At 45.2% G+C, this 243,793-nt stretch overlaps 5 protein-coding genes across 12 annotated transcripts in view; 3 read left to right on the forward strand and 2 right to left on the reverse strand.

Moving 5' to 3' along the window:
* Itga11 (integrin subunit alpha 11) overlaps positions 1–42,195 on the forward strand; it is a 106,866-nt gene extending 64,671 nt beyond the window's left edge. The window contains exons 8-30 of the mRNA XM_076925711.1: positions 1,129–1,273; positions 1,673–1,838; positions 3,720–3,790; positions 8,681–8,825; positions 9,434–9,582; positions 13,312–13,452; positions 13,734–13,937; positions 14,437–14,567; positions 16,897–17,063; positions 18,164–18,306; positions 19,485–19,595; positions 22,650–22,735; positions 24,401–24,608; positions 27,911–28,009; positions 28,494–28,570; positions 29,955–30,044; positions 31,418–31,508; positions 32,733–32,846; positions 33,013–33,099; positions 35,331–35,441; positions 35,572–35,667; positions 39,798–39,911; positions 40,492–42,195. Coding sequence (XP_076781826.1) covers positions 1,129–1,273; positions 1,673–1,838; positions 3,720–3,790; positions 8,681–8,825; positions 9,434–9,582; positions 13,312–13,452; positions 13,734–13,937; positions 14,437–14,567; positions 16,897–17,063; positions 18,164–18,306; positions 19,485–19,595; positions 22,650–22,735; positions 24,401–24,608; positions 27,911–28,009; positions 28,494–28,570; positions 29,955–30,044; positions 31,418–31,508; positions 32,733–32,846; positions 33,013–33,099; positions 35,331–35,441; positions 35,572–35,667; positions 39,798–39,911; positions 40,492–40,563 — 2,818 coding nt within the window. The 3' untranslated portion in view covers positions 40,564–42,195. The remainder of the gene's footprint in view (positions 1–1,128; positions 1,274–1,672; positions 1,839–3,719; positions 3,791–8,680; positions 8,826–9,433; positions 9,583–13,311; positions 13,453–13,733; positions 13,938–14,436; positions 14,568–16,896; positions 17,064–18,163; positions 18,307–19,484; positions 19,596–22,649; positions 22,736–24,400; positions 24,609–27,910; positions 28,010–28,493; positions 28,571–29,954; positions 30,045–31,417; positions 31,509–32,732; positions 32,847–33,012; positions 33,100–35,330; positions 35,442–35,571; positions 35,668–39,797; positions 39,912–40,491) is intronic.
* A 6,442-nt stretch (positions 42,196–48,637) lies between these two features.
* On the reverse strand, positions 48,638–67,050 carry Fem1b (fem-1 homolog B). Its single transcript, XM_076925712.1, has 2 exons — positions 66,165–67,050; positions 48,638–54,955 (listed from the first exon to the last, which is right to left on the reverse strand). The coding sequence occupies exons 1-2, from the start codon at positions 66,410–66,412 to the stop codon at positions 53,320–53,322; spliced, it is 1,884 nt and encodes a 627-aa protein (XP_076781827.1). The 5' UTR covers positions 66,413–67,050; the 3' UTR covers positions 48,638–53,319.
* A 24,542-nt stretch (positions 67,051–91,592) lies between these two features.
* On the forward strand, positions 91,593–104,377 carry Cln6 (CLN6 transmembrane ER protein). 2 transcript variants are annotated; one of them, XM_076925714.1, is made up of 7 exons: positions 91,593–91,803; positions 96,154–96,268; positions 97,461–97,559; positions 98,483–98,671; positions 99,202–99,257; positions 100,669–100,791; positions 102,952–104,377. In XM_076925714.1, the coding sequence occupies exons 1-7, from the start codon at positions 91,727–91,729 to the stop codon at positions 103,220–103,222; spliced, it is 930 nt and encodes a 309-aa protein (XP_076781829.1). In that variant the 5' UTR covers positions 91,593–91,726; the 3' UTR covers positions 103,223–104,377. The 2 variants fall into 2 exon arrangements, with proteins under 2 accessions (XP_076781829.1, XP_076781830.1); XM_076925715.1 differs by having other exon boundaries at positions 91,662–91,803; positions 96,043–96,268.
* Positions 104,378–110,299: 5,922 nt separating this feature from the next.
* Calml4 (calmodulin like 4) lies at positions 110,300–121,719 on the forward strand. Of its 3 annotated transcripts, XM_076925721.1 has the most exons (5): positions 110,300–110,692; positions 110,773–110,803; positions 115,104–115,244; positions 117,766–117,954; positions 121,472–121,719. In XM_076925721.1, the coding sequence occupies exons 1-5, from the start codon at positions 110,519–110,521 to the stop codon at positions 121,567–121,569; spliced, it is 633 nt and encodes a 210-aa protein (XP_076781836.1). In that variant the 5' UTR covers positions 110,300–110,518; the 3' UTR covers positions 121,570–121,719. The 3 variants fall into 3 exon arrangements, with proteins under 3 accessions (XP_076781836.1, XP_076781837.1, XP_076781838.1); XM_076925722.1 differs by lacking the exon at positions 115,104–115,244 and having other exon boundaries at positions 110,321–110,692; XM_076925723.1 differs by lacking the exons at positions 110,300–110,692; positions 110,773–110,803 and adding an exon at positions 113,388–113,878.
* Positions 117,303–243,349, reverse strand: Pias1 (protein inhibitor of activated STAT 1). 5 transcript variants are annotated; one of them, XM_076925720.1, is made up of 14 exons: positions 231,073–231,201; positions 202,601–203,045; positions 171,913–171,997; positions 171,601–171,648; positions 168,628–168,718; positions 167,765–167,899; positions 161,701–161,806; positions 151,657–151,730; positions 145,445–145,605; positions 142,818–142,948; positions 141,686–141,866; positions 133,362–133,504; positions 131,102–131,139; positions 117,303–117,550 (listed from the first exon to the last, which is right to left on the reverse strand). In XM_076925720.1, exons 1-14 carry the CDS (start codon positions 231,094–231,096, stop codon positions 117,512–117,514), a joined length of 1,701 nt encoding a protein of 566 aa, XP_076781835.1. In that variant the 5' UTR covers positions 231,097–231,201; the 3' UTR covers positions 117,303–117,511. The 5 variants fall into 5 exon arrangements, with proteins under 5 accessions (XP_076781835.1, XP_076781834.1, XP_076781831.1 ...); XM_076925719.1 differs by lacking the exons at positions 117,303–117,550; positions 231,073–231,201 and adding exons at positions 124,442–128,476; positions 243,213–243,349; XM_076925716.1 differs by lacking the exon at positions 117,303–117,550 and adding an exon at positions 124,442–128,476.
* Between the last annotated feature and the right edge of the window lie 444 nt (positions 243,350–243,793).

Genomic DNA, 243,793 nt, shown 5'->3' on the forward strand with positions numbered 1-243,793 from the left:
ACAGGCTAGGGAGACGCTCAGCAGGCAAAGTGCTTGCTGTACGAGCGTGAGGGCTAGAAGCCAGATATGAATGCTCCCAGCACCCATATGAATGCCGGGTGGACATGGCTGCCCGCACTGTAATCCCAGTGGGAGGCAGAGATGAGGGGTCCCTGGAGCAAGCTGGCTAGACAAGTCAAAGACCCTGCCTCTGTATATAAGTTGGAGAGTGAGCAAGAAAGCCACCTAATGTGGTGTACACACACACACACATACAATCACACATACACTCACATACGGTCACACACACATACTCACACACATATGAACACATGTGTATACCATATCACATATGGAAAAGTAGAAAGAAAAAAGAAGGAAGGGAAAAAGGAAGGAAGAAAGGAAGGAAGGGAGGGAAGGAAGGGGAGATGTTGATGCTCAGGCCATTACCCCCCCCCCCCAATGTCTGACTTCATGGGTCTAGACAGAGTACAATCATCAAAACCTGTTTAGGCCTCCCACCAAGATATTCTAATGTGCAGTTTGGTTTTTAGCCAGTGATTTGTCCCACTCAGGGTTGCCCACCCGTGTCCCCCCTCCTCCCTACCCTCTGCCTACCAAAGCAGCTGGCCTGCGATTCAAAGAGGGCTCGCACTTTTAAACACAGGATGCAGAGGAGCCAGGAGAAATGGCTCGGTTGGTGAAGTGTTTGCCACACAAGCATGAGGACCTGAGTTGAGACCTAAAGCCCCCACAGGGCACTGGCAGGATGCCTGCAGTCCCAGTGATGGGAAGTGGAGACGGGCAGATTCTAGAAGCTGCTGACAAGCTAGTCTAGGCGAATCTGTGAGCTCCAGGTTCAACTAGAGACCCTGTCTCGCAAAGACAAGATGGGAAAATGATAGAGATACCCAGTCAGCCTCCGCTTCTACCTGCAAATGTTCACTCTCACACACAAACATTGTAGACACGGACACGTACTCGCACATACACATCCAAGACCCAGCTGAGCAACTGGTGGAAGCCCCTTAGCTGTTGGGTGCCCATTGAGACTCAGTTGTGGCGTCCGTGGCTGCCCTCTAGAGGAAGAACATCAGGCTGCCCCAGCCCCACGTTTCTCTTCTGACCCACCCCTGCGTCTGGTTTCAGCTCAGAGGCTTTCCAGAAGGGTGGAAGGAAAGGGGCCAAGAAAGTGATGATTGTCATCACGGACGGGGAATCCCACGACAGCCCAGACCTGGAGAAGGTGATCCGGCAAAGCGAGAAGGACAACGTGACGAGATATGCCGTGGCCGTAAGTCCTGCCCCTGCCCGGTGACGCTGGCTACTCTCAGAGGTTCTGGCCTCCCCCACCCCTACACACAAACACGCACACGGGCATTCTAGGAAGCCCGCCTCCCTAGCAAACATTCAAACTGCATCCTCCTCGAACAACAGGTTGAGAGTGGTGTGGGGTGAATTTCTCTTCTTTATCCAGGGAGTTTCCAAAAAAAAGGAAGTACCCTGATCTTTCCAGATTTCAGAACCCCAGCTAACCTCTGGGGTCTTCTTGTACCTCCAAAGAACATCTTTTTCAAAATGCCAATGGCGTTTTGAGAAAAGCTCGTGGCTGCAAGGGTCGGGGTCTGTGGGTGTGTGGAGAAATCAGTACTATACGTTCCGTTTTGTCGTCCCTGCCCCTGTTCTCTGGCAGGTCTTGGGCTACTACAACCGCAGGGGGATCAATCCAGAGACTTTTCTAAATGAAATCAAATACATCGCCAGCGACCCTGACGACAAGCACTTCTTCAACGTCACCGATGAGGCGGCCCTGAAGGACATTGTTGATGCCCTTGGGGACAGGATTTTCAGCTTGGAAGGTGACCGGCTTATAAATTTATACCTCAGTCCAAGGACTATAATTTCACTAATTTCACAAAGGCGTAGCAGAAACTGTTACTTTACCCAAACTGCCCACTAGTGGGCACTACTCTGTGGGATCTGACTGGGCTGGGTTTTCTGAGACTGACTTCTGAGGACGTTTTGTGTGTGTGTGTGTGCATGTGTGTGTGTGTGTCTGTGTGTGTCTGTGTCTGTGTCTATCTGTCTGTGTGTCTCTGTGTGTCTCTGTGTGTCTATATGTCTATGTGTGTCTCTGTCTGTGTGTCTCTGTGTCTGTGTCTGTGTCTCTGTGTCTGTGTGTCTCTATGTGTGTTTCTATGTCTTTGTCTGTGTGTGTATCTGTGTCTGTGTGTCTCTGTGTCTGTGTGTGTCTATGTCTTTGTCTCTGTGTGTATCTGTGTCTGTGTGTCTCTGTGTTTGTGTGTGTTTATATCCTCTGTGTTTGTGTGTGTCTATGTCTGTGTCTGTGTGTCTCTGTGTTTGTGTGTGTCTGTGTGTGTGTGTGTGTGTGTGTGTGTGTGTGTGTGTCTGTGTGTCTGTGTGTTGGGGTGAGAGGGTTGAATTAGAGTTGCCAGACTTAGCAAACATATAATAGAGTGCGCATGACAGACTTACACTGAAAAATTACGCAGTTTCTCTAAGTTCATATCCACTGTGTACTCCTATAGTTTATGTGTCAGCCTCAGTTTGAACCTAGCCTGGCTCCATTTCCTGACACAGACCCTACATGTCCCAGGGTCTTACTCTACCACTCCTGTGTAGATCAAAACCATATTTGAGCCTGGGGATGTGGCTCAGTTGGGAGAATACTTACCTAACACACATGAAGCCCTGGTTTCAAGCACCAGCACTGCATAAAACTGAGCAAGGGGCACTTAACCTGTGATGGCAGGAACTGCCAAATAAGGCCATCCTTGGCTATATGGTGAACCTGGGTTATATGAAACTCTGTCTCAAAAAACAAGAGCATGATTTAATCCCCCAGTAGAGCAGCATCTGAGACAGCCCTGCAAAAAATCTTGTTTGCAGAGACCTCCTTCTTACTGAGTATTTCTATGATGGATCATTTTCACATAGGGCTCTGTGATGGACTGTTCTCACATAAGACTCTCAGCATCTGTGGGAGTTACGGAAAGAAATAAGAGGCAGCAAGCATCCCAGAGCTTGAGAGGTCTGCAATGCGTAGAAATGGCACTCAGCAGACATGTGCAGAGACCACAACGGCCTCTCAAGCTTGGGTGTGAGCCTTGACACAACCCTGGAACTCAGAGAGTTAAACCAGTGGGCCCCCCTGTAAATGGTCACTTTCGGTGACAAGAATGTGGTTTTGATGGCTTGCTTGTTCAAGGGCCCCTCTGTGGAGTGGGCTTTCACCACACGTAGCCTTCTTTCTTGTGTGAATCCACAGTGGTGACAAGCCTTAGGAACCAGCAACTAAATCCTGTGACCAATGAGAATAAGCATCAGGAACAATGCTTCTTTCCCAAAACATACATGCATTTCACGTGTTTTTGTCTGATGCCCCCCACTACATATGTACTTTAACAGTCATTTGTAAGCACATGTTCTACAGCATGGCTTATCCCGGGCTCTTTGCAGAACTGAGTGACTCTACAGATGCACACAGGTGTGCACACACACATAGAGGCACACACATGCAGAGGCATACACACACACAAGCATGCACACACACTTCCCTAGTCATTGTTAACACACAGTAACAGGGAGATGATGAGGCGGCGTAGGCCTCACCTTAGGGTTCCTCGCCAAAAAGAACCTCAGTTCCCAAGGTACCCCAGAAGACAGGACCCACGGGCTCATCACTAATACACAGAGCTGACATCTCGTTCCTGTTTTAGGCACCAACAAGAATGAAACCTCTTTTGGGCTAGAGATGTCACAGACCGGCTTTTCCTCGCATGTGGTAGAGGTACAGGACCTCCTCCTCCTCCTCCTCTTCTTCTTCTTCTTCCTCTTCCTCCTCTTCCTCCTCCTCCTCCTTCTTCTTTTCCCCCTCCCCCTCCCTCCCTCTTTTCTTACTCATCCTGGTCTAGCTGTCATCCCACCTTCTATGGCTCTCTTGTCTCTTTTTTGATGTCTCTTTGCCTCCTAGAATCTTCTGAGGACTGGGTTGGGGAAGTTAAGGTCTTCAACTTCTTTCTCTTGTCTCCTGCCTGCTTCAGAAGCCAAATCACTGTATGTTAAACACACCCACCAGCCGACAGGCAAGAAGCAGAGCATGGACTGGTGCTCCCTCCCAGGGCCCAAAGTCTCATTCAATCCAGAGAATTCTATGCAAAAATCAGGTCAAGTGACAAAATCAATAGGAAGTGCTGGACAGCATCAGTGTCTGAGGTGACCTGTGCAGGCTGAGGCAGAGTTTACAACCATGTTGGGAAGGTATCTACAGGTTCTAGCTCCAGCAGGTGGCTTGGCAAAATCCATCTCTGTTCAGACTCTGCATTGGACCACAACAGTCCCCCAATGTAAAGGCTACAGTATGTGGTGTCAGGGACCATGTTCACCTGAGGCTTGACTTGAAAGAGACAAAGTCGGTGTTTCTGGGAAATTTTAATAAATGGACAAGTAAGTCCTGGGAGTCCCATATAGGGAAGCATGCCAGCTCAGAGCATCTGTGTCAGTACGTGTTCCTCCAGGTATGCTTCAGACAGCAAACAAACAAACAAAAAAAACCTTCCAGATAAAGGAATGGCTCAATGGTGACTACAAGACCCTGGCCCAGCCATTGGGTTTCTATTTTAAAGCCCAGGGTTTTCTAGAACCAGGCCACTGATGTCATGGTTGACAACAACCATCCTGTCCCAGGAACTGAGTGCCTCTGCTCTCAGAATCAGCCAAGTTGCTATAGGGACTGTGGCACCAGGTCTTCAGGGTCAGCCAGACTGCCGTGGACATGGAGGTAGTGTGCCAAGCCTTGAGTCTGAGTCCTGGACCACACTGAGTCTGTTTCTGGGAAAGTTCAGTCTTGTAGTTGGACTTATTGCTACACCAAAATACCTGACAAAAGGAACTTAGTAAGGGAGGAAGAGAGAAAGGGAAGAAGGAGGGAGAGGAGATGGAGGGGTGGGCAGAAGGACTTATCTTTGCTCACATTTCAAAAACGCAGCCCATCATGGCAGGGAAGGCACAGCGGCAAGAGCCAGGGATAGCTAGTCACACTGCTTCCAGAGTCAGGAAGCCAAGGATGGATGCTGTGCTCAGGCTGCCTTCTCCTCCTCGTTCAGTGCAGGCTCCCAGCCCATGGAATGATTTGGGGTGTGCGTGCCTTCTCAGCTCAGTTAACTCAATCTAGACACCCCCTCACAGATACACCCGGAGGTTTGTCTTTGAGGCGATTCTAGATCTGTCAAGTTGTCAATCAACATCAACCATAACACCACACCCTGACTCCGCCTCCAGAAGTGCGCACAAATGACCTCTGAAAGCTACCATCGGAAAATAATGCTGAAGGAGCCCGAAGCTCTCTGAGCCTGTTCAGTTCTGTTGGAAAGAAAGGTTCCCAGACCGGTGGGGTATTCTGAGAGCCGAAGGAAAGCCCTCATCCGCTTCACTTTGGAAACCAGAGTCTGGGCTGTCAGAAGTGAAAATAATAAACAGGATCTAAGCCCACAGCACTGACAAACCCCCAAGATCTCACTGGGCATTCATAGAGTCTCACTGTCCCAGGTCAAGGACCGAAGATTAAGGCCACAGGAAAAACCTCACATAGCCGAAAACTCTACTGTGCAGAAAGTAGAAAGAACATTCAAAAAAAAAGCCTACTGGGAAGGCTAGCTACAGATTTTTGGCCAAACTTTGCACCACAGCTTGGAGTTGATGGTTTCACTGACGTTTGGAAATGAAGGCAGAGATAGTCTACCAGGGGTTCCAGTGGCTCTAATGAGTGTCGAACTCCCTGACAACCAGGGAACCAAGCAGCGTGACTATGCCAGGGATCCCCACCTCCAAATGGAAAACAGACTCAACTCTTAAGGCTCCAAGGCCTTGGGGGAAGATGGGGGAATTATAAACCAGTGACACCCACTTGTAGGGGCCCCGGGGAACCCCTCCTACTCAGGGTTCCATGACAGCAACATCGCTTTGAACCTTTGCAGTAACACCCTGCCCCCACCCTGAACTAATGTGGCCAAGAATGTCTCCAGATATTGCCAGGTGTCACCTGTGGGACAAAACCACCCGAGTCAGAAGCCAGGGCTCCAGACATTCTCTGGAATGGTTCCTACAGTTGAGGCCACCCAGGTGGAGACACCCCGGGCTGTGTCATGGAAGTTCAATGGCCCATAATTCTAGGTTGCATTTCCTGACCATAAATCAGGAAATGCAGACAGGCCCATGGAGAAACATGGGACGCCAGATGTCAGTCTCCCCAGCTGGGCCACACGCCTGCCTTCCCCCACCAAAGTGCTGGGCTTTTCCCCATGGATCTTCTGGGTTTATTTTTTCCCCAGATTCAGGATGCCTGGGGATGGGACTGGGAGGCTTATCTGGGAAAAGACTGTGTGGCACAGGGAGATTTGTTTGGATGGCCTTTGTATACACACTCCCAAGTACACCTGTCCCCAAGAAGGCCACTTTGGAGAAAGGTCTCCCACTGAGGACACAGGTTATCTGTAGCCAGAGTACAATGGCATAGGTAAGACCGAGCTTGCCTTGGTCCTTGCTCCTGACGTCCAATGTAATACTTAAACTCCACTCAGGGAGGGTAGAGAATGCCCTCCCAGCAGGATCAGGCACTGGGTGGAATTAGCCTTTCCCAGCACACCAGAGGGCCCTGAAAAGCCACAGGCACTTCTTCAAAAGCCTCACCAGAAGCCACAAACTTGGACTCAGCAAACTGACAGGAAGATAGGAACACCCTCCTCCCAGAGGGGCTCAAGTGGGAAACCAGAAGTAGAAGCTTTGGAGAACAGTGGGCACTTTCCTCTCTGCCCCATCTACCCTCCGACCAAAGACCCTCTGAGTCGCTGAGTAATTTTGAGAACGCTGCTGCCTCTCTCTGAACCTCATGTGCAGATAAGGGACAATCTGACTCCTCATAAGGCCTGTGTGGGCTCCTGTGAGCCTGGATGAGAAAGTGTGCCACCAAGAAGGAGAATACTCCTTTAAAATCAAGGAATTTTGGCAGTGATGGTGAAAAACAGGAATTTGAGTTCTGGACCCCAGTCTTGGCCTGGTCCACTGGGCTTCCCAGCTGAGTGGAACAGGGAGCTAATTAGAAAGCCTGGCTTTGAACATGACAAAGCATCAGGCTCTCCCCAAGATGGTTTATTTATAGTTGCCAAAGCATCCCACAGGGAAAGTTCTCCCTCCAGAGGACTTGCCTTTTTAACTGTTGGATAAGATCAAACTGCCTTTAAAAAAAAAAAAAAAAAATGCAGGGGAACTGTGAATCCAGCCAGCCAGCTGGGCTCACAGAGGGCTGGGGCTGGGGTCAGGGTGGGAACCCTACCTTCCTGTACTGCAAAAATTCAAAGCTGCTGCTGGCCGACTGCTTGCCAAGCACAGGTCAGGCCCTGGGTTCTATCCCCATGAGCATGCACACACACACAGAGAGAGACACACAGACAGACAGACAGACAGACAGACAGACAGACAGACAGAACTTTGATTTCAGACCCCTCTGCTTTCACTCCACGAGTGTTGGGATTATATTGTACACCATCATACCCAGTTTATGTGGTACTGAGGATGGAACCCAGGATTTATGTGTGCCAACTCTACCAACTACCCTACATCCCAGATCCCAGAGTCTGCCACCAACCTGGAGCTCACCAAGTAGGCTAGGCTGGCCGGTCAGCACGTGGGGACCACCTGCTCCTCCCTCCCCAGCACCAGTGTTAGGTACATGCCACCATTGCTGGTTTTCAAGAGTTCTAAGGACTGAATTCAGGTCCTTGTGGTTGCAAAGCAACCTGAGGTGTCTTCCCAGACCCGTAAGCAAAAAGAAAACCTTTTAGTAAAAGAAAACTGAAGCCCAAAGCCATGATCCAGGAGAGCCACCTTTGCCCTGAACTTCCCAGGAGGGGAGGGGAGGGCCACTGTTCTGACCAGCCTCCTGCACTGCTGGCCAGGTCCTAGTCCCCCCATTCAGTTCTTGCTGTTTTCCTTCCTGTACCCCCTTGTCATTCACACTAGGGGTGGGGAGGGTACAGAGACCCATTTCTCAGGAAATGATCGGACACTAGGGAATATAGACACTTCCTGCCTTCATACCCAGGCATGGCAGCAAGCATTCATCCTGCAGCCAATGGGTGAGCAGGAGGCACCCTCCAAGCCAGTGAAGAATCAAACTCCATGCCCCTGGCTCATCTACCCAACCCATCCCAGTCCACTCTGCTTATGCTCTGCCAAATAGCTCCCAGTTCCTAGGAAGCCAAACTCTGTCTTCTCTCAGACTCAAGGCCTTCGCACAGTTACTATAAAAGTCACCTAAGGCTTGGAGGAACGGGAATGTGGGGTATGTAACAGGAGATAGGGGCCGTTTAAAATCCCAAGGAAGTGTGGAGGATTTGCCCTGGGTTTGGAGTTTCTTTCTAGAATGTTCCTTTTTCTCTTTCCAAATTCACACCTTTAAGGTCAGCTTGCCCCATTTTGTGCTTAGGATGAGATGGAACACAACAGTCTCTGAGGCTTGGTCATAAGCCAAGATGCCCAGTTGGAAGCTGGGTTTCTATGTTACTACCCCTGGCAAAGGTACCCCAGGTGGCTAGTGGGACTTCAGAGGTTGCAAGACCTGGGGTCCCTCTGGCAAGCAGTCCCTAGAAACTGGGTCTGATGCCATGTTCTCCCTTGGTGCCAGGATGGGATCCTGCTGGGAGCCGTGGGAGCCTATGACTGGAACGGAGCGGTGCTGAAGGAGACAAACGCAGGCAAGGTGATTCCTCACCGAGAGTCCTACCTTAAGGAGTTCCCCGAGGAGCTGAAGAACCATGCCGCATACCTAGGTGAGGCCCTGGCAGCAGAGGGTGAGGAGGGCCCTGGGTTGAGGGGCCCATCTGTGCCTGTTGGCAATTCCAGACCTAGCTACAAGGCTGGCTTCCCCCTAGCTGTATCCCATACTGCATGCCAGCTTCTAAACACAGAATAAATGACAGGTAGTTCCCCATAGCATAAGTGGGCTTCAGTGGAAGCTTCTAGACTCTCAATCAGTTATCAGGGTCCCTAAAGCTTCAGTTTACATCACACTGGGCCTACTGCCTATAGGACCAAGTGCAAGTCTGGTTAACACCCACTCTCCCTTTTATTAAATAATTCTGGGTTTTGTTTTGTGTTTGTTGTTGTTGAGGGTTTTGTTGTTGTTGTTGTTGTTTTGTTTTGTTTCCTTTTTGTTTCGTCTTGTTTTTTGGTGCTGGGGATCAAGTGCAGGGCTTTGCATAAGTCAACCACACGCTTTCCACTGAGCTGCATCTCCAGGCCCTTTTCATTAATCCATGTACACAAGGGAAACAGAACTCAGTGCTTCTCCTCAGGCTTGGTTGAACTCCGTGCCAAAACCCGGCAAGGCCTACTGAGCACCCAGCACCAGAGACCAGCCTGTTTCCTCCTTCTGCAGGGTACACAGTGACATCGGTTGTGTCCTCCAAGCAGGGGCGGGTGTATGTGGCTGGAGCCCCCAGGTTCAACCATACTGGCAAGGTCATTCTCTTCAGTATGCACAACAACCGGAGTCTCACCATCCACCAGGCTCTCCGGGGCGAGCAGGTAATGGAGGGCAGGCTGCAGGGGGGCAAGCAGCGGGCAAGGGTTAGGGTCTGACCTAGGCAGACAGGGTAGAGGAACTTTTCCCTCTCAGCAAGAATGTCTACACCCATAAGCACTTCCCCTATGGGGGTGGGCACATGTCTAATTCTCTCTGTGATTGAAGGTGCCTGCAAACGCAATTACCACCCTAAAAGCCATAGAACCTGCACTGTCCCCTCCCCTCAAAGCCAGCCCAGCTCCTGAGCTACATTAGGGAGGGCTTCAGATGACTTCTTCCCTCCAGCTTATAGACTGCTTGACTCTTGGGTGATCTTTGCCGCTACCCTGCCCCGTCAGTGCCTCACGTGCACTGGAATGGAGGCTACAGGCAGCATTCATGTAGAGCTACCAGGCCTGGGATTCTCCTGGCCCTGGGGCATCCTGAAAGGACAGTTACCTCATTGAGCGGCCTTGTGTCATCTCTCCACCCCACAGCAAGACCCACAGGGACACCAGCTTTCCTCTTTTTCCTGGAAGTAAAGCTCACTGCTAATGCCACTGCCCCATTTAGGATGAGGCTGATGACCAGGCTGCATGGCAGGTTGTGTCAAACGGTCACGATGCCAGTTAGAAGCACGGTGGCAGGAACCAAATGAATCTTTGCAGCAGCCAAGGAAGCCTCAGTCCTGGGAAGCAATGCGGCTTCTCCAAGGCCTTACAGCAGGTTTCTGACCAGGTCACATTAAGAACCCAGGCTCTTAACTTCCCAGCAGTCCCTAGTCCAGGCCTTGGCATCTTCTCACTGACAACATCCTCTGGTACCCTAGACCCAAGCTAAGCCCCACCCAGGCCCTGACCTGCCTTCTTCCCTCATTATCTGGAGCCTGAGACCAGCCCATCCTACAGCTTCTCCTGCCCATGGCCTGTCACCAGGACAAACTCAGTGGGTCACAATTCTGCCACTCCTCTTCAAGGCCAGTGGGGCTCTGCTGTGCTTCTCATGCTCGGACTGGGAAACTCGGCCCTACTCCTGTCTGCCCCGCTCCAACCTGCGCCACTTCACTGCAGCATCACCCCTGCTCCACTCGACTGCCCCCACCCTCAATCCCATTATTCCCCCACCCCCATATCCCCATACCCCACACTCCACCTCATTCCCCAGCCCCCCACCCCACTCCACCCCACCCCACCCAGCTTCCTTCTGCTCCCATCTGTTCCAGCCTGCTCCAACCCACTCAAGGCCAGATCCTTCAGGGGGAAAGGCTAGACCGGGGAGCTTCAGGGAATTTGTTGAGAACCGATGATTCATTTCTGCCCAGCTCCGCCTCCAACATCGGGACAAGAAACCATAGCCCTGGAGGCAGCAAAACTAAGTTGATTCCAGATTACTGTGACCCACACAGCTGAAGCCTCAGGCTGTTTCCTTTCGCCTTATAATTACTCTATGGAGACATCTCTCTCTCTCTTCCCCACCCCAGCCCAGACTCATTATTTCCTTTTTCTTCTGTCTGTATTTTTTTTATCTTCCTCCTTAGAGGTTTTGGGTTTTGTTTTGTTTTTGAGACACGGTCTGATATAGCCCAGGATGGCTCTAAACTCACTATGTAGCCGAGGATTGCCTTGAACTCCCGACCCTCCCGCCTCCACCTCCCATGTTAGGATTAAGGGCATGCACCACCACACTTGGTTCATGTGGTGCTGAGGCTGACTCAGGGCTTCAGCATCCTAGACAAGCACTCCACCAACTGAGCCACATCCCTAGCTTGCATTAGAGTTTTTAGACCTCAGAATAGACTTCTGAGCTGAGCGTGGTGGCTCACTCCTTTAGCCCTGGCACTCGGGAGGCAGAGGCAGGTGAACCTCTGTGAGTTTGAGGCCAGCCCGGTCTACATAGCAAGCACCAGGACACTCAGGACTACATTGTTGTCATATGCCTAGAGATAGTGGCACAAGGAACGTTAGACTTCGGTGTCAGAGAGACCTGGCCAAGCAATAACCAGGCTTCTGGCGCTGGCATTCTTTGGGTTTCAAGTAACTAATGTATAGTGAAATAACCAGGCTAGGGTATAGGCTCAGTCATTATATGGAGGTGTGGTACTAGTTTAGCACGTACTAAGCCCTAGATTTAAGGCTTTCTCCTAATAGCATAATGTACCCATGAGCTAGCCCAAGGCTGTAGACTGTCTCACACAGGGCCCTACCACAGGTTGTTCCCTCTAACAAGCATTTATTGAGCCCATCCTGTGTGCCAAGGCCAACCCTCATGAGGCTCCTATGAAGGGAGCAGACCCTGGTGAACACAGGCACACTCATCACAGGCAGTGGGTGGGGAAGCACAGAGAAACCTTTCACAAAGCAGCAATGCATCTGCTGAATCCTGAGTGTCTGCAGGTGGGGAGAGTTGGGCTAAGAGATGTAAGGAACGGGAAAACTTGTGCAGATGGACAGACGCTGAGATCCAGCCAGGGCCTGGATCTTAGGGAAGAGAACTGACTGATGAGAGTAGGAAGGAGGCCGGTGGAGGAGGCTGGGGAGGGAGGCAGATCCCATAGGGTTATACCAAAGAGTGTAGGCTTTCTCCCAAACAACAGGTTGTATATGGCCAGGGGTTAGAGGCCAGGCTACCACGACAAGGGTTGGAAGCCAAGCCTAGAGGAAGAACAGTAGGGAACAAAATGATGTGTTGGCCAATATGGTAGAGGTGGGGGCAGAGCCAGGGGTCCTCAGTCTCTAATGAATGGTGGGTGGTACCCTTGCCCATATGGGAAGTGCTACACCAAAGGACAGAGAAGAGAGTGAGCACCGAGATGGCAAAGACAGCATCAATCACTCTCAGCAACGGGAACGCCAGTGAGCTCCTTGACACTGAGACTTGGAAGTGAACCAACTACTGTGACTTGATTAAAACCATCAGGGTCCATACCTCCCTCCTGAATCAGGGCAATCTCATCATAAAAAAACCAATCCATCACGGTTGGCTGCGGCACTCATGAACCCACAGCAGCTATGGTTACCTGGGCAAGATCAAGCCTTCCAGAGTAGGTGGGGGAGGGGCTCACAGGGCCCCACCCCCAACTGATGAGCTATTAGCGATCCATGGCTGCTGAATGAGTCATTCTTTGGAAGTGTGGCCAGTAGTACACACACACACACACACACATACACACACACACACAGAGAGGCAATGCTAAGTGGAGTTTGCCTGGTGTTGTTTAAGAAAAGAAGCTATGGTGTTGAGTTGAATGAGGGGGACTGGGTGGGGGGAGTTGGAGGGGAGAGCTGGATAGTGGATAGGGTTGTATTTCCTTACAGGCATTTCTGGAATGATCAAAGAATGCATTGCTTAAACACAGCCTTCATGAGGAAAAATATGTCCTGGAGAAAAGGTTCTGGTTACATTGTTATACCATAATGTTATACATTGTTATACTTTCATCTTCAGGGAAGATGAAAAACAGTCTCATTGTAACAATAAGAACATATTCATACATAGAACTGACAATGTAAAGACTCAGTAGAACGAGTAGAGGAAAATACAGTAAAAACTCCTGCTGGCTGGGGCTGAGTGTTAAGACTCTAAGTAACTTTTGTTTTTACCTTCATATTTTTTTTTTGTAGTTTCCTATTTTGCCATTATAATATTTCTGGGTCTTGTCACTATAACATATTGCTCATCGGGAGAATAAATAACCATAATTAAAGTTAAGTAATGGGGACCCAGCTCGATCCTTCTCCCATTGTGTGCCGCAGATAGGCTCCTACTTCGGGAGTGAGATCACCTCGGTGGACATCAATGATGACAGAGTGACAGATGTCCTGCTGGTGGGCGCACCCATGTACTTCAGTGAGGGCCGCGAGCGAGGCAAGGTGTATGTCTACAGCCTGAGACAGGTACTATGGCCAGGAGGAGCCAGGCAGCTCTGCAGGACATCAGAGCCCTGCTCTGACATGGCCAACCTCAAGGGAACCCACGTTCCTGAGAGGGTCAGTAGCACCTGCCGGAGCCAGCTGGAAAGGGCAGGAGCCTCTCTGCCCAGGGCTCTAGTATCTGGGCTCCTGTCATCAGAAGGGGTTCTGGAGCATGGAATGGAGAGAGGCCACTTGGTGTAGGCTGAGGGATGCCAGAGCCTATACTTAGTTCCTCAGCCTCTCCCTGGCCTTGGTTTTTACAGAACCGGTTTGTTTATAATGGCACTCTGAAGGATTCTCACAGCTACCAGAATGCCCGGTTTGGGTCCTGCATTGCCTCCGTTCAGGACCTCAACCAAGATTCCTACAATGACGTGGTGGTGGGGGCCCCTCTGGAAGACGGCCACAGGGGGGCCATCTACGTCTTCCATGGCTTCCAAACCAACATCCTGAAGAAGCCCATACAGGTAGGACTTGGGAGACCAGAAAGCAGCACCCATGTACTCCTGTGGTTCCACCATATGTTCAGGACCTCCCCGTCCTGTCCTCATACACAGCTTTATCTTTTCCACATCAGTCCAGATGAAAAGCCCAGGCACCAAACATTGATGTGGAACCACACACAAAAAGGAAATGAAGACAGAGGGGTTGGGGGAAAGAAACTCCCCTAATTCATGTCCTTTCTCCTGCACAGGAAGGGAGGAGAATGCCTTCTAGGAGGGGCGCAATGCTTCCTCCAAGTAGCCTGGGAAGCAGGAGTAACATGCTGCAGGGAGCAGGGCACAGGAACAATTCTGAGGGTTGGGGACAGAAAGTGGTCTCCAGTCCTAGAACTCCATTAAGAACAGAGAGTAGGACTCCAGGACCACATGGGCTGTCGGGTTCTCAGAGCTGAGGATTGTATCTATCTCTCCTAGAGCTAACCTGGCTCACAGTAAACACACCCTTTCTCCTCTCTCCTTGCAGAGAATAATGGCCTCAGAGCTGGCTCCCGGTCTGCAGCATTTTGGCTGCAGCATCCACGGACAACTGGACCTCAATGAGGATGGGCTTGTGGACCTAGCTGTGGGCGCCCTGGGCAACGCTGTGGTTCTGTGGTTGGTTCTCCTGCTTTCCCTAACTGGAGGGCTCTCCTGAGGGTTAACTGAACACAGTGTTTCAAAGGTCTGCTTCAGGGTCTTTGCCTCTTGATTCTACCTACTGTCACCCAAGTGAACCTTGAGCCCCTCCTAGAAGGCATTCTGCTCCCCTCCTGTGCGGGAGGAAGGACATGGATTAGGGGGGTTTCTTCCTCCCGACCCCTCTGATTTAATTTCCTTTTTGTGTGTGGTTCTACATCAGTGTTTGAGAGAAGCCTATGCATCTTCTTGTGCACTGCTACTTTTAGAATGTAGTCCTGGTTAGACTGGAACTCACTATGTAGACCAGGCTGGTCTGGAGCTCACAGAGATCCACCCGTCTCTGCTGAGATTAAAGATATATGCCTGGCTGATTGGAGCTTTTTAAATATATGTTGCTGAGATTAATTTCATCATTTAGGTTTTCTGCACTAACTTAAAACGTGAAGAAGAAAAAAACCAGCTAACTTTCCGTCACTCAGCACTGACACTCTCAGGTCCTGGCTGCACTTCCAGCCTTCTTCGTCAGTTGTGCTTCATGTGTCTCCCATTCAACCTCACTCCAGAGCCCAGTAGCCTTGCAGAGTCTGTGCCAACTGACTGCATCCGGCTCTGTGCTGTAAAACGTGTCTGCAGGAGGTAGTGGTGCATGCAGATTAAAACTTGAGACACAGCTTTAGAACATGTTCATGTCTCGCTCAGCTTAGTGTGATCTGGGGTACAGCCTGGGCATGGGATTCCTTTCCTGTTCAATTGTAAACTCACTGTGAAGCCAAGGATGGCTTTGAACTTCTCATCCCCCTGCCTCATCTCACCACCTCACCTTGTTTATGTGGTGCTGGGAATCAAGCTCTTCATGCATGCCAGACAAGCACTCTAACAACTGGGCGACATCCAGTGTACCTGGCTTGGTTGGGGTTTCTTTTCCTTTTGTTTTTCTCTCTTTCTTTTTTCTTTGCTTTGCTCAACTGTTTTTTTCCAGGTCTAGACCAACAGGTTGCTCTTCAGTGACAGGTTCTGAGAGAGAGGATCAGATAAGACAGGGGATCAAAAAATAAGGAGAAAGAAATTTGGGATTGGGAGGTCTTGCACAAACTATGTCTTTGCCAAGTGTCTTAGTTAGGGTTTACTACTGTGAACAGACACCGTGACCAAGGCAACTCTTATAAGGATAACATTTAATTGGGGCTGGCTCACAGGTTCAGAGACTCAGTCCATTATTATCAAGGTGGGAGCATGGCAGTGTCCAGGCAGACCTGGTGCTAGAGGAGTTGAGAGTTCCACTGCTTGTCCCAAAGGCAGCTAGGAGAAGACTGACTTCCAGGCAGCTAGAATATGAGGGTATTAAAGCCCATGCCCACAGTGACACACCTACTCCAACAAGGTCACACCTCCTAACAGTGCCACTCCCTGGGCCAGCATATACAAACCATCACACCAAACAAGCTAATTTGGAAGTATAGTATTTTATATACTATTTTCAAGGGGAGAATTGGAATGAAGTCAGCAGGAACCATCATTAACAGGATGAAATCAGTGGGAAGCTAGCCAAGCAAAGCTGCACAAAGGGAACACTGGGTATCTCCAGAGCACTGCAGCACACAGCAACCAGTCTCTTCAGGGGGAATAGCCAAGATCCCAGGTCCTGAAACTCTAACTCCTTCAAAGCTCTGACCTCAGCCCCAGTCTGCTCCTGAGCAAGGCCATAGAGCTAAGTTCCTTCTATCCTCTCATAGGGGCTTCTGAGAAAGCCTTGGGTCAGCCCAGCTCCCAACACTTCCTTTCTTCTTTTTAATTTTTATTTTATGGATGTTTTGTTTGCATGCATGCCTGTGCACCGTGTGCATACTGGTGCCCATGACAACCAGAAGACAATGTCAGATCCTCCTAGAACTGTTGCTACAGGTGGTTGTGAGCTGCCACATATGTTGGTTCTAGAAACCAAATCCAGGTCCTCTGAAAAATGCAGCCCTGAGACATCTCCCCCAGGCCCCCTCTCTCTAGTGGATTCAAATATATCTCTGGCCTGTGAGGAAGGATGAAAGGAAGTCAGTAGTCTTCAACAGGAACAACCCTGAAGAAAAGGAGAACAGGCTGTCCCAGAGCCCAGAAGCTGCTAAGCCCCAACCTTTCTCTTTGACCCTCTCCTGTAGCTTCCTGAGCTCTCTCTGCCCCATCCATCACTCCACACCCTCTAAGCAGGTTTTACAGACTCCACTCTCGACTGAATCTGTACCTCCACCCCAGGGTCCCAGGCAGGCAGTCAGAACTCCAGCCTTACCCTAGCTCACCTGCCTCTCTGTTCCAGGGCCCGCCCTGTAGTTCAGATCAACGCCAGCCTCCACTTTGAGCCTTCCAAGATCAACATCTTCCACAAGGACTGCAAGCGCAATGGCAGGGATGCCACCTGCCTGGCTGCCTTCCTCTGCTTCGTTCCCATCTTCCTGGCACCCCACTTCCAAACAGCAACCGTCGGTAAACCAGCCTCCCTCCTTGGTCAGCCAAGCTCCAATCTCTCTGGGGGGCCTTGTGATTGTTCTGGTTCACAGCCTGGGGCTTTCCCATAATGGGGTCTGAGTCCCAGGTCACATCCTGAGACACCTTTGATGTTCCTGCTGGATTCTCCTCTGATGCTTTTCCTTCAAGGGATTCCTGGCAGGGGCAAGAGTGGTGGTGAGCAGGGCTGATGGGAAAGGCCAGGGACAGAGGAACATCCCTTTGTGTTTTGAATGGGATGCAAAAGGCAGGCAGTAGAATACAGAGAGGAGGCCAGGAGTCAGCCAGACTAGAGGAACCAACCTGGACCCTGCAGTGGGGAGCTGGGAACACAGTGGGTCACAGCTGCCACCCAGCAGGGGCATGAGCTTGAGAACAGTCCTCTCCTTTTACCTCAGACTGAATTCAGGCACCCACTTCCTGGACCAGGCATCCCTGGAAGTGATGGATGCATTAGTAACCACAGGCAGTGTCCCCTTCAGTGATGAGGCACAAGACCGAAGAAGGGAAGTGGGCGGGGGAGTGGTGGAAAAAAGACATATCTCAGCCTGGTGACTGTGCACTTTTCCTGGATGTTCCATCTATGACAGGACATGAATTCAAGGACACAGCCACCAGAGGGCTACATGGGGAACAGAAGGCACTTGGCCATCCTATCAAACTTTTGTAAGCTAAAGAAAGGGAGAAAGACTGAGGGCCTCAAGCCACAGAATATAGACAAGAGTCCTTAGCATGAGAGAAGCCCTTAGGAGAAGCTGCTGAATGAAGGCCCAGAACACCAGTGTGTGGTGGGTGTTAGAGGAGAGCTGAGGAGGTCCTTTGTGGGCGGAGCTGAGTGACACTGCCCTCATCCCAGTCCCTCTCCTTCTCCCAAGGCTGTGTCCTTCTTTTGTCCTTCTTCCCGCCTCTCACACATCTCCTCCTCTTCAGCCTCTTCCTCCTTACCACAGTTCTTGTTCTCAATATGGAAGCTTCTGGCTTCCAGTTGCCTGTGAGGGATGAGGTCAGTGGCTAAGCAGGTCAGCAGTCTAGGGTGTGGATGAAGCCCCAGCTTGGTCTTACCCTCTTCCCACTTCCAGGCATCAGGTACAATGCAACCATGGATGAGAGGCGGTATATGCCACGGGCACATCTGGACGAGGGCGGAGACCAGTTCACCAACAGGGCTGTCCTGCTGTCCTCTGGCCAGGAACACTGTCAAAGAATCAACTTCCACGTCCTGGTGAGCCCCCAGTAGCCCACGAGCACGCCCTAAGCCATACAAGAAGGGTACAGAGTAGAGGGACATCTGTAGGAGAAATGAGAGCCCCATAGGTACCAGGCCAGTCCTGGGCTCTCAGTGGATAGCCAGGAAGCAGCATGGCTATCCTTGGCCAGTGCCCCTCCTCAGGTCCCAAATAAAAGCCCTCATGGCTATCCTGCCCCCCTGCCTTCCCAGATGTTCATCCCTAGAAGGAATGAAACAAGAGCCATCTAAGAAGATGAGGGAGAGGGGACCACCACCCATGGCTAGAAAGGAAAGGGCAACAGAGTTGGGCAGGACTGAAGACTGCATAAAGCAGGCAGAGGTGTGGACACATGGGCCAGTGGCATCCCAAGAGAGGTGGTGGCCTGATGCCCATCACCGAATGAGAAAAGGGCTTACCTCCATACAGAAATATCAGGTGTGCTGACCACAGCTCTAGAGCTCGGGCGCTTTTAGGCAGCTTGAAGCTCCCCAGTCATGTGTCATCCATAGTCAGGACTAACTGAATCACATGTTCATTCATTCATCCATCCATCCATCCATCCATCCATCCATCCATCCATCCATCCATCCATTCATTCAACATTATAAGCCCATATTTCAATGGTTGGGCTACACCTGGAAGTTTCTAGACTATTCCCTGCTGGGAAAAAAAGTCAGACATGCAGGTGGATCTTTTTAGCTGGGTGTGATAGTACATGCCTGTAATTTCATCACTCATGTTTGGGGCCAGCCTGGGAGAGAGAGAGAGAGAGAGAGAGAGAGAGAGAGAGAGAGAGAGAGATCAGAGAGAAAGGAAGGATACATAAGTGGCTTCAATGCCATTGGAAAAGCTGAAGTCACAAGTCTGGGAGGAGGAGGAAGGTGTCTTCCAGGCTTCCTGAAGGACCATGTTATGAAAGCTATGAGAGTTGGGCTTTGAAGGAGAGACAGGAATGTGGTGAAACTTCAGGATGCCAAACTGGCATTCGCTTCTCTACCCGGCACACACTTCTCACCCGCAGACCTTGGCAGAACCTTGATCCGAATGGGGACTTACCCTGAGGGCCACAGGCTGCTGTCCTCCAGCTCAGAGGGGTGCAAGTTCTGTCTGCAGTCTTGGCCCAAGAAATTATAGTCCCTCCCCTCTGAACTCAGACCTTGTCTTCCCACAGGACACTGCCGACTATGTGAAGCCAGTGGCCTTCTCCGTGGAGTACTCCCTAGAGGACCCTGACAACGGCCCCATGCTGGACAACGGCTGGCCCACTACGCTCAGAGTGTCGGTGCGTCCTGACCCTCTGCCACCCTGATTGCAGACCTGTGATGAGTATATGGCTGAGTCCTTTTTTCCCTCACCCCTCTGCCTCCTGTCCCCAGAGACCCACAGCTAGTAACAGCAGGACAAAACTCCTTTGTTGGGTCCCCGTGTCCTCTGTATAGGGAGGCACTGAGTGGCTTCTGGGGAAATAAGAGGCTCAGAAGGGACCTGTGACCCCGTGACCTCTGGTTCTTACCTCCCTACATTTTCAGAAAAGGACTGAGCTGCTTTGAGCTTGCTTTTGTGTTTGCGTAGTAACTAACTCAGTGACGGACTCTACCTGCCTGCTACTCAGTATTCCAAAGGAAAGCTTTCTTTTAGCCAGTGCTTCCAGCTCTAGGGGTACCCAAATCATCTGTTAACAACTTGGGGTGCTTGCTCCCTGAAGAGTCCACTCAAGAACGCCTCTCCATTTCTGTCTAAGCGGGCTGAGAGAGCAGGCAGGGTTTGCATTGAATTGTAAGCATTAGAAAACGGCTTAGTCATGCAGAAACTAGAGCTCCTCCCACAGCCTCAAAGTCACCAAGTGCTCGCTCGCTCGGATCCCTCCAGCATTGTGATGGGCTGCGCTGTCTCGCCCACACTCCCGTCGCCCCTCCCATCCTCCATAGAACCCCCATCCCTGCACACCCTGCCAGCCCTCCCCACAGCATCCATCCTCCCTCAGCCCCTCCCAGCCTCTCACCAAGCCGATCCTGTTCTCCCTTGACCCTTCTTTCCTATGTGAGTTACTGGGCTGGCATGGGAGGAAAGCTGCCCGATCCCAATCAATGACTTGCCTAACGCTGTAATTACAAAAGTCTGTACCGCAAGAGAATTGGGTGCACGCTGCTCGCTCGAGAAACCCGTGAGGCAGATTCATACGCAGTCACCTATGCCAGGACCCTGATGCCCCCAGGATCCTGACACCAGGTAGAGATGGAGAACATGAGTCACCCCAGATAGTGGGAAGGGAACTTCCTGCTGGAGGTGGCTTTGAGCTCGACTTTAAAGGACTTTAAAGGGCGATCTGAACTCAGAGCTGCAGAGCCGGGAGGGTAAAGAGTGGGGGAGGGGAGGGGCGGGAGAGGAGGACCCACTTTAAAGCCAGGAGAGCTGGCTGTGTGTCTCCAGGGTGTGGGCATGAGAGAGAGCCAGAAAGAGTCATTGAGTGTATTGGGGGAGGGGGGCACTATCTGAATTCTGAGATTACAGGTGGGTATCACCATTCCCAGTTTATGGGGTGCAGAGGGGCTGGGGTTGTGGCTTAATTGGCAGAGTACTTGCCTGCCAGGCTCAATGCCCTAGGCTCCCTCTCCAGCACGGCATAAACTAGGTGTAGTAGCACACGCCTGTAATCCCAGCACTCAGGAGGCAAAGCAAGAGGATCAGAAGTTCAAAGTCATTGTGAGCTACATAGCAAATTCAGGGCCAGCCTGAGCTACACGAGACCCTAAGCTAAGCCAGTTTGTGACACTGGAGTGCATCCTTCATCATCTAGCTAGAAGTTCTAAGAACTGGCTCCATCTTCTGCAAGCTTCCTGAGTGTTTGGCCGGAGACTTGAGCCACCAGGGCCCTGGCCCAGGCTTAGTGAAGTGTATGCAGTGTCTTTGCAGACAGCGTCCCTCTAACGATGTGTCTAACCTAGAGCCCAGTCTGTCTTAGAAAGAGCTAATGATGGCTGGCGAGATGGCCCGGCAGTTAAGAGCACTGACTGCTCTTCCAGAGGTCCTGAGTTCAATTCCCAGAAACCACATGGTGACTCACAACCATCTGTAATGGGATCCGATGCTCTCTTCTGGTGTGTCTGAAGAAAGCGACAGTATATTCACATACAATAAATAAATAAATCTATCTTAAGATGAAGAAGTGGAGGGAGAGGAGGAGGAGCTGATGAGACCAGGTCCCCTGTGCCTGTCCCTCTCACTTCCCACCCCACCAACACCAAGACTGCATCATTGGTGCTGATAGCTTTGACTGCCACTGATGCCTGGGCTTCAGCACCCAGACCCTACTGAACTGTGCTGTGATGAGCCACAGTGCACAACCCATGCTTCACCCAAGGCAAGCCTCTGAACTATATCTTGGGGTTCTGAAAGGATGGTGCTGGTGTCTCCAGTCCACCTTCCAGAATGTGAAAAAGAACCAGGTGCATTCTCCCTTGGCCCCAAGAGCTTCTAGTTCTTAGCCACCCTACCTCTGAGACCTTAAGCAGGCCAATGCCATTCACACCCTCCTGAGTGTCGCCCCACTTCCCTGGGTCTCTCTGCCTCTAGCCCTGCCCCTCCCAGTCCATCCATCTTCCTCCCTCAGCTTGTCTAGCAGGGCTCTCCTGTGCTAGTACTTGCTGGCTCCTGTCAGGTACAAGGGATGACCCAAGGCCTTCCAGGAATGGCCTACAGAATCTCCTACAGAATGGCCTACAGACCTCCGCCTGGTCTCTCTCTCCACAGTGCTGAAGTCGTCTCCTCCATTCACCACATCTCTTCAGCCTCAGGACCTTTGTGCTTCCAGCCTTCTCTTGGATTCCCCACTCCCCTGGGGCATCCAGCTTGCTCACTCGTGCTTCAGAACTCCGACCCACTGTCCCCACCTTGAAAAATCTTTCCGAATACCTACAGACCCAAAGAGCTAGCTAGCCCTACCTCTGTCTCCTTTGTCCCTGGTGTCTCTGCTTTTCTAACACATTTCACACGAGATCTGTCTGTTCACGTGTCAGTCATCCCCACGATCCAAGAGCAGATGCTGTGCCTTCCTCAGCAGCCTTCGTCTCCAACGTTACGTACCTCAGACACAGCAGACGGGCGGTTCCTGTTGACTGGAACTGTGCTCAGGAGCCTGAGCTGCCAGCCTGGCTGAGCACTCTTTCTTGGAGGGAGAATCCATGCAGGAGAGAAGGGATCAGCAAGGAGTGTGTTGGAGGAGGGCAAGGCAGGCAGAGGCCCATCTGGCATGGAGTGACAAAGGCTGGGGGCTCTGGATTCTAAGGCTGTAGGCCATGGCTCCCTCTCCAGCCACCCACACTGGCTCTCCTTGCAGGTGCCCTTCTGGAATGGCTGTAATGAGGACGAGCACTGTGTCCCTGACCTTGTACTCGATGCTTGGAGTGACCTGCCCACTGCCATGTGAGTGGCTCGTTGCCCCATACACCTTGACCTGTCTCTGCTGGTGGCCTGGCGCTCCCTGAGGGCTGGATTGTCCTAGTGCAGCTGTCTCACAGACAGCATGGCTCTGATACTGACAGAACAGTAGCGCTTCAAATTCCCCTGTGATCTCAGGCAAGTCCCTTCCCTGTCTGCTGGCCTCAGCTGCTCTGTTGAAATGGGCATCAGTAGTCTATTCTAACCTTTGCAGCTTCTCTGAGAATGGAACGCTTTCCATTACAGACCAAGCGGCTAAACAGATACAAAGTGGAAGTATGAAGCCAGGGACATGGCTCAGTGTATAGGGCACTTGCGGTGGCCATACATCGCATACACCAAGGGAAGTGACCAGAAATGCAAGGCCTCTGTGGCTACTTAGTGAGTTCAAGGTCAGTCTAGGCTACATGAGACCCTGTAAGAATTTGGGAGAGGAACTCAGGTGTGGGGGTACACCCCTTTAATCCCAGCATTTGAGAGGCACAGACAAGCAGATCTCTGTGAGTTCCAGGCCAGCCAGAATGGGATGAGACTTGTCAAAAAAAAGAAAAGAAAAGAAAGAGAGAGAGAGAGAGAGAGAAAGAAAGAAAGAAAGAAAGAAAGAAAGAAAGAAAGAAAAAAGAAAAACAAACAAATAAGGAAAGTGGGGGAGGCTTGACAGATGGCCCAGTGGTTAAGAGCACTGGCTGTTCTTCCAGAGGATCTAAGAAACCCAGGCTCAATTTCCAGTGCCTAAACGGAGGCTTGCAAACATCTGTGACTCCAGTTTCATGGGATATTATGTCATCTTCTGGCCTCCACGGGCACCAGACATTCACATGGTATCTGCAGACATACATGCAGATGAAATATGCATACATATAAATAAACCTAAAAACAAATAAGCCAAGAACAACAACAACAAAGTTACAGAAAGCAGAGACATATGAACCAGCGTTCCGGGTCTTCTCCTCTAACCCCAGACCCAAGGTAATGCTAGGGTCCACCAGCTGAACACCCGGCCGGGCCTTCTAGTCCCTCCAATGTAAAGATTCTCAGAGGGTGCTGGTGAGGTGGCTCAGCAGGGATAGGCGCTTGCTTCTGATGATCTAAGTTTGATCCCTGGGACTTATACCATAAACAAAGAGAACCAAGTCTCAGAAGTTGTCTTCTGACCTCCACATGACATGACTGAACACGGCACCCACGAGTTCCTGGAGGAAACAGACTGGGGCACGAGGCAAACTCCGGTGCACGTTTTTAACTGACAGAATGAACATTATAGTCATTTCTGTTTAACTTTGATGCAGTGAGACAAAATGCAGACGACAGGAAAGGCATCAAGATTTATTGCTGAGCTGCCTGGCAGCCAAGGCCCAAAGAGAAGTAAAGAGATGATTTGTGATTAATGAGGTGAAACAGAAGAGCTGAGTTCAGAGGCAGGTACAGCCTGTGACTGGAGAGCAGGGGCTTTATTTAGTGCAAGCAGTAGGGCCGGAAACATGAGCTCTTTGCAGGTCCTTCCGTCCACTTCCTTCTCTTGGTGGTGGATCCCACAGGCAGTGACTGGCCAGGTGCCCCATTCCCACGTCTCTGCGCCTGTCCTGAGGCTCAGCTTCACTCCTTCACCCTCCATCCTGCCTGCCTGATGCCAGCGACCTCTTCCCGCAGGGAGTACTGCCAACAGGTGCTGAGGAGGACCGCACAGGACTGCTCCAATTACACCCTGTCCTTCGACACCACTGTCTTCATCATAGAGAGCACACGTCGCCGGGTGGCGGTAGAGGCCACGCTGGAGAACCGAGGAGAGAATGCTTACAGTGCCGTCCTCAATATCTCACAGTCAGAGAACCTGCAGTTCGCCAGCCTGATCCAGAAGGTAGGACCTCAGCAGCTCGCCCAGCTGACCTAGGCCAAGGGAGTAAAGGAGATACTGACAGAGGTGTGTCCTGTCCCTCCTCTGGGGGCTCTCAGAGGGTCATCTACACATAGGTAGCTTTGAACACTTTCTTTAGACTTCAGCTAGCATCCAGAGCTGAGAATCGTGGTTATCTTCTGAGAGTAGGAGAGGGCTGTCTGAGCCACCACCCTGGCCCTACTTGTGAGCATTCACACATGTGCTAACAATGTGTTCACACCTACAAGGATCACACTCCTACCTCTTTGCCTATAAATCTCAGCTACCTTATTGTCACATTCAAGCCCTCCCCCCCCCCCCGCACGCCATTTTTTTCTCTTACTCTGATACCCTGATGCCACCCGGTCACCACTGGCTCACAGTACTCCCTGTTCATTCACACCTGGGTCCTCTGCTTAACTCTGAGGGCCTGCCTGGGATTCCCTCCACCTGTGTGCTGCTTCCTCACAATCCTCTGCTTCATGATGACACTAAAAATCATGTTCAACACAGAGTCCTTGGGAGGAGGTGGTAGCTTGATGGGGGGGGGAGTTATCCCCATTTTATTAAGGAAGACCTGAGGCATGGAGCGGGTAGAGAATCACACAGCTAGCTAGTGAGAGTGAACTCCCTATTAACTACCACTCTGGGCTGTGCTTCACGACAGAGATCTCTGTACCTGCTCTTTGTGTATCTTTTCCCATTCCCCAAGGAGGCCCCCCATCCCACATTTCTCCCTGGCTCCTGGGTATGTTCTCTGAGGACGCCATCACCACTTGTTGAAACTCTAACTAGGGACTGGGCAGATAATGGTTTTGAAGGCTCACACTGCAAGCATGAAGACCAGAGTTCCATCCCCAGAACTCACATGCGAAAGCTAGGCACCTGTATCCCCAACACTGGGGAGGTGGAAACAGGAAGGTTCCTGGGGCCAAATTAGCTCCATGCCAATGAGAAACCCTGCCTGAAGAGACAAGGTAGCCAGCTCCTGATATATGACACACAAGGCTGTTCTCCGGCGGAGACAAACGGGACGGAGCGGGATTCGAACAGCCGGACAGAGAGAGAAGGCTGTTCTCCATGAGAAGGCTTCTATGAGCTCAGGCACACACCTACACATGGGCACACATGCTCACATATACACACAAAGAACATCCCAAACTTCCTGAGGACGTGTGCCCTGTCTCAAACACATCTTCCCTGACATTCTTCTGAGTTGGACCAAAGCGACATGCATAGAAGGAGCATCCTCAAAATGTGTCCCCTGAGTGAAGCAGGTACTGCCATCCAGTGCAGGTGTCAGGGGTACCCAGAACCCCTCAGACATGGTCCCTGTCCTCTTGGGTCTCAGTATCCATGTGGAGTACAGAGCACAGGTTTGGGGTGGGGGACCTTCTGCCCTCTCCTCCTCCTCAGAAATGCTATCTACTGCTATACCTAGAGAAGAAGCCATGTGAGCACCTCCCTCCTCCCTGCACTTCTGAGCAGCTTCATCGCCAAGAAGGGGAGGCAGATAGAGGGATGTTATCCTGCAAAGTGAGAGATCACCTATCTATTTCCTTCCACCCCCCTCACTGGGCCTCAGGCAGGCCTCAGGATGCTCCTCCATAAGGGCCTGTTGGTAACCAGGACCAATCCCTCTGCCAGACCCTAGCCTAAGAAAACCACACTCCTGTCCACTGCCAGAGTCGTCATTTGTGTGTATGTGCACACAACACACACACACACACACAGAGTGGGTGATACATTCTATGAAGGTCTAGGTCCCTCCACAGAACATAGGGAGCTAGGCTAATGGCCATTGCCTCCCTCACATGAGATCCATGTCCTATCTAGCAAGAGGACTCTGGGACAGGAACCACTTCTTGGCCAGGTAGAAATTCATGTTAACCTGCTCAGACCCTCTAAAAAGACATAAGCCTGCAATTGGGCCGTCATTATTAGGACGCTATTGATGTGGGAAAGCACATGACCAAAAGCAACTTAGGAAGGAAGGGGTTACTCCCTCCTACACTTCCAAGTAATAGACCATGACTGCGGGATTCCAAACAGGCACTCAAGAAGGTCAGGAACCTGGAGGCAGGAGCTGATACCGCAGCCACGGAGGAGGTCTGCTTACTGGCTTTTTCTCCATGTTTTTTTTTTTCAGTCTGATTTCTTATAGCACCCAGGACCAGCATCCCAAGGGTGGCAGTGCCCACCATCGCCTGAGCTCTCCCACATCAATCACCTACCAAGAAAAAGCACTAAACCCTTGCCTATAGGCCAATCTGATGGGTGCATTTTCTCAATAGAAGAGTCTCTCTTCCCCCAAAATAACTCTAGCTGGTGTCAAGTTGACACAAAACTAACCAGCACACCATCCCAGGCAATGCCATGGAGACAAGATTGCTCACAACACACACTCACACTCACAGAGTATGTCAGGCATGGATGAGCGCCTGAATCCGACTCTGAATCAAACCCTGCCCTGGAGGGAATCGTCACAGAGCTACAGGGAAGCCCACCCAATGGCTAGTTTTCTGGGTTACAAAATATATTAGTTACTTTTTCTTTGCTGTGGTCCAGCACTGGACAAAAGCGATTTAAAGGAAGGGGGGTTTACTTTGGCTCACGACTTAATAGTACAGTCCATCCGGGCAGGATGACAGGGTAGCTGATTTTATCATGTCCAAAAGGCAGTGGGGGGGAATGAATGATAGTGGCCAGCTTGTTTTCTCCATTTTTATCCAGAACCCCAGAATATGAAGAATTATTGCCCATACAAAGTTGTTGGAGACCAGGAAATATAATTCTATGGCTCCAGGATCTCTCTACCAAGAAAATAAAAATAAAACTCTGGCCATTCAGAGGGTGTCAGAACCCGAAGAGGCAGAGAGGTCATAGCCTGGAGTAGCTTCCAACCTTTAAATGGACCAAGTGTCAGTCCCAGCATAGCCACTGTCCACAGCCTGAGTGAAGTCTAGACTTCAGAGTCCCAATTGCAGCTGGCCAGTTTCACAGCCACAAGGGGACGCAGTACACACCTGAGCACTTGTCTGCCAACCTGACCATTGAGTAAGACACCTCCCCTGTATCACCGCAAGCCTTCAGTCTGAACCAGCTATACCTGTCGTCAGCCTGAGGGGCCCTCTGTGGTTCAGGTAGTTGGAAAGCAGTATTTCAGGTGTCTAGTTCCCATGGCCAGTGGTGGGGTGGTTCCTGAGATGGGGTGAGGGGCTGGCTGTGGTGAGCCTGCAGACCAAGGACTGGAGCCTGCCTGATTACTGCTTTGCCCATCCCAGGATGACTCAGACAACAGCATCGAGTGTGTGAACGAGGAGAGGCGGCTTCACAAGAAAGTCTGCAACGTCAGCTACCCCTTCTTCAGAGCCAAGGCCAAGGTGGAGGCTGAGGGGCCCGGCAGGGAGGGACAGAAACTGGAACCCGGAGAGCAGGGAGCAAGCAGAGGCCCAGAGAGCAGGAGGAGGGTTGGGGTGGTCCTAAGTATAGTTTCTTTCTGGGGATATAGCTCAGAGTGCTTGCCTAGTGAAGCCCTGGGTGGGGTGTGCCTGTAACCCCAACATTCATGAGGTGGAGACAGAGGGTCACGAGCTAAAGTCTATCTTAAGCTACATGCCAAGTTTGAGGCCAGCCTGGACTACATGACACGCTGTCTATAAAAAACCAAAAACACCAGAAAGAAAGTGGGGAGAAACACCCCCACAGGGAGCTGCTGTCTTTGCACTTGTGGTGGCCCATTCACTATTCTACAGTGCTACACCTCCTTCCCAGACATTCTCTGTGGGGTCCTGAGGCGGTATAGTTAAGAGCAGGTCAGAACCAGCACATCTCAGTGCTCCCCGGCTCAGGCCCACTTCTCCACAGGTGGCTTTCAGGCTGGATTTCGAGTTCAGCAAGTCTGTGTTCCTGCACCATCTTCAGATCCAGTTGGGTGCCGGCAGGTAAGGCCTGCCCCTCCCCCAGCCCCGCAGCTCCTCCCCCACCCTGTGTTCTCCTGTACCCACTGGATCTTACTGTCAAGTTCTCTGACCCAAGTTGGCAGAGGAATAGGGAGTTGGGCGAGCTGCTTTCCTACTATCCCGAAGCTAGCCACAAGTAACAATGGCTGTCCCTTAACCTGTAGAGAGAGCTTTAGGCAGCAGTCAGTTAGAAGGCCTTCAGGTCTATCAGTCAGTCCACATAGCAGCCCCTCGTGATCAACAGAGGTTGCACGGACTTCCAACAACACAGCCTGTAAGCAACTGGGAGCCAGACACTTTAATCCCACTCGTTCTGTCCTGGTTATTTCTCTCTCTGTGTTAGTCACTTTACTCGTTGCTGTAACGAAATGCCTGACACAAGGAGCTAAAGAGCAGAGAGGGCTTTGTTGGGTTCATAGCTTGAGGACACAGTCCACCATATTGGGGAAGGTATAGTGGCTATACTTGAGGCAGCTCTTCATAGCGTCCAGGTCCTGCTCCCTGGGCCAGCAGGAAATGGTTTCCTTTCTCACAGAATCATCTCTGTGTGAGATGGAGGGAGGAAGAAAGGGAAGACAGGCTAGCTTCTGTCTGATCAGAAGCCTCAGAGCAGCCAGAATCCTCCACTAAGTAGTAAACTTCCAGGTAAAGCAAACGTCACTGTCTTTGCCCCGAGTCACAGGTGGGCTGGGGATCCCCAGACACAAGCCTGTGCCAGTCACCAGCTATTCGTAAACAAATCCCACATGTCCTCAGACGCACGGCTGAGTTTGTGAAGGGTCTTGGTATGTTGGAGCCTCCTGGGGCAGAATGGCCTCCTCTCATGGAAAGCGAATTACACTTACACAGTAGTGGTCGTGAGCATTTGTGAGTCAGAAATGAGCAAGAAGGGTCGTGGATGTCAGTCTATTTCTGGGGGCCCCCTTTTCAGCCTCACCTCCTAGCATGGAGAGTAGAACTTAGTTTATGTACAAGCTGAAATCTTGGGGTCTTGCAAGGGCTGTACCCTGCTGGACCAGGAATCAGTGGGCTCCCCCACAGTGAACCCCACTGTCTTTCCCAGGGCGGAGTAGGCGACTTTCCTCAGGGCTCACTGTTCTCCCAGTCCCAAGTCCAACCTTCAGCTCAGCAGCTAGGGAGGCTCATCAAGAAGGTGGCACAGGCAGTGGCCATGAATTACCCAAAAGCCTCCCTGACCACTTGGCTACAGAGGGCTGGCCCATTTCCCCAGTCTTTAGGAGACACCTCAGCTTTCCCTGATGACCTGATCATAACCCAGCAGCAGCCTGAAAAGCCAGCGCGTCCTCCCTTCAGTTTCTCGAATCCCTGTGCCAGTGTCCTCTCTAACTCCTAACTCCCCCCGTAGTGACAGTCATGAGCAGGACAGCACCGCAGATGACAACACGGCCCTCCTTCGCTTCCACCTCAAATATGAAGCAGACGTCCTGTTCACCAGGTAGGCTAGCTACGAATCTGTAGGAGGGAGGAGGGGAGGGAGGGGCCTAAGCAAGCAGAGGCAAGCATGAAGGTGGTCAGGAGGAGGTCCCCATCACACAAAGCTGGGAAAGGAGTGGAAAAACAGAACTCTTCAAAGTCACTGTGGCAGCCTGGAGAGCTGGCTCAGTGGCTAAGAAAGAGCACATGCTGATCTTCCAGAGGTCCCAGGTTCAGTCCCCAGCACCCACCTCAGACAGCTCACAACCACTGGTAACTCTGGTCTCGGGGCATCTAACACTCTTTGAATTCTGTAAGCACCGCAGTCATATATCCACACACAGACATATATGTACATATAATTAAGGATGAAATAAATCTTTTTTAAGTCAATCTGGGTGGGGTGAGTGAAATGGCTCTAGCAACCTGAGCCCAATTCCTAGAAGCAAGGAGAGGAGAATCATCTAGAAACCCATGGGCTAGTTAGCCTGGAGTATACAGACCAGCAGAGGAAACAGGAAAGACCCTGTCTCAAAATAAGGTGGAAAGCCAGACCCAGCTGGCTCGTTTTCTCTCTCTCTCTCTCTCTCTCTCTCTCTCTCTCTCTCTCTCTCTCTCTCTATCTCTCTCTATCTCACACACACACACACAATCAGCCTCAGGATGTAGTAGAGTGTAAATCTTCCTTCCATCCGCAGCACCATATAAACCAGACATAACCATAATCCCAGCACTCAGATCCCAGCATACTAAAAGTGGAGGCAGGAGGATCAGAACTTCAGGGTATCCTTTGCTATATAAAGAACTAACCTGTGCTACATGAAACTCTGTCTTCAAATTAAAAAGAAAGGGAAAAAAAAAAAAAGAAGGAAGCAAGGAAGGAAGGAAGGAAGCAAGGAAGGAAAGAAGGAAGGAAATCTGTTCTGATTACCACTGCACCAATTCCCAACATCACTTGTCACTGAAAAGTAACTCAGACCCCAGGCCACACTGTGCCTGTTCTTCCACCCCTCTTAGAGGGCACTAACCCCAGTCTGCTGAGGAACCAGCTCTTATCCACTGGTAAGTCCCCAGCCACCAACAACAGAGAAAAGAATTACAAGGTGGAGGGTGCCCAGGAGGCAAGGTTGCAAAGAAGCCCTGCAGTGGACAGAGAGACCAGGCCATGCTGTCCAGCCTAGGACTCTCAGACTCATGCCCACCCACGTGGCAGAACGCAGTCTCTGCCTACAGCATTCATTTCCACCAATCCTATGAATCCCGAAGGCAGCGCTCTAGCTGCCGCATAAGACACAAGTGCCCAGGAAGCAGGCACAGGCTTGTCTCTGTCCGGCTACAGGATCATCCGGTCATCCCTGACTCCGCCCACACACGGTTTTTCCTTGCTCTCTGTAGGAGCAGCAGCTTGACCCACTTCGAGGTCAAGGCCAACAGCTCGCTAGAGAGCTATGATGGCATCGGGCCTCCGTTCAACTGTGTTTTCAAGGTAAGGCTACAGGTCACCTCCGAAATACGTGAAGGGGCTGAACGGAGAACCCTGCACGCCAGCTGGAGAGCAGGCGCTAGAATTGCTACAGGGCCGCAGCTCAGCCCCAGCTCTGCGGACAGCTCGATGTACAGCTAATAGAAAGTTAGTTTTCCTCTCTGGGTTTCACGTTTATCTGAAAGGCATCCAGGCTGCACTGGGGGCAGTTATTAGCATGTACCAAAATGTCAGGTGTTGTTGGCACAGGCCTTTAATCCTGGCATTCACACTCAGGAGACAGAGAGAGGTGGATCTCTTGAGTTTGATGCCAGCCTGGTCTACAGATCGAGTTCCAGGGCAGCCAGGACTACAGAGCAAGTTTTCAAGACAGAGAAACCCTGTCTTGAAAACAAAAGAACAGTATCGTAAACACATGGAGGTTTACTTTCTTCCCAGAGTCGATAGCTTTACAGAGTCATTCAGGAATGACATAAGATACTTAGCTTCGTCTCTCAACCCAAGATGGCTGCAGCTTCACCCACCCTACTTTCAGCCCAGGCCTTAAGAAAGCAGAGAGAAAGAAGCGTGTCCCTTCCTGTTAAGAGCTTTTCTAGGCATCCCATATCTGCATTTACCTCCTACATCTATAACACGGTGTTCAGCTGGGAGGGGAGCTGGGAGGGGTGGCTTTGATCTTGCTTCTGTCACTGAAGGAAGGAGAATGACAGTCAGGAAGCAGTTGAGCAGTCTCTGCCACAGAGGACCCAGGGTTTCCCTCACCCCTCGAATGAATGTCATCTTCTCTGAAGCTGTGGTAGGTTAGAGGAGGTGGCTAGAAACAGGGCTGCACCCCATGCCCTACAGGGCTTGTCTTACCCCAGACCACACAGCTCATTCAGGGAAGCCCAGGGCCATAGACCGTCTCTCAGTCCCCAAAGCCCGGTCTGAGACCCAGGATGTGCTCCCACCAGGTAGACAACACACATTCCTTTCGGCATCCTGCCCTGATTAGTGACCTCAACACCTTGACTCCAGCAAGCCCTACCCCTGACAAGATGACTCTGTGGTCGTCGAAGTCCTTGATCTCCAGGCTTTTCACCCACTGATCATACTCCAGGGTCCCAGAGCCTGTCTGTCCTTCAGTACTGTCTAGCTTCCACAGTGCAGGCACCCAGGGCCTGGTGAGGCCTGTCCTGGGGCTGACTGGTCCCTGCAGGCTCGCTGTCCCTATCCCTCCTTCTGCAGGTGCAGAACCTGGGCTTCTTCCCCATTCACGGGGTAATGATGAAGATCACTGTCCCCGTTGCCACCAGGGGTGGCAACCGCCTGCTGATGTTGAGGGACTTCTTCACCAACCAGGTAGCTGTGTTCCCTAGGAACCAACTTGGGAGAGGGAAGAAGGAAACAGACACACCCCTAAGCAACTCTCCCCCCCCCATCAGGGTGCTGGCCTGTCTGGGTGGAGGAAGAAAAGGGGGCGCTGAGAGTGAGGTTCAGAATTGGGATGTGTGTGCTTCCCATGCAGGTCAACACGTCCTGTAACATCTGGGGGAACAGCACGGAGTACCGGAGTACCCCAACTGAGGAAGACCTGAGCCATGCCCCACAGAGGGTGAGTGTCTGTAAGCCAAGAGCCAAGGGGTGTGGTTAGAGCGCCTCCCCACTCCAGGGGCTTCTCTCTTGCCCAAGTGTATGGCACTAAGAGTTTATTGAGGAGCGGCCATCAGTGAGATGGTTCATGGGGTATAAGATTATGACACCAAGGGCTGGTGAGATGGCTCAATGGTTAAGAGCACTGGCTGTTCTTTCAGAGGTCCTGAGTTCAAGTCCCAGCAACCACATGGTGACTCACAATCACCTGTAAGGGGATCTGATGCCCTCTTCTGGCCTGTGGATGTATCTGCAACAGAGCACTCATACATTAAATAGAAATAAATAAATACATCTTCTTAGAAATCCAGAAAAAATACCTTTCTCTCTCTCCTCTGTGTGTGTGTATGTGTGTGTGTGTGTGTGTGTGTGTGTGTGTGTGTGTGGTGTATGTGTTTAAAAAAAAAAGATTGTGACACTAAGATGATCACTTAAGTTCCATCCCTGGTGCACAAACACTTCCCCCCCCCCGCCCTCCTGTGTGTGTGTGTGTGTGTGTGTGTGCATGTCTATCTCTCTCTGTATCTGTCTCTCTATCTCTTTGTCCTCTATATCTCTCTGACTCTGTCTGTCTATCTCTGTTTCTCTCTCTCTCTGTTTCTCTCTCTCTGTTTCTCTCTGTTTCTCTCTCTCTCTCTCTCTCTCTCTCTCTCTCTCTCTCTCTCTCTCATACACACACACACACACACACATTTTTGAAATGTAACCTAAAAATAGCTTATTGATCTGGAGATGGGAAAGGGGGTTAGCAGGAGTCTTACAAGAGCAGGAGAGGGTAACAGGGTATGAATATGACCCAAATATAATATACTCATACATGTGCAGGTCACACTGAAACCCAGTGTGATGTATAGATAATATACGCTAATGAAAAACATTTTTTGAGACAGGGTCTCACCGTGTAGCTCAGGTTGTCCTGGAACTCACTATGTACACCAGGCTGTCCTCAAACTCACAGAGACCCGCCTGCCTCTGTCTCCTAAGTGCTGGTATTAAAGGCGTGTACCACCACTACCCAGTATGAAAAACATTTTTAAAAAAATAATTTATTAAGCTGAGTGGACATGGAGTCCTGGGTTCGATCCCTAATACCACATAAACAGTAATGTATTAGGTAGACCCAGCCAGGAGATCAGCTAGACAAAAATAGGCATATCCTGTGTATGGGGCGGGGGGAGAGAAAAAGAAACTTTCTGAATTCTTACATGCACTCAGCAGCTTTGTTCAGTGAGTTCGCTCTCATTTCTCCAAACAAATTTCTTACATAAAGCACTTAAAATGTTTTCACATCCATTCTTTTCTTTGTGGGGGTGGGGGTGGGTGGGGGTGGGGGTACCTGTGCTCTAGCAGCCATGTGGAGGTCAGAGGTCAACTTGCAGGAATCACTTATCCTCCAATCATATGGATTCCCAGGGGTTCAAACTCAGGTCATCAAACTTGGTGGCATTCTGGCTACAAGTACCTTTGCCCACTGAGCCATCCTGCCAGCCCCCACACAGTAGTTTTGAAGCCTGCTGCACTTCACCCACGACTTGGGTGGAGTTGGGAGGGCACGAGACTACCTCAAAAATAACTTTACCCTAGTAAATTCAGCTGCTCCAAGATGAAGGTGTTTGCATTTTTCCATCCATCTCTGCCACATTCTCCAAGCAATCCATACGAATTGCTTTTCTTGCCATAGTACTCTGGCCCTGGCCACCAGTGGGAACAGAACTGATGGCAAGGGTGTTAGAACTGTCTTGATCCTGAATATGAAGCTTGCTCTGGGTATGTGCATGTGTGCGCACATGACTGATTGATTGATTGATTGATTGATTGATTGAGACACTCTCTGGAAGTTTGCATTGCCTGCAATACTTTTCTGTATCTATTGTGATTTACTGTACTGTCATTTATTTATTGTTTAACTTGCTTATATGGTGATCTCCAAATCCTCAATGTTGAACGGAGGTTCTGATCCTGGGACACTGGTCGTTATGCACAACTTCAAAGGGAATGTCAAATCTAGCCTCCTTGCTTTGTCTCCCAGGTGTCCCTCATGTCTCCACATACCTCTATCCTTGTCCCAGCCATCTGCTTCCCTTTCCAGTTGGTCCAGCCTCAGATCTGTCTGGTGGCTCAAGCTCCTGCTCACATTCCAGGTCACAGACCCTGTCCTCCAGCCCATGCTCATCCCCGACAACTCTCTTCCAGAATCACAGCAACTCCGATATGGTCTCCATCATCTGCAACGTAAGGCTGGCCCCCAACCAGGAGACCAGCTTCTACCTGGTGGGGAACCTGTGGCTGACATCTCTGAAAGCAGTAAGTTAGACCCCTCCAGCAGGGCTGGGAGGAAGGGAGGAGGTGGCTGTGGGGAGTCTCCCACATGGGGCTGCCTGAGAGGGAACAGAAGCTCCCAGAGCTGGCTCTGAAGAAGGCCCTGGTTGTACAGCTCAAGTACAGGTCTATGAAGATCACAGTCAACGCTACCTTGCAGAGGCAGTTCCATAGCCCCTTCATCTTCCGAGAAGAGAACCCCAGCCGCCAGGTGAGCTCCAGAGAGTCCTCCCCTCTGAGAAGAGGGGAAAGCCAAGGTGGGGACTGAGAGATAGCTCAGCCAATATAATACTTGATATGCAAACATGAAGAGCTGAATTCTATGCTCAAAACCCAGGGGGTGGGGTTGGGGAGGGGGGACAGGTGTGGCTGTTTGTAATCCCAGCAATCAAGAAATAAAGAAAGATCCTTGGGCTTCTTCACTAGCTAGCCTAGCTCCAGGTAAGTAAAAGACTCTCTCTCAAAAAAAAGTACTCATGCAAACACACACACACACACACACACACACACACACACACACACACACACACTCAGAGCAGTCTGACAAGAGACCAGACTCAGGCATTGGCTCGGTGCCTCAGTGTGGCAGGCTCTGTGCTGTGGGGAAGGGGTACCTGTGTGTCTCACGCAGAGTTGCACACAGAAGATACTGAGACCAGACATCATACCCATGTACCTGCCCCACCGTGAAGTTGTCTTGGGCTTGCTAGTGGAGCCTAGACTAGCATCCCTCCCTGGCCTGGAGCCTCAGCGCAGGCAGCAGTGAATGTGGTAGGGCTTGTGGACAGGGTTTAGAGGGCTCAGTGCTGGGCTCTTTTTGAACTAGACAAAACCACATAGGCCCAGATTACCCTGACTTCAAAGTAGAGGGAAAGAGGTGAGGCTCTGGGAGACAGCCACTGTCCTAAGTCCAGTCTTCGAGAACAATCAGGTCTTGTGTAAATGGGGCAGCTGTAAGTGGGACTTTGCTGCCCCCAACTGTCCGTATCTCAGAAGTACTGGCTGAGCTGCAGGCTCTGACCACCTCACTACACATACATCTCAGAAGATGCTAGTTAGTTGCAAACAGGTAAGGTTAACGATAAAGACGAAGGGGGGAAAAAAGACAGGCTTAGTAAAGGGACACCATCAGGCCCGGTTTCAGTAATTGCAGCCTTCCAAGCCAAAGCCCAGAAGCTGTACTCAGGGATTCTCCTAAGAACTGTGGTAACTGAGGGTTAGTCCCACATCCTGGTGACAGACCACCCTGGGGCCTCAGCCTAAGCCTTGTGTCTCCTGACACCTCTGCCTCTCTGAGGGAGAGGGCACTAGCCGCCTCCTTTGCAACTGCATGTGATGGGGGGCCATCCCTCTTCCTGCCCAGCAGCAGATTCAGAGGCAGTTTAAGCAGTTGGGCACAGTAGTAACCAAGCATGGGTCAAGGAAGCATAGCCATGCTGAGGGGAGTGGACAGAAGGAATGTCCAGGGAATGGAGATGACCCTGTGAAGTAATTCTTCAAAGGTGGGTTGCAGGAAGCCTGCCCTGCCTCCATTACCATCCCTCTCCCCACATGAGTGAGTATCTCTGTTCTGTTTGTTTTCTGGGTTTTTTTTTTTGGGGGGGGGGTTGTTTGTTTGTTTGGTTTGGTTTGGTTTGGGTTTGGGTTTGGTTTTTCAAGACAGGGTTTCTCTGTATAGCCCTGGCTGTCCTGGAACTCACTCTGTAGACTAGGCTGGCCTCAAACTCAGAAATCCACCTGCCTCTGCCTCCCAAGTGCTGGGATTAAAGGCGTGCGCCACCACCGCCTGGCTTGTTTTCTGTTTTTTAAGACAGGGTTTTTATGTAGCCCTGGCTGTCCTGGAATTCACTCTGTAGATCAGACTGGCCTCAAGCTCAGAGATCCTCCTCCCTCTGTCTCCTGGGATTAGAGCATGCACCATCACTACCACCTGGCTATCTTTTAGGTGAACTTTCTTCCTAGCCCAAGATGCCCTCAAAAAAACAAAAAAATCCTACCAAGTGTGTCACTTGTAGGAAATCAGCGACCCCACAGAAGTTCATGCAGTGCCCAGCATAGCTAGGTCCATGGGCGAGGAAGGCAGCACAAACGCCCACCCAGCCGTGGAGGATGAAGCAAAAACATGTAAGGGTTGAGCCCTGTGCGCATACAAGCAGGTCCACCTCACACCTCTAAGGCCCATCCCCCACCTGTCTCAACTGGGAAACTGAGGCTGTGTGAGGTGAGGCCTCAGTAATGGTCTGTCTCGGAGTTGCATAGGGAATGAGGTGAACAGTCCACCAATCCAGCCAGCTGCTGTGGCTGTTTCTGCCTCACTCCAGGCTCTGAGGACAGAGCCGTGGGCCAAGCCAAGAAGCTCTGCTCTGCTCAGGCCACACTTGGCAGTGTTCTGTTTTGTTTTCTGGCTCCTTTCCCAGGGGGAAAAAAACAAAACACATGAGAGTGAAACTCAGATTGAGTGAACTGTGTTCTCTCAATTGAGTTCCACACAAGGAGGATGAGGAACATGTGCACACATCTGGGGGAGTCCATCACTCAAGGGCAGAGAGAACAGCACGGAAAAGCTTGGGGGCTGAGGCAGAGTGGGAGGCAGTGGATGAGGTCAGCAAGGTGGGAAGGACCACTTACTTCCCTCTAAGTGCCATGAGATGTGTGGTTCTGAGCAGGCTCTGGGCTTGGTGTGCAGCCTGGTAGAACACTTGCCCAGCATACACAAACCTTTGGGTTCAATCCCAGGACCACAGAAACCAAGTGGCGATGGCACACACTTGAGAAGTGGAGACAAAAGGGTTGGGAATGCAAGGTCTAGGCCTAGGAAAACTGCCTCTGTTTGTACAGTGTTTGCCTCATGGGCATGAAGGAAGGCCTGGGTTCATCTACAGGAAGCAGCTACTTAGGGTCATGCACACATGTCAACCCACAGCTGGGGAGTCTGGGGAGACAGGAGGCCCCGTGGGGCTTGCTAGCCAGGCAGTCTAGCCAATCAGCCAGCTCCGGACTCAGTGAGAGAACCGGTCCCAAACGCTGTTCTGGTGGAGCGTGACTGAGGAAGACACTTGATGTCAACCTCTGACCGCTACATGCACACATGCCTGTGTGTACTCACACCCTGCAATAAAACTGATGTTTAAGAAGCAGTTCAACGCCGGGCGGTGGTGGCGCACGCCTTTAATCCCAGCACTTGGGAGGCAGAGGCAGGCGGATTTCTGAGTTCGAGGCCAGCCTGGTCTACAGAGTGAGTTCCAGGACAGCCAAAGGCTACACAGAGAAACCCTGTCTCGAAAAACCAAAAAAAAAAAAAAGAAGAAGAAGAAGAAGAAGCAGTTCAACGATAGCATGTGAAGAAAAAGGGTCCATGACTTCAAAAGAGAGCAAGGTGAGATCAGAGAAGGGTGTAGAGGAAGGAAGCAGATCCTTCTTTAAAATTAAGAATCTTAAAAATTATAAATATATTAAATATATAAATATAATTATATACTAATAAGTATAATTATATATTAATAAATATATTAATTATATATTAACATATTTATATTATATAATATATAATAATATGTAATGTGTTGTATGTAATAATTATATATAATTATATATTATATAATTATATGTAATATGTAATGATTATATATTATATAATATATAATATATGATATATAATATATGATATATGATATGTTGATATGTTGATATAATTCTATATTAATATATATTAAAATATATAAATATAATTGTGTATTATATAATTATATATTAATAAATATAATTATATTTTTAAATATATTAATAACTGATAAATATATAACAAATAATTATATATAATGTGTGTATATATACATATTTTAAAAGGTAGTTCACAAACATCATTGGCTACATAGCAAGTATAAGGTCAGTTGACCCTAAACCCCACCCCCCAAAAAAAATAAAAGGAAGAAGAACAATTGTAATAGCTTCCCAGGTCTCCTGGGCAGAACCCCGAGTTCCCCAAGTGACCCTGGGAGCTCAGAAACCACACCTGCACAGACCAACATGAGGACATCTGGCAGAAATGAGATGAGCCAGGAAGGCTGTCAAAGTGTAGCCTGCACGGAGAACCAGGGGGAGCAGACAGCTAATGCCACAGAAAGCGCGGCTCATGAAGCCCATACCCCGGTGCACCAAGTTAGAGGTCAGCTGGGCAGAACTGGCTGTTGTGAGACCTGGCCAGCTGTACTACCTGTCCCTCCCCACATTTCTCAAAAGAACAGATGTGCCTCTACCCTGCAGATGTGCCACCCTCTGCCCTGGTCTGCTGTCCAAGCCCTGCAGTTGTGACAGTATTGCTCTGGTCCCCTCCCCTTGCAGGTTACTTTTGAGATCTCCAAGCAAGAAGACTGGCAGGTCCCCATCTGGATCGTCGTGGGCAGCACTCTGGGGGGCCTCTTGCTGCTGGCCCTGCTGGTCCTGGCACTGTGGAAGGTGAGGCTCCTGTAGGTAGGAACAGGAACAGTATCCCTGTCCAACCTCAAAGTTCTGGGTCCTGTGCTTATGTTCCATTCTATCCCTGGGAGCTGGCACCGCCCAGACTCCTCCAAATGCTTGCTTGTTCCCATGACACCTAACCCCCTCCACAGCAGACAAGACTAGTCAGTTGGGGCCAGCAGAGGCCACTCAAACTATGGTTCCAAGTCTGAAGAGTTCCTCTTAATAGAAAAAAATGTTTAAGTAATAAAACTGCACAAAATCTCCTTCATCTCTGAACCTTTGGCTAAGAACTCAGGGCTCAATCTCTGTCTGCTACAGATAGTGAGAAAGGCCCAAAGAGGGATGTTAACTAGGGCTGGGTGACCCAGCTTGACCTCTTGTCTCCTGGCCCGGGACTCCACCCATTTGGCTTCAGTCCACATACTGAGTTAGGAAGTAACTCAGGGTGAGCTGGGGGTATTTAGGGAAGCCCTCTTAGGAAGAAAATCTGAGGGGCTAACAGAGGAACAACAGATGACGCCATCGTCACCTAGCCTGTCCACCCCTGACACTTTCCACTTTGCCTCCCCCATAGCTCGGTTTCTTTAAAAGTGCCAAGCGTAAGAGGGAGCCTGGACTGGGCCCTATCCCCAAAGAGCTGAAGTGAGGATCCAGAGGAAGCTTCAAGTTGACGGGGGCCAGACACCAGTCCAGGGGTGTGCAGGCCCAGGCCTGTGGCCTCACAGAGCTGGAGCAGAGGACACCTGTGGACTTTGCATTGAGCTCATCTCTGGAGCGACGGTAACTGATCCCTGTGGGATGGACCTCAAGCCCGTGTTCAGAGTGACTTCTCTACTAGAGGTTAAGACACCTCTGGTACAGATTCCTAAGGACTAAAAGGGACCCGTCCAAGATCCACCGGAAGCCTTCCCCCAAAGCTCTGTGGAGGGAATCTGCTGCCCCAAACACTAAGGTGCTGGGGTTTTGTTATCTTGCCCACCTCTGAAGAAACTCAAGGGGAAGCTAGCAAACCCAAGTCCGCTGTGCACGCCCTATCCGGACCTATAGTTTCAGGACTCCATGGCCCGGCAGCATAACCTCCCCACCTCTCAGCCTTGCTCTTGGTTTCCAAGCCACAGCCATCCCTTCTCCACAGATAGACCCCAGAGATCTCCATGAGTGAACCAGAGGTATGTGGCTTGATATGATGGCTGCAGGCCATTGGTGGAAACACATCCAGGGACTGTGCAAAATGGGCAGATGGGAATCAGGATGCTGGGTACCTCCCAAACATCAGAAAGCAGCAGACCTCTACAGCGGTAAACACCACCCACTCACTCCTGCTCTCCTGCCTCCCCCGCAGCTCCTCTCAGTAGCTTTGGTTGCTAGGCAACTCATGCTAGGGAGTCTGAGGATTAAAATCCGTGGCTCTCCTCGTATGCACTTGTCTGACAACTGCAGGTTGTCCCTGGCAGATGAACTGTGGTAGGGAGCCTCTGTTTCTTGCATCAGCCCCTATACATGCACACACACACCCCCCACACACCCATGCACGCATGCACCCACGTACCTCCCGGCCACCAATGCGTGGGAGAAGGGCTCCTGTGGGGGCGCTGTGGAGGGGCCTTCTTGGCACGCACTGAACAAAGCCCATGCAAGCCCCTCAGAAACTTAAACCTCAGAGGTAGATAGGCATTTCACCTGCCAGCTCTCGGGACAAGCCCCAAGGACAAGGGGCATGCCGAATGCCCAGCGGAGTAAGTTATGTCTTAACCCTTTGTTGAGATGAAAATGGACACATCATAGTCATCTGTTCCCCTGTACAACATGACCTTTACTGTCAGAAATATATTTAAGAAAAATGTTCTAAAAGGTATTTAAAAACAACCAACAACAGGCATTCCGCTCTGTGACAGAGCAAGGCTGCATTTTGTTTTGAAGAAGAAAGGGAGAAGGGTGTCTGCTTCTAAATGTTGAGAACAATCTTGCCCGTTATATGGCCAGCTCTCCCAAGGTCTACCTGGCCTCTCTTGCTGTGACATCTCTGCATCTTGGTAGTGGGCACTGCTCACCCCACCATCGTCACCTACCCCATCTTTGGCCGGGAGCTCCCCTCACTCAGGTTCCCAGACCCTCCAGGCTGGGCCTTCAGTGCCAACCCTCCCACACACTGACTTAGAAAGAGGCCACTCTCGGACCAAAGCATCTCCATTCTACGCTCATACTGGTAATTCATTTTTCACAACCCTAACAAATAATTTAGAAAGTATTTGAAGTTTTAAAAAAAATTTTTTATGAACGTGTGTGTGTGTGTGTGTGTGTGTGTGTGTCTGTGCGAGTGCGTGTTCACACAAGCACACATGTGGACATGTGCACACAGATGCACACGGTGGCCAGAAGAGGGCAGTGCAACCATTTTCCACAGCAAAATCAAGCCTCAAACCAGGAATTTTTCATCTCCCCAGCTTCAGAAGGGCCAAAGGTAAATAAAACAAGTGAATCTAAGCCGTGAGCTTGGAAACCCACTACTCTCTAACAGAATATCAGTGGTTGCCCTATGTGGTCACTGGTGAAAAGAGAACTACATACAAACTACATTCAAAAGCATGTGACTTGACCCAACGAGTCTTCTCTCCAACACTGTCAACTCTCAAGAGTGCTGCTTCGGAGAGCCTGGCGTCCACAGGTCGGCATATTTTTGGAAACTGACACTTGTGCTACTGAGGCTACTGCTGTAGGCACAACCTCTGGACTCCCACCCTCCTGTGTCCTCTGCCTACTCCCAGACCAACTAAATGGCCAAAAGGTGGATGAAGCAGGCCCACTTGTTCCTCCTTGGCTGTGAGTCTTCAGACTTTTTCCTGTTTCTAGTTCTACCTTTCTGAATCTGTTTATTTCCAAGCAGAAATATCCAAGACTGGCGGCAAGAGTGCCTGTGCTTGAGAGGAGGCCAGGCCGAGGTCCCTGGGGATTCTGATCCAAGAGCTCAGGGAGAGGCCAGGGCATCACCTGGTTACCAAAGCCTCTGCAGGGGCTTGTGCTGAGCTGAGCTCCAAGCAAGTGGACATGACAGACAGCAGAGCAGAGGCTAGGGGAAGGTCAGCACACATGGGCGGTTTTCGGTGACGAATACTGGGAGCTGTTTCATGCTCAAGGTTGGTCAAATTAACCTAGCTCCAGCCTAATCTGGAAGGCCTTGTGGTTACTTACAGCAAGTCTGCAGGGTTGTTTGTGATAGATCTCACTCCAAGGTCCTGAGAGCCCCAGTGACACTGAAAGGAGCACACTTGCTCTGAGTGGGAAGGGAGATGGGCAGCAGGCTCTGATGACAACCGTCATTGGAGAGAAGCTCCAAATGCAACCCCCAATCGACAGTGGAATTCCTGTTAGAGTGGCATGGCAGCAAACACCTAAAATCCTAGCACTGTGAGGTGAAGGCAGGAGATCAAGTTCACCCTCATTTTCATAGCAATTCAGGAGGACCAGAGATTGAAGGACGGTGACTTTAAAACTAGCCTGGGCTACATAATACCCTGTCTACATAAAACACTGAAGCTAGGCATAGTGATGCACACCTTTGATTCCAGCACTCCAGAGGCAGAGGAAAGTGGATCTCTCTGAGCTCAAGGCCAGCCTGGTCTACATAGTGAGTTCTAAGACAGCCAGAGCTATGAGGCAAGACCCTGTCAAAAGAAAAACAAATAAAAACTAAAACAACGCAAAAGGAAAGACTGTGGCTCACAGGTGAGAGTTAATCACTGTGTTCTAGCTGCTAATTTCGTTATAATTATTTGCAGTCAGGGGTGGTACACACCTGTACGCCCAGCACTTAGGAGGCTGTGGCCTCAAGTTCAAGGCCAGCCTAAGCAACACACTGAGACCATCTCAAAAAAATTTTTTTTTGAAATATTGATCATATAGCCCAGAGGTACTTAGCAAGCACATGCAAGGCTCTGAATTGAATTCTTCAATCCCCAGTAACACTATTTATACATATATATGCCTAAAATGGTTCTTTGAAGGAAGCACATTACATGTCCAACCTGAACAACACTCTAAATAACATGTGTTGAGTTCCTATGGTCATTGGCTATGTAAGTAAGTCTGTAGTAAAATCGAGTATGGATGGCTTCTACACCAAAGGCCGCTGTTCTGTCTCATAGCTGTCAGGATTCCTGAGGTGTCAGTTTGCTACCTAGTTAAGGAAACAGCTACAAGTAGCTGGGAAGCAGAGGGGCAAGACATAACACTGGGGCCTTGATGTGTGTCCGAGAACACTCCCCTGTCCAAAGGGAAAGCCTCAGAGAAGATTCAGAAGTGGAGGGACATCCCAGGGTAGACTTTGTGATGTTCTGGGGAGTGGGTGTCATACTGCATCCCTCGGTCGCAGTGTGCTGTGAGCTGAAAGGAGGAAGCCAGTTTCGTCCTGGCACTAGACAGTGAGGTCTGTTGGCTCAGAAGGCCAAGTGTGCCTCATGCCTCAGAGGGCAGGTAGTCCAGGCTGAGCTTCAAGTATGGTGCCAGAGTGGCCTCAGTAAGGATGCTGACTCCAGAATGCCATCCTGGGACTCACAGGTCCAAGCTTCTGTGAGGTGACCATGAGCTTTCATGACTAGCCTGTAGAGCCATCCACTTTTATTCTGATTGGTGGTGTCCGTTTCCCACACAGCCTGGCCTTGTGACCCTTCAGCTTTGTCCAAGCCTAACCTGGGGACACAATAGTCTATAAAAGCCCCAGGAGCTGCCCTTCTGGTACACAGTGGGTATTACTTGTGCTAGGAAAGGTGGTTGTTCTTGGGAGGGACACATGCAGAGAAGCAGCAGAGCGGGGCCACACATGTGCACTGCTGAGAAGGTAGACACCTTTCCCTCACCTGAAGTCTTCAGATTGCTGCCTCCACTGCCACTCCATATTTAAAAAGGGTAAGACACTGGAATTGAGTCAGTCCCTCTGGCTTCAAGGCCCAAGATGCCAGTGTGTGACAGGAACAGTTAGCTTCATCATGCCTCTTCCCTGGCATGATGAGTCACTGCCAATTTCAACTACCAGACAAGTGATAGCCAGGTCTCTCTCCGTTTATAGTTAGCAGGTCCCTCCTAACTGATGCAGGAGAAAATCCCTTCTTCTCTGATGCATGAGCACACAGTTTAACAGACACTGGAGGGTCCAGCTCTGTCTAACCCTGTCCCCAGGTGAGACGATGTGACCTGGGCTTTGTGTCACATTGTGGCCCTCTAGAGCAGATACTGCAGATGACCCTAGTCTTGTCATGTTAGTACACAGATGTTACCTGAAACAAAGAAAAACATGCTCTCAAGTCTCAAAGCTACCTGGATTCTTTAGCCCCATGGCACAGAGCAACAACTAGAGAAAGCTCACAGCAGGCATCAAGAGGCATCCCTGGTCCCTGGGGCGGAGACACAGAGCCCACCTCCAAGGCTGAGTCTTTTGTGACCAGTGATGAAAAGTCATTTCTGATCCCAGCACTTGGGTGGCAGAGGCAGGCCGATTTCTGAGTCTGGTCTACAGAGTGAGTTCCAGGACAGCCAGGGCTACACAGAGAAACCCTGTCTCGAAAAACCAAAAAAAAAAAAAAAAAAAAGAAAAGAAAGAAAGAAGGAAAGAAAGAAAGAAAGAAAGAAAAGAAAAGTTATTTCTGGGATTAAGTCCTCAATTATAAAATCAAAGGGTTTCAGGGGCTGGAGAAATGGCTCAGCATTTAAGCACACTTCCTGCTCTTCCAAAGGGCCCAGTTTCTAGCACCCACACAGCAACTCACAACTATCTGTAACACCCTCACAGATATACATGCTAGCAAAACACAATACACATAAATTATTTTTTACAAAAGCGAAAGGGCTGCACTAAGTGATCTTTTCAGATCTATAGGCTAGGATGGCCACCCCAAATTAAGTTTGAGTCTCTAATATAAACACTTAGAAGTGTGTGTATAGAATTATAATAAATGCAATATATTTATTATACCTGAGAAACATAGGGAAGAGGAGGAGGAGGAAGAGAACAAAGGGGAGGCTGAAAGAATTAGAAACTGTACCTAATGGCCAGACCTGCTATTCCAGCTCCTCTGTGGCTAAGACAGGAGGATCCTAAGCTCACTTCCTGCCTGGACAACCTGTTAAGACTATCTCAAATAAAAAGTAAAGAGGAGGCTGGAAATATAGCTCAATGGCAACTCTGCTTATAAGCATGAGACCCTGGGCTCAATACCCAGTCCTGCCGTTTTTAAAAACGTCTGGATATAAAGACATCTTATGACTTAACTAAAGGGATGTATCTTTCTTGGGGGGGTGGGGGGGGAACCTCATAATTGTGCCAGGTATGGTGGTATGCATCTATAATCCCAGTCCTCAGAAGATAGAGACAGGAGGGTGGAGAGTTCTAGGCTAGCCTGAGCTCTGTAAGAAGGTCCTATTTCAAATACCGATGAGAGCATCAAAGAGATGGCTCCAAGGTTAAGAGTGCTTGCTGTTCTTGGAGAACTGGAATTTGCTTCCCAGGATCCACATTAGGCAGCTCAGTCACCTGTAGCTCCGGCTCCAGAGGATGTGGTGCTCTTCTGGATTCCATGGACGCATGCACTAATGTTCACATAACCACATACATACACATAATTTAAAATAAATATTAAAAAAAAGAACACGGCTGGAGGTGTGGCTGTCACATGCTTGCCTACATGCACAAAGATTTAAATTTGATTCCTAGCACCACACGAACTGACCAGATGTGGTGGCATGTACCTATCATCCAGTACTTGGAAGGTGGAGGGAGGAGTGACAGCTTAAGGTCACCCTCAGTCACACTGAATGTTAGACCATTTGACGGCTTCCTGAGACTGCTATAGAGCTGTGGAGAAACTGGGAGTTACCAACCTGTCTTTCTAGACAAATCCATTGACTTGGTGCAACACACAATGATTCTTTTTTTTTTTTTTTTTTTTTTTTTTTTTTGATGTATTTTATTAAGTGTTTTTTGTCTGCCTGTATATGAGTGCACCACGTACATGCCTGCTACTCTCAGAGGCCAGGCTTTAGATCCCATGAAGACGAACGTAATAAAGTTTAGGAGCCACCATGGTGGGTGCTGGGAACCAAATTCAGGCGCTCTGCAGAAGCAGTGAGTGCTCTAAACTCATCAGCCTTCCTCCAGCCCCAACAAAATCATCTTTTGGGGGATCACTGAGATGGCTCAGCAGGTAAAGACAAGCCTGACAACCTGAGTTGCACCCCTGGAGCTCACCTGGAGTAAAGCAAGCTACCTCCTCCTGCACGCGCGTGCACGCACACACACACCTCATGATTCCACACACAAGAAAATAAATGTGAAAAGGCTATTTTAACACACACACAAAAAAATAACACCAGCGTCCATGTGGAGAAACAGGCGTACAATGGAAAGGTCACGTATCCCTCACACTGACACACACAGAGGCAGAGAGATCTAAAAGCACTTGGCATTTTTCTGCCAGGCACTTTGACTGTCTCATTGGATCATCCCAGTACAAGTTAGATAATATTATTGTCCCAATTTACAAAACCTGAGGCTCATGCAGAAGTACCTCCCACACAGCCACAGTAGGAATAGGTCAGTCTTCAGAGGTGCTTGTGCTTCTAGTTCAACAGGGGAAAAGGAACTAAGACTCAACTGCTTTGTAGGAATTTACTTTTTAACTAAAATCTATGGAAAATATTTCTGTCAAATTATATACTTCTGTCAAATTATATACCTAATAGGTCAAATTTTAAACCAGGGAGCTGGAGAAATGGCTCAGCAGTCAAGAGTGGTCTCGCAGAAAACCTGGGTTTGGTTCCCAGCACCTACATAGATGGCTCACAACCATCCTAACTCCGGGACTGGATGATTCAGCGCCCTCTTCTGGCCTCCCTGGGTATCTCTATGAACACAGCACACATAATTCACACAGGCACAAACACATAAAAACAAAAGTCTCTTTTAAACTTAAACCAAAGGAGAAAGGAGGAAAGAAAAGCCATAAAAGCTTGTGAATTTCAAACAGAAAAAACACACATTAAAAGACATCTGATCTTGGAACGATGACAGCCTGACAGGGAAGATACGAACCCCAGAATTCACTAAAAAAAAAAAAAAATTATGGTAAATCTGACAACATAAAAATGTAAATGAAAACATAAAAAAGTAATATGGCTTGGTGGGTAAGGACACTTGCCCCCACGCCGGATGACCTGACCTCAGCCCTCACATGGCAGAGATTAACTGACTTCTGAAAGTTACCCTCTGACCCATCCCTCCCCCATACATATAGAAACATGCAAAATAAATGTACTTCTTAAATGTAACGTTCTAATATAACTTTTTCAAAAAAAATAACTGAGAAAAAACCTTTTAAACCTTCACAAAATTTCTAATGATGCTATTAGCCATGGCCCAATCACAAAGGAAACACAAAGTGTTAAAGGAACACACATAAAAACCAAACAAGACCATTTCCCATCAATCACTCTGGCAAAAACTAAATGAGGTACTATCTTGGTTCTGTCAATATAGGGACAGGAAAGACAGAGGGCATTTTAACAATCTGCCAATACTGTAAACGCAGACACTTGAAGCAGAAGACCCGAGACTAACAGTGAGCTGAGGTGGCTGTAAATCATGTGGGCGTTCACTGCCGTACTACTTAGAAAATTGAACATCTAAGTACCCACCAATAAAAATCTGAGTAAACAGACTTTAAGACCATCCATATGTGCTATGAAGTTAATGTATTTTTCAATGTACAGATGAGGAATGAAAACATGCTTAAAATATTAAATAATAAACATGAAGTCCATCTGCATTTTTCAAGTGAAAATAAATGATACATACACATACAGAAAATGTTATGGGAAGCTGCTAAAAAGACATTTTATGATTTTGTCTCTACAGAGTCCAAGTGGACATGAGGAGAGCTTGGCTTTACTATTTGAGCTTTTTTAATAGAGGATTCCACCCCACACATGTATAACATCAACAACCCTTTTGAAAAAAAACTCAACAAAAGATCTCACATTGAACAATAAAGACACAAACTTCAAGATACTTTTTTTTTTTTCAAACATTTACTGAACACAACACCATTTTTTTCCTTTTACACAGCAAAGTTGTTAGTTTCAAATTAGCTGAGCCATTAGGACTGTCAATTGCCATGAAATCAAAGGTGGTTCTACATGTCAAACTCAAGTAGAAGACATCATGCAATATATAAGTCACTGATAGGCCCCGGTGCAGTCAGCAAAGTTACTAAGCTTATTAGAGTCACATAAATGGCTTGACAAGAGTGCACGATTGAATGACGTCACTGGCTCGCAGTAAACCACGGTGAATTACTACACTACAACTATGTAGCTCCTCTGCACCGAGGACTGCAGGGTGCGGTGAACATTACCACGGACAGGGTCCTGCCAGTAGGTTAAGGCCAGATTTTATTTCCCAGCTATGTACCTCTGAAAAGACTGGTTAGGAAAGCTTTCGGGGTAAGGTCCCCTCATCTCTTCTCCTCTACCGATTACTGAGCAACAACAACAACAAAAAGCCATGCACACATTTTACAATACCTGATAGGAAACAGGTGCAAAGCCTGCCTGTGTCCTCGCCTAGCAGGCTTGCATCTTCATGCCTTCATTTTTCTGATGAGGCTACTCATCCCGTGATTCACCCCTAAAGGGAAGCTGTAAAGCTGTAATTTAGCAGTATTCGCCCCTGCAGATACATCAATGATACACTCCCCATAACCATCAAACCGCTGTCCCTTCCCTACACGTTAACACAAAGGTACACTCCACAAACCTAGGACTAGAGACCACATTTACTTTACATTTGTAGTAGTCAGTGTATCAGCATTGTCACAATAGGATTTGTTCTAGATCCCAGGTATGAGAAAGGGGCTGCTGTATGCCTGGCCCATCTCTGGCAGGTCTGCCAGAAACTTCAAAGAAAGCCCCTCAGTGTATGTACATGTCGAGGGGCTGTCAGATGATATCCAGAATGGAGCTGTACACTTTCAAAGTGGGAGTGCGCACAGCTTAGAATCTGAACGCAGGGAGAGCTGAGGGTTTTACTCTTCTCTCTCTGTTGCAGGAAGTCATGAGAAGGGTGCACTTCTGTGTGCACTGAATTCTGGGTAGCCGATAAAGTACACTCTGGATTTTAACAACTGTCATGAGATACAGATACTTTAACCCACCTACTCAAGTTCAGCCACTGGCTGCTTCTCAACCAGATAGCGCAGGTCCTTTGGCTTGTCCAAGAACAAGGACATTCTGCTGCTTGAATTATCCAAAGCGACCTCAGTTTAACTCCATGCCTCGATTACAACAAAGAACTCCTCTCTAGGACTTGAACTTTCAGAAAGATTTGTCTAAAACAGTGTTGCCTTTAGGGAAGTGTTAATCCCTAACCATAGTTTATGTCAAACAATGCTGTCACGTCTAAGTCCTCAAATAACCATTTAGCAACTATTAATATAATGAGATCAAAACCCCTCTCAGAGACTAGCAAACCAGAGGCACCTGGCAGATGGGCCGCCCGGGTTTGCATGTATGAAGTTCCCACAGTGAGGAGCCTCCAGGCAGTAGACTATGGGAAGCCAAAGTGTCAGCGTCAGCTGCCCTTTCTTCAGCAAGAGGACAGCTTTGCTGCCCAGACTAGGGTCAGTCACTGAAGTGTAAGGTTTCAATTAACTGCATGAAAAGTGAAAAGCACCCTCCTGCACTCCTGGCTCATGCAAACTTATGTGACAATTTACACAAGTGACATATTCTGGGAAAATCACTAACACTATCAAGGAAGAGTTACAATTCAAAGCATGATTCTACCAATAACAAACATCAAATGACAAACATGGTTGCAACAGAAGACAGCCTAGTGAACTAGCTACAATGCTACCACCTTTCACACCTACTTTTCTTTAAGGAAAAAAAAAGTTCATGGAACATTTGGCTGAGCACATTTTCAAAGAATTCCACCAAAAACAATGGAAACATGAGGACCACTTCTTCCTATGATGGCTTTATACAGGTGTTCCACAATGAGAGTCTGGAGTGATGGTCCAGACAGTAAGACCCTCAGCAAGAGTGCACAACGTCAACTAAACAAATCTAGCTAGCTCCCCACCAGCACTGTTCTGTTCACTCCACTCTCCTCAGCACTGTCTTCCCTCCTTCAAAAGCTGTCCTTCAGTTCTACATCTGAATATGCACATTATTATCCTCATATATAAATAATGTCTTAGGACAGACAGCGTTGGTCCTGGGTAGTGAAGGAGGAAAAATGTTTTTAAAGCCAGGCAGTGATGGTGCACGCCTTTAATCCCAGCACTTGGGAGGCAGAGGCAGGCGGATTTCTGAGTTAGAGGCCAGCCTGGTCTACAAAGTGAGTTCCAGGACAGCCCGGGCTACACAGAGAAACCCTGTCTCAAAACAAAAAACCAAAAACAAAAATGCAGTATTATCTGATAGATACTTTAAGTTTGGGTGCTTAAAAATCATATACATTAAAAATGGAACCAACTGAATACTAAGTTTCACAGCTATTCTTCACTGTCCTCATTGCGCCTTAGAGTCCGAAAAGGAAAGACCTGACCTGAGCCTGGGAGGAGGCAGGGCTGACTCACCTTGTGCAGCCTGTCATTTCTTCCCAGCCACGGAGAGCTGCCAGAGCAAAGTGAATCAGTATCTCCTTAAGTCACACCAAGAGGTCTAGGTCAGAAGTTCCCAAATTAGGGCATTCCAACACCTCCCTTTAAGCCATAAAAAAAAGCCTTCCATGTAAACTCTCAAATTAGGGAATAACTAACACAAGGACACACATGAAGCACAACTACAGCAACTGCGTCTTGCACCCTTGGAGCAGGAAACTTTCAGTCTCCTTTCCCGCCCTCTCTGGTATCTCACTCTGTGGGGTATCTCTGTTTAAGGCCCCTAGGTGCTGGTTTTGGCTTGGTCACTTTGTACTGCTGTTCTAGCTGCAACCATTCTCCTATGTTTTAAAAGCAATATCCACAGGTAAAGTATTTGTGAAACCTTACAGGTTGTTTAAAGTTTCTATCTGAAGTTGTATCATGACGATGCTTTTCACTAGAGGAAAACAAGAAGCTGTGGGTCTCCACGCATGGTACCATGCACTAGGGGTAGCTCAGGCATTCATTTGGCACTAGAGAAAATTACAGGAACAACTAGTTTTACTTTCATTCTCATCTCCAGCATCAGTAGAAGCTGGTGCTCCTTCAATTTGAGTTTCTGTGATGCTTAAGAGAAAACTCACAGAATACTCTAGAGTTAAAATGTTGCTGGAAAAAAAAAAAAAAAAAGCAAGAAAACCAAAGCCCTCAGTACCACATTCTGTGATAGGAAAGTCAACAGCTCTGAGACATACTTCTCGTGTGACACTGAGAGTCATGTTCCTCATCAAATACTTCATGTCCTATACCCTACTCCTGGTTTTCCTACATCTTACAATGGACTAAGTAAAAACATCACAAATGTGTCCTCATTCCTTTTCATCTTACATCTAATCAGGGAGACACAAATGCCCTCTGGAAAGGCAGTTTCCAGTTTTTAAAGATACAACACACAAGGGAAGGCTAGAATAGGACATGTACAATGTCTAGCTATACTGTGACAATGTTTCATAATACAGCGTGCTCCTTATTTAGGTCTGAGCCAAATCAAACGCATAAATGCAATTTAGATCCATCATTACATCGGAGACCAGAAGAATTCAAGCCTAAGGCTGGAATCTAGCAATGTCCGCAAGGTTGGGCTAAGATCACCAGTTAGAAGACACTACCCAGCAGAACACAACGATTTTCAGGAATTCAACTTTCCAACAATAACTGCACATCGTTTTCAGATTATTAATCAGTAGCTAAGTGTTTCAAGTCCTTCTGGTGTAAAATGTGCTGTATCACTGCACACACAGTGAGGTGAGAACCATCCATGCAGGGCTTGAGCATCTCCCACTGCTCCCAGTGTTCCTTTTTAGTTCATTTTCTTCATGAAATCCTCAAAACTGCTGCACGGATGACATGCTGACATCAGCTTAACAGAAATACTTTTGTAGGCAGCTGTTTAAAACATCATCAATTTTAAATCACAAATGCCCCTATTACACAAAAATCTTACATTCATTCCTTTAAAAAAAAAAAAGAAAGAAAGAAAAAGAAACAAACAAATGTCCAAACACCTTCCAGTTACACCTGAACAGCGCTGCTGTTTAGTGTGCTGAACTCAAGACCACGTGAGAAAAGAGGCACACGGAACCAAGGACGATGGGCTGAAAGGATAGTGGAAAGAAAAGGAGAATTTACAAACACAGAATTCTATTGTCTGTGATTAAAGTCCTTTACTTTTTTAGCACCACATTAAACGATTTTACACATCCAGTCACTTAATGAAATCCAACAAACTCTTCCAGAGTCCGGGGGATCTGGTCTTGGTAGTTAATGTCATTAGCCCGAACTGCTCGGGCAGCCAGGCACTTGAGGCTCATCTTCATCTGAGTTTTAAGTAGTATTTCAGACACCCCAGTTGTACTTTTGTCTAGCGGAGTTTTATTCTGCTTGTTTGTCATGTCGGTGTGAGCTCCAGCCTCCACAAGGCTGATGATGATGGAGTGCAAGGTCAGAAAATCACTGATGGGCCTGTTGTACTGGACGATAATGTGGAGGGCACTGTTCCCCTCATTGTCCACGGCATTTACCTCAGCGCCACAGTCCAGCAGGAGCTTTGTGACCAGTGCGTTGGGAAAGCTGCAGACATCGTTGGTGTGGAAGTCATCGACTGGTGTGTTCGAGTTGACAGCCAGGTGTAGCAAGGTGAAGCCTTCCCGTGTTCTGGGGTCCAGGTGAATCAGGTTGTAGATCTGCTTGTTAATTCTGCACTGGTCTTCTTCACTACACTGTGTCTTGGTGGAGATGCACACAAGGTACAGAAAGGTATAGAGGTTACACTCATAGTTATCCATGGCACTGTGGACATCAGCATCGGAGATATTTTTAACTCTGTTCATGCTCTGCTCTATTTCTAAGACACTGCATCTCAAAACACATTCTATGTCTGGGGCCTTCACAGCTTCATTGAGGTGTATCATCTGTGAGAAGACTTGAGCAAACCGAAGCAGATCCTTATGGGTATTCCTATTACCTTTCTGTCTGAGGTGTAGCGCGTGCAGCCACAATTTGATGCACTGCTCAAACTCCATGTTATCAGCATAGACAGCTCCTCTGTAAATGATGGGGTGGGAAACATCGATGTTGTCAGCACCTAGAATCCGTTCCCGCACTATAAGGCCCTCCATGTGAAGAGCATCTCTGTCTTGCCGAATAGCCTCCAATTCCTGTGGGTTCCTACACTCAGTTCTGTTCCCATAAGCATGGATGGGTGGGAGAATCTCTTTTTCAAGAATGTTGTCACCATCCTGAAACCTCTCCAACATAGCTAGATATAAATAGTGGTATGTCTTCATGATGTCATAGTTCTCACGGTCATTTGCAAAGGAGGCACCCAAGAGCTCCAAGGCTTCAATCCGGCTTCTGCGGTCACAGTCGGCATGAGAGAGCAGCAGTTCAACGACATCGGCTTTACAGCTTTCAGCAGCTACCTTCAATGGTGTCATCCCATGGCCGTTCACTACTATTGCGGCTCGCCATTTTATCAGTTCTTTCACAATGTCAATGTGACCAGCTTCGGCTGCGAAGTGCAGGGCTGTGGCTCCACAGTGTGCTTTGGCGTTGGGGTCAGCACGTTGTTCTAAGAGGTATCTGACCACATCAGTGTGCCCCTTATACGCTGCAATCATCAGGCAGGTGTTGTCATACTTGTTGGCAATGCTGATATTGGCGTTATTTTCAACCAAATATTTCACAATGTCCAGTCTGCCATCAAAGCATGCTGCCCGCAGTGGAGTTGAGTTAGTGACTGTGGTGTGGTTCACGTTGGCTCCATGACTGACTAGAAGCTTAACAACTTCAAAATGTCCGGCTCCCGCAGCACACCAAAGAGCAGTGGCACCGTCAATGACATACCTATACACGGAAAGAACAGTCAGTCAGACAGTGGGCTCACAGGCCCTGACGGAAACTCCACTTTCCCAAACATTAATAAAATCTCAGTTAAGGTAAAATAAAACCAAGTAATTTCAGCAAAGCACTTTACTAGTGTGGGATCAATAAAATTATTGCTACCGGTATTTCTAAAGTCATTTTTTTTTAACCTGAAGAATACTCTCTACTGGCAACAATACACTTCAGAAAACAAAGAAGAAAGAAAGGCTCAGAAGATTGGCTCAGTGGGGAAAGTATTTGCTATGCAAGCATGAGCATCTGAGTTCAAATCTCCAGAACACACTTAGTGACAAGAGTGGCGAGTGTCTATTATCTCACTGTCACTATTGTAGAATGGGAGACTACTACTGTGGGGTGGAGACAGAATCCCCAAAGTCAATGGGCCAGTAAGTCAGGTGTACTCAGCATCTAAACAAAGTAATCTGTCTCAAGGAGGAAGGCGAGGACCCATACCAAGCACACACAGCTTTAAAACCAGAAAAAGCAAAGCAAGCAAATGCAGAGGGAATGTCTTTTTACCAAAGGTATGCTGTCTCTTCAGCGCACGTCACAACCTGCCTCTTGGTAGACCAGGGACCCCTCCAGAGCTCAGTTTTCCCATTTAGAGAAACAGCTCCAGTTCCTACATTATTTCTGTTAAGATGCTGCTTTAGGGAGGAAAAAAACAAAAAGCAGATGACAGCAGCCCTAAGATGGCAGTTCTCCACCTGTGGGTCACCACCCTTTTTGGCAACCACCTTCCTCAAAAATATTTACATTAGAGCTCATAAGAGCAGCAAAATTTCAGTTATGAAGTAGCAATGAGTGACTTTATGGTTAGAGTCACCACACAATGAGGAACTGCGGCATTAAGGGTTGCGGCATTAGGAAGGTTGAGGACCACTGCTTTAAAACTACAGCAACAAGAATGAACAATCACTGGTTCATACAATGTTGTTAGGGCTTTTTATAAGTGTGTCCGTTTCCTCTTACCCAGCTAGCTCTCAAATGTTTGAGACTGGACTATTCTATTTGTTGAACAAGCTTTAAAGGCACAAAAACTAAGCAGTATTACTCTATTTTAATCCTCTAAACTAATCTGGCTACCTCCCAGCCAAAACCCCCAAATACTGGCATTTTATGCCTTCTTCTGCTCAGAACTGTTTTCTCATGGTGTCTCTAGGACTTTCCCCATAGGTAATCCACTTCCTCTCTCTCCATGCCCTGGCTGGGAGGAAGTCCTGCCCTATTCTCTCCAATGTTCAGTCATTGGGTGATCAGCTTTTTATTAGCAAATCAGAGAATAAATGGGGAGCAATGTTTACACAACACTGAGGCAGGAGACAATAAGAACTACAAGCAGATAGAGGGGAGACATAACTAGGACTTGAATCTTCACACAGTATATAACATTATGTCTACACAATACAGACAGCTGTATACTGCTTTCCTTTGGGAAATGTACTGGATGGCAGGATGATGGCAGGATGCACTGGAGACTTACTAAGCAAATATGCTCACCACATAAATATAAATGCTACATAAAAATGTGTTTTAGCATACTATATCCCAAATGAAAAGATGTTTGTACCATGTGTGACGGTATATATTCCTGAAGCAATCATTGCTAGGCATGAACAGCAGCAAACAACCAGCATTTGAGAAACTACCCAGGCAACTCCCTGGCTGGACCATGTGGACACTGAGGCTCAGTTACCAGCTACTCACTGAGCCACTGTTACAAGCAGGGTCTGCAACCTCTACAAAGTCAGACTCTTCTGACAAGTCCATCCTTTCCCACTTTCCCCAAGTCTCCTTTTCCTAATTTTAATCCTATTGATAACTGTTTCGTGGAATCTGAAGACTTTTTGCAATAGATATTTAGAATTACTGTGCTAGAACCAGTAAGTACACCTGATAAACACTAGGGCAGAGTGATGACCAAATAAGCATCAATGAGCTTCCACTACACAACCTTATATTGTGACACAGATCAAATGACAGCCCCCACAAAGTAAGAGAGCACAGTTCCCGCCCATAATGCCTCTCCAAAAGTCGGGTGTTAGTACTGCAGACAGGGTACCTCCCTGACTCTTTGAAATTACAGCTCTTATTATGAAAGAGGCTCAGCTCTTGGCAATGGCAGGCTAACCTGCTCTTCTGCCTTTTACCATGTGGAAAAAGAGCATTCTTCAGTGCAAAATGCAGCCCTTGCCAGACAACCAAACTTCTCTTCACCTTGAATATCCCAGCCTACACGATATAGGAAATAAATTTCTACTCTAAGAATCTGTCTTAGAAGCCAGGCAGTAGTGGCACACACCTTTAATCCCAGCACTTGGGAGGCAGTGGCAGGTGGATTTCTGAGTTCAAGGCCAGCCTGGTCTACAGAGTGAGCTCCAGGAAACCCTTTCTTGAAAAAACAAAACAAACAAACAAACAAAAAAATCAGTCTTAGATATTTTGTTACAGCAGCACAAAATGAACTAAGACTTTAAATCAGGAAGCAGAGACAGGTGGAACTGATTTCAAGGCCAGCAGGGCTACACAGTGAATGTGTGCAAGTAGGTACATCCCAGTGAGTAAGAGTGTGTGTGTGTGTGTGTGTGTGTGTTTGCACGCATATAAAATGAAGGGGCACAGATGCCACTGCACATCTGGAAGTGAGAGAACAACCTGAGGGAGCTGGTTCTGTACTTCAACCATATGGTCCCAGGAACGGAAGCTAGATGATTAGGTCTGGCCACAGTGATGTTTACTGACTGAACTGAATTTGTTTTTGATACAATGTGTTAATACCAGTCTGGAAAATTTCTTTTCAATTTCTTTTGAAATTGAAACAAATATTAAGGTACTGTTTCCTTACAGGTGACACTTTTTATGATATTGATGTGTTTAGTATGATGTAAACCTATTAGTTACAATATCTGCAAGTAAGACATGATAACAGTTATTTATCTACCACATAAGGCTACTGGCAGGTTATTGTGAAGACTGAGTTATACTGCACATGAAGTAATTAATACAATACTAGAGACATTGAAATCGTTTGTATGAACAGTTTGATGCATGAGGTATTTTTCCTTAAAGCCAGCTGTACCTCTTTAAGTCTATAGCTTAGTTGGAATTATAAACCTAGTAAAATGCACAAATCCTTTTAATTTAAATTTGTATTTATTGTATTACATTAATTTATGTACATGTACTACAGCATGCAGGTGGAAGTCAGAGGGCAAGTTTGTGGGAGTCAGTTCTGTTTCCTACTATGTGGGTTCTGCAAATTGAACTTGGCAGCAAATGCCTTTATCTACTGAGCCATCTCATCAGCTATGGATCTTGAAAATACATCTATGAACTCATTTTGATCACCCTAAATGTTCTTCTTGGGCCTCTTCCCAGTCAGCTGGTCCTTAGATCATTTGCCTGTGATGTAAATTTCCTAGTACTGGAACCCTGCAGCATACTCCTTCAGAGTTGGCTCTGTCACTAACTGTGAGATTCTTCCGTGTAGCTGTGTATATCAGCAGTTTCTTTTTGAATGCTATGCAGTATTATGTTGTATGAGTATTCTACAGTTTACTTATCCACTGTCCTCTAAATGGACATTTTGGTTGTTTCCAGGAATTGACTTTTATGAATAAAGGTATTCTAAATAATCTTTTTTATTTTGGTTTTGTTTGAGACAGAGTCTCAATATGGAATCATTTCTAGCCCCTCATCACGTGGGTCCTCTGGATGAGCGGGAAATGCTCTAACTACTGAGCGCGCCCCCCCCCCCCCCGAGTTTACCTTTCTATGCCTCAATAGTTTAAAATGCTGTGCATCATATGAGGTAAGAGCAAAGGCTGGTTTTCTCCTATACTGGTTATTTGCTCCAGCACTATTTATTTAAAAAGTGTGTCTCCTACCTGAATTTCCATGGAGCTTTTCTTTCCAGCCATGGTGCTGTGGACTTGAACCCAGGGTGTTAGACTCCCTAGGCAGGCACTCTATCACTGAACTACATTCCCAGTCCCACTGGAGCCTTTTTCATTAGCCAGCAACTCCACAAGTGAGTTTATTTCTGGAATGTTCTCTTGATACATTATTTTATCCTTGCACCAATGTCACATTTAATTATGGTAGTTTCTTATTTTCTCTTCCAAATTCCCTTACATTCCCATATACTTTTAGAGTTGCCCTGCCAGTTTTCACATATGTGCACATGCCTGCTAAGAGTGTGATATGGAAAACAGCAAATGTACAGAGGTTCCTTTGGTTGGAATACTAACACTCAGCTACAGAGAAGTCTAAACCATGAACTTAAAGAGTCTTTGTTTAGTTTGTTACCTTCTGTCTATCTCAAAGACACTTTGTGATTTTCAGTGCAGAAGTCCTGTACATTATACCTTTGGTTTATGACTAGAGAGGAATTATTTTATTATAATAGTAGTGTAAATGGTATGTTGTGACAAGGAAAAAACTTTCATTGAACTCTGTATATGAGTGAAAATTGAAATCTAATTTGAACTAGAATGAACTTTGTTAGACAATTGGTGGGAAGAGGCACAGTTGACAATCACAAAGCTACTGCTTAGCTAACATTCCACTGACTTCTCCACTCCTTTTTTCTTTTGGTGATTTTTCTACAATAGGCTAGCCTAGAAACTGCTGTATAGCTCAGGCTGACCTTAAATTGGCAGTCCTCCTGCCTCATCCTCTCAAGTACTGGAAGTATAAGCATGTATCCATCATGCCTGGTCCTGATTAATTCCTTAGTTTACAAACAAATAAATGACAATAAGAGTGATATTTTAAGCTGGGTATGGTAGCACACGTCTAAACAGGAGTCTGAGACAGGAAGACTGTAATGTTGAAGCCAGCCTCCACTCTATGTAAGCCAGTGTTAACCCTCTTCCCTAAAATATATACATATACATAAACGGGAGTCTGAGACAGGAAGACTGTAACATTGAAGCCAGCCTCCACTCCATGTAAATCAGTAGTAACCCTCTTCCTTAAAATGTATATATATAAACAGTTATTTTGTTTTATTTCATCTTGAGACAGGGTCTAAGTAGCTACTGTCTGGCCTGGAACATACTGAGAAAAGGTAATATTTTTTAATTGCTAATGTAAAACTAATGTATGTAAAGAACCTATTTCAATGTAACACTTCTTGATATTTAAATAGCTTGTATTTGTATTCCTAGCATATGGCAATTTTGTATTTTTAAAACCAATTCATAAGGCGTAATCAGTTATGGAGTGTTTGCAGACATGTGCTAGACCCTGGGTTTAACATCTAGCACCGACAGCTTCGTATTCCTCATACACACTAAAGCAACGGCTCCCAAGCCCATTCAAAGACATGTGTAACTAACATGTGCTAACTGTGCATTTGTTTTTTATGACACTGTATTTGTGTGTAAGTGGGGGGTGGGGGGGCACGGGAGTGTAGAGTGTTTCCTGTATTCAAGTACTGCATGAGTACAGGTATCCACAGAGGCCGGAAGAGGATGTCTGATCCCTTGGAGCTGAGTTCCAAGTGGATAGGTCACTTCATGTAGATTCTGACCCAACCTAGGTTCTGCAGAAAAACAATATAAGCCATCTTGACAGCCACACCATCTCTCCAGCCCTGTCTTTTAAGCATGAGGAGAGGAAATGAAACAAAAAGCAATTAGAATATTTTTCTGACCTCAAATTTCCCATAATCTATGATGAAAAGGTAAACATTAAATTTCAGGTACATATTTACTTCATATAAATTTTTTGTAAATATTATTAAGGTAGTGATGCATCTCTTTAATCCCAGCCCTTGGGAGGCATAGGCAAAAGGATCTCTCTAAGGTCTACAGAGCAGGGCTACACAGAGAAACTCTTGTCTTGAAAAACCATAATAGTAATAATAGTAGTAATAATACTAATAATACCTTCTTTTTAAGATTTATTTATTCTTATTTTATATATGAGTGTTTTGCTTGCATGTATATTTGTATACCATTTTCATGCATTGTCTTCTGAGGCCAGAAGAGGACACCTGAGAACAGAAGGTTGTGAACCAACCAGGATTCAAACCCCAGGTCCTTTGGAAGAGCAGTCAGTGCTCTAACTGCTGAGCCATCTCTCCAGCCCGAATAATATCTTTTGGTTTGGGGGGGGGGTGAGACAGGGTTTCACTAGGTAGCTCTGGCTATCCTAGAACTCACCATGTATACCAGGCTGGCCTCAAACTCAGAGATCCTCCTGCCTCTACCTCCAGAGTGTTCAGGTTGAAGGCAAGCATTATTATTAAATTTTAATTATTTAGTGTATATATGCAAACTCACACCTCATGACATGAATGTGGAAATCAGAGGACAGCTTGCAACTGGTTCTCTCCTTCCGCCTTGTGCTTTCCAAGGATTAAGCTTAAGTCCTCAGGCCTAGTGGTCGGCACCCTTCCCCACTCACCCATCTAGCTAGCCTTTCACTTTTTACAATGGAAAGTACTTGTTCACTTTACTGTCTTTCCCAGAATAGTCTAATATTTTTCATTTTTCCTTTATTCATATAGAAATGTAATAGGAACTATAGAACAGTTCCAATTACCTACTCTTTTTGTTTGTTGTTTTGTATATACATGTGTATCTGGTATGCATGTATGTATATATGCATGTTCTTACAGAGGCAACTAAAACTCAGGTATTTTCTCACAAAAAGTGTGTAAATATGGGGAGGGGGGTGCACACTGAGCATGTATGCACATGTGTGTATAATCTACATAGCCCTAAAACAAAAATACTGATTTTTTTTGGTTGGTTGGGGTTTTTTGCTTATTTGTTTGTTTGTTTGTTTTTGTTTTTCAAGATAATGTTTCTCTGTGTGTAGTCCTGGCTGTCCTGGAACTCGGTCTGTAAACCAGGCTGGCCTTGAATTCAAAGATCTACCTGCCTCTGCCTCCTAAGTGCTGAGATTAAACACTTGTACTACCACCCAGCAATACCAATTTTTAAAAACAGAATATAAAGATGTGGGCTGGAGAGATGGCTCAGCAGTTAAGAGCACTTACTGCTGTTTCAGAGGTCCTGAGTTCAATTCCCAGCAACCACATGGTGGCTCACAACCATCTGTAATGGGATCCAATGCCCTCTTCTGGTGTGTCTAAAGACAGCTACAGTGTACTTGTATAAATAATAATAAATAAATAATATTTTTTAAAAATATATAAAAATGTAATAAAATTAATGCACCATTTATTAAGCTCTCATGAAAGAAGCACTGTAGAACAATGATATCAAAGCTAGTGAGAAGGCTCAGCCAGTAAAAGCACTTGATAATCCTCTCAATTGAATTCAAGACCTGGAACCCACATTTTAAAATAACTTTAGTTATTAAATAATTATTTGTTTGTTTGGTTGGTTGGGTTTTTTTTGTTTTTTGGTTTTTTTTTTTTTGGTTTTTGGTTTTTTTGAGACAGGGTTTCTCTGTGTAGCCCTGGCTGTCCTGGAACTCACTCTGTAGACCAGGCTGGCCTCGAACTCAGAAATCCACCTGCCTCTGCCTCCCAAGTGATGGGATTAAAGGTGTGTGCCACCACTGCCCGACAATAATTATTAACAATTTAAAAAGCAAGATTTAGTGGTTCACATGTGTAATCCTAGCCCACGAGCTGCTACAGCAAAAATGGGAGATGGAAACAGGCACCTGCACATACAGCTCAACAACAGAAATGATAGGAGACCTACCACAAAAACAAAATGAATAGAACATGAAGTAAATAAACCTGTTTGATCTTTTGGGCTGAAGAGATGGCTCAGCTGTTAAGGGCACTGACTGCTCTTCCAGAGGTCCTGAGTTCAGTTCCCAGCAACCACATGGTGGCTCACAACCATCTGTAATGGGATCCAATGTCCTCTTCTGGTGTGTCTGAAGACAGCGACAGTGTACTCATATAAAGCAAATGAATAAATCATTTTTTAAAATTGATCTTTTTAGTCTTAATCCAAAATTGCAATACAAATTCTGTACTATGTATTTTTTTAATAAAAAATAATCTGATCAACCCAATCTCTTCAAGAACAAAGGCATCCATGATGTATAGTTTTTACAGTTGAAAGGTTTCTAGCTTTCATTTCCTGGTTCTGCTTGAAATGGAAACACCTGGCTCAAGCACTGGGCATGAAAATGAAAACTCATTAGCTGTGCATGATCAGTGGCTTCAAGTCCTGGGAATCATTCTCAAGACCAACGGAGCTTCCTGACACACTGCCACGTTTCCTACACAGAGATGGAGTATGTGGCTCTCCTGTCTTTCTTCTCACTGGACATTCATTACCTGCTCATCCTAACACTGGCTTTGAAAATCAGAGTGCTCAACAAAAGACTTCAGCATTTTCCCACCAAGCTCGCCCCACCCATGTCTCAGCAAACCTGCTCAACAAGTGGTTCCCAAACCAGCGTACATGAGTCAGGCCTTAGCACCAGGTCAGCACCATTACTCCAAGGCTACAGGATGCCTTCCCTCGGTTCTGTTCCCTTTCTGCCGCATCTTTGGTAGTTTCCCATCCATCACCTGCTGAAGTTCTTTTTCATTCCCTCATGGAGTTCTTCTCTACTTACCTCTGTCAACGCTGCTGTTCACACGCTGAGCCATAAGCAAAATAATCTCAAATATTATTCCAAAAACAGTGAACAAGATTCAAATGACTGACGAGGCTTATTGTAGGTGGTGGTCCCTTCACTCTAGAGCAGTGGTTCTCAACCTTCCTGATGTTGCAACACTTTATTTATTAGTTCCTCCTGTTGTGGTGACCCCCCAACCATAAAATTATTTCTGTTGCTATGTCCTAACTGTAATTTTTACTGTTATGAGTCATAACAGGATAGCTGGTGTGGGACCCCTATGAAAGGTTGAGAACTACTGCTCTAGAGCCTATAATATACACCAATCTACTTGGTTTCCTAAGGATCCAGCTCAAACACTACCTCCTTTGTAAAGCCTAGATTCTCTACCACCACAAAGCTGAGGACTTCCTCTTCCTCTATTCTCTCTCAGCAGCCTCAAAGACTCTTACAAACCTAAATGGCAGTGTATCTGTAATTAGTAATGTTTGATTCTCCCCTCCCCTCTCAGCAGACTGTCAGCCTCTAGAATGGGAACACAGTCTCATTCGTCTCTGAATATAGACCCTACCAAAAGCTTGGCACATAGTGGATGTCTGATAACTGTCTGCTTTACAATTCCTTAATCTCACTAGTTTTTACAGAATGGTGAACAAGATATTCAGGTACACAGGCATTTCCAATCACGTCATGAGTTGGGGGAGGGGTACTTGTTTGTTTTGAAATTGGGTCTATGCAGCACTGGCTGGCCTGGAACCTTTATATACCCAGCTGACCTCAAATTTACATAATTTTCCTACCTCCCAATGTTGGGATTAGAGGCCTGCATCACCACACCTGGCACCAGATTCTTTTCATTATCACCTCAAAATAGCTTTCTCGTCTATGATCTAAGAAGCCAGCAATGACCAGAGCCTTTCTAAATTCGTGAGAAAACTAATTTCTTCCTGACAGGTCCTCTTATCCACCCAGATCTCAGCAAGCTCCATAGCAACAGCTGCTATCACACGGACTCATTCCTAACTTAATAGATACGAGTGTTTATATAGTGGGGCCATCCTGCTTCAGGTGTAGGTAAGGTTGTGAGATGCTGGAAATTTCCAGGACACAAAAGCCAAAGAGGAATAATGAACATGAATCAGGTTGCCATCTTTGCTCAACACCACCTTCCTGCTATCTACAGTAGCACCAAAGATAAGCCATGACCCAGGGGCTGGCATTTCACTAGAATATAACAGTCCAAATAATTTCTTTCTCACTTAAAACTGACTCAAAAGCTTTTACGGCTTAAGGGGTTAAAAAAGCAACCAAAATTTGACATTGCCCTAATCATCTTCTTAAAAAATGTTTTAAAGCGCACACCTATAGTGCACACCAGCATTTGGGAAGCTGAAGCAGGAGACTGGGAGAATCCAGGCCAGCCTCGGCTATGCAGCAAGACCTGGGTTTGAAAACCAGAAGTAGTGGATGGATGGATGGATGGATGAATGAATGGATGGATGGATAGATAGATAATGATAGATAGATAGATAATGATAGATAGATAGATAGATAGATAGATAGATAATGATTGATTGATAGATAGATAGATAGATAGATAGATAGACAGACAGACAGACAGACAGACAGACAGATAATGCTTCCAAACAGGCTTTTCTGGTCAGGCAGTTTTTACTAACCAAAACTAAATTGCACATTTCTATACTTAGATTCCATCTACTGCAAAAGAAAATGCTAAACTAGTAACAGCTTTATTTATTTACAGGTCAACAAAAGCCAATGTAATCAACAAAGCAACCTCTGAAGACAGCTGATTCTGCCAATCATTCAGCAATCGTTCAGCACAGGGAAAAAAAAGGTAACGTCAAACATGACGACTCTGTTATCTTCCCCCTCCCCCATAACATGTACAATTAACCTCAAATGAAAAAATTATTAGAATAGTAATTTTTGAACGATATTTAGTGTTCGTGAAGCCTTCTCACCATATCACCCTATAGCATGAAATTTAGCAATGGCGTAACTTCTACGCCAGGCCCACAGCCACCTGTACAGCCAAAAACACCAGCCAGAAATATGGGAGAGTCAGAACCGTGTCTAGAGATGGCGGGCTGCGTGACGAAATTCTAGGGGCTTATTTTAACAGAAAGCCCCAGCGATCTGCTTGAGACTCGATCTGACCACCGGGGGGGGGGGGGGCCGGAGGCAGAAGGAATAGGGAGAGGTTAAATGAAACGTCAAAAGGTCCTCAATTTTAATTGGTGATCTCGTTAATTTCCGATCTAGGTTACTACCCCAGTGCTGAGATAAAGATATAAAAACCCAGATGGGCAGCCACCCCTCCGACCCTGCCGGCATGTTCGCTGACTAACGGAGAAGACTATGGATCTCAAGACCCAGGGTGTGGCTACCACCTACAGGGGGAATAGGGTAGGAGTCGATGAGAAAAGACGGCAAAACGTAGCCTTAGGGGATGAGGTGGGTATCAATGGATCTGAAAGGGGTCTGAAAAAGAAGTGAGACCACACATTAAAACAGGGTTAAGGGTCCGGGACTTGGGAGGTCCGCGCGCGTCGAAGGGAGGCTGGAGTTGGGATGTACCTACCCGTCGAAGCGGACGGTGCCAGTCTGCTGGGTCTGCACACGGTAGTGTTCTAACAGCAAGCGCACCACCTTGGCGTGCCCATTGCGGGCTGCGATGATGAGGGGTGTGGAGCGTTGTCCTCCCTGCTGACTGACATAGCCCAGCAGGTAGCGGATATCGCTCTCTGACCGGTTAAGGAGCAAGGCAGCCAGAGTGAGCACCTTGCCCTCGCTGGCCGCCTTGTACACATAGCCAGCCAGGCCCTCCATGGCCGCTGCCAACTCCAACACCCGTTTGGTCGCCACCGCTGCTGCTGCCTTGCGCCCCCGGAGGCCGCGTCCACCAGCACTTCAGACCCGGGCCCTCACAGCCCATTCAACAGGGCGCCGCCGCCGCGCCCAGGCAGCAGCGCGGCCCAGCGAGGGCGGAGACACAGAGGTGGCCGAGCGCCGCCGGAGGCACAACTGTGACCCGGCCCGGGCGGGGAGAAGGACGATCAGGGCCGCCCCCGAGGCCCCAGGCACCGGCCCTGGGCCGAGGGGATCTCCATGGCGGCCGCCGCCCCGGGCCTCAGGCCGCCTCCTTCCTGCGGGCTGCGACAGGCGCGCGCCCGAGCTACGGGTCGCCGCTGGGGTCTCCGGAGGCCCGCGCGCGCCCCGGATGGCGAGCGATGTACACGCCTGCCCCGCGCCGGGCTGGAAGGTCTGGAACGGCCTCCGCTTTGCTCCCCGCCGCAGGAAATCGGCGGGCACTCGCCCACCGGCGATCGGAAGTGCCCGGTGGCGAGCAGGGCTACCGCGAGCCGTGCGTGGGTGTCCGCGGACCGCTCCGGCGGCGGCAGCACCGGAACTTAGGGCGGGAGGGAAGCAGCCGCCGCAGACAGAGCCGAAGGGAGGGAGGGAAGGCGGGAGTGGGAGGGACGCTTAAGTAGGTATTGCTTCCTAAACCGACCGGCTGGCAAGCGAGGCTATCCTAAAGAAAGGTTCCGCTGTGCGCAGTTAGCCGAGCCCTGATACGGGTTTGAAAGTCCCTAGTGCCCTTGACGCAAGGAGCCATCTCCTCGCCCCCATAGGATCTTAGGATGCTTAGTCAAGACTGGGGGCGGAGAGAAGGCTACTGAATCTACAGGCTAGAAAGCACGTCCAGTTTTATGATTTGTAGTGTGGGATACTGTCTGTCAGTACGGGGGCGCGGGGAAAAGGGTAAGAGCACCCAAAAGATCCGCTTTTGAATAAGGGCTCCGAAATCTGGGAGGGCGTGAGCCGCTGCACTGAGAAGTAACTGAAAGCCTGACCAAACCTCCCAAGAAAGGAGATTAACTGTGTAAGATAAAGACCTAAGAGGCAGCAGTTATAGCCAGATTGAACCAGTCTCTAGTCCTGACCCTGCAGGACCTCCGTTGTCTCCCTTACGTCACAGAATTGTTAGGATTTGAAAAGGGCATTTATCCAAAGAATGCTATAAGCCATTCACGTACCAGGCTTTGGTTAGCATTAGAGATTTCTTCACATAGGCCAGGCCTTTCTCTCCTGGGGCTTGTGTGGTTGTGTGAAGGAAGCAGACAACTAAACGATGTAGAGTTGTTGAATTCATATCATTACCATTTACTATGAAACAGGGCTATGGGTGTGGACTAGGAGACTTCGTCTGGAAGTCTCCGGAGAAGTCCTCCATAACAGGTGCCCGGGACAGAGGCTGGGCAAAGGAAATAGGACAAAGATCCTGAGCAAAAGACAGATGGTGAGCTTAGAACATAAAGCGGTGTGACTGTTGATTGTAGGAAGCGTTCTAAAGGATTAAGTCAGCAGGATGCAAGTCATGTGGCCCAGTGATCTATGCAAACAGTTCAGTTTACTCTGTGATGGCATTTAGGGAGTTTTAAATAGGAAAGTGACAAGATGGCGCTTTTTTTTTTTAAAGATCACGTGCGTCCTGCCTAATGTGTGGAGAATGTAGCCCAGGAAGCAAGAGCTTAGAAGTACAAAGGCCAGTTAGGAGAAGCTGGGACTATAGGTAGTGGAGGACTAGGCCACTTCTCAGATTCTCTCTTACAGTTAGTTACCTATTTACCTACATCAGAGATGAGTTGTTCTCCACCACCCCCCCCCGCCCTATTACAATATTTTAAAAAAGCCTTGGAAATAAGGATCGAAGATAAGATTTCCTTTTTAATATTTATGTGTTTTGTGTGTATGAGTTCTGTGTCTCCATGAATGAATGCCTATATGCCTTCAAGAGAAATGATCAGATCCTATTAAAGATGGTTGTGGGCTAGCATGTGGTTGCAGAGACTTGAACCTGGATCCTCTGGAAAAGCAACCACTGAGCCATCTCTTAAATCTCTAACTTCTCTGAAATAACTAGTAGAAGGGAAAGCTGGCCTGTTTTATGCTGGGACTTCAAGCTATGCAGACTAGTTGTGAGGGTTTTGAGAGGGGTGATTTTTTGTTTTGTTTTTGTTTTGGGAGGTTTGGGGGCCTTGTGTTTTGCTGTCTTGTGTGGGTTTTGTTTGTTTGTTTGTTTCTTGTCAACTTGACAGAAACTGGAGTCACCTGGGAAGGCAGAACATCAGCTGAAATAAATACCTCCATCGGATTGTCAGTAGAGAAGTCTGTAAGGCGACGTTTTCTTGATTGTTGTTGGAGGAGCTCGGGCCATGGGGACAGTGCCAACCCTAGGCAGGAGGTCCTGGATGGTATAAAAAAGCAAACTGATGGGCTGGAGAGATGGCTCAGTGGGTAAGAGCACTGACTGCTCTTCCAGAGGTGCTGAGTTCAATTCTCAGCAACCACATGGTGATTCTTCTGGTGTGTCTGAAGACAGTGTACTCACATACATAAAGTAAATGGGGGGAAAAATGAAGAGCAAGCTGAGTGAGGCCTGGGTAGCAACCCAGTCAGTCCTAGTCCTTCATGATCTAGCTTCAGGTCTTGCCTCCAGGTTCCTTTCTTGAGTTCTTGCCTTACTTCCACAACAACAACAAAAAACACTAGAAAAGGGACCTTAGCACTGTGTCCCTCGACTTCCTTCTGTGACTCTAGAGCACAAAATTGTCCTCTCTTCTTCTTGTCTTTCTCCCTCCCTCCATCCCTCTCTCAAACTCACAACCTAGACACAAGCTGGCCACCATGAAATTATGCCTACCTCCTAAGCAACACCCCTTCTCAGCCCTTTGACCCTGCCACATCCTAACATTCTTTTCTCACCTGATTAGGCGAAGAAAATAATTTAAAGTCTTGCCACAGCCCCCATGCCGATTTTGTTTTCTGCCAGAGACCTATCTCATTGCCACTGCTCTGAGTAAGGCTTCCTTCTTCCTCTTTCTCTTCCTCCCTGCCTAACTCAGTTTGGTAGTGTAACAAGCCCAGGAGCAATCCAAGAGAGGGGCTCTCAGGAGCTGCACCTCGTGGTCTTCTCACCTATCAGGAAAAGGCCTCTACTCTGGCAGTCCCAGGTCAAGAGTCCTGAACCTGAACCACTTAAACAGTACTTAGGACGGGGCTCTGGGCTCCGATGGTTTCTCAATCGCCATCCACTACTGGAGACTATTTGGTTGCCTCTATTTACCTGGCCTTGGAGGGTAACATTTCGGAGGTCAGGCTGTGCAAATCTGGAGAGGATGAGTAAACAGGATAAGACTGCTTATCCAAAGGCCAGGGTCCAGAAATAGTTCCTTGTGCTTTAGCCTTCTTACCCTAGACAAGAAAGCCATCCAGTGACTTAAAACACAAAAATACACGCAGTTTCGTCGTTGTGGGTTTGTTAGTGGTAGTGAGCTGAAGCTTTCCCCTGGACAAAAAGGCAAGGTGGCTGGCCTTTCCCAGCCCTTTGCTTCCTAGAGAGTGTGGCCTGAAAGCAGAATGCCTTTGCCTTCCATGGAAAAACAATCATCTTTTCATACTAGGTTGTCCTAGCCCAAAAGCTCTGAAGCAATAGGGTTCCTCCGGTTTTTGTAGAGAGACCTTACATCATTTTCAAACACCAGTGAAGATATTCATTTTAATCCTATGGTCCTCTCCCGGTATCAAAGAAGAGCTGACTCTGCTGTTGTCCAGCTCTCCATTGAGTTCTCATATCTGCAAGCTGGATGTGGCCCCAGGCAAGTTTCACTTATGCAATGAGTTGAGTACATTCCTTTCAGGACTGTGTGGTGAAGACTTGCAGGCTCCCTGGCCAAGTCTGATCCCATGGAAGGGTATCGGTCAGTACCTATGCTCTTTCCTCCTCTCACCCTGGCATGCATCCTTCTACTGTGCCATTACAGGAAATGTCCATACTGTGTCTTTTCCCTGCAGGAGTGTATCTGTCGCTAAGCATAACACTACTACGCACAGGGCTGGAAGTGGGTGGACAGAAGGTGCACTCAGAAGGGCTCAGAGCTAAGCATGGCAGCTTATAAACAGGATATAAACCCAGCACTTAGAGAGTGGGTTTATAAACCCAGCACTTAGAAAAGCTTTAGTCAAAAGGGGTAAGGGGATTTATAAACCCAGCACTTAGAAAGCTGAGGCAGGAGAATTACCAGGAGTGTGTGAGGCTAGTCTGAACTGACTCTTTCGAGAAAGAGAATATTCAGAAATCCCAGCAAAGCTACAGAAGGGAAATGTCAGCAACTAAAATAACAACCAAGAAATGGCTGCTGAGCAGCCTGTGTTAGCCCAGGCTCACAGGATGGATGGCTCATAGCCTCTTCTTCCTCTGTTTCTCAGTCCTGGTTTTTCCCTGAAAACCAGATCTAATTATGGGTCACGGTGAGGCATGGAGAGATGGCAGTCTGTTACTTTGAAGACCAGTTCAGCCCTTTCAGAGTCCACTCGGGGAGCCAGACTGGAGCAGTAAGGCTGCTGTAATCAACCGCCCTTCCCTGGACGGTAGGTCCAGCCAGGTGTTCGGGATTACGATGAGGAGAGTGACCATAGGAGGCTCTCGCTGAATATGGCTCCAGCTCCATACCGGAGGTCATAGTAACCACTTCACGCAGGCTAGTTCAGTTTACACAGGCTGCTTAAGTGTGAACTACTGTTTGCATCCTGGCACCGAGGAACACAAGGCAGAAACTAGAGGGCAGCTTGTCTGTGACCTCTTAACTAGAAAATGATAGAGAGCCAGAATTTGCATCTGACTCTGGTTCCTCCCTAATCTTCCTTAATTTGCTCTTCTTGCCCTGTCCAGCCAGTTCTCAGTTTAGGTGCCTGGGACCTTCCTGTGGTCTGGACCATTTCACCTGGCCAAGCTAGCTTATCTATAATTTTATGCTACCAGAGAAGGGCTCAAGGAAGCCTCAACCCCTAACCACACACACACACACCAGACTGTCCTCATTCCCACCCCAGAAATGCGGGTCTAGACCCAAGCACTTCTCTCCCGCTAGAGATCTTTGTAAAATGTTCCCAAGTGCCGGGCAGTGGTGGCGCACGCCTTTAATCCCAGAACTTGGGAGGCAGAGACAGGCGGATTTCTGAGTTCGAGGCCAGCCTGGTCTACAGAGTGAGTTCCAGGACAGCCAGGACTACACAGAGAAGCCCTGTCTCGAAAAAACAAAAAAACAAAAAAAGTCCCCAAGTGCCACACCCCTTCTTGAATCCCCTTACCCCTTTTGACTAAAGCTTATGTCTGCACTGCATCTCACTATTTTGAGAGCACTTACACACCCACCTAGCACAACTTCATCTCAACCCTCCCGACTGCCCGCCAGATCTGGGCTAGCACAGACAGAATCACATGCTCAGATCCACTGTGCTGAAACCTTAGGCCCTTCACTTACTAGCTGCGTGATGTTGGGCAAACTACTGTCTGGACTTTTCATCCGTGTGTGTGTGTGTGTGTGTGTGTGTGTGTGTGTGTGTGTGTGCGCATGTGTGTGTGAAATGGTGAAATGGTGAAATGAGAGGACAGCAGCACCTGGCAGAGCCAGGTAAACCCTGCTGTCTTCATTATCTCAATAAGCCTTTTCCCACAAACCCTGTGGGAATAACTGGAACAAGTCAATTCTTGTCATCCTCAAAAATGAGTTTAAACCACATGACCTCTAGGCTCTCTTCCAGCTCTACCCAGCTACGATTCTGCCATGAATCAGTTATTTAAGGAAATGTATTCACTCCTTATGCTGTACCGATCTCAAAAGACCCAGCCCTTCACACAAGGCCCTGTGTTATAGTCTACAGCCGCCCTGACAGATCAATGTTAGCATATAACAATAGTCCCTGCCTCAGCCAGGCAGTGGGGAGTGCAAACGAGGAAACATCTAAATAGTATTTAGCATAGGCCTGGCATTGAGTGAGCTAATAAACCATAACCATACTGTTATGTGTCTTATAATAAAACTTCCCAAACACGTCATTAAAAACACTGGCTCAGGGGCTGGAGAGATGGCTCAGTGGTTAAGAGCACTGACTGCTCTTCCAGAGGTCCTGAGTTCAATTCCCGGCAACCACATGGTGGCTCACAACCATCTGTAATAGGATCCGATGCCTTCTTCTGGTGTGATGTGTCTGAAGACAGCTACAGTGTACTCATATAAATAAAAATAAATAAACTTAAAAAACAAAAACAAAGACAAAAAACAAGCTGGGCAGTGGTGACGCAAGCCTTTAATCCCAGTACTTGGGAGGCAGAGGCAGGCAGATTTTTGAGTTCGAGGCCAGCCTGGTCTACAGAGTGAGTTCCAGGACAGCCAGGGCTACACAGAGAAACCCTGTCTCGGGAAACCAAAAACAAACAAACACTGGCTCACTAGTGATGCATGCCTATAACCCCAGCACTCAGGAGGCTGACCTAGGAGAATGAAAAGCTTGAACTAGCTTGGGTAATATAGCAAGACCCTATCTGAGAGAGAGAGAGAGAGAGAGAGAGAGAGAGAGAGAGAGAGAGAGAGAGAGAGAGAGAGAGAAATTGGACTCTAGCCACACTTCCTGCAATCTTGAAACAAATTAACTACTGTAAGCCTCAGATTTCACACCTGTAAAACAGAGATGACAATCACCATGGCCACCTATGGTTTCCTGGACCCAGTGAGCCCATATAAGAGTAGGGAGAGATGGTGCCTAGCCTAGGCTTGGCGTGTGTAAGTGACTTTTATTATCACTTACAAATGGGTCCTATGCTCAGTTACACCAAATCGCACTCTCAAGCTGAAGTGAAGCTGAGATACAAACCGAAGTCCAACTGGCCCCAGATCTTGTCCTCATACAAGGGTACACTGGGCACCCTAAGATTCTCGAATGCTTTAACAGGATTCTGAATCCAGCCTTTCAGATCTTTCTGTTAGGAGGGAAATTGCTCCAGTGTGGAGATCTGGGGAGGCCTGCATACAGACCTTTGGGCTGGGAGGGCCATAGGACTCCTGAAGTCTCCCCAAAGGAGAAGCAGGCTTTCGCTCACTGGTGTTTGGCCACATTGCTTTAGCATTCATGGGCCTTGGTCCCACAGCCTAGAACCAGAGCAGCGCTCACACCGGCCTTCCAGCCTATAACCTACACAGCAAAATCCTGACCATGTACATTAATAGCACCCTTGGAACTGAGCCCGAACTCATCAACAAATGGGCTCTGACCTCCAGGCTTGCCCCATTTCTGAGGCATGATTCATCCAGCAGACAAGACCAGACAGACTCTTATCAGCAGGAGGAGGAACCGGGAGGCAGAGCCAGAGTTCAAAACAGCAAAAAACAAACCTGTGTAAGAGCTGGCCAGGACCCACAGGTGCTGGGCGGCCAGGCAAGCAAAGGGAGCCGCCGACTTAACCCGAGGAGTGTGGCTTCCCTTGACCAGTTCATCTTTTAAGCAGCCAGCCTCATTGATTTCAACAGGAATCCAACCATGAGTGAAAATGTCAATGACATTGCATGTTAAAATCTGCAGAGGCCTTATAAAACAATAAGCCGTGACTTCCAATTGGTTTTCAAAGATCATTTGCTTCTCAGGCTGGTGAGGCGGCAAAGCAGGTAAAGGCCCTTGTTGCCAAGTCTAACAATCTCAGTCAGGATCCATATGGTGGACCCACCTAGAATCGACTCCCACAACTCTTTCTCTGACCTCCACGTTGGTGACAAACACCACACACGCTCACTCACACAAGACAGAGAAATGTTTTAGAAAAAAGTTTTTGCTTCTCTCTTACAAAACAGCATGTCCTTGTTGAGAAATACTGAAGAAAATGGTCAAATGTAATTTTTTTTGTAAATTCCAAGCATGTATATGAAATTCTACCAGAAGCAGGAAGTGTTTCCATAAGTTGCCAACTAGTCTCTTTTTTGTTTGTTTGTTTGGTGTTTGTTTGTTTGTTTGTTCGAGACAGGGTTTCTCTGTGTAGCCCTGGCTGTCCTGGAACTCACTCTGTAGACCAGGCCGGCCTCAAACTCAGAAATCCGCCTGCCTCTGCCTCCCAAGTGCTGGGATTAGAGGCGTGTGCCACCACTGCCCAGCTAACTAGTCTTATTTTATTTTATTTTATTTTATTTTATTTTATTTTATTTTTCTAAACTCAAGTACATGAGGAACTGTCTGGATCTCGTTGATCTGTGAGCCTGTCTCTGGGGAAGGCCTACCCACCTGTGTGTCAGCAGCACCTTTTCTGTGGGAGCACTGCATGCATTCTCTTGGCCCATCCCTGGAGCTGTGATCCCCTGCTTCTCCTGTTGTGACTACTCTGCAATGGTGGACTGTAACCTGAAATTTTAAGCTAAAAATAAATCCTTCCTCCTCTAAATAGCTTTGTCAAGGAATTTGTCATGGCAGCCCCTGGAAACCATACTAAAAAGATACATACAAAGAGAATTTTGTTCCCATTTAAAAAAAAAAAAAAAAAAAAAAAACCAAAACAACAAAAACCGGTGTGCTAGCCCAGGCTAGCTGAGTTCTTTCCCCACCTCTCCAGCACTGGGGTTAAGAGACTGTCTCACCATGTGAGGTATAATTGGTGGGGATCAAACCCAGAATCTGAGCTAGGCACCCACTCCAACTGAACCACATTTCAGCCCCCAGGAACATCATTTTTGTTGACAGTTTTTAAAAGGATTTATTTATTTATTGTATGTATGTGAGTACACTGTAGCTGTCTTCAGACACACCAGAAGAGAACATCAGACCCCATTACAGATGGTTGTGAGCCACCATGTGATTGCTGGGAATTGAACTCAGGACCTCTGGAAGAGCAGTCAGTGCTCTTAACCGCTGAGCCATCTCTCCAGCCCCTTTATTGGCATTTTACATTCAGTTACATGTATATAGGTGCACCACGTGCATCCCCTGGTGCCTATAGAAGTTCAACTGTGAAGCCATCTCTTCAGTCCTTTCTTTACATTGTCATCATTTGTTTTTTTCCCGCAATCATGTATTTCTCGTGATGGATTTACCAGTTCAAATTGCTTAGTGTTTTTGTTATTTTTCCTCCCAATGACAGGTTGTCACCATACAACCCAGGCTGGCTTCAAACTCCTGAGCGCAAGTGATCCTCCTGTCTCAGCCTACCAAGCAGCGAGAACTGGAGTAATGGATGGTGGTGATTCATCATGTGGGTGATGAGAATCAAACCCAGTAAGAGCAGGAAGTGCTCTTAACTACTGGACCACCTCTCCAGCCTACTGTGTCTAATTTAAGATTTGTCATAAGGATGTATAGACATGAATTCCAGACTATCTGGGCCTTGGTCCTGTTTGGAGCTTCGTTCTTGTCTTGGAACACATTTTTTTATAGATAGGTGGGAAACTGATGTACTCGCAGATGAATTGCTACCCAAAAGACATACTCAGTTCACACTCCTGCCCACAAAGGGTCAGAACACACCTGTTGCACGTGGCATCCTTGAAGCCCAACAACTGTCATCTCCGGGAGTTCAGCTGTGTTGGCTTGCAGAGGATCATCCCAGCTGGGCCTGTTGACAGTTTATCCAGCCACTGTACCACCTGTCATATGTAATTCTTCCCTAATTACATGTGGCCTCTGGGGTGGGCTAGATTATTTAGGCTAGGAAGATTTGGTGTGGAGATCTGGGGGGGCAGGGCGTGGGAGTGAGGAGGGATCTCCATCTATATGGCTAAGGGAAAACTATCATCCCTGCTGGGTAAAGTTTCCAGTACAGGCTTTTGAGGAGAGAGAACACCCACACTCCTGGTAAATAATCCCTTACCTGTGCTTTTAAGGAAGCCTCCAAAACTCATCGGTTTGCCAGAGTGAATTTTGGTGGAATGGTATGTCACTTGTCATGCCATTCTTAGGGACATGGGTCCATGCTGCTTATGTGTCCCCCAGGTGCTGTTTTTATCAACAGCGCCTCTCTGTTTTGAGCCTCTGAGACAGTGAGTTAGCTGCATGCCTCTTGTTCCAGATAAGGAAACTACAAAACACTTGGCTAACCACTGTGGATGGTGCCCTCCCTGGGCAGGTGCTCCTCGGCTGTATAAGAAAACAAGCTGAAGCCGGGCGGTGGTGGCACACACCCTTTAATCCCAGCACTTGGGAGACAGAGGCAGGTGGATTTCTGAGTTCGAGGCCAGCCTGGTCTACAGAGTGAGTTCCAGGACAGCCAGGGCTACACAGAGAAACCCTGTCTCAAAACAAACAAACAAACAAACAAACAAACAAACAAACAAACAAAAGAAAAAGAAAGAAAGAAACAAGCTGAACAAGCCAGGAGGAGCAAGTGGGTGAGCAGCGTTTCTCTATGGTCTGTATCTCTTTGCTCCTCTGTGTCCCTTCACTGCCTCACTTCCTGCCTCAGCTTCCTCAGCTTCCTCAATAATGGACTGCCATTGGGAAGCCTAAGCCCTTTCCTCTCCAATTTTTTGTTTTTTTGTTTCTTTCAAGACAGAGTTTCTCTGTGTAGTCCTGGCTGTCCTGGAACTCACCTCTGTAGACCAGGCTGGCCTCGAACTCAGAAATCCACCTGCCTCTGCCTCCCAAGTGCTGGGATTAAAGGTGTGTGCCATCACTGCCCAGCCTTTTGTTTTGTTTTGTTTTTTTGTTTTCCTCTCCAATTTTTTGATTGTGGTCTTTGTCACAGCAAGAGAAAGCCCAAGACACTGCTCTAGTAGAGGCCCTGGGTTCTGTTCCCAGCAGACATCAGGCAGCTCACAACCACTTGTAACTCCAGGTCTAAGTGGTTCAATGCCCTCTTCTGGCTGCCAAGGACACTGCACTCACATTCGCAAACACTGAAGAACCTGATACACATAACCAAAACAGAGATGGCTCTACAGTTAAAGGCTAGACTCACAGCTAAAAATATTAAATAAAGGTAAAGGCTTTGACCCCAGCACTCTAGAGGCAGAAACAGGTGGACCCCTTTGAGTTCCTAGCAAGCCTGGTCTTCACAGTGAGTTCCAGGCCAGCCAGGGCTATACAATGAGACTCTGTATCAAAACTAAATAAATAAATAATATATATTTTTAAAAGCAGCGCTGGTACCTGGCCTTTAGTTTTTCCTATCAGGACACTTCTCTCTGTGTTCCTGTCACCTGACATTCTATGTTGCCTGTGAGAATCAGGAGCCACACAAACCCACAGCAGATGAATCCGGCTGCTGCTCTTCCTCCCTTTGGCCCTTGTTCTAGAACTTCCGTTCCTTCTTTATGGTCTGTGAAACTGGCGAGGGAGAGCCTGAGCATCTTCCCAGTCCCGTGCTGACACTGCAGGGGCTTCGGAGTGGCCAGCCCCAGCAGCGCTTGGAGCGTTTGGCATTCCAACAGGGATTTGTTTTGAGGGGTGTGTCACTAGGTGACTGTGGGTACATCACAGAGTGTATTACCCATGAACCATTGGTGGTTTCTGTATACGTGGTTGCACACTGTTTACTACAGTAGACTTACAAGCAGAAAGGAGCGTAACTCAAATGTTGGTAGGTGGGTGGTACAGCCAAGTGACAAACCATCACATGGCTTCTTTTTAAAAATTATTTATTTAATATATGTGAGTACACTGTAGCTGTCTTCAGACACACCAGAAAAGGGCCTTGGATCCCATTACAGATGGTTGTGAGCCACCATGTGGTTGCTGGGAATTGAACTCAGGACCTCTGGAAGACCAGTCAGTGTTCTTAACTGCTGAGCCATCTCTCCAGCCCTATCACATAGCTTCTTATCACAGTGAAGTAGTGCATGCTGTAAGTCATTGTATGTGTGATATTAGGTTTTTGTTTTTATTTTATTTATCAATTTGAGTCAGGGCCTCGCTACATAATGTCCAAGATCTCACTATGTAGACCAGGCTAGTATCAAAGAGATACACCTGCCTTTGCCTCACTAGTGGTGGGCTTAAAGGTATGCACCAACATGTCTTGTTTTTATTTTCTTTTTTAAAGAGATTTTTATTGCATGTACTGTGTGTGTGTGTGTGTGTGTGTGTGTGTGTGTATTCATGCCTGCCACAACACATGCTTGGAAGTCAGAGGACACCTATCAGGAGTCAGTTTTTTTCTATCAGGTGGGACCAGGAATCAAACTCTGCATCAAGCTTGGTGGCAAATGCCTTCATCCACTGAGCTCTTTCACCAGACCTGGTTTTGTCTTGTCTTTTAAGACAAAATCTGACTTTGAGGTATCCTGAGCTAACCTTCAGCTGATGATCTCACTCAGCCCTCCAGGGCTGGGATGGCTGCATGTACCACCATGCCTCAATGCACACTGTGCCCTTTAAACTGTGGCGCAGCAGATTTGTTTATGTTAACCACACAAACTCACAGGTCACTGAGGCAGAGGCAGGCAGTAGTACACAGTACACTGATGACTGAGGGTACATTTTCAGATCCATTTTCTTCTGATGGCGCCATCTATAAGCTGTGAGTCCACTTGTTAACCACACGTGCAACTGAGATCTTTACTGATGACAAAGTTTTTTGTTTGTTTGTTTGTTTGTTTGTTTGTTTTAGCTCATTCAAGTTGATAGTGTTTGTAGGACTCTTGTATAAGTCTTCCAAAGAACACCAAAAACACCTGTTAACTGAGCAAAATCTGAACACCTGTTTTAGGGCTTAAAGCAGGTGGGGCCTGAAGTAAAGATGGCTACCATGAGGCAAACACCCTCTGGGAGACCCAGCAGTGTGACAGACAGTGGGCTTGCTACATCTTTTTTTGCTCCAATGGTAACAAAACCTACAGAAGGTGAGGCTGAAGAACAAATACTACTTGTAACACACACGGTGTAGATCAGGCTAGCCTTGAACTCACAGAGATTCACCAGCCTCTGCCTCTCGAGTGCTAAGATTAAAGGCGTGTGATACCAATGCCCAGCTAGGTATAACCTTTTTTTTTTTTTAAGATTTATTTATTTTATTTATATGAGTACATTGTAGCTGTCTTCAGACACAGCAGAAGAGGGCATCAGATTCCCATTACAGATGGCTGTGAGCCACCATGTGGTTGCTGGGAATTGAATTCAGGACCTCTGGAAGAGCAGTCAGTGCTCTTAATCTCTGAGCCATCTCTCCAGCCCCAGGTATAAACTTTTTAAAAACCTAAGTATTATAGGGTTGTGGCTAATGGAGAGACATGTTCTGAGAAAAAAAAGAACAAGGGCAAAGGTTTAGGAGCTCCGGCTTTGATGGAGGGGATGTGTCACATGGGTTGGGGCAGGGGAGACTAAAGACTCCCGGTGCCTTTGTATTTCAGTTGCTCTCTCTACTTCCTGTTTGTGATTTAAAGTGTGAGCTCTCAGCTTGCTTGCTGTAGTGCCTCGCTACCAGGACAGACTCTTGTCTTTTTGGAACCACAAGCCAAATAAACCCTTCTTTCTATAAGTTGCCCTGGTTTTGGGTGGGTTTGTCACAGCAACAAAGAAGAAACTGAGATGGAGACTGTTGGCATTTAGTCTAGGCTCCGCCCTACAGTTGCCTGGCAACAGCCAGGTGTGCCTGACTCACTATAAAAGGGGCTGCTTGCCCACTCTTGCTCCCTTGCTCTGTCTTCTTGCTTCTCCCCGTCTCTCTCCACGTGCTCATGGTCTCTCTCTCTCTCTCTCTCTCTCTCTCTCTCTCTCTCTCTCTCTCTCTCTCTCTCTCTCTCTCTCTCTCTCTCTCTCTCTCTCTCTGTCTCCCTTTCTCTGTCTCTACTACCCTCTCAACTCCCCTCCCCATGCCCTGAATAGACTCTACTCTATACTATACCATTCTGTGGCTGGTCCCTCAGGGGAAAGGGATGCCTCAGCAGGGCCCGCAGAGGCACCTCCCTTCCTCCCCCCACCCCCACCCCCGCACCATACCACGCCTCCTACAAACATACCCCTTCCTTTTCTTATCTTTTAATAAAACACAACAGAGATTAGCCTACAATATATGAGACTTTGTCTCAAAAAGAGGAGGGGAAGGGATCCAGAGGGGAGAAAGAGAGATTCTTCTAATAAAAGACCCAGGTGCCTAAGTACATAAAGGACGCTATTACACCCGCCAGCTGGAAGGCTCGGTGCTGCAAAGGTGTCAATCTCTCCATTTCCCTGCTGATTCAAAGCATTCCTACTCAGAAGTCCCCTTTCCTGCTTTTTTTGTAGGAATGTAGAAGCCCAGAAGGGTTTATATGGACCAGAATACGGGGAAGGGGGGAGGGGTGGAGGGGGGGTAGTAAAGTACATTCATCAGGGTGGATTAGAAAATCCACTGCCATTAAAATCGAGAGTTTTGTACAAGGATCAACACAGTGGTAGAACAGACTAGAAAGTTCAGAAATAAGCCACACATATGACCTGCTAATTCATGACAAAAGTCCAATTAAAATGGAGATGAGGAAAGGGTCTTCTCTCCCTCCCTAGTTCAAATTAAGAAAAACAAAACCCGAGCCCAGAAAGGTGACTGAAGAGATGGCTCAACTCGTCCTAATAAGAGCACTTACTGCTCTTGCAGATGACCTTATGTTCTCAGCACCCATATCAGAACCAGATTCATTTCCCAGCACCTACATCTCGCTCTGGCAGTGTGTGTGTACGCGCGCGCGCGAGCACGCGCGGGTGTGCGTGTATGCGAGTGTGAAGGAGACTGAAGGAGCAGGGTCCTCATGCGAACCAGGGGCTCCCTAGTATTCCAGGTATTTTGTTCTAGCACAGTGAGAAAAGACTGGAGGTATTAAGGGCCCACAAAGCCTTGTGATTCAGGACAACGTCCAGCAAGCTCCAGAGGTGGCTTCTGGTGACCTGGACAGGGATCCCAGTCTTGTAAGGGACTAGAGCTTGGTCTAGAAGGCAGATGGCGGAGAGGGTGGGGGAAGGGGTGGGGGATGGGGAGCGGCAGCTGGAGAGAAGGCTCAGCAGTAGGGAGCACCAGAGATAGGGAGATGAGATAGGTTCCCAGCATTTACACTGGGTGACTCAGCAACCACCTGGAATTCCAGCTCCAGGGAATCTAGCTCTGCAGGTCTGAAGAGATGGATTGGGTCTGGAGAGATGGTTCTGTGGATAAAGCCACCTGCCACAAGCCTGACAATCTCCGCTCCCCCCCCCCCCGTGTGTGTGTGTGTGTGTGTGTGTGTCTGTGTGTGTGTGTGTCTGTGTGTGTGCGCGCGCGCGCGTGCTTGAGAAGGGTGTAGAATCCCCTGGAGCTGGCTTCATGAGGAATCCCTGAGCGAACCTGCACACACACACACACACACACACACACACAAATAAGTTTTAAAAAAAATACCCTATTTTATACGTCCCTATAGGAAAATAGAACACTACTAGATAGAGTTCGTGCTATTTTAGATACGTTTCAATTTTCAGCAGCCTTTCCTAGCCAGGATTTACTTTACCCAACGCACTAAACTGCCACATAGCGGTGAAAAAGAGAAACGACAGGCTCCTTTTAAAAGTCGATAATTATTTGATGTATGTAAAGAATAAACCCAGCATCAAATAAGCACTTGAAGACGGTGTGGTAGCGCGCCGCCTTAATTCCGGCACTCGGGAAGCAAAGGAGAAAATCTCTGTGGGTTCGAGGCCATCCTGGGCTACACAGCAAGTACTTAAGAGTTAACGTGGTGTGACCTTGCCTCAAAAAACAAACAAACAAACAAACAAAGAAACAAAAACCAAACCAACGCTCAGAGACCCAATTTAAGGACTAGTATATGACCTGTCGCTGTATCCTGCTTTCCTGTCTTACTGTGTCTCCAAAGGTAACAGAGCCAACAGAAACCACTCCGTCCCCGAGAGGCTTTTCAGGGTAGTCCCCTGTCGAACGTGACCTGAGTCACGTTCCCAATCCGTTTGCTCATTATCAATCACAGAGCGGATACTGAAAAGTGAGTTTGGAGTTAGAAGGCAAAAAAAAAAAAAAAAAAAAAAAAAAGAAAGTCTTTAAGTACTGAGTACAGAAAATATGGGGTTTATGCAATCTTCAGGAAGGCTGGGGGGGTGGGGTGGGGGGGACAAGGCAGCTTGAACCGCAGCTCCAATATGCGGCATCTAAGTGTGAGTCTCAGGCCTGCTCTGACACCATGGCAACAGGAGGATTAAGCGCTTCGGAGCTGCTCCCACGCATGAGCTCGGGCTGCAGCGCCCCCGCAGGCAGTCCTCAGAAGCACACAGGGAAGCTGCAGGGAACGCCCTTCGGCGTATGCACCCGCCTGCAGCACCTCTGCCCAAGCGGTCCTCTCCCTTCCCCTCACGTGACAAGCCTATCAGGAGCACTTCCCTGCTGCAGTCCCTGGGATTGACCGCTCACGTCGTCGAGGATTCTGGGAAATGTAGTTCCTGGCTTCTCTGTGCTGAGACTTAGGAATGGGGACTAGCGTCCTTTCTCCTATTCGATCACGGCCGCTGCAGGAACTGGCGTGGACATTGCCCTTTCCTTGTCTCTCCTGCCTCAGCTCCTTGATGTTATGTTATTTTAGCGGTGGTAACGTACTCTTTTGTTCATGGTTTTTTTTTTAGGGACAAGGGCTCACCCTGTAAATCAGGCTGGCCCCCAACTCAGTCCTTCCTCAGCACACACAGTGAGAAGGCTAGGCTGATTCCATGACAGGCTTCAAACTGGAGACTAGGCCTAAATCTCTGTCTCCAAGAACTACAGAATTCCAGGCAATTCCAGGTCTCAGAAGCTGCCCTGCCACCTGGTCGGAGGCAAGGACAGTGAATCAGCAGCAGTTTCCAGATCTCCCCAAGCAAGTTTCCAGCCCGCACACCCGGGTAAAGGGATGTCTGTAGAGATGGACCCAACAGATTAACAGAGAGGTCATCTAATGTGCTTTAAATCAGGCCTGCAAGCTCACTTGGGTGTCACTTGAGAGACCCCAGCATGTTGGGCTTCTGCAGAATAAAACACTGCATTTACATATTATTTGAGTCCGGGGTCATTCTTTGGCGACATTACTCCTCTAGCTAACACGTGTTGTTTTTAATGTGTGTACCCGCACGCACAGGTCTGTGCTGGTGCATGTGACTATAGAGGCCAGAGGTCAACACTGGGTATTTCCCCCCCATCACAGGCCCAGGAGAGCTTATCCATGTGAATGGAGGCCGGCTGCCAAGCCCCCCATCCTCCTGTCTTTGCCCACCCCTCCACCTCGCAGTGTTGGAATAATTGTGTGCCGCCTGGTTTTTGTTTGTTTTAACCTGGATCAGAGGTGTCAAACTCTGATCCTCATTCTTGTGTGACAAGCACTTTACTGACTGAGTCAAACCGGCAGTCCAAACTGGGATAGTGGCCTGGCAGTGGTGTCGCACGCCTTTGATCCCAGCACTTGGGAGGCAGAGGCAGTCGGATTTCTGAGTTCGAGGCCAGCCTGGTCTACAGAGTGAGTTCCAGGACAGCCAGGGTACACAGAGAAACCCTGTCTCGAAAAACAAAACAAAAACCAAACTGGCACAGTGGTACACCACAGTGTTCCAAGTATTTGGGGGTCTGAGGCGGGACTTTCTATCAGAAAGAAGGAAGGAAGGGAGGGAGGGAGGGAGGGAGGGAAAAAGAAGGGAGGGAGGGAAGGAAGAAAGAAAGCTTATAACAGAGAAAGAGGAAGGGAGGGAGGTGAGGAAGAAAGGGAGGGAGAAAGGGAGGGAGGTGAGGAAGAAAGGGAGGGAGAAAGGGAAGGAGGGAGGGAGAAATAGTTCAAATTTGTGGCTACACCAGAGAAGTCTTTGAGTTTCCAATGGAAGCTACAGATTTCAGAAAATATATTGCTGGTGAGATGGCTCAGTGATTAAGAGCACTGACTGCTCTTCCAGAGGTCATGAGTTCAAATCCCAGCACCCACATGGTGGCTCACAACCATCTGTAATGAGATCTGATGCCCTCTTGTGGGGTGTCTGAAGACAGTTACAGTGTACTTACATATATAATAAATGCCAGAGTGAGTGGGACTGGAGCCAGAGGGAGAAGGGAAGGGGGGAAAAAGACTGTGTAAAAAAAGAAAATACATCGCAGTTGAACATCCTAACCTGACTATCTGGATCCGGAAATTCTGTAAAATGTGAAAAGCTTTAAGCTCTGATGTGATGCCACTAATGAAAAACTCAACCCTGACCTCATGTACATGTGTTATAACCAAATACAGGTGCACCGCGTACCATGTACCATTACCTTCAGCTCATGTAAGTAAATGTGTGAAACACAACCGAATTGCATGTTCACACCTGAATCCCATCTTCAAGGTATCCCATTACATACATGCAAATATATATAAAATATATATATAATATATATATAATATTATATTTTATATATATATATATATATATATATATATATATATATATATATATATATTTTGGTTTTTCGAGACAGGGTTTCTCTGTGTAGCCCTTGGCTATCCTGGAACTCACTCTGTAGACCAGGCTGGCCTCGAACTCAGAAATCCGCCTGCCTCTGCCTCCCAAGTGCTGGGATTAAAGGCATGCGCTACCACTGCCCGGCGCAAGTATTTTTGTTATTGTGAAGCCCATCGGGAATGTGACCATAAATCCTGAAGTATGCTGTGTAAAAATGTCCCCAACTCTTACCGTGGGCCTGTCCGGAGAGAGTACGACTCTGATATATTTTAAAAAGAAAGAAAAAGACTTAAAATAAGCAGCCACAGCCCAGGTGCAGTGGTAGGACTATTATTTTGAAGCCAAGCATGGTGACAATAGCACTTGTGAGGTCGAACTGAGCTGGCAGATGTCAGAACTCACAGGTGGGTGGGCTGCACGGTAAACTCCAGGCCACTCTAACCTAGACTCAAAAAACCTCAGAGAACCCCGCTTCAGTTCTCAGAAAGAGGACAGAGCCATTAGAGTTCTCTCCCAACACTTTGAAAAAGCACTGGAAACATTTCTAGTTAGATATTCACTGCTAACTTCTGTTCAGCCATTACATTTAAATTGTATTAAACACACAATAGCGAGGGGTATAGATCATCGGTAGAACATTCATAAGGCCCTGGGTTCCATCCCTAGTACACACACACAGATGTAGACACAGACACAAACACACACACACACACACACACACACACGTTCGCATACACACAAGAGTGCACGTGCACAGACACATACATACACATGCGTGGAGGCAGGGGGCAGGATTTATGGGGTTACTTTTAAAATGCTACCATAAGAGCTGGGGAAACAGCTCAGTGGTTGAGAACCCTTGTCGCTCTTGTGCATGACCTGCACTGAGTTTCTAGCACCCACATGGCGGCTCACAGCTGTTTTAAGCTCTAGTTACAGGGAGATCTAGTGCCCTCTTCTGGCTTCTATGGGCATTATACACACGTGTAGGCAAAATAATTCATATAGAATGTTTAAAAACTTAAAATAGTCAGATTTTTAAAAATACTACCAGAGCCGCATACCTTGAATCCCAGCACTTAGGAAGCAGAGGAAGCTGAATCTCTGTAAATTTCAGGAAAGCCTGGTCAATGTAGAGAAAGTTCCAGGCCAGCCCGTGTTACACGGAAAGAGTCTATTTAAATAAATAAATAAATAAATAAATAAATAAATAAATAAATAAAATGTTCAGAGAAGCTGGGTGTGGTTTATAAATCTGTAATTCCTGAACTCCAGAGGCCTCTCTCAGGAGGATCAGGACTCATGGTCATCCTTGGCTACAGACTAAGTCTGAGGAGACACATGTGACTATCTCTCAAAGAGAGGTGGTTTACGCCTCTGGTCCCAGCACTCAGGAGGTGAAGGCAGGCAGATGTCCATCAGTTCAAGACCAGCCTGGTCAATGTAGCAAGCTCTCCATGCTAGCCAAGCCAGGGCTATCTAGGGAGACCCTGTTTGAAAAACAACAGCCAAGCAGGAAGGGAAGGGGGTCCTTGGGAGACCCCCTCAGTCTGTAAAATGTCTTTCACATAAGCACGGGGAACTGCATTCAGATCTCCAGAACCCATGTAAAAGCCAGGTGTGGCAGCACAGGCCTGTAAACCCAGCGCTGGGGACGGGAAGAATCTTTGAAGCTCCTTGGCAGGCTGGCCTAGTAAGAATCAGGTTCAGTGAGAGATGCTGGCTCACACAGTAAACGTGAAGAGTGATGTAGGGAGGTCTCCTGCCACAGAACTTGGACCTCCGCACAAGCATGTAGGCACTGGCACACACAGAAAGGAAGGGAGGAAATATTGGTCCCTGTGTGTCTCATTCTGATGCAGCTCAAGAGATGCATACTGACTGACAGGTCCCCGAGAACTGCCTCCGGTCTGTTGTCTAGCTGGGAAGAAGGAACCAGTTTTGCCAGCAGGGCCCATTAAGAATTGCGACTTGCTTATTGTTTAGTGAGGGATCTTGTATCCAAGCCAATGAATTGTTAATTTAATGTCTAACCAGGAGGGTTTCCTGCATTGGGTGGAAAGTTAATTCCTAGGTCATCCATGCATTATGCATAGATTGGTTTGGCCTGATTCTGTTTTTGCCACTGAAGCCTATCCCAGGAAGATCAAGAGATGCAAAGGAGCATGGGAGACAGGAATGGAAGTAAACGACCCTGTTAAGAGCTTTTCTCTTAAACTTCAGTCACGAAGAACCTCAAGGCCAAGGGAATTGGCTTTCCAGCTGCTGCTACTATGGGGTAGCCTTGAACTTACTGAACCACCCTGAGCTTGAAAGTAATCAATCTTTCTTGTCTCCTGTAAGATGAAGAATCTCAGGACTTTGTTTTGTTTTTGTTTTGCTTTTGGCTTTTTGGGATGGGGAGGTTGAGACAGGTTTTCTCTGTATAACCTTGGCTGTTTTGAGATCAGCCTGCCTTTGACTCTGGCGTGCTGGGATTAAAGGCATGCTCGCCGAGTGCCTAGCTGAGTTAGCCTTTTATTTGGGTGCAATTTCTTAGTCCTGTCCAATGCCAACTGCAACCAGTATTTATTTATTTTAGGTTGTCGTGTTTTGCTGCAAACTTTGGCGTTGCTATACAATAGCCAAGGATGGACCTTGAACCCCACCCCATCCCCCTCCCTCCACTTCATGGTACTTTACAGTCCCATGCCACAGCATCTGTCTGCTGCCACCACAGTCTCACCTTTTCCTACGTTTCATGGAATGGCTCAGGATTTTCTGCTGGGCCTTTTCTCTCGATGTGACACTTTTGAGATTCACCTATGCTTGTGTCTGTACCCGGGGCTTGGTTGCTCCTGTGAAGGAGTAGACTCCATTACTAGGATGCTCCATGGCAAGTTTAATCCATGCAACTGTGCGTGTCCTTAGTTTTTAGTTTGGAGCTATTACAGTAAGGTTGCCAGGAACCTGTCAGTCACAAGTCTTTGTGTGGACAGATTCTAGATAAACACCACCTAGAGATGGACTGGCTGGGTCGTGTGCTAATGTCGGACCCAAAGATCCAAACCAAGGGTCGAGCTCCCCCAGAAGCACTCATGGACAGCGGATTTGATGCAATAACATGAGGTTTATTGATAAATTGATAATAACCAGTGCACTGGGGTTCTCTTGCATGCAGGCAAGAAGAACCCCGAACTAAAACTAAGGGCAGCTTATATACCATTTTCACAGAATTTACGAGGGCAGTTACACAATTACCTCTTAAACAATAACCACAAAGGCTGAAGTCCAACAGCTGTTCCCAGGCCCAGTTTCTAGGTAACTCAGATTTCTTCTGTTTACCCAGGTTTATTACGTTAAGGGCCCTGCTTCCTGATTACTTCTTTTTTTTTTTTTTAAAGGTAGATTTTTTTAAGAATTATTTATTTATTATATATGAGTACACTGTAGCTGTTTTCAGACACACCAGAAAAGCACATCAGATCTCATTACAGATGGTTGTGAGCCATCATGTGGTTGCTGGGATTTGAACTCAGGACCTCTGGAAGTGCAGTCAGTGCTCTTAACCACTGAGTCATCTCTCCAGCCCCCTGATTACTTCTTATCTTGGGCCCTCTCCTGGAATGTGTGTTTAAGTCTTTGGAATGTGCTCTTCCCCAGATGTGTCCCTGGGGGAAGTTAATTTTCGAGTTAAAACCGAAATCGAAGCTTCTTTTTAATCTTAAATTTCTACACTAACACATACTTGACTTTCTTTCTTTCTCTTTTTTTTTTCTTTCCTTTAAAGATTTATTTATTTCATGTATGTGACTACACTGCAGCTGTCATCAGACACACCAGAAGAGGGCATCAGATCCCATTACAGATGGTTGTGAGCCACTATGTGGTTGCTGGGACTTGAACTCAGTACCTCTGGCAGAGTAATCAGTGCTCTTGACCACTGAGCCATCTCTTCAGCCCCATTTAACTTTCTAAGAAAAGTTTAACCGTTTTCCAAAATTCCTGAACCAACTCAAGTGATGTACAATCTTGAAAACTTGAGCCGGGCAGAGGTGGTGCATGCCTTTAATCCCAGCCACTTAGGAGGTAGAGGCAGGCAGATAGATCTCTGTGAGTTCGAGGCCAGCCTGGTCTACAGAGTAACCTATAAGAGCCTGGTCTTGACTTTCAGGACAGCCTAGCTAGACAAAGAAACCCTGTGTAGGAAAACAAAACAAAACAGAAAGAGAAAGAAAAAATGAAGGAAGAGAGAAAGAAAGAAGAAAGAAAGAAAGAAAGAAAGAAAGAAAGAAAGAAAGAAAGAAAGGAAGGCAGGCCTAGCTCTGCCCTGGATAACCCTTAAGGGCTCCTCTACAAATTGTTCGATTGGTGGACACTGAAACTCAAGCTCTGAGAATTGAGGCCATTGGCTCTTTTGATGTGCAGGAATCATGGCCCCATAAAACCACAAGCAAGGTCCTGAAAAATGCATACTCCTCTGTGCTCAGGAGTTGGCACTCACTTTACCCTCCACAGCATACTTCCATGAAATCTACAAGCTAAAGGAGATGGTGTTCTTCAAGGGAGCTGACAGGATGGGAAAGAATAAGCCTGTGACTCCCCTCAGGCTCTGGGATTCTGGGTTGTGTGCATCCAGGAAAGCCTGCCCTAGCAGCTTAGACTCCTCTCCTCTTGGCAGCAGCTGGTCCTTCAGGCAGAAGGCTGGTTTGTTGGTATTTAAGTAATTGGAGGATTAAATGGGCCACAGGCTCCCCCCTCCTTCTCTACAGCCTCATCCTCTGATGGCTGGAAGCGCACCCAAGGGTTATTAACTTCATGATCACATCTGGGTACCTCAGCCCCTCCCTTTGCAGCCCAGCAGCTTTGCAAAGCCACAGAGAAGGGGAGAGATTGGGGTCATAGTGGGGAAGCTACAGCAGTATCACTCTGCAGATCAGATTCCAGGGAATTAAGCCGAGGACCTGGTTTGGGTGCTGCCATTGGCTGACCTTGAACATACTACTTCAGCTCAGGATGTTGGCTTGTTTGCTCCCAAATCAGGGAGATGAGTTACAGGCTGAGATGGGGGAGGGACAGGTTTAGACTGGACCCCTTCGGTCCCTGAGAACCTTAGGAAGCAGTTCAGGAAGGGCGCTGATGGAAGACTATCTTATGTGTGCATTTCAGACATAGCCCATTCACAGGTGGGTGAGAAGAACTGGAGATGGAGGAGGGGCAGCCTGTAGGGTACCAGGTTCTAATGAAGGTCCTGGACTGTAACAGTATCTTCTTTGGATGCATGGCTGTAAGGGGAGAGTTTAGATGTAAGCAGGTTCTGCATCTAAGGGGGTGGAACAAGGACAGGGTAAATGAGACATCATCTTTGGACACACAGAGCTTGGGTTGGGTCAGGATGCTGTTGAACCCATGGGGTCTGAAGCTCAGAGAACATTTGGTAGGAGCCTGGCTGATAGACTGAGTCGCAGGAACATAGAAGTCATCCAGAACCCAAGGAGACAATGTCCCTATGAGAAAAAAGAACAGAAGCCAAACATGAGGAGTGCCTGCAAGGCACCCTGTCTGAGGACAGGTCTAGCAATGGGCTCAGATAAATTGTTCAGTCCCTCCCAGACCCAGGGAAAGCTATTTCATCTATAGCTTTGAGAGTATGGTGGGTGGAGAAATGTGTGAGCTCCTTGCAGACTATCTATCTCCGTTGGGCTGGTTTTGTTGGAGTTGTATGTATGTGTGCGTGTGGTGTGTGTGTGTGAGATCTTGGAGATTGTATACATACACAGGCAGGTGTGTGTGGAAGCCAGCGGTCCTTCTAGAGGTCTATGGGTGTCCTCCTCAGTTGTTTCTCTTATTTTTGGAGACAGGGCGTCTCACTGGGCCTGGAGCTTATCAATTTGACTAGAACGGCTGTTCATCGCACAACTCTCCCTTTCTCCCTATGTCTGCTATCCTTCCAGGGAGGCCTGTTTCCCCTTATTGCCTCTACACGACCCTCAGAACTTCCTTCACCACTATCATTAGCTACAAACAGGCGCACTTCTGAACAGGACTCATGGGTTCCTGCACAGAACCCACGTGTTTGAATGAGGAAGGGGTGTGTCTTTCCCCAAGCCAAGCTGCAATGACAACGCCAGGACTGAATTCTGGATCACCCCCTTGTCCCCAACTAGGAGACTAGGAGAGAATCCACTGTTCGTCTATACTCTTCACCCATCAAAACACAGTTGATAGTTTATCGAGCAGTCTTTCTCCGAGGAAGGAGGGCTCCCAGCACAGCTTGAAGGACTCAAAGCTCCCCCCCCCCCCCCCCCCGTCATCTGATGACCTCTCAGCTTGATCACTTTGGGTCCCTGGTTCACCTCTGTTCAGTACCCTCAAGCCCAGCTAGGCAAGGTTTCCTTCCGGCAGAAATGCAGAGGACCCAGGGGAAAAAACAAACAAACAAACATAAACAACCACCTAGGCTCCAGGCATCCCCACCTCCCGGGAGCGCAGATCCAGCTCAGACCCAAGACCTCTGGGACAGAAGTTAGGCCCCTCCTTCTCAAGCAGAGATCCCCCCTCCTGCTTACTCTCCTTCCCTTCCTCCATCCCTCCTTCCTTCTCTCTCTCTCTCTCCTCCCTCCTTCAGTCCCTCCCCTCTTCTCCTTCCTCCTCCCCACACCCGGTCCCTCACCACCCTCCTCTCCCGGACCGCCCTAAGCCCCTCCCCATCCTCCTCCCTTCTTTCCTCCGGTTTCTCCCCTCCCTCCTCTTCCTCCTCCCCTCCCTCCTTTCCCTCCTCCCGTCCAGCCTTCCGCCTCCAGCTCCTCTTCTCCCCTCCCGCCCGCCCCGGGGCCGCGCGCTCGCCTCCCGCCCAGCCTTCCCCCACACTGGGCGCCGAGGCTCCGCGCGGCCCGGCGCAGCCGTCTCTCCTCCCGGAAGGCGAGGCCGAGCGTGGCGGCCATGGAGGCGGCGGCGGCGCGGAGGCGGCAGCTCCCCGGAGCGGCGGGCGGCCCCGGTGTCGCATTCGTGCAAGCCAGGTGCGCGCGGAGCGGGGACAGGGAGGCCGCGAGGGGCCCCAGAGTTTGAGAGTCTTCGCCAGGGTTAGGGGAACCGCAGGGATAGGCTACGTACGCAGAGGTCACCCCGGCCAGCCCGGCTGAGCCCTCGCGCCACTTCCAAGTTTTCAGGAACCTCCTGCTCTGAGCAAAACTGTGACTCTGCTCTGAATCAGGAGGCTCGGGGCCCAGGAAAAGTGGGCCGTTAACCGGGGACAGCGGAAGTGGCGCGCACCCATCCTGAATGAGAAGGACCCTTCCCTCGGAGGGGAGATGTTTGGGGTTTATCTGGCTCGACAGGGCAGAGCCAAAGAAACAAAACCCGCCCTTTCATCTTTTCCTCCCGTCCGCCTCCATCCGCTTCACTGACCATAAGCATCCCCCGCGTGTCACACGTATTGAATAAGCACCTGTCATGTGCCTAGCTCTGTGCCTGGTGGCAGACGGGAAAGTAGGAGCTAACACAGATGACAGCTAATCCTGGAGAGCTTTCTGGAGTTGAAATGTACAAGACTGCAGAGGACAGACACTTAAGGCTGTTAGGCCGGGCACGGGGTGGCTACGCCTTTAACCCCGTCACTTGGGAGGCAGAGGCAGGTTTCTAGGGGGATGTAGTTCAGTCAGTAGTGACTGCATAGCATGCAGAAAGTCGTGGGTTCAATTCCCAGCCCATAGAAACTGAACATGGTAGAGAGTGGAAGAATGTCAGGAAAGACAAGGTGTGTGTCACGGGTGTGAGAGAAAATGAACGACAGGGGCTGGGCCGACTTCAAAGTGCCCCCAATGTCCCGGAGTTGGACACGAAGCTCCTGGAGTCTGAAGTCAGAGGTACTTACTCTGGGTGGGGAGGCTGCTCACTTCTTGAGCAGCAGGCTCCTTACTTTCCTCATCCCGAGTGCCCTGTTAAATATGGAGTATCCATATGCCATAGGGACCAAAGAGCCATGGGGAGTTTTGAGCACTGGTGTGCACCAGGTGAATTTTAGGAAGCCCTTGGTGTGGTTTGGGATGGTCTGGGGGGAGTTTTGCGAGACTGGACTGAGGCCAGCTTTTCCATTGTTCCCGAAGAACTCGTGGGCTATTTGCTTTTTGACGCGGGAGCAGTTCTCTGAGCATGCGCGGTGCTGCTTCTGGTAACATTTCGACCTGGTGGTCATCCCATGAGCCCTCTGTGGCTTGGTAACACGGTAGCCATCTTAGTTTGTATATACATGCTATCATGGCAGATTTGCCCCTGGGCACATTACTGAGTAGCTTCTTGTCACTTGACGGTCCCTTTACTCTTCTAAGTACTGCTTCATCACCTCTGACTGAAAAGGGAGTAGGTCCAGTGTGCGGTACGGAGCCTGATCACACTGAGGCTCAGGCTTTATAATGCCCAAAAACATCCCACGCGTTCAGCAGGCATCCAGCAAGCTGCCCTTGGCGCTAAGGAAGTCAAAATTATCTTCCACATGTGTGGCTGTCACGGTTGTTTTCTACCTGTTAGGTGTGCGCTAATGCTAACGTGTTTACATTTAAGCTGTCTTTGGATTTCTGTTGTGTTTAGACATGGTCTCTATTATGTAGCCCTGGCTGTCCTGGAACTCCAGCTGTAGACCAGGCTGGCCTCGAACTCAGAGATCCACCAGACTCTGCCTCCTGAGTGCTGGGATGAAAGGTGAGAGCCACCACAGCCATCTCTCAGTGACCTTTTTTCCCCTCATTGCTGTTTGTCTGCACGTCTTCATTTTTATTGAAATGGCCTGCTCTCATTATGTCAGGCATCTCATTGGTTATAAGGAGCTGGAGCCCATCTCTCCACTCCCCATTCATAGCTCTGTGGACAAGCTCTCCCAGGCTTGCAGATGCTGCTGTGTGGTACTGGCTTCCCAGCTGTCGAGGTGTCAGTTTACCCGGTGTGGTAGACTTGGGAAGCTGAGGAGGGGAGCAGGAGCAAAGGCCGGGCTTGCCTCAAGTTACCTGGCATTGGCTTTCACCAATGTCCTCTGTTCTCTGTCGCTCCTGATGGGGGCCTAGGACCAGCATGGCCTGGAGGCTCAGCCTGAGAAGTCTGGAGTCAGAAACTTGGGACAAGCTTGAGGTTGTTCACCTTCCAGACTTGAGCTTGCGTGTTGAGGGGAGGTCCCTTTCCCCTGTGTGATCTGCCACAGAAGAAAGCGCTTCAGATGTTTGCCTGTCTTTTGTCTATGTGTTGCTGGTAAAGGAAGGCTTTTATTAGGCTGAGGAAAAGCGCACCCAGCAAGCACACAGAGAGAAAGACCTGCAGAGCAGAGCAGGATTCTGAAAATCCGTGTGTGTGAGTCTGGATTGTCCAGCTCGTGTCTCCCCCTTTTCTTTGTTGCTTGCTACTGCTTTCCCCCCACCTGCCCTGATGTCAGGGGTTCCCACGTACAGAAATGCTTCCTGGGATAGAAAGAGAAGTTGTTAAGGAGCCGCTAGTGTGAGCTAGTAATTTTTAGAGGCATGCACCAAGTGCCCCCATTTCCCTATGTGTGTGCTTTCAAAAACCTTTTATTCTTTTTTCTTTTTTTCTTTTTTCTTTCAGAGACAGGGTTTCTCTGTGTAGTCCTGGCTGTCCTAGAATTCAATCTATATTCCAGGCTTGCTAAGAATTCAGAGATCGCCCTGCCTCTGCCTCCTGAGTGCAGGGATTAGGGGTATGCACCATACCTCCTGGCCCCTTAATTCTTTATACCAAACATCCCAGCTCTGTCTGAGTTGGGGGCTTCAGAATGAAACACAGAGGACACCCACGTTCTCTTCCCTGCACCTCCTCATCACTCATGGCTTGTTTGAGGCCTGTTCTGAAAAGTCATAAAGAGGAAGGAACAAACAGGGTCTCTCCTGGGGGGGCTATCACCAAACTCTGAGCAGTCTGCATAGTTAACCTGAATATCTGCCCTGCCTTAGGCCTGGCCAGCTCTACCACGTTGTCCCTGATAGGCCTGGGACTTCTGCAGTGCCTTCTCCTCTTCCCCCAGGCCTTCTCCCCCCACCCCAGGCCTTCTCCTCCTGCTCACATGCAGCTTCTCCCCTTTCCCCCTCTACCCCCGTTAAAGGCGCCAGTCCCCGCATTAAAGCACCCTTCCTTTTGGTAGTAGGTTCTGTGTCCCGGACCGCTCTGTCGCTTCGGTATTCGGTTCAGGGTCTAGCAAGAGAGAGAGAGTGGGGATAAAGGGGAAGAGACCAGAAGAATGGAGACAAGACAGAGGTTCTGATCAAGTCTCAAGTCCCGTTTGTCTCTCTCATTGAAGGGAAGACGGGGTATTTATAGGCTTTTGCCACGTGCCTTGAAGGTGTGGATATGACGTATGCCTTACAGGCATGTATAGCGTGGATAGCACGTGCACCGCGCGCCTTGTGAGCGTGGGTACCACGTGTGCCTTGCAGCTGTGGGCACTAAACAGCAAAACAAGATATTTATTAGCGTGTGCTTCAGCTGTTGTAGGCTGTTGAAAAACAAGTCTCTTGTCGGGGGATCTGCAAAGCTGATAGCCACTTTCTGCTACGAGTCGGCTCCCAACAGTTCTGCAGATTGTTTCTGGCTACACTGATCCTTTTCTAGATTGACCTCAAATGCCAGCCGGCTTGTTATAGTGATGGAATAGTAAGCTGCTGAGAGCACTGGGAACCCAGACTTGAGTTCTGTGCTATCCAGAACTCTTGCAGTTCGATGGCAGTTAGTGTGAACTCAGCCCCTCCCCCACCCCAGCAAAAGATGCCAGCACATATGGCCTGAGGCAGCTTTGCCATGTAACACATGAACACTCTGCCTGAGTGTGTGTGCATGCGTCTTTTAACCTCCATATGCGTGGCATGGTATGTGTGCATGCACACACACTCACAGAACTCCTGAGGGCCTAGTTGGAGAGAGCACAACACCGGTTTCATGCTGCCATGACTGGCGTGAGGAATGCTTGTTCCCTGTAGGTGCTCTGTCTGTATGCACACCAGAAAAGGGCATCAGATCCCATTACAGATGGTTGTGAGCCACCATGTGGTTGCTGGGAGTTGAACTCAGGACCTCTGGCAGAGCAGTCAGTGCTCTTAACCGCTGAGCCATCTCTCCAGACCACCTCATTTGTTTTTCATGTTTTGTTTTGTTCTGCCATCATTCTATAATGGAGGCTTGACAGTGACTTACCCATGGGTCAGCTTCTTCCTGAGTCACAGGGTATTTGGGCAACTGAAATTCACTATCCTCTTCACTATATCCAGTTTCCCATCTAGATAGCATGCATGTTCTGTCTTCAAGTGCCTAGACTCCCCTCGGGCTGACGGCAAAGCCGGAGGAGAGAGGGCTGGCCCTAGTCTCTCGCTCCTCACCAGGCATGGCTCCATGAAGGCCGAAGACAAAGACCGCACAGCTCCCTTCCACTTGGACCTCTGGTTCTACTTCACACTGCAGAACTGGGTTCTGGACTTCGGCCGCCCCATTGCCATGGTAAGTGTGAGGCTGAGCTGTGCTGAGTAACCTCACTGACATCATCACTTCCTGTAGCAAACCCAGAGGCTTTGATGTTCTGTAGCTGGGTGACTGGCCAGCCATGCCAGTGAGAGAGCCCAGTCATCATCCTGTGTTCCCTGTAGCCCACCTTGAAGTAGTCAAACCAGGTTTGACCAAATTAGTGAGCCAGACAGAAGGGTTTGGGGAGGGGAACAGCGTATCTGTCCTCCCTCATTGTCCTCTGGAGGCAGAGCCATAAGCTGGTTTTGCATATTATAACTGACCAAACTTGTAATAATTAAAGTCACTTCCAAGTAGTGAGAGTAGAAGTTCCAAAAATAAGGAAGTGTTAGACCTTCCTGGTCCCATCCTGTCCAGCCTCTGAGGGGCTGGGGTATACCCATCCACTCCTTTCTCTGCTTACGTAAACATATATAGAAATTTCTTTTTTTTTTTCTAACCAAAGGAAGTTTTGTTTTATACCCTATATTCTGCACCTTGATTACTTTATATCTCTATAGCAACATATGCACGTTTCTGCCTCTATTAGTGAAGCGTAACCTTCCACACTAAACGTGGACTTTGATGGCCTGTCTGAGCTCTATGGTCTTCAGAGAGACCCTGTCTTATCAGTAACCTTTCTCTATACCAGACAGACTGAGAAAGAAATCAGAAAGACAGCCCCATTCACAGTAGCCTGAAAAACAAAGCAAAATGCCTTAAAATCAACGTAATCAAGGAGTAAAGGACCTACACAGCCCTCACAGCGAGAGGTTCAGCAGGCATTTGACACTCCAGGCGGTCAGGGGAATAAAACAGATGTGACCGTGATCGCGTATTTTTGGTTTAAAAAAAGGCTGAAGGAAAAAGAAAGGTTTTCAAATTAGGAAGGATTTTAGATTGTATGTGTGTTTTGTCCTTAGATAAAAGATTAAACATAAAACTGTAAAAAATAAAAATTGGGGGAAAAAAAAGTGCTATCGCATAGAGGGCCTAAGATAGGCCCTGGATTTCTGTGTATCGTGTATGACTGGGAAAGTCCACTTATTGTCTGTGGGACTCAGTTTCTCTCTGGGAGTCCTTTTGGCCTGGGGCTACTGAAGGGATTCCAAGTGGCCACGGTGTCTGTGAGGGGCTGGTGTACAGTATGGTCTGCAGGCCTTCCTGTGAGTGCATGCTCTCTCCCCAGTTGGTATTCCCAATCCAGTGGTTTCCTCTCAACAAGCCGAGTGTCGGGGACTACTTCCATATGGTCTACAACGTCATCACCCCCTTCCTCCTGCTAAAGGTACAGACTGGCTTATCTTCCTCCCATCCTCTCTCTTCCCTCCCCCGCCCCCTCTCTCTCTTTCTCTCTGTCTCACACATATACACGCACGCACACACGTAAGCATGCATGCATGCATGTACTCACATTTCATGCGCTGGTAAGCTGACAGCCTGAATTTCATCCCCACATGACAGAAAAGAGAAGCAACTCCCACAGATTGCCCTCTGACCTTTACCTGTGTACCTACATAAATACACACAAGAAATAGGTAAATGTTTCTTTAAAAAATTTAAAAATAAGGCCTGAAAAGATGTCTCATCAGTTAAGAGTGTTGACTGTTATTCTTGAGGTCCTGAGTTCAATTCCCAGCAACCACATGGTGGCTCACAACCATCTGTAATGGGATCCGATGCCTTCTTCTGGTGTGTCTGAAGACAGCTACAGCGTATTCATATACATAAAATAAATAAATCTTTTAAAAAATGAAAACTTAAAGACATTTCAAATCCCTAAAGTAGGAGAAGCACAGCGTCAAGATACAGTTCCTGTGGTTTTAGAACATCCACGCTCATTTCGTACACCCTGGCAGTTTCTGTTTGCTGGGGCTTGTCACTCAAAAATCAGATCTGTGCATTATGCTAGCCTACCCAAGGTGCACACAGGACACACTGAGGTAGTGAAAGGGCCAGGCCTGGTCAGGATGCCTGCCTTGAAGCTCTGGTACCATCTCTAACCCCTTCTCCACCCCATGTTCAGCGGACCCTGCTGGGTTTACACCCTACCGTGGTGATCTGGAGCTAGGCTGCCCTACTAAGGAACCATCAGGGACTTCCAGAGGGACTTTCTATCTATCTCATTTTTTTCTGAGGGAAGGGAGGCAGAGGTTACCACACATTGTGATTGGGGCAGGGGCATGCCATGGACCTCACTCTTCACCTCAGCTTATCGAGCGGTCCCCCCGGACGCTGCCACGGTCTATAATCTATGTCAGTATCATCACGTTCATCATGGGAGCCAGCATCCACCTGGTGGGCGACTCCGTCAACCACCGCTTGCTCTTCAGTGGGTACCAGCACCACCTGTCCGTCAGAGAGAACCCTATCATCAAGAATCTCAAGCCAGAGACTCTGGTGAGGCTGCCTCCCTATCCACTCTACCAGAGCTGCATTTTGGGGAGTCTGTTCTTAGAGGCTAAAGAGGCTCCCTTGTCAGTCATCATGACTCGTGTAGCCCAGGCTGACCACAAATTTGTGTAAGTGGGCAGAGATGACTTTGAACTCCTGATCCTCCTGTTTCTGCCTCCTGGGGTGCTAGAATTACAAGCATGCACCTAAGTGAGGGCACTAATGTTGGTCTATGTCCATCCAAACTAGTATGCTCCTAATTCAAAGGGACACCGTGTCTGACTGACTGTGGGGTGCACATCTGTAACCCCAGCACTCAGGAGACAAAGAGAAAGGGATTGCTGCAAGTTCAAGACCAGCCTGGTTTATATAGCAAGACCCTGTCTCAAAACCAAAAAACAAAAAAAACCCCATGGCACAGTAACTGGCCTCTGGTACCCTAAGGAGGGAATGAGAATGGTGTGTGGAGGTGGGGGGTTGAAAGGGGCAGGAGTGGGTCCCAGCCCCCTCACTCTGCCACCCCTGTGCCTTCTCAGATCGACTCCTTTGAGCTGCTGTACTACTACGACGAGCACCTGGGCCACTGCATGTGGTGAGTGACGGGCTGACGGCTCTATGTTCCATCCAGGGTCCAGGCACCAAGAGATACTGGACAAGGCTCCCTGAATCCCAGGCCTCCAAGGATTGAGTAGAGCATCTGGGATGGCATTCTCTTCTCAGCTAAGGTGTTATGAGTGGGAACCCCTGGTCAGTGTGCTAGGAAGACCCAGCTCCTTCCTACATGAAGTTCCCACAGTGGCCACTAGAGGGCAGCAAGCAGATGTTTGTCCTCAGTCATGCCTGAGCCCTGGTAAACACACGCAGATGGTTTTGGGTGTAGAAAGCTGAGAAGAGCCAGCAGGGCCAGGTTTGGGTGGCACAGTTTGTGTTTCCCATCTTAGAACTCCAAGGGGAATCTCCCTACCACCACCACTACTGCCACTCAGGAAAACCTCAGGCATGAGTGGTCAGAATCAGAGACTCGGGGCTCTGATAAAGACGTTTCCTCTGCCGCCCTTCATGCTATACAAGATGAACTAAAGCCAGGGGAAAGAGGTGAGGGGCTAGTATCGAGAGACGCTTCCCTCAGCACGCGCCCAGCACTGGTGTCCGTGGGTCTGTCTTAGATTACGGAGCTTCATCCTCTTGGCTCAGAAGGTCCTGGGGAACCTCTGAGCAGGCCTCTCTTGCCAGCTCTTCCCAACCTTGACGGATGACTCTTCCCTCTGGAAGCTGGGAGAGGAGGAACAAGCTAGGAACTCAGGAGAGGTTGGGGGAGCTGACTGAATATGGAGGGTCGGGGTGTCACATGACAGAAAAGGGTTGCATGTTAGTAGGAGTTTGAGCAAGTGTGCATGTGTGTGCCTACGTGCATTAGTGTGGCATGCATGCTCATGTGTGTGTGTGTGTGTATGTGTGTGTACATGTATATATTGGAAGGAAAAGGGAGCCCCCGTGTGGCAGGGCAGATATCACACTCTTGGATGGGATAGGGCCTGTGGGCTGAGGGTGAGTGAGGAGCTTCACAGCTCTCCTTGGGTTCCCCCAGCATTGTGTTCTCTCTGACCTCAGCCCTGCTGGGTAGCCCAGTTTCCAGGCTACTGTGGCACCAGGCTTGCTGGTATTTGAGGGACATGGATGAAACAGAGGCCCTCATCCCCTCATCTCCGTGTGGACCAAAGGACAGGGCAGGCACCAAGTGCAGAGAGGGAAGCCAGGCAGGAGGTGGTTGCCATGGCACCCACCCCTTCACCTCAGTTTTAACACAGGCGCCTGGGACTCTGCGTGAGACTCACCTTTTTGTCTCTGTTCCTCCCACTCCGACTCCCAGGGCAGAAAAGACTGAATGTAGAACGTGACATGCCAACTCGGTGACACGCTAAGTGACAGTGCAGGGGACCAGTGGAAAGGTGGTGGGGAATTACCCCTGGCCAGGCCTGTAAGCTGTCGCCTCTCTGTCACAGGTACATCCCCTTCTTCCTCATCCTCTTCATGTACTTCAGTGGCTGCTTTACTACCTCCAAGGCCGAGAGCCACATGCCAGGGCCTGCCCTGCTCCTGGTGGTGCCCAGTGGTCTGTACTACTGGTGAGTGGATATTGGCACGTGGGGTAGGGTGAAGGGCACAGGCACTGAACGAGCCACCACAGTAAAAACCCACACATAAACAGCGCTGGGTGTGATGGCCCACTCCTGTAATCCTAGCATTTGGGAGGTAGAGACAGGAGGATCAGGAGTTCAAGGTTAGCATTGGCTATAAAAGTTTAAGGCTATATTGGGCTACATGGACCCTGGAGAGAGAGAGAGAGAGAGAGAGAGAGAGAGAGAGAGAGAGAGAGAGAGAGAGAGAGAGAGAGAGATCTCTCTCCAGGCCTCTGCTTCTTCCTGGTTGAGTGAAGACTGTGTCTTGCAGTGGCGTCTGTTACCAGGATATTCATCACTAAGATGGTGATCAACAGAGATGGTGAGGCTGCCCTTTCCTCTGCCCTACCTCCCAGCATATTAGAGCCGCCTTGAGGCCAGGAGTCTACCTGTAGCTATACTTCCTGTGAATCTTGAGCCTCAGTTTACCCCTCTGAAATAGGAGTTATACTGGCCTTGTCCCTGTCTCAGGAGATGTTGGGATCCAGTGAGTAGAGAAGAGCACCATGATGCCAAGGTGACTCGGACAGACCAGGAGGAATAGTGCCCTTTCCCGTTCCTTTGTTCTCCTGAGGTCCCCACACTAGACTCCCCTCTCAGGCCTCAGCCAGACCCTTATTTCCTCATCATTTTTTCCTTGGAGACAGGTCTTTCTCACACACCCAGAGGACGGTGGGATTACAGGAAGGACCCAGCAAAACTGGGTTCTCTTAGGTGGGAAGCCCCCTCCACATGATAAAAGGCCCTTTCTTCCTGGGTCAAAGCTAGCCATTTCCAGGGCCTGTCAGGCCTACAAGCTGACCCACTAGAGCTAACCTGTGTTCTTAAGGGTGGGGTTAGAGATAGTGGCATTATGCCAGAAAGAAAGAGGCTTGACCTGGGCATGCTCACTGCCACAGTCTCACCTTGACATGTTAGTGAGACATTGGCAGATCCATGACAGACAGTGCACCATTCACTGAATAAAATGCTTTCTCCAAGAGATACACACAACCCTTGTCAGACACCTTGAGAGGTGGGGCTGTTTATAAGGGAGAAAGCCTTGAAGTTGTCATTCAAAGTTGTTGCATGCCATCCCCAAGGTCCCAGACCATGGGGTTGTAAGGCCGGAGCTCCTTTAGTGGTCAGCATCAAGATGCCCTAGAGGCAGACAGGTAGGTAACCTTGTGGAAGTCTCCTAGTGCCTCTGAGTACCCTGTATTCGGGTGTAACATCTCTAGGAGATGACAGTGGTCCAGCTTCCAAGGGGACAGCAATGACAATAGCCTCCATGTATTGGGATGGCATCCCCTAAACTCAGATGTCTCCAGAAACCAAGCAGGCAGGAGCTGAGAGCCCAGGGCGTGTGAGGACTGAGACTATGTGTTGCACAGTGTTCTAGGCACAGAATACATTCTCTTGCTCCCCCAGAGCCAGTTTTTTTGTCATGTGGAAGTGTCCTAATGTGGTCAGAAAAGCCAGAGACCAAAGCCCAGATATCCTGTGACTCTCAACACATAGCCTTGGAACTTGCTGTGTGGCAAGTTCTGCCACTGCCTCCTGGACACAGGGTAAACCTGTGAGGCACCTTGCCCATTATCATCATCATCATCATCTTTATTATTATTTTGAAACATGTTTGCAGCTCTGTATATAGGTCTGATTGTCCTAGAACTCACTCTGTAGACCAGGCTGTCCTCAAACTCAGAAAGATCTGCCTGCCTCTCTGCCTCCCCAGTGCTGGGATTAAAGTCTTGCACCACCTCACCTAGCTGTCCAGCAGATTATTAAACCACTTAAAGAAGTCAGAGTAGCCGGGCAGTGGTGGCGCACACCTTTAATCCCAGCACTTGGGAGGCAGAGGCAGGCGGATTTCTGAATTCGAGGCCAGCCTGGTCTACAGAGTGAGTTCCAGGACAGCCAGGGCTACACAGAGAAACCCTGTCTCAAAAAAACAAACAAACAAAAAAGAAGTCAGAATAGCGCGATGCCTCTGGGCACACTGGGTCCTCTCACTAGGTGAGCTGTTCTGATTGACTGGGAGGGCAGCCTAGGACTTGGTCCAGATGCCAGGGATGGTGTTGCCATGGCACCCGCTTCATCTCCACCCCTGTTCTCTTTCTGCAGGTACCTGGTCACCGAGGGCCAGATCTTCATCCTCTTCATCTTCACCTTCTTTGCCATGCTGGCTCTCGTCCTGCACCAGAAGCGCAGGCGCCTCTTCCTGGACAGCAATGGCCTCTTCCTCTTCTATTCCTTCGCCCTCACCCTCTTACTGGTGGCTCTGTGGGTCGCTTGGCTGTGGAATGACCCTGTCCTCAGAAAGAAGTACCCTGGTGTCATCTATGTTCCTGAGCCCTGGGCCTTTTACACGCTGCATGTTAGCAGTCAGCAGTGAGGCTGGCTTACTGGGGGTAACAGGCCATGGCGTCTGTCCATGTGTGCACACATTAATTACATGCGCTGTGGCAGCAGCGTGAGCTCTGCATTGGGGGCAGGGATGGGTGAGCCTTGTTGAGAGACTCAACTGTTGTGGTCAGGTTTCAGGTTTGTTTTTTACTTTGTTCCTCCGCCACCCCCCAAACTTAAGATGGAATTTAGTTTGGGGAAGTATATAAAAGATCCTGGCCCCTGCCCTCCCGTGAATTTCACTACTATTAGAGGTGCCTGAATAACACCCCTATCTCTCAGGACTGGGCTGGCCTTATGGAGATGTCTTCTGGTGACATGCAGGCGAGGGATCTGTAGGACAGAAGCAGGAAACTTTGCTACCTACCTGGCCCCTGGCTCACCTGAAGCTGCCTACCCCTGGGCCCTAGGTTTCTGGATCATAATTTCTTTTGTGCTTTAAACTGAGCAGTTCCACCTCTGGGCTTCATCTGCTCTGCAGGGCCCCACGGTTCCAAGTGGCTCTGGGGACTGGTGGTTACTGATTCTCTGCGGGCAATGGCAGCAAGGAAGAGTGGTTCTTTTACTGTCCCCACCCTCAGCCTAGCGGGGGATGGGGGGATTTCTCCCAGTCTCTTGTCCAACTTCACACTCTAGTCACATGCTGTTGAGAACCTAGTCTCCAGGGAGCCAGAGGCCACTTTCAGCTAAGCCCTTAAAGCTGGCCGGGGTTCTGAGCTACATGAAAGGCAGAGTTGTCAAGCCCTTGTTTTATTGATTCCCTGAGACCTGTTATAAGGGTCTGAGACATTACAAGTCAGTCTTTTGAGACAGCTCATCTCAGCCTGAATCTCTCACCACCTGCCTGGTGCCTTTGTTCCCAGCATGGTGGTTCCTGCCTCTCCCCAGCCCACCTCCTCCCAGGCCTCAGATATAGGTCTCCTTGGCACAAGGTGCCACCACCTCATTTGGCAGTCAGCACTGCCTGGCCTGTGCTGTGAGTCTTGGGGACACTCTGTGCATGGCCCTGCCTCTTTTCTGCTGCACTCAGGGACTGCGGGACTGCGCCTCAGTTTTCCCTTGTGGTCTTTCTCTGGGTTAGCCCATGCTGGGGCTGAGGGTGGTGATGGGTGAGAGGACTGAATAAAGGCTGTTTTGAAGCCCAGCCTGGTCGGTGGCTGTTTCTAGTTTTGGGGAGTGTGTGTTGAGGGCGGAGCGGGAGGGCAGATGGGAGTTCTGGACTGAGGGAGAGACTTGTTCGTCTGGGGTCCTAGGGCGCGAGGCTTTCTTTTAGGGCAGACCTGAGGGGCCTCTCTGCTGCCGCCAGCCCCCCCCCACCCTCTCCCCCCAATACTGTGTTCCTTAGAGGAGCCTATGCCAGTGAAGTAGAGAATCTCCAGGCCTGTCGCTGAGAGTGTCTCACAAGTTGTCCCAGTGCTGGGAGACAATGAGAAGCTAGTCGACATTCATGGGAGGTGGCCCTGAGCCTTCAGCAAGTTGACTAAAGCTCTTAGAGTCTGGGCTCTTGGTAGCCTGGCCACACCTCTCTAGACAATGACGTGGGTAACATTACCAGAAAGTACAGTGGGGAACTGGACTCCTCCCATGCATCTGTCCCCTCAGCCACCCGGCACATTCCCTGCCTATCTCCAGGACACCGCCTTCTCAGGACTAGCATCAGAAGGTCCTATCTCCTAAGTAGGGACAGGCCTGGTTTGTGGGGCCTGAAGACTGTACATTTTGGGGAGCCTGTAGTAAGAAAACAGTGGGAAATATGGGGTGTGGTCACCGTAGGTAGGCCAGAGGACAACCTCAGGTGTCCTTTAGGAACGCTAGTCACCTTGTTTTTAAGACAGGATCCTTAATTGCCCTGGAACCTGCCCATCAGGCAGGTTCACTGGCCTTGTGCTTGCAAAAAAAGTACTGACTGAACCATCTCAGCCCTAAGAAAATATTTTTAAAAACTCACCAAAGTATTTAGGAATAGTGAGTTCCTGAGGCCTTGGGCCACTGTGTGCCTCTTGGACAGTTGACTAGGAATGTCACCCTAGAAAGCTGTCTGGGTGGCGCCTGGCTTCATCTCCCTGGATTTCTACTGTCAAGCTTCAAGAATATTGGTTCCCATGCCGGGCAGTGGTGGCGCACGCCTTTAATCCCAGCACTTGGGAGGCAGAGGCAGGCAGATTTCTGAGTTCAAGGCCAGCCTGGTCTACAGACTGAGTTCCAGGACAGGCAGGGCTACACAGAGAAACCGTGTCTTGAAAAACCAAAAAAAAAAAAAAAAAAAAAAAAAAAAGAAAAAAAAGAAAAAAGAAAAAAAAAAAAAAAAAAAGAATATTGGTTCCTAGTATACAGCAGATTGTAGGAGAAACCAGAACCAATCAGAACCATCCCTGCGAGGGATGGGCCTCGCAGGCCACTCTGACGTGGGCTCCTTTGGGGAGCACCACTCTAGGTCCTGGCTACTCAGTGTGGCCCCAGACTGCAGCTATAGCTCCTTCTGGAAACAGGACAACAGGGTATCTTGATGCCTCTCCAGGCTGTATTTAGTGGAATCCTTGAGGTCCCAATTCCTTGCTGCCCAGGTATGTGTGCAGTCCACATGACTTTTCAGCTGTAATGGTGCCATGAACGTGATGACAGCGGCCGGTGTCTGTCTGTTCAGTTCTGAGGGTGAGGTACTAGCAAAGCCGTGTTCTCATAGGCTCTAAGGATGTCTCTTCTCTGCCTCTTCCAGCCTGTGGTGGGACCTAGGCCATCCTGGGTGTTCTGGGCTGTGAGCCCATTAATCAGGGTCTTCACTGTGTGGTGTTGCTCTCCTTGAGTTAGCACCTACCCTATCTGCTCTGTATGACCTCACCTCACCTCACCTATGTCCACAGACCCTACTTCCAGATGAAGTCCCTTAGGCTCTAGGTAGACATGGGTTCCGGGGACACTAGTTAGCCCAGGAGAGCTCTAAAACAAGAGGATAGGATGGAAGTGGGGAGAGTAAAGTTTGAGGACCACTTCCTGCCCTTCCATGGATACTTGCCAAGACTCACTTTCCTAGTGAGTATCCATTTCCTCTCATGCGTGGGGGGTGGGGGTGGGGGGATAAGGACTGCTCTGTCACGCCCCAACTCTGTGAGAGGCTAGGCCCTTGGGTAGGAACACAGTTCTCTAAGAAAGTAGTGAGAGGAAGAACATTCCTTTTTGTTACAACCTGCTCTGCTCTACCTGGCTTGAGACAAAAGACTTAAAAAGTCTGGTTAGTTACTATGTTGCGGCCTGCTCTGCTCTGCCTGGCTTCAAACTGCCACTCCGGTCTTCGGGTCAGGGTCTAGAGGGAGAGAGAGTGAGGATGAGGAGAAAAGACGCAAGGAATGGAGACAAGACAAGACAGACGTTCTGATCAAGTCTCTAGTCAAGTCTCTTTGAAGGGAAATCTAGGGTATTGATACACTTTTGCCACGCCCCTTGTAGGCGTGTGGAAATGACATAAGCCTTGGAGGCGTGGCTAGCATGTTGATAGCTGCTTTCTGCTAAAGGTTGGCTCCCAACACCTTTTGAGTGAGAGCAGTTTAGGGAGACAGGGCTGGGGTCAGTGTCCTGTACTCCAGGCTGACTGAACTTCCGATCCTCCTACTTTCATCCTCTTATTGGACTTCCAGGCGTGCATAATAAGTCTGAGTTATGCAGTGCTGTGAATTTCCAGGGGCATGCTAGGCAAATGTTCTACCAACTGAACTGTATCCTGAGCCCCTACCCCTATATAACCTAAGGTATTCCCAGGAGGCTCTTCTGGGGCTCTGGTTGGCACCCTTATAGACAAAGTAGCCTCGGTGGGGAGGAAGGGCCCCTTGCTTAAAGACCCTTCCACAGGGAGGGATGTTAGTCCAGAGAGTGGCAAAGGGGAAGGAGGTGGTGGAAGTCAGTGAAGTCCAGAGGGAGGGCCATGTTTCAAGTATAAAGTGAATAAACTCAGCCTTGAGTGGTGCCAGAGGGGTTTCCTGTTACATCTCACAGGGGGAGTCACACACTTGGAGTACTTCGCAGTTTGGTGGGGGTACACCATGCCCACTTGAAGTCACAGCCTTGGAGTGGGTGTTTAATCAACTGAAACGGCATGACAACCCCTTTGTCACCCACAAATAGAGGGACATGAGTGTGGCTGCAGACATCTGATGTGTACTTGGGAGGTAGAGGCAGGAGGATCAAGAGTTCAGAGCCATCTTCAATTACACAGTGAGTTTGAGGGCACCCTGAGCCACCTGAGATCCTGTCTCAACACAACACAAGCGGGTGCTGGAGAGAGGACTCGAACAGTTACTGTGTTTGCAGAGGGCCTGAATTTGGTTCCCACCATCCACGTGGGGTGGCTCACAAGTGCCTATAACTCCAGCTTAGGGGATCTGACACCCTTTCATGGTCACTGTGGGCATCTGCACTCACACATGTGCACAGCCATGCAAATATGTAATTAAAAGTATATTTTAAAAAATGCTTTTCTGTCTGGTGGCAGCCGTCAGGCCAGCCAAGGTAGGCACACACATACAAGCATAGACTATAAACAGTAGTTCTCAGTCGGGGGTCGTGACCCCTTTGGGCCTTTCACAAAGATCAGATGTCAGATATCCTGCATATCGGCTATTTAGATTTATGATGCACTTTCTTGAGGGCCCGCTGCTAGCTGTATCACCAATTCCCTGTGCTCCACAGGGCTCCTTGCTCCATCTGGCCAGGTAAAACAGACAGCTTCACGAGGCGAAGCAAAAACTACATGTTCAGAGCAGAGTCTGCAAACACCTAATTCCCTAGAGTGCAACTTAGAGTAAACCTGTCCATCATGGCCAAAGATGGCCTGGTCTTCAATATTTTGTGGAGACAGCTGGACTCCACTGTGGAGTGTGAACATCCTGAATCCTTACTGGGCTGAAGGCTTTATACAGACCCTTTGAGGTTCTCCTTATTGATCCACTACTCCATAAGTTACCAGAACAAATCCTGATACCCAGTGGACCACCAAACCAGTCCTTAAGCACCGGGAGATACCTGGGCTGCCATCTGCTGGCCACTGGAGTCGTGGTCTCCGAAAGGGAAACCAAGTTCTCACACACTTTGAGTGGTTCTTACCACACAGTTGGAGAGAGTGGAGAGCTCTCCAGCTTCATTAGTGATGATATATATAATGTTCATAAAATCTATACCAATAAATTATGGGGAGCCGACAGAAGGCGGCTATCATCCTTGCAGCCATCTTGAGCCATATACCCTGACAAGAGACTTGATTACATCAGCCTACAACAGCTGAGCACACTCTGATAACATCTTGCTTTAGATACCCAGGATCTTCCCCTTGGGTGTGTGAGACTTAAAGGTGTGATTTAGAGCTGAGACTTTTTTTTTTTTTTGAGACAGGGTTTCTCTGTGTAGTTAGAGCTGAGACTTAAGGTCATGACTTAGAGATCTGATTTAGAGACAAGACCTAAGGGCATGATTTAAAGGCGTGGCTTAAAGGCGTGGCTTAGAAGTGAGACATATAAAAGGTGAGAGGCAGACAGAAGAGATTATTAAGTGTTAGGCACTTAGCACTTGGAGAAAGAACTTGGAAAGAGACTAGCAACTGGAACTAGGGTTAGCTGCTAGGAACTAGGGACTTAGAGAGAAGAAGAGAGACTGAAGAATAAACGGGATTGAATCACACTCTGGTCTCCATTCCTCGCATTCCTCGTGTCGGTCCTCACTCTCTCTCTCTTGCTGAACCCTGACCTGCAGACCGGAGCTGCTTGGGGCAGTGCGGGCTAACAAGTTAGTCCCCAAGGCTTTTGGCAGTGCTGGTCCCAACATTGACAGAGCGGTCCCCAACAATAAATGATTCAAGACAGTCACACACGTGTGTGCATGTGCGCACACACACACACACACACACACACACACACACCGATAGAAACAAAACCAAACAACAAAAGAAAGGAGAGTTGATGAGTGTCAGGATGCCCTTAGGGGCACATGGCTGACCCCAGTATTCAGGTATTGAAACCCAAGAAAACGGCTCACCTGCCTCTGAGCCCTTCACAAAGGTAGGGTATTTGAGGTCTCAGCTCTGTGCCCACAAGTCCCCTGTCTCCCAACCACTAAGCTTCACCCTCCAGCCTTCCGTACTCCACCATACCCACCCTCCCAACCAAACCTAGCCCCCTAACTATACCCACCCCTCCTCCATACCTAGCCCCCTACCATATCTTGCCTCCCCCCAACCATACTTACCCTCCCAATCATACCTACCCCACATCATACCTACCCCTACAAAGTGTGGTCAGAACCTCAAGACTCTCAAGTCTAAAGCTGGTAAGAAGACGTGGCTCAGGAGAAAAGAATTATTCTACACGGAGGGGTTCAAAGGGAGGCCATGAGTTTGTGTGTCCTCATATGGGTTAGCAGGAGACCTCACCTATCTTCCTCTGGCACCTGCAGCCTTTGGCAGCCCCCATTGCTCCCTGTGTGGTGTACAACCTATGTGACCACACACAATGACCAACAATCGGGCCAGCCTGGATTTAGCCCCTTGCAGGCAAACCAGCCACGCAGTGTGGGTAAGGGAAAGGAGACTTCCAGACCAGTCTGAGAACCTAGTCGTGCCCAGGGCCCAGAAGCAGTTCTGGGAGCCACCCTTTTTCCTGTCTCTCAGGGGAGGGGGAGAGGCATAGAGGGCTGAGAAATTCAGAGTCAGCAGCTTATTATAATACAGGAAAGGGCGGGACAAGGAAGGGAGAGGAACTTCCTGCCTGGGAAAGTCAGGTCAAACTCCAAGGCCCCTGAGCAGCTAGCTTAAGATTCAACTCCAGCCCCCAACGCCATCCCCAGCTCCTAGAAAGTAGAATTGGCTGTGTGTTGGTCTTTTGGATTCTCCCAGAAGCCCATAATGTATCTGATGAGGAAACCAAGGCATATATGAGATGGACAGTTTGGATCGTAGCTGAGGACAGTGTCCTCGGTGTGTCCCCAGACGTAGTGCATCTGCAAGGCTATGTATGGAGTATCTCTGAGCACGGCTTCCTTGGACAGCCCCTTCTGGAGATACAGTGTGTGTGCGCACGCGCATGCCTACGCTATCTGGCTCCAGTAAGGAGCCCAGCTTAGCCTCAGGAGAGAGAAAAGGGTCCCAAGATAGACTCAGAGTCAGCCCTGTCCGAAGCCCCCTTTTCAGAAGCTAGGCTCCTAAGAAGGGACACCCAAATTGTCCACTTGCTGCAGAGCCTCAGCTTCCAGGGCAGGGGCCTCCAGGAGAGTCTGTAATGGCTTCCTCACAACCAACCTTCTCAGGATGGTGGGGACATGCACTGTTCGGCTGCAATCTGACTCTCGTGGCATAGGGCCCAGTCTCCATGGCGGCAGAGGATTTATTACCAGGCCTCCACCCAGCCTGCTGGACTTTCGACTCCAAGCCGGAGTAAAGAGAACCAAACACAGTTCCAGGAGCAAGGGGTGCCTGAGGATGGTGAGTGAAGGGCTGTGCCGGAAGTAGGGGGGAAGGGTCCCAGCTGAAGCCCCCCCTTAACTGTTCTTTCTCTGCTGCAGGCCAAGTTCCTTTCCCAGGACCAAATTAATGGTAGGTTGCGTTTGTTCTTTAATTAGTAACTCCCCACAAAATGTGTGTCTCATTAGGCAATTTGCTTTGCTGGGTTTCCTTGGTAGGAAGGCCTGAGGGGTGGACAGCTGGCCCACCCACAGGCTTGGGGCCAGGTGCTGTGGGGCAGCTGGTTATCTGTTTGGGGGTGGCCTTGAAGATGGACTAGCTGGCTTCCAGGGCTTATAATATGTCAGTGTGACTTTGAAGCTGGGTCATAAGAGTGAGCTTCTAGTGCTTCAGAGAGTCTGGAAGGGGGTCTGGGTAGGGGTCTGGGAATGGAGAAAGACCATTAACACAGCAGCTGAACTAGAGAAGAGGGCTGGGGCTTTGTAGTTAGCGCAGACAGGCAACAGAACCCAGGGTTACACCCTGGGGCACAATATGTTATGGTCCATAGTCTCTGTAAAACTAGGGGCTCAGCTGGTACCTCCTACTTAGTTCAACGTGGGCGCCTTGTTCTTGAGCTTCTCACAGAGCAGAGTTCTGTTTCCCCAAGACCAGAAAGGCAGAATTAAGTTACACAGAATCTGGCCAAGACTTGGCCAGGGCTCTGGTGGCTGAGTTCCTGGGTGAGAGGCCAGAGCACAGCCTGGGACCCTTACAGGGCAATTATCTTTTCCCTGAGGCTCTGCCTCTCAAACTGCCCCAACATAGGATGAACACAGCCCTGGTAATCCTCTTCTCATTGCTGCTGATATGACACCTTGTCAGTGAGCTAGAACTGCAGGGACAGAGGGACATGGATCTCTAGTGCAGGAGGCCACAGGGGTGGCTTCTGGTTACCCTAGCAAGGATCGATCCCAGAGATGTAAAGGACCAATGGTGTAGAACAGGGGGTGACAGGCATGTATGCCTATAGGTCCCAGTGAGTACCTACTCTTAGAATCCTTAACTCCCTTCTCCCCAAACCAAGGCCAAGACCAGAGGGGACGGTGGGGAGACTCTGCAGCACAGAACCAGCCCACACTTAGGGCCTGGGGGCTGGCGAGACGATTCACTATGTAAAACTTTGTACTGGTCTTGCAGAAAGACCTAAGTTTGTTTCCCAGCAGATGTCTAAGGTCTGCTCACAACCACCTGCAACTCCATCTCCCAGAACACACGAAACCTTTGGCTTCCGGTGGGCGCCTCTATTCCTGCATGCCCACACAAAGAAAACTAGACTTTGAAGGGGGACCTAAACTAGAGGCCACCTGTCAGCCTCAGCAGTCCCCTCACCCCCACTCTGTCTGGACAACACTCACTTGCCTCTCTCTCCCACGACTTTTAAAATGACTAGAAATGAAGAAGGCAAATTCTCTTTATATCCTAATGTCTAACACCAAGAAGGTGGCCATTAATGTTTAGGGGTGGTAGCCTGGCTGGGGATGGGAGAGGAATGAACCGTTGGAAGCTGCCAGTCTTCCAAACCGAGTCTCAGTTTTCTTGTCTGAGAAGAGGGACAACGATACCACCTGATGCGTTTACCTCACTTATTCCTTAACTTCAGCAAGAGTCCTTTCGCTGTGCCAACCCTGCCCTGTGCCAGTCCCCGCAGGTGTTAAAAATTGAGCAGTGAGCCGGGAGGTACCCCCCACCCCCCACTCTTGGGGTCACAATCGAGGAGAGTGAAAGACAAAATGGAAAGTAGTGAAAGAGTGAGAGGCCTGGAGAGGTGTGTGTGTGTGTGTGTGTGTGTGTGTGTGTGTATGCGAGTGTGAAGGAAACTGAAGGAGCAGGGTCCTCATGGGAACCAGGGGCTCCCTAGTATTCCAGGTATTTTGTTCTAGCACAGTGAGAAAAGACTGGAGGTATCGAGAGCCCACAAAGCCTTGTGATTCAGGACAACATCCAGCAAGCTCCAGAGGTGGCTTCTGGTGACCTGGACAGGGATCCCAGTCTTGTAAGGGACTAGAGCTTGGTCTAGAAGGCAGATGGCGGAGAGGGTGGGGGAAGGGGTGGGGGATGGGGAGCGGCAGCTGGAGAGAAGGCTCAGCAGTAGGGAGCACCAGAGATAGGGAGATGAGATAGGTTCCCAGCATTTACACTGGGTGACTCAGCAACCACCTGGAATTCCAGCTCCAGGGAATCTGGCTCTGCAGGTCTGAAGAGATGGATTGGGTCTGGAGAGATGGTTCTGTGGATAAAGCCACCTGCCACAAGCCTGGAGTCGTTCACTGCCCCCAGCCCAACATTGGGTAGAAAGAACCAACTCCCCCACAAGATACACTCTGACTCCCACACATATATACACTAAAAAACTAAACTGTGGGCTGGAGAGTTGGCTCAGCTACAGTGTACTCATATGCATAAAATAAAATGCATTAAAATGTTTAAGAAAGAAAAGGTGGGTCTGCTGATGCGGAAAGAACACGTATGTCAGTTAGCTCAGAGGCTGGCCTCTGTTTAATCCCCAGTTAGCAATACAGGGGAATGCAGTGTGCTTGTGCGGACAGCCAGCAGATCTTGCCCCCCACCCCCACCCCCCAGGCTTCAGCTCCTTCTTTGGAAGATGAAAGGGATTAGGAGATTAGGGCAGCTCACGCCCACAGATCTCCATCTGCAGAGCCGGGATCTTACCCAGGCTCACAGGTGGCTTGGCTTTGCCTCCAGGGGCCCCAGAGGGAAGAGGCAGGGCAGAGGCAGAAGAGGCAGGGGGACAGCTTTGTCATCTGAGCCGAAGCAGCAGGAAGAGGAAGAGGAGGAGGAGGAGGAAGAGGAGGAAGAGGAAGAGAAAGAGGAGGAAGAAGAGGAGCAGGAGGAGGAGGAGAAGGAAAAGGAGGAGCAGGAGGAAGAGGAGAAGGAAAAGGAGGAAGAGAAGGAGGAGGAGGAGGAGGCTCTGGCACAGGGTAGAAAGGACAACAGAATGAGCCAGCTCTGCTGAGGCCCTCTTTCCAGCAGTTCCATGTAGGGACCAGGACCTGCCGGAGGACAACTTGAGAGTTCGGGAGCCAGGGCCTAGATGAGTGATGTGAAGAACCCATGTTCAGCTCTAACAATATAAACCCCTACCTGGGAGAGCATCAGAGAACCGCTGCCCACCGTTTGCCTCCTAGAGGGGCTCTGCAGACAGAGGTGAGACAGTCTTATCAATGTTGCAAAGGTCTCCAGGAGTCTGGCAGCCCTGCCAACTTTTGAGTGGCATCTTAAAGAAGAGAGAAGGAAATGAGGGGGGCATTCTGGCCAGATGAGCCACAGGATGGATACCTTGTGAAATTTGGATTTTAGATAAACATTCCTTTTGAGTCTAGTATATATATAGCCCATGTAAAAGTTGATATATAGTTGGTATGTGCTCATGCTAAAAGTTAATTCAGTGGGGGCTGGAGCGGTTGAGAGCATGCACTACCCTTCCAGAGGACCTGAGAGGTCCCCGTACCTACGTGGGGAGGCTTACAGCTTTCTGTAACTACAGCTCCAGGGCATCTACCTGCCATCTTTGGTACTTACATACATGTGGAGGTCACTCATAGAGCCAGACACATACAAATTAAAAAAAATAACACGAATAAATCTCCAACAATTCATTCATTTTTCTTTGAATTCTATTTGTCTTGTTAGTTTTATATCTGTATGACATTTATTTATGTAGTGTGTAAGAGTGTGTGTGTGTGTGTGTGTGTGTACACATGTACTGTGGATGTCAGAAGACAACTTGCAGGAGTTGCTTTTCCTTATACCACGGGGGTCCTGGGGATCAAATTCAGGTTATCAGGCAAGCACCTCTACCCACTGAGCTACCTTGCTAGCCCTTTTTTTTTTTGAGACTGTGTCTCAAATAGCCTAGGCTAACTTTTGTTTTTGTTTGTTTGTTTTTTGTTTTTGTTTTTTGAGACAGGGTCTCTCTGTATAGCCCTGGCTGTCCTGGAACTCACTCTGTAGACCAGGCTGGCCTCGAACTCAGAAATCCGCCTGCCTCTGCCTCCCAAGTGCTGGGATTAAAGCCCGGCCGGCCACGCGCCACCACCGCCCTGCCTAGGCTAACTTTTAGCTACTACATAATGGAGGCTAACCTTGGAATCCTGATTCCCCTGCCTTCACCTCCCAAGTGCTGGGATTACAAGCACTCGCTTTCACACTCTGTCTCTATGGGGTTTTGGAGATCAGGTGGGGCAAAGGAAGGGAAAGAGACTAGGGAGGACGGGGAGCTCAATGTTGGGGTGCCCGCACAACATGTGGACGGTCCCAGTTCATCCCCAACGCGGGGTGGGGGAGGGGAAAGGAACGGAGGAGAAAGAGGGCAGGGGTGGGGTGACCGACCGACCACCTGCTACTGATTTCCTTCCCCAACTGTGTGCAGAGTACAAAGAATGCTTCTCCCTGTATGACAAGCAGCAAAGAGGGAAGATTAAGGCCACAGATCTTCTGGTGTCCATGAGGTGCTTAGGGGCCAGCCCCACGCCTGGGGAAGTGCAGCGGCACCTGCAGACTCATGGGATAGGTGAGTGGGCTGGGCGGTCCTGGTGGGCTTGTGAAGGGCCTAGCTGGGAGAAGCAGGCAGTGGAGAAAGTTCAGGAGCTTGATGTACTGGTGGCAGTGTGTCTCACGAGTCTGAACTGTAGAGGTAGCTAGCTGCCCATGTATACTGTGTTTTATCCCACAGGGGACTTTGGTCTCATGTCCCACCAAGTCTGTCACAGCCCCTGAGAAAGCACACTAACACTGGTTCCAGTGGTTTTTCTCTCTGGTTTTATTTGAGATAGGGTCTCATGTAGCCCAGGCTGGTCTTGAACTCACCTTGTGCTAGTCCAGGGTGACACTGGGTTCTGATATTCCTGCCACCACCTCCCGAGTGCTGGGTTTACAGATGTGTATCACTGTACCCAACTCCTATATTTATGGGGAAACAGCCTTTTGCAGGGGGTTTAGCATGTGCTTAGTGAAAACAGCCCAGTTGCGTGAGTCCTATCCAACCATGTCTTAAACTAAGATGCCTCCCAGAGCCAGTAAGGTGCCTGGGCTCTGGAGCCAATGGAGGACTCAAGCTCAGGACTCAGTCCTGATTTCATAGGCTGACCTAGAAACTGTAACAAGGCTGCCAAACTGAAAGGAAACCGAGCCCAAGCATTACCAAGCAGCTCTCTCTGCTGCTGTCATTAGGGTAGACTTTCTTTTTTGACTGGAACATATGGGACTTTTATCATCAAAACCAAATTGCATTTCTTTATTTTTAGGAATTAAAAACTCAGGTAGTAGTGTACGACACCAGGGTGTCTACACTGGGGACTAGACATTGGGGCAGGGGTGGGGGGTGGGGACAAGCCCAGAGAAAGAGGTGGCTTTGGCCGGGACCCTGAGTCCACCCCTCAGCACCTGGACCTCAGCATCCTCACCTCTCAGATGGGTTCTCAAGATCTGCTAGGGTTACTGGAGGCCTGAGCCCAGGGGGCAGAAACCTGAGCTCTCAGTCAGGGGCATTCCCATTTGTTGTGCAAAGTGGTGTGAGGGTCCTTGTTAATTTCGAGGATGGTGGAGCCTGGAGACCAGAGCTTGAATTCAAGCTCAGTTATCTTTGGTGAATCTGGTGCCTGGCAAGAGGAGAATGGACCCATTGACCTGAACCAGGTTCTCTCCATTTTGGAAGCGTGGGAGAGAGCACAGGAGGAGGCTTAGTCTAGTCCTGTGCCATGATTCAATGCTCTGGATTACTGTCTCTCAGCAAGATTGGGGTTGGAATCAATAATCATGATGTCTTAGTTGTGTCCCTCTGTGCCCCTCCCCCGTTGCTATGATAAAATACCATGACTAAAGCAGTTTAAGGAGAGAAGGCCCATCCCTGCTTGAAGCACCTGATCACATGACCAGAAGGCAACAGTAATGAATGCATGTGTGTTAGCTGAATGCTGGAGCTCAACTCACTTCTCCACTCTGATAACACTTGGAGATCTCCTACCCTAGAGAATGGTGCCTGGTTGGTTTCCAGACCCAGGATGAGGGACTGAGGTGCCTATTTAACAGACCAAAGCAGACCTGCCTGGCCTCCAGGTTCTCTCGGAATACCTCAGTCCCTACCTGGCATATTCTGCCCTCAGTCCTGAATTTTTCAGCCCAGGGACTGGGCTGCCCTCCCCCCAGAGGTTCTTCTCTATGTAATCCAGACATTTTGGTCTCTCCCTTACTTTTCTTCTCCTCTCTCTGCAGGAGCACCCTCTCTCTCTTTCTCTTCCCCCTCCCCCAACTCTCCCCATGGTGACTCCCTTGACCTTGGTCCTTGGGGCCAGTGAACTCGCCTGAGAGCAGCTTCCCAATAAACCTGCCTTTAATATAATCTAATCTGGTTTAAACTGGCTCAATTCACAGGCAGTGGCGGAAGAAACAGCCTATCAGTGTCACCCAAAATGATTGTGTTGTTCATATCAATTAACATAATCAAGGTGACCCCCCCCCCCATAGGTATGCCCCACAGACCTTTCATCAAGATTCTAGATTCTGTTAAATCCATAATGTACATGTGTCTTAGGGTTGTACTGCTGTGAACAGACACCATGACGAAGGCAAGCCTTATAAGTGACAAAATTTAATTGGGGCTGGCTTACGGGTTCAGAGGTTCAGTCCATTATCATCAAGGCGGGAACATGGCAGCATCCAGGCAGGCATGGTGCAGGAGGAGCTGAAAGTTCTGTATCCTCATCTGAAGGCTGCTAGCAGAAATACTGGCTTCCAGGCTGCTAGGATGAGGGTCTTAAGTCCACACCCACAGTGACACACCTACTCCAACAAGGCCACACCTCCAAATAGTGCCACTCCCTGCGCCAAGCATATAACAAACCATTACAACATGGTTCCCGACTGGCTGGGAGGATGAAATGGAGACTTTCTATGCTGTGAATGGCCCATGGTGGGTTCAGGAGTCGGAGCTTCATCTCCCTCACCATGACCACTGCCTTGAGAACTAGGTAGCCCTGGAGCTGGCTTCCCTCAGAACCGATCCCTCCAGCTCACTGGTTTGTGGGGTTTCCTAGACAAGCACGGAGAGCTGGATTTCTCCACCTTCCTGACCATTATGCACATGCAAATCAAGCAAGAGGATCCAAAGAAAGAAATCCTTCTGGCCATGCTGATGGCAGACAAGGAGAAGAAAGGTTACATCATGGCGTCTGAGCTGCGGTCGAAACTCATGAAGCTGGGAGAGAAGCTCACTCACAAAGAAGGTACCACCAGCCTGGCCAGCTCTGAGCCACCTGGGAAGGGTCAGGGACCTGTGGGGAGGGCAGTGGTGGGTAGCCCACCCAAGGCTGTGAAGACGGCAAGATGAGGAATGGCCCGGGACCTTGAGAGCAGAGGTAAAGCTGGCTGAGGTGTGGGACTGGAGTTTAAGGCAAGTGGGAGAGAGCAGAGGGGACAGGCAAGTGGGTCAGAGTAGAGACAGACCAGTTGGAGTCCTAGAACCAGTGGAGGCTGACTTCCGGTGAGAGGCTGGGGCATCTGCTGGGATTCACAAATGATGACAAAGCTTTCACAGAGGATCTCAATGTGGCCCAGAACAGGTAGCAATGCAGCCATTTTTGTTTTTAGAACTTTACTGGTGTGGCTATCAAATGTCGACTCTGTAGGTGATAATGTTGTATTACACAGACATAGCTTCAAGATGGGGGCTGGAGAGATGGCCCCATGAGTGGAGTCTGCCCCACAAGCATGAGGATTTGAGTTTGGATCCTGGGAACCCACGTTTAAACAAACAAACAAACAAACAAACAAACAAACAAACGCACGCATGCTGGACAGGTCTGTGTGGCTGCCTGTAATTCTAGCACTCATTTGCAGGGCAGAGATGGAATGCCAGGGCAAGCTGGCTAGCTAGACTGAATCTGAACTGTGGGCTCTAGGTTCAGAGAGACCCTGCCTCAAACAAAAGTAGAGAGCCATAGAGGAAGACACCAGATGTCAACCTCAGGTTTCCATACATTGGTGCTGGTGCGAGCCTCCACACAAATGAACAGGTATACACATGTGCACACAAGCCACACACACTAAAAGCTATGACACAGGACACACGTTGGCAACACAAGAGTTCAATTGATAAAACGGGCCAGCTGAGTGGCTCTTCACTAGAGCCGAGGCAGAAGGCAGGGTGCAGGAGCCCCTCATCTCCAGGGCCATCTCCTTATCACAGCTGGCTCTGATACAGCCATCTGTGGTATTTCCAAATTGAGAGGCCATTGTACCCCTGCCCATAGCAGCCCTAGGAACTGGGGGTGTGGGAGCTTTTCAGGGGTGGCTAGGGAAATCTGTCCTGGCCAGACACAGACTATGAAGTGGTCTTGCCTGTGGCATTTCTTGCTTCAGAGCAGGAGGGCCTGGGCCTTGTGAGAAAGCTCTAGTTAGTCTTGGGCCATTTGCGGTGTCCTTCTAGCCTGCTAACACTGTTGGCAGCACTGGTCCTGATACAACTGCAGACTATGGCTGGCCCTACTCAGCATCACTTGTCTCCAAAGCTAGGATTTTCAGGTTGGCTGGCTAGCTTGCCTGGTGTCAGTTGGAGGTTCAGCTTAGGCACAGAGAGATGAAAAGGCCCCAATACCCACTGATTATTAACGTTTGGCCAGATTACAACGAACCAGGGTGGAGTTTTCAGGTTGCAGTTTGAATTGAGTTTGAATTGGGCCCTTTCTTTAGGGAGCCCTTGAGATGTGTTCCTTCCCCTTGCTGTAAATGGGGTTGTAACAGATATCCCTGGGGTCCTCCAAGAACTAGCATTCTATGGAATATCCTGCTCAGGTCTTATCTACACTCATGAAGGCCCTGAGCAAAGCCTTTAAAAATGGTGCCTGGCAGGCAGATTCAGCTCCCAACGTCTCAGCTGGAAGCGTTTACTCTAACTGCTTTTCATGTGAAGGGGGAAACTGACCTGCCCTTGCTTCAGACTCCATGGCACTGCTGGTGGAGTGCTCTCTGAGGTAGTTAGTGATCTGTCTGTAGTGATATTCAGGCCCCTAGACTTCTCTCATGTTAACCAGCAAAGGACATCGGGACTGTTTTCCCTCCTGGTTTCAGTGGAATACAAGGTACCCCCAAGTGAGAACCGTTTCTTCTGGGGAGTCAGAAGAAATGTTCTGTTCTGAAGTATCTTTGACACATGTAGTATCCGGCACAGCTATCACCCAGCTGTAGAGTGTTGCCCTCTTCTGGTCAGCACCAGGCTGCCTTCTGATCTGTCTGTCACCTATGCTGTAGCAGATACTTGATCTGTTTTCCGTGGTTGGTAATTCACTAACTGGCTGCAGGTTAGAAGCTTTTTCCATGAAATAATATGTATCTGTCTCCTCAGGCTCATAGTGCCTCTGAATTTAAAAAGAGAGCTGCATCCTATCTATCTATCTATCTATCTATCTATCTATCTATCTATCTATCTATCTATGACAGGATCTCACTATATAGACAAGGCTAGCATCTCCAGAGTTTTGGGATTAAAGCTGTACACACCACGATACCTAGCTAAATTAGTTATCTTTTAAAAAAGCAATTCCACTTTCAAGAAGATTTTATTTGGCAGGTGTGGTGGCATAGGCCTTTAATCTGAGCACTTGGGAGTCAGAGGCAGGCTAAGGAGTTCTAGCCTGCCAGCCTAGTCAACATAGTACGTTCTAGGCAGTACTACCCTCTCAAAACAAGCAAAAAATCTGGTAGAAAAGATTTTATGTTTGCACATATATGTACAGGTGCCCGAGGAGGTCAAAAGATGGGCATCAGACCCCCTGGAACAGGCTACAGACAGTTGTGAGCCCACGTTTACTGGGAATGGAATTAGAGTTCTCTCAAGAGTAGTTTGTGTTTTTAACTGCTAGGCCATCTTTCCAGCTCCTGAACAATGTAGTTCGATGCTTTGAACTTCAGTTGTAGTTGGATTTATTTTTTGCATGCACATCGACAAGATACAGTTTTCAAGTTAACACTAGAAATCCAACTCCAACCCAAGGTGCATGCTGACCCTGTGCTCTCCTCACCCCATCCCTTTTGTAGTGAGACCACTTGTAGACTCCAGATAGACTAGATATAGAGTAACAGACCACTTGTAGACTGGACTATAGAGAAACAGACCACTTTAGTTAGATTAGACTATAGAGTAACAGATCACTTGCCACCCAGTATTCTATTGGCAGGAGGGAAGCAAGGGGAGAGGTGGGCTTACATGGAGAAGGAGAGGTGCAGGTGTGAGCCTGGATTAGTGTGGCTATGTTTGGAGCCATGGACAATTTCCCTGTGACTGGGAGGTTACAAGGGTGGGCTGCACAGGTAAAAGACCCACGTTAAAGGTTTCTTAAAAGACAGAGGTCTGCCAAGCCTGCTGACCTGAGTTTAATCTCTGGAAACCAGATGGTTGAAGGAGAGAGCTGACTCCCACAAGCTGTCCTCTGACCTCCACACATGTGGTATGCACAATACCCCCTAATAAATAAAAAGATGTTAAAAAATTAAAATCAAGTACCAGGCAGCCCCAGCGACTGAGGCGAGATAGTTTAGTACACTGAAGACCAGTGTACTCTGTGCTCATATCCTGGTCCCTGCAGAAAGGAAAAGTTCTGGGTTCTTATAAGCAGGTCATCCTCCCATTTTGGCTTGCATCCCACTCAAGTCCATGGGAACAGTCCATCTGATTCTCAGGGAAGACTTCTGGAGACCCCTGACCTCAGCAAATCCGAACTGAAAAAGTCATGTGATTTATTGCAGTGGATGATCTTTTCAAGGAAGCGGGCATCGAACCAAACGGCCAAGTGAAATATGACACATTTATCCAGAGGATCACCCTTCCTGTACGAGACTACTGAGGGAAGTGAGATCAAGGGAGCAGAGCAGAGGACAAGAGCCTCTGGGGCCTGAAAAGAGAAGTCTAGAGATGGCAAACACAGCAGTAAGATCACGTGGCACAACCACAGCAGGGGATAAGTACCAATAAATGATGTCACCATGGCATTGGATGTTTGTAGTAAGAGGTCTGTCTTGATTTTGGTACTAACATTAGTCTAGCCCTTTGCAGCATGGAAAGGCCTATGATTTGTAGTCAGGGTTGTGTGCCAGTGCTGGCTCTGCAATGCCATCCCCCTCACCCATTGAACTTCTCAAAGCCTTTGGACCTCACAAGGATGAAGATTATGACTTGAAAATAAATGGTTGGCAACTTGAGGTCATGTGGAATTGGTGTTTCCATGGCAGTGTTTCTCTGAAAGAACAGTCTGCCAGAAGACCAGTCTTCTTTGAGGTGCAAGAACAAGCTTCAACATTTTAAGATAAAGCCAAGGTTGGCTGGGAACAGGCAACAAGCAGAGTGCGTGCACACGCATGCACACACTTGCACACACATACAGAGCAACAAGCATAGAATAGAGCACAGACATACGGCAACAAGTAGTATGTCCACAGACACAGAACAAGCATATAGCACATGCTATACACACAAGACACAATGAGCATAGCACATGCACACAGCCACACCCATTTCTTTTCTTGAGTTTCATCTTTTGTTTTGTTCTCGTTTCTACAATCTCACCGATAAATCCTACTTTCCATCTCGCTAGCCAGACCGAGGGCAGGATGCTTTTTCATAAAGAGATATAAAGTGGAGACAAACACTCGAGGAGTGTAGGGTGGGCTGAGCAGTGGGGAGATCCAACTTTATATCCCACACCAAAGGAAATGGGAGGCCTTGCAGAGTTAAGCTTGCCTTACTGATGCTCCTGGCAGTTTGCTGAAGCTGTGCCTGGGGCCATTGTTAGGTTAAAGGAACTTGGATGCTCAAGTGACCTGCAGTGATCATGACTTTCAGCTATTCCCTTGGGACTAACAGAATAAGGAGATGTACCAGCTCATGGCCAGAATCTGAGAGGCCCTGACGTCAATGGTGGGAACCAGTGTCCTAGCTAGGATACCCAGGAGTACCCATGGGATACTCCAGCATAGGTAGGGTGCAGAGCTCTGAACATAAAGACTTTCATTCCTTTATGTCAAGACTGCTTGTGGCTTTGTGCCTTACGTGGAAGCAGAAAGATATACAGAGACATAGGGGTCTCTTGGGAAGTAGACTAGACATCTTACTAAGGGCTAGGCTCTGGAAACACTCCAGGGAACAACACTGGCAGCATTGGTTCAGCTACCTCACATATGTTGGATGGCTCAGACCACACAGAGAGGAGGGAGAGCCTCATTTTCCTAGGAGTAGATAGTATGTCTTCCCCGAATCACCTGATTACAAGCAACCTGGCAAACTTCTTTAACACCAAAACCAAAACCAAACCAACTAGCCAACTAACCAACCAACCAAGCAACCAAAAACCCATAACAAACAAACAACCACAAAAAGCTAGAGAACAGTGGTGCATCCCTGCCAAGAGAATGTTGGCTTGGGGCCAACATGAGATAGAAGGCAAGAGTCTGGGTAACACAGAGAGAGATAAAACTATACAACCTCCAGGCTGTTCTAGGGAGCCTGAAAAAAGCCAGCATAGGTACAGGCAAAACAAACAAACAAACAAACAAACAAACAACAACAAAAAACAAAACAACAACAAAAAACATCAAAAACTTCTTAATTCCCACAGCAAGTCCTCCTGGGGGAGGCTAGGCCTCCAGTCAGCTGGATAGTTCCCTGCTGGGTGGGAAGGCTCCAGACCCCAGCCTCTGACTCCAGACACAGCTCTAGAATCACACCTGCTCACCAGTTTCCAGGCTGATGCTGTGCACGGGGCAGGGTGGGAGAGGCTGGACCCTGCACCAGAGGCACTTTCGACTCTTCTCATGTCTGTCAGTGACTTTTTTTTTTTTTTTTTTTTTAAAGACTGGATCTCATGATTCCCAAATTTACCTCAAATCTGTGGAGGATGCCCCTGAACTTCTGATCCTCCTGCCTCAGTTCAGCGGTGCGGAGATGGCAGGTGTGACTGTGCCTCTCTTATTTGACACAGGATTCACAATGCTCCATGGAGGCTAGCGTTCGGCCAATACCTCCAGCCTGCCAGTGTAGGGCTCGTGTTTTTGTTTTTCTTGGCTTTTTTTGAGACAGGGTTTCTCTGTGTAGCCCTGGCCGTCCTGGAACTTGCTCTGTAGACCAGGCTGGCCTCGAACTCAGAGATCCACCTGCCTCTGCCTCCCAAGTGCTGGGATTAAAGGTGAGCGCCACGGCATCCATCCGGCCCCCAGTGTAGTTTTGATGCACATTTTATGACTCTTATTCAGCTAAGTGGAACCTTCAGTGCAGCTTGAAAAGAGCACATGGCTAGCAGGTGATCTGCACAGCCTGGGCTGCTGCATAGCCTGGGCTGCTCCTCCACACCCAATGCTCTAGTCACGGGTGACAAGTTGAGCTCACACTTCTCCAGTCTGGTTTACAAAGCTGCATCGGGGATGGCTTTGCTGCCTCAGGGTCCCCTCTTATGCACTCCTCAAATTCCAACAAGTTTTCCTAGCACCTAGTTGCTCACCATAGAGTGGTGTTTGCACAGCGGATAGACAACTAGTACCTTTAGAATTTAAGGTGAGCTGTATACCAATAAGGCAAGGCCTCAAAGCATGATGGGAAGGCAGCAGTTACTTGTCATGCTTTGGAGTATCTGGGTAACAGGGAAGCAGGAAGCATGGAACGCCAGGACTTTTCTTGTGTGGACTGTTCCCTTGTGGGCCCAGGAGTAGCGCTTTACAGAACACAGATTAACTGAAGGCTTCTTTTTTATTACATCTAAAGAGCTCTACAGAAACAGGTAACATTCAACAGGGAAACACCTTTTCTCCAATGCATGTAATAAATATTTTCACTTGGTACTTTTATACAAACTGACATTGGTCTACTATACATCTATTAAAAGCCGTTTTACTGGTTTGGCATGCGGTATGGAAATTCTAAGAGAGAAAGTCTTAAGGCAATGAATCACAGATTTAAGTTCATGGAATTTATGGTAACCTTTATCTATTTATATACATCTTCCCCTTTGTTAATAAAACAGCAGCAGCACACTCTGGGACCACCGGCTACTCTCTCTCCCTCCCTCCATGAAATCTACACTTCGTGTTTAATTAAAAAACAAACAGAATTCACTGTGTATCCACAAAACAAAATTCTTATCAAAATAAATTCAAATGTGCTTTTAAGAGTTCTGAAGATTCTGAAAGTTTCATGTATTTAAAATTGAAATTGCTTTAAAAACTAGGCTCTTTCTACATTTAGTCATTTACAATTGGGGTATATTTTCATTCGTTTCATAGACTTGTCTCAAAGGAAAAGTGGCCAAAAAAAAAAAAAAAGAAAAAAAGAACAAAACAAAGACCAACAAAAAATATACCACCACCACCAATAAAAGAACCCACCTTTCTGGAAACTTTAGCGATTCTTTCAGTCAGTAACACAGATGTATAACATCTAAATTAGCAATGGAACAACTTTTAATACTCAAAATGAATTGGTCAACAAAGTATGCATGGTTAAGTTTCATGTTTAAAAATGTGTTCAGTAATGCCCACATAGTAAATTAAAAGCCACCTTCACCTTCCTGGTTGAATGGCTACTTTATCGATGCTGTTACAGATAGACAGGAGCACACACACGGTACTGGACAGAACACACGGTACTGTACAGAGCACACGTGTACATGCTGGTAAAAGAGACTCAGGAAGGGGCTCCTGGCAACTTGCTGGATGAAAGCTGCTGAGAACAGTATTTGTTCACAGCCTATATCAGTCAAGGTTGGCAGGGCTGGGGAGTGAGGATGGGCTAAGGAAAAACAACAATGAGAAGGGGACAAGGTGACCATGCACCTCTTCTTTTAAATGTAGGAAATACAGTGGTGCGTGACTCTAGTAATTACTGAGGGTTGGGAAAGTCTCCGACTGAACCTGACCACACGTAACATTTTATAAAGTCAACACTGACGAAGTGGATTCCTTGTAAATGGCAGGAACCAAAACACAGACAACCAAACGGCTTGCTCTCCCACGGGGACATCTATCTCTCCCATTGACCCACTCTCCCAGGACACAGAAAAGTGACTCCTCTGTAACTGGCATGAAGAATGCAGAGAGAAAGCTGGTTTAAACTGGATTGTTCTAAGTTTGTAATTCAGCATCAGACACAGAAAACTATGGATCAGTATCCTAAAACTAACAACAGGAGCCGAAACCAAATCAAACCAAAAACATCCAAACAAAAACAAGAAGAAAACTACTCTTTTTATCTTAGTTAAAATAATAAAAACGTTTCCTATTGCTGTGTTAACAGAAACACCTCCAAATTTTAGTGATTCCCACTCTAATCCCAATTTAGATACAAATTATGGTATCTGAAACAAGTCTAAATTAATACAGTAATAAGAGATGGTAGAACATTTACTCACAACAGCAGATGAATTTAAGAATGTAACTATTTCTGGTTTGAACTGACAACAAATGTCTTGTTTTATTGCGAATTGTTTTGTGACTCTAGCACAGCCGTTTCTGTGTGGAACACACATGCGTAGGGGAAGACGACGATGTTACTCACACACACTTGTTTATAAATACATATATACACACACACACACATATACATATCAACACCAACTTTTTAAAAATTCAAGTCGACATTTTAGTAGCAGAGAGACACTATAAAACAGATTATTATTTTTAGATGCCACTCTGTCATGTGAACCACTTGCTTTATCATACAACTGAAGACACAGCCATCTTGACTTCTTCTACCTGGATTAGTATAGGTCCTTCTGTTACTGATGCAAGGCTTGAAAACAAATTTACTATACACAAAGATGGTCCTTCACCAACTCTGAGAACACAAAGGTGTAACATAAAAAGCCAGTGCAGGAGCTGAGGCTGGCAGCTGCTCTCTGAAGTTAACCCTGCACCCTCGTCAGTGGCCGCCTATTTCCCACTGTGAGAGCATACTTTCTTCTCTGCTGACTCTGAAGAGAAGCACTTCCTTTCCTTCCTTCCTCATCTCCTGAAACAAATTTTAATATATTTACATATTTTGCTATTGAGAGTAGGTAAAGCCAACTGATTCTTGGAAAAAAAAAAAAAAAGGGCTTCCTATGTCATGCTTGCCACTTAAAGGTGAAGGAAAAAAGAACACGGCTAAGAAAGAAAGTATACTCAGAGCCAGACAACCAAACTAACTAAGGTTATTTTTGAGTTTCGACTGTTTATCCAACAGATTTGCTATGGATGCACATGTGGGCTGCGCTGTCCTGTTAACTTTAGGGAAACTGACTTACTGACTTACTGACTTCCTTCCTTCCTTCCTTCCTTCCTTCCTTCCTTCCTTCCTCCCTCCCTCCCTCCCTCCCTCCCTCCCTCCCTTCCTTGTGGTGGAATGGAGCATCCGTCCTTGGCCAGGTGCAAATGGCACCCCACACCCCATAGGCTACGGGGGTTTCACATCCCGTTTGGTATGAAGATCCTCAAGGCAAACTTGTTACCCTGTGGCCAAAGTGCAGGTGCTCACAGCCTTGGCTTACATATAGAATACTGGCAATTCAGACTTAGAATCAACAAAAGCGTACTGTCAGTCAAGGGCCTGCCCACAGACTGCTTATCCAGGCAGCTTTTGCTCCAGCACTTCTGGGAAACACACTCGCAGAGGGTAGACAGCAGATCACAGAGGATCTGTGATGGAGAACATGCACCTGGGCAGAGTTGAGAAAAATGTTCACACAAGAGTTCAAGACCTCGGAAGCATTTTGAAAGAAGCAGGGAACCAAATGCAAACTGAGGAGGAGGGGCCAGTGATGACAGAACAGTACACACAGGTGCACAGGTGCTCACGTGCACATATACACGGACACGCGCACACACACATACACACACACACACGCACACGCACACACACACACACGAGCTCTGTCCTGAAAACAAAGGGGATGCAGTAAGATAGACAAGGTTCATAACTTAAGGCTGGTAACCGCCCCCCCCCCCCACAAACAGAATCCAAGTCTGTCACTTTTAAAAAATGAAAATCAAAGCGATCCCAACCCCTTCCCCACAACAAAGCCCACAATTTAAACCTCATACATGCAACTGTTTCCATTATTGCAAGAAAGATAATGCCATTGAAGTAAAATAAAACCCAAACCATAGGACAAACGGTGAAAAGTCTTGAGAATCCAGAAGAAATGAACTGAAGGTTTGTGGGTGCTTGTTTTTTCTTTTCTTTTTCTTTTCTTTCTTTTTTTTTTTTTTAAACAAGTGTTTTATCAGACAGGCAGTCTTAGATTTATATACAAAAGTAAAACTGAAAATATAGTTTTGTTCTCTGTACATTTCTTTTAATTTTTTTTCCCTAAAAAAAAGGAAAAAAAAAAACCACGCTTGTATACTTTTCTAAACAGGATAAGGTAAAACAGCATAGAGTTCTCTTCTGCCAAGTCATTTAATCTGGGATGGGGTGGGAGCAGCAAGGTGAGGGCGTCAGTCCAATGAGATAATGTCTGGTATGATGCCAAAGATGGACGCCGTGTCTGCGCTGCTCCTGCTGGCCACACCATGGCCATGGCTCTCCCTCAGACTGTTGGAAGACACAAGGCTGCTGTTGCTGCCGCTACTGCTTCCGTTGGTAGCTGGCAGAGAAGTGCTCCCTCCTGCACTTAGCTGATCAAGAAACATCTGCGAGGAGGTATACGGGAAAAACCGGGAGGAGTGCAGGAGGTCCTGGTCATCTGAGACCGCCGCCGCTGCTGCGGCAAGCAGGGAGGTGTTGTAATGCTAGGAGGGACCAGAGACAAAACACTCTGTTACAATCAGATGCACCTCTGTGCTCTTCTCTGCAGAGCAAGGCCCCTCAAGGGACAACACGTTCTGTAGGAAATGACTGGTCACTATTACTGAGAGCGCTTCGCCAATGTATCTGAAACTCGAATAACATTTGACTGTGTGCATGTGTATGTTTTAGTTTGTACTGCGTGCAGTTCTTAACCCTCGGTTTCTGACGTGTTCAGAAGCAGTAGGAAGGACACATCCGGCATTGCCAATGGCAAGTTCAGCCTGAGAACCCTATCACAGATGCTCAGCCGCTCCCATGCTCAGGCTTGCAGCTCTGCAGCCTGTTGCTGCTCTCAGCACTGTAGGTGCTGGGCACAGCATCTGCACATCTCTGAGCTAGAAAGAACAGGATGAACTCACTGTGAAAAACCAAGCAATGTCCTGCCTGCGTGGGCACCCTCAGAGTCTCTGGGTCAGAGACCACTGCTGAGTGGCTGTGAAGGAAGGCCGAGGGCGGATCTGTGTGCTCTGTGGACTTCACCAGCACTCTATGCTTAGGCCATTCTACACTTAATTTAAAAAATCTCAAAGCTGACTTTCTTTAACTAACCACAGTTGCCTAATAATTTTACTTTGTTTTAAGCCACGAGTTCTAACACTTTCACGTGTGTGTGTCTTTTGATCGTAACTGCTTCTACTATCTTGTGCTCCCTCTCGCTCCAGCCACTCTCCTTCCTGTCTCCAACAGTCTACTTCGAACATGTATGTGTCCCAACAAGCGTTGCTTACAGAGCACAGACAACTTACCATTCTTAATGTGGGAGAAAAAATGTCTCCCCCATTAGCCATTAACTGCCTACAAATCTTTAGCTTCTGACTACTTTATTCTTTATAATAACACTTAAAATATGAATACATCATATGGCTACGCAAAAAGTTCCTTTCTTCCTATCTGTACCCTATGAGATATAGTTATGTATTTTGCTAAAAAGACAAATTCATCAGCCCCGTCCCCACAGGTCTACACAGGCCAAGCAGGGGTTAGAATCAGTCTGCTGGTCACAGCTTGTTTCCTGGGAGGTTTTCAGGACAGAGGCAATGCTGCTCTGGGTCCCTGATGCCCTGCTAGGGTTGATCCTGAGCTGGTGCCCATTCTTCAGAAACATGCTGTGGTGCTTCTCTTGGTTTGTCCCTTTCCATCTGAGATGCACCGGTGAGATGCTCATGATCTCAAGCATCTACAGGGGCTGACGTCGGTGGGCTCCTCAGTGTTCCTGGAGCGGTGTAGCTTAGACAAAGGTCCTACTTGGGCAGTGGATCCCAAAGGCACTAAATCTCTTTGATCAGCCAGCATGGCGGCTCAGCAGATAAAGTACTTGCTGTGTAGCCCAAGTACTTGAGTTCAATGGGTGGAGCACATACAGAGGTGGAGAGGGCTGACTCCACTCAGCTGTTCTTCAACTTCCAAACACGTGCTATGTTGTACCAAGCGACACCATGCATGCAATAGTAATAAAAAAATTAAAAATGTATATACAGGACCATAGGAGGGGCTGAAGGAGGAAAAGGGATGGATGGAAATAATGTAAATAAAGTATACTCATGTATGAAACCCTAAAAAAATCTCCTTGCCTTATTTCTATTGGCTGGGTCAGAGTCATGCTGTTGGAACAACAGTACCATCGTGACACTGGCACAAAAGAGGATGTGTACACGCACCGTCCCCAGTGCACAACTTCTTACAGAGTTTGCTGCTTTTCAGTCAGTGCTCTAGCTGGCAGGAAACCCAGGAGGGCATTCTGGACAGCGGCCGGGTCACTGCTTTGACAGTGACAGCTACAGAACCAAGAGGGAGGAGCTTCTGTGTTTGTCCTTAGTCCAAGTCCTTAGCCAGTTTTCTATGGCTGAAGCAGGCCTTTCTCAATGTGTGTCTGTCTCACTGTTTCTGATGAGACTTCTTCCATTTTGTTCTTGCTTTTCAAGTCTGTAGCTCTGGTGTGATAGGACAGCCTGACTTCATCATTTTTAGTTTTGTATCCAAGTCATTACATATGGCTTTTTAGTAACTCATTTTGTACATGTAGGGACTAAGACAAATAAAGCAGAACGAGCTAGAATCAAGCATGGGAGAAAATGAAGCAATCAGAGCTGCAATAAACACGGTGCGGGGAAGCACAGCACACTTTGTACCTGAAGGTCGACACAGTGCGAGGAAGCACAGCACACTGCGTACCTGAAGGTCGACAGCTCTTTGCTGTCACTATCCAGTGCTCACAGACTGCGTGCAACTCTGGGTCACATACACCACTGGTAATGCAGTAGCACCACAGGCTACAGAGCAGCTATGATGTCCTGCGCACCAGGACATTCTCATACGTCCATCCCACAACTCACTTTCCTGTGTCTTTATACAACAGGACTGAGAAATCAACGGTAGTTGCTGCCGTTACCTTTACTGAGGGTTGAGGGAACGAATGATGCCTTTATGTAAAATCTCACACACAGAGCAGCCCTGGGCACATGTACTTTATTTTCTAAGGAAACTTATTCTTTCTTCTGGCTATGTATTATACTTTTAGATATTTTAATATACAATTAAAGAAGAAGATTAGTGTCACATTAACATACCTGATTGTCTCCTGATAAGAAAGGAAAGAAATCTAATCCTGTGGAAAGAAAAAAAAATGACCTCAGAGAAAATAATCATCAAACAGGAAGAGCGAACCTTCCTAACTGCCCAGCACTTAAGGCTCACACCCCCCCGGGTTCCTATTGAAACTCAAGGAATGGTGGACCATGGTGGTTCACACCTTTAATTCCAGCACTTGAGAGAGGCAGAGGGAGACAGATTTCTTAGTTAGGGACTAGCCTGGTCTACAAAGCAACTTCCAGGCCTGCTAAGGTGAAATCGAAAGCCTATCTCAAACAACAACAACAACAACCAACAAAAACCTACCAAAACAAACAAACAAACAAACAAACAAACAAATAATACCAAAGACCAAATGGAAAGCCATGAGACATCAAGCTGGGGGTTCTACAGCACTTCCACCTGCAAACTATGAAGGACAAAACCCAAGTTTTGGCAACAATATCTTGCTCTTACTTAATCCCCATAAGTAACCATCCATCTATCTATCTATCTATCTATCTATCTATCTATCTATCTATCTATCTATCTATCTATCTATGTATCTATCTATCTATCTATCTATCTATCTATCTATCTATCTATCTATCTATCTGCCTCTCTATTTGCCTCTCTGTTTGCTTAGATGGAATCTCATGTAGAGCAGGCTGGCCATAAACTATGTTGAGTTGGAACTTCTTAATCAAGTGTTCGCCTCTTGAGTGCTGGGATTGCAAGCACATGCTACCTGCCATGTTTAGTTGACCTGGTACTGAGAATCAAACCCATCATCTCAGGCACACCTGGCCACCATTCTACACACTGAGCTACACTCTTAGCCCTTAAGTGACCTTTCGATCTAATCTACTCCACACAAGTGCCTCTTAGGGTCTTTCATGACTTCTGGTTTGACTTTACAGGTAAGAGCCACACAAATTGTAGCAAAGCTTTTATTTCTCCTCATCAAAGTGTTCACTTCCTGTCATTTAGTCCAGATTAGAACCCAAGGGTGTCTGTATGGCTAGGCATGGTGGCACATGCCCTTAATCCTAATAGCCAGGAGGAAGAAGCGGTTGGATCTGAGATTATAGGAGACCCTGTCTTTAAAAATAAGTATCTGATGGCATCACAGAAAGCCAGACCTAATTCCTGGCTGCAAGCAGACCCTCCCTAACTTATATAATGGTAACATTTCCCAGCACTGACATAACAAAGAGCAAGAAAGCCAATGTAACATCTAACCTTGAGCCCACAAGCAATGCAATGTGCTGGCAACCATTCCCATCCACACAGGAGAGAGGGCTCCAGGATGTATTGACACTGATGCATGTGTACAAAGAGGTAAGGAGAGCTGCCTAGAGCTGCTCAGAGGACCGGACCTCTGAGAAGTTAAATAATTAGTCCATAAAGATACACATATAGCTGAATTTCTTTTTGAGATACCAATGAATTACTGACATATCAAACTTTTTAAAAAAAGATAAGTCTGTGCATGACAGTATACACTGGCTGGTGGCTATCTATGAGTGTGAGGCCACCAGGACTACATAGAAAGATTATCTCAAAAAAAAAGGGGGGGGGGGGGAAGGAGGGTAAGGTTCAAAAGAAACACATTTAAAAATTTCAAATGTCTCAATTTGTCACTACTTATAAGACAATAGAACAGCACTGACAAGATGTCTCAGTGGGTGAGGGTTCTTGTCACCAAAGTTGATGACCTGAGTTTGATCCGTAAAATCCACACGGTGGAAGGAGAATGAATTCCTGCAGGCTGTCCTCAGATCTCCACGTGGGCCATGGTATACAGCACCTCCACAAGACAGTGCATGCCTAATATCCTAGCTCTTAGAAGGCAGAGGCAGGAGGATGACAGCAAGTCTGCACCAGTCTGGTCTACTCTATAGGGAGCTCCAGGCTAAAACCAGGGCTACCCAGTAAGTTCATCTCTTGTAATACAATTCAGCCACACACAGTATCTGTTTCATGTAACCATAATCAAAGAACAAAACCCAATACTCACTCCCATCAACCCGAGGACCACATATAGGAAGTATGCCAACAGCCTATGGAATACTGGCAAGCTCATAGTTGCCTCAAGACCACTACCCCAGTATGCCAGAGCAGTGAGCGCTGGCTGCTGAGGAAGGCACCACGAAGACCCAAGCTATGTTCTCCCTATACTCAGGTCTTCCCTCTGCAGCCACACTCAGTGAAGACATTCCTCAGCCTGTGTGACCCAGCAAAGGAGCAAGAACTCACCTTGTAAGTCATAAGGCATGGGCGTCATGTGGAAAGGGTGCCTGTAGTCCTGGATGAGGGAGGTGTTGATGTAGCTTGTATCTACTGCAGGAAGGCTTGGGGTGCGGGACACAGGCGATGCTTGATGAGGAAGACTTAAAATGCTGTGGGAAAGAAATGTTCAGAAAATTTAATAGTCATTTTAGCAGTTTAGCAAATGAAATTATATCTCACAATAAGTCCTACTTTTTATGATAAAAAAATAGAAACAATACAAAAAACCAAACAAACAGTAAAGCAAACGGTAAGAACTAATTTAGGCTTGTTGTAGTGTTTGCAGACACTCTAAGAGAGATGCTATGGTATGACCATTCATACCACCTGTATAGTCAGTCCTTAGATCACCATACTCCACACTGAGAATGCAGGAGCAATGCACAGCTGAGTCACCGTGATGGACATGGGTGGAAGGTGTTACAGCCCGAGCTGCCACACACTTGGGGGCCAAAATGTTGTGGACTGCTCAGTCAATGTTGGGACCCTCACTGCCAAAAGTCTTGGGGGCTAAGCTGTTAGAGCCCGCACTGCCCCAAGCTACTCCAGTCTGTGGGTCGGGTTCAGCAAGAGAGAGAGTGAGGACAGATGCGAGGAATGGAGACCAGACATAGTGTGATTCAATCCCGTTTATTTTTCAGTCTCTCTTCCTAGTCCAAGTCCCAAGTCTTGAGTTGAGTTCTTATTCTATGTTCTCTGTCTCAAGTCTCAAGTTCCTAGTGTCTAATGTCTAATTCCAAGTTCTTCCTCCAAATGCCAAGTGCCTAATACCTAATAATAATTTCTTCTGTCTGCCTCTCACCTTTTATATGTCTCACTTCTAAGCTACTTCTAAGTCACGCCCTTAGGTCTTGTCTCTAAATCTGATCTCTAAGTCACACACCTTTAAGTCTCACATACCCAAGGGAAAATCCTGGGTATCTAAAACAAGATGTTATCAGAGTGTGCTCAGCTGTTGTAGGCTATTGTAATCAAGTCTCTTGTCAGGGTATATGGCTCAAGATGGCTGCATGGATGATAGCCGCCTTCTGTCGGCTCTCCACAGGTCCCCCTTTTTAAATTTTTTTCAAAAGGGAAGGCTGGGAAAACTTACGGAAACCATGTCTGTCTTAGGTTGGAACAAAGGACCCCAGCTTCCCTTTCCCATCTTTGGATACTCAACAGCCATTGGTTGAACTCCTGTCTTGGGATGGTGAGGCCTTTCTTTTTAGGGGCAAGGGTCTTGAAGTGTTCTCTTACCCATCACTGACTATCTGGCTTAGCCTGTAAGTTAGGAGATAATCCTCATTAGTCTTGATGACAGAGGCGTTACAACCCCCTACTTCCAGCCTGTAATAATGGACCTGTATGGGTTTCATTTGAATAGAGTCTATCTGTTGTTGTACAAAAGCCATCAGTTTGTTGAACAGCATGGATTTGAGAGACAAGAGACTTAACAATGCCTGAATAGTAAGTATAACAGCAACAATCTTTTTTAAGGGCAACACGTAACTCCCTTTGTCTGAGGAGTAAAAAGTATAAGCTTCTTCTATTCTGTTTATAAATGTGTTATAGCAGAATCTAAATCTATAGAAATACACAACTGATCAGCTTTGGTTTTTTTTTTTTTTTTTTTTTTTTTTTTGGTTTTTCGAGACAGGGTTTCTCTGTGTAGCCTTTGGCTGTCCTGGAACTCACTCGGTAGACCAGGCTGGCCTCGAACTCAGAAATCTGCCTGCCTCTGCCTCCCAAGTGCTGGGATTAAAGGCGTGCGCCACCACCGCCCGGCAGCTTTGATCTTAACAAGTAAGAAAATCTCCATTCCTGTTCCAGTCAATCTTGAACCCAAAAAACAACTATAGTGACTGTGGTAGTGGGTTTTCTCCTGGGTCTAAACAATGTTTCCCTCTAAATCATAAGTTGGGGAACCAAGAGTCTAATAGAGCCACCCTGGAAATGTGGGTGGTGATGTCTCCTTCCATACTGAGGACTTCCCAAGTCAGGTTTTCTGGTTGATCTCTTCCAGTTTGAAGGCAATTTAGAAGCATCTTCATGCATGCCTTTAATCCCAGCACGTGGGAGGCAGAGGCAGGCGGATTTCTGAGTTCGAGGCCAGCCTGGTCTACAGAGTGAGTTCCAGGACAGCCAGGGCTACACAGAGAAAACAGTCTCGAAAAACAAAACAAAACAAACAAATAAAAGAGAAGCATCTTCATGTTTCCTGCAAAGAAAAAATATGCTTCTCAGGGGGTTTCTCCTCCCTGGATTTGTTATTGTTGTCTATTTGTTTAATCAGTCTGTCTGGCAGCCAGCATGCAACATCTGCAGTTTGGGAATATATGCAGACAGAACCTCTTCCCCAGATAAGCACTGGGTCTGGCCCATTCCAGGTTCCAGTTAATGGGTCTTTCCAGAGGACTGTTGCAAAATTCTTTTTGGTATCTGGATGCCAGATTTTATCTGCAGTGGATTTTCCTTCAGAATCCAAAGTTTAAAAATTTAAAATAAAGAGTGTGTGATGAAGGATATTTTGGGGGGATCCCTTGGTAGGGTACTATTCCCCCTTTTTAATTTTTTCAAATTGACATTTAATGGTTCGATGCACCCTTTCTACCATACCTTGGCCCTGTGGATTATATGGAATACCTGTTTTATGTAGTATTCCCAATTTTTCACAGAATTGGTGGAAACTGGAGCTTGTATAACCTGGGCCATTATCAGTCTTTATCTGTTTAGGCACACCCAATACAGCAATTGCAGCAAGCATATGAGTGATCACATGCTTGCTTGTTTCTCCAGATTGTAATATCGCATAAATGAAACCACTGTATGTATCTACACATACATGTATATATTTTTGATTGCCAAATTCATTATAATGAGTAACATCCATTTGCCAGATACTGTTTGGTATCAGTCCCTTTGGATTTATGCACAAATAAGGAACTGGTAAAAGTGTAACACATGATTGACAATGTTTACCAATTTGTCTAGCTTGTTCTCTGTTAATTTTAAACATAATTTTTAAAGTTTTAGCATTAAGGTGATGTAACTCATGAGCCTTTATGGCCTGATCCAAGTTAGATTGCGAATCTGATAAAGCCACTTCAGTGGGAAAGGACTCAGGTCCCATTTCTGGGGTTAATACTGTGTGGGTGGCAGAACTGAGGTCTAGTCCTGTGCTTCCTGGTGTTGCTCGACTAAGTTTAGAAAGGGATTGGTGTTTGCTGATATGAAACTGACTGCTCTATTATCCTGTTTTGGCTTGTGTAGGTTGGGGGCCTGGAGCTGGCCCCTGTTCCTGTTTCCCTGATTATAGGAAAGGGTGTTTCCTTGTGCATCTCTTTTGGACCTACATTCACTAGCCCAATGCCTTTTATGTTTGCAAAGCGGGCAGAGCCCAGGCTGTTTTCTGGGCTGTCTCTGAGTTAACTCATTTTCTGCCTTGAAATCTCTTGCAAAGTGTCCAGGCTTGCCACATTTAAAACAGGCCTTTTGGTTTCTACTAGCCAAAAAATCTCTTACTGATTGTCCTTGCATGGCAGCCGCTATAGCTAAGCCCTGTTGGTAGGAGGGACCTATGTCAGAACATAGTTTGATATACCCCGTAAGGTCTGTCTTTTTCCTGTAGGGTCTAATGGCTGCTTGGCAGGCTGGATTGGCATTTTCATATGCAAGTTGTTTTACATAATCTACACCTGCCTCTGCCTTACCAAAAATCCTCCCTGCTGTTGTCATTAATCGATGAACAAAATCAGAAAATTGTTCATCAGGTCCTTGTCTGACTGCTGTTAAGGATGCACCAGGGTCTCCCTTTGCTGGGAGTTTGTGCCAAGCCTTCATGGTTGCATTTTGAATTTGAGCGAATAAGCCTGGGTCATATTACATCTGGTTATCACTAGAAGCAAATGGCCCTTCTTCTACTAATGCATCAAAAGACCAACCATTGCCTGTCTGAATGTTTCTCCTAGCTGTCTCTTTACAATTCTCATGATACTCTGATTTCCAAATAAGATAGTCTCCACCACTAAGAATTGCTCTTACTAATGTATTCCAATCACTAGGAGTCAGCCACTCCTCTGCGGCAGACTCTAAAATTGCAAGAGTAAAGGGGGCAGTGGCAACGTACTGTGATACTGCATTTTTAAATTCCTTAATAATTTGAAAATTAAACCTTGTGTGATGTCTCCAAGCAACCCCTTGATTATCTCTGGTCTCTGATACAGGGAAAGCCTCAGCATCTCCCTTCTCTGGAAGATCTGTGGCTAATCTTAAGCTGGGTGATAGGGACTGCCTTTGGACTCCTGGTTGAGGAACGCAAGGAGCCAGAAGATTTTCGCAGTTTACCTCTCGAGACATCTTCCCTGTCTTTAATTTCTGTAGCTGAATAATTAAGTCCTTATATTCTTTTTCTAACTCTATTTGTTGTTTAAGAACAGATATTTTTTCCTGTAACCCCCATCTGGGATCTATAACCACCATCTCATCTCCATTGCGGGAGCACTTGGAGGTGGAGGGGTATAGGCAGGTGGTCTTTGGGAAGAGGGCCATTCAGGGTTGTAATGTTCGGCTGCCTCTTCCTCTAGGTCAGCACAATCTGGCTCTGACAAATTGTCATCAACCTTTGGTTGTATTTTAGATTCTAGTTTCAGATAAATGCGTTTCTTTTTATTTTGAACATGAAAGACAGCATTCAAACAACAACAAAAACAGAGAGTTGAGTTCAGGCTGACTTATTTCTTGACCCATTTTCATTAAGATGACTTACTTTTCTCAATGCAGCAGATACCCGACGTGATCACCTTCGTTGCACTTCTGAATTTTTGGCAGATCCTTCTTTCAGTAATGTCCCTCACTGGGTCTCTCGTTCTTGCTGCCCCATGTTGGGTGCCAAAAATGTTGCAGCCTGAGCTGCCCAAGTTGGGCGTCAAAAATGTTGAGAACTGCTCTACCCCACGTCTGGGGACCAAAATGTCACGGACCACTCTATCAATGTTGGGATCCACACTGCCAAAAGCCTTGGGGGCTAAGTTGTTAGAGCCCGCACTGCCCCAAGCTGCTCCAGTCCTTGGGTCAGGTTCAGCAAGAGAGAGAGTGAGGACAGATGCGAGGAATGGAGACCAGACATAGTGTGATTCAATCCCGTTTATTCTTCAGTCTCTCTTCCTAGTCCAAGTCCCAAGTCTTGAGTTCCTTGTCCCTAGTTCCTAGTTCAAGTCCCAAGTCTTGAGTTCCTTGTCCCTAGTTCCTAGTCCAAGTCCCAAGTCTTGAGTTGAGTTCTTATTCTATGTTCTCTGTCTCAAGTCTCAAGTTCCTAGTGTCTAATGTCTAATTCCAAGTTCTTCCTCCAAATGCCAAGTGCCTAATACCTAATAATAATTTCTTCTGTCTGCCTCTCACCTTTTATATGTCTCACTTCTAAGCTACTTCTAAGTCACGCCCTTAGGTCTTGTCTCTAAATCTGATCTCTAAGTCACACACCTTTAAGTCTCACATACCCAAGGGAAAATCCTGGGTATCTAAAACAAGATGTTATCAGAGTGTGCTCAGCTGTTGTAGGCTATTGTAATCAAGTCTCTTGTCAGGGTATATGGCTCAAGATGGCTGCATGGATGATAGCCGCCTTCTGTCGGCTTCCCACAGAAGGTACAAAATCCTAATTATGAGTATGCACTATACTGTTTTGAATGGGACACTAAGCATAAGACACTCTCAGGTGCTGCAGGCAAGTGTTCCAATCAATATAAATGTAAACCTCTTACACTTATAGAAAATGCCATGTTGCTTAGCTGTGTCCTTGTCTATGCTTAAGAGATGGTTAACAGGAGAAAGCAGTCGACTTCTAGCCTTCACAAACACTCCGGTCTAGCAAACAGTATGGAACTTCTGGGTGAATGGCACACTCAGCAAGGTGTGACAGTGCCTGATTCTTTCCAGTTGTTGATGGCCATATGTCTTTCTATTCATGACTGCTCTCAAGTGAATTTCCTTATTAGAATGCACAGCAGCAAACAACCTGCCGGGCTTAATGAGGATATAGACATTCTTTTAAAAATGCTGGAGACATCCAGGTTTTATCTAAATATCCACAGAGAAGGCTCTGGCATTTGTAGAGCTGTATTTAGGCTCAATTTATCATGGGCAAATTCAGGGAAGTAGTTAATGCAACTAATATAATTTTCCAAACATAATAAACAGAGCTATTTTGAAAAGAACTATAATAAATATTCAAAGAAAAAAATATTAGATTTCTAAAGACTCCAAAGTTTTCCTGATGAAAAAATATACTCAGTAAAAATACTGCAGAGTTCACATGACTACTTTGACAGCCATTCAATTAACTCTAGAGTACTTATACACCCTTTAAAAAGTATCGGTTTTTTTCAAAAGAAAGTTGTTTTTTTTTTTTTTTAATTTATTTATTTATGTACGTGAGTACACCATAGCTATCTTCAGACACACCAGAAGAGGGCATTGGATCCCATTACAGATGGTTTTGAGCCACTATGTGGTTGCTGGGAATTGAACTCAGGACCTCTGGAAGAGCAGTCAGTGCTCTTAAACACTGACCCATGTCTCAAGCCCAAAAGAAAGTATCTTGATTTTGCAATTAGGGCAAAAAAATATAACAATACAGTTGTCTCCTGATCTCTGTGGGAGTCTGCTTTTAAGATCTCCTGCAGACATGCAGATCCAAGGTCACTTTTTGTTCCCCTTGTGCCACAGAATTTGTGACCCAAGCATTCCATCTGGGTCTCTAGGTACTTCAGAACACTTACTACATTGAAATCATCATCATCACCATCACCATCATCACTATGACTACTATTATTATTGGACAGGACATCATCTAGTTCAGGGTGGCCCTAAACAGTCCTACTGTCCCAGTCTTATGAATGATGGGGTTAATATGTGCTACAAACTCCAGCTCCATGGTACAACATGATGGGAGGCTCCTGGGAAACATAAACAAGTCAAGAAAGCCCAAGTCATTGCAGTTCTTGCCTGCACAGTCTACAGCCAACTTGAATGACCTGGTACGCTCAGCTTTCCACACTAAGTGCTCTACTTGAATGAATTTTATAGCAAACAGGTTCCAGTGTTTAGCCAGTGTTCTAAAACCTACAAGCAGGCAAAAATGAAGTCTAATCCTTTGTGGTTCCTGATCCAGGCAGAACTGGGGAAGGCATTTCAATGGACTTCCTCCCACTCAGAGAAGATCAGTCTTGCCCTGTTTTCCAAGCACTAATTAAGATAGATGTGCACTGTTTTGTCCAAGTCTGGTTGGTCATGAAGGTCAGCAGAATGGTAGAGCAGTCAGAGTTCAGGGAAGAGATGTATTGTTTACACTACACAAGCCCACTGGGGAAGGCTAGTGGTCACCTGCTCTTGTGGTATATACTCCAACAAGATGGCTACTCCAGACTAACACTGGACAAAGACTGTAAACAGATCCTGAAAAGAAAGCCACACCTCAAATATGAGGAGAGGACACAGGGAAAGAGCACTTTCCTTCCTTCCTTCTTCTTTCCCTCCCTCCCTCCCTCCCTCCCTTTTATTTTTGAGATAGGGTTTCATTATATTTATCAGGCTGTCATGGAACTCAGAGATCCATTTGTCTCTGCCTTCCCCAAGTGCTGAGATTAAAAAGTGTATCCCACCACATCTGGTCCAAGAGCAATTTTATTTACAATATTAATCAAAGATTGGTTAAATGAGGGCTAGTGAGATTGCTCAGCAGGTAAAGGCACTTGCTATTAAGTCTGGCAATCCAAGTTTGATCCTGGGACCCACATGGTAGAGGGCGAGAACCAATTCCTGAAGGTTGTTTTCTGACATCCACATACATACAAATAAAACAGTCTTAACAAAAGAAACTGGTTAAATGAAAAAAAAAAAATTCTTGGTGATCTTCATGTGCAACAGAACTACTAAATGCACTAGAACCATCTTTTTAAAAAATTGTGTGAGTGCATGCACGGCCTTGGGAGCCAGATGGTGTCATCAGATCCCTTGGAGTGGAAGTTACAGGCAGTTGTGAGCCACCATGTGGGTGCTGAGAACTGAGCATAGAACACCAAGTACTCTTAATTGCTGAGCCATCTCTCTAGGCCCAGAAACATCTCTTGATATGATGACTCCTATACACAAACTCTTGGAGAGCAGTACTTTACTTCCTCAAAAATGCCACATCCCTGGGAAAAGTCTGTCTGTATTTTGTCCTCAGAACAATGGTTTACCTGGCGATCTTTACCTCCTTTGTACAGGAACTTGGCACAGGAGTGTTTTGGAAAGGTCCTAGCAGCACTCACCCTTTATTACTTAGTGGTGATGTAGGAGACAGGGAAGGACAGGTCCTCTTGGCAGGGGGTTCTTCCTCCTCTTCATCTGATGAACTGTCAATGGTTAGGTCGATCACCTCGACTTTCTTGTTTTTATTTGAGGACTGGTTGTGGGGAGCCACCTGATGCTCCAAGGTGGAGTTCAAGCATCCTGTGTGGGAATGATTAAACACAAGACCCGAGTCAGCCCTCCCCTTCTCTTGGTGTCCCTGCAGAGGAGCACATCAGTCTAGCAAAGCAACACTATGATAATAGAGTGAAGAAGTAAGGCAGCTCTGCTTTACTGCGTTTAAAACTGTGGCTTTTTTATTGGTTGTTAATGAATCATTATTTTGAAAAATCACTTTGAATTAGAATAATCAAAAGCTATCTTAAAGCCTTTATTAATCCCAGAATTCTGGAGGCAGAAGCAAAAGATCTCTCTCTATGAGTTCAAGACCAGCCTGGTCTACATAGTGAGTTCCAGGACAGCTAGGGCTATATACATAGAGAGATCTTGTGTTTTTTTTTTTTTTTTTTTTTTTTTTTAAATTATCTTTCATATCTGCTTTAGAATTAAGAGTAGTTTTAGAGCAGGATTGTGTGTTACATGTTTATCTATACAGCATCTAAAATACCTAGAAAATGCTGGTCCTCTCCTAACAAAACACCAAAAGTCAAATGTATACACTCATAAACGTAAATGTTTAAAGAAAAAAGCAGCCGAGTGTGGTGCTGCATACCTTTGGTCTTAGCATTCAAAGACAAAACAAAACTAAATTAAAACCAAAAAAAAAAAAAAAAAAAAAAAAGGAAAAAAGCACTGTTCACTACATTACTACATTGCACCAAAAGCACTCACACTTTTAAAAAGGTGGGTGCTTCAAAACGACGACTTTAAAAGTGACTTTGAAAGTGGCTTTGAAATCTAGTACCATAAAAATCTTAAGGCTGGCAAAAAAGTTGATTTAAAAGGAGTCCTGCTATTTGTGGACATTTAATCAATAACCTAAGAATTATTGAGCTATCTGTACTGCTCAGTAATTTCAACAGTCTGCATCTCAATATTAAAAACCATCGTGTAGCACAGAAGCAACCACCCAGGCCATGGCAAGCCGCTCACCATCGACGCCATTGTAGGAGGCAGTGACTTCTTGCACTTCCTTTTTTGACCTCATCGGAGCCCATGAGCCATCCTCCTTAAACTGTATCTCATCACAGTCTGTACAGTACTTTAGGATTTCCATAAACAACCTAGATCAACAACAGAACATGTTTTCAGTGAAGAGAAGTGAGAACTGTACTCAGAACACTTAGATTGTCTGTGTTTTATGAGAAGTAAACAGAAGAAAGGGAAGCAGAGCAGACAGACCACACTCGCTTTCATGTGTGCTAAATGGAAAACAGTGACTCTAACTGGGGACCATTTATGTAAAGATGTCATGTAGCTTGGGAAAAAAATGACAACTTAAAACTATTTCTTTAGTTTGTGTTATATGGGTGGGTAGGTGCCACAGTGCGTATGTGGGGATCTAAAGACAACTTGTACAAGTTGGTTCTCCACTTCCACCTGTGGGTTCTGAGTAACTAAACTCAGGCTGGCAGGCTTGGTAGCAAGTGTCTTATCTCCACAAGAGTTCTAAAGATACAGAAAAATGTTCACAAAGGCTGAGATGATTAAGGAAAAACATCTCAAAACAAGATTCTGTATATGAATAAAAGCACACATTAATTATTTCTAGGTGGTGATTTTATATATATTCAGCTTTTTTCTTTATACTTTACGTTCTATGCTTGCAAACTGCTCACAAGATCTTATTTGATAAATTGAAGGTATACACACACACACATATGTATATATGTATATAAATGTCCAACCAACAGTTAAATCCAAACAAAATACATTGGTACTAAAAGAATATTTATAGGGAGTGCAAGAAATTCATTGTGGCCAACTTACTCAGCCATAATATTAAATGAAACCAAAGACTAAAAGTTATTGAGAGCATGTAATCAGAATTTATGTAAAAACTAAACCAGAAGTTTTATTAAAAATGACGTTTATTTCCTGTTCTGGCTTTGAGAGAGCAAGAGAGATCTGTAGTATAAGAAAAGGAAGAACTTGCCGGGCGGTGGTGGCACACGCCTTTAATCCCAGCACTTGGGAGGCAGAGGCAGGTGGATTTCTGAGTTCGAGGCCAGCCTGGTCTACAGAGTGAGTTCCAGGGCAGCCAGGGCTACACAGAGAAACCCTATCTTGAAAAACAAACAAACAAACAAACAAACAAACAAACAAGAAAAGGAAGAATTAAAATACATTCCATACAGAGTTGGTAAATATTACTATTAATCTAAATTTACAAGTTAGTTATCATTTCATTTCTGAAAAATCAAACAGGAAACACTACTTACTCGTATTCTTCTGAGACTCGGTATTTTTAAAGCTTTGGGTTGTTAAGTCTATTGATAAATACATTCAATTTCTTGTATTATTGCCTTTAACGATCTTACGTTTTCTCATGTACTATAAATAAACTGTCATGTGTTGAGTGTTTTGCTGAGGAATACTAGAAATACTGGGGAGGCATGTTTTCCTTTTCAATCTATTGACTTGTTTCTTGTTCAGTGGCAACAAGGCAAACGGAAACCTAAGGAGAACGGCAGACTCACAACCAAACATCAACAGGTCAAACCAACAGACAAACGACTAACAACAACTGCTGCTCACTGTGCCACAATGGTGAGGGCAGAGAAGGAAACACAGAAGGGAAAAGACAAGGCTAGAAACAGAAGCAGCAGAATGATGGAAACTGTTATTAGCTGGCTGTCCTTGGCAGGGAGCCCTGACAATGGAGAGCAAGGGCTTGGTGGACAGGCCAAGCTTCTATTAAAACAACCCAACTTTGAAGAGAAACTGCATTATTTACAAATTGTTTAAATTATTTGTGTGTGTTTGTGGGGGGGGGGGTGGGGGGGATATGTGCACATGGAGTATGGAAAAGGGCATCGGACACACTGGAGCTGGGAACTGAACTTGGGTGACCTATCAAAGCAGTTCAGCTCTGAACTGCTAAGCCATGTGTTTAGCACCAAAAGTTGTTTGTTTGTTTGTTTATTTACTTATTTATTGGATGAGTCTGAATTAGCCAGAATCTCAAGATTTGATCATGCATTCTCTTAATGCACTTTGTTGGTCTTAGATGTACTCAACACACACACACACACACACACACACACACACACACACACACACACACACACAGTGTCTGCTTAGAACTACTGTTTTAAAATAATAAACAGGTGCTAAAAAAAAAAAAAGAAAAGAAAAAAGCATGTGTTTTCACAGCAAGCAGAATATACATACCCATAAATAAAATCAATGTTAAAAAATGTTTTAAAGAGGGGAGGGACACCAAAATGGCAGAAAGGTTCCCGTCACCAAGCCTAATGGCCCACGTTTGTCCTTAAAACATATGCGGTAGAAGGAAAGAACCAACTTTGCAATACTGTCTTTTAACTTCCATATGTTCACAATGTACCTTCCCAAATAAATGTTTTTTAGCCCTAAAAGATGAAAAGTATTTACAATACTAGTTACTCACTTTTAACTATTCACTGATTTCTAGAATAAGGAAAATTCTATAAATAAGTATCTTTGAAAAAAGTACCTCTCTCTAGGTTTTATCTGTAAGCGCACAATAACAAACTTGACTAGTAGAAAGACAAGAAGAGACCTATAAACATACATACCCATCAATTATAAGGTGTTCATATGGGGCCTTCTTATCACAGACAGGACAAACCCAGGTTGGTTTTTTCTCATTCATCTGAATATAAAGAGTTGCATCAAAACATTGAAGGTGGGAGCAGGTAAGTGCCCGGCAGGGAATCGTCAGTCGCATTTTCCCAAGCTTTAAGAAAGGGAAAGGTCAGTATTAGTGTGTGTTGTTGAAAATGTAGGCTGTGATGATGACTTCCCGAAACACAACATGTACGTACTGTGATTTGTTGTGTCCACAACCTTTGTACCTGAGGCTCAGTTAATATCATGGAACAGGGGGCAGAAAGAGTGTAGGAGCCAGAGAAGCATGGCATTTGCCTAGTCTATTTCCTAGAAACGTTAGGGAAGCTTTTGATACTGCAACAATATTGCTGTCTAAAAAGACCTGACCAAGGATACTACCAACAGACATGCTCCAGGAAAATCCTGCACAGGGACCCGCTCCTAGACAAAGAACCATACAGAGACAATTGAAGGATGCTGAGATTAGAATAAACGGTCTTCCCCAGGGAAGACTAATTCCCCTAATTGGTTATCAGGCATCAAATGGTCAGCTCTGAAATTATAGACATACAAGTAACAGTCCATCATGTTGACTGCGCAGGCTGTATTTATATATTTAGGCATATGTGTGTGTGTGTGTATACACACATACACACACACACATACATACATAGATGTACACACAAACATATGTATGTGTGTGTAAAAACAAAGAAAAGAGGCTGTGATTTTGAGAGTGAGCAGCGGAGGAGGCACTTCAGAGAGATTAGAAAAAGTAAAAGGAAATGGGAAAATGTTATTAATTTCTAAAAAGTAAAAATGTTAATATAAAAAGCACGCTGTATGTGTGTGTTTCACTACTATGGAAAAAAATAAAACTTTTTTTTTTTTTTTTTTTGAGAAACCTACCTGAAGGTTAAAATACTACAGTATATGTTTGGATATCAATCACAGTGACTATGGATAGTGACCATAGGAGCCATTTACTGCCATCTACTGACTACAGTGAGTTTCTTGTTGGGAATGTCTGAATCCCTTTGAATGTACTCTCCTGTGTGTGTGTGTGTGTGTGTGTGTGTGTGTGTGTGTGTGTGTGTGTTGAACCTGGGGCCTCATGCTTGCTAGGCAAGCACTTTACCACTGAGCTGTATTTGTAGCTCTCTCATACTCTCACTCTCTTAAATCAGTCTTTGACCTGAAAAAAGTTAAGAATCATCTACTTAGAGATTTAGAAAAAAGAAGCCATAGAGGTTAAGTCTGGACTCCAATCTCATCTCTGAATGAGTACTCAGATCACAGGATAAAGCCTAAGCCACCCATTTCTACCCCGTTGTGAGGTGTAATGGCTGGGGCAGCTCTAAAGGAGACATATGTGCACTCTGAATCTCTCCTCACTGGGATCATCGTACAGCCAACAGCGCTGGCTCTCAGACATCGCTAGTACATCTGGGGTCAGTTTTCTTGCCCAGTGACTGTGGACTGAGCCGACACAGCGGACTCTATTCCACGTGCGGAGTGTCTTCCTTAATCCTACGCTGCTTGCTCGGGCCCGAGGACCTGCACAAGGAGGACTGCTTCATTACCTCCATCACCACCACAGGGCTCCCAAAGTCCATACGGCCACAGAGCACGTCAGCTACTCACTCTCTACAATCTTATTTGCTAAGTTCATGGAACAAGACTTTCCATATGTTTGTGAGTTAAAAGAGAAAAAGGTTCTTGGATTAGAAAAATTTCAGGGAAACGTGTAATTTCCTTGTCTACCAAGGAAACCAGCTGTCACGAGGTCCTAAATTATTGTTCTAATCCCAATGATTTACTGTGCTTCTAGGGAAGACACTTAACCTTTCTGAGCCTCCTTTGCTACCTAGAAAGTAGCACCATTTCCTCTCCACTTCCACCAGCTGCAGTGATAAAGAATTTAAACAGGACTCTGAACATGCTAACAACTTAAGCCAGGAAGAAGATCATTTATCATGTTCAAAGGACAGAGAGGAGGACCAGGAGTAAAGTGAGAGTACCCTTCTCTTTGTGCAGCTCTGCCCTTGAACAAGATTATATTGTTTCATTTCTTTGTGTATCTCCTACTGAAAACGCGTCAGACTTATGTCCTTGTCCCCACCTTTGGAAAAGTACTTACTAGACTGTAGGATAACAGTCTCCTATGCTGATCAACTGTCAGCTGTGCATGCTAGCAGTCTTAGGAGAAACTATGTCTGAAAGATGTGAAGACACTGGGGATTATAGGAATAAAGGCATGCGAAACGAAAACCTTTAAGAACTACCTCTTTCAAAGTATAATTAAAGTCCATGGCTTTCGCTTGAATTCTGCCGTCTTCCTTCTTCCTGTCTGTGTGAAGCAGCAGGGGGAGCCCCACAGCTCTACAGCAGGGAGCTGATATGATGGCACTGAGCTCAACTCTCTCAACCTATGCTTTCTTCATGGAATACTAAGCAACCAGTGGAAATTCGCATTTCACAGTTAGGGTATAATTTAAGATATAAAAACTGAATTTGGGGCTGAGATGTAGTCAGTACAACATTTGCCTAACACGCAAGATGCTCTGAGCTCTAGCACTGTGACTCACAGATCTGGTTCTGGAATCCCAGCCCTTGGAAAGGGAAGCTGTTCAAGACCATTCTCAGTCTGAAGACTGAGTCTGAGAGCAGTCTGGGCAATAGGAGCCTGTATTTCAAGAAACCCAAACAAATGGCTCTCCACTGAAAGTGTATAAAAATAAAAGGGTAAACACCTTGGAAACTGCTGATGGGTTAATATATGCCTTAGATCATGGCACAGAAGCATGATCTTCTATTGCCAGAACTAATTTGCTCTCTGGCCTTTTTTTCATGTTTATGGAATCAAACCGTAAGAATGGAATACAAGTTCAGTGGAGAGTGTCAGGAAGCTGTTCAGTTAGCCCTTTGCGCACAGAGACAAGAGAACAACCTATGGTGCGCTTCACTGACAAGGTGACCTACAGTCTGAAAGCAAACTGACAGGTAAACAGAAATGACAGTTATAAATGGCATAAGAAACCAGAAGCTCATATTCAAATATACGGCCTTTTAGTAGCTATACCACAAATGCCATCTCAAAGAAGCAAAAGAACCATAAAAGAACATTTACGTGAGGGACTCCTCTTAGCTCTCATTTAAAATCAATCACTAGATTTAAGTGCCTACCAGACAAACAGGCACCTATTGTTTTTAATATGATGTCAGAAGGAGCAAGCTCTAAGCAAGTTTGTTTTTTTTTGATTACAAAGTTAGTTTTCTTCCCTTGGAAGGATAAGATGGGCGTCTCTGCAGTGTCAACAGATAAACATAAACAAGTCCACATGTTTTCCAGCGAGGTGACTTCACTCAGCCGTGCTACAGCCCATGATGCCGCATGAGAAAAATACTAGTCATAAAGGCGCTTACACCAGCAGGAGCCTGCAACATCATGACAACATGTACGTATAATAAGAAAGTCTGGCCTTTAATCCCAGCACTTAGGAAACAGAGGCAGGCGGATCTCTGAGTTCAAGGCCAGCCTGGTCTAACGGAGTGAGTTCCAGGACAGCCAGGACTACACAGTGAAACCCTGTCTCGAAAAACCAAGAAGATGAAAAAAAAAAAAAAAGAAGAAGAAGAAGAAAGTCTGATTGATATTAAAAAAAAAATCTCATTGGGTTTTTCATACAAATAAGTACTCATAAGATAAATTTCTAGTTTATTTTCTCTCTTCTATTAACTCTAAATGATCTGTGTTTGGGTTTACAGGTCCGTGGAACAGCTCACATCTGACTTCTCAACATTTCCATCTCTGTTCTTAATAAATTAGAACCGACAATCCTCAAAGAGAAAAAGCATTTTAATTATTTTTGTTGCCTTTAGCTAAATGGCACACAAATAACAGAAACTCATTTATTCTGAGCTCTGGATATTACAAAAGGGAAATAGAAATGCAGAGTCAGACAGCATATTTACATATTTCAAAGAACAAATCTTTTTATGAGTCCATAAATTTGATATATAGATGAGTTATTACAACTGTATTTTATTTTTGAGCAAAAACATACCTAAAAATATATGGCCTTGCTATTCTGGAATAACTGTAGGGGAAATTAACTCTTTAGCCAAACAGAAACTCATGACATATTGTAATTATATATTACACATAGTAGCTTTTTATAATCTGAATTTTGAAAGCAGATGCTGATTTACAATGACGTGCTGAAACTGTCTGAACTAATGAGAGAAAAGCACAGGGGGACATAAAACTAGAAGCTGGCTCAATAAACCAGGAAGTGTAAGAAGCAAAATGTGATCCGTATTTCCCAGTAACATGGGGAAAGCACCTGAACCCCAGAATGAAGAGCACATTCCAGGAATAAAACTGCTGCCATATACAGTGGGCTGCTTCTTCATATGAACACACTTTGTGTGACTGCTCAGTGTTCTAAACATTACATATTAGTGCACTTGTAAACACTTGTAAGATACAAATGCAGAGAAACAAGACCCCTCTAGTGATATAAGTGGGAAATGAAGCTTCTGTGGTCTTCTAAATTTATCAAATCCTCTCAACCGAGGCTTTACAATGAAATGAAGCATGAAAAAGGGAATAGGTTAAGTTAGGATTTGGAGAAAAAGAATGAGATAATGTATTTTAAATGATTTTATTTAAAGTTTTTTTCCCCACCTTCTCCTTTCCTGATCTTGAGCCAATTTTATGATTCTTTTAAACATCTGGTTATTAAAGAACTTTTAATAATAGTAACAATATTTTTCTTAAGGAAGACAGGCTACAAACAGGCCTCAGAAGGAAAGTCAGAAGGAAAGTCGCTCGCAGAACGGATGGCACAGCCATGGCAGAAGGACACAGCGGCCGCTAACTGCATGTGTCTCTTCTGTGGCCGTAAGGGTGTGAAGAGCAGGGAGGGGTCCCAGCTTTAGGAAACATGGAAAAGACGGAATTACAAATTAGCCATACACTGATGACTTGATATTTGAGTCAAGGCTTAGTAAGCAATATTAGGCTAAGATAAAAGATGAGTAAGATTTAAATTCTTATAAAAACTTGTTGCTTTAGGTTAGCAGGATCCGATGCTGAAAGCTTTCAATGACACCACCTTCCTGACCAATCAAGGCAAATCAGGAGACAAGTGTCCTTTCCTTCTTTATACAATTGAATATGGTTATTTTGATTAACCAAATGTCAGCAGTTTATTATTAATCGTCACCTTCTTTCATATAAAGGCAATATTCAACTGCCATCCCTAATCTTGGTGGGTCGTCACCAACACATTAGGTATGAAATGAACTTCAACACAATATTTTGCTTATAGTTTTAAGCATTTGGTCAAAGCTGATGACTTTAAAATTGTTTCATTCAAATGACTGTTCCTTCTCTTTCTGGCTTATAAGTATTAAGTTAATTCTATAGGCATAAGAAATTCAGTCAGGTAGAACAGAATTTCCTTTCACCTCCTCCTCTTTTTAAATTAAGACAAGGTGTTGCTATGGTAACTTAACTGGCCTTGAATTTATGATAATCCACCTGCTTGAGCCCTCTCCCCATAAGTGTTGGGATCACAGGTGTGGGCCTCCAGGCCTGGTGCTGCGCGTGCGTGTGTGCATGCAGTACTAGGAATAGCATCATTTTTTGTTTTGTGTTTGTGGTTGTTTTTAATTTTTTTGAAGACAAAGTCATCCTGGAGCTCGATACATAAACCAGGCTAGTCTTGAACTCAGATTCACTTGTCTCTGCCCACAAATGCTGGGATTAAAAGTATGTGCCACAGCCAGCTGGCACGGGCTTTAAATGGTGGGTTCTTATAGCTACTGTTGACAAAATGGTTAAATTGTGATGTGGGTGACTAGGCTCCATTTTTATCCAGCAAAGCCCTGTTTGAATTGGTAGAGTATGGACACACCCCAGCACTCCCACTCTGCTCTTCTAACTGGAACCTGAGAACAGCTGTTTACTGAAGGCAGTACTTGGATAACATACACTGTGAATAAAGGCACACTTTACAATTATTCAGCTCACAGACCTAGGCTTCAGTGTCTTTCCATTTTGATAAACTCTGACAGTGTAGAACATGGAGATTCTCAAAGTAAGCAGAATTTCTCACACTCAGTAGAAACAAGTGTACATACTCGAAGGCAAGCATTAGCAAACACTTACTGGACACAGCAGCGAAACCCGTAGGCTGGTAGTAGCTATCTCACTATCTGGATCTGCAGTTAACTTCTCTTTAACTGAAATGCATTGGAGAGAAAACAAGTACAACAACTTTATTAAAGACATTACTAACACAACACTGAAAAAGAAGCTTAAAACTTAAAACCTTAACAACCTAAAAATAACCTAAACAATTATCTTCCAAATCACCTGTCAGGGAAGCTAAGGGCAGTTCCATGGCTTCTGCCCTTCACAGTAAACAAGGGAAGGAGGGCCTTACTCTGTAACTAGCTGAAGCTCCTGCAAAGCCCTGGAACTGCGTCACGGCCCACAGAACGTGGGGCCTACAGCAGCTTCTGTGTTCCAGGGATGGTTGACTTTTTTTAGTTAATATCAAGAGATACTAATGATTTTCTTTAAAATTATGATTAATTTGCAATCTTTTATTTTAAAGGAAATAAAGAACATGATAAAAATAAGCTTGCATGGCCAGAAAATGATCAAAACATTTGTTATAACCATATTAACTCTACTTTCAAATTAAAAAAGAACAAGTCCACGTATTTCTTTACCATGTAACTAAATTGTCATTTACCTGTAAACTCACTGCACTGTCTTTGGCCCATCTGCGTCTTCCCACTAATGTTATGTGCATTAAACCCAGAAGCCACACCACACAATCTCCATCTCCTCAGTTACACTTCTACAATTGTCAAAAAGGGTACTAATACTTTTACTTTTCATGGCTATTTTTGTTTGTCCTCCAGTTTACTATAAAAGGTTTTTTATATTTCCCATGTATGGTGATTTGAGTAAGAATGACCCCCCCCTCCCCCCACAGCTTCATATATTTGATATTTGAATGCTTGGTCACCTGGGAGTGGCACTATTTGAGAAGGATTAGGAGGTAGGGCTTTATGGGAAGAGGTGTGTCATTGGGGGTGGGCTTTGAGGTTTCAAAAGCCCAAGCCAAGCCCTGTCTGTCTCTCAGTCTCTCTGTCTTTCCACCCCCCTCTACCTATAAATCAGGATTTAGCTCTCAGGTACTGTTCCAGCATAGGCCCTTCATGCTCCCCGCCATGATGATAATGGAGTAAGCCTCTGAAACTGTCAAGTAAGCTCCCAATTAAATGCTTCTCTTTATAACAGTTGCCTCAGTCATGGTGTCTCTCTACTGCAATAGATCACTGACTAAGACAACATGTGTAAACCTGCAGCAGCAGTTACTTCTGATGACAGGAACCAACACTGAGTCAGGAAATGTTCAGAGAAAATATTCTAACAATCTTACAAATAGGGGCCTGAGGTGGAGTGGTTGTAAACATAACAAACCACAGTTTCAGAGCTACTGAACAATAATTATGACCGTCATGCTAACACGGGAAGCACAAACTGATAAACAGATGTCTGGGTGCTGACTGCCAGCAGAACTAAGAAGCCAGCCTTTATGAAGTATGTGATCACACTGTGTGGCTTGGAATTTTTAGATGGTCCAAGTATTGGTCAGTCCACTGAAGGGTTGTCTCACACTACAGAATTTCAACACAGAAGCACATCTGAGTTACATCTGGAACGTTCTATTTTGTAACTGATCACATTAGACTGGGGACGAGGGACATGAATGGGTAGTTTAAAAAGCCCCACACAGATTCTGATGCCAGTCTAAGAAGTTATTTTGTAAACTGAAAATCTGAAATCTTAAAGTCTGTATGTATTTCTTATTCTTAGGCTGACTTTCATATCCCCAAAGGCATAAAACCTCTAGACTGTAGTTTGGGAAATAGCGCCATCAAGACACTATAATATCAACAAATATAAATTAGGAAGTTATTTATCCAATTTTACCTAATCCTTCTTTATATAATAATTTGAAAGAACACTAACTTAATTAGCAGGGCAGAGTGTCTTTGTAATCCCAGGAGGATTGATATAAGACCAGGCCACCCTGGTCTACATAGTGAATTCCAGGATAGCCTGGGCTACAGTATGAGACTCCAGTCACAAGACAAAACAAAATCACAAATAGCAATAACAAAAACTCCCCACTCCCCGGTAACAACAAGTAACTGTGTCTCTGAGGATGTCTAAGAAGAGACTGGCATGTGAGTTCATGAACTAGGTGACAGAAGAGCAGCCCTCAACGTGTAAGGGAGTTGGCAAGTGGAGAGACAGAACAGAAAACCCGCTGGAACTCAGCCTTTGGGTTTCAGTATTCACCCCAGCACCCCAAGGTCTGCAGCCATCAGCTGGGAGTTGCATCATTGGTTTCTCTGAGCCTCTGGACTTGTGCTCAGTCATGCTTTCCTGTCTCTAGCTTGCAGACGGCCCTGTGGAACTTTCCAGCCTCCATAAACAGGTAAGCCAGTTCCTCTGTTATTTTTTCCCTCTCAGTCTTTCTATTTTTATCCTCCTGGTTCTCACTCGCTCTAGAGGCTCCTGAGTAAGACACCATCCCCTCTGCATGCCTGTCCCAACTGGACCAGCAGCACCCTCCGACACAGTAATGGGAATAGTAACTGTCTGAGCTTGGTGTAAACTTGTACTTAAATGCAGCAACAGTGTAATATTGGCCTTGAAATCAAAACTCAGTAGTTACAGAGGAGGTCACATTGAGTAGGCAGTAAGAGAACAGTTCCCTGAATCACAAAGTCAGAATTCTTATTTGTCAAGTCACTTTAGTAACTTTTTTCATAACCTGGTAAATGAGAATAATAGTTATCTGACAACATTGGATTACATGAGTTTAACCCAATGAAACACGTATTAAAGTACCTAATATTATATTTAATCAATGCTAGCAATTCTTACTTAAAATAACTTTCATGCTCCTTCTTGGAGATAAGGTTTCTGAAATTACATTTGTGGGTTTCTATTACCACAAGCAAACAAGAATGTCCTCTGCTATAACAGACCCAATCCTACACTTGAAAGCAGCTCAAGCTGCTGCAGACCGAGGGTTCTATTTTTTTTTTTTTTCCCCCGAGACAGGGTTTCTCTGTGTAGCCCTGGCTTTCCTGGAACTCACTCTGTAGACCAGGCTGGCCTCGAACTCAGAAATCCGCCTGCCTCTGCCTCCCAAGTGCTGGGATTAAAGGGGTGCGCCACCACCACCTGGCTGACTGAGGGTTGTAATCTATCCCACAATATATTAGTTATCTTTGTTCCCAACGGCTGCAGGGTAAGGCCATGGTCAACAGGTGGACCATCTGGCAGCTCTTGAAGGAGAATGGCTAGCTGATCTGCAGAAAAAGGGTTGTGTGAACCAGTGCGTGCAGTAATGACACGTGTCAAGTAGAAATGTTATTTATTAAGCTACACTGGCCGATGCTGACACAACCAGTCTTACAAAGGTGGTGGAATAATCTTCCCAGAGGCTGTTATAAGGGGTGACAGAATGGAACACATTTCCTGAGAAACAGTTTTGTTACCAACTGAGCTACTTAGAACATGGGTTAAAAAGTCTTTTTAAACTGAAGGAAACTAACTTTACTATATTCTTAATGTAAATTTGTAATAAGGCAGATCCTGCAAATCAGGAACTGACCCTTGCGCCTGCTAAGGCAGCCAGTGAGTGCCCTCCATGGAGTGGTGCACTCAGCCATTCCCGGGCAGAGATGCTGTCAAAGGCCCTACTAGGGTCTTAGCTGGACTGGACTTCTAAATGAACCTTCTGCTGTACGTACATCATGGTTTCTCAATCTACCTCAGGTCTTCTGCTGGGTTTCTCATAGTTTTCAGGATCTACACTCTATACATCTTTTACACCACACGCCTCTAAAGATGAATTTCAACACTGTCCAGTAATGCATTAATAATAAATACAATCCAGTTATATATATTGATCACAAATTTTCCAACTCATGACTTATGTATTTGTTCTAACAGTTTCTTTAGTGAGTCCTTGGGACTTTTTTCTGTGTAAATAATCTGCAAATAAAGATAACAGTTTCTGTATCTCTCATCTTCATCTTCTCTTTCCTTGTTGTGCTGGTTAGGACCTCTAGGGTAATGCTAGGCACGATACTCTAACTTTATTCACAGTCTTAGAAGATTCAAGTTTTTACCACTAACTATGATATTAACTTAAGCTTGTTTCTGTAAATGTTTTGTAATATTGAGGCAGTTCCTTTCTTGTTCCATTAATATTTTGCTGAGAGTTTTTTTTTTTTTTTTTTTTTTTTTAAATCAGGAATAGATGTGAAATTTAGCCAACTGTCTCTTCTTGCATCTTTGGAGATATTTTTTTCCCCACAAAAAGTGAGTTATAGATTAACTTTCTAATGTTCAACCAACTTCCCAGAACACCATATTTTATAGGGAACATATAATAGTCAAAATAACTCCGAAAATGACAAAGTGGGGAGACTGTTTTCAAGGTTTGCTAAGAAGCCGCAGTAATTGAAAATGTGACCAACAGAAGTGTCCAGAAATAGATCCACCCAATTATGGTCAATCTGCTTTTGATAAAAAGGCAAAGAATTTAAATGAAGGAAAAATGCTCCTTTAAAGCAACATTGTTGGAAAAGTTGGATAACAAGGAGGCAGGCAAAGTAAAGGTCTGCACCCCACTAAGAACTATGGTCTGCGAGCTGTGGCTGGTCCTCCAGACTATGGTGTGCGGTGGGAGGAGCACTACTTCATGACTAAAGTAGTACGAAAGCTAGCTACTATAAAGTCATCTTCTTAGGGCTACCAGTGTTAGCCATGGGACTGTACTTAACAAACTGGAATAGCTGATCTGAACCTCAGTGCCTTAGTTTCACATTTACGTTCAACAGTCACACTGCTGGTGGCGACCACACAACTGTACAACTGTTTCACACTCTTCTACTAGATAGTGCTGTTCTGGATTATAACTGTTTGATTTCTCTCCCTCATTAATTTCAGAATAATTCAATCTTTTAGAATTTTAAAGCTGAAAACAACTAAGCATACTAAGCTTAACCTTCCACTATAGGCCAGAAAACAAAAGGCTTCGAAGCCCTGATTTTTACTCTTCTTTTTATCAGTTCACACTACTCACTGAGCATAGACGCACATGTCTACACTCTGTCTCTTCACTTCTTTTTATCAGTTCACACCACTCACTGAGCACAGAGGCACATGTCTACACTGTCTTCCCAGCGTGTGGGAAGTTGTGGCAGGAAGATTGCAAATTTGATGTCACAAACTAGAACAATAACAACCAAACATGGGAGTTTACTCTGTGTCAAGGTACTGTGTGAGGTGGTGAGGGCTCCGTAAAGAACTGAGATGAGGTCCACCCAAGTTGATGGGCATCTGGAGACCCTGGAGGGTCTGGGAAAGAAAGGACCCCTGGCAGTAGAAGCAGCTAGAAGGTTTAAGGCATAGAGAACACTCCAGCACTGAGGAGGGATGAAGTGAGAGAGGGAGAAAACATGGTGTTTTTTTTGCAATGGACAGGGTTGTATGTCGCACTAATGAAGCTGGAGATTTTATTCCATTGGTGTTAGGAGTTCAGAGGATGAAAAAGGATGGTAAGATCAGATGTGTGCCACTAAGTTAGGCTGTTACCAGGAAAGAGACAAGAAAGCCAATATAGGACAGACATACTTTAACACATCATTTACGACTGCGGTTCTAAAGATAAAGACGAATTGTACGGATTTAAATGAGGGCAATGGCAGAAGATAGATTTAAGAAATGTTTAGGTTGTCAGTTGGCAAATCTAGAGGATTATTAAATTCTTGATTCTGATAAGCAGAGCAATGTTTAGTTCAAGACAGTCAGCCTATGGAATCTGAAGCTAGAGAAGAGGCCTGAATGAAGATTTCTATTTGGGGGTTAGCACGAGTTTGAGCAGAAACAGTGGACGTGAAAGGTAGGACAGCATGGAATTCCAAGGAACATTTACAATGCACTGTTTAGCCCTGGCTGGCCCTTTAACTCACAGTCTACCTGTCCCCCATGCTGGGATTTAAGGCCACCATGCCCATTAGGAAGCTTCTCTCCAAGAGTTCACAGATGGAAGATGGGTGAAGTCAGAAGAGGGAGGAGACAATTTCAAGGAGAAAGAGGTTGGTATCAAATACAGAAAGCATCTGAGGTAGAAATGCTTTAGCCAGAGCAGTGAGAACAGCACTGTGGTCACTGCCTAAGCACACTGAGAGGGAACTAGGGGCTCCAACACTATGTGAGTGGCAGAGAAATAGTACACAGAGCACTAACTTCCTCTGCTCAGCAATGGGACAGACAAGCAGCAGAGGTTTTTTAGGTTTTGTTTGTTTTTGAGACAATGTCTCACTGTCTAATCCTTGGAACTCAATTTGCAAACCAGGCTGGTCTTGACTCACAGAGATCTACCTGTCTCTGCCCAAGTGCTGGGATTAAAGGTGTACACCACCATGCCCAGCAAGAAGCAGAACTTTAAAGTATGAGAAAGACTTAGTAGAGCTGTCAGGGGGCACCTGAGGAGACAGAGGGACTGGAAACACGAGGAGAAGACAGGGAGGTGGCCAGCTCATGCAGTGCTGTGTCTGAGCACTGTCCCCTGTGCACTCACAGCTCATGTACTGCTGTGTCTGAGCACTGTCCCCTGTGCACTCACAGCTCATGTACTGCTGTGTCTGAGCACTGTCCCCTGTGCACTCACAGCTCATGTACTGCTGTGTCTGAGCACTGTCCCCTGTGCACTCACAGCTCATGCAGTGCTGTGTCTGAGCACTGTCCCCTGTGCACTCACAGCTCATGCAGTGCTGTGTCTGAGCACTGTTCCCTGTGCACACACAGCTCATGCAGTGCTGTGTCTGAGCACTGTCCCCTGTGCACTCACAGCTCAGACAGCACATCTGAGAGACAGAGACGGAGGGCAGTTGGCTCCTTCAGTCTCACCTTTCAAACTTTAGGAAACACTTTCGACTTTAGGAAACACCACTGACGTGGTATAGAGAGCTTGAGAACGCAGGCCAGTGAGGTACTCAGGGGGTAAGGGAGTTGCTGCACAGCCCTGACTGACCTGAGTTCAGCCCCTGGAACACATGCAAAGGTGGAAAGAGAGAACAGACCCAAAGCTGTCCTCTGCCTTCCACCACAACACACTAACATACATACCTTCCCCCCACTCCTCTCTCTGTTCTCACACACAATAATAACAAACTGGCCGTTTTTAAGTGAGAGGTTCCTAACTGGTTCCAGGCATCAGACTTGCCCCTCCTTGCTCATCTGCTAGCTGATGCTGAGATGGCCCAAATCTGACACTGTCATTCCTCTGTGTAAGAACCCTTTGATGGATAGTCTACCCACCCGACCCTGGCTCTTCTCACCCTTTTCTATACTCTAGTTTCGCTGGCCTTTTCCCCTGGACATACCCCCTTCCTATCCTGGGACTTAAGAACAACTTCTCTTCTCCCAACCTTCATTACTATCCTCTGTATCCCAGAGGAGAACAGAGAACTAGACTCCCTGTGGCGTTTCTTCAGAGTTTCCTGTCTTCCTTCTTCAAAGCTCACATCAAAACTATAACTCATTATTGACTTAGGTCTGTCTTTCCCATCAGATCATAAACTTTTGGGATACACAGAGAAGGTCTTGTGTAATGCTGTCCTGCTATTCCTAGAACACAGCAGTTTCTTCATTGAATTATCTGAATAAAAACACAGAACTCACTTCATTTTTGACATTTTGGTTGTTGAGTTTTTACTGGCTGAACCATTTCTCCAGCCCACAGAAAGCATTTTCTCAATGAAAAGTTTGAATTCTAAATACTAACAAACTTATTTTAAGAACATTATCACACATAGACTTGACTAACAAAACTGTCAGCAGGCCTTCCTTACTAGGTCAACAATGACTTATACCCAATATGACTGTAAGCAAGTCCATGCTTCAGAAATTCCTAAGTTGGGCTGGAGAGATGGCTCAGCCGTTAAAGGCTAGGCTCACAACCAAAAATATAAGAAATTCCTAAGTTTTATTTTTGCATAACTTTTAAAATAGTATTTTAATTACATAAGTTTTGGAAAAGCAATTTTTCTTTACAGGTGATATAGAGGTAAATGCCTTTAGTCAACTGCAATATATTTTTTTGCTTTGTTTTTTTCAAGGCAGGATCTTTCTGTGTAGCCCTGGCTGTCCTGGAACTTGCTCTGTAGACCAGGCTGGCCTGAAACTCAGAGATCTGCCTGCCTCTGCCTTTGCCTACTGAGTACTGGTATTAAAGATGTTCACACCACACCCAGCCTGAAATATATTTAATACTGGCAGAATCCAACTAATATTCCATTCAGTCACTTGGACAGCAAGGAAGATAAAATAGAACTGCCATGAAAAACCTCTCACTCAGATCAGTAGGGCAGAAGGATGTGAAGTAAGTAGCTTTGCAATTAGGCAGTCTTGCTGTGTAGCTGGGCAGGTTCCTAGAAATTCCAATCCAGGCCCTCCTGACAGGACCTTCAGGGGCACTCTAGCTACAGTGTAGAAGAATCAAGAGCCTGTACAAGCAGCCTACTTTGTTAAGTCTAGAAGCTTCCTCCGGCATCTTCTGTGGCGTTTGTCTTTTTCACCACAGTTGACCACATAATTCCATTATGTTTTCTGACTAGCTGAGATCCAGTAATGCAGGGCAAGAATAAAGACTGTCCGTCAGGGACAACTCCATAGAGGCTGTCAAGAGAGTGCCTTTCTCACACATCCCTTCCAGAGACATGCCTATCCCTTCTTCTCTTGTCAGGCCCTTTGTTTCCTGTCTCTGACTCATGGTGCCTCCATTCCCCACATCCACAAATGATGCTTTCATTTTAGCTTCAATTTTGACTCTTGGTTCAAATGATCCTCCTGCCTCAGCCCATGGAGTAGCTGGGGATACAAGTGTGTACCACCACAACCCGCTTTTTTCATTTTCAACAAAGCATCGTTTTAGTACAGAAAAAACCTCCAGTGAGCCACCTCGGGTGTTCTGCTTACCGGGGGTAGTGGGATCTCCTAGTCTGGTCATTCTGCTACAGAAACAGGGTAGAGAAAGGATGGGAGCTGTGAGGAAGCCGGCCTTACTATCTAATTCTTCCCACCAGATGCTAACAACAAATCTGAGAATGGGCTGCTCTTAGTAACTCATTTAAGAGCTCTACATGCAGGGAGGGTGTGGTGGTTCAGTCTGGAATTCCAGCACATGAAGCAGAAGGGTCACAGCAAGTCTGAAGCTGTCCTGAGCTGCAGAATCAAGGCTAGCCGTCATGCTCCTGCGTGTAATGTGCTGCTGCCTGCGCACCACACCGCCCTCTGAGTTCTCTACCAAGAGCCCACACTTCTGGAAAAGAGAATCGACGAAGAACTTAAACCACCTCTGTAGAAAAGCCACTGATGCTCAGAACTTGAAGCCAGGAAGTCCACTTTTAGACCTTACTTACATTTCAATTTTAACACATCAAAATCAAACATCCCAAGGGGAGGTGTGTGTGTGTGTGTGTGTGTGTGTGTGTGTATTTATGAGTGATTGTGTACACAGCTAAAATTCTCAAAAAATATTCTTTAAAAATCACATGCTACAAACCTATCGTCACAGGCATGGGTAAGAAGACACCAGGGATGAAGACATGTGTCCAAGGTAACAATTATTTCTGCCACTCCACTGACATTTTACTTTGGTACAGCAAGGGGACAGTCATATAATTCTGTGTATTTCTCCTGGATCTAAAATATTCTTGAAAACCAAAATAACGTTCTTGGATTTCATGCCAAGATTTCCTTTCCATCTCCTAAAATTCCTTAAACATTGGTTTTATGAGGCTGTAAAAAAATACTGTGTTCAAGAAGTAACCTTACAAAGTAAATATTAAGATCTGAAAAACACAGATCATTAAATATAGTTCATGGCAAAGACATTAAAACTGCCCTTAGATCTTAATTTACAAGCTCAGAGTACTAGGTTCTTGGAGTTTTTAATCCTCTATAACAGGCTCTGGTAATCAATCAATCAATCAATCAATCCCCAAAAGCAACACTAGGATCTGAGCTGAGGAGAACCACTGCTCTACCCTTAGCGAGACAGTCAGCTACAAATCACATATGAAGTAAGTTTATCATACGTACTTAAAGCTCTAGAATGATCCGGGTTCCTTATTCCCTTTGCTCGTAACCTCTGAAGAAGAACTGTTGAGGACAACTGTTTTACAAGATATACTGCCATGGAATAGGTCTGGAAAAAAAAAAGATGTAGAAAACCAATCACATATTTAAGTAAACAGCATATCTATTTAACCCACAGTGACAGGGAAAGAAAACTAACACTTCTCGTAGCACCTACTGTGTGTCAAGCACTGTCCTAGGTATTTCAGTGAATCCTGATTGACAGGCTGCTGAGGTGGTGAGAAACCTAAGTCTGTGTGTGTGACCAAGAAAACCAAGGTAGAAAAGTAAAAGCTACGCTAACTTGTAGCACTCTAGTGTCAAGCTGAGGATGCCAACCCAGTACTGCCTCATGAGAAAGAACATTATTAAGGGTAAATATAAACCAGGGCCGTCAAGATGTTGAGTGTATCATAAAATGTATTCAGTAGGTAACACATACTTTAAAAAATAGTAGCTATTAAACATTACCAAGGAGATGGGTTTCCAGGCTACTCATTTAGTGCCTCACTTGCCTGGGAAGCCACTAGATTTTAAACACTTGACTTGAGCCATCAAGCAGTGAAACAGTCAAGAAGGCTGCACAGAGAAGCGCTGGCTTGAAGAGGAGCAGCATACCAATTGCCTGCCAGGACTCCCTGGGAAGGTGCTGTAAGAAGCAGCTAGCAAGCCAAGCTGAGTGAAGGGTGCATGGCTGGAAAGAGGAAGAGAAGAAAGGCCAAGACTATGAAGGGAGGAGAGGGGAAGGTCTGAGGGATCTTTTGGTGGTGGTTGTGACATGATGGGATTAAGCAGATCAAGACACTTGAAAAGAAATGAGAAAACAGTCTTCCTCACAGTGACAGTTTACAATGCACTCCTGACATACACAACAGACCTCATGCCAACTTTGTCTATGGTCTGTAGAGGAGAAACAGGTACTGCTCTATTTTGAAGGGCTGATGAAACTGAGGCACAGATTATACACTATGCTCATGATCATGTGACTGCTGGGATGGATCAGGCAGAGGAAACCAAGAGGAAAAGGGAAGGATGCCAGAGAGCAGGACCGAATGAGCAAGGGCCACGAAGTTCCACCAAGTCTTCTGCACACCAGTGTTTATTGCAACATCCTACCTAGCCCCATGAACATTTCAATCCATCCATCCATCATCCATCCATCCATCTATCCACCCACCCATCCTGCAGCGTTAGGGTCTGACGCAAGGGCCTCCTACATTTAGAAGGCACTCTGCCACTGAGCTATTTTCCCAGCACTAGTTTTACATATTCAAATACTTATCCACCTCTTAGTAACAAAAGGGCACACCATACAGAACCCCCTGAGAGGTTGCATTTCCTGTCAAGTTCAGAAACCTGTGTTCACACGGTGTGTTGTTTTCTGGGTGGGAAACCAAGTAGCAAACAGCAAATTTACTTCCATTAGTACATTCCATAGTATCTTAACGAGAAACAAGTTTACAATGTCCCTACATTTAAAGCACAGAACTCACTAATCTAATGGAGAAGGAGAAGAGTCTTTTAGGAAGGAACCCAACCTTGTTCACCATCACTCCCTGCTTGCCTAATCCTTCAGGTCAAACAGAAACTGGAGAGGTGCTAATCAACACTGAGATTCTGGACTGACAGCTTCAACCTTCAAACTTCTATTGGTATTTATGATGAGATAAAAACAAACACAAACAACCCAAACAAACAAACAACCCAAACCCAAGTTGAGTGAAAAGGTGTGTGTGCTCTGGTTAAAACATGCAACCAGAAAAAACCAAGGCTGCAAGAACACTGGGACTGGAGTCCCGCTAGCACCACCATCACCAGGAGACACAGCGCAGAAAGAGCCCAAGCCGGCCGCAGCTGTCAGTGTTTCTGTGGCCTCAAGGTACCACCTAGGCCCAACTATCTGTATATCACCTCAAATTGTTAATTTTGTCTGTACTTTCCCAAAGTTTGTAAATTGTTTAAGTCTGTAAGATACTTTCTCCATAATCCAAGCAATGTCCTTCTGTCCCCCTTTTCCACAGTGAAAGTTTAATAAATGCTAAATCCAATGCCACAGAGTAGAACAAGAAGTTACAATATGCTTCTCTCCTTCAAGAACTGTGTGGCGTGCACTTACTTTCTTTGAAGAGACGTGTCCTTCTCCCTGTGAGTTAGGTACCCCTTCTACTAGGTAATTACAGCCTCGTTTCCACTTTCTTCTTTTAGACAGATGCTCACTGAGTTACCCAGGCTAACCTAGAACTGACCGGGCTGGTTTTACTTTTGAGATTTTCTTGCCTCAACCTCCTAAGGAGCTAGAATTTTACCCCTGCACCACCAGGCCAGGCTCTATAATATCTATCTATTCTGCAAAAACTCTTCAGAGTATCCCCACATGCTGGATTAAACTAGTAATTTTAAAATAATGTAATTATAGTCATCTGAGATAAACAAAAATAACTTCCTATGTTTTGAAGATTATAAATTACAATTTATGAGTATGAGTGCTCTATCTGCATTACACCTGCATGCCAGAAGAGGGCATCAGATCCCATTACAGATGGTTGTGAGCCACCACATGGTTGCTGGGAATTGAACTCAGAACCTCTGGAAGAGCAGTCAGTGCTCTTTACTGCTGAGCCATCTCTCCAGCCCCAAAGCACCTTTTGTTATGTTTTTTTTTAATTGCAGAAATGCAAAGATGGCATTGTATTTCTGATCTTTGGGAGAACAGGCATGTGTCAACAAGCCCAGTTTATAGAATGCTTGGGGGAAAAGTGAGCTTCATGCACGGTAGGTAAAGAATTCTTGAACTGAATTACATTCCCAGATCTCAAAATCCATTTCTAATAAAGAAATTTCATAAAAGAGAAATCTTGTAAACATATCATTAATGTAATTAAGTTCTAGACTAATAGTGAAGCCGGGCACGATGGCACATGCTTTAATCTCAGCACTCAGGAGGCAGAGGCAGCTGGATCTCTGTGAGTTCTGAGTAGCCTGGTCTACATGTGTTGCAGGCCAGCTAAGACTATATTGTGAGATCCAGCCTAAAACCAAAATGACCAAGCAAACAAACCCAAAACCCTCATGGTGGGACTCAGAGGTTATAAGCACTTGAGAGCCAGAGTTTAGGCAGAATTTTCTTATAAAGGTTTGTAATTAGTGGTGGAGACAGAAGAATCATTGGGGACTTGCTGGCTCCTAGGTGAGGTCAGGCTACCTTGCTTTAGAGGCACACAAAGAGTGACAGAAGAGAATGCTGTGATGCCCTCTTCTGGCTTCTGTTTGTGCATATACTCACATGTGCACACACACACAGGTCATTCTAATAATAAATATTATAATAGTAGTAGTATTATGCTTAACACAGGAACAATCAAGGATGTTCACTGGTATCTGTTATGTTTAAAAAGTTCCAGCTAGAAGAAGAAATAAATAAGACACATATATGTATTATCAGTATTATCATTTGTGTAAATGACAATCTCAAACTAAACACTACCTTCCTGGAAAGACTAAGAAATCAACAACAACAATAAAAAACAATATATGAACTTAAGTAGGAAATATCCACAAACCAGTAGCTTCTGAATAAGCCAACAATAAACAACCCTAGAAAATGTAACTGAACAAAAGATACATTGGAAATAGCAATAATAAAACCAACACAGGAATTAAGGCTGTCGGACGTACACAGACAACTATTACACCTATGCACTCACTGAGAGGCATCAGTGGAGAAATACTGTTCCTGGGGCTGACATGACATAGTACTATTAAAAATCCTCCCAGTTTCCCTATTCATCTGTGACTCTAAAGAACTCTTACTGAGTCTGAGAAAGACCTAGAGGCAGAATGAGGAAGGTGTGTGGTTAAGAAATTCTACAGCTCATGTGGCAAAATAATGTCAAGAGAAGCTTCTCCGTGTCTCATGCTAATACCTTCACCACTGGCCTGCAAGTCCTCCTTTGTAACTTCTCTCTTAGGTTATCTCAGTTCCTACAATCATTTTACTGTTCTGCTGAAAAAGCTGTCCTTCCTTACTAGCTACCATGAGCTCCTTCAAGGATGCAATTCACTGCTGCCTATCCACCCCCCTTCCTGTAGGAGACACATTACAGATTCTCCCTCTAAGACAAAGAGCTGTCAGTGTCATAGTCAGTGCCTTCATCTCATCTGCTTCCCAGTTGACAGGCTTGTCGTCACAGCCCTCAAGCTTACTTCCGGCTCATCACAACTGAACACTTACTGCTAATGTCACCTGTGTGCTCTCCATTCAAACAGTTACACGTATCTGTAAGCTCATTTGTGTGTGCACATGGAAGCAAGACACTGACACTGGGTGTTGTTCCTAACCACTCTACGCTAGCTAAAGCTCCTACGAATGCTTCTGCGATAACTGTCTCTTAACAGGTGACTACTGTGTGATTGTGGCAACTATCCCAACTACTTAACCACTCTAAGAAGTGACCTTGCTCTAAATGGAAACATGAACTTTCTGCTTATAAAGAAAAAAATGGCTTACCTCTGACATTTCCTACAAGGCCCTTCATGATTGAGTTAGGTCTTATTCTCCAGGAAGTTCTCTGAGGCTGTTCTCACCCACTCACTCCACTCTGATCACAGGATCACCCCTGCCTCTGGACTGCTGTTCTTCCTCTGAATGTTTCCCTTTGTTTACCCCAGTGTTTCTCTCAGTCACCGCTTCCTTGGTGAATCCCTTCCCTGACCTCTACTCTTCAAGTACTTGACTAAAATCACCAGCCACTTCTATCTTATAGATGGACATTTCTTTGTGTATATGCATGAAGGCCCCAGATCTCAGGCCCTGGGAAAACAGAAATCTGTTCGCCCTACAATAATAGTATTATGCAGTGTATAACACACAGTCAATATATTTTAACTTATAGATAGTAGGATTAACACTAAAAAGCTACAGTAATTTTTAAACAAAAATTTAAAAGATTATCCTAGAAAATGAATGATAGACTAAGAAACAGTGTAAAGAAAGCTCACGAATAAGAGTGGATGTAAAAAATATGTAACAACAACTACCATTTATTAGAACAATTGTAACAAAAACTACCATTTATTAGAACTGGGCTGACTAACAAGTGAAAAGTATTCTCATACAACATGAATTCAAGATGCACTAAATACTTAAAGATACACAAGAAGCCTTCCTAGTCTAGCACTGTCTACCTTATTACCATCAGCTTAGAAAGCACAGAGGAAAGACTGAGCATTATGGGAAGAGGAAAAGACTACAAAGCAAAAAGCTTTAGTTAATATTTGGTACTATGAAAATTTAAATCTGCATATAAATAATCACATTTATAAAAACCTCACAAACTGAAGACAAATTTTGTGAGATGTAACAAAGGGTCAATTTTCAATATATTAAGCCTAGTAAGAAAACTAAGAAAAGAACAAAAGAAAAATGAACACGGGTACAAACTTAAAATGTAAATAGTTATGAACACCAAATGTGCCTACTCTTCTCAAAAACAAAAAGGGTACTAAATGCTAATATTTACTTAATACTAAAGAATTTCTAAAGATAATAGCGTTCGCATGTAAATAAACACTATAAATCAGAGAACACATTTGTACATCTTTGGGGAAAGCCATCTGTCAACGCATACAAAATTTCTCAAAATCCTTCTTGCTCTTTGGCTCAAAAACTCTACTTCTGAGAATTTACTGTAAGGAAATCATCATTCATGTATGCAAAACTACAGCTGCCAGGACAGGATCAAAACTATACTCAACAGCAGGGAACAGGCTAAGTAGTGGCATATTCTTATCACCATATGATATAAGAATATATAATGACATAGGAAGAAGTTTATGATAAATTACTGAGTGAAAAGCCATGGAGACTACATGATTTGATAGAATTTGATAGAATCAGCCTAAAGATTCCCTGAGGGACAAAAGTCCTTTTCAACTCATTTACAGTATAATTCACATATAAGCTCAGGCAAGCCACAGTGAGTAACCCTTCTTTATGACAAGAAATAGCTACAAACAAAAGCTGACTTACTCTTCCAATTTCTGCAGTCCAAGAAACAACAATGGTATTTGGTACTGTCGTGGACAATCGGACAAGTGAGGTGATATTAATTGGTCGGCTAGGTCGCTTTGGTTCCACACCGTTTTTAGTAGGTGGAAGGTAACCCTAAGGAAAAAATAAAATTAATTTCTGCTATTCCACAAATTGTTCCCATTTCTTAAAAAACAAACCAAAAAAAACAAAAAAAAAAGTTAAAAAAACCTACAAAGTACAGGCTAGAAAATACAAATGATATCATTAAAAAGTAGGAAAGCAAACCCTCAGCTACCTAATCTCTCCAAACAACTTACCAGCCTTGTTTTAAGCCTGGGAAAAATACCAGTGATAGAAATTCAAAATCTCTTAAATTTAAGAATCAGAGTGACTTCATAATGTGTTAATGAAGTATATAAGAAACATCTCTGAGGGGAACAAACACAGCTCCCACCCCCATCCCACGTAAGGCACAGCAGCAACCCAAACCCTGCTGCTACCACAGACAAACAGATTCACAGAGTACAGCTGCGACTCTGAATGATATGCATCCCCAAAACAAAGTATAACATCGATGCTACCATGGGCTACTCAAAATGCTACAATTTTCTGGCCATTTCAAAACTGCTAACCTGTTAGCAAGCCTCACTTAGTCACATATAATGACATACAGACACAGAAAATGTCTCCTTGTGTTAACAGGGCTTGGGGCTGAACTCAGCGTCTTTTCAATACTAAGCAGGCACTCTATCACTGACTAAGCATCCTTAGTCCCCAAAATGGTAATTAAAAGCATCTAAGATGGCTTATGTAATAGTCACATAGGAAATGTTAATTCAAAAATTGCTTTTAGAACTTACTGGAAGGCTGCAAGGTTTTGTATTCACTTTTACACAGAGATTGGGTGGGAAGTGATCTTCTTGTGGACAACTGGTTTCTGATAAACAAAACCTAAATGGTAAAGATTGAGTTTAATTTCTTATTAAGGGATAACCTCTAACATTTTAACTTGATAGATAACTTGAAAGATGATCACTTTTAAAACAGAAAAAGAACAAACAATAAAAACAGTATATTTTACATGAGGAATAAACATAGGCAAACAGCTTTTAAAATAAAGTTGACCTTTGAATAGAGGTCTGAATTGTACAAGTCTGTGTGTGTGTGTGTGTGTGTGTGTGTGTGTATGTGCGCGCGCGCGCGCGCGCGCGCGCAGGTATGCACATACATGTGCATAAATTTGTAATATCTTAAATAAACTGGAAGAAAAACCAGTTAGTCTAGATGTTGAAAAATATTAAAAATGTAGATAGCGTACAAATGCATAAAATACATGTAGACAACAGTGCTCCAGGTAACCATACATATGTATCCATCCACTAGTTACATGCTGGATGTCCACTAAACCTATGCACACATCCATCCACTAGTTACATGCTGGATGTCCACTAAACCTATGCACACATCCATCCGCTAGTTACATGCTGGATGTCCACTAAACCTATGCACACAGACCAACCACATCTGGTGTCACTCTCAGTCAAAGAAAAACAAGCACAAAGCTGAGATCTTAAGTGACAACAGCACAAAACTGTGGTCCACACACACTTGCTGGGGGATTTCACAGATGCTTCCTGTTTCTGTGAAATCACAACAGACCTTAGGTATGTGCTGGGGACAGGAAGTAATAAGGAATTAAGAACAACACTTTCTTTTTCAGTGTCTGTAAGAGTGACTAGAAAACAAGAACTTCAAATCCGCACCCTGTTCTAAAGCAGTGAGTGCAGTGCTGTCAATGTCCACTGCCCACAGCTCGACTTCAGGCACCTCCGTGAGCGAGCGAGCACTCCTTCACAACTATAAACAGTCACAGTAAAAATGGCCTCATGTGGTTCTTGTTCATTTTCATCAAATATATCACATATACAGCATGTGGTGACTGTCAGTAAATCAACCACTCATAGTTAGGTTTGGGGGACAGTCCAAAGTTATATGTGGCTGGGCTTGGTGGCCACACCTTCAATCCTAGCACCCAGAAAGCCGAAACAGGGGAATCTTTATGAGTTTCAGGCCAGCCAGGGCTATGTAGCAACACCCTCTCTTGATTGAACAACCAAAAATGTTATATATGGATTTACAAGAAGTGGTGTGGGTCTGCCTCCTTACTCCTTATGCCTCGGCTAACCTGCTTAAGGTCAACAGTAAATAACTCAATCGAGAATCTGGATAAGAAACTGTGACTACCAACCTGTACTAGCGTTTACGATGATTTTAGGATTTATTTAACTTCCTCAGATATTATTAAAATCAGGTGTTAAAACCTGATTTTTTTTTTTTTTTTGAAATTATAATGACATCATGTTTCCCCTTTCCTCCTGCCAATCCCTCCTAGGTACCACTCCCTTTTCCTCACCATCTTTTAAATATATGTTCCCCCCCCCATTGTGTGTGTGTTTCTAAATATATAAATACAACATGCTCAATCCATATGTTATTCGTATGCATACGTCTTTGAGGCTGATCACTTGTGTTGGATACCTGCGTGCTCTTCCCTGGAGAAGACTATTTTTCTAGTTCTCAATCTTCCTTAGTTGCCTGTAGGTTTGGTTTTGTTTTTGTGTGTGGGTTTTTTTTTTTTTTTTTTTTTTTGGTCTGTCTGTCTAGGATTGAGGAGGTCTCATGAAATTTCAAAAGGGTTCCATAGTTTAATAAACTTTTAAAAATCTGAATCAAAACATTGAAAGCGTCCGTAACAAAGATCTTCCCAGAGCTTCACACAGGCTCCTATGCATTGTAAGTCTAAGAGGAAGATACAGCATACAGCAGTTCTGATATGACCCCTGAAATATTTTTCTGGTTCTCAGTTAGAATATACTGAAAACATGATTTCAAGGCCAAAATTCCACCTTCAAGATCAAGTCTGTCAAAAAAGCCAAGGGGTTACTTCACCACCAAAGAACAAAAGACGGTGAATAATCACAGGTTTGTGCTACTTTTGCAGAAGATAGAACACTATTTTAAAAACTCACAAAAACATTTATTTTTAAATTAAACGAACAATCTTTTAGGAAAACCAAAGCTTACTATAAAAATTGTAACTTCTCATCCTACTGACTAACCTTTACTGAGCTGGAGAGCTGGAGAGCTAGCTCAGTGGTTTAGAACACTGGTTCCTGTTGCAACAGGCCCAGGTTCAATTCCCAGGGCCCACCACATCCAGCTCACCCAGGGTTTCTGACACCCTCACGCAGACACAAGCAGGCAAAACACCAAAATACATAAAATAAAAATAATAAATTTCTTAGATGCCCTCAGAAGCAATGGAAGGGCCTAGAAACAAAACTTGACAAATGGTGTGTCTACAAGCCTGTGTTGGTATGCTTCTGTACATTTCTGAGAACTTCCATGTGGGTTCTGAATTAGAGCATATTAAGTTACAAGTGAAACAGGACGGGACGGGATGGAGTATGTGGTGTTTGTGTGGGAGACTGCAGACTTCTGTGCTGTCCTGCCTGCCTCTGTTAGAGAAGGCACAGCTGAGTTCAGAGATCCCCTGTGCTAGGTCAAAGGTCCATGCTACCACAACCACTCAAAAGCTAACGCTTCTCCAGTGTCTTTACAGACACTATAGCTGCAACGTCCTAACTGCCCCACCACTAGCACCACTATGAAGAAGACCCAAACAGAGGTTAACAAGCAGAGTCTCTCAGGATGTCTCTTCCTAGGTAGTTCACCCAATATCTGCAATACATTTGTTGAGATTTTTTTAAAAATTAATTTTTAAGGAACATCCTATTATAAAAATTGAATAGATATTATAGTCAACACTGTACCTTAACTGGACCTGCACTGTGAAGTCACATTTGGTCCCAGAAATATCCCTAAAATAGAAAATAAAAATTATTTTAAAATATATATACAAAAACATGTTATTCTATTCCTAAATATCAGAAATGTCAACAGTGCCTATGCATGTGTGCATGTGGGAGAGGGAGAGAAAAGAAGAGAAGGAGAAAGGGAGAGGGAGACGGAGAGGGAGAGGGAGAGAGGGAGAGAGTGCGAGCGAGCGCTGCTAGAAGTTGAACCATCTCCTAGAGCTGGCCCTGGGCTTACGCAGGCTGCAGGTCAGACTGAAGGTGACTTACATGGAGCTGCTGATCTGCTGCACCTGCTGTGGTGTCAAGGCAAATGCAAAACAGGTTTCCCGAAAGCGCTGGCTGTTGTCTGAAGCTGAAGAAAAGAGTTACATTTTAATAACCTTGAAGTTCATCACTACAGACATAGCCAGAAACACATCACTAATTAACTGGAGTATATCCTAGAGACCAGACAACAAAAGCACTGAGAATTAACAAATTTCTAGAAGTGATGTATCAAATACAAAGGTAGAGAGGCCTAATTCCAGAAATAGCACTTTAGAACGCAAATTCAGAGAACACACTTTTATAATAGCACACCAATACTAATTTCATTTAAAATTTAATTATATAAACTTATGTAAATATACAGTTTCTGAGCTAAGTAACAAGTGTACCTGCTTTGAATCTGCACAGGTGAAACTGCATTTAGTTTTTAAAGTAAATTAAACTTTCATTGCCTTCTGTTTATACTAGACTTGTTTGTTTTGAGAAAGGGTCTTGCCAGGATGCTATGTAGCAAAGGTCAACCTCAAACACAATTCTCCTGCGCCTGGATCCCGAATGCTGTGATTATAGGTGTGCTTCACCACACCTGAACACCATGCATGGTTTATATACAATGTCATATATAGTTTTTCATATTCTTGGATGAGTTCACTTCTCAAAGAAGGAGCAAGGTATAAGAGAAACACAAGAATGAAGACCAAAAAGGATGGAGGGGAGAGAAAAGGACGGCAGCAAGCAGACAAGAAAGCATGCATCACTGCTACACAAGGGATTCCCCAAGTATGTGCAGACCAATAAGTACACTGGTTTTCTCAGACACATTCCAACAGACATTCAGGCACACACACACTCGCACACGGTGTCTTGAGTGTCAAGCACTAAATAACTATTTATTGAATAAATAGGTAAATTATGAGCTGGGCAGTGGTGGCGCACGCCTTTAATCCCAGCACTTGGGAGGCAGAGGCAGGCGGATTTCTGAGTTCGAGGCCAGCCTAGTCTACAGAGTGAGTTCCAGGACAGCCAGGACTACACAGAGAAACCCTGTCTCGAAAAACAAAAAACACCAAAAACCAAAACAAAACCAAAAACAAAGGTAAATTATAAAGTATCAGGCTTGGGAACTGGCTCCATTGGTAGGTTGCTTGCCTAGTGAACTCCTGTACCACATAAACTGGGTGTGGTGGCACACATCAGTAATCTCAGTACTCAAGAGGGAGGAGCTGGAGGTTCAGAAAGGGCAAGGTTATTCTCAGCTATATACTGAGTTTAAGGTTATTCTGGGCTATATGAGGTCCTGTCTTTCAGGGGAAAAATTAAAACTGCACTTTTGCAAGATAATTTTCTACCAAAGAATCACTAAGAGTTGCCACCACATAATTCTTGGCTGTGGGCTATGACTGCAGAGAAACTGTTGGCTAATTTCAATCTCTTGCTTAACTGGGTTTGTTCTACTTGAAAGAAACACATAAACCACACCAAATGCAGCATGCTTCATCGAAAAATCTGCACAACCAGCAATGGAAAAGAGCACAGGTCTAAAATTACATCTCAGTGCAGAAGCAACATCTCTTAAAGGCTAGATTTGCATTTCTGCTTCATGTGTGGAGAGAGGCTTTCTCTTAAAGAATCTATCACCAAGGAACAGTTGCTAACCAGAAAAAGTTAGTGCAACTGTAAGTCTGGTAACAATCTGGCAATTACCAATAAACAAGGAGCAGCAGGCAGGAAGGCAAACACTGCCCTCTGTCAGTAACCTTAGCAGCTAGCTTCCTTCTCAGAGTATCCATACTGTATGGAGATATTTTGCCAAACAGGCCTGGCCCAATTTAAATCTTTGGCTCTGCTCTACTACAGTGCTAAAATAATCTCCCCCACACAAAAATTCATATTATTCACTAGGCAAAAATTTAGACTCATTTTCAAATATATATGACTACTGTGAAGTTTCAGATGGGTGCAGATTTAGAATGACAAGATGCTGGCTAAAACACATGGCTACTTCTTCTGTCCTATAATGACTTAACATCTGCAGTGCTTGAGATCCCACCCACTGGTACCATAAAGCACAGGCCTAATCTCACTATTCAGAGCAACCATTTTTCAAGTATCAGAAAACACGGACGCCTTCACCCTCTCTATCAGCCATTTCTCTTGACTCACCCTAGTCTGTGACACTGAAAAGGCCATCATAACCGTACATACTCTTTAACAGCATATTTGTTCAAAATAATGTCAACCCCGGTGCACTGGCTCAACTCTGTGCAAACGACATAACCCTTTACTCAACGAAGTGAAGCAGCCTTCTAAGTTCCATCGCTTTTCTCCCCACTGCCTCCATCCCAGAGCACAGAACATGAGGCATAGCCACGGCAGTAATACATGGAGAAATAAACCTCTGATGTTACCCACTGACATCTGTCACTCTTTGATACTCCAGATGGACCACAACAACACTAACAGCTACCATCTAGTGTCTCCAACTCACCTGACCACCATGAAGAAAAGCTAGAAGCTCCTTTCAGATGGTGACACTGAAGTTAGTGATGACTAAGCTGTAAAGGTTTTATACTTATATGTAACAAGTCGAGCCAGACTCAGATCTACATATCTCCCACTTTCCAGTCAATTCAGAGCTGTATAATTTCATGGTCAAAAAGTACGTTCATGGACTGCAGAGATGGTTCAGTGGGTGTGGTGCTTCCAGGACTTTTGGGTTGGATTCCCAGCACCCATGTAAAAGGCCAGGCATGTTGGTATGCTGTAATCCCAGGGTTGAGACAGACAAAATGATCCCTGGGCTTGATGACCAGTCTATATGCATCTGAACAGGGGAGCTTCAGGCTCAATAAGAAACTGTCTCAAAAAAGAAGGTGGAAGGCATCTCTCTCTCTCCTGGGTCCCCCCAACTCCAATAATTTCATGAATAATAATACAAGAATATTAAGTAGTTGTGTTTATGTAACAGCCCGCAACATTTTATTCATCTAGTAACTGCCTTGTTATGGTCAGCAAAGGAGTCGCTGCCAATTTAATATGTGTCTCTCAGTAACTACTTAGTAGTTTAATTTATATCTAAATTTTTTTCTATGCTTGTTTTTGTTAATTTTTTATTTAGTTAATTGTCTAATCTTATTCTGTGCCTATTTACAAATCTGCATAAAGGTTTCATATGTAAAAATATTAAAATCCTTGGAAATTTGCTACAAATATTTCTTAGAGTCTGATAGTTTCCTCCCCATTTTGGCTGCATTTCTGGATGGTATAAAAGTTAAATCTGGGCCAGAGGGATAGCTTAGCAGTTATAAATGCTTGCTGACCAAGTCCAGTGACATCACTGGATTCCCAGGATTTCTGCAAAAGACAGATGTAGATGTGCTGGCTCCTGTCTGTGGTTCCAGCATTCCTGTGGTGAGATGGAAGGTGGAGCCAGAACAATCTTCCATAAGCTGGAAGGCCAGCTAGCTTGGAAAACATGCAGAGGCAAACAAGAGAGATCCTGCCTCAAATGTAGAAGAAGAAGTAGAAGGCAAGGACTCACATCAGAAATTGTCCACTGACATTCCTGAGTGACACAACATGTGTGCCTTCACACATGAACATGTACCCACACAGACGTACACAAAAATTAATCAACAACTGTTGACTGCTAAATTTTTATGTAGCTTACTCTATTAACCATCTCCTTTGTATATCTTATACTAAGACCAGTACACAAATTTTTTTATTTGTTGTCTCTATATAATTATTTTATACATTTGAAACTTATTTTAGTATATGATCTTAAAAAGCTAAATTTCTGTTACTTCAAATTGTTTTCAGCTATTTGTTAAATAATTCATACTTTCAAGCCAAAGAATGGTGGCTCAAACCTTTAATCCCAGCACTTGAGAGGCAGAGATGGGCAGATATCCTTGAGTTTCAGGTTTGGTCTACATAGTGAGTTCTAGGACAGTCAGGGCTATGTAGAAAGAACCTGCCTCAAAAAAACAAAATTAAAAAAATGTACTTTTCACCTTTTCACAGGTTTGTGTGCTAATATAAGGATCCTATGCTAGATCTTCACACCCAGTCACTTTGGTTTGGTTTGTTGTTTTTAAGCTATTTTTCCACTGGTTGCTTTGGGAGGAAAGACAGACTCAGTGTGTACCCAGATTTGGATCTCCATCAGTCTCTCCAGTGCTGAGGTTTTAGATGGGAATGCTGTGCTCAGCTCCACTGCTCTTCAACATGGTGTGAGAATGCTCCTTTAATTCCTATAGCTTACTTTGCTTAAACACAGCATCATGAAGTTTCTCCATATTCATTCTTATTTTCAGAACAAGGCTCAAAGACACAGTCACCTAGACAGAATTCTAACTTTAGGAGATTTAGGGCTGTGTAGTGTGTGTGTCCATGTGGAGCCCAGAAGACAATGTTAGATGTCTTCTTGCATTTGCTCTTTTATCTTTGGGACATGGCTCTTAGTGAACCTGAAGCTCAAGTTCAGTGAGGCTGGTTAGCCAGAGAGATGCTGGCATCCACCTGTCCCCTGCCTCTCTGCTGGGTTGGAGGCAGGTCTAGCCACACCTGGCTTTTTTTTTCTACAAACACTGGGGATTCAAACTCATGCTCATAGTTTGTGCTCTTACTCACTGAGCCACCCCAGGTCCTATTAGTATGAGCTCATCCTCTTACTTGCAGTCCTCTAAGGAGCTTTGCCTCCAGGTAAAACTCCTTCCTCAGTTGTTCACTATAGCTTCTTCCTACTTAGGTAGAGAACGTTATTAAAACAAAAACAAACAAACAAACAAAAAAAAAAAAACCCAAACAACCAACAAATCTAGGAGCTAGAGAGATGGCTCAGCAGTTAACACTTGTTGTTCTTCCAGAGGACCTAAGTTTGCTTCCCAGCACCCACATCATGCAACTACAATGTCTGTGACTCCAGCTCCAGAGCATCAGACACCTCTGTCCCCGCAGGTACCTACACTCATATGCACATACCCACTTTCAGATAAATATACCTACACATAATTAAAGGTAATAAAAGTAATTTTTTCCATTTACTTATTTCCTTCATTTTACATCCCAATCACTGCCCCCTCCTCCCAGCCGCCCCATCATGCATCTCCTCCCCCCATTCCTCTTTTCCTCTGAGAAGGGAGACACCCCCCCCCCCCAGGTATCAACCCACTTTGGTACATCAAGTCACTGCAGGACTAGGCATATATACACTCTCTCACTGAGGCCAGACAAGACAGCCTGATTAGAGGAACAGGATCCAAAGGCAGGCAACAGAGGCAGGAACAGCCTCATTCCAGATGTTGAGAAACACGCATGAAGACCAAGCTGCTACCTATAATGGGGATAGGAGCCTAGGTCCAGCTTATGTATGCTCTGTGGTTGGTGGTTCAGGCTCTGGGAGTCCCCAAGGGTCAAGGTTAGTTGACTCTGTTGGTCTTCCTGTGGAGTCCCTATATCCTTTGGGTCCCTCAATCCTCCTGATTCTTCCACAAGACTCCCCATAAAAGTAAATCATAAAGAAAAAACGGAAGGAAGGAAGACCAAGCTGACCTGACCTGGAGCTTAGGAGGAGGCCGGGGTGAAATTGGGCAGTGGATACAGAAGTGGATGAGAGCACTGGCACCTCTGGTGAACGGAAAGAACAGCTCTGGGAACGGTATCAGTTAAGAAATAACAAGAAATGAGATGAAAAGCAGGAGATACAAACTATGTGTTCAACAAATCATATTCATTAGGACTGAACTGTCACCAAGGAACTGAGCAAACACAAGGACAGCAAGAAGTCTTAAAAGTGATCAAATGAAAAGAAGGCTAAGGAAAGACATGGTGGGTCAGCAAGTCAATAGAGTGTTCTCTGGACAGTAGCAGGTCTAGGCCTGTATAATTCAGAATGGGACATGGTAACATTTTAAAGTATGAATAAATAAGCAAACACAAAACGACAACAAAAACTATCAGCTGGGACTTCTTAGCTCAGTAAGACAAACACAACAAAAACCCTAAACAAACCAGAAATATATAAGAGGTAAAAGAATTCACCTCCACCCTTAGGCTTAAAGAAACAGCAAATTGAAGTCTGTATGCAGAGATGACACCACACTAAAATCTGGATGCCCACAAAGAATGGTTACCAGAAAAGCAAACAACAGGGAAATAGAATGAACCACTGTGTCTGTAAATAGACCACCATTTTCTAAAACAGCAGGAAAATGCAAAGTTTTAAGACTACAGAGAAGCAAAGCTTATGAACAGTGTTAAGACCAGAAGGGCAGGGATGGAAGTCACACCCACTGACAATACTTCTAAAGGATAGACTGTCATCTATGATTGAAAGATATATGTGACAAGGCTCAGAATACCCGACAAAACAACATACCACATATCCCACTACAGGGGGAAAAAAGAGCAAGAGACATAAAAAGCATGTTTTAGGGGGTAAAATGGGAAGAGAAGAGCAATAAATAATAAAAGAAAAATGAATACCAAGAGGGTAGACTAAAAACAACCTTATTGGGCCAGGTATGGTAGCAATTCCTTTAATCCCAGTACTCAGGAGGCGACGCAGGCAGAGTTCTGTAAGACTAGGCTAGCCTAGTCTACACAGTAAGTACCAGACCAGCCAGGACTATGTAGCACTTTGGAGGCAGAGGCAGGCAGGTCTCTGAGTTCAAGGCCAGCTTGGTCTACACAGTGAGTTTCAGGACAGCCAGAACTACACAGAGAAACCCTGTCTTAAAACCAACCAACCAACCAACCAACCAACCAAATAAATCCAACAAAAACCCACACATCAATAACATCAGATAAGCTAATTAAAGGGATGATATTATGAGACTAGCAGATATCAGACACTGTTTAAAAAAGAGGCAGTTATAATCTATTCATAAGAAAAACATTCAAATATAAAAACACAAATAAAAATAAAAGGATAAACTGAATGGACCACATGCCTCAGCAGGAAGCAGAAAGATTACAAGTTTAAGCCCATTCTGAGCCAAATAGTAGGCTTTTCAGCCTTTTTCAAGCCCAAACCAACTAATTTAAAAAAAAAAAAAAAAAAAAAAAAAGACATATTTCTTTAAAAAAAAAAAAAAAAATCCTACAAGAAATCTTTGTCAGCCTATAGGCAAAACACAGACATAATGGAATGTAAACCTCACAGACCAAGCTCAGTATAACTGCAAAAATACAGCTGTATCTAGTAACAAGCAACAAAGGCAGTTGCTGAAGAGATTCTGATTTTCCAGTCTTAGCATGCTATATAATACTCAACATACTGAGTTCTAAACAAACCTGGAGGGACATAACATCCACGGAGCATCTGGAGCCCAGCAATAAAGGCAGGCATCTAAGGTCATGGTCTGACAACATGGCAAGACTGCTTCATAAGGGTAAGATCTCTTCAACAATAGGGGGTCTGGGGGGGGGGGGGATACGGTCAGCTGGGTATTCACTGACAACAGAACGGAGATGAGTCTTTAGTTTACACTGTGTATAAAACTTAATTCAAAATAAGTGGAAAACTAAATTTACAAGTTAAAACTTTAGAAGAAAACAGGGAACTAATTACCCTCATGACTTTGAACTTGACAATAGCTTCTTAAATGACACAAAAACTCAGGCAAAAGAAAAATGAAGCAAAATTCTAGTTTAAAAAATTAACCTTTCATATGTTAAACAAAGTACATTACTAACGGAATAAAAAGATAACCCACAGAATCAGAGTCTTGTAAACACATACTAGGTAAATATAAATATTCAACATGTGTAAAGTCCGACAGCTGGGCACAACAGCCTCCACTACCGCAGTCTTCAGTAGGCTACGGTGGAGGAATGTAAAGTCAAGGCTAGTCTGGATTCTACAACAGGACTTGGTCACGAAAAACCAAATCAACAAACTGCTACAAAAAGACAAACCAATTTAAATGACTGGGGTACTGGCTGTCAGTGAAGGGCCGGTCATGCAAAGATAGGGAATTTTGATTTTGAGTTTCTGTTTAAACCTAGCACTTGGGAGGTGGAGGCAGGATTCCTGAGGCTCTCAGGATAGCCGGTCTAGTCTAGCCAGACTCTAGTCTAGCTCTCTTGGAGAGCTCCAGGCCACTGAAAGCCATCTGAAAAAAGAAGGTATATGATGGTTCCAAGGAACAACTCCATAGTCCCGCTAGAACAAAGAAGTAATTTCAGACAGGAATCTAAGTTTTAGGCTAGAACAAGGAAGTAGTCTTCAAACATAAAAATGACCTTGGGCTAGGACAGGGAAGTAGGCTCAGATACTTTGGTCATCCTGATAAGCCTTTAGAAACAGTGATCACTGGTGTGTTCACATAGCTGGGTTTAATGCCTTGCTTGCTCTTTGACTATTTGTGTTTATTGTCTTGCTTGTTCCTCAACTATTTGCATCTATTGTATTTCTAGACCCTCAACCTAGAACTGACCTTAATACATGCATGTAATCAAAATGAGATAAAAGCATAAAGGAAGAGGGGGCATAGGATAGGGGGTTCTAAGGAGGGGAAATGGGGAAAGAAGATGACATCTGTACTGTCAATAAGTAAAATATCCAATAAAAAAAGACATTGTCCTAAAACAGGCATTTCTCCAAGTGATACAAAAGCCCAATAAACACATAAAAGATGTTCAACACTGTTATTCATTTAGGAAATGCCAACCAAAAATCTCAGTGAGGTAATCTTTAACCTATTAGGACAGTTATATTAAACCAAACCAAACCAAACCAAACCAAACCAAACCAGTCCCTCCTAAAGAAACACTACCCTCAACAACAACAACCACCACAAAAAAAAATTACCACCACAAATTATCTAGTGTAAGAAAATGGAGAAGCTGGAATCTGTGTACATTGGTGGTAGGAATGTAAAATAAGTGTTGTTGTACAGCCACTATGGAATAGTTTGGTGACACAAAATTGCCACAAGAGACCAATAATTCTACTTCTGGGTGTACACTGTACAAAAGAATCAAGAATAGAAACCAAAAGAAAACCTGCATATACAGAAATGTTCATAAAAGCTTTATCTACAAATGAAAGATGAAATAACCTCTCTGTGACCAGAAGAATGGAAAAAGTGTGATGTGGGTATTATTTTGCATAAAATGCAATAGAATGGAGTTCTGATAGACTATACAAATGTGAACAAAAACTGAAATCATTATGCCCAGTGAAATAAACTGGATATAAGAAATAGTGAATAGTTCTATTCTACGTATAGAAGATGCCTAAACTAGGCAAATTCTTAGAGATACAAAGTAAACTAGGTGTTACTAAAAACTAGCGGGGAGAAAACAGTATGGAAGCAACTACCTCTTCCTAAGTCAGTTACAAAGTTGCTGCTGGGGAGATCTACTATGGAGATACAGAAGCCAGACTATAACAGGTTTAGGTAAAGAATGATTTATTAAAGACATTGATTTCACTATACAAATAGGAGAACTTTATTTTCCTAAATGAAATAGAAAATAATCTGAAAGTACATTTGCTAATATCACAGAGTTAAACTTAAGTATTTCACTTAAAAATGGCAAAATCAAAGTGAGCACTTAAGAGGCAAGACCACTAATGAATTGGATGTTATAAAAATTAGGCTTTTAGAAAAAAACATGTTAAAAAAATGAAAAGAGAAGTCACAGGATGGGAGAAAGTATTTTACAAATCCATTCAAAGACTTTTACCCAGAACACACATAAAGGTCACTAACTAAACTAAAATAAAATAAAATAATCTGAAGACATTTAAGTCAAGGACATGGGTAGCTCAAAATCTGTCAAAAGATGCTCAACAATCTTAACTTTGAAAATGCAAACTAAAATCATTGAGATAGTTTTACAATAAAAATAAAAGTAACAAAAGTGGCCAGCACCGGAATGGCTCAGTGAGTAAAGGCACTTGCCAACAAGCCAACAACCTGGGCATGTATGATGAGAATACCACAACAAAACCCATTATCTAACTTTTAATTTATTCATATATGTAACAAATCATTCGTGCCTAAACTTGTCACAGTCTATAACAGCATGTAGATACAGAATCCAGACTATAACAGGTTTAGGTAAAGAATCATTTATTAAAGACAATTATTTCAATACACAAATAGGAGATCTTTGCTTTCCTAAATAAAATAGGAAATAACATTAAAGTCTCGGGTTTGAAGCTAAATCACCTGTGTTTTGAGTAATTGTCATCAATTTTGAATTCAATTTTGAATTCTTAAAGTTCTATAATGCACAATAGTTTGAAACTTTGCTAAGAAAGGAGTTTAAATACTGGCTATTTGGGGTATAGGAGAAATGTCCCTCAGTTAGTGCCACTCAGTGGTCTGAAATGTTAGATAACTTGCTCTCAGCTCTCAAGCATAAAGAGAAGTCATGCAAATTCCCAATGCATCTTCTGTGTCATTGTGAAACCTTGGTGGTTTCACATTCTGGTGGTGTGCATCAGTAAGGACCTACGATGTTTGCGGGGAGTACTTATGACTCTTAAGGGAGATGACTTTTCAACACCCTTGCTTAGTAAGTACAGGCTGCCAAAGGCCCATGCCCATCTCTAGGGAAGACAAACAAGACCTAGACATACAGAATACACAGAGAAGGGGTTGTACGAAGTTCACCCTTTAAAGTTTTTGCAAATTATTCCACAAAGAGATGAACTAAATCAAAAAGAAAAAAGAGGAACCACATTGTGTACACAAACTCAGAACGCCGGAAGCCAAATCCTAGGCACACAAAAGCGAGACTTGTGAGGCCTGATACAGAACACAGAGCTCAGCTAATGGCTGTTACTTTTGCTACTCTGCCTTACTGCAGAACAGAAAGCTAAAAATAATCATCTTTCAGTTACAGAATATTTCTTGCTGTCTTGGGGGAAGTGAAACTAAAGTACCTATCTCTAAATGTCAACCCTCAGGCATTAATGAACTCTGGTTTACTTAATCCCAAATTTGATTAACTATGCAATCTTTAAAAACAACTGCAACAATATAGTTTCATCATTTTTCCAACTATCTTTAAAACAGAAAATTACAGGCTGGCTGTGGTTGTACATGTCTGTAATTTCCAGTCAGAAGGCTGAGGCAGGAGGAGTAATCAAAGATTAATTAACCTAGAGCCTGCATGCTCTAGGTTAGCCAGGGCTATACAGTCTTAAAAACAGCAGTGGAAGAGGACAGGAATGTACGTTTTATATACGGATCCACTATCAAATTTGCATTGCTCTGACCAGCTGCTGCTTATCTCTTTTTGATAAGTTATCAGGCAGCCAGCCCAAGCTGGTCTTAATAAACTCACAATGCAGTAGACTGAACTTTTGGTCCTCCTGCCTTGTACACCCTAAGTGCTGGGATTAAAAGTGTCCAACACCAGGCCTGCTTACTGCAGTACAAGGACTGAATTGAGATATTGCTGAATTGAGATAGGTAAGCACTGTACCAACTGCATCACATTCCTGGTGCTATATTTATCTTTAAAATGGGAATTTTCTATAAAATAGTATTTAATGACATGAGAACAGAGCCATAAAATATTACATGAAGGCTAGAGATTGTTCAGCCATTACTAGCACAGGCTACTCTTGCAAGCTGACCTGGGTTAGGTTTCTAGTACCCACATGGTGGTTTACAAACACCCGGAACACCAGGGGATCTGAAGCCCTCTTCTGACCTCCACAGGCACTGCACATGGTGCACAGACCTACAAGCAGACAAAATACTAAAGCGCATAAAATAACCGTATAAATAAAAATGATTAGGTTTAGAACTTTTAAGTTTTCCAGTTAGTGATGGTGCATGCCTTTAATCTCAGCACTCAGGAGGCACATCTCTCTGAGTTGGATGCCAGCCTAATCTACAGAGCTGGTTCTAGGATAGCCAAGGCTACACAAAGAAACCCCGTCTGGGGGTGGGGTGGGGGGTGGGGGGAAGAGTGAAGAAAAAGGCCCGAAACATTCAATATAAATTAAAGCAAATATACTTATCATGCATTAAAAGATCAAAGCAAGCATCAAAATCACATTTCTTCTAACTTCTATATTTTAAACTTCATATTGAATATGATTGCTTCCATAATTTTGTATGTCTTGCCCAAAACTGACACATTACTGTGCATATTATCTCTAAAGTCTTGGCATTCTACAGCTAATGCTGTATAAGTATCTGATACTAAAAGCAGCTCAATTCTTGGGCGCATGAACAGAGTTCTATCCTTTCTCTCCTCCCCACAGAACTCAGTAATAGAACAGACTGCAGCTGCACTACTGGACTGAGGCTGTACACAGCATCCTAACTAACTGCAGGTCCCTGTCACCCAGCTCAGTTAGCTTACACTTTTCATCATTTTCCTCCAGAGCACAACTCTGTCTGCCCCATTATTTACTCTTGCTCTTAGTCCTCAGATTGGGCCCGAGAGTTACTTAACTCGTTGTTAATACAAAAGCCATAGAAAAGCCAAGAACACAGTGCCAAGTCAGCACAAAGGAGGACAAAGGATGAGTTCAAGGTCATGCTCAGCTACATGGAAAATCTGAGGCCAGCCTGGGCTACATGAGACACTGTTTCTGTCTTCAAGGTTGGGAAGATGACTCATCAGGTAAAATTACTTATAGCCTGAGTGCCACTGACTTCAGAAAGTTGTCCTCTGACCACTACGCACATACAGTTAACACATTCCTGCCCTCACATATATACATTACATACAAATAATAGAACTGTAAACCCCAAGATATGTACATGTGTAAAACTCTTGTACGGATTGCCAAACTGTTATCAGAAATATACTGACTTTTGAGACTGGCAAGAAGGCTCAGCAGTTAGTTGCTCTTCTAGAGGACCTGGTTTCAATCCCTAGCACACACACGTGGTGGCTCACAAGTCCTGGGGGACCCAATGCCTTTTCCTGGCCTCTGGAAGTATTATATGCATCTTGTCACAGACATACATGCAGGGAGAACACTGATATACATACAATGAAAATTAAAAACAAAAAAATAAAATACTGATTTTAGCTGGGTATGATAGCACAGTCCTGAAATCCTATCTCTTTGGGAGGCAGACACAAGAGAATCTTGAGTTTGAAGCCAATTTGGCCAACATACAGAATTTGCTTTAAAGTCAAACAGAATAAAACTCAGGGTTGTGGTGGTCCACACCTTTAGTCCCAGCACTCCAGAGACAGAGGCAGGGGGATCTCTATGAGTGCCATGCCAGCCTGGTCTACATGGTGCATCACTTTTCACTGATACAAACCACGGATCCCCAAGAGCTGTACATGTCTTTTCTGACACTAGAGGAGGAGGAAATGATTCCTGTCTTACCATTACCCCACACAGCCCACGGGGCTGAGGGGTCATTCATTTTGACTCTGCAAGACTTGGAACCACTTGCTATTTCTGCTATTACAATGATCACTAGTGACCATGCTAACAGAAGTTTTTATAGCACGTGGTATAGAAAAACCTAGTTGGCTAGTTCGATGGGGTTCAAGGCTGAAAGGAGAGAAAAAAATCAGAAAAGAAGGAACTGAAACACTCCAGGCATTTTTTTTTTTTTAAGCAGAGGAAAAGAAAATGGAATGTATCGCTAGAAGGAAATTAGAAGAAAAATAGTTCTTGTTTTTCTTAATTTTAAAATAATTATTATTATGGATGGAAGCTTTGCCTGAATGTCTGTCTGTGCAACATGTGCATTCAGTGCTTGTAGAGGCAAGAAGAGGGCATCAGATCCCACCTGCAGCTGCACTTCCGGTGTCATGGCACCATATGGGTGCTGGGAATTGGACCTGGGTCACAATCAGTGCTCTTAATGACTGATTTATCTCTCCAGCCCAAGTCTGTTTTTTAAATAAAGAATTATCACTAAAGTATACATGAATGGTAATAAGCTAAGAGAAAACCTGATGGATAACACAGTAGAGTGGAAGACTGCTAAGCTATGTCCTTAACTCAGCAAGTGAGAGGCATCTAACTACACGTCCAGAGACTGACCTCAGCTCCGAGGTCATTCAGATCATAGGAGAAAGTCTATGCAACACCACAGACAGAAGTAAAGTCGGGTGGGAATAAGCACATATGCGGGGGCCTGCAGGCTGTTCTGCTGATAAAGCGTCTTGCTGCCAAGCCTGACAGCCAGAGTTCAATCACTAGAACCCACATGATAGAAGACAGAATTAATTCCCATAAGCTGTCCTCTGACTTACATAGACACACACACTCTAAGATAACTAAATGTAAAAAAATATACATGAAGAGAAATGATTTGACTGGTTCCATTTTCTCAGTGAGAAAAATGAAAGCAAAAGTCTCACTGAAGAGGCAGAACCACTGAAAGTGTGGGGGTGAACTCCACAACGGTGTCCTTTAACCTTCACATATGTATGAGCAAACACACACTAAACTAAAAACGTTTTTAAAAATTATATCTATTCTATACTGTCCTTCTATCTTAAATAAGGCCAAAGGAGAAGACACTTGTACAGGACCCTAAATTCATGAGCCTGCAAAGTGCTTTCAACACTGGAATATTAAATGTAAATATGACACATTTAACATTTGCCTATTATTGATTTTATATTCACAACTGATAACTAAAGATTCTGGCTACTGGGTAAATACTGGTTTTATAATTCTAAAATCCGTATCTTAAGAAAACATAATCTTCCAATGGAAATCTCTCTGAGGACTAAGAGAACTCACCGCGGTAAGTAGCATGAGTAAGTTCATGCCTGCTGTGGTGGTTTGAATAGTTATGGCCTCATATGCATGACTGCTTGGCCCATAGGGAGTGGTACTATTGGACGGTGTGGCCTTGTTGGAGTATGTTGGCTTTGTTGGAGGAAGTGTGTCACCTATGGAGACAGGCCTTGAGGTCTTATATACTCAAGTTATGCCCAGTGAGATACACAATCTGCTTCTGCTGCCTGCAGATCAAGATGTAGAACTCTCAGCTCCTTCTCCAGCACCAGGTCTGCCTGGACGCTGCCCTGCGTCCCACCACGATGATAATAGACTGAACCTCTGAAACTGTAAGTCAGCCTCAATTAAATGTCTTTGGTTGTAAGACTTGCCTTGGTCATGGTGCCTCTTCACAGCAATAAACCCAAGCTAGGAGACCCATGTATACCAGTATAAGCAATCACCAAAGAAAAAATAACCAGAAGTGAATTGACAACCCAGACAGGCCCTGAAATCACAGGTAAAGCAGCTGCTCTGTTATAATCCTACCCCAAGCAGAAACCCAGCACATTCCACAACAGAGATGTGATCAGAAAGGTTATTTACTGGAGCTGGCCCAGAGAGATGCTAGAGCAAAGGTGGGCTCCTTAGCCTGAGGAGCCTGTCTTCAACTGTCTTTCCCACGTGGTTCCAAATAAACAAAAGCACTGCTGACCTCTGCTCGGCAAAGAGAAGCAGTGTTGCAGGACATCTGATCACACTGTGAAGTCCAGGGTTGTGCTATTCACTGGAAAATCCTGTTTCTAGCTTTGGTGTGGCTCAGCCTTATCACGGACCTTTAGTCCTCGAGCTTTCTGCTTATTATAAACAGGATTAAATAAAGTCAACCACTGTTCTAGAGGAGAAGCCAGCAACCAGCTGACAGGGAGTGAGCATAGAAAAAACCAGAGAGAGTAAACGGGAGTCAGGAGGATGGATGGAGAGACAAACAGGAAGTAGAAGGGAGGGACATTCAGTTTGAGGAGGTTTCTGAGATTGCCTGGAGTTCATTTTGGTGTGTCAGCTGTGAAGGAAGCTCAACTGGATGCTTTCTCTGTCTCTCTGAGTTAAGGCCTTAACTTAGCCCAGCATCCAGCTCCCAAATCTTCTTTGGTAAAATTGAACTGCTAAGATTTAAAAAAAAAAAGGCAGGATGGAGAAGGGAGCATGGCTTCCTCGCCATCCTTCCTGTCCGTGCCTTTTCTAGTGCGATGTCAAGGTGCTGACAACTGAGGCTAGTCTTTCAACATCTACTCACACGTTTCACAGTGTGGCTCCAGCTGTCAGACAGCTTCACACGGTATTCACAGCAAGAGCAGTCTTCCCTAATGTTGGAGAAGACCTTAACCTGCTCTATCTACTTAAAAACGCAACACACTGGCAACTGATGAACAGTCCTACAAATTCCCAGCATTTGACTCACTACACTCTATAGATCAGATGTTTCGTTTTGTTTTTTCTATTTGACAGGTAATAACAGGAGGAATGTGGGAGACATTCTTAGCATTTACAAGAGCTCCATCCTCAAGCCCAGGGGGAATGCCAGTAAGAAAATGAGGACACAACTCGAGGGAGGGGCAACGGGAAAAAAGATGCCCAAGAAAGTCAATCAGAGAGATGCCAAGGAAACTATCCCCTGAAATCTGGCCCTGGCCAGTTTTGCACTGGAGTAAAGAGAAAATTCTCTTCCTGCCTGCCTGCCTGCCTGCCCGCCTGCCTGCCTGCCTGCCTACCGCTCAGGAACTCAAAGTGAAGGTTTACCTTCTGATTCTACAGTGAGCCTGAGCTACACAGGACAGGAAGAGCCTAGCAAAGCACAGTGATCAGAATGGGACAGTCTTTGCACAGAATGAAGCTGGATACATCTTAGTGGTCACATTACAACTGGGAAAATCCTAAACCAGTAATAGAGGAAAAAGCCAAGTGCTAGAATGACCAACATGGCTGGCCATGCAGCAGTCAAAGGCCCAGTTTGTATTCTAGAAGCACTGAGCTAAATAAATGTCCTCTCTAAACACTTTCCTGCCATCTACAACTGAGAAGTAATCACACATACATCTGAATAACCCTGAGTTGCAATGTTTTCAGTGCTCTGTATCTATACTGCTAAGAGAACTATATACAAATACACAAATGACAATATAAACAATACCAGGGCATGCGTGTTAGCACACACTGCAATGCCAGTACTGAGGAGGCTACGGAAGGATTGATCAACAGTGTGTGGCTAAATGGTGCTACCTGACAAAACTGTCCCAAAAACTGAACACACAGAATTATTAAACAGTTTCAAAGTACTAGAAAAATCAAAGAGAAGCAAAGAAAGAATAATTCATGTCATAGAGATCAATGACAAAAAGGTGACAAACGAAGACCAAATATAATAGAGTTAACATAAAAGTGGATTATGGCCAGGCAGTGGTGGCGCATGCCTTTAATCCCAGCATTTGGGAGGCAGAGGCAGGCGGATTTCTGAGTTCGAGGCCAGCCTGGTCTACAGAGTGAGTTCCAGGACAGCCAGGGCTACACAGAGAACCTGTCTTGAAAAAAAAAAAAAAAAAAGTGGATTATGTTTTAAAAGCAACCTTTCAGAGACTCCAGTGTTCTATTTATAATAAAGAAATGTGTGGCTCTGCCCACTAGGACAGTGCCACTGAGAAAAGACACGACAAGTGCCGGTAAGGTAATGTGAACACGCATATAGTTTTGATGAAGTGTAAAATGGTACAGCTACTCTGGAAAATAGTTTAGCAGTTCTTCAAATGTCATTCAGAGTTAGCATATAAAGCAGAAGTCTGATTCCTGGAAACATACATAAGAGAACTGAGAATGCGTATGTGCTAGACTCAGTGAACAGCCCCGTAATCTCATACAGGAGGGCTCAGTCCCCAGTTGGCAGAACTGTTTGAGAAGGGTTGGGTAGTGTGGCTCCCACAATTCCCAGTTAGCTTTATCTCTGCCTCATGCTGCAGACCAACACGTGTGCTTGCAGCTACTGCTCTGATACCACGTCTGCCTGCTGGTCATACACATTGCTACATATCATACACATGATGGTCATGGACACTAACCTGAAACCATAGCCCCAATAAACCGTTTTTGTTTCCTATAGTTTCCTTGGTCATGGTGTCTTATCATAGTAATATAAAATTAAAATTAACAAAGATAATCTCCAGGCCAAAACATGTACATGAATATTCATACTAGCTAAAATACAAGGGAATAAATTCATATAATAGAGTATCATATAACCATAAGAAAATGAAGTTGTAAATAAAGTTTCAAAAGCCAAAGTCACACCCAATCTCTATATGCTCAGACCTGTAAGTTGTGGGATCCCACGTGAGTTTCACGCTATCAGCTCCTGCTCCAGCACGGAATCTACCTGCCTGCCTGCCACCATGCATCCTGCCATAATGGTCACAGACTGACACTCTGAAACTGTAAGCAAGCTCCCAATGAAATGCTTTCTACTCTAAGTTACCTTGGTCATAGTGTTTCATCACAGCAAGAGTGACTGGAACTAAAGCACTGAGCAAGTCTTATGACCAGAGTTCATCACTGGAGACCATAGAGGAGAGAATCAACCCCTGGAAGCTGATCACTGAAAGACATCCTGTTATTTCCCCACCTGTATATAAACATCATTTTGGAGTAAAGGAAACGAGTTATAAATTGGAAGTAAATATTTGAAAATTCTTTTTTCTGGAATACAAAGGAACTCACATCCAGGTGTGGTGGCACCTACTCCTGTGACACGACAGAGACAACACGACAGAGACAACACGACAGAGACAACACACCAGAGACTAAGACAGTTGGCAGAAAAGAAGTGTAAAGCCTGGGCTATGCAGTGAGACCCTGACTGAAGCACACATCACAAAACAAAAGGTGCAAACAGTCCACTCCCCCCACCACCACCCCCACACACACCACACACACACCACCCCCACACACACACCACCCCCACACACACCACCCCCACACACACCACCCCCACACACACCACCCCCACACACACCACACACACACACACCACACACACACACATACACATACACACATTAAAAAATAATAAAGTTCTCAAAAGTCAAGAGTAAAAAAAAATCCAATTAAAAATATGAAAAGTATGCACGAACATTTCCCAGAGGACACAGATGGAAAGGTATTGGACATCACATCTGTTTAAACATGTTCAAGTTAAAATTAATGACAATAATTAAGTGTGCTGGCAAGGATAGAGGGAAGTAAAAGGGGTTAAATATTTAAACAGGAGATTTTAAAAGTTAGCTTAAGATATAATTTCTAAAAAACAAAACAACAAAAACAAGTTTGAACTCAGGTATGCACATGGAAGGACAGTGCTTATCCCAGAAGACATAGGTTATTAACGGAAAAATCTCAGTGACAAGCAGGGGAAAGCTCCCTATGAGTTATTGGCCAGGGAGACCCTGAGGCACCCCAACAGCACAGGACTGTCATTACTCTTGGTTTTCAGTCTGCCAGTACACTGGAAAAACACTGCCACTATAGAAAACGGCCTAGTATTTTCTCAAAGTGTAAACATACATATACACATGACCCAGAAGTTGCACTTGTGGGTGTGTATCTGGAAAACACCATGCATCCATTTTAACTAACACGAGCCACTATCTGTGATTTCCAAAAACCAGACACCCAATCAGCCTCAAGAAGTAACATGATACAACCACACCAAAAAACAGCAGCACTCAGCAATAACAACAGCAGGTTTGTATCATTTATCACAAGGGGAAAAAGAATGAAAAAATTAGTTGTGGTTATATTATCCGAAGCTCAGCTTTTCTTTTTGCTCTCTATCTTGTCTTGTCTTGTTTTGGAGGCAGATGCAATACAGCCTAGGTGGCCATGAACTTCTGACAGTCCTGCCTTTACCTCCAAATTCTGGGACAACAGATGTCTGCTACCATCCTGTTTGTTTTATGCTGTGCTGGAGGTCGAACCTGGGCTTTCGGCATACTAGGCAAGTACTCTACCCACTAAGCTACATGTGCCTAAACATTTAACAATCAGTCCATAAGAAAAAGAAATAACAATCATTTAAACATATAAAGAACTCCATCTTTATGATAACCCACTCATGTTAAAGCTACAAGGGTTATAGATTTGTAGCTATAATTAGGAATGAGTAATAGGTTTTATCCCAGGACATCACTGAGCGCCTAGGAGAAAAACTGTGGCATAATCAACAGGATTAAACACTCACATAAACCTTTCTCGAAGAGGAAATTTAGACACTTCTACCAGATTTTTAATATATATCCTATTTCTAGGACTTGTCTTATTAAAACATTGGCTAGTTTATGTATATATCCACAGGTGGGTAACACAGAACAGTCTCTGTAACACTTTCTTAAACTGCAAGAAACTGGTGAAAAGCCAGACCCCCGCCCCCCCAAAAATATCGGAAAAACAACAACACCCATCACCCAGACACTCAATTGTAAAGTAGTCACTAAAAAGGATCAAGACAAACACTTTCACATGTAGGAACTGTCTCTCAGATGATGCATAAAGAACAGAAGGTATGATGGGTGGTAGAGATCAGGGTCTGGAGAGCCTTCCTTGTAACCCCTTCTAGATTTTGGAGGGTCAAAATTGAACAGAAAATTGTGTATGCAACACCATAACATAAACTATGACATTTAAAAAAGTTAGCTTTTGTACCAAAGAAGTACACAGCCATTTTAATAACAAAAGTTACATGTAATGACTCCATGTTAGTAAGAGTCAGCTGTTAAAGCACTCTTTTAATCTCAGTACTCAGCAGCATCCAGAATAGCCTCAAATACAGAACCAGTCCACAGCCCGATGGGTCTACAATAGATACTGTCTAAAGAAAGCAAAACGAAACTACATAGCCCAACATGACACCTCAAATAGATCAGTGGAAAAGAATAAATTGTAGGCCAGGTCTGAGGGGAGATACCTGTTAATCCTGGCACTCAGAAGTACGGAGAAGGGAGGTGCAAGGAAGAGTTCAAGACTGCCCTTGGCTACACTGAGGTATTTTTGGTGACTCAGGCCTAACACCTCTGTATTTAGGAGGCTATGGCAGAAGGACTGCTATGAATGAGTCTGGAGCCAGACTAGGTTATTGAGTTTCAAGCTAACCTGGGCTGAAAAGCCAAAATCAATCTACCAATCAACCAAGATGATTTCCATAAGAAATAATGTGTACACCTCAAATGTAATAACCATGAAAAGGATTTTATACCATAATTGAGGGTTCTGCTGCCAGGAATGCAAGAATAGTTCGATATCACAATTAATATATTCACTGATTCTTTCTTTACTTTTGTTTGTTTAATAAGCCAGGGTCTCATACAGCCTAGACTGATTTGAATTCATTATATAGCTGAGAACAACCTTAGATTCTTAAGTCTCCTGTGCTTTCTGAATATCAGAATTACAAGTATGCACTGTCATTTATAGCATGAAGCTCTAGATATGTAGGTTTTTTTTTTAATTTAAATTATATATAAGGGTGTTTTAGCTGCATGTATGTCTGTGCATACCTGGTGCCTGGGAATGCCAGAAGAGACTACTGGATCTTCAGGGTCTGGAGTTAAAGACAACTGTGAGCTGCCATATGGGTTACAGAAATCAAACCCCACTCCTCTGAAAAAGTAGCCAGTGCTCTAACTGCTGAACCATCTCAGCTCTGATCTCTCAACTTCAACAGGCTTTATTTCATATTTACAACTATATAAGGGAATTCTTTACTGCCTGTCAAAATTCTTTTCTAACCAAGAAAGTCTACCATAGTTCTCTAGATTACACCCAAACACACAGACATCCATTGACTAAAGCACACTGATGCCTCAGCCCTAGGCTTCAAGACAACCGTATAAATACCACTAAACATGGTCAGAATCAGCAGATAAAAAGATTATTAACAAAGCATGGGTGTTCGAGGTAAACCTTGGAGTTCTATCCTGAAGATCAGTGCTACCAAACAAGGAAGTGAAGATTATAGTGAGGAAACCAACCTCATAGTCTCCACTCCCTGAGCTTCAAGCACAGACTGGGCAGAGCTTGAGTGTTCACAACCCCCTGAAAGGTCTTTCCATCACCGCTCAGGGCCTGTGTCTACAAATACACTGCTTGGTCCCCAGGCACTGGCTATTAGACATGTAGAAAAAGGAAAACTTAAATATTCAGACTGAGAAGCAAACTGTCAAATCTAATCCAATGTCAGCACTCCTCGACAGAACTCTAGTAGCTGATATCATAAGCTACAGCGGGAGCCTTGCCTGCCTGGCAGAAACCCCAACAGGATGGCTCATCTTAGCTCCTGAGGAGACGGGAACATTTGTTGCCTTCATTACCCTAAAGCAAACTCTAAATGTGTACATGAATGTATGCTTTTATACAACCTACACAAAGAAATCTTGTTTGTTTGAAACAGGGTTTCTCTGGATAACCCTGGCTGCCTGGAACACACTCTGTAGACCAGGCTGGCCTTGAACTTAGAGATCCGCCTGCCTCTGCCTCCTGAGGGCTGGGATTTTAGGTGTGCACCACCAAGGCCCGGCTAAGATTCTTTTTTTCAGAAGATTTTATATGAATGATTCACATACCTTCAAAAGTCAGAAACTGTTGCAACTTTAAAAAGAAGAAGGCGGCTGCAGACGCAACTCTTCAGGAGTCACCTTCCTCACATGCCAGAAAGCACTGAGCTTAATATCACATAAGCGGGGTGGGGAAGAGGCACTTGCACTTGCTCAAGCAGTCAAGAGCACTGGCTGCTCTTGCAAAGGCCCCCAAAACTCTCAATCCTCCTCTTCCCTCCTCCCTCCGCGCCTCCCTCCTTTTCCTTCTAGAACTCACTCTGTACATCAGGCTGGGCTCAAAACAGATCTGGCCTCTGCCTCCTGAGTGCTTAAGATTAAAGGTGTGCACCACCATCACCCAGAAACAATGAAAAACTTAAAGGGAACACTAACCTAGCTTCTAAATAAGACTTTAAGCCCATGATGGGGCAGATGTAGCTTGGTTGACAGAGTGCTTGCCTAGAATGCATAAAGTCTTGGGGTTTTGTATAAAACGGAGCACAGTAATGCAATCCAAGGAAGCAGGAGGATCAGGGGCCCAAGGCTAACCTCTACCACATAGGGAATTGGAGGCCAGACTGTGCTACATAAGAACTGGTGTCAGGAGGATCAGGGGCTCAAGGCTAACCTCTACCACATAGGGAATTGGAGGCCAGACTGTGCTACATAAGAACTGGTGTCAACACAAACACAGTTTAAGAACTGTCTTATCAGCCATCCCATCGGCTAGGATCTTCAGAACTCTTGTAGCAGGAAACTCAGGGCTGCGGACATAAACCTGTGATTTCAGAACTTACAAGGCAGAAGCAGGAGCTGAATTTCAACAAGTATGGACTATATAAGGAGACTCTGTCAGCTGACTGACTAATTCCAGTTGTAAGCTACAGTGGTTTGCATATGCTTGACCAGGGAAGAACACTATTATTAGAAAGTGTCACCTTGTTGGAGTAAGTGTGCCCTTGTTAGAAGAAGTGTGTCACTGTGGGGGGCTGGACTTTGAGACCTTCCTCCTAGCTTCTTGGAAGACAGTCTTCTCCTGGTTTCCTTCAGAGCAAGATGTAGAACTCTTAGCTCCTTCTCCAGAACGGTGTCTGCCTGGATGCCGTCATGCTCCTGCCTTGATGATACTAGACTGAACCTCTGAACCCGTAAGCCAGCCCCAATTAAACAGTGTTCCTTATAAGAGTTGCCTTGGTTAAGGTAAATGAATGAAAACCTTAACTAAGGTATAAGCCAAATGTTTTTATATAGTGTGTCTGTGAAGGTTTGGGTTATAAGCACGTACCACGACATCCAGACTGGGTGTTTTTAAACTGTGCTCAGATCAATGCTTATAGCCAAATACAAGGAGGAAAGAATAACTGAATTCACTGAACTCAAGTGACAGCTGTGATAAGTTAACCAACTATAAGCTCTTTAAGGGCTTAATTTTAATGTCTGCATTAAAAAAAAACCAAGCTATTTAATTTCTTAAAATACATGATTTTCTAAGATCTAAACAAATGAGCTTTTCTGGAATAATATCATTTAGGAAAGCAAATTCTGTATGAATCGAGCCATTTAATGGAAACAAACAGTCTTTGCCAGGCATGATAGCACATGCCTTTAATCCCAGGTGGATCTCCGTGAGCTCCAGGCCAGCATGGACTACATAGCAAATTCAAGGTCTACCAGGGCTACAAAGTGTGTTTCACTAACACTAAAGAATCCAGAAAAACACAGCCCTACAACTGCATTCATCCTAAATTTTTCATAGTGACTCGAAATCTTTCTCAACAAATCCTTTTCAGATTCATTAAAGCAGTTGCATGCAAGCTTTCCTGATTACTGAATCAAGCTTTCCTGGATTATTTTTGATCCAGAATCAAAATGTTTGCCTTTAATTCTGATAGAAATGAGAAATAGGAAAGAACGACACACTACTTTTGTATTTTTATGTGAAAACACACACAGTGGAGTCGGTCGTTGGCATTTGAATCTAGTCAACTATGGGCGTTTGCAACAGGATTCCTCTGTAAAGACTCAAGCAATGGACTAATCTATACTAGTGGGAGAGGTTGGGCTCTCTGCTCTCAAATCTACAACTAACCAGCACATAAGCTCCTTTCTGTGCTAATGTTTATGTACTATGTGTCTCTCTCTGGAGACTCTTTAATAACATGCTGCTGACTCATGGCTGACAGCACTGCTAACCCCGCTGCTGACTCATGGCTGACAGCACTGCTAACCCTGCTGCTGACTCATGGCTGACAGCACTGCTAACCCCACTGCTGACTCATGGCTGACAGCACTGCTAACCCTGCTGCTGACTCATGGCTGACACACTGCTAACCCTGCTGCTGACTCATGGCTGACAGCACTGCTAACCCTGCTGCTGACTCATGGCTGACAGCACTGCTAACCCCACTGCTGACTCATGGCTGACACACTGCTAACCCCGCTGCTGACTCATGGCTGACACACTGCAAACCCTGCTGCTGACTCATGGCTGACACACTGCTAACCCCGCTGCTGACTCATGGCTGACACACTGCAAACCCTGCTGCTGACTCATGGCTGACAGCACTGCTAACCCTGCTGCTGACTCATGGCTGACAGCACTGCTAACCCTGCTGCTGACTCATGGCTGACACACTGCTAACCCTGCTGCTGACTCATGGCTGACACACTGCTAACCCTGCTGCTGACTCGTGGCTGACAGCACTGCTAACCCTGCTGCTGACTCATGGCTGACAGCACTGCTAACCCTGCCTGAGCAAAGCGCATCTAACACGTGAGTCTTACACACTTGCTGTTTTTGGAGACAGGGGCTCTCTGCATAGCTCTGACTGTCCTGGTATTTGTCTCTACCACCCTAGGCTAGCATTAAAGGTACGGGCTTACATGAATGGTTCTCACATTCACACCACTGGACAACATTACTGGGTGATGTATGGAGGGCCATTTACAACAGTAAAAACAAACAAAAGAGCCAAGCTTGGTGACACTTGAGAGATAAAGCCAGGAAAATCCAGAGTTGGAGGTCATCAGCATCTACATAATAAGTTGAATTTGTAGCTATCTGCTTAATATTGCTAGGGAAAAATCAATTGTTTATCTATCACTAGTAAACACTAAAATGTCCTTATGGTAGTGGTTGGTGGTGGAAGAAGAAATTAACATGATCAAGATATACTGCTTACACGTACGTAACTGTCAAAGAATAAACTTAAAATGTTCTAAAGCCAGACGTGGTGGTTCATACCTTTATACCTTTAATCCCAGCATTTGGAAGAAAGAAGCAGGTGGAAGCCAGCCTAGTCTACACAGTAAGTTGCAGGTCAGCCAGGACACACAAACCTTGTCAAGAAAGAAAGAAAGAAAGAAAGAAAGAAAGAAAGAAAGAAAGAAAGAAAGAAAGAAAGAAAGAAAGAAAGAAAGAAAGAGGGAAAGAGAGAAGAAGAGAAGAGAAGAGAAGAGAAGAGAAGAGAAGAGAAGAGAAGAGAAGAGAAAAAGTTCCCCAAAGTCCCCAAGTGACCTTCAGACTGTGGAGCCGCATGCTGGCAGTGATGGAGTTGAGAGGCTAAGGCATGAGGATTGCTGCAAGTCTGAGGACAGCCAGGGCTAGTTACAAAAAGCTTCAAGTCTGGGCTTCATGAGACCTTGTTGAAAGGAAGAAAGGAAGGGAGGGAGGGAGGGAGGGAATCTAAAAGTTCTCAAAATGTGTTCTCAAGTTTCTCTAACCAACAAAACTGAAATACCCAGTGATTTATGACAAGAATCTACAAACTTTCTCCTAAAAGAGGCAGACAGTAAATACTTTAGGCTATGCAGACAACATGGTCTGTTACATATTCACTGTTGATATTTTAAAACATTTATTTATTTATGGGATGGGGTAGCACACACATGTGGAAGTCAAAGGACAACTTTTTGGAGTCAGTTTTCTCCTTGTCCATGTGGTTCCCTAGGATCAAAGTCAGGTTGTCAGGCTTAGTGACAAGCCCCTTACCAACTAGCGAGCTCCTGGGACAGTCACTGGTTTAATTTTAACCTCTCTGGAGAATAAAGACAAATTCTGGGCTGGGTGTGGAGGCTCACAAGCAATCAGGAGCCAGAAACAAAGCCTAGGCTACACGGTTGAGTTCCAAGCCAGCCTGGACCACAGAGTGAGATCCAGCCTTAAACAACAAAATTCTTAGCTAAGAAGCACACAAAGAAAGGCTACATGAAGGGGTTGATGTCAAAAGTATCCCCTCTCCAGGAAAAAGACATCAGGATGGGTATGGCCCTCATGCCTCACTGGATAACGACAGAAGGACCGGTGGCATTACAAGGTCCACTTTAATTACTGGAGGCCAGGCCTCTATCTTCGACTTCTAAGGATTAGAATCGCCACGGCCCTTCTATACACTGAAGGCCTAAAATCAGCCATAGGCCTAAAATCAGCAATAGGCCTGACATTCATGCCTGCTTACACAAAGCTATTGTAAACAGGCAGCTTTGGTGAAAATTTACCAGCCTGAGTAGTCATAGACCTTGTAGGTAGTCAGCCTTGGCTGATAGTACCAACTTAGATAAGGACAAGTGAATCATAGGCAGAGTCATAGTGACCTGCTCCCTGAACCTTCACCCAGCCAATACCCTGTTCTGGAAGATACCTGTACTCCCCCGAACACCAATGCTCCTGTGTCAGCCCCTTTCCCACATCCTGCCTTTTTGTGTTTATAACCCCTGTGTGTGTGTGGGGGGGGAAAGACTATATGGGTTACCTAGCAAGACTCTGGTCTTTAAGAAAAAAAAAAAAAAAAAAAAAGGTGCTGGGGTGGAGGAGGGTAGAGACCACATGCTGGGAAGATGGCTCAGTTGTTAAGAGCATGCCCTACTCTTCCAGTAGACACAAGTTCAATCACCAGCAACTGTATCAGGTGGTTTACAATCACCCATAAATGGAGCTCCAGCCTCTGACCTCTTTGGGCACCTATACTCACATGCACATACAGACACAAACACTTAATAAAAAATTTAAAATAAGTATTTAAAAGAAAAATTTCAAGACAGGGTTTCTCTGTGTAGACCTGACTGTCCTGGAACTTTCTCTGTAGACCAGGATGGCCTCCAACTCACAGAGATCCATCATCTGCCTCTGCATCCCCAGTGCTGGGATTAAAACACTAAGACATAAGGGTAAACTATGGTGAATTAAACCAAGCTACAATACCTATACAGGTATGAAACTGGAAACAATGAATACAGATATCAGAATGAAAAACTAATGTATACATCTGAACAAAGCACCTCAGCAAAGTGGGTTTAACTTTCTACACACTAATCTACTCATCTAGTTTAACTTTCTACACGATAATCTACTCATTTAGTTTACATTTCTACTTTCCATAACAAATCAATACACACGCTAAATATCAACCAACCACATCAGCACTTCAACTTTATGTTAGTGACAGCATGGGAAGGCAATTATTAAACTAGAAAAAAAAAGCTTAAAATTGAGACTATATTAAATTCAAGCTATCAACTTTTTTCTTTCGAATTATCAGATAATGTAATGATTGCTCTTCAGATGACATGTGTTGATACAAATAAATATAAACTTTAAATAAATATAGATAAGGCCTTTATTTAAAATGGTAGAGATCTACATGAATCAGACAAAAACAGATGCTTATCTTATTAAGGAAGAAATAAAAGGAAATCACACAATCCTATGTACAAGATTCATCTATGAAAAACAAGAAATACCATGGGTTTTGTGTGTGTGTGTGTGTGTGTGTGTGTATATACACAAACTTTATTTTTCAATAAACATACACAAGGTTTATATGCATTAGGTAGATTTTTTTTTCTTTCAATCATTTTAAGAATAAAATGGGGAGTGTGGGGCTGGAGAGATAGCTTAGCAGTTAAGGTACTGGCTGCTCCCCCAGAGGACTAGAGTTCAGTTTCCAGCACCGACATGACAGCTCACAACTATCTGTAACTCCTGTTCCAGGGGATCCGACACCCTCTCACTAATACATACAAAATAAACTTAAATAAATTTTAAAAAAGAATAAAATGGGGTTGTAGGGATGGTTCAGCAGTTAAGAGCACTGGCTGCTTTTACAGAGGGCCTGGGTTCAATTCCCAGCACCTACATGGTGCCTCACAACCAGTAACTCTAGTTCCAGGAGATCTAATGGCCTTTTCTGACCCCAACAATAATAGGCACCCTTGAACAGGGAAGACATTTAAACACATACAATAAAATAAATCTAAAAACATTTTTTGTTTGGTTGATTTTTCCTTTTTTTTTTTTTTTTTTTGGACAGAGGATTTCTCTGTGTAGCCCTGGCTGTCCTGGAACTTGGTCCATAGACTAGGCTGGTGTCGAACTCAAGAGATCAGCCTGCCTCTGCCTCCTGAGTACTGGAGTTAAAGGCACGTGCAACCACCACTCAGCTCCACAAACAATAAAATGGTATGTTATAAAGTTCATGCTATTTGTCAGGCTGACAAGATGGCTTGACATGTAAGGGCATTTGCCTTCGAGCCTGATCGTCTGAATTTGATCCTGAGGATGTGCATAGTAGAGAAAAACCAACTCTCTAACCTCCTACATGTGCATGCTGAGGTGGACACACACACACACACAAATAATTAATAATAATAATAGTAATTAATAATAATTATTATTAATAATAATATAAATTATTATTATTATTATTATTATTATTATTATTATTATTCATGCTTGAAAATGCCTTCTGTATCTTCATTTATTCTGGGAAATTCTGTGAAAAGCAACTAAAACCAAATACTACTTCTATCAGTGGTAGAATTTCAATAATGCTCTCAAAATTATGGCCTCACACCCATGCACAAACACTAAGTAGATTCAGTGGATTATAAATAAACAAACCAACCAACAAAAAGAACCTGAAATTAGTAGGGGCATACTAAGGGGGGTCCAAGGAGAGCTGAAGGAGAAGAGGGCAGATATGATTCAATATACTGTATACACATATGAAAGTCTCAGAGAATACATTAAAAATCTAACAAAAAAAAAAAAATCTTCTCCAAATGACCGGTGGCATATGCCCTTAATTCCAGTAGAGGTAGAGACAGGAGGATCAAGAATTCAAGGTCATACTCTATTTCATATGGAATGGCAGGCCAATCTGGGGTATTATATTAGACCATAACCTAAACATCACCCCACCTTCTCTAAAAGTACTCAAAACTTTTCTTAATACTCAGCAATTCTTCAAACTGAAATGTTTAATATTAATGACAGGAATCAAGAAACATTTCTATAAGAAGCAGACAGGAAATAATTTAGGCTCTGGGACACATGATCTGTTATTTATATATTCACTGGCTTTGTTTACATTTTAGGAATACAAAAGAAAAATCCGAGTTGGGGGCAGTAGCTCCCACATACAATCTTAGCACTAAGGAAGCAAAACCAGGGAGACTCTTCCTCAAACACCAACAAAGTTCCTACACAAAACATCACACAAAAATAAACCACTGGAGTCAGCTTGGCAGCCACAATCTGCTAAACACTGATTTCTAAAAAGCAGCAACCGAAAAGTTTGCTGTTAAAGTGTATTATACCAAAGGCATCCAAAAAAAAAAAAAAAAAAAATCACAACAAAGTCAATTTGTTTCACGTTAATAAAGAAAGATGACATCATAGCAGTTAAAAGTGATTAATATGTTGAACTCTATGCCTTCTTCATAAGGAAATCTCAGGATGGAAAACCTAGTAACAGAAACTTCTAGCCCTCATATTACCTATGAATAGGAATTTGTGTGTGTCACATATGTATGCCTAAAACACATGTCTCCACTTGAAAAACAGCAGCTGAAAGTTGACCACAACACCAAAGCTTAAATTTCCTTTCATGATAATTAAAACTATTTACACATTCAAGAAATCCAAACTGGTCAATCTGTTTTAGATGTCATCTACCACTGAAAAGTAAGAACAGAATTTAGAGACTGGTGGTAATTTTAATTCATAAGGGTGACTGCACATTAATTAGGAGCCAGGGATGGTGGGACAAATGGCTCAGAAGGCAGAGGCAGGAGGATCTTTATGGGCTCAAGGACAGCCTGGTATATACTGAAAGACACAGGAGGACAGCCAGAGTGTATACAGTGAACCTTTGTTTCAAACCTAGTATTTATTGTGTCTGGGCCCATTGGTCACCACCCCACCTCTTCACTTTTGTCTAAACAACAGCACTTATATATTTGATTTAATCTAAACGCGAAAGATTCTCATTAACATCCTGACACTACCACCAAACATAACTGAGTCAAACTCAAAGTCTAAGAAAAACGCTAAGTACAGCATCACCAAACGGCCTCACATCACTCTTACCTAGACTGGTGGGTTTGATCAGTTCGTCCAGCAGGTCATAGAACGGTAGCTTTTGCAGCTTTATGTCTGGATGGACTGGGTGCAGCGCTGACGTGAGATGTGGGAGTTCCAGTTCATGTTTAGGTCCCAGAAGAGAAACAGGGAGTAGTGGGGACGATGCAGGGTGACCATCATAGGTGAGCTGTGGAATGGTGGATGGAGAGAGAGTCGCTGGCATAGGACTTGAATGTACGTTGGGGATAGACAAGTCCGCAGGCGTCATGATTTTCTGAGGGAACCGCCGCCGGTAGAGTTCTTTAATTTTCATTTGCACAGCAGGGCTACAGCCAGCCTTTAACAAATGCAGGGCTTTTGTAAGAAGTTCGTGTTTGCGTCCGTGCTTGTTCCTCCCAGCGTAGCCCAACAGGACTTGGAGTTCAGAAACTCTAAGGCTCATAACCATTTGCTTAGAGAAAAAAGTAAAATGTAAAATATTAGTATCTGAAACCATAATTTACAATTTTAAATTTTTTAGTTAGCCTCTTCATATAGTTTGCTCAAATGCCAGCCCATTTACCATCCTATAAACAAAGCTTAATTAATAGCAAAGAGACTTTGTATAAGTTTATGGATTTCCATGTGCGATGATTATAAAAGAGGCAGGCTCGAGCTTACATGATGCAGGAGCACTTCTCTCTTTACCCTACTGTTCAGTGATATCAACAAGTACTTAATAGCTCTCCAGAAGCACAGACTGGATGGGAAAGGGTGGTAGTATGCCCTCAGGAGTCTTCCCACCTTCTTGGGGGAAAACCCTGTTAAGTATATTAAAGCTAGACACCCCATCTCAAAACCAGTCACAGTATCAAGTACTGTTCTGTACCAACTCTGGAATTCAAGGACAGCTCTGTCTCCCTGTGGCTTACCTCTTAGTCTTTGCTTCTACACAGCTAGCTGGCAGGCGCATCAGCTGCTAAAGCTTGCACTTCTCATTTAAGCCATCAGGAATTCCACCTGTACAACCACAATACGTGAAGCCATACAACAGAAATCGACTTACCTTCATTAATCCCGTGTTCACAATTTACGTCATCCCTGTTGTCTACTTCCCACCACCTTCTAAGAACACGGAGATCTAATCTGAACCTCCCACTTTAAAGCAACAGAAAGGGGAACCAAAGTTCACACTGCTACTTATGGAAGGAAGCCCTAGCTCTGATAGGAAATGCCCGGATGGACACACACCTGCAAGCTTCTGTTCATTATATCCTCTATTCCTTAAATGTTGGATTCTCTGGCTTCCTATCAAAAACCAACACACAGTGGCTGCACTGCCTCCCTACCTCCCCATACCACTCATTAAAAATACCCTCTTTCTCAGCCAACACATTAGACCAGTGGTTCTCACTGGTTGTGACCCTTTAATGAGTTCCTCATGCTGGGATGACAACTCCACCTTAAAATCATTTCATTGCTACTTCGTAACTGTAATTTTGCTACTGTTATGAACTGTAATGTAAATATCTGTGGTTTCCAATGGTCCTCGGTGACTCTTCTGCAAGGTTCATTTGACTCCCCCTTTCCTTCCAAAGGGGTCACAACCCACAGACTGAGAACCACTGTACTAGAGAGTCCTTTCAGGTAGCAGAATAGCCCCCCAAAGTGACCAATGAATGAAGTACTCTGATGCAATGCAAATGGCCAGTCAAAGATAAACAATCCTTCCACTGTTCCACCTTCAGGCCCAGCTTCCCCAGGCTGTCCTAGCAGATTGGAACTGTTTTACTGTTTGTCTCTTCTAGCCATTTCTTGGGTATTTATTTTCACAATTACCCTGCTGCACTGTCATTTCTATCCATATGCGATTCCTTGCCTAGATGGAGGTTCTCCAGGGCTGATGACTATTCTAGAACTAGGGCCTGTGACCATTTTATCTTCTGCACCTAGAACCAGAGTTTGTTATCAACTATTTGAACAGTGAAGGAACGGACAAGAAAAGCATGCCAGAAGAACAAGAGGTAGAGTGTGTAGTGGTGAATCATTCAAGTCAATGTCCACATTCTTGTGCCCTAGAGAGGCATACAAAGCTATAACCCAGACTTTGGGAACAAACTGCTGACATACTTGCCAACAGCTTAAACAGCAGCAAGTGGGGGCTGAGAGAGGAAGATCTAAGTTCAAAGCCAGTTTGATATAGATATTTTCTTTTTTAATATTAACAAAGACTGCAAATAGGACAACAATGGTATCTTCTCCCTACTCACTACAACATCCAAGAAAGGTATAAAATAACTGGAAAAAGAGAACTGTCAGGCATGATGGAACATATCTGTAATTCCACCACTTTGGAGGCAGAAGGCAGATCTCTTTGAGAGTTCCAGGCCAGCCAGGGATATACAGCGAGACCCTGTCAAGAGAGGAAGGGAAGGAAGAATAGAAGAGAGCCAGCACGGCTGAGTGGTTACAGGCATTTACTTGTCAGTCCTCAGCATCCACACAATGGATAAACTACTTCCTACAAGTTTTCCTTTGACCTCCACATGGATGTCATGATACTCATATCACCCTCCTAATATATGTGTCTGCACCTCTGTATCGGTGTATCTGCATGTGTGCAGGAGACTGCAGAGGTCAGAAGAGGATACTGGATCCCAAGGAAAGAATTGTAAGTAGTGTGAGTTGCCCAAAAAGGGCAACGGGAGCAGAACTTGGATCCTCTGGAAAAGCAGCAGCAAATGCTCTTAACCATTAAGTCAGCTCCACTTCCAGAACTGTACTATAGATCTGAAGCTGACATCTGTGCTCCAAGTACTTGGGAGGCTGAAAAAGAAGGTGCTTGAGTTTAAGGCCAACTTGAACTACAGTAGAAATGATCCTCACGTCAAGTCTTTTAATGAAACGACATCAAACATCAAGGATTAGTAATTGAAAATACATTGGGAGCCCGATGGTCTTACTTTTGTGTTGCTGTGATAGACCACCATAAACAAGACAACTTATAGGAAGAAGGGCTTATTTAAACTTACGGTTCCATAATGAATCCATCGTGGCAGGAAGAGATGAGAGCTCACAACCAAACAGCAAGCAGGAAGCAGAGAGAGTAAACTCAGAATGGAATGAGGCTTTAAACTCGCAAAGCCCACCTCCAGTGATATGTTCTTTCCAACAAGGCCACACATCCTAAACCTATCCAAACAGTGCCACAAACTGGTGACCAAGTATTCATCTTGAGCCTATAGGGGACAGTCTCATTCAAACGGCACACTGTCTTAGTGGTCGTTCTCCACCCCCTACTCCCAGCCTTGTGATAAAATACTCTGGCAAAAGCAACTTAAGGAAAAGGGGACTATATTGGCTAAAAATTCAAGGGAAAAGCTCATTATGGTGGGGAAGTAACATGAGAGGAACTTAAAGAAGCTGACCACATCAAATTCTAAACTGAAAACAGAGCAGCGAATGCATTCATGCTTCTCAGCCCCTATTCTCCATTTATAAAATCCAGAACAAACGGTTGCTATTAATAGCCAGGGAATGGTATTGCCCAGACTGGGCAGGTCTTCCCACATGGCCAGAGGCCCATCCCAGGTGATTCTAGATTCTGTCAATTAACACTAGCTAGCAGTCATCACATAGGCAAAATGTATTTGTTCTAAAATGGGCAGGGAAGGGAGAACAGCATGAAATTTTAGAGAGAAATAACTTCCCTTTTAATTCAATTCTATTCTCTATGCCACAAACAAAAACAGCAACTTTTGTCCTTACTTGTGAGTATAGGATTAAGTGTAGCACAGATGTATTGTTGTATTTCCATGCATTGTCACTGACAATTTACATAAAATAAAATGTCTTGCTTGAAGGATCAAAGAAAAAGTTAAATGACAAAATAAACCAGACAGCTGTCAGTTACATTTTGACTGCCTCAAAAAAGGCAAAGCAAACAAGAGCAGCCATTAAACTAACACTTACATACATGCACTCAGAGACAGCTGCTATCAGCAAGGCAGCCATTAAACTAACACTTACATGTATGCACTCAGAGACAGCTGCTATCAGCAAGGCAAGGTTTCTAGCTTGGACTTTAAAAAGAAGAGGATTTATTATCATGGTTATGTTGTTGAGATGGGTATCAAATTTTGTACACAGGCAACAAAGAATCTGTTGAATGCCCATAACTAATTCTACTCCAAATATAATAGAGACATTTTGAGGAAACAAACAACATGCCTTTTAATTGAAGGATGGGAATTAATTTTTAAAAATGAACATAGGTTACTTCAATTTCCAGTTCAAGCTTCACCATTTGAACTAAAAAAAAAAAAAAGCTATGGCTAAGATGTGTGTGGGCTTAATTTACCATTAATTGCACCTGATAACCTTACACAGTGAAGGCGAGGTGAATTCCTTGCTATTACTAGAACAGCTTTTGCATACTCTTAGGAGACAGTAATAAGTAAAGTGTTTCAAGAATTGAAGAAGGGGTTGGAAAAGGTCCAGCCAGCTGAGGCATCATTCAAATGAAAGGCTGGAGAGAATTAATTCATGATGCAGAAGTCTTGACAACATACAGGAAAACAAATCATTTAAGTATTTCTGAGATGTTGAAATGATATATATTTTAATCTGCAATGTGCTTAAAATTCTTCATTTGCTAGAACTACAGCAAAATGAACACTTACAACTAAGGATAACATTAACCACGATGGCTATTAGAAGTCATCACCTCCCAGGGGACTCCAGCATTCTGTTGATGACATCCTTGAATGACAAGAGTTCTCAGAATACTAGGGGATTAAATGGTTGGAATGTGTATATTCTGCACAGAAGAGCATTCTGTGATCTTTCTAAAGTGTTTCATTTTTAATCAGACAGATATATACACAATTTTAAAATTCTTTTTAAAATTTGTGTTTTTATTTATGTGATGTACACTCACATGTGGATGCTCAAGGAGGCCAGAGGGGGGGAGTCATCAGATGCCCTGGAACTGGCGTTATAGACAGTTAGAAGCCATCTGACATGGATGCTGGGAACCAAACATAGGTCCTCTGGAAGAACAAGGTTTTTAAGCCACTGTGCTCCCTCCAGCCCCACATGCACATTTTAAAAACTCATTTGTTAAAACGTTAGTTATTTCTTTTATGTGCATGAATGTTGTGCCTCAGTGTATATATGTGCACCATGCGCATGCCTGGTGCCCTTGGAGGTCAGAAGAGGTCACTGGAACTGGAGTTATAGGCGGCTGTGGGCTAACATGGGTCATGGGAATGAACCTTGGCCCTCTAAATAATAGTTTCACAAGAAAGAGTTCTTTACTGTACTCTCAATTTTAGCTACTGCTTCTGGAGTTTTCACCATCTGTACAACAGTTAATTTTTCCTTAAAGGTAACTATCTACTGACTTCTAGTTATAAGAAATAATGGTTTTAGCTGTCAAATCTCCTCACCTACAATCTCCCCATAATTTATGATTGTCTCTGCTTTTTAATATTTAGACATTATTACAATGTCTAAATAAAATTCACTGCTGAGCTCAAAGTACATCACAATTACTTTCTTTTCATATAATTTGCCTCTTTATACTTTATACCATTTTTATGCCTCATTAATATTCTATGTACCTACTGTCGATTCATCAGCATATTCAAACTTTCCTCTCAATCTACTCAATTACGAGATGTAAAACTGTTTTAACTTTGGCTGGTTTTATTTTATATTTTATTTCCTTTTTATGATTTGGCTTTCTTCTGAGTTGTCTTGTTTTGTTTTTGAGGCAGGGTTCTCCCCATATAGCCTAAGCTAGCCTGGGAACTTGATACACAGCCAAGAAGACTAAGATCAAACTCATTATCCTCTTACACCTCGGATCTGAGTGCTAGAATTATAGAACTCTTTCTTCATAAGAACATAGCCCTAGTAGCCAGCTCCAAGGCTCCAGTGTAGACAGGCCTGAGCCCAGTGCACAGCTATGGCCACAGAACTCCACTGTGATGCATCCCAGAATCTCCTATCTGTATCCCACACTGAGCCCTGGTTCTCTGTCTCTGTTCCTCCTCTCTTGGCTTCTCCTAATGGGCTATTTTCTCCGGTAGATTTCTGAGGAAGAAGGGGGAGGTGTCTTTTTTATTCCTTGCATTATACAATCTACACCTCTTCACACTCAATCCTCAAGTTTGGTTCAATATAAAGATTTAGAAAGAAAATCTTAAGCAGAATTTTGAAGACATTTCCTTATTTTCTATTTCCAATGTAGGTTGGACTAGGGACTGATGAGAAGGCTCAGAGGTTTAAAGTACTTGCTGCTCTTGTAGAGCACCCCAGCTCAGTTCCCAGCATTTACATGGTGGCTCACCACCATCTTTAACTCCAGTTCTAGAAGATCTGACTCCCTCTTCTGATCTCCGAGAGCAGGAGGCATGCATGATACACATACATGGAGGTAGAACACTCATACACATACTATATATCTTTTAAAACATTCTTAAAAACTTAGATGCTATGCTATCTACCTCCCAGCACTTGGGGAGGTAGAGGCAAAGGGACTAGAAGTTCAAAGTCACCCTCAGCTAAACTATGTCTGACGCCAGCCTGTGTTTCTGGAGACCCTATCTCAAACAAACAACAGCCCCCGTACCATTTATCTCTAACCCTTCATGGTTACCTGTGTATCTCCCGTCTGGAAACTTGTAGAATTTTCTCTTTAGGTGTTCTCAAATTTTACAGCATCATGCCTCAGAAATGAACTTTTAGTTTGTTTCTACCTGGGCTAGTAAATGTTAAGCTTTTACACTTAGAGATGCATGCCCTGGAGGGTTTCTAACAAGTTTTCCTTGTGTGTGTGTGTGTGTGTGTGTGTGTGTGTGTGTGTGTGTTTGCTGTTCTCTTTCTCACAGTCTGCCATTTAGATCCTAAGCTTAAAAAAAAATTAAGTGTCCTCAGGGAATTACAGTAGGGAATGGAATGTCTGTCATTCCAAAGACCCGCAGCCTCCTTTGTAGATACATAAAACGTGTACACACACACACACACACACACACACACACACACACCTATTCACAAGGGGAAGAAGTCCATTTGGCAATTAAATAGAAAGTGCCAGTTTTATACTCCCATTAGCTGTGACCTTCCTGTGTAAGAGGGGGGCAGGGGCTGGAGAGATGGCTCAGCGGTTAAGAGCACTGACTGCTCTTCCAGAGGTCCTAAGATCAATTCCCAGCAACCACATTGGTGGCTCACAACCATCTATAATGGGATCTGTAGTACAGCTACAATGTACTCATTTAAATATGTTTGACTATTTATTTATTTATTTATTTATTTATTTTATGTCTATGAGTACACTGTTGCTGTCTGCAGACACACCAGAAGAGGGCATCCTCTAGTCCTAAATAAGTAAGTCTAAAGTTGTATCTACATTGTGAGCAAGACTAAGGACCTTGCATCTGAAGACAATCTCTCCCATTCACATGCTGCTGTGGTGGTTCCATGTCAGTCACAAAGCAGACTCTGCACTGGGAGTCTACTATCACTATATAACCCAGTATAAACTAGAGTCAATTTTTAACCGACAAAATAAACAGTTAATGATGTCATATTTCAGATATAGCATTATTTTCTGTACGTCTAAAGTTCTATAATTACAGACTCTACAGGCAAGCATGGTGACTCACGCCTTTAATCCAGCACTAGGGAGAGGCAGGAGAACTGACGGAGGTCTGTAATCTACAGAGTTCCAGCCCAGTCTGGTCTACAAAGTAAGGTGCAGGCCTGCATGGATGCAAAGTGAGTGCCAGGCCCCTCCCCCTCCATTCCCAACAAATTAGATACATTAAGGAAAGAATAGTAAAATAAAAATATTTTATCCATTATTTTTAAAGTCAGATTCTTCGATGAAATTAAATTCTTAATTCTGAATTGTTTCTGATCTTTCCTATTAGAAATAACTCAGAAGCTGGGCGCAGTAAGCAGAGAACCTGAGAGACTGAGGCAGGACCACTGCTGTGTGAGGCCAGACAGGGCTACTACATAGTGAGTTCCAGAGTAGCCCTGGCTACAAAGAAGCATAGTCTTTCAAAACAAACAAACAAACAAACAAACAAACAAACAAACAAGGAGAGGAGAAGGATAAAGATAGAAATGAAACCACCAAACAGTTAATAACCTACTGGGAGATTAACAATTAGTCAACAGCATCTAGTTCAACCAGAAAACCTGGTCAGCCAGTTTCCAGTCAGAGGAGTAAATAAGGTTGGCGGCGTCCCTCTCCATGATCTTCTCCCTCCCAGCCTCTCATCTGTTACTTATTTCTCAACACAAGACCACTGGAAAGTGATCTGAGCACCAGCCTCCAGCTAGCACCGTCATCCCTCAGCCTCCATCCATCCCATCATGCTGATTACACTATGCTCTCAAAAGATGACAAAATATTGTGATTATATGTAAACAGAGATGCCATTTTCCTTCAAGCAATGTACAAACTTAACATTGTGGAAGGGTTACCATGGTTCCCTTTTTGATAGATGATTTACACGTCATCCCCAGCTATGTCCTACCACATTCCATGAAACATATGGCTATAGGCTTCAAAAAGCTCCTTCTTGTTAACATGAATACTAAAAATAACAAATTTAACTCAGACTGTTTTAAAAATTTGGACACAGTATTAAGTTTAGTTTAATTTAATTTAAAATTCTAAATTTTAAAACACTAACACATTGACCAACTTCATGTGCAGAGACAGGAAAATATGGTTCTTATTTAAGAAAAAGCTGCTCTGCATGTAGACGTGCTATAAATGGCTCTTCCATGGATGGTCAGGCACCGACTCCACACACAGAGGGAGCTTGGGAATGAGCAAGAGGTGAGCATGAGGGTGCACTGTGTTAACCCAACACCCACTGCATGCCAGGATGGTAATACTATGCATAAGATTTGTATTTTCATACTGATTAGACAGTAATTTATCAAATTATAATTTGGGAGGTACACTTCCACTTTTAAAAGCGAGACTGTGGGCTGCTAAGATGACCCAGTGGGTAAAAGCCAAGCCTAACTACCTGTTTAATCTCTGGAATCCACCAAGTGGAAGAAAACCAACATCTATAGTTGTCCTCTAACTGCCACATACTGGCTACAGGGCAAGTGTGTACACACACACACACACACACACACACACACACACACACACAATCTCTCTCTCTCTCTCTCTCTCTCTCTCTCTTAAATAAAGGATTGCCAGGAGTAGTGGCACACACCTATAATTCTAGCACTTGGGAGACTAGAACAGGATTGCTAGTTTACAACTAGCCTAGACTACAAAGCAAGACTGTCGCAAAATCTTTTTTTAAAGAAACAAACAAACAAGGAAGAAGGGAATAACATACAAGTTCTCAAAGATTCCTTAAATGTTCAAAATTCTATATTGCTCTACTAAATAAAATCTGTTCTTGGGAAATACTTCATACAATCAGTACAGTCTTTTAATCTTAAAAACATTTTAGTTTTGTCACTGACTCCGGTGGATAAAAACAATAAAATGTGGTGCTGGAGAGGTGGCTCAGTGGTTGGGAACACTGGCTGCTCTTCCAGAAGACCCAAGTTCAATTCCCAGCCTCCACGTGGGAGATCACAACTGTGTGTAACTCCAGTTCCAGAGGACCTAAGCTTCTCACATAGACATGTAAGCACAGCATCAATGCACATAAAAGTTAATAAATCTTTAAAATAATAGTGGTAGTAAAAAATGTTAAATGCCTAAATGTGCCTGCTATATACATTCTAGTGAACATGATTTCTTTTCTTAGCACAAATTTGAACCCACAACACAAACTGCTAGTAACTCCTACCCTATCTGTAAGAAAACTGACACTAAATTGGAGATCTGACTGTAAAATGCTGATGCCTGACCTCAAGCCTCCTGACTTCAGATCTCCTTACCACTAACCAACACCAGGATCTTACTTAGCACAGAGCTTAGCCAGGACAGAGGCAGTGTCACCCAGGACAGACTCAGGAATGGTAGGAGGAAACACCGAAGGGGAGCTACAGAAATGAGACAACAAAGTAAGGAGGCAGTGGGATAAAAACATGGGTGGTTATGGAAAGTTATAAAAGCAGGGCTTGGGACCTTAATGAAGTAACCTTTAGTAGGGTAAGCGTAAACAACAAGGCTTCTAGCTAAAGTCATAGCCACCAGTAGGAGCTGTATCTGCCTGAAAGGTAAGAAGGAAGTGAGACAAAGGAAGCAGGAAAGTCTAAGAGAAACCATAACCTGCCTTCTCTATTCAGGCTACAGATGGGTCTTTGAAAAATCAGTACTGTCAGAGGCTCAAGAGATGGCTCAGTAGTTAAGAGTAATGGCTGTTTTTCCAGAGGACTTGAGGTTAATTCTCGATGTAAGCACCCACATGGTGGCTCACAGCTGACTGTGACTACAGTTCCAGGGGATCTGATGCCCTCTTCTGGACTCCAAGGGCACCAGGCAGACATGAAGTGCACAAACATACATGGAGACATATTAAGAAGCCTAAACAGATGAACTTTTAACACTAACACACACATACATACATACATACACACACACACACACACACACACACACACACGGAATGTATTTTATAACTACACAAGGTCTCTCAAATTCTGGATCCCAGAACTCAGATGGAAGAAAACCCTGAAGAGTCTGGATCAGAACTACTTCCGAGTACCAAGAGAATTTCCTTGAGATACAGAGCTAGAAGGGTATGAACTCAGACTCCACAGTCAGATCCCAAGTCCTACATTTAACCTGTTACAATATAAAGTGGCTGGGAAGGATGACTTGAAATCAGGAGTTCAAGATCCACCCAGACAACATGCTGATTCTGCTGAAATAGCAAACTCCAGCTTCAGAGAGACTGACTAACAAGCAAAGAGAAAATGCCCAACATCAACTTCTAGCCTCCACATAGGTAAGCATACCTACTCACCCATATTCATATGACACTAACACACACAGACACACACTCACACACGAACCCCTACCCCCATGGGTGTTAGGTCAATGGTCAGCCAGGTCTAACACAATACCTCATGCCCATAATCTCAGCAGAGCAGGGAAGAGCAAGAGTTAGCAGCCAGCTGGACAACACAGCACCACTCTGCCTTACAATATACAACTAAAAGAAAGTCAATGTTATTCAAATTTCTTTTGCTATTAATAGATTGTAGTTAATTTACCATAGCAAACACTAGTTCAAAAATAAATGACATTGAAAAACAACAAAAATAACAACAACAACCCATTGAGGAGGGAGGCAAGAGGCTAGGAGAGAAGAAGAATCCCAGAATTAAAGCACTTGCCATAAACCTCCCAGCACTGAGTCCTCACCAATGGCACACACAGACACACCTCACTCCTTCAGATATGCAAACAAATGTTTGAATAAAAAGCAACTATTTCACTAAACTGAGAATCCAAAGCAAAATCTGTTTCTAGAACAGATGCTCAGCACTGACCTCTATACTTGTTACTTTCAGCCAGCAGATTCTGGAAAACACTAGCCAATTCAGGATGAGGTGTTTACTTTTAAAAAAAAAAAAAAAAAAAATGTACTGAACACGAATTGACCACTAAACATGCAGGAGAATTTAACCCAAAAGAACTGCCCAGCCCTTCACCACAGATATTGTTTATATGCACGTGAAGCTGCTAATAAAATCAGAACTTATTTTTCCTTACAATGGGTACAGAAAAGAGCCAAGACAAACTTTTTAAAAAGTTGCTACATACAGCAAGAATTAACTTTCCAAAACTAGTCTGAATGAAGGGTTATTAGTTAGCACCCCTCTCAGCAGTCTGCCTTACTCCTGAGACTAAGTTCAGGAGTAACAAAGAAACTAAAAACAATGTGACCCTGTCATCCCACTGTACCACTCCTGGGTACATATACCCAAAGGAAACTAAGTCAGCATGAAGCAGAGGTGTGTATGGCATTAGTCACAACAGCCAACACTGGATCACCAAACGTCCATCAACAGATGAAGGGGTAAAGAAAATGTTGTGCATACACACAACAAAGTTTTAGTCTCTCATAAAGAAGAATAAATGATGACATGAGCAGGAAGTGGGTGGAACTGGAAAGCACCATGTTAAGTCAAACTCAAAACAAAACAAACCCAAATACCTTTTTTTTCGTATGTGGAATCTGGAGTGTGCACAGGCACATGCAATTGGAGTATAAGGGAGTATCTGAGAAGAGGAAAGGGAGCAGCAGGAGTAGAACTATAAGGCAAGACAGGGAAGGTATATAAACAAAGTATATGCTATACATGCATGATGCTATACATACATGAAAATGTCATCATCAAACCAGCATTTTATATAATGAATGTGTACAACTAAAAAAATTTAACTCAGTTTTCAGTTACAGTTACATTAACTTCATGCTCTTCTCTCTAATCATGGTTAATTAAATGCAAAACACTATGTATTGTGTGTGTGATATGAGAGGCATATGCATATGTACATGTGTATCATGTACATAGCCAGTACTCACAGAGGCCAGATGCTGCAGCTGGGTATCCTGCTCTACAGAGCTGCATCACCAAGACCTGCCCCACATGACTGACAGCTCACAAAAACTGGGAAATCTGTAGTACACGGCACAGTCTTCAGGAAGCTCACTCAACAAGTTGGTGTATGTCTTTTCCAGGTGACTTTGCTCTAAACAACTTCTAGGCATCTTAACTACTTTTTGTTTCTCCCAGGCAGTTGTTAAGGTCTCAGTGTCTTCTTTGCAGCTCAGCTTGTCTGGGTTTCTTTGCAGTTCTGTTCAGCTAGTCTCAAAAGGAATCTCAGCCTTTACTCCGACAGAGATGGCCATAGTGAATATGAGTTTCAGGGACTTCCTGAAGTTGTTTTGTTGTTTATCATCCTGACTAAAGAGCTTTCCTGCAGTATGGAATGTTTCAATCTCAAAGAAGCTGTTTTATACATACTACTATTCTCCACAGCACAGGAGTCACAGGCCCATGGCTGCACCCAGCTTTTAACCTGGGTTTTAAGGACTGGAACTCAGGCCCTAATGCTTGCATAGCAAGCACTTTTAACACCAAACCAAATCCCCAAGTGCCTCTAGCCCCCCCTTTTTAAATTAATTTTTATATGTAGTGATTTTGCCTGCACGTGTCTGTGCACTATTTGTTGTGCCTACGAAGGCCAGAAGCTACCAGATCCCCTGGGAGTCACCATGTGGATGCTCGGAATCAAACACGGATCCTCTGCAAGAGCAGCCAGTGTTCTGAACAGCAGGATCACCAACCACTCCAGCCACTGCACAGCTCTAAGAGGACTTACCTTTCAAAGACTACAAGATTGTGAAATCTCATTAGAATGACTTCTGGACCAATGTTTCTTTTACACTCTTTCCCAGGCTAGCCTTAGACTCCCTATGAAACCTAGGTTGACCTCAAACTTACAGCAATCCTTCTGCCTCAGCCACTCAAGTGCTAGGGCTAAAGCCATGCACCTCATCTGGTTTTCTTTCAGTCTTAAAATCCTACAGAAACACTGGAGGAAAGGAGATGCCAGTCTTTCAGACCCTATCCTGAGAAGTAAAGATGGGCTGGGATGACCAGAACCATGAGTGTAGACAGAGGGTGGGGTGGCTTCAATGTATTATATGCATTGTCATATACGATGTTGTCAAAGAATTGGGAAAAAAGTGTAGACAAAAATGTAAGAGCATCCACTGTCCAGCTGTTTGGCTTTTATCCCAAAAGGGAGAGAGAGAAAACAAACATGTAAATTATAAATCAATCACAGATATATCTGCAAGAGCTAAGCTCTGCTAGAGAGGAAATGATCAGCTACAATCCGGTTAGAGCACATCTCATAGAATGTTCATTTGTCTATACAATTCTCATCCACAACCACTGAAAAAACACAATGCAGGGTTGAGATATAACCTCAAAAAACAAATAAACAACAAAAAGTAAATATCCCTCATACCGTGAAAGACCCAAAGCCTTTCCAGCACTTTCACTCAGTTCAGCACACTGGCTGCTGAGATGCAGGACATCGCTAAAAGCTATGGGTTGGCTAACTTGTTAGTGGATGCTTTTTCTATAAGCAAACAGTTTTTTGTCTTTTAAACTACAAAAAATGTCAGAAATGGAGTAAAAGGGACCGTCTCATTTGAAACTAGAAACTCCTGTAGTATATAACTCTTCTTATTTTTTCAAAAACTATTTATATTATCCCAGTTTTTATATTCTTGAAAATGGAAGATGCCCTTCCCCTTTGTGTTCAATCTATCAGAACGTGTTCCTAGGGCTGGAGCTGCAGCTCAATGGCAGAGCTCTTTGCTATCACAGAAGAGGCCCTGGGTTTGAACCCTAGGACTACAAAGATGAAAAAACATACTATATTACAAATCAAAATAGAAAACATTAGATTTTGTCTTAATTAGGGTTTCTATTGTTGTGATAAACACCATGACCGAAAAGCAACTCCAGGAAGAAAGGGTTTCTTATTTCATCGTAGTATATCCTGTGATAACAGTCCATCACTGAGGGAAATCAGCACAGGAACTCAAGCAAGGCAGGAACATGGCAGTAGGAACTGATGCAGAGACCATGGGGGAGTGCTGCTTACTGGCTTGTTTCTTATGGCTTGCTCAGCTTGCTTTCTTACAGTACCATAGTACCCAAGATAAAAGACTGGCACCATCCACAGTGAGCGGGGGGGGGGGGGGGGGGGGTGTCTCTCACATTAGTCATCAATCAAGAAAACGCAATAGAAGCTTGTCTACAAGCAAATCTAGTGGTAGTGTTTTCTCAATTGAGGTCTGCTCTTCCAAAAATGACTCCAGGCTTGTGTCAAGGTGACACAGAACTAGCCAGCACAGACTTGCATTCATTTGTACATTTCTTTGTTTGATAGATGAGTCTTACTATGTATGTGTAGCTCAGGCTAGTCTTGAACTCATACACCACCAGATCCAGCAAAAATTTTTTAAAAATTAAATTTATCATTTATTATAAATTATAAATTATAATAATAATAATTATTATTATTATTATTATAGTAATATAATATATTACAGTGAGACAAGCTTTTAATTCCAATACTGGGTAGACATATCTCTGACTTCAAGGCCAGCCTGGACTACACAGCAAGTTCCAGGACTACATAGTGAGACTCTGTCTCAAAACAAGCAAACAAACTAACAACAACAACTACAGTAATGAGTAGAATTGAGAGATGGCTTAGCTGGAAATAAAACCCAGGTTTTCTGGAAGAACAGCCAGTGCTATTAACTTCGGAGCCATCTCTCCAGCCCCTAAATAGCAATTTCTTAAAGGCTGTTCCAATATAAGATCTGAAATCCTAACAGTGAACATTTGCTATTTATTAAAAGTCATTTTCAAAGTCAGGTGTGGTAGTGCACATCTTTAATCCCAGCACATGGGTGACAGAGGCAGATGGATCTTTGAGTTTGAGGCCAACCTGGTCTACAAGGCAAGACCAGGACAGCCAGGGCTATACAGAGAAACTCTGCCTCAAAAAACCAAAGTCATTCCAAAGCATGGTGGTACACATTTGTAATACCAGCACTTGGTAGGTGCAAAGAGGAGAAGAGGAGGTGGAAGATCAGTGCCTGGAATGTACCTTCATTTAGTAGAGTGTCTGCCTAGCAGGAAACCCTGGGAAGCCCTGAGTTCAAGTTCTAGCACTACTCAAACCAAGCACCATGGTACACATCTATAATCCTAGCACTTTAAAAATGAACACAGAAAGATCACAAGTTCAAGGTCATCTTAGGTACACAGAGAATTTGAGGCTAGCCTGGGATCCCTGAGAACAACAAAAACAAATTTAAACCCAGCTAGGAAAACATGAAAATTCATTGGTCTTGGGCTGGAGAGATGGCTCAGTGGTTAAGAGCACTGATTCCTCTTCCAGAGGTCCTGAGTTCAAGTCCCAGCAACCCCATGGTGGCTCACAACCATCTGTAATTGGATCTGATGCCCTCTTCTGGTGTGTCTGAAGACAGAAAGCTACAGTGAACTCAAATACAGGGGGGAAAAATAAATAATAAAAACAAAACAAACAAAAAAGGAAGGCTGTTAAAAAATGCATTGGTCTAACCTCCATTCCAACTGATCTTTTTACTCATATATGACTTTATAAAACCATGCACTGGTTATTTAAAAAAAATGTTGAGTTCAGCTGAGCATGGTGGTTCCACACCTAAAATCCTAGCACTTCAAAGAGGCAGGAGGGTTACACTGATTACATCCACAGTCCAGAACCGGACTAGGCTACATGGAATCTCATGTCAAAACAAACAAGAGTTCTCCAAGCTCCACACTTCTTCCAACAGTGGTGCAGCTCACTACTGTCTTACGTGTAGCTCACTTAATCACAGCACACCAACTGCATCAAAGAGTCGAGTGTGGAATCTGTCAAACTTAGTGGCAAGTGCAGTAGTTTTCCAAAATTCAATTTCCCCTTGAAAGCTTAAATTTTATCATTAGCAATGAATACTGTCAGTTGTTTTCCTTGTAGTGACAGGCTCACTGTATTTTCAAGAAAATGTATGCCAAATACCACCCGTTCTGTATAACCATACTTTGCCAAGCAATTATTTCAAGTAAAAATAGTGTTCTACTTAGAAAGGCAGCTAGGTAGTTTAGTTTGCTGCTCAACAACTGCACAAAGCTCTTTTCTGAGCTAATCACCAGGCCTGCTATCAGGGGAAGCACTTCAAACAACATGCTCTAAAAGGTAAGCAAAGACGGACTCAGTGACAAATCGCTAACTTTAATTCCTTCATCAAGGGCACTAAATGTAACCAGTCAGTCTTCCTGCCTTTCCACACCATGTGTGTGCATTCACTTGCTTGAGAGAGAAAGAGAAAGGGTGTGTGTGTGTGTGTGTGTGTGTGTGTGTGTGTGTGTGTGTGTGTTGAGAATCACAGTGAGGACCTTAGGCAAACTAGGCAAGCACTCTACTACCCAGCTATATAACCTGCCCGGTTTGTTTTATTTTTAAAGCATGTATCTATTTCAATTCCAAAAGTCTGATGATGGAGAATATACCACTGGTATAATTCAGTCATACCACAGCAGGGATCTTGTAAATCACAATGGCTTTATTCACCACTGATGCTATAATTGTCAGCATACCAAACAATGTCCTACTGGTACTAGAAAAATGGTTTTGACCTAGAGATAACCAGGGTAACACGAGGAGTCTGAGAAACAAACTATTTCCTGAGATGGTAATAGTTGATGCATTGTACTTACAATCATAAAGCACATACATTTTCTGCTTAAGTAATCATATATATGCTCAAGTCAACAGTCTAGTACCTCACATTCACAACACAAAAGTGAATGGAAGAATGTGAGACACTTTGTAAACAATAAACAAATCCTAGCTACCACACCATAATCCAAGTTCTAAGCCTGAAACATGGTTTGAATATGAGTGTCCCACAGGCTTGTGTGGTTCGGAAGCTTGGTCCCCAGCGGCAGTACTGTTTTAGAAACCAGTGGAAGAAACCAGTAGGGCCCTGATGGAGGAAGTCACTCAACAGGGAGTACTTCTGAAGGGTGCCTTGTCCCTGGTCCCCTCTTCTCTCTGGTGGCCCTCCTAAGCTCCTGCCACCATGAAGTTTTGCTCCACCACAGGCCTACAGTAATGGAGCAAACATTGGCTGAAACCTCTGAAATCAGAAGCCAAAGTAACCCTTCTTTTTCCTCAGGTTGCTCAGGCCACGTCCTTTGTCAAGTGTCAAGAAGCCTGACAACTCCTCCTCATTCCTTTCTTGGGAAACTCTGCAGAGAAGCCTGTAATCCACAACAATGACTTTGTCTTCCTTCTGTCTGTCTGTCTGCCTGCCTGCCTGTCTGTCTGTCTGTCTATCATCTATCTATCTATCTATCTATCTATCTTCGATAACAGGGTTTCATTATGTACTCCTGGCTGGTCTGTCTGTCTGTCTGTCTATCTATCTATCTATCTATCTTCGATAACAGGGTTTCATTATGTACTCCTGGCTGGTCTGGAAGTCACTACATATGTAAACCAGACTGGCCTCCAGCTGCTCCAGTAACTAAAGTGATGGTGATCAAAGGAGTCACCATCCCAGCCACAATGACTTTAAAATACTACAAAAACATTTACCTCATACATATGTGCAAGTACATGTTAACTACAAAGATACTATGATATGGATAAAGCACCTTACAAACGGGAAAAATAAATAACCTTTGGAGAAATACTTTAAAATGTTAAAAAGAAAAACTACATATTTACTCTGAAACTTTTCTGATCCTTAAGAATAAGACCCATGTGACAATTCTTTAGGAAAACACCTTAAATTCACCATATAAGTACAAGTTAGCGCGCTAAGTCCTATTTTAAGCACTGTGTCATGAAGCTAGAAACAAACTTGCTCACATTCAGAAAGTCAAATGCAGAAGTGCTTTGTTGTGCACTACCAGAACCTCATAAGGCCACAGTCCATGTCTCCTTATGTCAGCAGCACCCTTACCTGTTACATTCATCACCTCTACTGTTCTGTTGTTTTGTTTCTCAAGACAGGGTTTCTCTGTGTAACTCTGGTCATACTGGAACTCACTCTGTAGATCAGGCTTCCTTAAACTTAAGAGATCCTCCTGCCTCTGCCTCCAGAGGATTAAAGTTGTGCACCTCCACTGCCCAGCCCTGTCACATCTACCTTTAACTCCAACCCCAACACTACCACTGAACCAGCACAGTAAATGGCTACAGCTAGATAAACAGCTCAATGGAGAACACGTGCTTACGCACGCACAAGACCCCGGGTTTGATTCTCAGAACTGAGAGGGGTTCGGGTGAAGAGAAGGCTGGTAACTACTTTCAACAACAGCGTAACAAAGTACCAAACACTCCAGTCTTGTAGTCCCACCAGCATGTGGGAAACTGAGGCAAGATTACTATCAGTTCATGGGCCAGCCTGGGATACACAGCAAAACATAGATTCAAGACACTAAAACAAGTACTAAGAACTTTTTGTTTTCCTTTTGCAGAGTCAGGGCTGAAGTCAATGAGTAACTCAAATGTCAAACATGGTGTTAAACAACCACCCACCACCACCCCAATTCCAAGATATCCAACAGGTCCACACACGGTCCACATCCAAATCCATTATCCTGCACACACTGTCCAAGTTAATCTAAGAAACAGCACGCACAGAGTAAAGATGTGACACTGTCTAGAAACACTTCCAATTTAGACTGCCATAGCAGACACGTGCAGCAGCCTGGTTCCCGACAAGAGCAAACAGTAAACAATTTGTTAAACTGACAGATAGTAAGCATCTACTGGACAGCAACAGAACACTAGTCAGTAACATTGCAAATGAGTAACTCTGCTCTTCAAGTCCCAGACTTTTCTGCTACAGCCAAGAAAGTGCAACACACAGAAAATGGACTTGAGTCAAACTGGAGAGTCCTGATTTCAAACCAGCTAAGACCAACTGTTCTAGGCAAAGCCGCTGAAGGTTTTTTATTTTTTGTTTCCTTCACTGAGCTTTTTGTGTTTTGGGGTGGGGGTGGGAGGGCAAGGGGTGGGTGAGACAGTGTTTCTCTACATAACTGTGGCTGTTCTGGAACTTGTTTTGTAGACCAGGCTGGCCTCAAACTCATAGATCTGCCCACCTCTGCCTCCCGAGTGCTGGGATTAAAGGTGTGCGCCACCAGGCCTGGCTGCCTGGCTCCACTGAAAGAATAGACAGAAGTCACAGGGTGAAGGAACTGTTTGTGTGAAGGTAACATGGCAACCAAGAAGAGAAACTGAAAGCAAGATCAGCAGAAAAGGTAAGGAAGTGATGCTTTCCAATCCAGGGGCATTTGCACTATGGCTGTCAGTATCTAGAACTGGTTCCTGTTCAAAACGGTTCACACTTGCTTCATTTTCTTGACTTAAAGGGGGGGGAAAAGGTGGTTTCTTCACCAAAGTTGGAGGGATAGGCTTTTCTGCCTTTTCACAAGAGACCACTGAAACCAAAAGTGGAGGGCTCAGAAGCCTCAACACAGGAGGGACGCCTAGACAGGATTAGCGAAGCCCAGAGCAACTGTGCAAGTGCTGTGCACAGGAGGGAGCTACCCCTGATAAAGCATCAAGCTGGCCACCCCAGCACTGTAGTGGCTGCCCTTTAAGTCAGCTGCGGACTAGAATCTAGAGCTCTGTGCCTCAGCCCACCCCAGGGGTCCTCTGTGAGTCACTAAACGGATCTAAAGCCAAGGGGTCATCCACACTCACAGGATAAGCAACCCAAGGGGTCATCCACACTCACAGGATAAGCAACCCAAGGGGTCATCCACACTCACAGGATAAGCAACCAAAGGGGTCATCCACACTCACAGGATAAGCAACCCAAGGGGTCAACCACACTCACAGGATAAGCAACCCAAGGGGTCAACCACACTCACAGGATAAGCAACCCAAGGGGTCATCCACACTCACAGGATAAGCAACCCAAGGGGTCATCCACACTCACAGGATAAGCAACCCAGTACTTCAGAAACTTCTGCCACCTGCTCAGAAACAACACTAATGAGCAGATTTACAATAAATTTAGAACACAATCTATTCCACAGCTTAACTTCATCACTCGTTCCTTTCATAGCTCGCAACTTTCCAGATACAGCAGTGCTCTTGCCAGGGATGGTAGCACACACCTGCAATCTCAGCATTCAGGAAGATGAGGAAAGAAACCCCTGAGTCTGAGACTAGCCTGGACTATACAGTGACAGAAGCTCGAAAAGAAAAAAGCATTATTAACTTACATGTGCACTTATTAATTACCATAACCCAAAAAAGGTTTCTTCTTAAAATAGAAAAATATTTTCCCAGCCTATGTAACCTTCCCATAACTAGCTCCTCCAAACAGCGTTACCTACCAATTTAACACCATAGCAACACTGATTTCACATTAAAAATGAAATGTTCTTATTTCCACTTTCTCTATATTAATGATCAATACAGTTTCAACATACCATTTAAAACTGACAAGCACCTAATGCACAAAACTCACAATATTTGATTACTTTAATATAATTTCCCAAATCAAACATACTTGAAATCAATTAAATATGCTGTATGATCATGGAGTTCATTCTTTATCAATGTAATCTCGCCTGACACATAAAAGAAATAGGAACAATGAAGGTAAAACAAGGAATAAGCTAAAAGCTACTAATCCACTCCACTTGGGGCACCTGAAGCAAAAAACAGCTACACTGCTCTCTACACAGCTCTAAGGGTAAAATCATTTGCAAAGCTTTACACAAGGCTATCTGTCAAAGCATGAAAATCACAAGAGGGGTTCAATACCAGGCCCCTCCCCATAGAGAACCAACTGTATGATGTTGAGCTACGAGAAGAATCAAATAGAAAGCGACCTGGATCTGTATCTACAAACCTGAAAGGCTTGTCACAAAAGTAACACATTACAAAAAGTATCAGCAGTGGATATAGTTCAGATGATAAACTACTCGCTTAACATTCATGATACTCTAAGTTCAATTCCCAGCATGACATATATCAGGCATGCCTGTAACCTCAACAGGGAAGGCGGAGAAGAGGATCAGAAATTTAAGGTCATCCTACATTACATAGGGAATTTAAAGACAACCTGGGCTATATGTGGCAATATTAATATATATGTGTGTATATATACTATATGTATACTGGGTGTGTATATATATATATATGTATGCCAGGCAAGGTGTTGTACAATTTTAATCCCAGCACTGGGGAGGCAAAAGCAGGTAAATCTCTAGGAGTCTGAGGTCAGCCTGATCTGCATAGCAAATTCCAGGCCAACCAGACCTACATAATAAAGAGATACTGTCTCAAAAATACATACATACATACATACATACATACATACATACATACAGTTTTTTAATACTGTGATTCTTTATTGTAAAAATATACATATATACCTACAGTCACCAAAAGTTACATTGACAGATGCCCAGATGTTAACCGCAGTATTTCTGAGAGCTAGAATTTTAAGTGCTACTTTTCTGTCTTCTTTTTAGTATTTTATAAAAAATGTCCCAAGCAAAATAGTAATTGTAAAAATTGCCATGCTTAGTTAGTTGGAGGCTAGTACAAGTCAGAGTGTCTTAAAAAACCAAACAGTGAGGGCTTGGAGCGGTGACTCGGTGGCTAGCTCAGAGCTGGCTGCTCTTCAGAAGCCAGGGTTTGATCTCTAGCACCCACAAGGCAGAGACAACAATATCAAACTCCAACTCCAGGAGATTCGATGCCCTCTTCTGGCCTCTGTGGACACTGCATGGAAATAATGCATACATACATTTACGCAAACCTCAAAGGCATAATATAAAACCTCAAAATTAAAAGAAAAACAAAAAAGGAAGAAAAAAGAAAACTAGTTGGGCAATAGTGATGGCACAGGCCTTTAAACCCAGCACTCAGGAGGCAGAGGCAGGGGGATCTCTGAGTTTGAGGCCAGCCTAGTCTACAGAGTGAACAGCCAGGGGGGCTACACAGAGAAATCCTGCCTCAAAAAAAAAAAAAAAAAAAAAAAAAAAAAAAAAAAAAAATTAAAAGAAAGAAAATTAATTTGTAGGATTCCAACTAACAAACTCCACATGTTTTTAAAGAGAGATCTGCAAAACCAGGCACATTGGCACTCACCTTAATCCCAGCCCTCAGAGTGAAAGGCAGGTAGCTTTTTGTGAGTTCAAGGCCAGTTTGGTCTGCATAGTAAGATACAGACCAGCCAGGGCTATACAGTGAAAATGCATAGTGTCCCCACAAAATACCCTGGCATAGAACTAAAGGAAATGTCTTAGCAACATTACAATTCTTAGTGAGCCAGACATCTCTTAAACAGCTCCAGGACTGCCCTGGCATCTTTAGGGAGGCCTACTGAGAAGAGCTTTGAAATCAAAGGCTCAAACACAAGTTCTTGCCACTATAGTTGGTAAAATTTGCCCTTTCTAGGCTTCCTTACCTCTTTCATTCCTCTCCTACTTCAAAGAACTATGCAAAAAGCAAATGTTATGTGATCATTATAAACTGAATAGCACTACAAAACTAAGATATCAAGTATTCTTCAAACAGTAAAAGAAGATAGTAGAGCATCGTGCCTTATGCCCATCATCCCAACATTTGGGAGATAGAAGCAGCATCAGGAGTACAAGGATGTCTTCACGACACAGTGACTTTAAGGCCAGCAGGGGCTACATAAGACCACTATCCCCCACCACCCCAAATAAATGCTTAGTGACAGAGCTCAACACTTAAGAAAACAGTACCATCAATTCTGTGAAGTAATGAACCAAGTTTTGTTTAGTTTTTTAGTATGTTACAGCTTATACAATCCCACTACTTTCTGAGGCAGATACTTCTTTCTAGATCCCACTACGACCACAACCCACTTCATTTTCTTACTCCTAGTTACCAGCATGAAAGGGTACAAATTACACTGAAATGAAAAGCCTCAGCATGAACCCTGGAACAGCATGCTGATAGAGTTCACCAGGAGAAACCCAAGGTTAATCAGCTACTGCAATCAAAGGGGATTAGGAGACACTCCTGGAAGAGAAAGACAATGCAGTCACCCGGAGAAAAACCAGCAAGGAAAAGGTGGCAATATTTCAAAACAATTACATGAACTACTTAAAAACTTAAGTGTTTTTCAAATTGTTTTAAAATACTGTTCCCAAGAAGTGACATAAAACAAAAGCCATCTAAATGCAGCACTTCATAAAAGCAAGTCAGAGAGATTAAAATCAAATCCATGAATAAAATGTCAGATTTACTTGCTTCTATGTGAAATAAAAGCAGACAAATTACACCACAGAGATCAAAACTAAGTGGTTATTTGTTGAAAATAAAGAGACAGATATGACAACAAAATTTACTGATACGCTTATACAGCATACTTTAAAAAGTAAGCTTCTCTGCTCATTGGATTCCATTATTTACTCCTTGAAAGAGATGAAGCCTTCCCTCCCACTGCTCCTTCTATGAGCTAAAATAGCAATATAACTTACTTGAGTTTTAATGCAAAAGACATTTAAGAAAAATAATGATTTTGGAAGGTGCGTATGGTAGTTCATGCTGAGATCCCAGCATTATGGAGACTGAGGCAAAAAGGCCGTCAACTCCAGGCCATTGTGAACTACAAAGTGAATCCTGACTCTAAAAGAAAAATGTTTATTTTTGTTATTATTGTGGTTTTTTTTCTTCATTTAGGCCAGAGGTTCTCAATCTGTGATTATTGATCCCTTTGGAGGTAGAAGACCCTTTCACAGAAGTGGCTTTTCAGATATCCCCAAAATCAAATATTTAAATTATAATTCATAACAGAAGCAAAATTACAGTTATGAAGTAGCAACAGAATAATTTTACGGTTGGAGTCACCACAACATAAGGAACTGTAGGAAAGCATTGGGAAGGTTGAGAACCACTGTTTTAAGGTGTTTTGCTGTTGTCGTCTGAGGGTTTTTTTTCCTTTTGTTTTAACCTGGTTTATTTTCTAGAGAGAGTCTTGCTATATAAGCCCAGGCTGGCCTAGAACTCACATTACTCATATCTTAACCTTCTAAGTTACGAGGATTAAAGGCAAGGGAGCTGTCTAAAAAATAAAAAATAAATAAAAATACTTTTTAAAAGGCATGGTGACACAGTCCTTTAATCCCAGCACTGCAGAGGCATAGACAGAGGCAGCGCTCAGCCTGCACTCTCAGAGAGATTGTCTTTAAAAACCAACAAATCAGAGTGGCTACAATGAAACTGTCAGGTTATCACTACCAACATCACTTGGGCTGCACACCCTCCCTGTTTGAAGTGCCTTCACCCTTCACAGCTTCCCAGAAATCACTTGTGAGTATTCCCCCAATGGAAACCGAACCTTTCATAAGCAGAAGTGCACAGAGAACTCATCTTGATGTGTATGACTCAATCTACTTTGTATTGGCAATGTCTTCAAGCTTGCACTATCCCTACAGGGGCTTTGGATCCGTTTTCCCCATCTGATATTAGCAGAATCACTACAGATTTAAAAGGATTCACTAAAAGGGCCATTAGGAAAATAATTATGAATACAATCCACAGCACAGTCAAATGTGGGCTGTGAACTGGGATAAGGAAAAAACAGTATTTCCTCAGCAGTTCCCATTACAGTTCTGTATTTTCATTTAAAACTTAAAAATAAAAAAAATCTAGGGTTCCCCTTAATTATTTAGACTTCCCTATTTTATTAGGATATATAATCAATATCTCTCACACATCACTCACACACACCCCCTAATGAAAATATTTTTGAAAGGAGTATCTTCCAGCCGGGCGGTGGTGGCGCACGCCTTTAATCCCAGCACTTGGGAGGCAGAGGCAGGCGGATTTCTGAGTTCGAGGCCAGCCTGGTCTACAGAGTGAGTTCCGGGACAGCCAGGGCTACACAGAGGAAACCCTGCCTCGAAAAAACCAAAAAAATAAATAAATAAATAAATAAGGAGGAGTAAATCTAACCACAATGAAACCTTAAGAGAACTTTTAACACAGCTATCACCAGCTAAGTGATCTATCACAGCTCCTCTAAGTCTCAGGCACACACAATGACACACCAATGTATCAAAACACTTATTATAATTTGAAAAATTATACAACAAAAACATAAGAATGCAAAACAAGCCCTCTGGAAAATCTCAAGTAGCTTTTAGAGAGAGTGAAAAACTGGAGACCAGTTTTAGAAAAAATATCATTTCCCATGAAGTGTTCAGTGTCTGTGTGATACTGGGTCATTTTTCTAAAGAGTAACTTTATCTAACAAGACGCACACCAGGAGTCTCATCTATCCCCAAAGGCACTGTCCTTTCTCTCTTTCCTTCCTTCCTTCCTTCCTTCCTTCCTTCCTTCCTTCCTTCCTTCCTTCCTTCTTTTTGTTTATTTATTTTATCAAGACATGATCTTACTAAATAGCTCTGCCTATCCTGGAACTCACTCGGCAGACCAGCTGACCCTCAAAAAAGAGATTCGCCTGCCTCTGTGCTGGGATTAAAGGTATGGGCCACTATGCCTGGCCCCAAAGGAACTTTCTTAAAACAGAAAGAACAAAGGTACTTTATTCTTTGCATGTACTTTTCCTACAAGGGTTCAAGCCTTACTTCATGGTCCATACATAAACAACCTGGTAGACTATTTTTCAAATGGACTCCTAGAAAATAAGTATTAGGAGGCAACGATGGTATAGCAACAGCCTGGAAGGGGACTGGAATAGCACACGCCTTTAATCCCAGCACTCTCCAAGCAGGAGGCAGGCAGATCTCTGAATTCTGAGTTCGAGGCCAGCCTGTTTTATAGAGTGAGTTCCAGGACAGCCAGGGCTAAAAAGAGAAACCCTGCCTCAAAACAAAAACAAAAAAAGATGACGGTAACATAATGATAGTTAGAAAAATAATTACATAAAACACACATACTTGAGCTCTGATGGCTTGTTTGTTTTCATGTAAGTTGGTTATCTCAAAAATGGCAAATTTCTGAGGCTTTCTCAGTGAAATCAATGGTCTGAAATTGGGATAAAAGAAATTATCCAAGTCAGGTACGGTGGCGGAAGCCTTTAAACACAGCAGTAATGAGGCAGAGGATGGAGGATCTCTGAAGTCAAAAGCCTGCATGGTCTGTCTACACAGTGAGACAGGCCAACCTCAGCAACATAGTGAACCCTTGTCTTAAAAGGGTGTGTGTGGAGGGCGGGACTATATCCATTACCATTTTCTGTCTTTAAAAAGTTAGTAATTAGAAGTAAACTTAAAAGAACAAATACCCAAATCTCGTACAAAAATCTTTATATGTTAATACTCCAAAGTTACTAGGAAAAAAAAGATCTTCCCAGTGAGGCTTTTGCACATACACACGCACACACCTACACGCACACGCACACAAAGAAAAGTGTCCAGAAACAAAGGTAGTGGTCTGCTTGTTCTAGAAGTTATTTCATCATAATAGAGGGAAAAATAATTTTTATTGATTATAAAAAGAATTCTAAATCTCCCTGAAGATTTACAAGTACGTAGCCCACTCTCCACTCTGACAGAGATGTTAGTTCTCTGCTGTGCTATATAACCAGCTGTTTGGTTGGCACACAGGACGTCAGAGAAGGGAATACCGTGTTCAGAGCCTCTAAATAATATGCGTTAGTTAAGAACTGCCTGCCTGCTACTAAACCAGAATTATTCAAGCAGAGCCCCATTTGTCACAATCCAATCATAAGGGTTCCATCAGCCCTCCCCCATCTGCTTGTGTAGTTGTATATGTGCTTCAGTAAAGGAGCCATCATCAGGTAAAGATTGGGGTGGGAGAAAAAGCGGGGAAAACGGGGCAGCCTTTCATCTAATTTCGCGAGGCATTAGTAATTGGTACAGTTGAGAGGAACGATGGAACGTTCTATTTATTGGAGGTTGGGGTGGGATTGGGGGGGGGAGGAAAATTTCGTTTAAATCAACATGGCCAAGCAAGATGTCCCTAACAAACAAAAGGCAACGGGGGATATAAACACGAACCATTCACCTCCATCAGCTATAGCATCGCCATCATGGTGTGTGCAGAGACCCCCAAGGCTGCTCTCATCGGCCACACCAGAGACAGCAAGAGTGGAGAGAGGTGGCTGCATCCCCACCACCGCTCCCAAATGCACACTCTTTCCAATAGGTTGCTCCCCTCCACCCCCCCCCCACCCACCCACCCCGATGGCCGGGAATCAAGAGAGAAACAGTAACGTCCCGCCCGGGCAGACTCCCCCTGCAACCCTTTAGCCGAACCCCCAACGCCGGCTTCAGGCTCGCTAAACTTTCCAAGAGCTTCTCCCTCGTATTCCCTAGCCGATCGCCCCGGGATCGCGCATTCCCACTGGCCGGGCACCCACTGACAGGCGGGCAGCGGCGGCAAGCGGGGCGGGGGCGCCTGGGCGCCGCGGAGGGGCGGGGCGGCCGGAGCCAAGTTCCCGGGGGTCCGAGCGCAGCGCCTGACAGGAGCCCGGGACGGCGAAAGAGGAAGAGGAAGCGGCAGCGGGGCAGCTTTCCCTATCCCCCTCTTCTAAGCGCAACCTACACCCCCCCAAACCCCCGGCTGCCGGCGGGGGGGGCAGGGAGGCGGGCTGCAAGGTAAGGCACCCGGGCCCCGGGGACCGCCGCTGCCGCCACGTCCCGACTCACTCTCTCCTCGCCCCGCCACCCCCGCCAGCGGCGCCCACAACAATAACACGCCGGGGACGACCCGTCAGCGCCCCCGAGGCACCCGGGGCCCACGGCCCGCCGCAGCCAGGCCCCCTCAACTGAAGCCCGGAGCGCCTCTCCCGCCTACAACTCCAGACCCGGGTAGAGCCCGGCCCGAGCGGCCCCCCAGGGTCCGACCCATCCCCCCCGGCACCAGCGGCGCCGTCTCCGCGGCCGAATATTAGAAGTGAATTCGAGCTGCGCTTTACCTTTAGTTCCGCACTGTCCGCCATCTTGCGTCTGTCAGCGCAAGCGCAGTGAAGCTCGCCGGGGGCCACGCTGGACCCTCCCCTCTAGCGGACTTGACTCCGCCTCCGCCCCGCCTCTCAGCCTTCCCGTTCCGCCCCCGGCCTCCGCCCCACTCCCGGAGCTGGCTGCCCCGCCCCGGGCACGCACAGCTGCGAGAGCCACACGTACTATTTAAATAATGGCGCCAAGCCGGAGTTTGACAGTTACTACCCCCTCGGCCTCCCCGCCCCCACGCCGGCCAGGCCAGGAGCGCCTAGGGAAGAGGCCACATCTGGGGAGGTGTTGGCCTCGGTTTCCGTCCTTAGGCTGACCTCTGAGCCCCTGTTGACAGGAGCCACACCGCTCCCCAATCCGCAAGATGCGTTCTGCACCTGTACCCTACCCGGCTGCGGGTGGATCACAATTAGCCCGTTTCGTTTAAGGAGAATTTGACGAAGCGTTTCTGGGTTTACGCAGATCCTTACGATGAGTCAGTAAGGCCAATATATAATATACATCATATTATAATAATATATAATACTATATAACATATAATGTATAATATATGTTATAATAATAACATATTATATAATTATATATAATATATGATATATTATATATTACATATATAATATATGTTATAATATATAACATAATAAAATAACATTGTATATTATATGTGAAATATATATTTAATATATATTTATATAAATATTTATTTATTTATTTATTTTCCATGGTATCTTTTCTGAAATAAAAGCTCTGAGGGGAAAAGGAGCTCTCCTAAACAGCATTTAACAGGGGTAAGGCAAATTCTGAATAGATCAATTTGTCACGTCACCCTGTGCAGCCAGAAATCAGGGAAGATCCCTGACCTGTCGCCCATGGGGTACATACAGGTCTGGGAACTAATAAAGATATAACCACTAATGGTGATGAGCAGCATTGAAATCAAGAGGCTCACTGAGAGAAAAATGGATTAGGGGGAGGTGTGCTTAATCCCAGAGGCTTTTCTTCAACCACATTGATATTTAGACTTGAAGAAAGTTATTTCATACCTACTATCTACTAAAAGCTTCCTTCCTTCAAGACCCCACCCTTTTTGAAATGATCAGCTTTTAACTGTCAAAATCCTCTTAACATTTGGATCTCTCTGAAGGTGCCTCTGAATTCAAGGCCAGGTCCTGACCGTGACCCAGATTATTCTCACTCCCACATTCCTAAATTGTTTACTCCGGTATCTTTATAGTTCTCAACCCCCTTTCCTCACTGAATCATTTTCATCAGCATATAAACAGACCAAAATTCCTCTTACTCAACTTTAAACTTCCTCTGGATCCAAAATTGTCTTCAGTGGGTACTCTTATTTCTCTGCTTTCTTCACTGAATAAACTTGCAAACAAGACTTCGTTTTTTTTCTACAAGTACTTGTTCCCATTTCTTCAGTTGGCATTCCCTCTCCACCTATCCTGAGGCAGCTACGCCGTCCATCTCAATCTCTCACCCACTCTCGGTTCTCAGAGCTCACCTAAATTAGCTACAGCGAACTGCTAACTGTTGAAGTGCTTGTTTTCTCTGGAGACAGACACACTTCTTGAACTTTCCTCCACATCACTGTCACTGTCCCGACATTCCATTCCAGTCTCTTCACTGGGTGGCTCCGCCGTCCCACCCCTCTCTCTTTTTCTCTCTCTCCCTTCTTCCCTCCCTCCACCCTTTTTCTCTCCTGGGTCTCACCATGCAACCCTGGAACTTGCTATATGGACTAGGTGGATCACTATGAGTTTGAGGTCAGCCTGGTCTACAGAACTTGTTCTAAGACAGCCAAGGCTACACAAAGAGACCCTGGGGTAGGGGTGGGGAGACAAGAAAAATAAAGAAGAGAGAGAGAGAGAGGAAGAAGAAAGACTCAAGGGTTTTTTTTTTTTTTTTTATCTTTTTTTGTTTTGGGGGGTTTCTTTTTTGTTTGTTTTTCAAGACAGGGTTCCTCTGTATAGCCCTGGCTGTCCTGGAACTCACTTTGTAGACCAGGCTGGCCTTGAACTCAGAAATCTGCCTGCCTCTGCTTCCCAAGTGCTGGGATTAAAGGTGTGTGCCACCACTGTCCGGCAAGATTGGAGTTCTAAAACTCAGTCTGTGATCTTTATTTAACCACCCAGAGCTATCATTTAACTCTTGACTTTTGCTCTATAATATGATTTTCAAATATCTGCAGTTTAGACTACATCACCAAATCCGAATCCAGGCAGGCCTAGGGATTCAGCTCTGCTTTTAGACTGTCTAACTGCCTAACATACAAGAAGCCCTATGTTTGATCTCTGACACTGTATGAAAGTGGAAATGGTGGTACGTGCCTGAAGTCCCAGTAGTTGGGAGGTAAAAGATCAGGAGTTCCAGTTCCAGGCAAGCCTGGGCTACATGAGATCCTATCCCCAAAAGAATTTATTTATTTATTTATTTTGCTTTAGAGAGACTGTGTGTGGTGGTACAGGCCTTTAATTCCAGTATTACAGGCAGATTTCTCCTGTGAAATTGAGGCCAGCCTGGTCTACATAGTAAGATCTAGGGCTACAAGTAAGGCCCTGTCTTCAGATTTAATTAATTAACTGATTAATTAAAAAGAGGTTGTAACCTAAGGTCACTAGCTAGCTGGTATTAGCTCCACGTTTCCTTGTTACCTCACACTCATCCTTGACCGCCCAGTCTTGCCCTTTCCCAATAGTCTCACTATTAGCCAGTATATATATCCAGTATTTTCAAAATGCAAGTCAGGGAAGCATGCTTACTCCTCTCTTTTCATTTATCTCCAGTGTCCAGAGCATCCATGAGTCCAGCTGAGTCCAGCTATTAAAATATATCCAAAGCAGCCTATTTTGTTCATTCTTCACAGCCATCACTCTCCTCCAGACTACTGGGAAGACGGCCTGACTGACAGAGTCCAGACTGACTCTGGCTTTCCTGACCCCCAGGCGCTTCTCTCTGGAGCCCTATATTTGGAACTGGCTTACACAGCAGAGGCCTATAATCCTAGAACTTGGACTGCACTCACTAAGCTTTCTGTCAACAGCTGAGCGTGCAATACAAAGACAGGATCCCAATACTTTGCGGTGGGGTGGAGCAAAGCAAGAAGAGTTTCAATAGTTCAAGACCAGCCTGGGCTACATGGTGAGTTCTAGGACAACTTGAGCAATATAGCCAGAATCTGTCTATAAAGAAGCAAACAGATGCTGTGGCCCAGAGCCAATATCCTAGCACTTGGGAGGTGGAGGCAAGGGGATGGGGAGTCCAAAACAATCTGGGCCACACAAGTTTGTGGCCAGCTTGCCCTGCAAGAGGCCTCAATTCAAAAATAAACATTTAAAGCATAACTCAGCCTTTGCTCCTACTTCCAGACACAAAACACCTAAAGCTCCCAGCAATTTCCTAATAGTTATGTCTTTTTGTTATTCCTACTGAGTCCTTCCCTATTTCAGCTGAGTATGTTAATCAGGGGATTCAGGCTGAGCCCCCTCAAGAGCTCAATAGGGGGTCCATAAAGATTCTTTTTTTTTTTCAAGTCTTTTAAAAATTTGTGTTTGGGTGTGTATGTATGTGAGTGTGTGTGTGTGTGTGTGTGTGTGTTTGTGTGTACATATGTATGTATGTGTGTATGTGTATGTGTGTTTGTATGTGTGTGTGTGTTGGAAGCTTGTTAAGGTACAAGTTGGTTCTCATTTTCCACCATGTGTGTCCCAAAATTGAACATAGGTTGTCGGCATGGCAGCAGGAGCCGTTATCAGCTGAAGCATATAAGTGGCCCCAAAGAAATCCTTAGAGGGTAGATAACTTCAGCTTTACCAGCCCCCAGCTCTGGGGAAGAAGGGATTCTAAGTGAGAATAAATGGATCATAAGAATGCAACCCTTCACAAAAGCCCCGAAGGAAGCTCTGTGTGCGAGCATGCACACACACACACACACGCACACGCGCACGCGAGTGCACACACACACACCGATCCCTTTTTTCCTCTATGTACCCCTCACTTCTCACTGGGCTGACCAGAAGTTAAAGCCCTTGTTATTGTTTGATTGGTTTGTGAACTCCTGATCCTACCGCCTCCATGTCCTGAGTACCGACTACAGGTGTGCACCAATGTCTTAACACCAGGAAGTTAAAAAAAAACCTGATAAATCCAACTCCTCCCCACAGAAACAAAATCTTCTTTCTGTTTTGGGGTGAGGGGGTAGATGATGTCCCACACACAGAGACACTAAGGGACTTGCTCTACCATTGTGCGCAATGGACAAAGCCTCCCTGCTGCTTCCACACTCTTTGCTGAGCTACAGGGGCGCAGGGGCAGAGACCTGGCAAACACAGCTTCCTGCCCCATAGCCTGCTTAGTGGGTTCTGAGATCCAGCCCACATCTCTCACAAGGCTCTAGATCACCTTCCAAGTCTTTTTCCAGATTCCCTAGATCAGTCATTTTTCTCGATGCTATAGCAAACTATCTGAGAAAAGCAACTTTATAGAAACAAGAGTTACTATGGGTCCCAGTTTGAGAGTATGGTCCACATTGTTCCATCCTGGTTAGAAAGTGGTAACAGCAAGGGCCGTTCCAGGTGGGACAAATGGAGCATGAGACACCTGGTGACATGTATCAAAGTCAGGAAACAGACATTAGTGACTCTTGGCTCGCTCTCTGTCTCTCTCTCTGTCTCTCTAAGGTCTTACCACATAACCCTAACTGGCCTGGAACTCAAAGATCCATCTACCTCTACCTTTCAAATGCTGGAATGAAAGGCACACTCCATCACCTCTGACCACAAATTCTCATTTGAAACTCACAGCAATCTCCTCACTGTAATATCCTGCAGAATGAAAAAGCAAGTCACCCACTGTGGAAGAAGGAGCAGAAAGAATAAGAGCCCAATCGAGTCGTAGAGTGCTGTGTAACGTTGCCTTCCAAGCAGGACAGGGCTGATGCATTCCTGACCTCTTAGCAGCTATACTTACCTATAGAAGACCTACAGGAGACTGGGCCCAGTAACACTCCATTAAGGATATGGTAGACAGGGCCTCGTGAGCTAAGGTCTATGGGTAGTCAACAGCTCCTTGGAGGAGGAAAGATAACTTTCTTCAGGGCTGTAGCCACAGCAGGTTGTCCATGTTACTGTATGCAAGTAACGGCTCAGCAGTGTTCCCGTACAGAACTAATTCCATTGATGCACTATGAAGAATGTTTTTTTTTTTTTTTTTAAAGACATGAAAATGGAAACAGAACTAGCTTGGAGGAAGGAGGAGATTAGCAGGAGTACAACGGAGATGAGAGAGAGAGAGAGAGAGAGAGAGAGAGAGAGAAAGAGTAATGTGGAAGGGAGATGAATACAATCAAAATATATATGTGCATCAAACTTATTATCACATGTAATAGATGCTAATAAAAAACTTTTTAAAATAAGCTATATATTCCAGAATAGCACAGTATAAATACTCCCTGTGGCGGTTTGAATAAGTATGGTTCCCATAGAGTCATGTATTTGAATGTTTGGCCCATGGGGAGTGGCAGTGTTTAATGTGGTCTTGTTGGAGGAGGAAGTGTGTCACAGTGGGAACAGGCTTTGAGGTCTCCTATGGTCAAGCTACTCCCAGTGTTGTGGTGGGAATCTTGGTTTCTTTGGAAACAAAGGAATAGTATAAGAATGTGTTTCCATTTTAATCCCAGGTGTGGGATGTGGGGCTGCTTCACACTGTCCACAGCAGCTGATAGTGATTTGCCTCATGCTCTAGCAGGGGTGTGATTTTGCCAGCTGCAGATAGTTTGTGTGTGTAAGACATTTGAAGGGCTGGGGAGTTTTCAGAGGCTATATAAATGCTAGAGCCCTGATAGAAGGGGCTGGTTGGCCAGTTGGTGGTTACATGTGGTTTGTCAAATAGTCCTGGGCAGAAGAAACAAGAAGAAATTAAATGTCCTGACAACAAAGATCAAACTTGCCCCAAGAAACTTGATGCCCCTAATCAGTGACTTTAATTCAGGGTCCTCTCTCTCTCTCTCTCTCTCTCTCTCTCTCTCTCTCTCTCTCTCTCTCTCTCCTACCCTGTTTCCTATTTTCTACCTAGTGTTAGGGGGTTGAGAGGGAAGAAGAGGGGTTGAAAAGGATGGAAGAAAAAAAAAACCACCAAGTAGCCAAAGTCCAGTTACACAGTGTGAGACACAGTCTCCGTTTGCTGCCTTCAAATCAAGATGCAGAACTCTCAGCTCCTTCTCCAGCACCATGTCTGCCTGCACACTGTCATGTTTTCTGCCACGAGGATAATGGACCAAACCTCTGAAATTGTAAGCCAGCCCCAATTAAATATTTTTCTCTATAAGAGCTGCTGTGGTCATGGTGTCTCTTCACAGCAGTAACTCCCAAACTAAGAAGCTTCCTTTCTAAAACGGAGACTGGAGCATAGCCAAGAACAGTTAGGCTAAAGCAAGACCAAACCCAGCAAGGCAACAGCCAGGTCTCTCAGCTCCACACAGGGCTCGTGACAGCAGCAGGTGAGCTCCAAGGGGGACTGGGCAGCCTCAAGTCCCTGGTCCTGCCACCTGTGATACACCTAACCTCTCTCTTGGGCATTCTCCCTTCTGCCTGTAGCCTTCTTTAGTGACCACCCTGTAACAATCCAGTATTCCCATTGAAACAAGCTTCACTTTCTGAGCTTCACAGTGGCCTCTCAGGGACTCTTTGCAGAGAATCTGTAACAAAATGTTACTGAGTACTTGGCCGAATTTAACAAGAAATGAGATAAAGGGAACTGACTGCCTTGAGACGAGGGAAGACCGGCAAAATCCAAAGGCTAACAGGACTAAGAGATGAACTGCTTCTCAGTTTAAATTAGATTAAAAAAATAACCAAAGATAAATGTCAAAATAATGAAACACTCAAATTCGCAATAATGAGCTAATTGGCAGTATTGTCACTGTCCCCACATTTAAAACCACTGAGTAGATTAAGGTGTCTGAAATGAAGGTTGGATGAGAACAAGACTTTGAGGTTGACTTCCTCAGAAAAGACTGGGTGAGGGTATTTTGTCAGGGAGAAGCTATTTGGTGGCCAGGAGTGGGGACTCCCACAGTCCTAATGTGTGTCTGTTCAGAGAGGTGTGGAGTCTCCCCTCCTAAACAATAGCAGGACTGTATGTCTTCCATTTTTGATTAACCTGACTATGCGAGTTGGAGTAACAAACTGGGAACCTCTGTGTGTCACTCTGAGGCAAGAGCTGCAAGACCTGATACTTATTCATTTCCTCTGCCTCCTTTTCCTCCCTCCCTCGCTGCCCTAGTGATGGCAGAACACGTCTCGTGTTCCATCACACTTGGTACCTGAGTACCAGAAGAACGTTCTGCTAAACCATCATCTAGTTTGAGCAAGAATTACATTTTGATGTATTTGTGTGACGCCAGAGATCAGATTCAGAGCATCTCACACACTCAGCACATACCCTGTCACTCAACTACATCTCAGGGCCAGGAATAAATGTTTGAGTTAGGCTACTGAGATTTGGGGGGGGGGTGTTATTGTTGCTTACCACTACACCCCTAACCTTGCCCTGACCAAAATAGAGGTACAATCCTTTTGGGGAAAAAAACCTCACTAGTCAGGAAAGAAATCAACACACCACAAAACAAAAGAAGTTGCATCAGACTATAGATACATTAAGGATTTTTTGTTTTGTTTTGTTTTAAACTAGATTTATTTTTATTTTATCCTTTTGGGGGGGGGTTGTTTGTTTGTTTTGTTTTACGAGACAGGGTTTCTCTGTATAGCCTTTGGCTGTCCTGGAACTCACTCTGTAGACCAGGCTGGCCTTGAACTCAGAAATCCGCCTGTCTCTACCTCCCAAGTGCTGGGATTAAAGGTGTGCGCCACCACCGCCCGGCTTATTTTATCCTTGTTATTGTTTGGAGACAGGGTCTTACTATGTAGCTCTGACTGTTCTGGAACTCAGTATGTAGAGCAGACTGACCTCAAACTGACAGAGATTCATCTACTTCTGCCTCCTCGATACTAGGATTAAAGAAAGGCATGTGCCCCCCACCCCAGCACCACAAACACACATGGTTATTCATTTCTATTTTTTAACTAAGTATATGCATGTGCGTCTATGTGTGGATATGCGCACATGAGTGCATGTCCCCACAGGGTCCACAGGTGTTGGACCTGGAACAGGAGTTTTAGGTTCGTGAGCTGCCAGATGTGAAGGCTGAATATCAAATTCGGGTCCTCTGTAAAAGCAGTGTTTTAGTCGTCGATCTATTGCTATAAAGAGACGCCATGACCACAGCAACTCTTATGAGAGGAAGTATTTAATTAGAGCTTTCATACTGTTTCAGTGGTTTAGTTCATTATCATCATGGCAGGAAGCATGGCGGCACGCAGATAGATGCTGGAGCAGCAGCTGAGAACCACATCCTGATCCATGGGCAGAGAGAGAGAGGGAGGAAGGGAGAGAGAGAGAGGCTCAGGACTTGGCATGCATTTTTGAAACCTCAAGTCTACCCACAGTGACATACTACCTCCATCAAGTCCACGCCCTTAATACTTCTAATCCTTTCAAATGGGGCCACTTGCTGGTGACTAAGTGTTCAAATATATGAGCCTATGGGAGCCATTCTTGTCCAAACCACAACTGGTAAGAAACCACAACTGGTAAGCACAATTAACTACTAAGCCAATCCCAGCGCACAAATTTTAAGTTTTATACAATGAAAGATGCTATACAGTAATTACACCCCACTTCTCCTGAGGCTCAGGGACCATCACGGAAGAAGGGACAGAAAGATTGTGGGTTTTTTGTTTGTTATTTGGGTTTTGTTTTGTTTTTCGAGACAGGGTTTCTCTGTATAGCTCTGGCTGTCCTGGAACTCACTTTGTAGACCAGGCTGCCCTCGAACTCAGAAATCCGCCTGCCTCTGCCTCCCAAGTGCTGGGATTAAAGGCATGCGCCACCACTGCCCCGCTGGGACAGAAAGATTGTAATAGCCAGAGATTCAGGAAGGCCTAAGTGAAGTACAACAGGGACACAGTATTCTGGAACTCCAAGCATAAGACTTGCATAAGATGAAACCAATCCACACTCCAGCCTGGAGGAGGGGTTCATGAGCCCCACCCCTGACTGAGGAGCTACAGACAGTTGATGGCTGATGGGGGAGGGAAAGCTGGTTTTCTTTCAGGGGTGTGGTCTCCAATAGGCTGACCATCCTTTAGTGGTGACCCCACACCCATAAATGTATGGACACACCAACTGGACTCCATAGTTTATCTTTTAAAAAAGAGAGACAAAGAGTGAGAGAACTTGAAGTTGGACGGGAGCTGGGGTTCAGGGGTACACCTGGGAGGAGTTAGCAGGAGAACTGAGGGTAGTAAACAGGTATGAATTTCTGAATTAATGAAACATATTTTTAAATTATATATTGGGGTATGTGTGTGTGATAGTTTGAATGAGAATGGTCTTCTAGGTTCATGTATTGAATTCTTAGTCCCTAGTTGGTAGAACTGTTTTTGGAGAAGATTAGGAAGTATGGCCTTGTGGGAGGAGGTAGGTCACTGTCGTGAGGGGGAGGGACTTTGAGGTTTCAAAAGCCCACACCAGACACAATCTCTCTCTCTCTCTCTTCTCTCTCTCTCTGCCTCCACCTTGTGGATCGAGTGTGAACTCCAGTCTACTGCCATGTTCTCCACTCTGATGGTCATGGACTGACCCTCTGAAACTACAAGCAAGTCACCACTTCAGTGCATTCTTTTCTAAGTTGCTTTGATCATGGTGTCTCTTCCCAGTAATATACCAATAACAAAGGACAGAAACCACAACTGTTTGGAGTCCTTGAACACAGCAGTCCTGTGGCCTCCAGGAAGACAGTGTCACTCTGGTCTTCCCCAACCTCTGGCTCTGACATTCATTCTGTCCTCTCTTCCTTGATTACTGAGTCTCCAGAGAAGGCCTAGCATTGAGTTCTTACAAACAAATTTTGCTCTTGCAAAGAGCTGAATTCAATTTTCAGCTCTCACGTCAGGCAGCTCACCAAAGCCTCTGTCATACATACATATAAAGGGTTAGCATTATCTATAAACTTAGCTATGAACAAATGACAGCAAATGCTGACCAACCAGTAAAAGCAAAGCTATGAGGGAACTGTGATGGGCATTAGTGCTTGCTTCTCCCGCACTGCTTTTTCTCCCTCTGCAAAGACAACCCCTAGTTTCCTTCTGGGAGCTGCCCTTCTCACACCCCCAGGCCAGTGTCCTGGGTAAGTGTGAGCCCACCTTAGCTCTAGATGGGGTCAGAGTGGAATATGACATGCCACAGTCACTCAAATTGGTCTTAAGGGTAAGTAACATTAGGATCAATTCAAAATGTAACATGGACCAGCAGAAGCCTCCAAAGTGAACACTCCTCCAGGCACTTGGATAGAACACAGTGCTTCTTGTGTATTCAGCCTGTGCTCAGAAGTCCAAGCCCAGGGGAAGGATTTTTACTCAAAGTATCTATTGGATGTTAAAGCAAAAGAATTGAATAAATCAATTAAAAAATATAACAGCAAAACACAAGGGCTAAGGATGGATTATTATTCACTAGTAGAGTGCTTTCTAGGATACACAATACCTTCAATATGATCTCCAGAAACACACACACACACACACACACACACACACACTACAATGTAAACTTTAAGACACTGAAGGAAGAAATTGAGGAGGACTCTAGAAGATGGAGAGACTGTATTAGTCAGGGTTCTCTAGAGTTATATAACTTATGGAATGTCTCCATATTAAGGGAATTTGTGATGCCTTAACAGCCTGCAGTCCAACTAACCCAACAATGAGCAGCTGTGGATGGGAAGTCCACAGATCTAGTAGTTGCTCAATCCCATGAAGCTAGTTGCTTCATCTGGTCTCCTGTAGAAGTAGGTTCCAACAGATGTGCTGGCAAGTAAGTGCAAGCAGTTGAAGAATGAGTCTTCCTTCTGCCAATGTCCTTATGTAGGCCTCCAGCAGAGGGTGTGGCCCGGATTAAGGTATGTACCACCTCACCTGGATCTGGGACTCGATTTGTCCCAGGATGACCTTGAACTCAGATCTCTTCTCCTCTGTCTCCTGGGATTAAAGGTGTGTGCTACCTTGCCTGGGTCTAGGCTTCTTGTGGCCACTATGCCCCAAAATCTCCATGTCAAGATCCAGGTCAGAAACTTGTGTCTTTCAGCCTCAAGATCTGGATCATAGGTGTGCCCTCCAATTCTGGATTGTAGTTCATTCTAGATAGAGTCAAGTTGACAACCAGGAAAAGCCACCACACTGTCCATGCTCTCAGATTGTTGGATTAATTCTGTGGAGTGACTATATTCTGAAAATCCACATACAAATTCAACACAGTCGCCACCAAACCTCCAGCAACATTCTTCATAACTAGTGAAACAATTGTAAAATTCACATGGAAGCCCAAAGGGTCCTAAAGAGCTGAAGCCCTTCCCTCATCTTCCCTAACCCTAAGGCAAAAGAGCAATGCCTGGTCTCATGTTGTACTACAGAGCCATAGTGACAAGGACAGCAAGGCACTGTCCCAAAACAGCACACACAGACCGACGGACTACAGGACTTGGAAATGAGGTCATACAGACACAACCACCTAGTTTTTGGCAAAGGTGTCAAAAGTACACCTTAGATGAAATACAGTCTCGCCGGGCAGTGGTGGCGCACGCCTTTAATCCCAGCACTTGGGAGGCAGAGGCAGGCGGATTTCTGAGTTTGAGGCCAGCCTGGTCTACAGAGTGAGTTCCAGGACAGCCAGGGATACACAGAGAAACCCTGTCTCGAACCCCCCTCCCCCTCCAAAAAAAAAAAAAAAAAGAAAGAAAGAAAGAAAGAAAGAAAGAAAGAAAGAAAGAAAGAAAGACAGTCTCTTCAAAAGTGGTGCTTGGAAAACTGGATTTCCGCAGAAAGAAGAATGAAATTATCCGAATGTTACGAGGAAAAAGATAGGTATATGTAGTTGGTATAAAATAATAAAGGTTATATTTTTATTATGCTAAGGGTTATCACATGAAGTTCACCATCTAAATTTCTAACTAGGGTCCTAAGCCTATGTCCCTAAGGCTGCTCACCTGTGTGATGTATCCTAGCTGAAGGTCACGGTCGGTCTCTAATGATAATTCCCAATTCAAGGGTCAGGATCTGGGGGAAGATTTTCCAGTCCCAGCGCAGATCAGGGTAGTGTCTCTCCAGTGGCCCCAGAAGTCCTGAAGATCTGTGGAGCCCTGTATTGCTCTTCATCTCTGCTTACGTACTGTCAAGTGGGTGTGGTAAAGTTCTAGTCAAGTGTCTGGTTATCACTGGGTTCTGGTTATCAGGTGTACCCTTGGGTGTGGTGGGATCCTAACTAAGCTAATTTTACATGTCTAAAAGGCATGTATTTACTATGTTCATTACTGTGTATATGTATAGTGTGTATGTATGTATAGTGTATGTGTCTGTAGTATTTGTGTGTAGTATGCATATTTGTAAATATGTATAGTGTATGTATGAATGTATAGAGAGTGTGTTCATTGTGTGTGAGTGTGTGTCCCATTTGAATGCATGTAGAGGATAAAGGAGGACACTGGGTTTCATCATCTTTATTTCATTTAAAATATTTTATTTTATTCCGATTATTTGTATGTATGTGTGGAGGCCAGAGGACAGTTTG

This window comes from Arvicanthis niloticus, chromosome 26, assembly GCF_011762505.2.
Source record: "Arvicanthis niloticus isolate mArvNil1 chromosome 26, mArvNil1.pat.X, whole genome shotgun sequence".
NCBI lineage: Eukaryota > Metazoa > Chordata > Mammalia > Rodentia > Muridae > Arvicanthis > Arvicanthis niloticus.

Coding starts and splice junctions, on each gene's coding strand:
- Calml4 (XM_076925721.1), top strand. CDS start 110,519: ATGGTGGGGACATGCACTGTTCGGCTGCAATCTGACTCTCGTGGCATA. Junction 115,245..117,765: donor CCTGCAGACTCATGGGATAG/GTGAGTGGGCTG, acceptor GGGGTTTCCTAG/ACAAGCACGGAGAGCTGGAT. Junction 117,955..121,471: donor GAAGCTCACTCACAAAGAAG/GTACCACCAGCC, acceptor GATTTATTGCAG/TGGATGATCTTTTCAAGGAA.
- Cln6 (XM_076925714.1), top strand. CDS start 91,727: ATGGAGGCGGCGGCGGCGCGGAGGCGGCAGCTCCCCGGAGCGGCGGGC. Junction 91,804..96,153: donor GTCGCATTCGTGCAAGCCAG/GTGCGCGCGGAG, acceptor GCTCCTCACCAG/GCATGGCTCCATGAAGGCCG. Junction 96,269..97,460: donor TCGGCCGCCCCATTGCCATG/GTAAGTGTGAGG, acceptor CTCTCTCCCCAG/TTGGTATTCCCAATCCAGTG.
- Fem1b (XM_076925712.1), bottom strand. CDS start 66,412: ATGGAGGGCCTGGCTGGCTATGTGTACAAGGCGGCCAGCGAGGGCAAG. Junction 54,956..66,164: donor GGCACCGTCCGCTTCGACGG/GTAGGTACATCC, acceptor TTCCGTGTATAG/GTATGTCATTGACGGTGCCA.
- Pias1 (XM_076925716.1), bottom strand. CDS start 231,096: ATGGCGGACAGTGCGGAACTAAAG. Junction 168,719..171,600: donor ACAGTGCAGGTCCAGTTAAG/GTACAGTGTTGA, acceptor TTTACCATTTAG/GTTTTGTTTATCAGAAACCA. Junction 131,140..133,361: donor CATGCCTTATGACTTACAAG/GTGAGTTCTTGC, acceptor TTCTTTCCACAG/GATTAGATTTCTTTCCTTTC.